The sequence below is a fragment of the Nelumbo lutea genome, chromosome 3, assembly GCF_056320005.1.
Source record: "Nelumbo lutea isolate HS-2025 chromosome 3, American lotus-T2T, whole genome shotgun sequence".
Classification (NCBI taxonomy): Eukaryota; Viridiplantae; Streptophyta; class Magnoliopsida; order Proteales; family Nelumbonaceae; genus Nelumbo; species Nelumbo lutea.
In genome coordinates this window covers 62,754,556-63,042,913 of record NC_142686.1, presented here as the reverse complement: position 1 = coordinate 63,042,913, position 288,358 = coordinate 62,754,556, and the positions used below count along the sequence as shown (strand labels likewise).

Sequence of the window (288,358 nt, the reverse complement as noted above, 5' to 3'; positions counted from 1 at the left end):
AGGAAGGAGAATCTCGTGTGATAGGGTGCATACTTGAATTAAAAGGAAATTTTTATAAAACAGTTATAGGGCCAATTATGTTGTATGGAGTGTTGGGTAATTAAGAAACAATGTGTGCAAAAATGATTGCCGAAATGCATTTGCTGAGATGAATGAGCGGAAAAAACTAGAAAAGATAAGGTAAAAGAAAGATGCCGTTATAAGGAACTTATGAGTTGATCCAGCAGGTGATAAACGTCATAAAACTAGAGAAAGTAGAGAATAAGATGGTTTGGTCTATATGCATATAAGACCTTTGACAGCAATAGGAAGTGATTTATTGCTAATTGAAAGAACTAGAAGGAATAGGGGTTGACTAGAAAGGATATGAGTCGAAGTAGTAAGAAATGATTTAAATGCTATCAACTATATAGATTGGAATGTCAAAATAGGATTCATATATTGAGATAAGGTTTGGATGATGATGGTCAATAAACTAAATGTAAAAATATTTTTGGATTTAGTCATATTGGATTGAGGTAGACCTATATTCCATCCAATTATTGACCTCAAATTTGGATAATTGGATATCATTTTTAGCCTTATTTCTGCCTTAATTGGATCGAATCTGAACATTTGTTATTGAAGAAGAATATGCATCTTATATATCCCCTTTTAGAAACCTTTTATTTATTTATTTATTTATTTTATTTGCTCTGAGAGATATCAGATGCCATAGAACAATTCATCTAAAAAGCGTGGCCTTTTGCTCTTCATACTAAACGATATAGGGATATTTTTAGACTATTTTAGTTAAGGACTAAGGTGAGGTTTGATAAAACTGAAATATGAAAATTTCAAATTAGAAAAATTTTCCTTTTTTTTTTTTTTATAAATTTAAGGGGTTTCTTCGGCCAACTCCACCTCAGAATTTGAAATCTCAAAGAGGCCGGTATGGAATTTGAAACTCCCGTCGCCCCAATCTGACAATTCTGAATTTTTTTTCAACTCCACCCTCCACATGTCAGCCAAAAAGTTGAAATGTTTTTACCATTATACCCCTGATTGCAAAAAAAAAAAAAAAAGAAAAAAGGAAAACGAAGACATTTCGAAGCTCCCTACTCCCAAAGTTTCGACCGTCTTCCCCATTTTGAACATTGAAAGATTTCTTAGATGCTCCATGCATTTGCCATCTGGTAGAGGTCCCATTTCGTCATCGGCTGAAGGAAGCTCGATTTACCTACCGTTCAAAGAAAACGAAGACATTTATTCGCTCCTTTCGTCCCTTTCGTTTCGAATGTTGGAAGGTTTCTCAGAGCCACAAAAAATGAAGAAAACAAAGTTCACTCCCTTCTCCCAAAGTTTTGACATTGGAAGGATTCATAGGCCATCAGCGACATTCTTCGCTCACCATTGGAAAGAAGCTCAAAGCTTGGTTTACCGTTCACTGGTTGTCGGAGGCACCCTGCATTCACCTTTGGAAGGAAGCTCGAAGCAGGGTTTAGCGACCGTTCAACCGCCGTTAGAGGCCCCCATTTGTTCATAGGTTTCCTTCGTCCCTAGGTTTCGACCATTGGATGCCTCTGTTTTCCTTCCTTCCCATTTATGCTGTTTCATTGAACATTTGGAGGTATGAGTAGCCAAGGGAGTGTTGGGATCAATCCCCAATAGCTTTCAGTATAATACTAACTATTGATATTGTAAATGAAAATGCATTCTTCAAAGGATAACCCGCAAAAATTGTTTTATATCTGTCAAAATCTGAGGTAATATTTTCGGTGGTTTGACTGCCATTTCCTCCAGGTTGGTATGATGATGTTAACCGGCAAATAGTCATGCCTATGTTCTGAAATGCCTTGGAAATGTGGAGAGAACAGTCTATCTTTGCCTAAAGAAAATTGAGTCATGAAATGAGCTATCTATTAAAGGGATGCTACCGTTAGCTGACCTGTTTTCGTTTTTTTTTTATTATTCTCCTCACACTAGTCTTGTGGAAATAATTTGTTATAATTGGTCATTATGTTGGTTAAATTGTTTTACGATTGTATTAGAAGATTCCCCCACCTTCACTTTTGTATTGAAAACTTTTTTGGCATCTTCTTGTAATTATGTTGGACTTTTGAATATAAATATAATGGTTTACAATTTTTTTTTGTTCACTAAGAAATATTTCTAAACCCATCAAAGAGACATTCCCATAGGAGGAAAAGAAGCCCTAAGCTAATGGGAAAGCCTGACAGTGGGAAATGGTGCCTTTGTAAAAACACCGTTTCCCATCGTCGGTCTGGGCCATGGGGCCAATGGTGGCCGAAAGGTGTCGAGATGATAGGTGGGCCAGTGGTAACAGCCAAAGGAGGGGCACGGGGGTAGATGGGCAGTGGTACCACCTCCACAGAGTGGGGTGAGGTCCCCTAGATGTCCTCATGAGAGGCGGAGATGTCCTGAGCTAATGGGGAAGCTAGAAGGTGTGCTCGGTGGGCCAACGACAATAGGAGGGTGTAGGCTTGGTGGCCATGGGACATGTCCGCACCCGTTGGAGCGGCTAGTGGGTGGTTTTTCCATTTCTGATACACTGTCCCGAAGGGGCGATGCGGGGGTAGATGGGCTATGGTACCACCTCCTGGGGTGGGGTAAGGTTCCCTGTACGTCATTGCAGGAGGCGGAGACGCCCTAGACTAATGGGGAAGCCCGATGGTGGGAAACAATGCTTTTGTAGAATTACTATTTCCCATTGTCGGTTTGGGCCATTGGGCCGATGGGCTATTGAAAGTTGTTGAGATGATCGGAGCTCGGTGGACCAGTGGTAACAGAATGGTGTAAATTTGGTGGCCATGGGACACGTCCGCACCCGTTAGATCGACTAGTGAGTGGTTTTGCCATTTCTGACACGTTATCTCAGATGGGGGGCGTGGGGTTAGATGGGTGGCGGTACCACCTCTACGGGGCGGGGTGAGATCCACTGGACGTCCCCGTGGGAGGTGGAGATGCCTGGGCTAATGGGGATGCCCGACGGTGGGATGGTTGATGGGCTAGTGGAAATAGGAGGGTATGGGTTTGATGGCCACGAGACACGTGCATGCCTATACAATTTTTTTGGCATGTAAGATAAATCCAATTGAGAGGGTACGGTGCAGACAGATAGTGTTCCTAAAACCATGTCCACTTCCATTAAATTTTTTTTGGACATGTAAAAGCACTACATGTCCACTTCCGTTAAAATTTCGGTACGTCCATTGCTATTTAAGATTTCCACATACATGTTATACTAGCATAAACATAAACAAAAAGGAGAGTTCCTAAAACCCTAATGTGTTGGGGGGGGGGGTGTTCCATACTACTGGGATAGTGTTTAGGTTGGGTGGGTGGGGGTGTGGTAGGAACGATACAACTATTGGTCAAAATATACGTCTCATAGATATGATTAGTCCCTATATGGTACCAAATGCATCGATGGCGACCACGGGGACTGTTTTCCACCCGTTACGTATTGTTGCTACATACACCGCTTTCGATACACACCCTCATTTGCGTAACTTCGCAGTCAAGTTCCATATCTACTGCCTCAAAGCCAAATTCTCCTGCATCAAAACACACACATCTCTCTATATGTTCTGACTCTGCCTAAGAACGTGACATTATTTTATGTATGTGAGATCCATCACATGAACACGGTGGGCTTCTCTGATGTGGCGGATTCCTAAAGCAACCGCTGATTGTATGCTAGTTCCTAGTGATGGACGGAGTTTGCCAATAAATATTGCCTCATGTCCGTGTACGACGAAAGCCACAGTTTCTTGGTAGAGGCCATTTCCGGAACTCACAATCCACTCTACATCTTGGGTGTTCAATTCACGAAGGATCAAGTTAAGTAATTCCCTTTGTGGAAGTATGACAGTGGTAATGCCATTGTGCTCCATTGTCCACCTGGAAAAAGGAGAAATTTGGTTAGAAGGTGACCAATGTTTGTAGCTGTGAAGTATATTCATTGGATGCATGAACCACCCCATTTATAGATGTTTTAGGAACCTGGATAGGCCTAAAGGTCATTGTAATGCAATATGTGAAGTGATTTCCAAAGTTTAATTCTATGGTGATGTTTGTCAATGGGTCAATCTACTAACCCAATGGTCGTTGAACTGCACCATGTACAACGTATCTCCTTTACATTAGATTGTCCACTGGTCATTGATTTGCACAATCACCATGCTAAGTCTCCCTTGGTCCTTGTGCAAGGGCGGTCAAGACTTGTATGAAGTAGTATCTAGGTCTGGTCTATGCCTCCAGCCCATGGTGATGTCTGTCGATGGGTCAATATACTAACTGATTGGCATGCATCACTCTACAATGCACATCCTTTACATTAGATTGTCCAATGGTCGTTGAACTGCACCATGTACAATGTATCTCCTTTACATTAGATTGCCCTCTGGTCATTGACCTGCACCATCACCATGCTAAGTCTCCCTTGGTCCTTGTGCATGTTGAAGTACCGAATAGATGCAAGGGTGAACGACTGAGATCTTGGTGTACCAAACCTGCATACAAGGAGAAAAAGAGTAGCTGCACAACAGAGAACCCGAGACACCTATCTCTCAAACAAAATGCAAGAGAGATGCCAAATATGGATGGAGCTGAAATTTGGAGGTTGCTCAACCTTCCAAGTTATCTTTGATTTTTTTTTGCACACTCTGCTATCTTTGTGATAGCCATATATATAGGTCTTTCCCCAACGTTCCCTTCCTTGTTTTGAGGAGGGAGCGTAACCGACTTGAACGTTTGGAGGGAAGACCAAGTCAAGGCCTCTCCAGATTGAGACAAATGTCTCATACTGACAAAGGATCTATCCACATGATCATCTAGTCTAGATTGAGTCAAATGAATATCCATTGACCCAATAACAATTGGAATTTAGATTCAGAATAATCCAACAATATTGGTATCTCTATGCATAAAAACATTTTCAAATAAACAATCAAATGAATTTATTTATTTTTTTTATAGAAAATAAATCAATAAGTAATGATTTAAAATGAATGATTGTGTGTGAGAGTGTTGCTTGGAGATAACCATAAAATAATCATTTTCCATCAACATGTGGCTTGTCACATGGCCATTGGATATTCCAACATGTTGAGGATTAAACAAGGGCCTACGGCCACTCTACCATCATCTCCCACTTGGCTAGTTAGGCCCAAGATGAATAAGTGCCAACCAACCCCATTGCTTTAACATGCCTTACATAATTTGTAATTGCAATGGGTTTAGTCAAAGGGTCGGCAATCATATCTTTTGTAGGCACATATTCGACTAGGATCTCATTCCGTTGGTAGACATCATATAAATACTGATAATGAAGATCTATGTGTTTCCCTTTAGGGCCGATCTCACAATTTTTAATTGTCTTAATAGTAGCTTTGTTGTCATTGAAGGTCTTCATAGCTCATATTGGTACATCAAGAATTCAGAGTTCTTCCAAGAATCTCCTAATCCAAACTACTTCAGATAAACTTAGGTTCCATGGTGAATTTAGCTACACAACTTTGTTTCTTGCTTGTCCATGAGACAACACCTCCTCCTAAGAGGAATAAGTACCCAGTTGTGGGTTTTCTATCATCCGGGTCACTTGCAAAATCAACATCACAATAACCCAGTAACTCTAAATCATTTACATGATAGATTAATTTGAAGTATTTTGTTAACTGCAAATACCTAAATATTCTTTTAACAGTCTTCCAATATATTTTACCTGTGTTACTTTGATATCTACTAACAAGACCTACAACATATGAGATATCTGGTCTTGTGCAAAGCATGGCATACATCAAGCTACCAATAGCTTGAGCATAGGGTCTATACTTCATTTTCTCTATTTCTTCATCATTAGTGGGAGCCACATCCCTACTTAATTTGGTTCTTTTACAAATTGGAGTTTCAACTCCATTACAATTTTCCATATTAAATTTCCTTAGGATTTTCTCCAAGTAATGCTCTTGTGAAAGAGTTAAGGTTTTAGTGTTTCTATCTCTTTCTATTTTAATTCCAAGTACATAACTTGCATCACCCATGTCTTTTATTTCAAAGTTGGTTTTTAACCAATCTTTAGTTTCATTAATCATAGACACATCATTTCCAGTAATAAGAATATCATCTACATATAATGAAAGAACAACAAAACTATTCCCACAATTCAAAGAATAAACATAATGATCAAATGAATTATATATAAATCCAAGTTTAGAGATTGCTTCATGGAAGGTATTGTACCATATCCTAGAGGACTGTTTTAAACCATATAATGATTTCTTTAATTGATACACTTTATTTTCTTGTCCCTCTATTACTTAACATTTGGGTTGAGTCATGTATATTTCATCATTTAGCTTTCCATTGAGGAAAGCAATTTTAACATCTATTTGGCACAACTCTAAGTCCAAAAAGGCAACTAAGAATATTAGGATTCTAATAGAGGTAAACTTGGCAACTGGAGAGTAAGTCTCCTCATAATCAATCCCTTTTACTTGGGTGTACCCTTTTGCTACTAATCTTGCCTTATATTTTTCTATAGACCCATCAACGTTGAGTTTCTTCTTTAATATCCATTTACACCCTATAGGTTTCCTATTATTGGGTAAATCAACTAATTCCCAAATCTGATTTTTATTTATTGAGTCTAACTCTTATTCTATGGCTTCACACCACTTTTCTTTATCGGTTGCATCCATAGAGTCTTCAAAGTCAATTGGATCATCAAGAGACTCTTCATTCAAATAGGTATAATAATCTTTTAATTTTGATGAAGGGAATCTTTCTCTTTGAATTCTACCTAAGGTGTCATTATTAGGTGAAACTTGTCTATTAGATGCAGTCTCAACTTCTATAATTTCTTTATTTAATTCAAATAAGATAGGTAATTGTTTCTTATCCTCAATTTGATCTTCTAGAATAACATCTATGATAACTATTAATTCAACTGTTCCATCAGATTTATGATTAACAAATCTATACCCTTTGCTTTTCACTATACCCTATAAAAGTACACTTTAGGCTCTTGTTTTCTAACTTGCTTCTTTGCTGATTTGGCACTCTTACATAAGCACTAGCCCCCCAAATTTTGATGTCAGTCAAGTCTGGTTTTCTACCAATCCACATTTCATGGGGTGTTAAGCTATTAACTTTAGATGGAACCTTATTTAGAATATATACAATAGTACCTAAGGCTTCTCCCCAAAAGTGTGTTCCTAGACTTGAGTGAGATAACATTGATCTCACCATATCCAACAAAGTCCTATTTCTCCGTTCATCCACTCCATTCTGTTGTGGCGTGAAGGACACGATCAATTGGTGTATCATTCCATTTTGTGTACAAAAGTCACTCAATAGGTTAGAGATATATTCTCTACCTCTATCACTCCTAAATTTTGATATCAGTCAAGTTTGGTTTTCTACCAATCCACATTTCATGGGGTTTTAAGCTATTAACTTTAGATGGAACCTTATTTAGAATATATACAACACTACCTAAGGCTTCTCCCCAAAAGTATGTTCATAGACTTGAGTGAGATAACATTGATCTCACCATATCCAACAAAGTCCTATTTCTCCGTTCAGCCACTCCATTCTGTTGGGGCGTGAAGGACGTGGTCAATTGGTGTATCATTCCATTTTGTGTACAAAAGTCACTCAATAGGTTAGAGATATATTCTCTACCTCTATCACTCCTAATAGTTTTTATTTTTCTACCCAATTGGTTTTCTACAAGTGTTTTATATTCTTTAAATTTCTCTAACACTTCTGTTTTTCTTTTAATCAGATACACAACAAATCTAGAAAAGTCATCTATTAAAGTTTCATACCCCTATGTGTTTTTATGTTCAAAGGGCCACAAACATCAGACAGAGTGTATTATAGCCAATAATTCATCTGATTTCTTTCATTTCTTAAAAGGGAGCCTAGTCATTTTTCCACTAAGGCATGGTTCACAATAATTGAAATTCATTTCTATTTTGGGAATTGAACCATTAGAGCTCATTCTCATCATTTTATCTTTGTTTATGTGACAAAGTCTCATGTGCCATATGTACTTGATGATGCACAATCCGGCCACTCCTAGCTAGAAGTGATGAGGCTTCTAACTGGCATCGGGTGAGAGATACATGCAAGAAGGACAAAGGAACCCGGGGTGGCTCACCCGACGGGAACTCTCCGATGCTTAAGTTAGTGCTTGGTTGAAAGCTTGGGAGGAAATCAATATGCAAGAAGGTAAGAGTGTTAGACAGTTTTGTATGCCCTTAGCTTCAATCTGATTTGATGTACTTTTGTTATTTAGTGGAAATAAATAAAGTGCATGTTTGATTCATGTTGTTTGGTTTAATTCTGTGTAAAACCCTAAAACTAGACATTTATAGAGACTCATGTTAGTTTTAAATGTTCACAGCCATTGGATAAGTCTGGGGAGATTTATCCTGCCAAGGCTGATACTGGTGTGCCACCAAGTGTTGGGATGGCCTGTCTCAGCCATCAGGGTAAGACCCGAGGCACATGCAGTATGGGATTACTTGAATCCTTGAACCGGACCAGATTTCCAGTATTGCCCTGGACCTTGGAGATAGATGGGCAAAACTGGAAAGTTACACCTGACCCCTAGACTCGATTATGACATTTCACTAGGTGTTGGATTAGGCTGCCTTTGATATGCCATTCAGTGAGATCCTTAGCGGGGATCAAAACCTGGGTATGTTGGGGCAGTTTGAGAATTCATCTGAGTGGGTGATCATAGTGACAGAATCAGCCACTTTGTCAGACAAAGGGTAATGATCGGGAATGCACTCTCTCTGATGGAAACCAAACTGCCGGCAGTTGATTTCAATCGTTGGAATTTTGTTTTGCAAAATTAATATATTTATATATATATGTACGGTTTCGAATTGTTTGCAAATGGTTTTAATTCCCGGGATCCATGTGAGAGGAGAGTGCGGCACTGTTCCTTGCAGCCGAGGGAGAGGTCCTCTCTTGTCGGGCAGTGCTTGATCATTAAGGGCTGAGAGGTTAAGTGTAAGACCATTGAGGATAATACCTGATGGGCTAATCTTGCACCTGCCCACAGTCCCTGGGTTTTTATAAGATGGCTTGGCCCAGGGACCACTTAATGTAAGTGTTGGGCCCATAGGGTCCATATGATGGACTCAAGGGGTTCATTGAGTTTTTCAGTGAATTCGGCTGGGCCTTGTATTAAAGGCTGGGCCGAACCCATGTGGCTGGTGTGTAGATCAATGCTTGGGTCCCACGCCATACAAAGAAGCCCAACTGGGCAGCAGATTGGAAAGTAATTAGACACTGAACACTTAATGGGCCAAAAGCCCATTTGGAGGTGGGCTGATATGATCACCCATCCTTGGGGCGAATTTGAGATTAAAGTTAGTAAAAGGATTGGGCCTTTAGCCTTATCCACTCTTAGAGACCAAATTCAAATTAGATTTGAATCTGGTAACCTCCTGATAAGATCAGGAGTAAGCTAACTCTATCTGCAGAAAGGATTAAGATTATCCCCTATCCAAATACTGATTTGGATTGGGATAACTCCTAAAAAGGAGGTTTCTTAATCAAGAAGAATGGAGGAGATTTCGAACCACATTGAAGAGGTATAGGATATCTCCTGCGAATTCAGATCTGATCTGATTCATACTCTCCAGAAAAACAGTTCAGCCCTTTTGTTTTGGAAATCTCCTCCTGTCGCCGCCATCTGCCTTTGGAAGATTAGATCTTTGCAGAGAAGAAAGTCAAGAAATCTGTTCTTGACATCAGTCTTGCAAGAAAGACTGAAAAGGATTCAGTGTTTAGTACTTCCAGAGGATTCTTGTGAAGGATCCAGTGTGTAGGACGCACCCTGCTGGTTCTGTTCCATTCACAGCTGTGTCATCTTCAGCAGGAACGGATCTTGGAGCATTCTTTGGGCGTGAACACCAACTTTGGGAGATACTGCTTCTCTGGATCAGGTATATTCCTCCCATTTATCTTTTGGTACAGATCTGGTTTGATTATGGTTCAAGTAGGATCCTTGAATATTGTATTCTAAATTTAGGGAATATGATTCCCAGTTGAGAGAAGGTAGGAAATTTTTGAAATTCGCCCACCCATTCTGCAACCTTTATGGCGTCCATTAGATGGATCCTACCATTCTTTCAAAGAGAGCTAGAGAGTGGTGAATATGTGATACCTTGGCCCCTGGGGGGGTTGAGAGCTTTATGTACTAGCGTTCTTACAGGTTTGGAGGGGTTGATCCCAAATCTCTGCTGCAGTGATCTGTTGTCAAGTAACGCCTCGGAGTGATTGGCTGGTAACGTCAGGACTGGGGGGTAGGTGAGCCAATGTGACCGTTGTAGGGTATGGTCCTGCTAGGTAGGAGACAACCTCTAGGGTTGGCAGGCATGACGTCGCTAGGCAGGAAACAATGAGTGCAGTCCTCAGAATTGGCAGGTGCCCCGCCACCAGACGAGAGATATGGGCACAGTCCTCAGGGTTGTCAGGTACGGTCTTGCCAGGCGGGAAACTTCTCGTAGGATGCCGAGCTGCCTTGTAGCGAGCTGTTGGTGGTGAGACAATTGTCTTGACTGTTGCGAGTGTCAAAGTGATTCTATCCCGAGCTTGTCTTATGACGGGCTGACATCGCTGAGCTGTCGCCTGTGTTGTTGCATATGTGACGATTCATTCCTGCCACGCTTTTGTTCATGACGAGTCATGCACACGTGTCACTCCGTTAAGGGGTCGGGCCAAATCACCCTTCACCTTCATCAATTGCCCCCCACTCCCCGAGCTAGGGGTTCTGACCTGGTGCAGGGAGTTCATGATGTAACAAGGGGATTTGGCTTCGACGTTTCGGCTGCTCCACTAAATCGCGTGTGGCTTACGTGCGAACGTCATACAAACTATTAAGTCTCGCAGATGCGAAAAAATGCACTAAATTGTTTTCGGTCTCAAGGGTCGTGCAACCGGTTTTCTTGTGAGCCGTTATATTGCTTTAATCTTGACCGTTGCTTCTCTGGTACAGTGGCTATAAACAAGTGGGGCCTGTGGCTTATTTCCTCACAAAAACTGATTTGCCTTCAATTTTGAGGTCGTGCTTTCACTCAGTTAGCTCAGTTCGCGTCATTCCCTTGGTCTGTTCTTCTTTCTTTGGTGAGTCTCTTTGCTTTTTTTTTATTTTTGTTTTCCATTATGTCTAGTTCAGTTAGTCCTTTAGATGGGGCTGAGGTGGGCACCTCAGCCCGGGTTGGTAGTCAAGATGAGACTGCCTCGTGCTCCGGGGCAGCTCGCGGTCTTCTTGAGGGGCAGTCTCCCCTGGAGGCTCGGGAGGCCTCTAGTAACCTGGCGTCCTCCTCTCATCGAGGCTGGGGGCCAAACAGTTTTGGTCCTTCTTTGATGACCCCGGAAAGGCTCTGGGCTTGGTGCTTCGGTACAACCTCCTGGGGGAGCTCTCCTATAGTCTCCCCAGGGATAGTTTTCCTTGGAAACACGATCCCAACGAGATCGTGATTTTCGAGGAGCAGCTCGCCGCTGGCCTCCGCCTTCCCTTGCACCCGCTAGTTGTGGAGGTTCTGAATCACTACAACGTCACCATAGACAAGTTACACCCAAACTCTGTTCGTAACATAGTGGGGACCATTTCCCTCTTCTATGAGTATTGCCTTCCTCTTACTCTGACATATTTCCACTATTTTGTCCATTAAAAATGCTTCCCACGGCGTCCCCCCACATAGGCGGTCCTACTATCTGTCTCCCCGCCCGGGGTATAAACTTCTTCATAAGTTACCTAATAAGGTATCATCTTAGAAATATGACTACTTTGTGGTCTGCAACCCCGAAGAGTGGCATTTTTCAACACACTAGAGGGCTGCCATCCAGGATCCTGGCGTTAGGCTGGACCTAAAGACGAGGGAAATGCTTCAGTCTTGGGCAGAGCTCAACTTTCTCTGTGCAGACTATCTTGCTGAGGACAAGCTCGTGCAGGCTGACCTGAGTCCTGGTAGATTATCTCGGGTTCTTTTTTGGTTATGATAGCTCGTGCTAACCTTGTCTTTGTCCTTTTGCAGCTACGATGCTAGAGGTGGATGCACGAAGTCTTCTGACGGGTTCCCGAAAGGGAAAGAAGCGAGCAACGAAGAGGCTGCACCTGGACAAGGCTTCGTCGTCTAGGGCTCCTGAGGCCCAAGTCGCGGAGCCGGTTCTTGTCGAGCTCCCCACCGAGGAGGCCCAACCCATGGACCCTGAGGTGGAAATCATAGAGGGTGGAGCTGAGGAGGCTCACCCTTAGGAGTCAGGAAATGCACCTGAGCTGGATTCGGGGGAGCGTGCTATCGAATCAGAGCTTGCTCCTACTATCGACGGGGAGAGCATCACCAACCACATACTCGCCATGCGAAAGAGCCGGGATGCGGTCTTCCCGGAGGAGGTTGCCCGGTGGGCTGACATTCATACAAGGCGGCTTCTGGGGATGGCCGCCACCCATTGCATGATTGTAAGTGTTCTGTTCCTTTCTACCTTCTCTTTCCTTTCTTTTCTTCCTTATTCCTTTTTAACCTCAAATTTCCTTTGACAGGTGAACTTTGCTCTTCACGCGCTGGCGTGCCAGTCCGCGATCCAGTCTAGCTGGGCTTGCGATGCCAAGGTGGAGGTGCAAACGCTCCGCCATGAGCTAGATTCAGCTTGGGGGGAGGCTCTTCGGGCAGGGGAGCGAAGCCCGGGAGCAACTGGTCCAGGACCAGGGGTGAATCACCTCGCTGACTAAGGAGAATGCCAAGCTCAGGGAGCAAGTGTCTGTGATGGCTGCAAGGGAGGAGGAGTAGGCTGAAGAGAGGACACGACTTCAACAAAGGATCCGAAGCCTCGAGGCCACGATTCAGGAGGGGAGGGCTAAGGCTGAAGACAGCTTCAAGGAGTCCCCAGAATTTCATGACCTTCAGGAGGGGAGGCCACGATTCGGCAAGTGTTCCCTGATCTCGGCCATTACAATGAAGGGCCTAGCTCCTGAGGCGACATATGCGATGAATGAGGAGCCGGACGCATCGAAAGAGGAGAGTGACGATGAGATTGCGGTGGTGGAACCTTCTGAATGATGTCTTCATTTTCTTTCTTTTTTTTGGACTTTTGATATACTTTCCTGGGTTGCTAGGCTTGGTTTTTGTAAAAACCTTGAAACTTAATGGAGTACTGTTTTGCTCAGAATGATTCTTTTCTGATCTAAGTGATGCGTACATAGGTTACCCGAGCTGTTGAGCTACCGAGCTGGCAACAGGCGAGGGTAACTAAGGTGAGACTCGTTGTTTAGGATTGCGTGAGTTGCCCTGAACTATCAGGCTACCAGGCTTGGTAGCAAGTAAGGGTAACTTTAGTAAGATCTTTCTAAGTTTCTTGCCTCGAGCTGTCTGCACTTTTGACTCTAGCAGGCGAGGCAGTGAGGTCCTACGCATTGTTTGGAGCCTCCGTTGGTTCAGTTTCATAGCCCTTAGGCTCGGGGAGTGACTCAGAGTCCACTCCTAAGCTTTTCCCGTGCCGTAGAGGCGACCGTGACTTATTCGGTGCCGAGGTCCGTATCAGTTTGGCATCTTGGCCCTTAGGCCCTGGGAGCGACTCAGAGTCCACTCCTAAGCATTACCCATGCCGTGGAGGCGATTGGGACTTATTCGGTGCCGAGGTCCTTATTACTTTAGCATCTTGGCCTTAGGCCTTGGGAGCGACTCAGAGTCCATTCCTAAGCTTTGCCCATGTCGTGGGGGCGACTAGGACTCATTTAGTGCCGAGGTCCTTATTAGTTCGACATCTTGGCCCTTAGGCCCTAGGAGTGACTCAGAGTCCACTCCTAAGCTTTGCCCATGCCATGGAGGCGACTGGGACTCATTCGGTGCCGAGGTCCTTATTAGTTCGGCGTCTTCGCCCTTAGGCCTTGAGAGCGACTCAGAGTCCACTCCTAAGCTTTGCTGATGGTCACAGGTAGTACTGCCTTAGATTGCTGATGTTCCAAGGTCGAGGTACTTGCCTACCTTCCAATGTTTCGAGCTCGTTTGTACCTTCCCCAAGTATTCATTTTGCTCGGTAGGGACCTTCCCAGTTTGGTCCGAGCTTACCCACACTGACTCAGGCACCATAACTTTTTGTAGGACTAGGTCACCGACACGGAAGTGCCGCTTTCTGACATGGTTGTTATATTACTGAGCCACCTTTTGCTGGTATGCTATAGTCCGGATATACACGAGGTCCTGTACCTCTTCTATTAGGTCGAGGTTGGTGTGGAGCTCATGATCGTTGGCCTCTTTGTCGTACGCTTCTAAGCGTAATGCGGGCACTTCGATTTCTGTCGGGATTATTGCCTCCGTGTCATAGGTGAGGTTAAAGGGGGTTTCACCCATAGTAGTCTTGGTAGTAGTTCGATAGGCCAATAGTACACTGGGCAGTTCGTCCACCCATAACCCTTTAGCTTGGGCTAGGCGGGCCTTCTGTCCATGGAGTATAGCTCTGTTCGTGACTTCTGCTTTCCCATTCACTTGAGGGTGTGATACCGAGGTGAAGTTATGCTGTATCCCAATCTCGGTGCACCAGTCTTGAAACTTGATATCTTCGAACTGCTTGACGTTATCGGAGATGAGCACTCGAGATAGTCTGAAGCGGCATACTACATTCTTCAAGAAAAAGTTCTATACCATTCGAGCTGTGATTGTCGTTAGGGGTTCCGCCTCTACCCATTTTGTGAAGTAACCCACTGCTACCACCAGGAATTTCCTCTATCCTATTGTTGGTGGGAATGGTCCAAGAATGTCGATTCCCCACTATGCGAAGGGCCATGGATTGGTGAGGTATTTCAGGTTGGCAACAGGTTGATGATGGATATTGGCGTGCCTCTGTCATTTATCCCATTTCATGACGATCTTGAGTGCGTCTGCTTTCATCGTGGGCCAGTAATATCCTTACCGTAACGCTTTTTGGGCGAGGGCCCTGCCCCCCAAGTGTCCTCCGCACAGCCCTTCATGAGTGTCACGGAGAACGAGATCAGCCTCCGAGGGTCATAAGCAACGCAAGTAGGGGAGAGTGTAGGATCTTTGATATAGCCGCCCGTCTATGATGACGTACTTGGCTGCCTGTCACTCTACCCTTCTAGCTGCGTTACGATCCAAGGGGAGGGTCCCGTGCAGTAGGTAGCTCACGAGTGGGTCAATACAGCTCGGCTCCGCTTGCGCGATGGGAGCTACCTCCTCTGCCCCCCGAGAATACTAGGCCGAGGCAGGGTCTCTAAAAACACGGTTCTCATGGAGTTGCTGCTTGTGCTGCCTAACCTGAATAAAGCATCGGTCTCAGTGTTCTCAGATCTTGGGATTTGCTTGATGAAGTATGATTGGAAGTCGTGTAGAGCTTTCCTAGCCTTGGCCAGATAGGCGGCCATGGTGGGGCGCGAGTTTCGTAATCACCGGTTACCTGGTTGATCACGAGCTGTGAGACGCTGCAGATGACGAGGTGCTTCGCTTGTACTTCACTTGCTAGAATGAGCCTAGCTATCAGTGCTTCGTATTTCACCTCATTGTTGGATGCTGTGAACTCGAACCAGAGTGCGTATTCCAGTTTTGCTCCGCTTGACCCGTATAGGATGATTCCGACCCCGCTTCCTTGTTGGTTCGACAAATCGTCTACATGAAGGATCCAGGGCTCTTCATCCCATGTCGACTTCGTTCTGATTTGGACTGGTTTCGCGCTGGTTGAGGCTTCCTTCTCGTGCTCGATCTCCATCAATTCGAAGGCTGTAGTGCTGGCTTGGGCCTTAATCGCTGTCCAGGGCTCGTACCTGATGTCGTATTCGCTGAGTTCTATAGCCCATTTCGTCAGTCTTCCGGATACCTTAGGGGTTGGTTGGTAAGGACGATGATTGTGTGTGCTTGGAAGTATGGCCGAAGCTTCCGGGCTATCATGGTCAGCGCATACGCCAACTTCTCGATGTTTGGGTACCTAGTTTCGGCTCCCTGCATAACTCTGCTCATGTAGTAGATAGGTCGTTGGACCTGATCTACCTCCTTTATTAGTACCAAGCTGACCACCTCGTCGCTCGCGGAGAGGTATAGCCTCAAAACATCAACCTCTTCAGGTCGGGTCAGAACCGGGATGCTTGTCAGGTACTTTTTTAGTTCGTCAAAGGCGAACTGGCATTCTTCATTCCAATCAAAGTCCTTGCTTTTCTTAATTGCCTTGAAAAAGGGTAGGCAACGGTTTTCTGACTTGGACATGAAGCGGCTCAGGGAAGCCATACGGGCCATTCAACCTTTGGACCTCTTTCAACTTGCATGACCTTATAATAGTACAGGCCCAGTTCGATAATGAAGGCCATTTTTTCTTCATTGGCGGGATCCATCTTGATTTGGTTGTAGCCCGAATACACATCCAGAAAGCTTAGCAACTCATGCCCTGAGGTCGCATCCACTAGACGGTCAATCTTGGGGAGAGGAAAATAGTTCTTTGGGCAGGGCCGATTCAGGTCGGTATAGCCGACGCACATGCGCCATTTACCGTTGGCCTTCTTTACCAGAACGGGGTTGGCTACCCAGCTCGGGTAATGGACCTCCCTGATGAAGTTGGCCGCGAGAATTTTTCTGACCTCCTCATTGACTATCCTCCAGCGTTCCGGGGCGAGGTTGCGTTTCTTTTGTCTAACGGGCTAGTTGAGTTCGAAGAGGTTCTCTGACCGCTCCCCCGATCTGGAGTGTCTGGGTCAGATCATCTTCTAAAGTCGGGATGAGAGTCGTTTCCTCGATTTGTGGCTCGCTCTTCAGGATACTCTACAGGCCATTCGAGCTCAACGCTTTCCGCTAGCTTGGCCTTCCCTTTGAGGGCTGCGACGTAACACTTCCAGGACTCAAGCTGATCGCCCCGGGCTACCCCTGTTCCGAAGTCTGTGGGGAACTTCATCGTCAGGTAGTAGGTTGATATCACTGCGCGAAGCACATGGGTGATGGGCTGTCCTATGAAGGCATTGTATGGGGAAGGCGTCGCAACTACTAGGAAGGCATGCGGGCTGTCCTATGAGGGCATTGTATGGGGAAGGTTGTCCTATGATGGCATTGTATGGGCCGTCCTAACTTCTTCCCCACTGAAGCCCACTAGAGGGGTTGTTGCAGGCTGGAGGTCGCTCTCCCAGAGCTATAGCTTTTCGAAGGTGCTCTTGAACAGGATGCCAACCGAACTTCCCGAATTCACCAAGACGCGCCTAACTTCAAAATCGTTGATCTTCATTCTTATGACTAGCGCATCATCGTGGGGGTACAAGACTCCTCGCGCATTGTCCTCGGTAAAAGATATGGGGTCCATGAACCGTGGGCGCATTGTCCTCGGTAAAAGATATGGGGTCCATGAACCATGGGCGCTTTGGCGGGTTTTGCCCTTACTGCTCCAGTTCACGGACCGAGGTCCTCCCCGCTGCCGAGTTGCAGCCTGCAGCGATGGATCCATCGGTAATCGTGTTGATCACTCCGTGAACTGGTCTTTCCTCAAGCGCTCTTTCCTACTCAACTTGTTTGTTACTTGAACATCTCTCCTTTGCTCCCCCTATTGACCTGTCTAATTTTTATTACTTTTTTGTACAAAATTTTTCAGGTATCCACGACAGATGAGTTCCTCTGTCTCGTCGCGGAGGCTTTTACAATTCTTAGTAATGTGACTATGATCTTTATGGAAATGGCAATGTGCATTTTTATTCTTGGTGGTGGGGTCCCCCTTCATCCGGGGTGGCCACCTTACAAACAGAGCGTCTTTAATCATCATTAAAATTTCCCCTCGCCTCGCATTGAGGGGGGTGTAGTTCGTCTTCTCTACTGTAGGGGTTCGAGGGTGCCAACTTGACTTGCCATCTCCCTGGGTCAGGGACGTGCTCTTCTTCCTCTTGCCGCTTCCGTGGTGCACCTTATCATCATCTCTCCTCTTTTCTGTTGGTGCCCCAACTTTTTGGTTCATTTCCTCTTCAGTCTCGATGAATTGGTCAGCGAGCTTGAGGAAAGCTGTAATGTCTTTGGGCTTGTTCACCACTACGTGCCATTTGAACTCCCGGTGTGTGACTCCTCTCTTGGCTGCGGCGAGTCTTATTGCGGGGTCCAGGTTCAGGATCGAGAGGCAGGTGTCATTGAAGTGCTTGATATAACTTCAGATGGACTCTCCTTCTTTCTAGACTATGCTAAGAAGGCTCTCCTGTGACCTTGGACACTTCTTGCTGGTAACGAAGTGCGAGGTGAATGCTTGCATGAACTGCGCCCAGCCCTGGATGGCTCCAGACGGGAGGTTTCTATACCACGTGCGCGCTACCCCTCTAAAGGTCATGGAGAAGGCGACACACATGCAGGCTTCACTTGCTCCGGCGAGGTGCATATGGGACTAGAAGGAATCAACATGGTCATTTGGGTCGAACAACCTATCGTACTTGTCCAAAAGAGGTACTTTAAAGTCTTTTGGCATAGGAGATGCTAGGAGGTCGGGAGAGAGAGGGGATGGTACCGAGAGGAGAGACGCTGTCATTGAGATTCTTGGGCTCGCTCCCGTCTTACCCTTGGGTTGCTTCAGTTGTCTGGGCTCCGCGAGATGTTCAGGGATTATGGTGCGACATGCCCTGGGACGCCGCCTCTGCTGTTTCTTGGTGGAATCCGTGTTGGTGCTGGTTGCTTCAGTGCTATCAGGCTGGGTCTTGTCCCGGTGAGAATTTGACTGATACTGGCTTTCACAAACCAAAAAGTCTCGCTCTGAGTTTGCCGCTAGGACTACGAACTGGTTGCCTGTTAGTGAGGCCTCAAGTCGTGAATGCTGGGATGGACCGGCCTTGGTTGGGCGAGTGTCCTCCGATCCGCCTTGTTGCTGTGAGGCGGCAGGAGCTACTGGCTCTCTCCAGCTACGAGATGAGGCTTGGGAGGTTCTTTCTTTGCAGGGGGAGGTGACTACTTCGATGATGGTTGAAAGGCTGCTGGTTCTGCGGCGTTATTGGGCACCATGGTGGGGCCGGCTGTTGGCTTTGATGTAGCGTCAGGAAATGCTGCTGATATAAGTGACACAGGACTTGATGTTGGTAGTGCTAGAGCTGCTGGACTTGCTGAAGCTGGGCCTGAATGGCCCGTACGCATTGCACTAGGTCACCTAGTTGGTTTTTGCTCACGGCAGAAGGGACCATGGAGGGTTCAATGAAGGTGGCGTTCGTCGCAGGAGGGAATGAGGGCATTCACCGCCTCGGCGATCTGGGGTAGGTCCAACGTGGGGACCCCAAACGTATTGAGAGGTACAATAAACTGACCGATACGCACGGTGGAAGAGTAAAGGTGCTCCCCGGGAATGTTTGTTCCGTTGTTCTGCCCGACGTTGCTAAAAGATGCCATTGATGCTAGTGAAAGTTTGGTATTGAAAGCTTTTCGAAATGGTTCCCATAGATGGCACCAATTGATGATGCACAATCCAGCCACTCCTAGCTAGAAGTGACGAGGCTTCTAGCTGGCGTCGGGTGAGAGATACCTGCAAGAAGGACGAAGGAACCCGGGGTGGCTCACCCGGCGGGAACTCTCTGATGCTTATGTTAGTGCTTGGTTAAAAGCTTGGGAGGAAATCAGTATGCAAGAAGGTAAGAGAGCTAGAGAGTGGTGAATATGCGATACCTTGGCCCCTGGGGGGTTAAGAGATTTATGTACTAGCGTTCTTACAGGTTTGGAGGGGCTGATCCCAAATCTCTGTTGTGATGATCTGTTGTCAGGTAACGCCTCAGAGTGATTGGCTGGTAATGTCAGGACTGGGGGGGTAGGTGAGCCAATGTGACCGTTGTAGGTACGATCTCGCCAGGCAGGAGACAACCTCCGGGGTTGGCAGGCACGCCGCCGCCAGGTAGGAGACAATGAGTGCAGTCCTCAGAACTAGCAGGTGCCCTGCCGCCAGACAAGAGATATGGGCACAGTCCTTTGGGCTGTCAAGTACGGTCTTGCCAGGTAGGCAACTTCTCACAGGATGCCGAGCTGCCTTGTAGCAAGCTACCTTGTAGCGAGCTACCTCGTAGCGAGCTGTTGGTGGCAAGACATCTGTCTTGACTGTTGGTGAGTGTCGAAGTGATTCTATCCCAAGCTCATCTTGCGACGGGCTGGCATTGCCGAGCTGTCGCCTGTGTTGTTGCGTCTATGTGACAATTCGTTCCTGCCGCACTTTTGTTCATGACGAGTCATGCACACGTGTCGCTCCGTTAAGGGGTCGGGCCAAATCACCCTTCATCAATACTCATTTTCATTCACATGATAAGCACAACCATAATTAGAAAGAGCATCAACTTTATTAATAGTCAAAGGATACGATCTATCAGACTTATTCCCAAACATTAAAACTCTACCATACTTTCCTATGGTCACTTTTCCTCCCCTAAAGCGTACATCAAAACCCTTCTCATCTAGCAGAGGTACATACAATAAATTTCTCCTAAAATTAGGTGCATACAATACATCATTAATGATTAAATTTGTGTTCTCATTTATGAGGATCTTCACTTTTCCAGTTCCAAGTACATCAGTGTAGGTGTTGTTTCCCATAAAAATTATGTGTTCTCCTGTCTTCATTTCCTTCAGTTCCAGGAACATCTCTTTAGTTTTGCAAATATGCTTAGAGGAGCCAGAATCTATGCACCAATTAGAAAAATAAAAATCAGTAAAGTAGGATTTTGAGACTACACAGACTATGTCTTTGTTTTCAGTTTTTCCTTTTTCATTATTCGATTTATTCTTCTTGCATTCAGGGCAATTATATTTTGTATAGCCTTGTTTTCCACAATTAAAGCAATGCTTACCCTTAGTTTTCTTGAATCCTTTTGAGAATTTAAATTTCTTATTAAATTTCTTTCCATTATTATTTTTGAAAAACTTGCCCTTAGGCTTTTCAGCCATTTGGGACGTTTCAGTTGGTTTGGGAGTAACCATTAAGGATGAAGGTTGGGATTTCTTCCTCTTCCTTTCAGCCTCTAATCCTAACAAGGTAAGTAAATTTTTTATGCTAACTTCTCTTCCACATAGGTTTAAAGTTGTTACTACAGATTCCAAGAAGATGGGAGGCTGTTAAGAATGGTGGAGACCTGAATTTTCTCAGGAATAGGGTTCCCAGTGGCTGCCAACTCTTTGGCAATCACATTCATTTTACTAACATGATCTACTACAGAATCCTCTTCTCTCATTTCACAACCATAATATTTTTCAATTAACAATTGAACATATGTTTCTTTAATGGCTTCAAACATATTTTTAGCATTATTATATTCTTCAAACACAACCTTTATATCAGGCTCCATAAAAATTAACAAACAATTTCTTGCCTTCCTATTATCCTTTTCCCATTTTTGATATTCACGAATTACAATCAAGGGATCATCATTAGTAGGTTTAGCAAAAATAAATTAATCTAAAACATAATCAACATTTTCTTCATCAAGTATCCTTCTAATCCTACATTTTCAGAGAGCATAATTGGTGCCATTCAGTTTCTCAGTTTTACTGAGTTCTTGGGATAAGACAGTAGAAGACATTGTTCGAAATAGTAAGAATATTCAAAAATAAATAAAGCAAATACAAATATTAATTGGTTGTATTTTATGAGACTGTCATTCAAGTTCGGAGGCCAAAAATAAATAAATAAAGTAAATGCAAATAAAGTACTTAGCTGTTTACGCAAAAATACTAATCGACAGCTAAGTTATCTAGCAAATTTAATTTGTCCAGCTCCCACTGCTCCTTTTAATTCAGCAACATCTTTGGCATTCAGAAATGATAGTTATAAGTGGTTTGGAGCCAAAAAAAAATGTATCCTAAAAAAAATGATAGTAAATAATTAATAAGGTGTAAGGAATCAACAATTGCAAAATCGAACAAAGATTGAAATGGGCGAAATAAGCAAATAAACAAAACTCTAATACCCAATTTGAGATGCTTGGGTTCGGCTCACTGGTCGAATCCCCCTTATCTAACCAGATTTGTTTTGTAGTGAACGAAAAATAGTAAAAGCCCTAAGTTCATTTAGGGTTTCTTGCTTAAAACTTCAGATCTGAGATAAAATTTTGTAGTTCTTCGAGTAATAGATTTGTATATCTTTCCGAGAAAACTTGAATAGGCATCTCTTTCGAACAAAAAAATGAGAAAACTGGAACCTAGTTTTCAGTCGTCCGAGCATGAATAATAATAAGGAGCAGCTACTGGAGCTTGTCTGATATCTCAACGAAGAAGAGAGAAGACCTGAAATAGGGTTCCGGTGGAGAATAGTGAGAAAACTTTGATCTAGTTCTTCTTCTTCGCAGTGAATAACTACAGTTGGAGGCTTGAACAGATGCGTAGATGGGAGAGCTGATGAAACCCTCGAACAATGTTTCGGTGGAGAAAAGGAGGAAACTCTCGATCAAGTTGTATTCTCTCTCCTCTCCCTTTTCTAAAGCTTAAAAGATGGGGTGCTATCCAATGTGGTGTGGCTACACTCAAAAAACTGTGCCAGTTGATGTTTGGCTCTGATACCAGTGAAGGACCGAATAGATGCAAAGGTGAACGACTGAGATCTTGGTGTACCAAACCTGCATACAAGGAGAAAAAGAGTAGCTGCACAATATAGGATCCGAGACACCTATCTCTCAGACAAAATGCAAGAGAGAATTGTCAAATCTGGATGGAGCCAAAATTTGGAGGTTACTTGACCTTCCAAGTTATCTTTGATTTTTTTGCACACTCTACTATCTTTGTGATAGCCATATATATAGGTCTTTCCCCAACGTTCCCTTGTTTTGAGGAGGGAGCATAACCGACTTGAACATTTGGAGGGAAGATCAAATCAAGGCCTCTCTAGATTGAGACAAATGTCTCATACTGACCAAGGATCTATCCACATGATCATCCAGTCTAGACTGGGTCAAATGGATATCCGTTGACCCAATAACAACTGGAATTTAGATCCAGAATAATCCAACAATATTGGTATCTCCATGCATAAAAACATTTTCAAATAAACAATCAAGTAAATTTATTTATTTTTATAGAAAATAAATAAATAAATAATAATTTAAAATGAATGATTGTGTGTGAGAGTGTTGCTTGGATATAACCATAAAATAATCATCTTCCATCAACATGTGGCTTGTCACATGGCCATTGGATATTCCAACAAGTTGAGGATTAAACAAGGGCCTACGACCACTCTACCATTACATGTGCAGTCAAGACTTGTATGAAGTAGTACCTAGGTCTAGTCTATACCTCCAACCCATGGTGATGTCTGTTGATGGGTCAATCCAACAATATTGGTATCTCCATGCATAAAAACATTTTCAAATAAACAATCAAATAAATTTATTTATTTTTTATAGGAAACAAATAAATAAGTAATAATTTAAAATGAATGATTGTGTGTGAGAGTGTTGTTTGGAGATAACCATAAAATAATCATCTTCCATCAACATGTGGTTTGTCACATGGCCATTGGATATTCCAACCAGTTGAGGATTAAACGAGGGCCTACGGCCACTCTACCATTACATGTGCAGTCAAGACTTGTATGAAGTAGTACCTAGGTCTAGTCTATACCTCCAACCCATGGTGATGTCTGTTGATGGGTCAATCTACTAACTGATTGACATGCATCACTCTGCAATACACCTCCTTTACATTAGATTGCCCAATGGTCGTTGAATTCAGTCATCGCCATGTATCTCCTTTACATTAGATTTCCCACTGGTCCGCCATAGTCCATCTGCCCCCTACTCCTCTCCCTTAAACCCTCACCCCCATTCCCACCTGTTATCTCATAACCACCATACCCATCACTTCCACAGTTATTCATTTGGACGTCGAACTCGCCTCTAAACATCACAGTGGAAAATATTTAAGGGCCTTCTCTCATGCACCCGATTCGTAGGCAAGAAGCTTCTGTCCAATGAATGTTGGGGGATTGTACCATGGTTGGTGGCAGTTTACATGTCATTTGGCTAACTCACACTATTGTGTTATTTTTTTTACAGAATTAGTTACAACTAATGCTATCTATATTTTTTTGCAGGTGTGCCTTCTGTTCACAAACACATACGAACCCCAAAGCGGATAAGTCAATCTTATGCATTTGCACCTTTAATGGCGAATTAGTTGGCATTGTTATCAATGGGAGCATAGAATTAAATTCATTCGTGCACACTATCTATGGGAGTTTTGGGATTGACCCACGCATTGCCAAGATAGATTACACAATCTAGTGCGAGGAGAGTTGCACCCTAAGACTTCAGCACCAAAGCAACATATAGACACTTATTCAGTACAACAACACATCATCGAACATCACTGCCTCCTTCAATGAACCTATGATGGATGTGGATTGCTCGAATGATGGCATAGAACCCGACTCCGATGACGACCAGAGCATGCATATCTATATTGGATCAAATGGTAATTCTGATAGCGGTAGCCTGGCAGCAATGATGTGGCATGGTCTCATAACTAGAGTCAACCAAGTTTGAGAAGGGAGGTTCATTGCAAGCGATAGGTAACATGGGACACTATAGAAGCACATGCAAGGCTTCCATTGGGTAGGGGAAGTCCAATAGAGGTGAAAGTCTAGCGTGTAACGATTTCCCTTGATCTTTGCTTTTTTAGTTTGTTTTTCTATGCTTGTTTTGAAATAGTACCATACCTCAATGACCCATCTGCAGATGCTCTTGTGTTATTGGTTTGACTTGCTTGTCAAATGAAATTGCATGCACTTATCTCTTTCACATGTCAATGCTTGATAAAAAAATTGTTATATTTTAGGTGCTTACTAGTAATGAAATTGGTGACCACCAAACCCACACACTACTATTGCGAATGGCCCACTGAGCATCCTGACACCTTCTGGCCACCCATCGACAGGAAATGATGCTTCTACAAAAGCACAATTTCCCACTATTGGGCTTTCCTGTTAGCCCGAGGCATCTTCGCCTCCTGCGAGGATGTTTAGGGGACCTCACCCCACCCCATGGAGGTGGTATCGCCACCTATCTAACCCGTGCCCCCTTCAAGACAATGTGTTAGAAATGGAAAAACCACCCACTGACCGCTTCAGTGGATAAAAACATGTACCGTAGCTACCAACCCACACCTTTTGACTGCCTATCGGCCCAATGACCCGAATTGAAGGTGGGAAACGGTGCTTCTGCTAGTGTTTCCCATTGTCGGGCTTCACCCATTAGCCTGGGGCATCTCCACCCCCCACGAGGACATCCAAGGGACCTCACCCCACCCTGTGGAGGTGGTACCACCACCCATCTACCCCTGTGTTCCCTTTGGGTCAACATGTAAGAAATGGCAAAACCACCCACTGGCCACTTCGGCGAATATGGACTTGTACCATGGCCACCAAACCCTCACCCTCTTGTTGTCATTGGAACAATAAGCATCCCGACACCTTCCAACAGCCCATCAGCCTAATGACCCAGACTGGCGGTGGGAAATAGTGCTTCTGCAAAAGCATCATTTTCCAATGTTGGGCTTCCCTGTTAGCCCCAGGCATCTCCGCCTCCCAAAGTGACATACAGGGGACTTCACCCCACCTCGTTGAGGTGGTACCGTCACCCATCCCTTGCGAGATAACATGTTAGAAATGGAAAAACCACCCACTGGTCGCTCTTGCTAGTGTAGACGTGTCCTATGGTCATCAAACCCACACCCACCGGTTTCCATTGGTCCACCGAGCATCTTGACACCTTTTGGCCGCCCATTAGCCCAACGCCCCAAACCGACGGTGGGAAATAGTGGTTCTGCAAAAGCATTGTTTCCCACCATCAGACTTCCTTGTTTGTTCGGGGCGTCTTTGCCTCCTGCAGGGACATTACTCCACCCTGTGGAGGTGGTATCCCTGCCCATTGACCCCCGTGCCCCCTCTAAAATAGCATGCAAAAAATGGTAAAACCACCCACTGGTTGCTCCGACGGGTGCGGATGTATGTCGTGCCCACCAAACCCACACCCTCCTATTTGTTTAAAAGTATTTTACATTGATTTATACCAATACCTGTGGAGCAAATATTTGGTCACAAGTCATACCACACACATAATGGGGAAACAGTGCTCTGAAGATTAGGTAAAAAATATTTACATTTCTTTAATCCATTCAATTGTACATTTACATAGTTAGATATGCTCAATCGTTAGCTCTATACAATAATTTGCATTGTTAATATTTGTTCACATTGATTAGATGAGAGAAAGAGTAAAAAAGATTTTTAAGTAACCTTAGTATTTCACCATAATCACACCACACACATAATGGGGAAACATTGCTTTGAAGATAAGGTAAAAAATTTTACATTTCTTTAATCCATTCAACTATACATTTACATAGTTATATATGCTCTATACAATAATTTGCATTCTTAATATCTACTCACACTGGTTAGATGAGAGAAAGAAAAAATGGTTTTTAAGTCATCTTTGTATTTCACCATAATCACACCGTGTTATACAAAAAATGGTTTTTAATCTTCATAACATGTGCAAATCTTGGGATATGATTCTGGATGAGTTGTACCCCTATTTTCCACTTAATAACATAAATCATTCCCTATAGTAAATGTATCATATTTTAGTACTAATGAAATATATTTGTGTGTGCTAACACACATAATTCATATGTACTCATTGGATCAAAATTAAAATCCACACTCTGGACAAAGCACTCTATGTACTTCATCACAAACACACAACACTTGTTACCACTGCACAAAACAAAAATCAATTTTTTTACTAATTGATAATAACCATCACAAAAGTACCCTATCACCTAAGAATTCACTATATAACACGTATCCAATTTGTTTTGTGGCTGATTCCACGAATTCAAACGGCCAACTGGTGATCCCAACAACAAATGGTGCCAGTTTCTCTCTCAAACTTGCTTCCTACCATATAATGTGAAATCAAAAAGACACATTAGCAAACCAAATCCTTATCTTATACCCAATTAGTGGTGTAAAAATCAATTCGATGATACGTACCATGCTTCTTCCATAAGCTTAGTGGCAACTGCTGTTTAGGAATTGTAAGATTCGATTTTTTGGTGCAACATATCCACCACTAGTAGCTTCTATTGTGAGTCACCCGATAGTGGTATGAAAACCTTATCACAAATCAATATTTTTTTGGGTTTTATCCACTGATACAGAACATCATGGTGGGCATCCGAGAAATACAGTTGCATTACAAACACACAACATTGAGATTATATCACAAAATGCATCGCCAGACTGTGTGAATTTTAGCCACATTGCAAGCAACAACCCATACCGGTGTCATCGAAGAAATATAACATATCTTGATGGTGTTGGTAGGTCTTGCCATTAACAAGAACCCATATGCATCTATGACCTACACAACCAATCACATCAAATTAGAACAAGGGATTTTTATGGGTAGGACCACCTCAAAAACCAGATTGCCAATTATTCTTGTATGACATGCAACACCCCCTAAACCAAACCAATACCTCGTTGTAACCCACGCTTTCGAGTTGAAGAGGCGCAGCAAACAATTTGGGGTGAAAAACGCCACACCATCGCTCCATACTAATTGTTCACTGCCTTGAGAATAACCATTCATCAACCTCATTACACAAGAAAAAAATAATATAGACAAAATCCAATTTAAAGAAAATCAATTAAATGGACACAATCCAATATACAATCATGTGCACTTGCCCTCTCTTGGAGTTGTTCAAGAACTATTTCACAATTGCTATGTCCTTCTCTGAGAGCAAGTCCTTCATCTTAAAAGAAGTCCACAAAGATTGTGCATCCACAAACTGCAACACATAGTCCACTAGTCACTAAAATACTAAGCAACTCAGCCCTACACAACACCGAGACAACACCAACAGTTATCACTTCACCTTCCCTTTCACTGCTCTTTTGGACCTTACAATGATGGTTAACTCTTTCGCTACCTGCCCTTGTTGCCCAGGAGGTAGGTAAAGCGACACACTGCAACATTCTCTCCTTGACTAGGAAAACCTGTGTTTATATGTGGAGGCAATGAAGGGAGACACATTAACGATCTTGCAAGATGGGGCTACAATGCTAGTCCTTTTGGGAGATTGCTTTGCCCCTGTGGTGCCACCTGCAACTCCAACAGGCAGATCTGCATCATACTCGTCATCTTCTAGAATGCAAGTTGCCAGAACTATCAGCCCCTCACTAAATGATACTACATCCAGATCCAAACCATTATTTGTCAACATTGCATGAAGCCTTTTAACTTCATCACGAAGTACTTCGCTTTGCTTTCTCGTCGAGGCGTACTAGTTGGCCTTCGTACACAAAATTTGATATTCCATAGATTCAACACAAAATTTATAAAATCCATGTAAAATCAAGTTATGAGCTGGTTAACAAATCTTTACACAAGTAGTTTGTCAACTTATATATAACTCAAAACATGTATTCTATGCTAATAATACCTTTTGCCCCCTCCAACCCCACTCATGATCAGGGTCCTCTCTATCATAAAATGGTTCCTTACCCACGCTATGGCCCTCTGAATCCACAAACTACATATGAACACCAAAGTTTGACATCTTATATATAACTCAAAACATGTATGCTATGCTAATAATACTTTTTTCCCTCTCTGACCCCACTCGTGATCAGGGTCTTCTCTATCAGATAATGGTTCCTCACCCATGTTATGGCTCCCTGAATCCACAAACTACATAAGAACACCAAAGGTTAATTACTCTATATCAGCTTCCATCTACTTCGGTCACATAAAGGACTCCACGAAAAACAAAAATAATATCATTAGTTCAACTTACACAACCCTTTGATCGAACCTCCACTAAAGCCAGCTCCTCAATAATAGGGTTTAGAACCTCAAGAACCTCTGATGGGTTTACAAATCCATACGAGATCTTGGGTCTCCCCATAATTAAACAAATAAAAACCACAAACACCATAAGTAGAGGAACAAAAGTGAAAACCATTTCCGGCCTAGCTTCTTCAACAAATCAGCTCTCTTTAGCTTCCACTAGTATCCCATGTTTCACCACTTGAACAGACCAGGACTGGAATTGGGAACTAAAGGAGTGAAAAGTGTTATGTGCTTGTAAAGCCATGTCTACGAAAAACAAACAGCCAATAAGTGATGCTCAATTGAATGGGATTTACATAAATTATAAATATAAAAAAAATAATGAATACCATCCACACTAACCATCAATACAATGCTGCATCCAAATAGGCAGTCGCTAAACAAGGATGAGCCTCCTCTCAATCCAGAACCACAATGAGAAACAAATTGATCAAGACCATGAACCAGGTATTCATGTACACATTTACCCCAAGAATAATCACCGGTACGTTGTAAATCATCAGCGTATCCAACCCAGAAGGAGTTCACCCTCGAACTGCCTTGGGGAAACAAAACACGACCGAATAAGAACAAATTAATCAACTTCACCACCTCCTCAATGTGTTCCTCACTATCCAACAACACTATCTTTTTCAACCTATGCCACACCAGATCTAACTCTACAGAGGCAGAACAATTTTCATCCAAGCCAAAAATCCATGAACATCCTATTGGGAAGGCCTTCCGATAGGACAACTGTACTACCCGATAGGCCAAACCCCATTATCAATGCAACATCGGTCTCATAGAATTTCACAGTCCTTCCACCAATTGTAAAGCAATGGCTATTTGAGTCCCACGATGTCAGTAGATAGCTCAAGATCTATTTATTGGAGCCTTTGCTTGTGATCCAAACTATTCACCATCTCCCTAAAATGTTTGGTGGAGCACCTTATCCCAACTTTGGCACCTGACATTTTCTATCGGGAATTTAACACCCTTACGTTAGCATAAGAGACAATCCTCACATAGCGTACCATTTCAATTTCATATAAGCAATGACAGAAGTCAAATATCACTCAACAAAACCAAGAAATTAAGTCCCAATGGTAAACCATTTAATACAGGGTGCTCACCAAACAATTTGTTTGTACAGAGCAACAATAGTGTGATAGAATGCCTAATAGAGTGGAGCTATTCCGACTCCAATTCAATAGACAACACAACGGGCAATGGCAAATGCAAAGTAAAGCTCCCATATTAACACATTAAAGAATTGAATCCCCTCACAGCTAGTTCCTTACCACACTCAGAGCAATGGCACAGGGTATTGGAGGAGTAAATCCTACTATAATCGAGTTTCCTTCGATCATTGATGAAACAGAACTTCTACTGGATGGTGAATGCAGGGAGCTTTTGTGAAATCTTTCAATGTTCGAAATGGGTATATGGGGCCTTTGAGAAATCTTACAATGTTCAATACGAAGGGACGAAAGGAGCGAACAAATGTCTTTGATTTCTTTGTACGGTGAGTAAATCGAGCTTCCTTCAGCCGATGATGAAACGGGACCTCTACCGAACGACGAATGTAGGGAGCCTCTAAAAAATCTTTCGACGTTCGAAATGGGGAAGATAGTTGAAACTTTGGGAGAAGGGAGCTTCGAAATGTCTCCATTTTCTGTTTTTTATTTTTTTTTGCATCCAGGGGCATAATAGTAAAAACATTTCAACTTTTTGGCTAACGTGCGGGGGGTGGAGTTGAAAAAAAGTTCAGAATTGTTAGATGGGGGTGATGGGAGTTTCGAATTCCATACCAACCTCTTTGAGATTTCAATTTCTGAGGTGGAGTTTACTGAAAAAACCCCTAAATTTAATATATGAAAACAACAAATTTGCTTTTCTAATTTTCAACTTCAGAGAATTCATTCCAACTAGGGGGATTGATGTGGTAGCTAGGTTGATAGTTTAATATAGCTTTGGGATGACCCAAAGAATGTTAACTCTAAGCTCCTTTTATATTTTATAGGAACTACATATTTGGGAGCATTTTAATCATTAACAATTGTTGAGATTGGGCTGATAACACTTAGTTTTGTTCATATAGCTTAGTTATAGTTATTGGGCCCAAGGCCCATTAGTTTATGTTTTATTAAGAATGTCTTTTATGTGTTTTTAGTATTAGTTGACTTATTAAGGGCATACTTGTCATTGTAGTCTTTTTCTTTTGGATGAGTATATAAGTTAATGAAAGGGGTGGCCAGATTAATTTTTGGCTTTCTCCATTCCTTTCTATTTCTCTCTTCTTTGTAGAATTCTCTTTTCTCTTACCTTTCTTTCATAAGTAATAAAACAGATTGGAGTTTTGTAGTTTCTACTTAGTATCAAAGCATCTTTAGAGACTTTTTGAGCTATTCCATCATGCAGCCCTAGATCAACCAACTACATGATGAGGTAAAGAGCTGATTGAGGACTTCTATAGAGCCCAATTTTTGGATTTTTTTATGGATCTACAATCCCCTGTAGCAAGTTTATGGTTCATCACCAAAATCAGAAAGAACTGGAGAAAGGGAAGAATCCTGATTATAGTAGCACTCTTCAATTTTGACATAGGAAGGGGCACTCCTACATTTGGGGGTTACTTGGTGTTTTTTGGAGAGGGTGGTTCAAGTCCCATGTTTTTTTGGTAGTCTCTTGAGGATGTAGTAGCCTCTTTTTTTCCTTCTATCTGCTTCCACGGAGAAGGGAATCTTGGTGAAAGGGGCTTCTAGGGTACAAGGGAGGTGTTTGAGGTTTCTAAAGGCAATGATTTTTTTTTCCTTTCATCTTCAACTGATTTCCTAATTTGTTCTAGGAGTTATGGAGGGTTGTGGAGTTGAATATAATTCTACAAGTGAAATGAGACCATATGGATGGGGTGCTAGTGACCCCTTCAGGGTAAGGACCATCACTACAATGAAGTTGGATGGTAAAACTACTTAGAATGATCACAATATGAAAAGATAGCCATTGGAGCTCGTGGAAAATTGGGGTATGTCATTGGTGAAGATAAGAAACTTAAGACTAACTACTCCTGGTGGACTCAAGAGAACTACATGGTGATGACCTGGCTATGCAATTCCATGTTACCCCCTATAAGTAAAATCTTTCTATGGGCTAACACAACTAAGGAGATTTGGGATGGTGTAGCGGTAACTTATTCATAGAGTGAGAATGTTGCTAGAGCCTACTGATTGAGAAACTAGGTGATTGCTACTAGGCAGGGAGATATGTATGTTGCTATTTATTTTTCAGCCCTCAAAATGTCGTGGCGGAAAATAGATCATTTGGAGACTATGGCTTGGGAAAGCAGCAATGATGCAACAACTTATTAGAAGTTGGTAGAGAAGAATAGGGTTTTTGAGTTTCTAGCAGGTGGTGTTGGCAGAAGCGTGTCATTAACCACTTTGGAACACTAGTTTAGATATTTATAAACTTTTCCAATCCTCACATAACCTTAAACAATGTAGTACATGGTGGGGAAGGGGTCAAACCCGTAGAGAAGCAAGGGAAAAATTATTATTCCTCTTTCTTTCGGACAAATAAAAAGAAAATGGAATTGAGAATTGTAGAAAATATGAAAATAAAATTTATTAATGCTGAAATTAAAGGTTTGGAGTTAAACCAAACAATAATTAAAATTCAGAAATTAAAAGAGCATTGGAAGCAACAAAAGAAATAAATAAAAGTGATTCAAAATTCGGATCCAGTGGTAGTAGCTGTAGATTGGCCAGACAGCTTGCAGGAACCCCTCCTGACAAGTTTTGGCCATCTTTCCCTTCTTCAGCCCTCGAACCCCTCGAGACACCTTAGCCTTGAACCAGACGAATTCAGATCTACAAAACACACAAACAAATAGAAATTAAACATAAAAGATTGCTGAAATAAAAATAACATGAAAGAAAATAAAGAAAATAAAGGATGGTCAATCAGATCTAGTAGCGGTAGTTGCAGATTGGCTAGACTGCTTGCAGAAACCCTTTATGACAAGATCTGGGCGTCATTCCCTTCTACAACCGTTGAACTCCTCAAGAAACCATAGCCTTCTGAACTAGGTGAATTGACCAACCCCTTCTCTAGGGCCCTTGGGGTCCTTTTTATAGAGAATGGTGGATAAAATTGGGGTTAAAAAGAAAGAGGGGGGCGACAACTGAGTTTTTGCAGAAATATGGGCACCCTAGGGTTTAAAATGGAGGGTTAGGATTGTTCTAAGGTGATCCTAAGGCTGAAAAGAAAAGGAGAGGGCACCCAATATTACGTAGGGCTGAGATTTAATGGCTAATAACCCTGCATTTTGATGCCTTAAGGGCATCAATTCAAGGGTATTTTCTTCCTTAGAGTAGTCAAAATGCACCATTTTTCTAGTTAAAATCAATTATGTGACATTTGAGGGTCTCTATGCAAATTATGTAGAAAATTGGGAACTTTTCATGGTTGAAAAACAGTTTTTGGGAAGCTGGTGTGAAGTCCAGCTGAGAGAGGGGGTGTTTTTGTAAGGAATTGAGAACAGGAGGGCGCTTCCTATCTGCTAAACCCAGTTGGCGTCCATCCTACTGTATTACCATGCTCCCCTCTCATTAGCAAACCCTAGGGAGCCTTTTTAACATAATCTTTTCCCCTTAGCTAACCCTAACCACCCTAGATGTGAAATCTCCATCATCCGCTCCTAATCTCCACCATTCATTTTAGGGCTCTCCTTTGTAGCTTCTAAACCCTAGGGTGCTACCTATTCTGCTAATCCTCACCATTAAATCTCAACTATTCCCTCCATCTTATATACCAACCATTCAATCTAGGGCACCACATATTTTTTTAATCTTAACCCTTCAACCCTAAATGTTCTAATTCACACCCTCTATTTCTAGGCACCCAAATCTCAGCCCTACATAATATTGGGTGCCCTCTCCTTCAATTTTCAGCCATAGGATCACCCCAATACCATCTTAGCCATCCATTAGAAACACTAGGACATCCCTAACTTTGCTAAATCCCAACTGTCGTCCTCCATCTTTCTCCCTATTTCTAGTTGTGTCTACCATTTTCTATAAAAAGGGTCCTAGAGGCCCTGTAGAAGGGGTTGGTCAATTCACCCAAGAAAGAAGGAAGACTGATCTTGAGAAGTTCAAGGGTAGAGGAAGAGGAGGACGCCCAGGCAAGAGGAAGGGTTCCTACTTGTAGTTCGCCAACACCACTATTTCCACCTCTGGATTTGAATCCCAACCATTTTTTCTTCAGTCTTAGAATTACTTTATGTTCTTTAATTTCCAATTTAATTTTTCCTTCCTGCAAATTTATTTTTAATAGAGTTAATTTGTGCTTTATTTATTTTCTGCAGATCTGAAATTCGGCTAGGTAAGACGGAAGGCCTAGCTCGAGAAGTTCGAGGGTCAAAGGAGAGATCCGAAGACTACTACCTCTGATCGGATTCTCAGACATTTTTATTTCGTTCCTTTTATTTATTTATTTTTATGCACTTGTTATTCTCAGTACTGTTCGAATTTGGTTTTAATGAATTCCATTTTTTAATTGATTAATTTTATATTTTTGCAACTCCCCTTTGTGTTCTCTCTCCTAGATCAAAGTACGTAATTATTTTTCCCTTGCTTCCCTGTGGATACGACCCGTTCTCATCACTTTACTGCGTTAAAAGTTGTTTGAGAATCAGAATAAAATTATAAAATTTAAACTGGTGTTTCAAAGTGTTTAACAATGCGCTTCTGGACACACCAATGGCGAAAGGCTGAATAGTGAAGATTAGAAGTTATGTGGCTCCCTAGGATTAGAATGCTAAAAAGAGAGTGCCCTAGAATGGATGAAACGAATTAGTTAGAAGGTGTCCTAGGGTTTTCTAATGAGAGGGGAGCATGCTAATACAGTAGGAGGGGCGCCATTTTGGGTTTAGCAGATAGGAGGTGCCCTCCTGTGCTCAATTTTTCACAAAAACACCCCCTCTCTCAGTTGGACTTCACACCAGCTTCCCAAAAATTGCATTTCATCCTTAAAACTTCCCCAGTTTTCCATAGAATTTGTACAAAGAACCTTAGAAGTCACGATATTGAATTTAACTGGGAAAATGATACATTTTGACTATTCTAAGGTAAAAAATACCCCTGAAATGTTGCCTTTAAGGCATCAAACTACAGAGTTATCACACCTCCCAACTTGACCATAGCTAGTCCTTAGCGATGTAGCCTTAAAATTACACCGAGTATAGAGATCATTCCCACTACAAGATCATCCCTAACAAAATTAGCCAAGTATCCTGATTCTAGATTTCTCAAACTTTGTATAGATCAGTATTGGGCATAAGGGGTAAAACCATCTTGTTTTGAATATTACAGAAATTTGGCATAAAAATCTTATATACCCTTCCATTTGCATACTGTTTTGATAAGTTGATATTGGTTTTTGAAATCAGGCAAGTATTCTTCTTATCATTTTTGGCAGTGGATGTCTACCCCTGAACTTGATATGCACACTTATTTTTATTGCTATCTTCCAGCATTTGACGTGAATCTCAATACTTGACTTAGGTGAAGAGACCCGATTACTAAGTATTAGGTGATCATCTTTGGCATTCCCTTTTTCTTTTGATGCAAATCTCGACACTTGACTTAGATGAAGAGACCCGGTTACTAAGTCTAGGGTGTCAATTGTCATCTTTTTTCTCTTTTTTTTGAAACACTATTTAGGGTAGTCCACTTCTCTAACAATTTGAAGAATTTTTGTGTCTGATTTCTCAATATTTCTCTTCTTATCTTGGTAGGGGCAAATTTGAGAGTATTTTTCAATTTCTAAATGGTTTCGACAATATTCAAATAAGACCAATTTTGACTCCTATAACTTGTTGCCAATTTCAACAAAATTCAATATTCTTCTATCAGTTTCTTTAACTTTTTCTGTTTGGGAATATCTTTTAATGGAAAGAATATTTAAAATTTTTAGTGAAATTTTAATTCTACATATTTAAAGGCTTAGTTTCTCAATCATTTTTTTTTTCATTTTTTTTTTCTCTCTCTCTCTCTCTCTTTTCTCACCCCCAACTTAAGTGCCATTATCCCTAATGGCATGACTAGGATGTGCAAAGGACTTGGGCCAAAGGGAACAATCAATAGGGTTTTCCTAAGGGGTTTAAGGTCTGCCAACTGATCTCGAATCAAGAAAAGGAAAAGTCAAATCGAAAAAGCAGAAAACAGTAAAAACTACAGTGGGTTGCCTTCCAACCAGCGCTAAGTTTAACGCCTTCAGCCATACACATTCATTCACCTCCTTCATCTAAACTCTTAGACTCACTTTCTTGTTCATACAAACAGGGCTCAAACTGGGCTAACCAAGGGGCAGATAGGGTATCTAAAAGATCATCAACTACATCTATCTTGCACTCATGTTCCCCTAGATTTGGATACTTAGAGCCACTAAAAACATTTAATTGGACTTTTTGCTCCCCAAATGAAATGTCCATTTCTCCCGATTTACAATTGATATTTGCATTGGTCGTTGCTAGAAACGGACGTCCTAAGATTATCGGCTTATGGTTCAGTTCATCGGTTGGGGTCATGTCTAGGACAACAAAGTCTATGGGGAAATAACAATCCTATGTCCTGACAATGACGTCCTCGATAACATCTTGAGGATTTTTGACCGACTGACCAATGAGTTGCAAAATTATCGGGATGAGTTTTAACTCATCAATCCTGAGCCTTTCATAAATGATGGTTGGAAGCAGATTTATACTAGCCCCAAGATCTAAAAGGGCCCGTTCAAAGGTGATTCCAGAGATGACACAACTTATGAGAGGAGCACCCGAGTCTTTCATCTTCCGGGTAAGTTGGCTTAGGAGGACTACACTAACATTTGCTGAGAGCATAACTTTTTGTGGGGCCAATCGTTGCTTCCTCTTTTGAGTGCATAGCTCTTTCAAAAACTTGGCGTAGGCTAGGACATGTTGGATCACATCAAGGAGAGTGATGTTAATGTGGAATTGTTTCAATAGCTCCCTGATCTCCTCGTTGCAAATCTCTTTCTTTTCTCGCAATGGCCCAGCTGTGAGTGCGGTTGAAAAGGGGACTACAGGTTGGTTCACTATGGGCTCTTCTTTTAAAGTTTCCTTTCCTCCTTCTCCCCCCCCCCCCCCCAACTTAGGGTCTTGCTCATTTTCTTCTTCTTCAACTTTCCTTTTCTCATATGGGTCTTCTAAAATCCTCCCACTCCTTAAGGTTGTAATAGCTTTGGCATTTTCGAACTGATGGTTCTTAGGAGGTGGGGGAATTTTTTGTGGAGGGAAACCCAGTGTCTGATTTTTAGGATTTGCAATCGGTTGACTCGGTAATTTCCCTACTTCTCTCATCGTATTGGCTTCGACTAACTGTCCTACTTGGCTCTCAAATCTAGCAATGGATTGCTGCTGAGTTAGGATTAGTTGCTAAAGCTACATGAATTGGTCATCCACTATATGGGTCTGAGGTGATTGTGGCTAAGCCTGATACAGTTGGGCCTTGGTTCCTAGGGTACATCTACTGGAATTGACTCTACACTTGTGGCCTCTGAAATTGCTCAGCCATGGAGTTAGATGGATGGTGTTGTTGGGACTGTGTGTAGGTTTGACATGATTGAGCCAGTTGAGTCACAGGATAATCATTATACTCCTAGTAAGTTTGGTCTTCAGACCATTGAGAGTGCACATCTGGTAGGGGGTTTCTTGGGCTTGGGCTCTACAAGTGAAGTTGGGCTGATTTTCCCACACAGGGTTATATGGACAAAAGAACGGGTTTGCATTGGGTTGAAAAAATCCGTTGCCTACACGCACTTGGTTTGGAATGATTGGTTGACATGGGCCCGTCGTAGGGCACTGGCTTACATGATGGGCCGAGGTTGCACAGATGGAACATGTTCAGTAGGATGACAAGGTTGGGTATGGGCCACTTTGTTGACGAATTGCAAGGACTTGATCAAGTCTTTGGGCCATCCCATTAATCTTTATCCAGTTGTTGAAACACATGGTTCCAATTTATTTGCGGCTCAGGTTGGAAATAGTTTCTCATTCCATAAACTCCAGCCATTGAATTCATTTTATTTTATTTTATTTTAACCCCCCTTTTTTCTTCTTTATTTAATTTTGAATTTTAATTTCAAATTTAGATTTTGAAATTTAAATTCTACAATTTAAACTCAAATTTGATTTTTTTTTTAAATTTTAAATTTTCTCTTTTTTAATTTTTTTATTAAATTTGAAATTTAAAATTTAAATTTTTGAAATTTAGATTTTAAAACTTAAATTCCTAAAATTTAAATTTAAGTTTTAACAAAAAATGTAAGAAATTCAAACACACGACCTATGGGCTGACCTAAGTTTTCCTAAAATAGTGGTTCAACCAATGTGAATCCTCTTAGGTTCACTTGGAATTACACCACTTCCTTTGGTTAGCCAGGTAAGAGGTGGGGATGTGGGAGGCTCCCCTTGCTCTTGCAAGGACCTAATTAAGTAACCACAAAACCCAATTAGGCTTAGTCGTTTAACTGCTTTCCTTAGACACCAACCGCCGGTTATGGAAAGTAATTACAAGTTACCCTAAGATTCAACATACTTTTGAACTAAATGCAAGGCTCCCTAAAGGATCTTACTATCTGATGGTGCGCAATCTGGTCACTCCTAGCTGGCACTTGCGTGGCTCCTGAAAGGTACCTGAGATGGAGAAGAAGAAGAATCCCCGGGGGCTTGCCCGGTAGGAACACTCCGACGCTTAAGTTATTATTCTGTGGAAGAAGCAAGCAGAGGATCAAGGCTAAGAGTGCAGATAGCGCGAGTGATAGAAGTTACCTTTGTTCTTTGAGAGTAGGCTCCTTATAACAGAATTCCGTTGCATCAGGCCCATTGGCCTCTGACAGGGCAGGTATAACCATCACTATCAGCCTGCCTCAGCCGTTATAGGCAGGGCTGAGGTGGCACGCGCGGGGCCGTCATTCTAGGGTACGTGCCTGTCAGGTATAAGGCACCCTCTAAAGGTGGCAGGCACCACACTGTCTGACGAGGGACGTGGTTGCTGTCCCCAGATTTGTCGGGTACGGTGGTCGGGCAGGAGATCTTCTTGCGATATGCCAAATTGCTCTTTAGCGAGTTACCCTGTGCCGGGCTATCCTACAAGCAGCGAGCTGCCTGTGGCAAACTATGCCGAGCGGATCGGGGTGTTCCCGTCTGGGAGTAGCCTGAGATCCACTGGGAGGAGCTCGGGTATTATGAAAGGTCAGGGGGCCCCGAGCTCAGAGGTAGCTCGGGGTGCTAAGCGGCTCCCAGTGAGTAGCCTATTCCACCGAGTTGTCGGGCTGAACTCGGTGGGACCTTCCCTCCAAGTTGTGGCTGCGCTTGCTGTGCTATCACGCTGAGTCATCGCTTGAGCAAGGTCACGCCCATGTGTACCTGTGTACGAGGTCGGGCCAAATCACCCTCCATCAATTGCCCCCCACTCCCTCTGTTGGTGGTGTTGACCCAGCGCGGGGAGTTCATGTTGCACCGGGTGGATTTGGCTTCAGTGCTCATGCCACTTTGTCACGCGTTTCACCCAGCTGGACCGGTCTAGTTTCCGACTCAGTCAAAAGGAACTTGGGTCGCGTTCAGTTTACGCGCAGACGTCACGCGGTTTGGACTTTGCAGATGCCAAAAAATGCGCTAAATTAATTTCCCCTCGAGGAAACCGTAGCCGGTTTTTTTGAGAGCCGTTGGATCGTCTCCATCTTGACCGTTAACGCTCGGGTGCAGCAGCTATAAATAGTGGGGAATCCTTGGTCATTTCTTCGCCACAAAGTCCCCAACGTCAGTGTTGAGCTCGCGTTTGAGGTTCCCAGCTCGGGTCTTCTAGCTTGGTTTGTTCCCCTAGTTCAGTTCACATTTCCTGTGGTGAGTCTCCGAGCTTCTTTTTCTTTTCTGAATATTCTTTCCTTTTCGCCTTGTGATGTCGTCTAGCATAGATAGCCTCATCGACGAGCCCGAGGTGGGCAGGGTGGCTCTTCTGCTGCCCATCCGTCTGATTTACGAGCGGCTTCGGGTCATCTGGCGCCCACCTCCCACCGAGGTCAGGTGCCAGATCAGTTCGGCCCTTCCACTATGACTTTGGAGAGACTCCAGGACCTCATACAGAGGTTCAACCTTCCTGGGGAGTACTCTTACAGTCTTCCTACTGGCAGCTTTCCATGGAAGCACGGTCCCGACGAGATCGTGGTCTTTAAGGAGCAACTGGTTGCCGGGCTCCGACTTCCTCTTCATCCCCTGATCGGTGCACTTTAACATCACTTTGGACCAACTTCACTCGAATTCCATACGGAATGTGGTTGGGACCATCTCTCTTTGCTTCAACCGTTCCCTCTCTATTGACCTAGACGTCCTTAGTACTATCTTGGCCATAAAGAAGAGTGCTTCGGGTACTCTCCCTGGGCATAGACGGGCTTATTACCTATCTTCCCGTCTAGGTTTTAAACTCATGCATAAGCTCCTAAGTAAAGTCCCGGCCTGGAAGCTGGACTACTTCGTAGTTCGGAGCAGCACGCGGTGGCCCTTCCCTACTGACTGGAGGGTGGCCGTTCAAGACCCCGGTGTCATCCTCGATGGGAAGACCAAGAAGGAACTCTAGTCGTGGAATCAGCTCGGGTTGAATTACAAGGACTTCACAGTCGAGGAGAAGCTCATCCAGGCCGGCTTGAGCCCGGGTAGGTTTTTCTTCACTTCGGCTTTTTGTCCACATATTTACTTTGGGATTACTAACGCCGAGCTTCACTGCAGGTCCCATGGGAGGCAGAGAAAATTGACAGTTAGAGGCTCTTCTTCCAAATGAAGAGAAAGAAGTGCGTAGCCAATAGGGCATGCGTTGAGCCACCGCGGGCCTCTGCCGAGGCTCAGCCTCCACAGGCTCCGGCTCCGGAGCCCGAGCTCCCTTGTACTCGACCCATCATCAACTTGGAGGGGGACACGATGTCTCAGGGTCCTGAGATAGCAGCAGAGCCCACTGCTGAGTCTGCCGAGACCGTTGCTGGGGGTGATACAGGAGCCACCCCTGAGGCACGCCCTGCAGAGGCTACAGCTGGGGCCTGCTCTACTGATATCACCGCCGAGGCTTCCGAGGAGTCTGCCCATGCAGCGGAGGTGACCGTGTCTAGCTCGGAGAGCCAGGGGGGTGAAAGTATTCTGAACCCCCAGTGCAGTGTTCAGAAGAGTAAGGAGACTGCTTATCCGGAGGAGGTCACCGAATGGGCTGATCTCACTCCCGGTCAGCTCGGTGCCTGAGCTGCCACACATACCATGGTGGTGAGTTCTTCGTAAAGGATTCCCTTCTCCCCCTTCTTCCCTTTTCTCTCTCTCTCTCTCTCTTTTTTAACTGGTCTTGTCTTTTTTGTAGGTGAACTCTACCGTGCGTGCCTTATACTTCCAGTCCGATCGGCACCTGAGACTGGCTTTGGAAGCCGAAAAGTCATCTCGTGCAACCCATACTGAACTGAGGGCAGCTCGTGGTCAGGTCCACCGCCTACAAAATGACGCATCAGCTCAAAAGAGCTTTATTGAGGTGCTGTTGGCGAAGAAAAACGAGTTGTCCCGCGACAAGGATAGACTGAGGGCCGAAGTGAATGGGTTTAAGGTCGTCCAAGAAGCTTTGAGGCTCAAGGTGGACAGTCTCAAGGTAGACTGGGATTGTCTCAGGGCAGAGTGGGATGCCCTGAAGCTCGAGGTGTAGGGCCTCAAGGAGGTGAAAGGGAAGTTAGAGCACGAGGTGGAGTTCCTCTGAGCTGACATCAAGGATAAGACAAAAATCTTTGAGGATGCCCTTCAGGAGACCAACGTTCAAGCTGTCATCAATTACATCCAGTCGTCGAAGTTTGATAACGTGATTACCGAGCCCTACCGCAAAGGCTTCAAGCTCAGCCGATGGCTGATTTGGCACCTATACCCCGATCTGGACACAAGTGCCATCACCACTTCCCGGATCACCGATGACATAGTGCGTCAGTCGGCGGATGATCCTGACTCTGAGGACGAAGGTGCCGGCGATGAAGCAGAGGCTGCTGGCCCGGTTACTGCCCTCGAGGAGGTCCCTGGAAAAGACAACGAGCCTCCAAAATAGATCAGTCCTTGTATTTACAAGCTTAATCTTCTCTTTTTCTTTTTCTTGTAACAAAACCTCTTGTAGTGAAATTTTCATAATAAAAGATTCACTTTGCTAAAGACTTGTGCAATTTTCTTTACTTGCTGAAGTTATTATTTTATCCTGAACTGTTAGGCTATCAGGCTAATTACCCAAAGTGAGGGTTCCTCAACTATCGTGACCCCGAACTGTATTCCAATACTTATTAGGGGTAGCCTTATGTACACCGAGGTGAGTAACATAGTAGGGTACATGCCCGACCTGTCTGCACCCGGGTTAGGATGTTATTAGTTGTTCTTAACGTGTTCAACTTGTTGCATGCCGGGGTGGGCTATACGTCACAAGGTTCGTACCTAAACTACCTGCGCCTTAGGCATTACAAGTACTTAGCCTATGCCGATGAGGCGACTAGGCCTTATATAGTGCTGAGGTCTTTCATTAGCTCGACATTTTAGCCCTTAGGCTGGAGGAGCGGCTTATAGTCCGTTCTTTTAGAGTTCACCTGTGCCGAAGAGGCGATAGGGTCTTATAGTGTCGAGACCATGTTAGCTCGACATTTTGGCCCTTAGGCTCTGGGAGTGGCTCGTAGCCTACTCAGTTGTTACAGATAGTATTGTCTTAAGTTGACAATATTCCATGCCCGAGGTACTTGTTTCCCCTCGAGGGTCTCAAGCTCGTATGTTCCTTCCCCGAGCACTCATTTCACTCGGTAAGGTCATTCTCAGTTGGACCCAAGCTTGCCAGCGCCAGGCTCAGGTACCATAACTTTACGAAGGACCAAGTCGCCAACGCGGAGGTTCTGCTTCTTGACCCTGGTGTTATAGTACCGAGCTACTCTCTGCTGGTAAATTGCGGTCCTGATGTACGCGAGGTCCCTTACTTCATCGAGTAGATCGAGGTTGGTACGTAGCTCATCTTCGTTCGTCTGGTCACTGTGTGCTTCCAGTCGTAGCGTAGGTACTTCGATCTCTGTGGGGATAACTGCTTCGGTGCCATAGGTGAGGTTAAAGGGAGTTTCTCCTGTGGCAGTCTTCTCCGTGGTTCGGTAAGCCCAGAGGATGCTAGGTAGCTCATCTGCCTGCAACCCTTTAGCTCGGTCCAACTGTGCCTTCAGTCCGCGGAAGATGGCTTTGTTTGTGACTTTTGCCTGACCGTTTGCTTAAGGGTGTGCGGCTGAAGAAAAATTCTGTCGGATACCCATGTCTTGGCACCAGTTATGGAATTTGATGTCCTCGAACTGCTTGTCGTTGTCAGAAATTAGTACCTGAGGTAACCCGAAGCAGCACACAATGTTCTTCCAAAAGAAGTTTTGGACGTTTTGGGTTGTGATCGTTACAAGAGGTTCAGCTTCTACCCACTTTATGAAGTAATCCACTGCTATTACTAAGAATTTCCTCTGGCCTGCTGCTGGCAGGAATGGTCCAAGTATGTCAATGCCCCACTGTGCGAAAGGCCACGGGCTGGTGAGATACTTGAAGTCGGCAGCAGGTTGGTGGTGGATATTGGTGTGCTTCTGGCATTTGTCACATTTTCTAACAAGCTCAATGGCATCTACCTTCATTGTTGGCCAATAATACCCCTATCGAAGTGACTTTTGGGCGAGGGCCCTGCCCCCCAAGTGTCTGCCACACAGACCCTCATGAGTGTCATGGAGTATGAGCTCGGCTTCGGTAGGTCGGAAGCAACGCAGGTAGGGGAGCGTGTAGGATCTCCGGTACAACGGTTCGTCTATTATGACGTATTTGGCTGCCTAACACTCTACCCTTCTGGCCGCATTGCAATATGCAGGGAGGGTCCCGTGTAGCAAGAAGCTCGCGAGCGGGTCAATCCAGCTCGGCTCTGCTTGAACGATGGGAGCGACCTCCTCTACCCCCCCGAGAATGCTAGGCCGAGGTAGGTCCTCTATGTACACGGTTCTCATGGTGATATCGTTGGAGCTGGCTAACCTAGACAGGGTGTCGGCCTTAGCATTCTTTGACCTCGGGATTCTCCTAATGAAGTGTGACTGGAAGTTGAGCAGGGCCTCTCTGACTTTGGCTAAGTAGGCGACCATGGTTGGCTCACGAGCTTCGTATTCGCCAGTGACTTGGTTGACCACAAGTTGAGAGTCGCTACAGATAACGTTGTGCTTGGATTTTACTTCTCTGGCTAGAGCTAGTCCAGCTATCAACGTCTCGTATTCCGCTTCATTGTTGGATGCTGCAAACTCGAAGCGTAGCACGTACTCCAATTTTGTGCCACTTGGGACGTGCAGAACTATTCTGGCTCCGCTGCCCTGTTGGTTCGAGGAGCCATCTACGTAAAGGAACCAAGGCTCCTCATCCCATTTCGCGCTTGGCCTAACTAGGAGAGATGCCACACTGGCTGCTACCTCACGGGGCTCGGACTCAACCGGCCTAGGAGCTTCGGGCTCACCCGAACTGGGGACCTCGTGCTCAACCGGCCTGGGAACTTCGGAGCTGAATGTGCACTCGACAATGAAATCTGCTAGGGCTTGAGCCTTAATAGCAGTTCGTACTGGAGGTCGTACTCGCTGAGCTTTACGGCCCACTTTGTTAATCGACCAGAGACCTCGGGCTTAAGTAAGACTTGCCTCAGAGGTTTGTCGGTGAGGACGATAACAGTATGAGCCTAGAAGTACGGGCGGAGCTTCCGAGCTACGATTACTAGTGCGTATGCTAGTTTTTCTATCTCTGGATATCTCGTCTCTACTCCCTATAATACTTTACTAACATAATAGATGAGTCGTTGGACCCGATCTACTTCCTTTATTAGTACCGAACTGACCACTTCGTCGCTTGCCGAGAGGTACAGTTCTAAAACATCGCCCTCCTCGGGTCGGGTTAAGATCAGCACACTAATGAGGTATTTCTTGAGCTCATCAAATGCGAGCTAGAAGTCTTGGGTGAAGGGGTAGGAAATCCATCACATGGACGCCCAAAGATTGCGGAATAAGGGGGCGAATTTCAAAAATTTTTCTCTCCCTTCAACTGGGAATCGAATTCCCTATTTAGAAAATCATATTTTCAATGATCATTCTTGAACCATAAACTGAACCAGATCTGAACCAAAAAGGAGTAGGGAGGGATAATACCTGATACAGAGAAGTAGTATCTCCCAATGGAGGTGTTCATGCCCAAGGAATGATTCAAAATCTGCTCCCACTGAAGATGGCGCAGTGCAGTGTGGAGCAGAATCAACAGTGTTCTTCCAAAAGAACTTGACCCTTCTCAATAATCACTTGGACGGTTTGTGAATACAACTCCCACCAATCTTTTCTCCAAAAGATTGGTATCAAGATCCAATCTTGATTTTCTCAAGAACTGGAGATCGAACTACTGGAGGCGGCGGCTGCAGGAAGGAGGTGGCAAGAGAGTATTTGCAGGGTGCAGAATTCTCTCTTCTAGTAATCTCAGCTCTGAAGAAAAGGATCTGTGGATTGCATGTCTAAAGGCTGCCGCCCCCTTCTCATTTTATAGACTGAAATGGATCAGCTCCTAATACCATTAGGAGTTGCTAACCTAAATCATATTTGGATTAGAAGTCCCTTTAAGTGATAAGGGATAACCCTTATCTTATCTGTAGATGAGATCAGCCATCTCCTAATCTGATTAGGAGGCTTTCAGATCTAAATCTTATTTTGATCTTGGACTCTCTAAGTGGATAGGGTCTAAGCCCAATCCTATCAGCTGATCCATCTCAGAATTCGTCCCTTTAAATGACTAATCAAATTAGCCCAGTTCAAAATGGGCTTAAGGCCCATTTAAGGTTATGTATTCATTTAGCCTTCTAAACTGCTGCCCAGTTGGGCTTCCTTGTATGGTGTGGGATCCAAACATTGATCTACACATCAGCAACATGGGTTTAGCCCAGCCTTTGTTACAAGGCCTGGCTGAATACACTGTTATGGACAGTGCACCCCCTGAAACCCATCAGATGGGCTCTATGGGCCCAACACTTACCCTAAGTGGTCCCTGGGCCAAGCCACCTTGTAACACCCAGGGACTGTGGGCAGATGCAAGATTAGCCCATCAGGTATTATCCTCAATGATCTTACACTTAACCTCTCAGCCCATAATGATCATACACTGCCCGACAAAAGATGACCTCTCCCTCGGCTGCAAGGAACAATGTTGCACTCTCTGCTTATATGGATCCCAGGAATTAAAACCTTTTTGCAAACATTTCAAAATCATATATATATACTTTTATATCTCATATAAAATATATTTTGCAAAACAAATCTCAACGATTGAAATCGGCTGCCGGCAGTTTTGGTTTCCATCAGCGAGAGTGCATCCCCGATCATTACCTTTGTCCGACAAAGGGGCTGATCCTGTCACTATGATCACCCACTCATATGAATTCTTAGACTGTCCCAACATACCCAGGTTTTGACCCCCGCTAAGGATCTCACTGATTGGTACATCAAAGATAGCCTAATCCAACACCCAGTGCAGTATCATAATCGAGTCTAGGGGTCGGGTGTAACTTTCCAGTTTTGCCCATCAATCTCCAAGGTCCAGGGCAATACTGGGAATCTGGTCTAGTTCAAAGATTCAATTAATCCTACACTGTATGTGCCTAGGGTCTCACCCCGGTAGCTGAGACAAGCCACCCCAACCGACTTGGTGGCACCACAATGTCAGCCTTATCAGGATAGGTCTCCCCAGACCGACCCACTGGCTCTGAACATTCTAAACTAACATGAGTCTCATTAAGTGTCCAATTTAAGGGTATTACATAGAAACATACCAAGGGAACATGAATCAAATATGTACTTTTATTCATTTACAATAAACTCATAAAGTACATCATTTTGATTGAAGCTAAAGGCATACAAAACTGTCTAACATTGGGTCCATTCGAACCCTTTGCTCTTAAATGCCTTAAAAAATTGCAGACAGCAGTCCACCGACTTGGACATGAAGTGGCTAAGGGAGGCTACGTGGCCATTCAACCTCTGAACCTCCTTCAACTTCCGGGGTGGTCTCATATCTAAGATGGCCTTAACCTTATCCGAGTTGGCGTCAATGTCGCACCGGTTAACGATGTATCCTAGTAATTTACCCGAGGTAACACCGAAGATACACTTGTTTGTATTCAATTTCATGTTAAATCGTCTCAGAATTTGGAAAACAGAATGCAAGTCTTGTATTAATTCGTGTGAGAATTGAGTTTTGACGACCATGTCGTCTACATAACACTTTATTTTTCTACCAATTAATGGCTCAAACAATTTATTTACAAGCCTTTGAAAGGTTGCCCCTGCGTTTTTGAACCCGAAGGGCATAACCTTGTAACAATACAGATCGAACTCTATGATGAAGGTAGTATTTTCTTCGTCTGTCGGGTCCATCTTGATTTGGTTATAGCCTGAATAGGTGTCTAAGAAACTTAGCAACTCATGCCTTGAGGTCACGTCCACCAAGCGGTCGATTCTGGGGAGTGGGAAGCAGTCTTTTGGGCAGTCTCGGTTTAGGTCGGTGTAGTCGATGCACATGCGCCACTTTCCGTTAGCCTTCTTTACCAGAACGGGGTTGGCTACCCAGCTCGGGTAATGGACTTCTCTTATGAAGTCAGCTGCGAGGAGCTTCACGACCTCCTTGTCGACCGTTTTCCATCACTCCGGGACTAAGTTGTGTTTCTTCTATTTAACGGGCCTAACTACAGGATCAATATTAAGCTTGTGAGTTATAAGGTCAGGGTCTATATTGGGCATCTCTGCTGCAAACCATGAAAAAATATCTAAGTTTTGAAGTAAGAAACTTACCAGTTTGGATCGTAGAGGTTCTTGGACGGAAGCACCGATCTGAAGCATCCAAGCTGGGTCTACTGCTGAAGCCAGAACATCGACTGTTTCTTCCGCGGGTGCAGCTCGTTCCTCGCCTTGCTCTGTAGGCCGCTCCAGTTCGAGGTCATTGGCCACCTTGGTCTTTCCCTTTAGGGCGGCGACATAGCACTTGCAGGACTCGAGCTAGTCGCCCTGCGCTACCCCCACACCGAAGTTTGTAGGGCACTTCATTGCCAAATGATAAGTGAAGACCACCGCCCGTAGGACATGGGTGATCGGCCGACCTATTATGGCGTTGTATGGGGAGGGGGTCGCGACCACCAAGAAGTCATGGTTGAGTCTGACTACGCAGGGCCATGTGCCGACTTCCACAGGTATTGTCACTTTCCCAATGGGCCTGACTTCTTCTCCGCTGAAGCCCACCAAAGGAGTGTTCGGGGCCTCAAGTCACTTCCTTGCAACTGAAGCTAGTTGAACGCGGCTTTGAAGAGAATATCTGCCGAGCTACCTGAGTTAACAAGGACGCGCCTGACCTCAAAGTCATTGATCCTTAGCTTTATGACAAGCGCGTCATCGGGGGGGGGGGGGGGTAGTGGACCCCTCACGCATCGTCCTCCGTGAAGAAGATTGATTCTTCTATCTTCGACCGCTTCAGAGGATTTTGTTCTTCCCTGGCAGCTTCGCGAACTGACGTCCGAGCTGCTGCTGAGGTACAACCTACAACGATCGAGCCTCCCACTATCACGTGGATGGTGCCCCGAACCGGCCTCTTTTCTAGAGGTTGCCTCTGTGACTGTTCGGCCGGCCTGCTGCTGGACTTGGTCGGCCTGTAGTCGGCCTCCCACTATCCTTAAATATCCGCGACAGATGAGCTCCTCTATCTCGTCGTGGAGGTTCTTACAATTTTCGGTACTGTGACCATGATCTCTATGAAAACTACAATACAAATTCTTATTTCTCTCATTGGGATTCCCTCTCAGGCGGGGAGGCCACTTCACATACAGAGCGTCCTTGATTACCATAAGGATTTCGGCCCGCTTCACATTCAGTGGGGTGTAATCAGTTCGGTCTGCTACAGGGACTCGAAATGACTGACCTAGCTTTGCCCCCCGAGCTACATCCTTTTTCTTTCGGTTGTCCCCTTGGCTGGAAGGCTCTCCTCTTTTCCTCTTCTCAGGTGTTCCCTCGCCCTTCTGGTTGATCTCTTCCTCCGTGGCTATAAATCTGTCCACAAGCTTAAGTAATTCGGTTATAGTCGCCGATTGGTTGACGACCATGTGTCATTTTAATTCTTTATGCGTCACGCCCTTCTTGGATGCTGCAAGGCGTACGATGAGGTCCAGGCGTGGTATCTGCATGCATGCATTGTTGAACCGCTTGATATAGCCCCGGATGGACTCTCCCTCTCTCTGTACTATGTTGAGGAGGCTTTCTTCAGTTCGCGGACACCGCTTACTGGTGATGAAGTGGAACGTGAAGGCTTGCACGAACTGCGCCCAACTTCTTATCGGTCAGGGTGTCAGGTTCCGTTACCATCTGCTGGCCACTCCTCTGAAAGTGGTGGAGAAGGCCACGCACATGCGAGACTCACTGGCCCTCGCCAAATGCATCTGTGACTGGAAGGTGTCTACATGGTCATTTGGGTCAAACGACCCATCATACTTGTCGAGAGGGGGGAGCTTGAAGTCCTTAGGCATTGGAACAGCCAGGAGCTCGGGAGACAGGGGGGATGGAACTGAAAGGAGGGGAGCCTTAACTTGGACCGAGCTTACCTCTTCTCTGCCTCCGAGTTCGACCAGGTTGTGGGTGGTAGATTGGCGAGCTCGGCGGTGGCATCTCTACTTCTTGGTGGGCTCCGCATTTGTGCTGCTCACCTCCGTGATATCAGGAATGGTTTGCGCAGGAAGTAGCTCAGGCCACTGGTGATGGCTGCGGACAGAGGGATCCTGCTTGGAGTCTGAAGCCAGGATCTCAAACCGGTTGTCCAGAAGTGGGGTTTCGAACTTTGACTGCCAAGGTGATGTAGACCTAGCGAGCTGGGGTCCTCTCGACCTGACCGCCCGCGATGAGACCGGAGTGGCCAGTCTTTCTTGTTTGCCGTGGGAGGAGGCTTGGCGCTTAGGGGGGTTTGGGAGGCTTCTCCTTGGCAAGAAGGGCATTCATCCTAGCGGCGAGACCTAGCTCGCTGTGAGGCTGGGTGCCGAGGAGGGAGCTATGGCTGAAGCTGAGGCTGAGGTGGCTAAGGGAATTGTTGCTAGTAGTGGTACTGGGAGATGTGGTGCAGCACTTGTTGTTGGTAAAGTTGGTGTTGCTAGAGCTGCTGCACTTGGGCTTGCATGGCCCGCATGCATTGCATCAAATCATCGAGTTGGTTTTGGTTGGTCACCAGAGGGATGACAGTCGGTTCAGCAAAGGTTGTTTCAACAGAGGAAGGAAGGGGAACACCCACAAGCGTCGTTGCTCACGGCACGTTCAGGCTGGGGACTCCGTTCACCGAGAGGGGAATGGTGTACTGTCGAATGCAAACCGTGGGAACCTAGGGTTGTTTCCTGGCGTTATCCATCTCCATGCTACGTCCGGTGTTGCTTGAAGAAGCCATGGGTGCTAAGTTTTCAGAGAAGAAAAAACCGTGAAGGTTTAGAGGAAGGCTTTTAGAAGCGTTTTTCACAAACGACACCAAATGATGGTGCGCAATCCGATCACTCCTAGCTAGCACTTGCGTGGCTTCTGAAAGGTATCTGAGATGGAGAAGAAGAATCCCTGGGGCCTTGCCTAGTGGGAACACTCCAACATTTAAGTTAGTATTCTATGGAAGAAGCAAAGAGAGGATCAAGGCTAAGAGTGCAGATGGCGCGAGTGATAGAAGTTACCTCTGTTCTTTGAGAGTAGGCTCCTTATAACAGAATTCTGTTGCATCAGGCCCACTGGCCTCTAACAGGGCAGGTATAACCGCCACTGTCAGCCTGCCGCAGCCGTTACAGGTAGGGCTGAGGTGGCACGTGCAGGGCCGTCATTGCAGGGTACATGCCTGTCAGGTGTAAGGCACCCTCTAAAGGTGGCAGACACGACACTGTCTGACGAGGGACGTGGTTGTTGTCCCCAGATTTGTTGGGTACGGTGGTCAGGCAGGAGATCTTCCTATGATATGCCGAACTGCTCTTTAGTTTGTTACCCTGTGCCGGGCTATCTCGCAAGTGGCGAGCTACCTGTGGCAAGCTATGTCAAGCTGTCTGGCCCGAGGTGTCTTCACCTCGGGGTATCTTGTGGCGGACCGGGATGTTCCTGTCTGGGAGTGGCCTGAGATCCACTGGGAGGAGCTCGGGTATTAGGAAAGGTCAAGGGGCCCCAAGCTCGGAGGTAGCTCAGGGTGCCTTAGCCTCGAGGAGGAGGTGCAGGCCAGGCGGCTCCCGGGGAGTAGCCTATCCTGCCGAGTTGTCAGGCTGAACTTGGTGGGACCTTCCCTTCGATTTGCGGCTGCGCTTGCTGTGCTGTCACGCTGAGTCATTGCTTGAGCAAGGTCACGCCCACATATACCCGCGCAACGAGGTCGGGCCAAATCACCCTCTATCACTATCAAAATTTTAAATTAGGGTTTAGGGTGAACCACACGTGATGGGTGGTGATTTTTGGGCCATGGAAGGGTGGTGAAATCCCTACCTTATCTTATTTAAGTTGGATTGCCCTTAAATGGATTCATGAAAAAAAACACAATAAACAAAATAAATGCAAATAAATATAATGCATGCAAAATTATTTTTAATATGCAATTCAGCAATTTAACATAAAATAATAAAATAAACTAAGCAAAAGAAGCAATTAAAATAATAAGAAAAAAAGAAAACCTAACACATTCACAACTAACAAGATAATTTCAACAACTAAATAATCCTATATGATGCATGCTCTAGCATATCAAACCCTAAATGTTGGAATGCAATTGCAAAAGTTATAAAATATTAATTAATTTTTTTATTTTTTTTATTTTTTTAATTCTAAATTTGAAATGAAATTTAAATTTCAAATTCATATTCAAATTTAAATTTAAATTTAAATTCAAATTTTGAAATTTAAACTCAAATTCAAAATTTTGAATAATTTCCAATTTCCAATTAATTATTCAATTAAATAACTAATTAAAGGGCAATCAAACAAAACAACAAATAATTACAACAATAAAAAATAAATAAAAGGATAAATTATACTAAAAAAAATTAACAACTACAAAAATAAATTCTAACAAGAAAAGTTGTTACTCAAAGGATTAAACAGAAAATAAAAAAGAAGATTATGCTGCAAAAAATAAAATAAAATAAAATAAATGAAGTGAAATTTTTATCTAAAAATAAAAAACAAACCTAATAAAACAAAAATTCGAACAAGAAACTAAAATAAAGGAAAAAAAATAGACCCAGAAATAAAACAAAAGAAAAATAATAATAAAAATAAATAGGATCTAGAAAAAGAATTAATTAAAAATTCGAAAATCACTATTCTACCAAAATAAGAGTTCGAAAATAAAAATAAAAAATAAAAAATAAAATGGGACGACTACACCTAAAAAGCAATCCAATTAATTCTTCTCTTCTCTTTTCTTCCATAGTTCGGCAATTCTCCAATACGCCACCTTTCGCTATTACGTCCTACAAAATCAAAGAGAAACAAGAATTAAAATAAGATTATAAATCAAGTAATCAAACAAAAATCTAAAAATAATGAAACAAATTCAGACAAAGCAAATAAAATTTTTTCTCTATTGCTTCCCCAACAACGATGCCAAAAACTTGGTGTTGGCGGAAGCGTGTCGTTAACCACTTCGGAACTTCAGTTTAGAGATTTATAAACTTTTCCAATCCTCACGTAACCTTAAACAACATAGTACGTGGTGAGGAAGGGGTCGAACCCACAAAGAAGCAAGGGAAAATTATTATTTCTCTTTGTTTTGGACAAATAAAAAGAAAATGGATTTGGGAATTGTAGAAAATAAGAAAATAAAATTTATTAATGCTGAAATTAAAGGTTTGGAATTAAACAAGACAATAATTAAAATTCAGAAATTAAAAGAGCATTGAAAGCAACAAAAGAAATAAATAAAAGTGATCCAAAATTCAGATCCAGTGGCAGTAGCTGCAAATTGGCCGAACAGCTTACAGGAACCCCTCTTGACAAGATTTGGGCGTCTTTCCCTTTTTCAACCCTTGAACCCCTTGAAACACCTTAGTCTTGAACTGGACGAATTCGGATCTACAAAACACACAAACGAACAGAAATTAAATCTAAAAGATTGCTGAAATAAAAATAACATGAAAGAAAATAAAAGGATGGTTGATCAGATCTAGTAGCGGTAGCTACAGATTGGTTGGATTGCTTGCAGGAACCCCCCTTGACAAGATCTGGGCATCCTTCCCTTCTACAACCCATGAACTCCTCAAAAAACCTTAGCCTTTTGAATTGGGTAAATTGACCAACCCCTTCTCTAGGGCCCTTGGGATCCTTTTTATAGAAAAGGGTTAATAAAGCTGGGAATAGAGAGAAAGAGAGGCGCAGCAGTTGGGTTTTTGCAGAAATCTAGGCACCCTAGGGTTTAAAATGGAGGGTTAGGATTGTTCTAAGGTGATCGTAACGCTGAAAAGAAAAGGAGAGGGCACCCAATATTATGTAGGGCTGAGATTTAATGGTTAAAGGTGAGGATTTAGAAGGGAGTGCCTTAGAATAGATGGTGGAGATTAGAAGGGATGGAAGGTGAGGATTTAGCAGATAGGGGCAGCTAGGGTTTAGTAAGGATGAAAAGAATGAGTTAGAAGGCACCCTAGGGTTTGGTAATGAGAGAGGAGAATCTAATATAGTAGGAGGGGCGTCATTCTGGGTTTAGCAGATAGGAGGCACCCTCTTGTGCTCAGCTTTTCACAAAAACACCCCTTCTCTCAGCTTGACTTCACACCAACTTCCCAAAAACTGCATTTCCACACATGAAACTTTCCCAGTTTTTCATAGAATTTGCATAGCGAACCTCAGGGTCACAATATTGAATTCAACTAGGAAAGGATACATTTTGACTATTCAAAGGTTGGAAATAACCTAGTAATGATGCCCTTAGAGCATCAAACTACAAAATTATCAATAGGACTTAACCCTGAGTATAACATTGCACGACAATATATTCTTTCCGAAATAGTGTAACTCTCTCTCAGGCATATGCTTTTGTGTCTGGAGAGAAGAGTAGGAGGAATGTGATGACGAAGAACCTAGGCCTTGAGTAGTCATATATGGTTAGCACAATAAAGCCTAAGTCAAGTGGGGACAAGGGTGAAAATGAATCGAGGAATGTGATTACTATAAAAAACCTAAGCATACTAGAGATACTTGTTAGAAACTTTACCCACACCTTATACCGAATTGTCTTAGAAACAATAAGGGAAATGTTAATATGACAATGATTGGTGATTTATAGGGACCACCTACTACAACTTCTCTAGAGTTTGCTGCAGCAACTGTAGTTAGGGCTGAGTTAGAGAGATATGTGTAGTTTTTGAGTCAAAGGGATACAACCAGTTCCAGCTCACCATCAGGTGGACAAGGTGCAAGTGGATCAAGAGGTAGTCATTCTACCTCGTTTGCACATACAAGTAGTTCACATGCCACTACAAATTATGTATCCACTACAAATAAGGGGAGACCTCCCTGAATTATAGACTTAAGAGCCTCAGAACATATGGCCAATGTTTCCACTATCTTCTGCTCATATCACCTTTGCTATGGTAGAGATAGAGTTTCCATATCTGTTGGATTACATGTTTTCATTGCTGGGAAATGGCCTATCAAGATAACTGATACCACTACCCTGCCTTCTGTACTTCATTTCCCTAGACTGAGCACTAATCTTTTATCTATTAATAGTTTGACAAAGAATTTGAATTATTCAGTGATTTTTTTTTCTCTTGATCATTGTGTTCTACAGGATTTGGAATCAAAGAAGACGATTGGGAGTAGTTGTGAGGTGAATGAAATCTATCTTCTTGATGTGCTTTCTAGTCATCAGAGTCATCATGTTAGCAAGGATAATGAGCTATAGCCGGTAGGTCAGATTATGCTTTGGCATAATTGATTAAGGCATTTATCTTTTGCTTCTTTGCGTTTTTTATTTCCAAAGTTTTTCGAGTCTGTCAATTTGTCCAGCTTAGAGTATGAGGGTTGTCAACTTAGAAAGCATTATAGCCATTCATTTAAAGCAAGCAATAAAAGATTTTTTTCCATTTTTGATATTTTGTGATACTCATGCGTGGGGATCATATCATATTTCTTTTATGGGTGGCTATCGATATTTTTATTTTTTTGTGGTTGATTATTCTTGATACTCCTGGATATATTTGATGAGATCCTGTGATGAGGAACTCTTTTTGGTACAACAATTCCATTAGATGGTATTGGTGTAGTTTAGGGATCGAGTGAAAGTGTTTAGATAAGACAATGCCAAGAAATACTTTGATAAAAACTTGGCATCATATTTGTTGGAGCATGGAGTAGTCCACTAGAGCAGTTGTACATACACTCAACAACAGAATGGTGTAGCAGAAAGGAAGAAAAAACATTGTGGAAGTAGCAAGAAGTATGATGGTGAGCTTTGTAGTCCAGTTTGTTTTTGGGGTGATTTAGTCTTTACAGTAGTTTCTTGATTAATTTGGTACCCCTCTCATGTTCTTGGATGCAGTACTCCATTTAGCATTCTTTTTCTTGAGGGAGAGATGTTCCATGTTCCTTTAAGGGTGTTTGGATGTGTATGCTTTATCTATATTCTTGGCCCTCACTACTCATAGTTGGACCCTAAGGTGAAGAAGTGTGTTTTCTTGAGTATGTAGGAAATTAGAAGGGGTATTGTTGTTATAATCCAGTCTTAGGAAGTCGGTATGTTACTATGGATGTTACCTTTTTTGAGTCCACACCTTTTTTCTCAGGGGTTCTACTCAGGGGGAGTGTTTTGGGGAAGGAAGTGAGCATTCTATACCACTTCTTGCTCTAGCTCCGTTGTCCACTCTAGCATCTAACCCACCTACTCCACCCACTACCTCTTAGTATTTTACATGATAACACCTACGATAGCACAGGGAGGTTAATTCCATAGCAAAGGAACCCACATCACTCCCTATCAGTCAGTTCATCGGAGATTCCAAGTTTAACTGACACAGACCCAGGTATGCCTCCTGCTCCCTCTGATAGTTCAGTTCCTATTGATACTATTACCACTATTCCTAACACCATTATATATGACCTACACCTTCCTTGCACTCTGAAAGGGAAAGAGAAAGTGTACAACCCAATGCATTTGAAATCACATTTCCTACAGTAGGTTATCTCCCTTCTACCAGGCCTTTCTTTTTTCCCTTGACTCTATTTCTATACCTAGGAGTGTTAGTGAGGCTTTCTCCCAACCTGAGTGGAAGACAACAATGTAGGAGGAAATGGAAGCACTAATTAAAAATCAGACATGGGAGTTGGTGGATTTACCTGATGTCAAGGAGACAACTGAATGTAGATGGATTTATACAGTGAAGTACATGGCAGATGGAAGTATAGAAAGGTACATGGCAAGGTTGGTTGCAAAAGGGTACACTCAGACTTATGGGGTAGACTACCTGGAGACTTTTGCATCAGTGCCAAGATGAATTCAATTCGGATTCTCTTATCCCTAGCAGCTACCTACTCTTGGCCAACTTGATGTGAAGAATACATTTCTTAATAGAGATTTGTAGGAAATGTACATGGACCTTCTAGCTGGATTTTACAATGATGTAACCAAATGAAGGGTATGTAGGTTAAAGAAGTCTATATGGTTTGAAACAATCACCCAAAACTTGATTTGATAGGTTTAGGAGTGCATTAACTGTATTTGGATATAATCAAACTCTATATGATCATACCATGTTTGTGAAGAGAAGGGGATCATTGGTGCCTACGCTACTAGTGTGTGTGGATGATATTGTAGTCACAAGAAATGTTCTGAATGAAGTTGATGCCTTGAAGAAAAACTTACACAAGGAGTTTGAGATTAAATACCTTGGGTAGCTAAAGTATTTTCTTAGCATTGAGGTGGTAAGGTCTAAGCATAGAATCTTCATTTCATAGAGGAAGTATGTTTTGGATCTACTATAGGAGATAGGAAAACTTGGAGCAAAACCAATAGATACACCTATTAATCAAAATCACATAATTAATGCTTTATATGGTGAGCTAATGAAGGATGTTGGAAGGTATCGAGATTGGTGGGATGGTTGCTATACTTGTGTATGACACGACTGGATATTCCCTATGTAGTTAGTATGGTAAATCAATACTTCAACACTGGGAGATTATTAACAGGATACTTGCCTATTTGAAAGGACACCCAAGCAGAGGCATACTATTTGCTAACCATGGACATTTAAGATTAGAAGCTTACATGAATCCTGACTAGGCAGGATGCCTAAATGATAGGAGAACTACATTAGGAGTGTGCACTCTTGTTGGAGGCAATCTGGACTCAAGAAGAGTAAGAAACAATCAGTTGTAAAAAGGTCAAGTGTAAAAACTGAATATAGAGTTATGGCACATGGTTATAGGTGTAAATCGGGTCATGCCGCCCATGGCCCAGCATAGCCCAACCCGACTTTGGACCGGCCCCGCCCGATGGCACGCGAACTATGCCAAATCCGACATGATGGTTTGGGTCGTGTTGGGCCTGGGGTTATAGGTCCACCAGCCAGGCCGACACAGCATGCCCAAACGGGTTGTGCCGCCCACGGCCCGGCCTAGCATGGCCCATATATATTATTTATATAGTTTATATATATTTATATATAAAGATATAATATAATATCTATATTATATAAATTATAATTATATAATAATAAATAAAATATAATATATTAATAAAATAAATAATTGTTTTCAATTTTATTATACTAATTTATTTAATCATTGTGTATATAAGCAATTGTATGCATCAAAAATCATATAAAATTAAAATTTTAAGTTTTTTCATTTTTTTAAATAAATAGATTTGGACCGGTCCACGACCTAGCCCGTGGCATGACATAGGCTCACACGGGCTTGGGCCGTGCCGGGCCGACCCCCCAAGTTATCCCAGGGGAGCACGGCACGACCTGTTTTCCACCTTTACACATGGTGTTTCAAGTTCCTTTGGGTCCGATCCATATTAGGAGAGATTGGACTAGAGGTAAAAGAACCTATGATGATGTACTATGATAAATCAAGCAACAATAAACATTGCCCATAACCTAGTTCAATATAATAGGACACAAAGCATATATAAGTGGATAAACACTTTATAAGGGAAAGGGTGACATCCAGATAAGTGTGTCTACCATATGTTGCATCTAACCTATAGCTAATTGATGTTCTCACAAAAGGTGTTGCAAGAAACAAGCTTGAACATAATCTATGCAAATTGGGAATGTAACATCTATTCCCACCTTGAGGGGGAGTGTTGAGATTGGGCAACACATATTCTTGTTCATAATGCTTAGTTAGAGTTATTGGGCCGAAGGCCCATTAGTTTATGTTTTATTAAGAGTGTCTTTTATGTGTTTTTAGTATTAGCCGACTAACCAAGGGTATATTTGTCATTGTAGTATTTTTTTGGTTGAGTATATAAGTTAATGAAAGGGGCAGCCAAATTAGTTTTTGGCTTTCTCTCATTCTTTTCTATTTTTCTCCTCTTCCTCTCTCTGCAGAATTCTCTTTTCCCTTACCTTTCTTTCACAGGTTACAAATCAAATTGGAGTTTTGTAATTTCTACTAACAATGTTTTATAAGTATCATTAAGGGCTTCTTTTGTTTACTAATTAAATAATTTGTTCTAAGGATTTGCTTTTACATTATGTAAAGGGTTTATATTTTGTTATGGTTACTAGTGTATTCACTATAGGAGGTTAAGTGGGTTGTAGGGAATGCAAATTATTTTTGTGGTGGTTGAAATAGAAGTCATACAACTTGTACACATGGTTAAAAGTATCAATACATTCAAATGTATCAGTAGGGGGGTATCAGAACTTTAAACCCTGCATGTTTTTTTTTTCAAAATTTCATTTTTATAGATATTTTTATATTATTTAATAAATAAAATAAAGGGTTTCCTAAAAACACCTTTAAACAGGTTTATTGAAACCCTCATTATGAGGCTTATCGTATCAATACTTTGAACCTTGCTCACAGATTCTATATAGACCCGAGGTTTAGGTAAAAACCCTTGTTTTCCCTCATTGTCCTATCTATTGATTGCTGAATCAATAATTGGGTGTTTGCTCTTGTAGTTACACTATTTATATGAGTGCAACTAGGTTAGGATAGCCTGAACCAAACCCAAAAAAATTGGGTTGAAGTTCAGGTTAGGGTTAGGGTTGACTTTTTTGAAGGTATGTAAAATTTTATTGATAATGACAGAAACATCAAGCATACTACACGAGCTAGGGTTCTACCACCCATACAACAAGGGATTATCACACCTAAGCCCATAGAACCCACAAAAATAGACAACCAACTACACACCCTATCCCCTGAACAAGCTATGGCTTTCTAAAATTTCCACATAGACGAGTTTTGAAGCATTTAATCGATAAAAATCCATGACCCTGCTTTTCCCCGTTCCCACTTCTTTTCTAATCAACTCCTCCTTAAATCCTCTATTTTCAAAGATTCTACAATTTCTCTCCGACCACAAGAACCAAATGCTGGAATACTAAACTCTAATCAATTGTTGGTTAGGGTTGAAAGATATGAACCATACTCAAATTTGGGTTGGGTTAGGGTTGAGACTTTGGGCAACCTAACTCAACTTGAACTTGACAGGAAAAAACATTAATACATGTATACAAAGTAAAGATTGTATTAATTGAAAATGTGGGAAATCCCCACTAAGTACACAACTAACCCCTTTAAGATGAGAAGCCTTGTGGGGTTATGAAGAGAGTGGAATACATTCAGAGTGGTGCTAATTATACTTTGTTCATAAGGAAATAGGGTGATATGCTTACAACTAGTGTTTAGAAAACCTGACCGAACCAGCCGATTGGCCCGATTGAACTATAACCTGGGACCTTGGCCGGTTCGGTCATACCCCAATAATCGCTTTTGTTAAAAACCGATGAAAACCAGTTGGCCATCCAGTTTAACTAGAAAACGAATGAACCAGTCCTGGTTTCATGAAACCACCTCGGTCTTTAACTCATAGAAATTTCAAAATGTGTTTAACTAGATTCAAACCTATGACCTCTTATTTTCATATATTGCATTGCTTAATTATCATTTATCTACTTCTTAACTTATGTTAATTAATGATTCTTGTACATATTGCTTTATTATTCATGTATTTTAAAGAAAATGTAAGTTAAGAGACTTGAGCCGTAGTTATTTCCATTAAAACTTAAGGAATTTGCCATCAATACACCATATTTGAGTATATTAAATGTAAATTATATTATATATAATATTTATATGACCCATATATATATGCCACATCATCACGGAATTTGCCATCAATACCCGAGTTGAACCTTAATCTGTAAACCTCTCCACTCATCGCTTCTATGCCTGATTTGGTTATCTGAATATTGCTTACAACTCTTATAGTCTTTGTGGAAGAGGTAAAAGGATTGGAGTTCTTGGAATTTGAATTTGAGATTAAAGATCTAGGCCATCTAGGATTCTTCCTTAGGATTGAAGTTGCAATGTCACAATAAAGTGTGTGTGTGTGTATATATATATATTCTTGGCCAATTTATGCATGCTCCCAAGATTCTCCACATGAAGGTAGTTGAAAGGATTCTTGAGTATTTAAAGACTTGTCTAGGGAAGGGAACTTTGTTCAAGAGACAAGAAATTTGTAATAGAAGCATATACTAATGTTGACTAGGCTGTATATATATATATATATTCTTGGCCAATTTATGCATGCTCCCAAGATTCTCCACATGAAGGTAGTTGAAAGGATTCTTGAGTATTTAAAGACTTGTCTAGGGAAGGGAACTTTGTTCAAGAGACAAGAAATTTGTAATAGAAGCATATACTAATGTTGACTAGGCTGGATCGATTGGAAATAGGAAGGCTACTTCTGGATATTTCACATTTGTTGGGGGGAATTTGGTTACTTGGAGAAGTAAAAAGAAAAATATGGTTGTTAGATCGAGTGTAAAAGTTGAATATATGGCTATGGTTCATGGTATTGCAAAACTATTGTGGATTAGAACATTCTTAGGTGAATTGGAAATGAAGATTGATAGTCCTCTCAAGTTGTACTATGACAACAAGGCTGCAATCATCAATATTGCTAATAACCCGGTACAACATTATAGACTACACACATTGATATTGATCGACGTTTTGCGAGAGAAAGAATTGTCTTGGGTGAGCTTTTTATTCCTTCATACCTCCAAAGATGCAGATTGCTGATATTTTAACAAAATGCCTTCCTTCTACGAAGTTTCTTGGTCTACTTGGCAAGCTAAACATGACTAACATGTATGATTAGCTTGATGGGTAGTGTTGTAACGAGTGGTTGTGTTAGTGGGCCTATTTGTCTTATTTATATTTCAGCTCCTTTCACTGTTGTGGGCCTATAATTATTGGGCCTGGACTAGTCTAGGTGTCCCGTCACTAATCAAGATCATTCTAGCCCATTTGCAATATTCAAATGTTAACATAAATTAAGTTCTAGGGCCAGCAGAGAACACTTTTGTTGCTCGTTCATTCTTCTCCTCTCTTCTCTTCACTTCTTTCATAAATCAAGTTCTAGGGCCAGCAGAGAACACTTTTGTTGCTCGTTCATTCTTCTCCTCTCTTCTCTTCACTTCTTTCTCTTATTCTCTAGCAAATCAGCAAACAATGGGTATCCCATGCAAAACACTTACATCATGCATTTATATCCAATTTTGAAGCTAAAGGCCATAACTTAAATTTAATTAAATTTCTAGCATGTGCAGACATTTTTATAGTATAATTTGTAAAAACACTCCACTTTACATATTTTGCAAGTGTTCCAGCTATAAATTACATCTAGAAGTATCCATGCAGTATTTGGTATGACACCAATATGCTCGGTATCATAGGAATGCATTTTTGGGGAGAAAACATTGTTCTTGGGAAGGTAATTTTTGTGTTTGATCTCTCATTGTAACCGTGGTTATGATGGATTTTGTAGATGCTATATATATATATATATATATATATATCTTGACAAACCACATAAGTCTTGTTTTCATATTGACATGATTTTTATTGGTTTTCATATTTACTCTTAGTGCCATTAAACCTGCAAAAGTATTTCTGCACAATAAGTGGTATTATGAGTTCATGGCTGCACAAACAACAGAGGATAAAAACTTGTGATTTGATAATTTTAATAAGGCTCAGTTTGGAAGGAGTACAAAGACAAATATGTAGAGTACAAAACCGTGTATTTTGTATTATTTTATATGTATTTTCACTGTACATATTTGTATTAGCACTCTTTCCAAACTAAGCCTAAGGCTCCATTTGGAAGGAGTACAAATACAAATGTGTAGAGCGCAAAACCTTGTGTTCTGTATTATTTTGTATGTATTTGTATTTATACTCCTTCCAAACTGAGCCTAAAGAAAATATCATCAAAGTAAAATTCCATTAAACCTCAGATATATGTCTAGACATTCATTGTACCTATCAACTATAACACATGACCTGAAAGGGAAATTGAAACAAAACTATATCTTACTGTCTTTGGTTTTTGTTAGCCATAAGGTTCTATTCATTCCTAGTCATCCTTGCCCTGATCCTCATCATAGTAATTGAAAGGGAGTGGGACTGATTTGAATGCACGATACTTGCCCACATTATTCAAGTGCTCATTTTCCAACCTGGTTAATCAATACCATGGGCATAATCAGATAATAATTAACAAGAAGTAGGGTTTAGGCAGTACCAACTAAGACCATTTGATAACACTATAGAAGCCCATGCTTGGCTAAACAAGATCTTTGTTGTGTTAAGTTCCAAACAAATATCACCGCCATCATCATCATAAGAAATAACAACAATAACAACAGAAATAGCAGCAGCAATAACAACAGCATTATTTATTAGGCTTGGGATGGGGGCCTGGTCTAAGTGGCAATTTTACTCCATAGAAGGAAAACTAATGATAACAAACAAAATCATAATCATTATCATCATAGAAATAACAACAAGAATAAAAACAACAAAAGCAGTGGCAACAACAATAACAGCAAACATTATTCATTGATCTTGCCATGGGGACTAGCCCAAGATCTAAAAATTATAATCACATTGTAAATTGTAGATAATGTTGAATCAAATTGAATCATGAATCTTATAGTAAATTCAAATATTATTTTTCTTTTTCATAAATTTGTTAGCAATTTAAAATAGATATGCCAAAAACTGAATATATTACCCTATTTTTAATCCATATCTACCATATTTAAACTTAACACAATAGAATTTACCACTCATACACTAGAAGCTTGCATAAGATGATATAATCAAGCTTGAATTGAAAATGAACTCATCCACATTAATTTTTGACCTATATATGATAAAAAAAAAAAACTTGATAAAGTCTCTGAAAAGGTCTTAATTAACATAAATTTCTAGTAAGAATTGTAAAATGAGGGTAGCCTAGAAAATAGAAGAAAATAGAGAACATGGTCTCAATTGAGTTGATTCAGATGGCATGAATCATATAAATCATAAATCTAATTATACGATTCTAATAGTGGTCATAAGATTTTTTTTTTCATAAAAGGATTTGGACATAAGACTTGAATCAAAACCATTGAAATTCACAATTTGAAATGTGAATCTATAGTAAATCTTAAAATTTTGATAACTGTGGCTTAGGCGAAGTGGGCGATTACCATACAGAAGAAAACTGATAATAACAAACACTTCACTATTACTATTAAGACTATTAAAGGGGGAGAAAGAAGGAAACAGAGAATACCAGAAGAAATTCCAATTTCCACGACGAAGGATCTCTAGGCAGTTAACTATTGCCACTACAGCTCTGTGATGCAGATTAAGAATTTGAAATTCAAAAACCTGTTGCATCCAGGCAAATCTCAGCAAGATATTGATAGCCTGCAATGAGAAATTTTATGAATGTAGTGAATGGACAAAAAAGGCACCACTTTTGCCTGATTAAGTCACTTTTTTTTTACCATGGCTATGAAGTAGACACTTTTGTATGGGACAAGAAGCTTGTCTCTTAACCAACGGTTCTTTGAACGCCACCGCAGAAGCCCCCAGTCCATAACAATATCCCAATACGTATTCAAGGATGTTGCAATGGCATAACTTATGGCAGCCATCACCCTCCAATTTATACCCTTCTTCAGTTCATAAGCTGTCCTCAAGACCATTGCAACAAGTGTAATGAAGTATCTCAGGCCATTGTACCCATGTACTGCATGTTTTTCTTCAAACAACCGCCGTAGGCACTACAAAAGAACCAGATTATACTAAGGACCAAGCATCATGATACAAGGGGAGAACACAAGCACTCAAATAAAACAAGAAATACCTGCAAGAAGCGGGACCAATATGGGATAACTGCTACAATGAAATAAAAAAAGTTATAGATCTTTCGACTGTGGCATTTGTTCTGTCTTCTGGAGAAGTCTCCCCAACCATAGTAGCAGATATAGAACTCAATGCTCCTAATTGCTTGGATCTGAGATGGGATAATAGTAAGCACCAATCTTAAGATAAGTAAGGAAAACTATCAAAAAGAAATAAAGGAAAAATCCAAAGGAGGTGGAATATTATCTACTATGCGCAAATAAAGTATGGACAAAATTATAGAACCTGGCTAGTTAGCTGGTCTGCCATGAAATGGTCAGGGAGGGTAACCTGTGGAGAAAGAAAAATAAGAAGAAATACTACCTCATCTGACTTCATATTGCAAATACTTTAAGTCCCAATACCTTGTATAGTGGAGCACAAATACAGTGAAATATGCATTTGATTAAGAAGAAGCGACTTGAACGATATATGATGTTGAAAGGACAGAACATTATAGCAAGTAGAACCTGAAAAGGAAGGTAATTAGACATATAAGGAAAATATTATCACCTCTTACACTGAATGAAGGAACCGTGTTCCCTAAAATGAAGAGTATAATGATCCCTGTTATGTAGCAGCTAATGTAAATTAGATTTACATGATTTATATATTAGTAGAGAAAATTTTGATAAGGTCCAGAATCTTACAACAAGTAATCCCAAAGGAACAAGTTCTGTAAGTTCCTTGTAATTTTGGGTTTTTGAGTCCATGTCCATGTCCAAATTTGCAATGGCAGTAGCCAGTGATAGTACTGCAAGACCTGCACTGAGCAGGAATACTTCTCGGTGACCCAACTCTGTTCCTTGCTTGAAATCAAATATAAATCGATAGTTGACTCGGTAACGCCTCCAGAAATATATGTTGGCAGCATACAAGAGCATATGCAGGACGATGAAGGCAAATAAGCTGCAAGGGATTCTGAAATAATTTTTCAATTGGACCATAGTAAAAGCTTGGAAGAGTTTCTATTAGTAAGAGAAAGGCAATTTAGAACTAAATACAAGAAACATTTATATTTATTGAAAGCTTAAAATGACCTCATTAAAGGATAAAGTCAGAATTTAAACCTCCGTTTAACATGGTCTCTAGATGCCTGAGAATTAGATGAATAAATAATTAATAAGAAGAATATTCAATAAAGTCCTTCTTGCCTGTAAAGTGGAAACATATTTTCCATGTACAAAGAACCTTCTTCCTTTCTATCGATTAGATTTCTAGAATGTATAATCAAACAAAGAGCCACTACGAGGGCAAGTGTGCAACCGGATAAGAATCCTGAAAATAATTATGAATAAATTAATGATTTACTAGAATAACACTAAGAGTTCAAGAAAGTTTTTCCCTATTTTTTTAGTCCTCCAAGACACTTTAGAAAGGAAATGCAAAAGAAGTTTTCAATAAAGGGTTAATAGAAGTTATATTGTTCATTTTGAAAAGGAAACAAGGATCTGTTCAGATTTTACTTAACATTTACACTGGTAATTCTTTCAATTCCAAGGCAGATTTATTTCATGCCTCAGACCATATTATTGATCACCAACTGGGGAAGGAGGAGATTGGTAGTATTATTTACCTGAAAAAAATGTTATCTTATGCTTTTCTCTCCTTGCTTTTGGTCTCAAGGACTTCAATCCTTTTCTTGGGTTTGAGTTTGAGAAGTATTTGATGAAGGTACCTTCCACCCTCTCCAAGAGAGCAAGAACCTATGACGATACAAGTCAAGTCACCTATTGTTTGCATGCCATCTTATCATATGACTGAGTAAAATAGAAAATTATGCTACTTAGTTCATGACAGAACTTTATGTAACAGTAAAATATGGAATGCACATAAAACCAAGAGAAACACGATTTGAAATTGAATGCGTAATGATAATTGAAGAAGAGGGATTGCAATTACCACTATTAAACAGTATATACAGCATCATGCAAGAAGTTATTAACTAGATAATGAATATATTAAACGAACCTCATCTGAGCTGCCAATGCAAGAGTTGTCGAGAGTTTCTAAGTATGGCCTTGATGCATTCCTTGATGTGATCTACATTAATGAGGAGATAAGAAATACGCAAAATTAGTAATTCACTAAAGGCAACAGAAGGGCACTAGACAAGATGCCATTGCTTGGTGAAATGGTAAAATCTCAGGATGACAAGCATGAGAATAGAGTTTGAGTCTGAAAGCAGCAATTCTGTGCAGAAAAATGCCAATGGTAACTGGTAAGATCTGTATTCAGTCCGTCTATCCCTTCCAAGAACCCAGATAGCTGGGATCATTATTAGGTAATGGCCCTATTAGAAGGGTATTAAGTGTAGGTGTTCAAGACTGCTATCAGTCTTGATCACTAAGAAGTTTCAGATTCGATGAGAAGAGAAAGTGAAGAAGAAGTAGAAGAAAGAGTGATGAGAGAGCAGTAGAACACAGATTTTGAGGAGAACAGAATGTCAACTTCTGCCGCCGCCACTTTAATTTAATATATATATGTTATGCTAGTTACATGAAAGGACATATCTGCCCTTGGTGGTGTTTACATCATAACTGCTAACACATAACAAACAATATAAAACTGAAAAAATAAACAGCAACTAGGAATAACAGAATAACAAATTGACCACAGCTGTGACTAGATACATTCTACCCTACGGACAGAGTGGGACCACAGCTGTGACTAGATACATTCTACCCTACGGACAGAGTGGGACCACAGCTGTGGGGCCGACATCAATGTTCTCTACACTCCCCCTCAAGTTGGGAGTATATGTTCATCATTCCCAACTTGGATAGATCTGCTTCTAGCTTCTTTCTTGATACGGCTTTAGTGAGGATGTCTGCTAGTTGCATACTGGATGTGATGTAAGGGAGGCATACTTCTTGAGATGAGACCCTCTCTGGTACAAAGTGGCGGTCAACTTCAATGTGTTTGGTTCTGTCATGCTGTACTAGATTATGTGCTATATTAATGGCGACTTGATTATCACAATACAGCATCAGAGGCTTCTCATACTCAATACCCAACTCCTCAAGTAGAGATCTTAGCCATAGGATTTCAGCCACTCTGTTGGCCATGGACCTGTATTCTACTTCAGCACTTGACCGGGAGACAACACTTTGTTTCTTACTTCTCTAGGAGACAAGATTTCCTCCCACAAGGGCACAATATCCTGAGGTAGACCTTCTATCATCAACACTCCCAACCCAATCAGCATCCGTATAGACCTCCACCTTCATGTGATTGTTGTTCTTGAATAGTATACTCCTACCTGGGCATCTCTTCAAGTAGGCTAAGATTCTTTCTGCCGCAAGAAGATGTGTGGTTCTAGGAAAATGCATGTACTGACTGACAACACTAACAGCATAAGTAATATCTGGCCGAGTGAGGCAGAGATATAGGAGCTTTCCTACCAATTGCTGGAACATAACTTTGTCTTCAAGAAGCTCCCCACTCTCGGCACTAATCCTGTGGTTCTGTTCAATTGGTGTATCTGCAGGCTTGACACCTAATTTTCCAGTTTCTGCCAATAGGTCTAGGACATACTTTCTCTGAGAAATAAAAAACCCCTGTTTGGATCTAGCAACCTCAATACTCAAAAAATACCGGAGTATACCAAGGTCCTTCACCTCAAATTCTTGATGAAGAAGCTGTTTAAGAGACTCAATCTCATGGCTATCATTCCTTGTGACCACAATATCATCAACATATACTGCTAGTAGTGACAAAGAGGACTCCACCCTCTTGATGAATAGGGTATGATCTGACTGAGCCTGTACATAACCAAACTTCACAAGAGCTAGTCTGAATCTATCGAACCAAGCCCTAGGTGACTGTTTCAAACCATACAGAGCCTTGTTGAGCCAGCAGAACTTCTTACCTATTTCTGCATCATAGAATCCAGGAGGCAAACGCATGTAAACTTCTTCCTGCAGATCTCCATTCAGAAAGGCATTTTTCGCGTCCATTTGGTATAAAGGCCAAGTGTGACTTGCTGCAAGGGACAATAGGACTCGAATAGTAGTCATCTTGGCTACCGGTGCAATGGTCTCCATGTAATCTATGCCATAAGTCTGTGTAAACCCTCTTGCAACTAACCGAGCTGTATACCTCTCAATAGATCCATTTGCATTATGCTTCACCGTAAATATCCATCTGCATCCCACTGGTTTCTTTCCTTTGGGCAAATCAACCACCTCCCAGGTGTTGTTTTTCAACAGGGCATCCATCTCAACTTGCATTGCATATTTCCATTCAGGGACGGATAGGGCTTATTGCACTGTTCTTGGAATAGGGACATTGGAAATGGAACTAAGGTAGGACCTGTAGGTAGGAGATAGGCGATCATAGGATAAAAAATGGGAAATACAGTGGGTTGTGGATGTAGTACAATGTTGTTTCCCTTTACGGACTGCAATCGGAAGGTCAAGATCATCTATAGGAGAAGTCTCTGTGGGCTCTGGGACTGCAGTATCTGGACCTGGAGCTGCAGATGAGATTGGAGCTGGCCTGGACTGCTGATGATCATGATCAACCTGCCTGCACCGCCTGTGATAAACCCGCAACTCCTGATCCCACTAACCACCCTCACCACTGTAGCTCTCCCTCAACTCCTGATCCCTCTGACTACCCTCACCATTGCAGCTCTCATCACCCAATGGAATAGGTAAAGGAACTGCCCCACTCTCACTGCTCTCCCCCTGAAGACAAGACCTCAAACCCCCACTTTCACTACTCTCCCCCTGAGGGGAAACCCGAGGATAATAGGGTGTCCCCTCAAAGAAAGTGACATCCATGGAGACAAACTTCCTCCCAGAGACAGGATCATAGCAGCAATAACCCTTTTGAGTTTGTGCATAACCAAGAAAGATGCATTTGGAGGCTTTGGGTTCGAACTTGGAGTGATGGGGTCCGAGAAGCTGAACAAAGCAAGTACAACCGAATGTCTTAAGAGGAATAGAAAACAAGTCCTCACGTGGATGTAGGAGGGAAAAAGGAGATCGCATATCAAGGACCCTGGAAGGAACCCGATTAATAAGATATACCGCCATGAGGATAGCATCACCCCATAAGCGAATAGGAACATTGGAAGTAAACATGAGGCTTCTAGCCACTTCCAAAATGTGCTTATTCTTCCTTTCGGCAACCCCATTCTGCTGAGGTGTATGAGGGCAAGAGCTCTGGTGGATAACCCCATGATGAAGAAGATAAGATGTCAATGATTTAGCAAAGTATTCCTTTGCGTTATTAGATCTGAGAACTTTGATCTTGGCATCAAACTGGGTTAGGATCATTTGGTGAAAATTTTGGGTCAGGGAAGGTACCTCATCTCGTGAACGCATGAGATAAACCCAAGAAAAAAGGGTATGGTCATCAACAAATAACAAAAAATATCAGTACCCACTCATGGAAAGGATATGATAAGGCCTCCAAATGTCAGTATGCACAATATCAAAAGAATTATCACTCCTTTTATTGCTCAATAAATAAGGCTTTCTACAATGCTTAGCAAACTCATAACTTTCACACTATAACTGAGGCAACTCAATAGACTCAAATAAAGCAGGAAACAAACTCTATAAAGATCGAAAAGACAAATGACCTAACCGGTTATGCCAATGCATAACCAGACTCACACTCTGAGAAACAAAAGACATCTTCTCAACTGACTCTCCCTGACACAACCGCTCCCCGAGCAGATAGATCCCATTCGCCTCACGGCCAGTTCCAATCACCTTCTGCATCTCCAAGTCCTGAAAAACACATCAGTCAGGGAAGAAGGTTATTGAGCAGTTCATATGGTTGGTAATACTACTGACTGAAAGAAGGTTAATATCAAGCTTAGGAACATGCAAGACAAATGACAGGGAGATAGTATCTGAAAGCTTGATGTCACCCTTCCCAGAAATAGGAACTAGGGAGCCATCAGCAATAGATACCTTATCCCTACCAGAAGACAAATGGTAAGTAGTAAACAATGAAGGCAAACTAGTCATGTGATCAGATGCACCTGAGTCTATTACCCAACAAGGTTCAGTAGTACCTGGAGCTGAGGCATGATAGGCTGAAGCTCGAGTACTTGAATGGGCGAAGGCAGATGTGGCAGGGGCTGATTGAGGCTGCAGTAGCTGAGCTGAATTTCCAACTTCCTTTTCTAGCTGTATTAGGGCAGCCCGAACTGCAACTAAGGTTTCCAAAGATGTTCCTTTTGTGCCAGATGAGGATGCTGAATCAGCAGTGTTCACGGCAATATGAGCAGTGCCCTTCTTGTTTCTCAACTTTGCAGGAACCAAGTGAGGATGCAGTTTCCAACATGTCTCTTTTGTATGTTTGGGCTTCTTACAATGTTCACATACAACATCCTTCTTGTCTTCCTTCCTCTTGTCTTTCTCTGAATCACCCCCTAATTTGGGTGTAACCGCTACAAAGGCTGGTGTGGGTGGCTGAGGTTGCATCATAACCTTCCTTCTAGTCTCTTCACTGTGTACAAATGAGTATGCCTGAGAGAGAGTCACACTGTCTCTAGTCAAAATCTGTTGCTGAATAATATCATAATCTGAATTTAAGCCTGCCAGAAACTCAAATACCCGGTTTGTCTCAACCTGCTTTCTATATATCTATGCATCTCTGGGAATCTCCCACTCAAGAGTCTCTAAGTGATCAATCTCACGCCATAGGGACTGCAAGGTAGAGAAATATACTGAAACCGGTCTCTCTTCTTTCATAACATCCCATATCTCCTTAGATGTCTTAGCCCACAAATAATTCCGGCTAATATGAGGCTGCATAGAATTACACAGCCATGTCATAACCAAGTAATTTTCTTGCATCCACTTGGTATATGTCGGGTCTCCCTTGAGAGGTTCTTTCATGTCTCCCAAGAGGTACCCTAATTTACCTCTTCCACCAATAGCCATCATGGATGATTGGGCCCATTCCAAATAGTTTGATCCATCAAACTTTACGGTCGTAATCTGACCACCCATCTCAGAAACATTACCATAACTGATGTTCCCAAGGCTGCCTTCTGCCTGATTTTTAAACTCCATTTCTGTCAAGTCTCAAAACAGCACTTGAACTACCAATCTCAATCAAACAGTATAGGCCTGGTCTGTATTCTCAGTGTATGTGCACAAAACTGAGATAATTCTGATCTGAAACCAACTAGCCAACACAACAGTAGCTGTCCGTAGAGCTCTAACCCCTTAGGACTCTGAGAATAGCTTAAAAAATGTGATATGCTTGCAGTAGGGTTTAATCATTCCTTAATTTAGCAATTCGGTTGCACAACCCAAACAGAACCGTATAGATAGGCTTGCAGTAGGGTTAATAAGAAACCCTAGAATCTGATCAGCCCTACCAATAAACTTAAGGGAAGCTCCAGGTAGATCACAGTGTTCAGTCCAACACTAGGGCTTGCCGCAAGATCACTTTCAAACCCTAGAGTAGAGAGAAACACAGTTCGATCCAGGGTTTGTTGTAAAACCCTAGTGCATCGAAGAGAGAAAAACCTAGGATGGTTCGGCCTTCCCCTCTAGATAGGTCCAACCTATCTTCTCTGATAGAACTTATCTTAGGAAGTAAACAACTTACAAGGAAAAAATGTTCGCTGCCTTCTAGGGTTACCCAAACCCTAGTCTTCTCTGTGTTAGACAGTTTTTGTATGCCCTTAGTTTCAATCTGATTTTATGTACTTTTGTTATTTAGTGGAAATAAATAAAGTGCATGTTTGATTCATGTTGTTTGGTTTAATTCTGTGTACAACCCTAAAACTGGACATTTATAGAGACTCGTGTTAGTTTTAAATGTTCACAGCCGTTGGATAAGTCTGGGGAGATTTATCCTACCAAGGCTGATACTGGTGTGCCACCAAGTGTTGGGATGGCCTGTCTCAGCCACCAGGGTAAGACCCAAGGCACATGCAGTATGGGATTACTTGAATCCTTGAACCGGACCAGATTTCCAGTATTGCCCTGGACCTTGGACATAGATGGGCAAAACTGGAAAGTTACACCTGACCCCTAGACTCGATTATGACACTTCACTAAGTGTTGGATCAGGCTGCCTTTGATATGCCAATCAGTGAGATCCTTAGCGGGGATCAAAACCTGGGTATGTTGGGGCAGTTTGAGAATTCATCTGAGTGGGTGATCATAGTGACAGAATCAGCCACTTTGTCGGACAAAGGGTAATGATCGGGAATGCACTCTCTCTGATGGAAACCAAACTGCCGGCAGTTGATTTCAATCGTTGAAATTTTGTTTTGCAAAATTAATATATATATATATATATATATATACGGTTTCGAATTGTTTGCAAATGGTTTTAATTCCCGGGATCCATGTGAGAGGAGAGTGCGGCACTGTTCCTTGCAGCCGAGGGAGAGGTCCTCTCTTGTCGGGCAGTGCTTGATCATTAAGGGCTGAGAGGTTAAGTGTAAGACCATTGAGGATAACACCTGATGGGCTAATCTTGCACCTGCCCACAGTCCCTGGGTTTTTATAAGATGGCTTGGCCCAGGGACCACTTAATGTAAGTGTTGGGCCCATAGGGTCCATATGATGGACTCAAGGGGTTCATTGAGTTTTTCAGTGAATTCGGCTGGGCCTTGTATTAAAGGCTGGGCCGAACCCATGTGGCTGGTGTGTAGATCAATGCTTGGGTCCCATGCCATACAAAGAAGCCCAACTGGGCAGCAGATTGGAAAGTAATTAGACACTGAACACTTAATGGGCTAGAAGCCCATTTCGAGGTGGGCTGATATGATCACCCATCCTTAGGGCGAATCTGAGATTAATCTTAGTAAAAGGATTGGGCCTTTAGCCTTATCCACTCTTGGAGACCAAATTCAAATTAGATTTGAATCTGGTAACCTCCTGATAAGATCAGGAGTAAGCTAACTTTATCTGCAGATAGGATTAAGATTATCCCCTATCCAAATACTGATTTGGATTGGGATAACTCCTAATTAAGAGGATTCTTAATCAAGAAGAAAGGAGGAGAAACCCTAACCAAGAAAGAGAAATATCAGATTTCGAACCACCTTGAAGAGATATAGGATATCTCCTGCGAATTGAGATAGGATCTCATTCATACTCCAGAAAAAGAAAAAGGCAGTTCAGCCTTTTCGCCTTTAGAGTTCTCCTCCTGCCACCGCCATCTGTTTTTGCAAGATTAGATCTTTGCAGAAAAAGAAAGTCAAGAAATCTGTTCTTGACATCAGTCTTGCAACAAAGACTAAAAGGATTTAGTGTTTAGTGTTTCCAGAGGATTCTTGTGAAGGATCCAGTGTGTAGGACGCACCCTGCTGGTTCTGTTCCATCCACAGCTGTGTCATCTTCAGCAAGAACGGATCTTGGAGCATTCTTTGGGCGTGAACACCAACTTTGGGAGATACTGCTTCTCCGGATCAGGTATATTCCTCCCATTTATCTTTTGGTACAGATCTGGTTTGATTATGGTTCAAGTAGGATCCTTGAATATTGTATTCTAAACTTAGGGAATATGATTCCCAGTTGGGAGAAGGTAGGAAATTTTTTGAAATTCGCCCACCCATTCCGCAACCTTTATGGCGTCCATTAGATGGATCCTACCATTCTTTCACTCTGATCCTTCCTGACCACCAACACTCTGCAACCCTAGCAAGTTTCCAATAGTTGCTAGAACCTCTGGCGATCTCCAAGAATCAGTCTGTGAACTCCTCCTTTTCAGCTTCTAGTCCTAGGAGATTATCATGTGGTCGACTGGTATTAGGCTCACATGAGAAACCCTAAGGATCTGATACCATGTAGGTGTTCAAGACTGCTATCAGTCTTGATCACTAAGAAGTTTCAGATTTGATGAGAAGAGAAAGTGAAGAAGTAGAAGAAAGAGTGATGAGAGAGCAGTAGAACACAGATTTTGAGGAGAAGAACAGAATGTCAATTTCTGCCACCGCCACTTTAATTTAATATATATATATATATATGTTATGCTAGTTACATGAAAGGACATATCTGCCCTTGGTGGTGTTTACATCATAACTGCTAACACATAACAAACAATATAAAACTGAAAAAATAAATAACAACTAGGAATAACAGAATAACAAATTGACCACAGCTGTGACTAGATACATTCTACCCTACGGACAGAGTGGGACCACAGCTGTGGGGCCCACATCAATGTTCTCTACATTAAGGAAATAAAGAAACTTGCTAGTTTTGCCCCTAATCCATATTAAGGAAATTATTGGGTAAATTTAACTGCAACTTAGGATGTTTAAAAGATTAATACTAACCTTGTCATGTTTCTTGATGATCTTGGAGAATGCTAATAAGTTCATATAGCTGGTTCATACATGAGCAAAGAAATAGATCCATGTTAATTTAAATACATATTGTCAACTTTCCAGAATAAAGATCTGGGAGATCCATTTATTGTTTCTTACCTGAAGCGCTTTAGAAGAAGAAGCTTTTGGTAGAATTCAATAAATGCAATTTTCAGTCTTTCTTCAACTTGCCTCAACTCCTCCTTTTTGTAACTCAACTCCTCCTCTTCAGAATCTTTGAGTATGCCTTTAATGGTTGAAAGCGGAGTTTCACGAGTGTTTTTAATCTTTATACGCCTGAGGATTTCTGGTGTAGGTCCATAGTTACCAGTGTTCAATTTCTTATTGCATGCATCTTCTGTATGTTCTTCCATCTGACCTCTACTTTTCATCTCCTCATGTATTAAATCCACTGGCTCTCTTTCTGCACACTTAGAGAAACCTAAGGATAAATCAGTCTTTCTACCTTGGAATAAAATATAAAAGGGTTAGACAGTTAGTTAAAAAACGTTGGCATTTTCTTGGTAAAACTTTTCATCTGTATAATTGGAGTGAAGTTCTTGGATCATTAACCTCTTTAACTGCAGAAGTACTTTAAATTATTGTTATTAATTTTATTTATATTTCTTAAGGTATATACGCATTGAATAGTCTTAGCATTATCATACCCAAAAGAGCAAGCCTAGGGGATCTATTAGAACAAAACCTGGCACAAGTTGGTGATCCTCTTCTCCATCAGTGGGATCTTTTTGGATAGTCAAATATAATGATCTTGATTTCTAGAAGAGAACCTTTTCATCTGGTTTGAAGAATCTGATTAAAATAACATTGGTCATAGAGTATGTTCTAAACAGGAAATATTGATTGGAGAGACTGGAATAATAAGATTGGACATTATCTTTATGATATGCCTAGTTACTATGATATGTCAAGTAGCGCCTGGATTATCTAAATTTTCCTTTATCTAATTCTCCTATCTGTTATATATATATAAAAAATATATATATATATATATATATATATATATATATATATATATATATATATATATATATATATATATATATATATATATATATATATATATATTGATGAATGGGTGGATCTAAAACCTATTCTTTCCATAATCAATAGTGCATACCTGGTTTTCTGTCACTGTATGGCATTGAAACTTTTGACAACTCCATTGCAGAAACATCTGATTTAAAATGTTTTATTGTATTAGAGTCACTGGAATCTGGATTTTTCACCTTTATCCTCAAGGCAATTAATGCATCCATCTGCTTATGGAGCAAAGATGCTTCATCCATCACCTCCTTTACTTTATCCTTGTAAAACATGTTGACCTTGTTGAATTCATCATTAAGTTTCCTGAAGAACATAATCTCATGCTCACTTGCATCTTCTGGCATGAGAAATCTGGTTTCGTAGTATCTTTTTGAATCATCTCTCTGCACATCATCGGCATCTATCTCTTGATTTTCAACATCCCCTTGGGAGCTCTTGAGGTTGCTAGCTCTATACGTTAGTCTACTGAAGGCCCTGTGAATCCTGTTCTGTGAGCCTTCAGGGTGTGTTGCAGGCTTCTTCTGCTCGAAATGCATGATCTCTTTTAGTAATCTCCTGAGACCATTGTAGTCCACATAAGCTTCTTGCCACTCGGTTACCATTTGTTCTGAAAACTCCTTTCTGAACTTCATACTTATTTTCCTTTATAAGTTCAGGTCTTTACACTTAGAAAACAGCCAGACCTCAGGAGCGTAAAAACCTTGAAAACTAGGGGAAAAAAAAAAAGAACACCCATCAGGAATGTTTATGGATTTTCAGAATTTTTCTAGATGCCTCAAATAATAAAGTAATTTATAAGAGAAGGTGGTGGAGAAACAGGATAGAAATTGAAAAGCTCATCCCATCCATCAAACTTCAGCTTATCTTTACCAAGTACTTGGATGGGTTAGTTTTGATTTCCCATCAAAATGACAGAAGAGATTCTAAATAAACAAAATGGAAGCTAAGTTCATTGAAATTTAGAGAAAATTTTATGTTTCTTCCATGTAACCCCAAAACCTCTATTCTAGGGTTAAACAGAACAAAATGAAAACATGTCACATGTCTTCTTTTTAACAGCCTCTACTCCATTGAACATAGAAGTCAGAACAATGCTTCCATCAATATTCAGAATTCGATATATTCCATTCATCACAAATACTCAAGACACTATCAGATCAGAACAGAATACTGCAAAAACAGAAAAAGCACAGTAAAATCATCTCTATCCATGAACCATAAGCAGTCCACAATTCCACATGGGACAACCATCATTTGAATTTTACCATAATTGATTAAAGCATCCCTCAACTTAACCTAAAGAGCATTCAAGAATCAACATTCCACTAGAAGTCCCACCATATGTTATAATGGACAAAGAACAAACAACATCAAAGAAAGAATGAACTACAATGGGAGAATAATAAATGGAAGACATACCATGCTCAGATTATTGAATTAAGAAGAGACTACCAGAGAGGTAGATCCAGGATTAAAACTCCACTTGAAGGTAATAGAGGAGTTTGATTTCCTCTGACTAGGCTCTTAAGACTTCAGAACTGTAGAGTGATCAGGTTCATATGACAGGCATGGCAGTTCCAATCTTCTAAGGGAACTGGAGTATACTGTGCCAATCATAATATAGCACGTCAGACTGGTTTGTGGAACCCACTTATACGGAGCTGATATGATTGTATCATGATTTGACACAGATTACGAGTAGAACTGGGGAGGGTTCGACAGTTATTGCCTCCCATCCACGGCTCCACCATAATAAATGGGTAATACCCAAACACAAACAGCACGTGTCTCTGTTTATTTAATGCTACGTGAACCCTGGAGGAAATGTGGTAGCACCACAAGCATTTTATGAGCGATTCGTTTCGGTTTGTGGACCCCGCTTTCAGAATGTTTTATCTATGTGGGACGGTGCGGCTGTAACAGTCCTTATCAGGTCGGTTGGTTCAATCCAGTCCGTTGGTTATTAAAATTTGGTTGTTATTATACCATTATCAGTATATCACCAAGTAGGCGTGTTCACATTAGATGTTAAATCGTCCAAATCGATCAAACCGGTTCGACCTGATCCGAGTTGGTCGGTTTTTCAAAATTATTGAATGGTTTCGGTTCGTATGAAAAAATAAACCGATAATTCGGTTTGATTTTGGTTTTCATCCAAACTGAATCGAACTGATCCTATATTTTTTAATTATTAATTAGTCCCTACCCTATATGTTAAATGTTGATATATTTTATTTGTATTTTGTTTGAAATTTGAAAAAAAATTGTTATTTATGATAAAAACTAAAAATATAAAACCAATACAAATAAAATACAATGGTACAATATTTAATTAAGTTTTGTATAAATTTAAATATATATTGAAAAAAAAAATAGTTTTGCATAAAAAACTAATTGTTTTAAATATATATTTTGGTTTTTCATAAAAAATAAAAAGAAATAAACATAAATATAAATAGATATTTTAGTTTAAAATATATATAAAAACCAACCCTTCATGTTTGGGTCGGTTTTGCTTCAGTCTAAGTAAACCGACTAGGTTAGGTCAATTGAAAAAAATGACTCGAACCGACCCAACCCGACCCGTGAACACCCCTATCACCAAGATCAGGTGTTGTTAGGGTGGCAACGGGTGGGGTGGGTCTGGTTTTGAACCCCGTCCTAAACCCTGATAGGGTTAAAAATCTTAACCCATTCCTGTCCCCGTAGGGAACAGGGATCCCTAACCTTGCCTCAATCTGCCTTGATCATTCTTACTTCTATACTTATAAATTTGTTAATTTTTATTTTTTGAAACTTACTTAGAGCTATTTTATATTTTGTAATATAATATAGTATAATGATGTGGGTCTGATTCTGAACCTCATCCTAAACCCTAATAGGGTTAAAAATCATAACCCCATTCGCCCTATAGGGAACAAGGATCCTCACATTGCCTCAATCGGTCTTGATCATTCTTACTTCTATACTTATAAATTTGTTTATTTTTATTTTTTGAAACTTACTTAGAGCTATTTTATATTTTGTACATACATACATACATACATACATACGTATATATATGTTATCACATGGATTGGTTGGGGGCAACAAGGTAAATTCACTCTTCAGATTCCAGGTGTTGGCCGAGGACTTCGAGGCTTCGAAAGAGGTGGGCCGAAGCCGAGGACCACAAGCCGAGGAGAGGTATTCCTTCTGAGGACCGTGGTAGCCGAGGACTATAGGCTGAGGCAAAGTCCCTGGTGATCAGAGATACTACAAGACAGGGAATGTCAAAGGCCTCGAGCGAGTACTCGAGGCAGAGGCTCCGGCGATCAAGTTAGTATGAGGTGTAATGTAGGAGAGGGTGCAGGAGAGGCCTTGGCGATAGTCCTCGGATGCACCAGATCTCCCATAGTAAATGCTATGGATGCAAGGTAGGTGTAGGGAGTAAATGAGAGAATTGTGTTAGGATTTTCTATTCTGAATCCTCTTTAAGGGGCAGTTACCTCTTATTTATACTTGAGCATGTTGGAGGTAGGTGAAGATGAACGCCCCGAATGAGAGTTGTACGAGGTCAGGATGCAAGCCCTAGTGGGTACATCTGACCGTGATATGGTTGGCTCTGTATAGAGGCAGCAGGGCTCCCTCCTATGGTGGTTGATGTTGTCAGGTGTTAGTGGGCTAGGCCAAGCTAACTCACATCACTTGCCCCCCACTCCCGAGACCGAGGTGAGGCCTCATCTTTGGCTGGTAATGAGGGTAGTAGTCAAAGTAAGGCATCAGCTTCGGTCGTTGGGGGTAGTGGTCATTACGCCTTTGGATTCGTCAACCGAGGGATGTCTTGCAGTGGCATCATTTTCGTCGTTTGCATCATCCCTCTTTGGTTCGAAAACGCGTGTTATGTGGATGCCTCGACACGGTGGAGGTGTCCCATATCATGCACGAGCAGTTCATGCTCGGGGGGATACCGTGCAGGGGATGGCTGTCCCCGTAGTCATGCATTCGCTGGGTTGAGTGGTTCGTCCGATGATCCGCGATGGGCGAGCCCTACGGTTTGCTCGGTGGGCTTCCGCGGGCGATCTTCGTGGTCCACCTGGCGTTGTTTTGCCTTTGAGGGCACGCGCTAGGAGGTGCAGTGGGACTAGTTCACAGGAGCAGATGACTCCTGCATCCATTGGATTCACGTCGATCTGAACCGTTGCCTTGGGCGTCATTTCGTCTTTCGAGGCCGAGCGTCGGGTGGTGCATCACAATTGGACAGTGGGAGCGGATTTGTTTAAGCCATTGGATTTAAAGAGATCCAGGCCATCCATTTTCTTTTAAATAGGGGCCCTGGCAGTGACTTCCTCCTTCATTTGAACTTAGACGCCCCTGATCCCGAGTGAACGTAGCTCCCCAACTCTCAATTCTCCAGAATTTCCCTATTTCTTCTTTTGTTCTAGACATTTCACCCTCTTCTTAGGTAATCAAATATGCCATTTTCAGATTCCGGCCCTAAATTCCATGAACTCCCAAACATCTCGGGAGGGAGCTCCCCTGCAACCCCCTCTACCATGTCTTCCCTGGGTTCCTTAGCCGTAGTGCCCCTTCGACGGGAGGTGGTCATTTTCAGGGAAAGGTTAATATTGGGGGGTGCCAAGGGTAGTCACCAGGGGAATGACTCTCCCCATGAAAGTGTTGCCAAGGGAGCCCAAGGGATCTCCTCTCTCCGAGGATGATGTCGTGGAACTCGTCACCAGACCAGTGGAAGGGAGAGCTGCCCGAAGGGTGGCTAAGGCAGGTGACCCATGTTCAGAGTTTGACAGTTCCTTGGACACGTGCCAGGTCAAATCCCTGGCGAGGAGGTTCCACATACCCCTGTCTTATGACCTGAGTGTCCCCGATGTGGGCGATCAGCCGTGGACCCCCAAGGAGGGGGAAATCTATGTCTACCAACATTTTTTAGAGTCTAGCCTTAGGTTTCCCCTCCTTTCTTTAATCTCTGATTTGTTGGAGTGGTACGACATCACTATTAGCCAGCTCGTACCCAACGCCCTCAGGACCATCGTGGCAATGATAGTGTGGGCTTGGCTCAGGGGCATGGAGTTGATGTTGAGGCTGTTTCGTTCCATGTTCACACCGAGGAAGCATGCTTCTGAGGCCAACATGTATTTCTTCCACCCGGAAAGGAGGAAGACTGTGCATAACCCCCCGTTCGTTCATGGGTGAAAGGATAAGTTCTTCTACGTCTCCTGCCCCAAGGGCTGGCGTTTTAGGTCCAACTGGGGGGAGGCATGCATCATCGTCGAGAGGTGTCCCCCACCACTCCGAGATGAAGAGACTACAGCTGTAGCTCACCTACTTGTGATGGGGACATTTCAGGCGAAGCCGTTGGTGGAAGAAGGGGTCCCCCTAGTCTTCGTTGGGATTAGCCCAACCCCCCTCGGTAGGAGAGGTTTTGTGGTTAATGTGTCTTCCACATTCTTTTCTTTTTCACTTTAAAGTCGAGGACAAGTACTAGAAATTCTGAAAGGCATTCCTGGATGAGCAATCAATTTGGGAGCACCTCGAGGCTCAGTTAAAGGAGGCACGACGAGGGCTCTCCAAAGAGCAGATGGAGCGGGTTTAGTTGGAAAGCATCGTCACAGAAGAGGAGAGATGGGCTACCGAGGCCGAGAAGAAGGCTGTCAAGGAAGAGGCAAAAGCTGTCGAATCTCTAGCCTCGGTAGAACAGCCAAAGAAGGCAGCGGTCATGGCGGTGGAGGTGTATAGTAAATCCTTCGACTATCTGAATGTGTTGGTAGAGTATGCTTTGTCGTCCTACCTTGAGACTTCGTTCCCCTCCTGCCAACGGTAAGGCGCTGGTGTAGATTCCCACCCCCCTTTTTTTGTTCAATTGTTGTAATACCTTGTTGTTTGTTTTTCTTCTTTTTCTTTTTTGTGAAGGCAATACACAACTTTTTGTAAAGGCTATACAAGACCAAAATTGTGTAAAGAATGAAGCCATTTTTTGTATTTATTGTGCTCTGTGCATGTTGTCTCTTCCCCTTTCTTTCTCTTCTCTCTTTTATTTTTGTGAGAGGTTCTTGCCCCTCCGAATAATCAAAACCACAATACACAAGGCACACACAATTCAGTCGTAGTATTTGTTTGTTTGCACGTTCTTCTCAGCTTATCGAGACATTGGGAGCCGAGGCGGAGTCACACGTTCGAAGTGGGGCTCACCTGGCTTCCAAATCCCATGTTAACTTAGGCAAGGCCGAAGGGACCTGGCACCATGGCCGAGGTATACCACCAAGGTACTTAGGTGGATGAAGAGCCAAGGCAGAGCAGCACCATCGGGGTGCAGTTCCCTGACTCTTTCTTTCCAAGTGTTTTCTCGGGGGCTCTGTCTCGTTATTTTCTTTACACTAAGTGCAGATAGTCAAGGAGATCACCACGCTCCAAGGTGATGAGGTGTAACAGGCCTTTCGCCCTAACGTGTATCTCCCAGGTGAGGTACTATTTTCCATAATGGCCCATGCCGAGGGTTCGTCCTTCGGAAGGGGGCTTCCCACGTCAATAGGTCCTGAGGCTACATGTCTTTTTGGACTTAGGATTCATTCGTTCGATCATCTGAGGTGGAGAGGGAGTTTCCTTCATTCATTTATTACTTCAACAAAAAATTACATTCATCTGTAGTACATCCGAAGGTTCTCTGAGTTCCACGTCCGAGGGATGGATCTTCCATCTAAATTTTCTAGCCGAAATGTGCCAGGGTCAAGAGCTTGCTTGATCCGATAGAGGCCTTCCCAGTTGGGGCCCAACTTTCCCACTCCAGATTCGGGGACCATGACCTTCCTGAGGACAAGGTCTCCCTCTCTGTATTGTCTTCCTTTCACCTTGGAGTTGTAGTAGTAGGCCACTCGCTACTGATAGGAGGTCATCCTAATCTGTGCTTGTTCTCGGGTTTCTTCCAGCAAGTCTAAGTTCGTTCTGAGCGCCTCATCATTCTCAACCTCAGTATACCCTTTGAACCAAAGCGTTGGTTGGCCGATTTCTGCTGGGATCACTGCTTTCGTATCGTAGGTCAGGCTCAAGCCGAAAGGGGTCTCTTCCGTGGCTGTCTGAGGTGTGGTTCGGTATGCCCAGAGGGCACTGTGTAGTTTGTCAACCCACAGGCCTTTAGCTCTATCCAACATGTCCTTTAGTCTGTCTAGGATGGTTTTGTTCGTAACCTCAGCTAGGACGTTCGTCTAGGGGTAGCCCACCGAGGCGTACTATTGTCTGATGCCATGGGAGGTGCACCATTCTCAGAATTTAGCATCATCAAACCGTTTTCCGTTGTCCGTGACTAGCATGTGGGGAAGGCCAAAGAGGCAAATAATCTTCTTCCAAAAGAAGTTCTGAATTGCCCGTGCAGTGATAGTGGCAAGGGGCTCGACCTCTACCCACTTGGCGAAGTAATCCATAGCAACAACGAGGTACTTCCTGCCTCTTGTCACCTGAGGGAAGGGGCCGAGGAGGTCCATCCCACACTTGGCAAAGGGCTAGGGGTTGTTGAGGATCGAGAGAGTGGTGGCTAGTTGATGGCAGAGGTTGGCATGTCTCTGGCACTTGTCGCATTTCTGCACCAGCTCAGTCACGTCCTTATGAAGTATCGGCCAGAAGTACCCTTGCCTTAATGTTTTCTGGGCTAGAGTCCGGTTGCCAAGGTGGTTGCCGTAGATGCCTTCATGAATTTCCCAAAGCACATACTCGCCCTCCTCCCTGCGGAGGCATCGGAGGTAAGGCAAAGTGAAGGACCTCCTGTACAATTTTCCTTCTAGCAAGGTGTAGTGTGTTGCTTGACGTCGGAGTCTTCGAGATTTGTTCCTGTCATCGAGTAGCCTCCCCGTTAGTAGGAAGTCGATGATAGGGTTCATCCAAGATAGTTTGGCTTCTACGGGGAGGATTTGGATGTCCTCTATAGAGGGCCGAGTAACCTTTCCACACACACAATGCAGCTGAGGGCCGCGTCCGAGGTGCTTACCAATTTGGAGAGGGCATTGGCTCGGGTGTTCTCGGCTCGCGGAACTTGCTGCAAGGAGAAACATTAGAAGTGGTGGGCTAACTCTTGAACCTTGGCGAGGTACTTAGCCATGCTTTGTTCTCTGCCTTCATACTCACCGTTGACTTGATTCACCACTAGTTGTGAGTCGCTGAGGACTTCAATGTGCTTAGAGCCGAGATCTCTAACGAGCTATAACCCCACCAAGAAGGCTTCGTAATCGGCTTCATTGTTGGATGCAGGGAACTTGAATCTCAACGCATACTCTATGACGGCACCATCGGGGGTGAGGAGAATGAGGCCCGCTCCACTCCCTTTGGCATTGGATGAACCACCGATAAAAAGTCTCCACGCGGGGGGGGGGGGCTCCTTGACCGAGCGTGCTTCTCTTGATTCTCCTTCGTGAGGCTGACCAAGGGGCCTGCTGAAGGAACATTCTACTACGAAGTCAACCAAGGCTTGCACTTTAATCATGGACCTCGGCTGGTATTGGATGTTAAACTCCGACAGTTCGACCACACACTTAATCAGGCGTCCCAAAGTCTTTGGCTTGGCGAGGATGTCCCTAAGGGGCTGATTCGTCAAGACCACTATGGTATGAGCTTGTAAATATGGCCTAAGCTTTCTGGCTGAGGTGACGAGGGCATAGGCTAGCTTTTCCACTTCGGAGTACCTGGTTTTGGCATCGCAGAGGACCTTGCTGACATAGTATTCAGGCCTTGTCTCCAGTTAACAAGTACAAATATAGAGTTTCCCCTGATGCCAGCCGAGCAAGGAGCGGGGGTGAGGCAAAGTATAGCTTGAGATCGTCAAAGGCACTGGCACTCCTCCATCCACTAAAAATTTTTCAGCTTCTTGATGGCACGGTATAAGGGAAGGCAGCGGTCTACCAACTTCGACATGAAACAGTTGAGGGCGACTATCCTGCCGATGAGTCTCTAAGTCTCCTTTACTGACTGAGGGGGTGCCATGTCTAGTATGGCTTGTACCTTACTCGGGTTGGCTTCAATGCCTCTTTAAGTGACAACAAAGCCTAAAAATTTTCTCGAGATAACTCCGAAGGCACACTTGCTCGGGTTGAGCTTCATGTTGAACTTGCGCAAAGTATCAAAGGTCTCGGCCAAGTCCCTAGTGATCAGAGATATTGCAAGACAGGGAATGTCAGAGGCATCGGGCGAGTACCCGAGGCAGAGGCTCTGACGCTTAAGTTAGTATGAGGTGTAAAGTAGGAAATGGTGCAAGAGAGGCATTAGCGATAGTCCTCAGATGCACCAAATCTCCCAGAGTAAATGCTATGGATGCAAGGTAGGTGTAGGGAGTAAATGAGTGAGTTGTGTTAGGATTTTCTGTTCCGGATCCCCTTTTAAGGGGTAGTTACCTCTTATTTATACTTGAGCGTGCTGGAGGTAGGTGAAGATGAACGCCCCAGATGAGAGTCATACGAGGTCAGGCCGCAGACCCTGGTGGGTACGAGTCTGACCGTGATGTGGTTGGCTTTATATGAAGGCAGCAGGGCTCCCTCCTACGATGGCTGACGCTGTCAGGCATTAGTGGGTTGGGCCTCCCAGCCCATGGTAGGCTAGGCCAAGCTAACTCACATCAATATATATATATACATATATTGGGGTGAGGCGGGACCCTACGGGGATGAGTCTACCATCTCTAATTAGGGTTAGGGAAGTTAAAGAGTCGGGATAAAATGAAAACCCCATTGTGACCTGAATTCATCATATCAGATTCGGGTAAGTCTTAGTCGAGTCCAACTCAGTGAATGAGTTTTTTCAACAAATATTTACGGGCCCGTTTAGCGTGTCTTTCCGCGTGGTCTTTTGGCTGTTTACAAGTTGGGCAGACCGATTTTCGGTCTATTCCCATTTGGTTTGTGGAAGATCTAGCCACCAAAAGCTAGAGCACTGAAAAGACGCGAGAAGCCCATTTTGGACTAATTTCGAGAAGCTCCAAATGAAGCTTTTCACGTCTTTTGTGTTTTATTCTCACAAGGAAAGACACGAAAAGACACACAGAAAGACGTGATACTATCAAACTAGCTTTGGGCTGCTCAGATCTTCATGCAAATGCTCATTGCGTCTTTTGATTGTCAAAGCTACCAGAAAATCTTCCCTAAAAGATGAGCCAAATGGTCCCTAAGTTTCTTTGGTAAGTCTTTTTGGAAGATCTTTTGGGACTTTTTAAAGATTGTTAGATCCCAAAATAAGCTTTTCCATTTAGCAACAAAAGACAAAAAGTTGGAAAGATCCACATCCCAAAAAGATCATGAAAGCCCAAAATGGTAGCAAATCCAAAAGCTTTTAAAGATTCTCATCTTTCTGTGCCAAAAATCTTTTGTTTAATGGCTTGGTAGACTATAGTAGAATAGGATACTTACCAAACAATCTTAGTCTTTAAAAAAGAAACCTAAAAGTTGAATATATCTTTTGGCCATCTAGGCTGTTAGAAGATCTTCATAAAAAGACTTGCCAAACAATACCTTAGTATGTTTGCTTGATCTTTCTCATAAATAGTAGGCAAGCGCTAGCATGTGGAGCATTGTTACTTCTATGTGATGTGAAGTGAATTTCTGACCACACAGCTCTCCTTCTTTATAAGTATGCATTCTTTGGACACTTAGATATCAGTCCATTAAGTCCTAAAACAATATTGGAACAAATATACTTTTTAGGTCATTCACTAAAACACCCATTATAGTTTAAAGATCAGATTAGTCAAATGCATTGAATGTTTTGCAGGCTGCGAAACCAATACTAATGCCTCACGTCAATCATAAAACTCATGGAACCAATGATATGGGCCCTATTTCTTTACTAGTGTAGGGCATTAGAATTGGTTCCACAGTTTACTATGTAGTCATTGCTTTCAGTTAATTTGTTTTTTTTCTACTTTTATTCAAAAGTTCTCAACACATGTGTCCTATCCTAAAAACTAGGGTGGTTTTTCCTACTTCTTTCTAGACTCAAAAATTGGTTCTAGGTGAAAATGCATGGGTTAAAATAGTTTGTTTCTAGACACAAGTCTCCAACAAGGTTGCTAACCTTCAAACCTCCACCTGCCCGACAAGCGGACTTCTTAGGTTGGTGGTTGGAGATTGAGAGACATAGGGACTAGGAGAGAGACTAAAAACCTATTTTCGGTATAGGCTCTTTTTTGTGTACGACATGGATTAAGAGTCCCATGTTGTCAATAGCCACATAAGCCTCTAATGACATGGCAGGGGTTTTGATAATTTCAAATATAGAGCCAGTTGTCAGAGCTTTGTTGGTTTATGGACCAACCTACAACCTAATTTTAAATGTATAATTGGCTTTGACTATAATTTTCCATTTAAATTATATATTTCATTTACATTATATAAATAATATTTACTTATCACACTTAATTTTTATTTGTGTATGATATTATTTGACCCAAACCACTAACCCACCACCCAAAAAGGAAAATAGTTTGATTTCTAGGATGACATTAAATTTTATATTACATTTCTATCATTGAAAAAAAAATTCTTATGTATAATACTTATTTTTGTTCAATATAATGAATGCATAATATTATAGATGTACCCAATATTTTATTTTTTTATAAATATATAATATTAGATATGTGCCCAAAATTTTCTTTATCTTTTTTTTATTTTTGTAATTCATTGTATTTTCTATTTTGAAAAATTTTATTATTTGACTATAACATCATTTCATTTCTAGGTAGATTTTAAAATTGGCATTCCATTTTCATCATTAATAAAAATACATCTTACATTTCATACTTAATTATTTTAAAAGTTTTATTATTTAATTATGGAATTATTTATTAATCCATTTAACCCCAAATGATCGAATTGCTTGCCCACCATCGGGAGGGAAGAAAATGGTTTTGTTTTCAAATTACTTTTCAAAATATTTATTTTATACTATTAAAATTAATATTATGGATTTAATTACAAGAATTTAATGATGAGAAAAATATATATTATATATAGGATTTAATAAGAGAGAATAAGAAAATAATTTTATTGCCAATTGGTTTTAAATTTTACATTCAATTTCCATCATTAATAAAAACATTTATTATTTACCATACTTATTATTGTTTAATAAGTATTTTAAAAATGTTCCCATTTTTTTAATTTTTAATTTTTTCATTTTATCTATTTTTTCATTTTATTATTTAATCGTGACAACATGGATTAATCCATTTGACCCAAAATGGTTTAAATTCTTACCACCACCTAGATGAAAACTCTATTTTTTCTAGGTAGATTTTAAAAGCATATGTTTTTATGTTATTGAAATTGCTAATTTATTAAGTATGGATTACTTAATAGAACTTAATGATGAGAAGAAACAAAAATGACTTAAATATAAGATTCATTGAACATGAATGTAAGTTAATAAATTAAATATTGGATTTATTGAGGGAATTGAATGCATTGAATATCATAAAATTACCTCTTTTCAACTCATTTAATATCAATAACCGATTGCCCTATTCGCCCTCACTTTTTATCAATAAATTTAATTGTAAAGGGGTAAATTTTGTTTTCAAAAAAAAATCCAGAAATATTCTTGAGGCCATGCTTGCCCACCATCGGGAGGGAAGAAAATGGTTTTGTTTTCAAATTACTTTTCAAAATATTTATTTTTATACTATTAAAATTAATATTATGGATTTAATTACAAGAATTTAATGATGAGAAAAATATACCTTACATATAGGATTTAATGAGAGAGAATGGGAAAATATTTTTATTTGGTTTTAAATTTTACATTCAATTTCCATCATTAATAAACACATTTCTTATTTATCATACTTATTATTGTTTAATATATATGATAAAAATGTTCCCAATTTTTTTAATTTCTATTTTTTATTTTATCTATTTTTCATTTTATTATTTAATCGTACCAACATGAATTAACCCATTTGACCCAAAATGGTTTAGTTTCTTACCACCACTTAGATGAAAAATCTATTTTTTCTAGGTAGATTTTAAAAGTATAAGCTTTTATGTTATTGGAATTATTAATTTATTAAGTATGGATTTAATTAAAAGAACTTAATGATGACAAAAATGACTTAAATATAAGATTCATTGAACATGAATGCAAGTTAATAAATTAAATATTGGATTTATTGAGAGGAATTGAATATAGTAAAAGTTTACTATATTGGTGTGGCCACAATTAATGTTGTTGAAGCTTGGGTGGCTTGGGAAGCCCATAATGTCACTTCAAATTTCAGGAATTTTCCTATTAGCATTGAAGGTGATTCTCTTCTTATGATTTCTTGCCTAAAGTAGATTGAAGTCCCTTGGAGGTTGAAGCCCATTATTGAAGACTGTTTGAATCTGGTTGCCTCCTTGGATTGAGGTGTGTCGTACATTCACTCTTTTAGAGAAGCAAATCAAGCTGCAGATTGGTTGGTGAATTAAGCTCTTTCTCCCTCCCAAGTGCTCTTTTGTTTATTTGTTTGAGTGATTTTTGGGGCCAAATAAAAAAAACAAAAAAAACATTATCACCCTACTCTCTCAAAATTGTTGATAAACAAGAACAGGGATTCCTTTAAGCCCAAGAGTTTTAATGCTACCAAAACTTTTGACTAGAGATTTGATCACTAAAGTATACTATGTAGTAATCCTAAGAAATTGTTAGCTCCATTTCAATGGACAAAGATAATTTTACTTTATGGCACAAACAATTTTTTTTTTTCTTTTCAAATACAAATGAACCATCATCCACTAGTGTCAATTTAAGTTAAAAAATGCTATCTTCTCATTATAACCTCCTAATGAATCTTCTTTTCATTCACACCCAATCAGTACTTTGGCTGATATGTATAAGGTTATTTGAGAGACAATTTGCTAAATATAGTTCAAACCTATACTTCAATGTGTACATTATCTTCAGAACCTTTATTGGGAATACCTGTGTTTCTTTCTTTTTCATTTTGTTTTTTGAATGGCCCAAATGAATTTTTCCACTAGTATACTATCAGCATTAACTTAAAATTGTTAATTAAAACTGGTCATTTTCCATGAACAAAAATGTGGGGACCCATGAAAGGAAGTATCACCAGTAATCTCCACATGTGCATAGCCCTTCTTTGAACTGGTGAAAACGCTTAATGTCTCTTAGAATAATCTCCCTATGGCACATTTCACTTGCATATTTCATCATAGAATGGCAATCCCCACAGACTCTAAGGTTCTTAACAATCCTAATTTCCATCTCTGGAGGAGTGCTAATAAGCCCAAAGCAAAGGGCCAACTTCTCACTATGACTTCCCAATGAGTCTTCCTTTTCTTCTTCCTCAATATTATGGAATATCCACTCCGTATCAGGCAAGTATCCTTGTGCCCTTGCATTGATTGTTAGCTCCTCCAATTTCTCATAAATTTCTTTTGTATGCTTGTGGGTCTGATCACCTGCTACAAAATAATGAACTTTGCCTCCCACCTCAATGTAACTCCATCCAGGAGGTTTCTCAATACCCTTATTCCTCATCGCAATTCTCACCCTCTCTGAATCATCCCATCTCCCAACTCCAGCATAAATATTGGACAAGAAAATATAGCTTCCCGGGTGTTTAGGATCTAGCTGCAAGAGCTTCTCTGATGCTAATTCTGCCATTTTAATGTTTTTGTTGGCCCTACATGCACAAAAAAGTGCTCCCCATATCACAAAATCAGGTTTAATAGGCATTTTCTCGATGAAATTCAAAGCTTCTTCCAGCCAACCAGCCCGGCCAAATAGATCCACCATGCATGTGTAATGCTTCACAGTAGGCTCAATCAAATGGTCAAACCTCATGCTGTTGAAAAAGTGAAGTCCTTGATCCACCAGGCCCGAGTGGGAGCAAGCAGTTAAAATTGCCAGAAAAACAACTTCATCCGGTTTCACTCCTGTAAACATAGGGCCCATTCAATAATATCTTTAATGATATATATATGAATTAGACGAGAAGTCACTATGATAGTATAAGACTTCATACCTGTGGATTTCATATCCTCAAAGCACTGAAGAGCTTGCGCAGAGCATCCATGCATTGCCCAACCCGAAATCATAACACTCCAAGTGAGAAGGTCTTTCTCTTTTGTCTCACCAAAAACCCTGCTTGCATACTCAATCTTCCCACATTTTGCATACATATCCACCAAAGCTGTGCCTAGTGCTCTGTTTAAGCGGAAGCCATTGCCTGAAACATAATTATGGATACGAGTTCCAATTTCTAGAGCTCCGATTCTTGCACAAGCTGCTAGTGCAGAGACAATCGTAAGGTCATTAGGCCTCACACCCTGCTTCAGCATTCTATCAAACATATCCAGTGCCCGTTCATTGTCCCCATTTTGAGAATACCCGGAAACCATGGTAGTCCAAGAAATCACATTCTTTTCCAGCATCTGATCAAAAAGTGCCATCGCATGCTCGACATCCCCCTTTCTCATAAACCCATTGATCAAACTATTCCAAGAACCACTATTCCTCTCCGGCATTGCCTCAAAAATCTCATTCGCTTTCTTCACGTCCCCAGCTTTACAATACCCGTTAATCAAAACATTCCATAGTAATATACTTGCACACTTATTTCCTTCTGGAGTTTCATCAAACAACTGTAATGCGAAATCCAAATAATCAACTTTCACATACATATCGACCAAAGAAACCCGAATGAATGAGTCAAGTTCAAGCCCGAGCTTGACGGTCTGCGCATGCAAAGACCTTCCAAGCCCATGTGCAATCAATGACGCGGCCGATTTGAGGACAAATGGGAAGGTGAGACGGTTGGGTTGGACATTAATCTGTAACATGGAAACAAAGCAGTAGATCGATTTCTCAAACTGGGTATTTTCGCAGAGGGCCCGAATCAATGAATTAAAGACAAATAAATTTGGAAGAGAGAAATGATTGAAGATGGAAAGCGCATATTCTATGGATCTGAATAAAGAACAAGTAGATATAAGCTGGGTGACGAGGCGACTGTTCTGCGATAGGTTGTGAATGAAAAGCTGGGCATGGATCTGTTCGAGCTGTCTGGTAGTTTTGGAAGCGTGGATGAGAGAAACAAAGCCTTCTTCTGATGGCTGGATTGAAGCAGCGACTCTGGTAATATTCTTTTTAGCGATCGGAGTAGTTTTTCCCAAGAAGAGAGACGAAAGGGGTCTCATGTTAACGGCTAATCGTTAATTCAAAATGTCTTTGAAAATAAGAGAAGGTAAAGTGACTCTGTGAGGTTAGGCCGGGTGTTGGATTTAAACCTCTTATGGGCCGGGTAAAGTGTATGGCCCACAGAAGCCCAACATCTCAGGCCCAAATAATTCGGTTTCAAGGACAAAAAATGCAAATAATTCGGTTTCAAGGACAAAAAATGCAAATAATTCGGTTTCAAGGACTAAAAAAAAAGTTTTTAGTCCGTCCAGTCAAGTTGGTAAGACCTTGTATTTTGTATTATTTTATATGCTTTTATACTGTATATATTTGTATTTGTACTCTTTCCAAACTGAGCCTAAATGTCCATGTCAGACTTATGGCCTCGTTATAGTGCAATTTTCCCCATCAATGTTTGTGCTTTGAAATATTTAAACTTTTCCACTTGAAAAGTATTTTAAATTTTGAATAGTTGAAAGGTCTTTTGGAACAATAATTTGCTTCTGATGTTTATGATGCAAATGTTATTTATACTGGTGCAAATGCATGGGAGTGTAAATGGGCTGAGTGTAACTTTTGATTTACTTTTGTTTTGGATTTAGCCTTGTTTTGTTTGTTTGTGACAAGTAAAATAATATAATCCCCACTTTATATCAAGGACAATAGAAAACAGAAGAACTAGGAGCAAGGTAGGAAACAAAATGATGTGATCTCTTGGCAGAGAATTAAGATACGATGAAGGTGGTACAAGATGCAAAATTTGCATTGGCAATGAATATGAATAAGACAAAAAAAAAAGTGCAAATTTTAAATCAATAAGGTTGCAAATCATGATTATAAACAAAAGGATGCAAAACTGAGCCAAGTACAAAATTTGTAAATAATTTAGATTTACACAACCAGTTAGAGACTTTACCAGCAGGCTAGTTAGTATTTACCACCTATCATGCCAGATATTGATTATATAAAAATACTATAATATCTAATGGTGTCCCACCTAAGCCTGAGTTTCATAGCCAAAAAGATTACATTGAGGCTAATGTCTTTAGGATAAAAGGCAATAAGCCCACCACCACCCACTTATTTTTGAAACCCTAAGGCTGTGTTTGGTTGCAATGCAAATAAACTTGCACTAATGCAAAACAGTGCAAATGATTTGAATGTGAATTCTCACTTATTTTTGTTTCAAATTTTAGCTTATTTTGTTTGATTGCCATGGTTTTTAAAATCGAACTGGTCAGGGGTCTGGTTACCAATTTGAACGATCGATCAGTTCTGACAAAAAAATTAAAAAATTGAAAAGCGGTCAAAACCATTTGAACGGTTCGAATGGTTAACCGGATGGTTCAACATTTGCTGACCAAAATCAACGGTTTTGGAGAAAAAGCGGTTTTGGGGTAAAACGGAACCGATCATCTGATTGGTTCCCAGTTATTTTGGTTCGACCATCTAGTCTGGTCCGGTCCGATTTTAAAAACCATGTTGATTGCAGTACAAATAAAGTAAATTAAGACATGAAGCAAAATAAAGTAAAACCCAAAATAAGATTAAACAAGATTTTGCATTTTTTTCATTTGTACTACCATAGATCTATACTAGTGCAAATAAATTGCACTACAACCAAACACATCATTAGGTTCAGTTTGAAGAAGTAAAAATATAAATATATAGCATGCAAAACCTTGTATTTTGTATGTATTTGTACTGTACATATTGGTATTAATACTTTCAAACTGAGCCTTCAGCATTTTCTCTTCTTAAACATGGTTATGAATTTATATATTATTAATTACAAAAACTAATTAATTAGAATTAGTATTTATATATATATATATATATATATATATATATATATATATATTGGTTTCCTAATAATTAAGACACATAATCGTACTTTTAATTACTTTCTTATTTTTCAACAATTTCTAAGTTTGTTCTAATAAATTCACACCTCACATAAATTATCCAGGTATGTGCTTCTTATGCATGTATACCTTGTTTATAGTCATTTAAGATTCAATTGTAGTGTGATTGTTATTTTATTATTATTATTTTTTGTGGGGAGGAGGGGGTATTTATTTCAGTTTCTCTGATATATCCATTGCATCTTAACTTTTCCACCATAACCCAAAGCATATTCCAATATATCTTTTATAATTGTCTTTCCAGTACTCTGCATTTCTAATACTTTGAACCTTGCATTCACCTTAATGGGACCCAAAAAGCTCACTAGGTCATGGAGTGAAGGTTTTTAGTGTAGCAAACTATCAACGGATTGGATCTGGACAGGTTAGGGGTAGAGTGGACCCAACAAATAAGTTAAATGTGCAGAAGCAATTCCAAACCAGACTCTATAGGGTATGTAATTGCGACTATTGGGTCTGACCAGATAAAACCTAATTATAATTGGTAGCTGTTTTTAACCTGTAAATTTGTAATCTGACAACCTACTTATAATATGTCTTTTATGATGAAAGAGAAATATAGGTATAAGACTGGGGTATCTTTATAATATGTCAATATACAAATACATAATTATTTATGTAGTTGGTTCCAAACAGACCCAGACCCTATATAATTGGGCTCGCTCCGTTTGGATCTATCAGGTCTACCCGACCGATTGACAGACCTAGGACCAAGTTTGCCTCAAGGACCTGGATTTGGCTTGGAGCCTTGGACCATCAAGAGACCTCCCTGTCTCCCTTTGGACACAGTGTATCTGGAAGTTCAATTGGGTATTGATTGTATCTTCTAAATTTTGGGCTAGGCACTTGGTAAGCATAATATAGTTTTGCACCAAAAGTTCTAGACCAAGAATTTAGCACATCCATAAGTCTTTATGTTTTCATATTCTCAAAGAAATTGCAGAAGGAATATTAACCCATTAAAGGGTTCAAGTTATAAATCAAATGACAACCAATTCTATGAACATTCAACTTATTTCCTGCTAGAAGTTTGTACACCAAAATTAGGGATGCAACTTGGACCGGGTACCTCAACCCAGACCTAGCCCGACTTGTGTCTCAACCCAATTAGCCCGATCCTAACCCAACCCGACCTTGGAGTATGTAACCCTACCTCAATCCAAGTAAGCCGATTTTCATAATTAGGTTGAATTGGGTCTGGTTGGATATGGTTAGCCCGACAAATGCATGGCAAAAACCCAATATTATTTTTGTGAGTTGACTTTTTTTAGGTCTCATCAAAGCTAGATTTACATGAGCATTTATAATAATTAAAGATATTTATAGGGGCACAATAGTCTATATTAGGTTGGGTCAACCGGTCAAGTAGCCTGAGGTCTCAACCTGAACCAATCCTAAATCATATTGGGTTGAATTGAGCCTGGTTTTACCCGATTTATATAGAACCCCAACCTAATCCAGCAATCAGGTTGGGCTAGTCAGGTTTCAGGTTGACCCATTCCAAGTTGCACCCCTAATCAAAATCCATCGTAATATTCACCCAAGACTCAATCCAACTGTTACATACTAAGCAAATCACTCTTACACGACCATCCATTCCACTAGTCTTACCATTTCACATTCTAAGGAGTCCCTGAAATCGTTTTCACCACCGCAATGTTCTTTTTTGGCATTTTATCTTGTCCATCTAGCAAATTCTAAGTAACTATTAACTAGTATAACAGTCTTTCTTATAATGCACTTATTTTGCCTTTTAACTGGAAATTGCAACTTTATTAAAGTAGTGAGTACAAATAATAAAGGGCATTCAGCCAATAAAGTGGACTCATCAGAACCTTACAATTCACACTCTCAGTTCCACTTATTTCCAAGGAATCAGCTAAAGGGTTGGGCCGGTTGGTCAATATCATCTCAGCTAAGTTTTGTTTTATTTTATTTTTAGTTTTACTTTTTGAAAAGTAACAGTACTTCAATAATTTTATTGATAATAGAGACACCAAGCTATACAAGTGGTTCACACTGAAGATTACAAACATATCACAGCCTGAGTTGACATATCATCTCAGCTAAGTTGATTCTAAGTTTTATTTCTTGACTGCCAGCATTCTAGCCCATAAAGAATGATTAGATATATAGCCATATTATTGATTCATTTCCTCAGTCACAAACATTACATGTGAATGTCTTCACTTCATCTTCCCCACTCTATGGACAACAATATCTACTTAATCTCTCCATCCCCAAAATTGTCAAACCTACCTAAAGTACTAAAATCTCAATATTCAGCCGCATCAACAGAAATTGGAACATCACCACTATATAAGGATGCACCCATACATTTTCCAACTGTTGCAGAAACCAAAATGCTATTCTTCAGTCACTGTTTCTCTAAAACCTAGAGAAATCCTGACTTCCTCTAAAAAGACTCTCTGATGGGACCTTAAAATACAAAGGAAAAAAGAACAAAGGAAAATATAAACTGCTTTTGAGAATAATTTTTCTTGGCATTATGTAAAAGCAAAGTGGTTTTTTAAGTAAAAATCTGTTAAGAAAAGCCTCCTGTAGAATGGAAGAGATGATAATCTAAATGAAGAGAAAGATCTCCACAAGCATCTAACATCCTATTACAAACTTACAACCAACAAGGAAAGCTACTTGGAAATTAGTAGATGTGCAAACAAAAAAATATGAAGTCGTAATATTGATGACTTTCAAAACAATGTAATATCCTTGTGATATTTCAATGGCATAATATAATAATGATTTTACCATGTGATTTATAGGTCCACATCCCTTTTTCTTGCAGCAAGTGAACTTTTCTACAGTCCCAAATAAAAGTATAAGATTGAGTTGTAGGGATTATAAAATTTTATTGTACATTTCACCCTCTAGGTCTCTATATAGAAGGCATTTGATTTCAGTTGCCATTACACTCAAATGTTTGTCATGTACATATAAATCTGTCCTTCAGAAGGATTTAGCATCAAAGCCTATATTTCTCCTTCACTGAAAGTCTTTTGATCATAGTCAATAAATTAATTCAAGTCAGCAGCAAGGATGAACTTAGTATTTAATAACAGTATAGCAAATTTCTGTTTGAGATGTGGTGCCCAAAATAAATCAATCTTCATTTGATTTTGATTGCCCTTACACTCAAATGCTTGTTATTTTTTGGGAAGAGATGAACTTTCTTAACCCTCCCAAAAACAGACAACATAATTACAATACAGCCCAAAATAAATGATCCCTTCCCACCCTTGCTTTGCTAGTGCATCAGCAAATGGATTAGCATCCCTTTTCACCCATTGCACATTGATTTCCATTCTCGAGACAGCCATTTACTCCTTTTCTCATTTATATAGCACCACCATCCAGCCTCCTCTTCCTTCTGCAACCACTCAATAACGAACTTTAAGTCCCCCACAATAATTAATCTCCGGATATTCAGCTCAGCTCTCTAGGCTCTAGCCCTTTGAAGGCCTTCCAACTCAAATGCTTGTTATGTACATATAAATTTGTCATTAAGAAGGATTTAGCACCAATACCTATATTTCTCCATTGAAAATGTTTAGAACTTAGTTTCTAATAACACTAGAAAATTTCTGTATGAGATATGGTGCCACAACACCCGAAAAAATGAAAACTCAACCTATTTTGGATTGACAGCCTCCAAATGGATATTATAACCAACAAAAGATTGCATAGTAAAATATGTTTGTGAAACTAATAAAGAGAACAGAGACATAAAGTCACATAAGACACCAAAACCAAGTAACCATACTTTTCACATTACAAAATATGGTGAGAGCACAATTGTCATATGATGACACCAAAACTGAGTATAAGGATCTCTAGGACATCAAGATCCTTGATCTAGTTGTTAATCAAAGTTACCACATACAAAAGCATCATTGTTGTATCACTCCTAAGTGAGAATATAAAAACTTCAGCTTGTTGGATGAATTCCAACAAAAACTATTACTCAATAAACCCCCCAAAACAACCCCAATACTGGCCTTGCAAATTATACAAAATTAACCTCTCAACATTAGAGAGAGAGAGGTGTGTAGAAATAAAAGAAAACTTATCCATTCAGCCTTTGGTTCTCATGATTGTAATGCTCCCTTTGCCTCCTTCAGTGCGAATTTTTGTTTTAACAACTACAGGCTTCCCAGAAAAAGCTGAAGTGGGGTAAGAAGCAGAAGAGTCATCATCATTGTTGTGCTTTGATTTCAGTAGTGGTGTTCTGATCCTCTGGTTTATGTCCTTCAGGGTTAAATCTCCATGGATCCCACAGGGTTTGATTAGAGCAAATGGATATGCAACAGAAGAAGCAAGCTTTGTGGGAGTCCTCATGTAAAGTTTCCTACCTAATTATGTCAAAGAGAAATAAAATCAGTTCATTTGAAGTGCAATCAGAACAAGATGCAAATCATATGTTGCAAATAGAGTAATACCTTTAAAAGCATTTTGTGGAGTTGGGGTTATGCATTCTTGCACCACGTTAGCTTCTACCACTGGAGGTGTGTTGCAAAACTCTAGGGAAGAAAAAAATATATTCTAATGTCAAAGATTTTTAGTCATATCATGATATGAACTAAAAAGAAGGAAATGCTGTACAGGATTAAACGGAAAAGCAAATATGTAAAAATAAAAAGATTTTGACAAATTCATTGAATATATATATATATATATATATATCATATACCTGAAATATATACTTGATCATCAAACACCCTAGAGACATCACTGTGGTCCATGCATCAAAAAATCAATCAAGTGGAGGTGGAAGGTGACTGCATAAAAATCTAAAGAAGAAAGAAGCATACATATCATAAGAGTTAACATGCATTTCCGCATCATTAAAGCAATTGGCGAGCCACCCCTCAGATGATTGATCCAGGCCCTCACTACCGGAGATAAACCTATCTCCTAATATTGATAAAATAATCAGAATAGCCATTGATTGAGCTCAATAATATTCATATGTGAACCCACGACATACCTGTAAATTCTGAAACCCAATCTGAAGTCTGAGGTAAAGATTCTTCAATTGAATTCTCCCTATCCTGCATAGAAAAATGCAGAATGTAAATGCATACCTTGGAAAAATAACACAGATAAAAGTTTCACAACCTCTAACACTAAAATCATGTCTTATAGGTTTCAGTGCATATGTGGAAAATCACAATTTATTCAGGTTTTTCATTGAATAATTAAAGAATGATAATCCTATAATATACATATAAATGAAACTTAAAATATTTACACCATGGCTATGGCATATCTATTATACTGTAGCTGTGTTTTTAACTTAAATTAGAGCAATAAGTATGAGATCTATGTTTTACCCATATCAGTCAAAATAATATAAAATATGCAACATCTAGGTAATGCATGACCAAACAATATGATCAGTATAGGGTTAAAGCCTGAAGACCTTTGATTTTACAAAAGCAGATGGTAAATCTTCATTACAAAGGCAAGGATCTATAACTTGAGTGTTGAATTGTAGCATTCTCCGCCTCTTTGTTTGCAAAGGCTCTATGCATCCCTCTGTTTCCTTGCTCATATTTTCTGAAATCCACTCTTTCAGATTAGGAAGTAGATATGCAATGAAATTACAATTCCAAGTATAAATGCCACAAGTGTTCCAAGAAAGAGGGAAAAAAATGCATTACCACTTTCAGTAGCAAGGTAAGAAAAATCCCCACAAGCCTTGATTGGAGTTGCTTCATCAAACATGTAGGACAAATCTTCTTCATTCTGGTTTATTTCATCCCATAGATAATCCGAGGCATCTGTTTGAAACAAATTCACCACCTCCGCATGAGATATCTTCTTCAAAATGTCTTACCACTAATAAGAGAAGCACAACAAGTACTTACCAAGATTGGAATCCTTTTGGAGAAAATCTTCATCGCATTGCCATTCCCATGGCTCACTAATGATGATTTCACAGAAGAAAAACAGAAACACATTATCAAATTATAGTAGAGCCCAGAATTTATGAGGATGACAAAGAAGAAAACCAAATAGATAAATGGGAAATTAGTAGATGAAACCAGATCTACTGTGCAAGAAAATTACAAAAAAAAAAAGATAAGATAATTTCAACCTTAAATTGCATTCCAAGGTAAAGTGAAGCAGCACTTATTAACAAAAAACAGTGTTAACTAACTGAAAAAAAAAAACTAAGAAATTTAAGATGGATTATGATTCTTTCTTTTTTTTTTTTTTTTGAAGCCGATTATGATTCCAATTGAGCTCTTAAAATTTTGAACAAAAAGTTAGACAACAAAACAAGCTACCGAAAATAGGGGGAAAAAGAAAATTCTGAATAATCTGGGTTCAACTCATTAGTTACCACAACATCCATAAACACAAACAAAATACACAACTAAACACCCAAAATATGTAACGAAAAATGGAAAGAGCAATAGAAATCTCGATTTGCGTCCCCATTTATTAATATTATCTTCATAAACATCAAGAAAATGCAGGATTAACCCACCAAAGTACGTAAAAAAAACTAAAAATGCACATGGAAGTCAGGGATTATGTTCTAAGGTAGAAGTAGATTTTCAGAGATTTAACCAAATACAAGGAAAATTCCAAAAAAAAAAAAGAAAAGAAAACGAGAAGATCAAGAGTTTACAACTTACCCCATTTTGGATGAAACCAACAAGATCAGTTTTGAAGCATTAAAAACGCCTATTCGATTCAGAGGTTGAATCTCCGGTTGAAAATTGATCTCTGCTGCAGTGCTCCTTCCCAAAGGCTAAAGCAAGCAGCGTGCCGGTTCTTCACTGGCTCAAGCAACTATGATGAAAAGGGACCCCATGCGCAGCGCATCTCCGAACGGGGTTGGGGTGTATGAAGAAACCCGGAAACCCGAATCATTTCACGTAACACGTGCCTTGTTTCCCGGCCTGAATCTAGGACTGGTTCGGATTGGTGGGGATTTTTAACCCGACAGGAGACTTGTGTTTTTTATAAGACCCGACAGGAGACTTGTGTTTTTTATGAGACCCGACATGGGAGAGATCTTTTGGACCATTGACCACCTAAGTAGAACGTCGCAACGGTGGTCCCCTGTGTGACCGATCACGTAAAGAAGCACGCATCTGAAAACGAGGGCAGTGCATGTTGCTCAGCTCAACTTCTAAAATAACTGTTGATATCCGGTATAATTACATAGATGCCCTTATTTTTGGGAAAACGTGCCCTTCCTTTTTGTAAATTAATCGAATGGATCTTGAGTCTTGACTTCAAGGCAAGAGCAAGAATGAGTTTTACTGGGTTCGGTCTGGTTCGGGTCCGAGATGATTTTTTCAACTTTTTTTTCAAAATTTCATTGTTATATATATTTTTATATCTAGAGTGTTCATCATGCGGTTCAAACTGCAAAACCGAGTTCGATTTATATCTATAAACAGTTTGATTCGATTGGAGAATTTTCTAAATTGTGGTTTAACCAAAATTTTGTATGCAATATATATATATATATATATATATATATATATATATATATATATATATATATATATATATATATATATATATATATAATATGAATATATGATATGTAAACATTATATATAATATATCTAAATGGAATGTGTAAAATTATAAATATATAATGAACTCTTTATTTTATAATAAAATAATAAATCAAAGTTTTAAGTTTTAATTTTTAGGGGAACTATTTGGGCTTTCTAATTGGGCTAAGCCCAAAAGAACCATGGAATGGTCCAAAGTCCCTAAGCCGTATTAGAAACTGCACAAAAATGGTTTGGTTTGGTTTCCATACCAAAACGGTTTGGTTCGGTGTAGAAATTTCTCAAACCATAATTTACTGGTTTGGTCTGAGATCTTCTCCAAACTGCACCGAACGGGACCATGAACACCCCTATCTAAAACAAAAGGGTTCATCAAAACACCTTGTATCAAAGCCCTTCAGATATGATAAGATAGGACTTTGTGCAAAACAAATACTTGTAGGGCTGATTTACCAAAAAAAAAAACAAATACTAGTAGGGCTTTGTGCAAGAAAAACCGCTATCCAATACCGATGATGGAAGGGATTAAATTGAAGCAAAAGAACAATCTTAAGTATTTGTTTTTGTTAGGAGAAATTGAAGCAAAAGGAACCTTTTGACATTTCCAAGTATTATTTTTTGGTCAAATGAGCTTTGTTAATTGTTATTAATTATAATAATGTTTAAAATTTTATTAATATTTTAAAACTTATTAAAATTTAATATTTGAATTTATATTTATTAATTAATTAAGTTTATATTTATTAATGCAATTATTTTTAATCAAATTTATTTGAAATAATTAAAAGTAATTTAAATTTACCCAAATTATAATTAATTAGAGTTGTTATAATATTATTAAATGAATTTTGTTAATGTAATATGTGATAAAGTTTTGTTACTTAATTTTGAATTTTTATTAATGAATTTGTAAATTACTAATTATAATAAAATTATTTGGCACCTGGAGCCTCATGAAGCTAAAAAAAGGAAAAAAGAAAGAAACTCACACCCATATACCATATGGATAACTGAGTATTGTATAATAAATTAAGTTATTACATTTACTTAATTAATTAAATTATTAAGTAATTTTTCTTTGCTTAACCAAAAATTAATCTTCAAAGTTTTATTCGCATGTTTAGTATTATTGAAGAAAATACCAACCTAAACAAAATTGGCTATTTAGTTCAATACTTTTAGTATAATTACAACAAACAAAAAGAAGATTTTGCTTGACAAAGACCTCATATCTTCCCAACACTATTACCATGCTTTGGAATTTTGGATCTTGGCCATCAATTTAGCCTTTCTCTCATTCTTAATTTGTCTTTTTCACATGGTGCAAACAAATAAAAACAGTAATATATATTTGGCATTCATAATCAATAAAGATAAACATTATATGAAACAAAAAGAAAATTTACCATCAAAGAATTTTATAACATTGAATTCAAATAAAAACATATGTTGCATGATAAAAGATGTACAATTTCAAGAAAATAAAAGTTTCAAAGCTTAAGTTAGACAAAAAAACTGTATGGAAAAAAAAACTTAAATAGTATATTTAATAGTCATTAATGTAGAAATGCATGTTATGCATATTTGTTGACAATTTTGTGTTTATCGTATATTTTATTGCAAGTATATGCATTTCTTCAAAATATCTATGATATTTAGGAAATTTTACATTTTATTGGAAATTTATGCATTTTTCAACAAATTATATCCACATGTTTATGATAACCATTTATCTTAAGTAAATATCAGTAATTTACATTAATTATTAACTCTAAAGTATTTCTATAAGCATTGACTAATAATTATTTCTGTAACTATCATTAATGATAAATAAATAATTAATTAATGATAATTATTTGAGTAGCAATTTCAGTAATAATATCAATAAATAAATAAATTATTCTGAATAAAATAATTTTCAAATATACACATATTTATAAATAATTAATTACTAAAAATCTCAAAATAAATTGATGTTTTAATTATTCTAATTATCCTACACATTTAATGTTTGGGAAGTTTCTACCTGTTATAACGCGATGAAATGAGAGACAGGGTGATGTGGCTAAAGGCTAAGAGACCGATGATGTGGCAAAACAAAGGCCTGCGTAGGGTGAAGGCAAACCTGCACCGGATTTCTTGTGTTTATTTATCATTAATTATTTTAAAATTAAATTTATATATAGTTTAAATTAACAGTTTTTACTTTTATTAAATTTTAATTTCTAATAAATTGTTATTGATGCATAATTTAAGTTATGATATTATGCTAAGTTTATTATTGTTTAAAATTTTTAATATTTTAGAATTTTTATTATAAATTAAGTATAATGTTATTGCTAAAATTAAAAAATATATATTTTGAAATTTCTATTATGTTAATCATTTTTAAATTGAAACTAAATTTTATTACTTTATAATTAGAAAATTATTATAATTAATTATTAAATTTTATAATGACAAACATGAAAATATTATTTATAATTATAATATTATTTTTAACTAATTATTAAATTTTATTACTTTAGTTGTATTATTTTTTTTCTCTTATTAGTATTTTAGATATTTCTTACTCATTGTTTTCAATGTTTAAGTTTTATCTTAAACTATTTAAAAAAAATGTTTTGACTTAAATATTAATATTTTCATACATTGATGAAAATTTAAATGCATGCATTTAAATTAATATAGCCCTCCCAAACGGGCTATATACTTTTAGGGTCCGTTTAGTTTGCAATTGAAATCGGAATTGGAATGGGAATTAGAATAAGCTAGAATTGGTCATTCCCTCGAGGGAATGTCATCCCGCCAAAATTGGGAATGGCATTTCCTCCCTTAATCTGTAATTCAACAATCAATAAGCTAATTTGTTACAAGTATATCATGAGAAAGGCATTACTAAACTATGTAAAGTAGTTGGCTCAGGTCTTAGTTCGTTGAAAGTAGAGGACTAATTGGTTGGGTTTGGGTCAAATCTGGCCATATCCAAATATGTTCCAATTATTAGTGGGGATAGAAATCTTCCCCATCCACGCCGGGTACCTGACCTCCCCAACCTAATGGGGTCGAGGATGGGAACTTTTTGGTAGGACGAGGATGGGGATGGGGATTAATAGGGATCCCCAACCGAGGTCTGGGTTGAGAATGGGGATTAATTGTTTCGACGAGGCAAGGACAATGATAGGGATTAATAAGGATCTCCAATCGGGGTCGGGGTTAGGGGTGGGGAATGGAGTTTCTACCCCACCCCAACCCCAATTATATATATATTAAATAATATTTATATTAAATATATATTATTATATATATGATATTATTTATATTGTATATGTTAAAATATATTTATAATACCATTTATATTTTAAAATTTTTCTTTATTTTATTTTTTTTTCCAAAAAATACTGTTAACTTTTTTCCCTAGTGAGGATTGGGGTCAAGGACAGGGATTCATTTCAAAATTGGGATTGGAGATGGGGATATGATCCCCGCCCCGAACCCGCCCTATTGTCATTCTTAATTATTAAAAAGTTGAATCTGAATCAAAACCAAGTGCAAGTTTCAATCAGATATGCAAATCTGCATGTGATGGCAATCGATGCTCCTTTTATACTTAAAATTAGTATTTGTACTCGAAACCTTAGATCTCGGAGCCATGCAACACTTGGAAATTTGATGGCAAAAATGAAGGAGATAGAAGAGACATTATCAATCATTTAATCGTTGTCCCCTTGAGAGCTCAATATTAGTGAAGAATTAGTGGTGAGTGTTCCAACAAGTTTCCATTTCCTATATGTTTAATGTTTGGGTAGTTTTTGCCTTTGTTATGGTGGTAAAATGGGAGACAAGGTGATGTGGAAAAATGAGGGCTTGGGTAGGGTGAAGGAAAACTTGTACTAAATCCAGCTTGTTGTCTTAATTATTTATTATTTTAAAATTGATTTTAAATTAATAATTTTTTACTTTTATTCAATTTTAATTTATTTAGTAAATTGTTATTGACAAAGTTTATTACTATTTAAATTTTTACTAATATTAGAAATTGTTAATGCAAATTAAGTATAACATTATTGTAGTTAATTTTAATAATTATGGTTGTTAAAATTAAAAATAGTAATTTATTTTCAATTTTCTATTATATTAATCATTTTTGAATGGAAAATAAATTTTATTACTTTATTATTTGTCTTACTGTATTATTTCTCTTATTAGTATTTTATATATTTTACTCATCTTATTTCAATATTTAAGTTTTAACTTACTTTAAAACATTAATATTTTAATGCATTGGTGAAAAATTAAATACATGTATTTAGAAGGTGAGAAATAGAGATAAAAAATAGATGGAGAGAGATAGTGGAAGGGAAAAAGACATTAGAATTAAATGGTTTATTGGAAATGTTAGATAGATTAGGAGATGCTTAGGAGGAAGTTTTAGGTGGGGGAGATGGTTTAGGAGAAATTTTAGGAGAGGTGATGATTGATGATTTAGGTGATTAGGAATGTAGGGAGAGAGAGAGAGAGAGAGAGAGAGAGAGAGAGAGAGAGAGAGATTTTAAGAAGATAATTAATATTTAGATTCTTTAGACTTGAAATGTTGAGAGGAAGGATGATGGTGACCTACTAAGATTGACTAAAGCCCTAGTAAATTAGATGAAATGTTTTGAGCTCAACGTGCTCATGTAAATTAGTTGAAACATGGTGATTGTAATTTGCACTACTATGCTTGAAGCTATGTTACTAGATTATTTTAAATCCCTATTCACTGCAATAAGGAGTTTACAAATACAAGTCTTTTTAAGGTCATTTACTAGAACACCCCTATAGTTTCATGGATTTACTTAAACCTATCATATAGTTTTCATTTTACTAAACAGCCCTATAGTTGCAACCCAATTACTTAATTGACCTTTTACTAAAAAGTGTTTGTTTTGCCATATGAAAATAATAACATGATTACCTAAGTTGAGTGGAAAATGTTCAAGAGCTTGGGCCCATTGTTTAGTCCAAAAGTAGCCATAGCACTTCTTCATATAGAAAACAAAATTGACCAAATAGAGCTAAATAGTGTGGTTGCTAGCATCCTACTAGGAGCAAAATTGGTATTTTCATTTTATTTTCTTTTGATTAAATTTATTCAAATGGACTTTAGAATTAAACTATCATCTTCCATTGTCATCTAATGGAAGGTCAGTTATGTAAATCAATTGCCAACTACAGTGGTGTTTAAGTAAAACGCAAACTATATGATAGGTTTTAGTAAATCCATGAAACAATAAGGGATGTTTTAGTAAATAACTCATCTTTTTACTACAATTTATAAGCGAGGTAGGCTCCATAGGCATGGTCATCAAGATTTGAAGGTCCGGGAATGGTGGTGGAGGTCTTGGTTAAGAGAATGAGAGAGAGAGAGAGAGAGAATATGGGTCTCCTCTCCATAAATGGGTCTTGGGCCCCCATTGGGACATGAGGCCCTTATTTATATTATTTCTTTTAGTTATTTTATTCACCAATATTCTAGAATATTCTTTAGAAGTAGTATCAACACAAATGACCAATTATCAGCCATGTAATCAAATGATTTAATTTCTATATTGAGTTGGACCAATCTATTTGACAATAGGTTCATGTTAGGCTAACCGGGTCTATTGCCATTTATGAATCCATGTCTTACTTTAGCGACCTACTCAACTTTGGGCACTTGTGATCAAAGTTGGGCATTAATCCTGATTCTAACAACATTTTATTTTGATCATGTTTAAAATAAGTAATATAACTATATTTCATACAAATAAAATTAAACTAATCTTTATTTCCAATAATACATTTTATTCCAATCAATAAAAAGAACATTCTATTGACTCTATGTGTTTTGAAACTCATTGAGAGTACTAACGGTGTGCTAAGTATTTAGCTAATCAAATGAGCTTATTCGAACTATATTTGTTACAAGCATCTTGCTAAAAAAGAAAAAGTGGAAGCATTACTTAATTCAGCTGAATGAGCTAAACAACATCAACCCCATCACCACTTTCTCTAAAGTTGAGAGAAATGCTCCAAGGATTTCAAAGAATGAAAAAACTAGTAGCTTAAAAAGATTCTACTACAATTCAACAAAGAAGAAAGAAACATCAAGTTCATGATCTAAGTGTTTTATCTTTTAGGTTATTGGTGTAATTGGTTGCTTGAGATATATAACATATAATGCTTAACAAGTGGTGAAATCAACCTTAGAAACCAATGGCTAAAATAGGTTTGATTCTTGGGCTTCCTTAGACTTAAAACAAGTTTTAGAATCTTAAAAATCATTTTTGAAAGCCAAGGATCCTAAACTTCTAGATTAACCTTTTCAAGGTTTCTAAGTGCTAGGATATAAGCAATCAACTACTTAAAATCATATAGTTGACTATACTTGACAGCCATGGCATAAAATGCCCTAGCACTATATTGTCAACTGCCTAGAAATGTATAGTTGACTACCTTTGCCAGTTGAGGAACTATGCTATAGTCACTTACCTAAAATGCATAATTGACAACCTCTAACAGGCCATATTTGAAATCTCATTGATTGGAGGAACCAATCGACCAAAGGAGAAAAAAGATCTGTCCCTTCGTCTAATAGGTGACTGCTAACTTATTATATAGTCGACTACTATGATAGATTTTTTAACCATTTAAATGCATAAAACAACTATTTCTGTTTTTAAGCTGCCTTATTCTACCTCATTGAGAACATTCTGAATCATTTCCATGAATGGTAAAAGTCCTCGAATGGCTAATAAATGGTCACTTTCTCTTTATCCTCTATAATTAAGAAGTTTTGGCTTTAAACAAACAAACAAGAAAATAGCCTATGCATGCATTGTATATAGTATATAGTTACTTATGAATGCAAGTTTGTAAGAGCCTTTTTTTCTTTTTAAGACATTCCTAATTAAGCTTTAATAGTTTTAAAAGTGAGAAAAAATGAGAAGCCTTTGTACTTATATAGTCACATTAAGCTATTATGAATCTCTTCACTAAGTTGAGCATTTGAGTTTTGCTTAATCTTTTGCAACTAAAGAGTTTGTGCTGTATTTTGTTTTATTTGCCTACTAAGAGGCTTTGTCCTATTATATTTGAGATTTACTGTAATATCATTTGAGTGCAGGAGTGTTCTAGGGTTGGTTGAGACCTACAAGGCCAATTGGGGTTTGGTAAAGCCTTGAAGATCTACCGCATTATGTTTGGCATGAACCCATAAAGTTCTATTGAGTGAGGTAGCACTAATAAGTCTATACAAGGTTGTAGGAGCCTTAAAAATCCCATGGTTGCAAAGGCTTTACTAGCACCTAGAAAGTTTAATTGCTTGAGTTAATGGAAATCGTTAGAAGGGTGCCTGAGGTAGAGGGTGTAGGCAAGTTTACCAAACCTCTATAAAAATCATGTGTTCACTTTCTATTTGCTTTTCTTTTTTTTTTTTTTGCTTTATTTATTTCATTTCAAGTTTCTACAATTTTTTGCTACTAATTGTTCACTAACATCTTGCTAACTGCTTAAACTTGAATATTTGGATATCTTTTGATTCTTATTTCTTTACTTTTATTTATTTTATTTCTAATTAGATGATAAAAATATCTTGGTGCAGTACTTATTGATCTAATAACTTGACTAACATTCTAATAGTTGTGCTGACATTTACTTTTAGCAATTATTAAGTTTTACTGATCACTAACATTTGCTAATTGCAATTGCTATACATTTACATTTCTGCACTTTATTGTTTCCATTATTTATGTTTATTGTTAATCTACAATCTTTCCTTATAAGTAGTTTTTTTTTATTATTGAGTTTCATCTCTATAGTCCTTTACTTTGCTTGTTACTTGACTACTTAAATCTCAAGTTTGCACTTACTCTTGTAGCTATTATTTACATTTAGTGTTTATTTACTTTCTAGTTGCAAAATTTGCACACACACACACACACACACACACACACACAAATTACAATTGCTATGCTTATTTACTATTTATTTACTTTCAATTGTCATTTACACTCAATAGTTATTTAAGTTTATTGTTCATTATTTGTTTAACTACTAACACTTTATTATTCATTGGTTTATTTAACTGCTATCATACACTCAACCTTGCACTTCGTTGCGGTTTGATTCATTTATCTAAGAAGGAATAGATTTAATTTTTGGGGGAGGTTTTTAAGCTTTCCCAAATTCAACTCCTCTTGAATAAGGCCATATATTCCAATAAGTGGTATCAAAGTAGGTTCACTGGTTCAAAAGCTTAGTAGCTTGGTGAATAATGACCTTCCAATCTATTGCCTCTTACATACAAGGGTAGTCCATTTCTAGACCTCCATTCTTTAATGGATATAATTACAACTATTGAAAAGCTAGGATGAAAGTTTGTCTCATCACTCTAGAATATGATTTCTACAAGATTGTTGAGATTGGATTCTACAAACCTACTAAAAGAGTACAAGAGACAATAGGAGAAAGACTCTTCAAAAAGGACTAAGGATGAAAAGAAGAAGACTTCTCCAAATGCTAGGACTATGAATTGTCTATATTGTTTCATGTTCCTTAGGCAAGAATAAGATCAATAGAATCTTAGCTTGTGAAACGGCCCAAGAAATTTGGAAAACCTTAGAAGTAACCTATGAGAGGACCAATTTGGTCAAGGAGTCTAAAATCAACATGTTTGTGCATGCCTATGAGTTGTTCAAATGAACCCTCGTGAATCTATCACCAACATGTTTGTTGGATTCACAAACATTGAAAATGGATTTAAATCCCTTGAGAAAACCTATTATAAGAAAAAGAAAAGGAAAAATATTTTAATATCTCTTCTAGAGGAATGATAAATCCAAGTTGTAGTCATCCAAAAATCATGAAGCTTAAGCTCTGTACAAATGGATGAGCTGATTGGCTCTCTTTTCACCTACGGTGAAATTAAGAGAAAAATAAGAAGAGGTCTACAACAAGAACATTGCCATCAAGAGTTCTACTAAGGAAAAATAAAGTGAAGATTGTGGTGACAATGATGAAGAAATGGCTTTACTTTCAAGAAGATTCCTAATTAAACTTTTTTCAAAAATAAAGCCAAAAAGGGCATTGTAAAGAAGCTAGCAAAATAACCTACTTACTTTGAATGCAAGGGAGAATGACGCTTCAAAAACGGTTGCCCTAAATTCAAGAAAAAAAGTTATTGGAAAGAAAAAGAAGACACTAAAGGCCACTTGGAATGATTCTAGCTCAAGTGAAGGTGAATAAAACAAGCCAACATGTGCCTAATTGTAGAAGATGATGAGGTGAGTCCTAGCTCCCTATCTCTTTGTTTTGATTTGACTAAAGAAGATCCTATTGATGCTATAGAGGAAATGTTAGAGATAAATAAATGAATAGTTATGAAAAATAAGGAGCTTCGAAAAAACAAAACAGAACTAGAAATCCAAATTAGTGAGTTGGAGGGTGAAAACAATTCCTCAATCTCAACTGTGATAATAGTTGATTTTGATGAATTAAGAAAAGAGAATGAAAAGATAAATGTCTCCCTTCAAGAAGTCACTAAATTCTAAAAATAATAAAAAATGACCTCCTTAGAAAAGTTGAAATGCCTTCTAATAATCATATAAATTAATCAAATCTCTAGGAAGATAGAATGAGAAAAACAATGAGAAAAGTCTAGGACTTTCCCCTAGCCTCAAGAATAGAATTCAAAAAATTAAGAAATATATAACTCCAAGAGTAAAACATAGGGATCCTCTTATAAGCCTAAAAAGGTCTTCCAATGTTCCTAAAAGGTTAAATCAATTCTCAAGAAAGGCTAAAACAAGATAGAAAAGGCATAGGCTATTCCTATCATCAAAATAATAAGACCCATGAGACAATTTTTAAAAGCCTCAACTACAAGACAAACAAAGCCTACTTGTACTCATTATTGTAGAATGGATCATACTACATACAATTGTTATTTTAGAAGAAATCCTAAAGACCCAAATATTAAATGGGTTCCAAAGGATATGACTAATAGGCAATGACCCTAACTAAATGGATATCAGGCTTTGATCAAGGTACACAACACATTACCCTCAAGTAATTATTCCAACTTGTTGTAATGATGAGTGATTTAATCAATGGTTTATCACAAATTGAAGATTTAAAATAACTTGAGGTCCAAAGTAGTCTCAAATAGTCGACTATCAAGGTTCTAGTAAACTAACAGACAAAGAATTTAACTGCTAAAGATCAAAGTAGTTGATTACTTAAACAAAGAACTTAAAGAGGCTTAAGATCTACTAAAATCCACTACCTAGAGAAAAGCCTTTGCTTAAAAGAAGTCAGCCAAACTTGAAGCCAATATGATAAATCTATGAAAAATAGAACTAGTATGTCTTTGTAGGGGTTGTCTTTGTTTCAATGGTGAAAATTATGAGGGAAGGAAGTTTATTTCTTGTCCCTCTAGGCATGAGAGGAGGAAAAGATGTAAATCCTTCCAATGGATTAAATGCCTCAAAATGTGTCCATATGATCAAAGTCCTTATAGAGTAAAAGTATCAAAGAAAACACGACATAAACAGAAAGAAACTTTAGATATGTGCAACCCAAAATGAGATGGGGCTCTCCGTATTACAAATGGATGCCTGAAGCTCTAAAATTTCATCACCTCCCACAAAATCTTCATCTCATAAGAGAGCATTCATTAAATGAATCTAGTACTACTAAAGAAATGAGTCTCACCACATGAAAGTGGCTAGAATTATAATGATGAAGTTGATCTACCTAACAATGAGGATATTTATCCCTCATGGAGCGACTATGGTGAACAAGTAGATAGTCAAATTTTGTGAAGATGCATTTCTGGATTGCACAAAAGCATGTAGTAGCCTCTTCAAAATTAATCAATAGTTGATCCTTTTGTATAAGCACCATAATATATATATTTGGTGACACTCTCCAAACTACCCAAAACTTTAAGTGCTTATACTAATTAAAACGGTAAAGAATATTAGTCATTGAATATGTGGTCTTTTTACACGTAATCTCATCTATAAAATATGTTCATAAATGCAACATTGCTATTAGTGCCTTGGTAACGGATTTGGTATACAATAGGATGCATATGATTTTCTACTTGGCTATATGTTCTGATTAAGTTATAAGTGTTCTTCTATTGTATGAGATTCTATTAGAAGATGGGTAACCTAAGGCTCCTTTCATGATTTAAGGGTTAACATATCTATAGTTTTAATAAATGGCAAAAAGGGAAAATGACAAAAAAAAACCTTATTCAGTAGAAAGCATTGATAAGGGATTAAATATGTTATTACTCTCTCAAAAGGCATTTTTAGCCAAGAAATAATCTTTTGTCAATTTTTAGTTGAAGGTAACCAAAAGAACATATCCTTCTTAACTGATCTTGATATTGTATATATTACTCTCTCATCACTTGCTCATACATTTTCTTGTCTTTATTTATGATGAGCTTATGGTTTATTATCCCTCTGCTCCCTTTATTCTAGTTGGTTCCAAAAGGGGGATAAATTTTATATTGATTGGAAAATGTTATCATGAATTATTCCAAGGAAAACAAGGGAAGGCATGCTAATGGAAGAAAAAATCTTCCCAAGAAGAAATGGAAGGTTCTTCCTACATGAAATATACAACAATTCTATATGTTTATGGAAGAGATTAATTTGTTCTCCACATATACATCAAGGGGAGATTTAAACTTTTTCCCCATATGTACTTCAAAAGGAGCTTGATGGAGTATTCCCCCAAATAAGAATGATTCAGGGGGAGAATAGTCAAATGGATCCCTCATATGATTCAAGGAATGTTAAATGATTGCATTATATTTGAATGTGATATCTTTTTTGGTCAACCATTTAGTTATATGTGCTTAATGTTTAATCCATTTATGATTTAAACTAAGCAGCAAGTGCTCATCTTATATGTAATGGCTGATCTAGGACCTTTGACCAATGGAAGTAAGCATTATCATAACAAAAACTTATTCATGATGTTTGAATAATTAAAACAAAAAATGAGATTAAAATATTTTTACTCTTAAGAGAAACTAAGGGTTATAAAACATCAAGTGAAAGATCTCACCCCGAAGGAGAAAATACATCAACAAACTCAAGTGTATTTCATCCTTCAAGAATGAATAAAGATAGAATGAAGGACTTGACTTGGTTTGTCTCTTTGATTTCCTCCTCTACAGTCCATCAACCTGTACTTCAATCCTAAACTTGAAAAGAGAACAAATGGTTCTAATAATCCCTATAATTTTCAAGTTTAATGATTGTCTTATTGGAAAAAATAAGAGGGTAAAAATCATGTAACTTCTCATTACTTCATTTCAATTTTAGATTTTAAGTGGGTCCTAGGATGTGGGTGCGCTACAAGTCATTCTTGTATATTTGAATGGGGGCAATTGTAAAAAATTCAAATTTCTTTTTTAACTACATAAAACTTTTTCAAATGTTAGTGGGGGCATTTGCCCACATTGACATCTACATAGATCTGCCCCTGTTCATATGACTATTCCTATGCTTATGATCAACACTATTCATTTCTAGAATGCTATATCTACAATATATTGTTGAATGAATTAACTTATTTATGTACAATGAGATAAAATATTTATGTAGCATATTATTCAAGAGAGTTACCTTGGTACTATCTGTTTGTACTTAAATGTTTGTTATCATTTCTTTATCAATGGTTTTCTATCATCAAAAAGGGGGAGAATGTTACTCCTATGTGTTTTGATGATAACAAAGCTCATTGAGCATACTAATGGTGTGGTAAATATGCAATTAATCCAAATAAGCTTGTATATGCTACATTTGTTACAAACATCTTTCTAAAGAAGAAGTGAAAGCATTGTTTGATTCAATTGAATGAGCTAAACATCATCAATACTACCACCACACTCTCCAAAGTTAAGAAATGCTCCAAGCTCAAAGAATGAAAGACCCACAATGGACCACAAAGGATAAGAAGGTTTTAGAATAGCTTAAAAAGATGTTTTTTTACAACATCTAAACAAGAAGGAAAGAAGCATTAAGTCTATGGTCTAAGTGTCATATCTTTTAAGTTCTATTGGTAAAATCAATCTTAGAGATCAATGGCTATAATAGATTTGGTTCCAGCCTTTTTGGAATTAAAATAAGTGTTAGAATCTTAAAAATCATTCTTAAAATTCAAGAGAAGGATTCCTAAACCATTGGATTAATTTTCCAAGATTTTCTAAGTATTGGCACTATGCTGTAGTCGACTACCTTTGACAATCGAGACATGAAATGCCCTGGCATTATGTTGTAGTCAACTATCCAAAAATGTATAGTCAACTTCCTTTGATAGGATGAGTTTGAAATATCATATCAGTTGACTGATTGAAGGAACTAGTTGACCACAAGAAAAAAACAAGATTCCTTCCTTCATCTACTAAACGACTACTAAGTTATTGTAATCAACTACTTTGACATTTTTTTTTGACCATTTGAAGGCATAAATGGCTACTTATATTTTTAGAATGTGTTTTATCTTGCTGAAGACATTTTGAATCATTTTCATGAATAGTAAAAATCTTCCAACAGCTAAAAAATGGTCACTTTCTCTCCATCCTCTATAAATAAGAGATTTTGGCTTTAAACAAATAATAAGCAAGTGAACAACCTATGAATACATTGTATGTAATGTATAGTTGTTTGTGAGAGCAAGTTTACAAGAGCACTTTTTCTTTAAAGAAAACTCTAAGCTTTAATAGTTCTAAGAGTGAGAAAGGTTGATAAGACTTTGTGCTTGTATAGTTTCACCAAGATATTGTGAATCTCTTCACTAAGTTGAGCATATGAGTTTGCTTAATCTCTTGCAACAGAATAATTGTGTTATGTTTTATTTTATCTACCTATAGAGAGGTTTTGTCGTGCTGTATTTGAACTATACTTTAATATCATTTAATTACAAGAGGTGTTTTAAGGTTAAAAACCATTAGAGGTTTGATTAGGACTTGCAAGGCCAATTAGGGTTTGGTAGAGACTTTGAAGATCTACCACCTTGGGTTAGGTAGGTTTTTTTTAACCTCTATAAAAATCATGTGTGAACTCTCTATTTTCTATTTTTTATTTTCTTTTGTGCTTTGTTTGTTTCTATTAGCAATATTGTTATAACTAGCATCAGATCAACACTTCATGGCACTGAAAGATAAGGATCAACCTCACTCTAGAGATATAAGAATCACACCACATTCTAATAACTCCAAAAGACTTCTCCTAACCATTTAACCCATCCTGTACATATACACTTGTAGAAACCACTAACACATGTACTGTAACTCAATGAAAATCTTATACTACACATATTCACTCCAACGAAAGTGTGTGGTAAAGTTTCTCTCAAGTTTGTTTTTCTAGTTTTTTAGTTCTATCATGGTATCAAAGCCCATGGCTTCCACTTTTTCTTCATGTCGAGTCATGCCACTTAATGTTAATCAGATGACTCCAGTAAAGTTGGATCACCACAATTATCTATTATGGTAATCCTAGGTTATTCCATTTTTACATGGAGCAAAGTTATATGGTTACATTACATGTTCGTTTTCCTATCCACCAAAGTATTTGTCAGGTACAAATCGAGTGAAAGAAGTAGTTAATCGTGTGTTCACTACTTGGGAGCAACAAGATCAATTAATTCTTAGATGGTTTCTTAGTTCCTTATGGAAGGCATCATTGCACAAGTAGTCATTATTTCCTTCTCTAAGGAGTGTTGAGATGCTCTATCCCATTTGGTAGCTTCCAAATATAGTGCACATATAATGCAACTTCATTGTGAATTGTTCCACATGCAAAAGGGATCCATGACAATGTTAGAATACTTATTGAAACCCAAGAACATTACAAATTCCCTTATTGTAGTCGAGCAACTAGTATCAAGCATGGATCTCATCCTTTAGGTACTTAGTGATCTTGGACAAGAGTACGAGTTTTTAGTGTAATCATAAGGTTTCCAAAAGGCCTCATGCTCCTTGTAAAGCAGTTTGTTTTCTTAACCTCCCCTTCAAGAGTAGCTCATTTAACTCATAGTAACTTGGAGGTCTGTACCCATACCCAAATTGTGCAATTGATTTCACTATAATTTCAAAACTCTTCAATTTTACTGTATTGAAAGTTATCCCATTTTTGTAAAACTACCTTGCAACATATTCATTTCCCTTTTTTTTTTTCTTTAATTTTTAACCTGATTTCTATGCTTGTTTGCACTAATTATCCTTTGTGCCTTGCTTCTACCACTTGTTTTGGACTTGGACTCACAAAAGCATCCATGGGTCATCTAACATTTTCCTTCATTTTTTGTAGCAATATGGGATTTAATGTTTAGGCACTCCTGTTGAAATGGAGATACCTACGTTTCCATAGGTTGGTTTCTTTCATGATGGGATTTTATTTCAAAAACCATTTGCTCCCATGGCCCATTGTTGTCTTCCACTATGAAATCATCTAATGTTTTCTTCCTCTTATTTCTCAACATATGGTCTTGCATCTCCTTTGCAATACTTATCATAATTTTGGAGCACTTAGTAACATTCCCATATCCTCCAAATAAGTGTTGCTTTCTTAAGTCCTCTAACAGTCTTGCTACATAAGAAACATGTGAAAACATTTTTATCCTCCATATAATGCCAATATGCATACTTCCATGCTAGATCCTTTCATTGAAATTTATTCCTAAAGCTAGAAGTATTTTGATTTCTCTCTTGATCAATCACTTATTTTAAACAAATTTCAAGCTGCTTAAACTTAGCATGTGGGTCCCTATCAAGATCCCTTGATTGGTACATACTACCATGTGGCAATGCTTTTTTGAACTAAAGCATGTTGAACCCATGAAACCCCTATGTAGAGTGCTAAATGGAATAAGGTTCATATAAGATGGGCAAACATAATATCTGTTTTCATTTTCGTTTTCAAAAGGAAAGATAGATAAATTTATTTTCAAAAGTAATAATATGAGTGGTTTAAATTCTATCTTGTTCTGTTTGGTATCTAAGCAAGCATGCTCAAGCTTAACGTCAAGTAAGGTGTGGAGTGGATTGAGGGAATTGAACTACAATATTAAAATTTTGGAAGACCCATGAATATATGGGTGCCCAAAGGCTCTTAGTAATGTTGAAGTATCTTACAATGGGAAAGTGGGCTTATTGACCACTAAAAAAATGATGGAGGCATGATTTCAACAACGCCTACTTTCCTTGGGATGTAACTAACAACATTACTTTTACCTGTACCCCATTGTATCCATCCCATTGTTCTATTAAGTTCATATGGAAGACTACTTTAAGGTAGTAAGTTTATCACCTCATATTCATTCCTATGGGTCACCTACTACTTATGCTTTAAAAATTTTGACTCCTAAGGTCCAGGAATCATTTCCTTATGCTTCTAAATTTGGATTTTCCACATTTAAATTAAAGAGTGAATGCATGAAAACCTAATGAGTAGACCTACTACTAACCATTGGTCTCTTAAGTTTAGTAAACCAAGTTTAGTCTCATTTAAGCCCTTGTAGTGTATCTTGCACCTGGTTACATCAAGTCCAAAAAAGATTAAAACTAATTAAGTACTTTGGATCTTGATCTTTTATTTTTCTTCTCCTTGGTAGTAAACTTCCTTCCTAGTTTATCATTTGAATTATCATCTTCTTTAGTGAGACTTACAATGATTGGCAATTGTCCAGCATTTCATTCATGCTTTTCTTATTTTAACATTTGTTAATCATTTTTAGCTCAATCGATATAGCTGCACACTTAGCACACTCATTAGTATTCTCAATAAGTTTGTTATCATCAAAACACATAGAACCAATAGACACTTATTTGAAATTCAAAGCGTACCCAAAAAATCATAATTTTGAGTAAGGGAAAATGAGATGGTCTAGAAATTATTCATTGGTTGAACTACTAGTAGATAGTTGATGTCTAATGTGACCACCATAGGGGTAAGACTAGTGACTACTATAGTGGTGACCAAAATTCTTCAGTTAATTTTTCTCTAACACTAGCATTTTCATCATCACTAGTTATTCCTACCACCCTAACCTACTAAATTAATAGCTACTCTCCAAAAGTGTCAACCTCCCCAAATTGGTTCCAAATAGGGGCCAAATGTTCCACCCTTGCTAACATAACTAAACAAATAATGGATTTATGGTTTGTGACATATTGCACCATTGGGGAACAAAAGAGCATCTTCTATCATATGGACCTTCAGTATCTTCCACCACTAACCTTAATGAAAGTCTCATGCACTTCTTCACCAATCCAAAAGTTTTGGGACATCCCAAATATCTTTTCTCTAAATGAGTAGTTGTAGAGATTCAAGGTTGGTTCATGAGAGATTGGTTGATTTGGAAACAATAAAAATTCCCATTGCATCCCCAATTTTTTTTTAACCGAGGAGCATCAAATGAGAAAGGGATACAAGTTGTCCATTAAACCAAAACACACCGGAATGCAATACTCTATTTAAGGAGAAGATGAAGAGCCAATTGTTCCCTTTCAATTTTTTGCCTTTTGGCTTAACCAGATTTCATCAAGAGAAAGTTGCCCAATTATTAACTTCCCCAAGGTTTGGACAACAACCTAAGAAAATTGATACCAAGCCCCAATGAAGGAATTCCTCTTGCTCGGGCAGACCTTCCTCAGAGATGAAAATACTATTGTAAGACCTTAGTACTTGAATTGATGCATTTCCTACCTCAAAGATTCCAAGACAAGCCATTCTTGATATGGTTTTTATGATAGACTTTGAGATTATTTGTGATCGCCCCTTAGTCTCTTGTTCATATCCTCAATCTCATATTCATATTCTCTTCATGTCCCTATTACATATATGGAAAGCCTCCCTAGTGGGTCTTCAAGTTTATAAACATCCTTATTTGGAACTAGTAGACTAGTTCCCCTTTAGGGCCAACACTGATGATCCATTGCTTGCTCAATCTTTATCATTGCTTGGTTGGTGCATGATTATATTATGGCATATTTAGAGGGCCCACTATATGTTGGTGATAAAAGATATATCATTTTGGTTCAGCTCATGTAATTAATGAGTTCAGATCTTGTCCCAACATAGGGTCATAACAACTAGTCCCAACAACCACTGTAGTTGTACATTGGGAACATCTTGACATGAGACAAAGGAGATGTTCCCAATGCACAATTTCAATGGTTTTTGGGACCCTATGTTAGGATTATATCCAAATTCATAATTAACATCATTACAATACATCATTTTGGTTTAAATAGTGTTGTTCAATGTTTTGATGAAGTACATAGGGATGAAATTTTTCCCCATCCCTGTCGGGTACCTAACATCCTTGACCCGATGCAGTCGGGGATGGGGACATTGGCTGAAATTGAATTTTGATGGCACACTCTCTACTAAGAGGGCTAGTTCTATCATTGGTATTAGAGACCACATAGGTTCCTTGGTGGTAGCACATGTAGATTCTCTTCCCCTCAATGCCCCTTTAGAGTGCGAGCCCATGCTTTACTTGCGTCTTTGAAGCTAATATGTGTGTATCTAAAACAAGGAAGTATATACTTGTTTATCTTTTTTTTGAATTTTTGAATTTCTTTATTCCATGTCATTTTCGAAGTAGCCAATCATAAGCAAAAGTGCGAACATCCTCATACATTTCTCCAACCGTTTGTTGAACAGTTGGGTGACTACATACACAATAGACATTTTCCTCTACATCTAGGAACGTGCCACTGGCCACCCCCTTTTCTTCTTCCTCCTCCCTTTCTTCTCCCTCTTTGCAGATAAACAATGAAGAGCCACAGATCACCAACCTAGGTAACGGTAGAAATATTGAAGATAATGAGGTGAAGATGAAGATGTAGAAATTGATATGGAAGATGATGATGATGAAGATGTGGATTATGCTACTAATGATGTTGGTGGATTTAGTGAAGGGGTTGTGGAGAATTGAAGATGAATTCTATTTTTTAAGTTTTTTATTATATGTTCTTCAATTTAGGATCTTAGTGGCTCAATACTTTGATTTGATTACTAAATATATGAATTAGTATTGGCATTTTTTCATTATGGTTTTATTCATTAGTTGATTTGGTCATATGTAGTTCCTTAAATGCCTAGGCATCAAACTTTCAATCAAGGTATTGTTTGATTCCTTTAGGCTATGTTTGGTTTGAAGGAAAAGGTGGGGAAACCTATATAAGATTTGTAAAGGTTTCCCTACCTTTTCCTTCAAACCAAACATAGCCTTAGGGTTGATTGGTCAAATTTTAATAATTATTGGATAATTTGAATTTTTATTTTTTGTTCATTTGTTGTAAATTTGTAATGTTTAATTAATTATTATTATTTTGTTTTGTTAAAAGGTGAAGTTGTGAGAAAAAGGATGGCAATATAATCAAAGAGGACAATACTCAACATTCATCTTAAAGGTATGAATTTGTAAATTTAAAATACTTTTAGTATTTATTAGTTTATTTTATAGTGTAGTTTTTTACTCCTTTTATTGAAAATAATATATTTGAATGATGAACATGAAAACATGATAATGTTTTATGCTTTTATATGAAATTTATACTCTTTTGAATGATTCTAGTGTTAATAGTTAGTTTACATGCTTTCTAGTTAGAATACAAAACCAATAAAATAGTTTTAACAAGTGGAGGAAAAGTAAAAACTTAACAAAACTAATATTTTCAAATTCCATCATGTAGGTGCCTAGGTACTTAGGCGCCCTGTGGTTGCCTAGCCTTGTTTAAATGCCTTGAAAACTATGAATACATCTTCCAATCACCTTTAAGGTAAATTGTTTATTGGGTATTTAATTCTTGAAAAAGATTTATGATCTCATAAAAAGGCTTTAAAAGAATATTATTCTATTCTTTTTAATCTTAGACTATTCTTCATCTATTTGACACAAAATATAATTTTTGTTTAGACTTTGTAGATTATTACATCTTACATTATCCAAGGTGATTATGAATATTTTGTGCTCAATTACCCATGGTTTTAATAAGTCATACACTTTCATACAAAGTAAATACATTGTGTGGAGGAGGAACATGACAAAAGTTAAAAAGTTTGTTTTTCAACTTCAAATATGAACCATATAATATGCCATGAGTCAAAAGTATCTTTGAGTACAAATCCTACTGGGAACTTTATCCAAAACATGTTTAAATATTTTTTTCTCTCTCTTATAAATTTTTAAAGAATGTGGCTCAATGGTTTTCCTAGCCAATATTTTGACATCTTTATTTAGATAAAACCATACATTTTTAGTTCCTTCATGCTTAACATATGAAAGTGGATGTCTTATAATAGATAATGCTACCAACTCCTTATAAACCTATTGACCTATTTTTCTAGTCAATTTTTTCTCTTTAGATATCAATAATTGACCCACATCCTTGTGAACATGCCTATGACAACTTTCAATATGATGTTTGGAACTAAAAATGCCTTGAAATATCTACAATATACTTTAAAATAATGTTTACACTTTGCTCTTGATTTTTTTATCTTCAAACTTGTCTCATGGAATATTCTCACTCTTTTCAAGCTTCAAAAAAATTCACTATTTTTTCATGATAATTAAATAACCATCCTCCACTACATTGCAATCATCATCATTATCAACTATGGATGTGCATAGAAAACATGGTTATTTACTTTTGAGAACTAAAATACAAACAAAACAATGACAACAAGAAACACATTCAACATGTTTGATTAATAATAAGAACAAATACTATTTGATGATGGCCAATTGTTGGTAAATTGGCTATGAAAAATGAATAAGAAAATGTAGATTGGCCATTCTTGTTAGCCACTGGTGATTAGTCAAACTATCTTATCTTATCACTCATTTTCAATTACTTAACTTCACTAACATAAAATAATAAAAAGACAAACTTACATCAATGTGTAATTGCGATGACTTTAATGTCAATGATTTCTAAGCTTCAAACATATCATAAATCATTTAAACTATCAAATCAGAGCATCTGGTCCAATACAAATCTAACAATAACAATATAAATATACAACAATCCATCTAAAGTAACTTAGGGATGTTTTAGTGAAAAGAAACCTGGTTAAGCTATACAATAATGCAAATATCCTTTAAATTAATTACTAACAATGCTTCACTCTTTACTCTTTAGATATATATGCTTAATTATACATGCTACCACTAGTTGGTCAAAGTTACCCTTAATTGAGAACCACCAAGTCATATTTCTCATTTTTATAATCTTATGTATAGAGAATAAATGAAAAAAAAAAAACAAAATCATACATGCTAAAAAGATTTATGCTTGCCCAACATTTAGAACATATAAACAACTCAAATGATCGATTCTATGAAGAAACCATTAAAAATAACCAAAATATATTAGAAATATAGTGAGAGGTGAAAATAAGATTTATTAAATAGAAAAAAAATCTAGTTGAAAAACAAACAATATATGTTTGTGGTTACCCAATAGCTAGGAATCATTAGAAAAACCCTTCTTTCCTTCATAACATGAAAGAGATACAAACACGATTTGGGAAGGGAATTTCTTTTGTCTCTCTTTGATTACTTTTGCTTTGGTCTTCTAATTACGAAAATACCCTACCCAAGTTTTCAAATTTTTGATTGAAAATAATTAAATAAGATTTTTTTTTCAAAAAAATAGGTTGCCACAATGAATGTCCTATGACCCAAGCTGACTTGATTTTTTTGAGTCAAGTCAAGTTTAGGCCATTTTCAATTTAGAGGACCCTAACCCACCCAAGGTTAGAGTCAATTCATGGGTTGGGTTGACTCTTTTGCCAAGTATATCACATGTAATGGTTACAATATGCTCTTTGAAATTATTTATAGGACTTGGCCTCTAAGGATCCAAATGGGGATCTATAAATAATGGACCCGGATGTCAATGGTGAACCTGCCATGACTGGAAAGGTGCTGCCACTACTATTGCAGTGATTTAGAGCATTAACCACAAAAGCAGAAGGTTGACACTAGACATTCTCTTAGAGAGAACTAGAGAAGATGATCAATAATCAGGATCCTATCCAGAATAACAGTACACATAAAGAGACTTGTGATAGAATATGTGCCTTCCAAATCCATTTCCAAAGTAAAGAATTCTAGGTAGGAGGCCCCATTAAGGCATGAAATAATAGGTAAATAGATAAATAGAAACAATTTTATGCTTTTAAGGGAAGCCAATAACTCCTGAAGTTTTAGACCACAAGAATTATAACAATATTTGAATCCCCATGAGATATTAAAGATAATCACAAACATGCTATACTAGATTGTACATACTAAAAAAGCATACTATATAAAGGAGGAAATAATAGGTTGAGCTACAAGCGTACAATAATCATAAATTGCTTTCAAGTTACTATTTGCTTAAGAGGAAAAAAGGATAGCTCAGATATTGCAACAATATTTCTCCTTGCACTTCAAAACTATGATTCTATTCTGATTGTAGAAGCAATAGATCAAAGTGAACAAAAAGTCATATAGAAGCAACAAGCATAAAACGATATGAAACATAGATAATACTTGTATGAAGTGTTCTCAGCCTTTGAATTCTCCAATTGCCTCTCCAACTTTAACTCATTTGACCTCAACCTCAATGCCTATATAAACAAAATACATGGTAAGGTTAAAAAAATGAAATAACCGACAACCACATCAAATTTAAATATATAATAGCATCCTACTTGAGAGAATGAAGCTAATATTGGATAAGAAAAGCTCATAAAATAACAAAATATTGCAATAATTAACAACAATCAAGCAATCAACAAAATTTATAAAATAATAACAAATTATAGAAATTTTAATTTAACATATTCTTTTCTAAGCTTTTGTTGTCACGCGGAGTTCCAAAAGGATCCAACATGGTCCACAAAGCACATCATGTAATTTTGAAATTCTGATCAAATTTTAAACCATGTTTTGGACTACTTTTCAATAATCATGTCATTTTTACCCCTCTACAATTGTGCAGTTTTTGTACTAAAGAGCTGATGCAGTTCCAACATTATTCCATTCTATTCTAGGAGTTATCAAGCTCGACATACAAGCCAACAAGTACCATATCAAAAAGAACTTCAATATGCAACTATATGGTCTTCCTAAGCAAAATATTTCCCATTTTCCAACATAGTTTACCCAAATAATAATACAAGTAAAATTGCAGAAGGTAGATCATAAATTCATAATTAATAGTTAACTAAGTATTTTCTTATGGTCAGAAAGGGATTCCTAGCCAATCGGATAGCTTTGGAACAGATAAAACACTGAAGTCAAGGCAGTAGAACTACATTAACACGAAAATCCGCCAAATAAACACATTAAATACCTTTGCAACCATGGCACATAAATACTTGGCACGATAAGCCCCAGAAGCCGATGCCCAATATTTCCCTCTATTCTTGGAGAGGCCCTCCGAGCAGCATCCACTGCTAACTCCACATCTTCGGCAGTTGCCGCAAGTATATCCCCTGAAACATGTCGCGAGCTCCACAAAATCAGATGTATGATAAACCAACCTTCTAGCGGTTTAGATCACTTATTATTATAACCAACCTAGACAGAGCAATAATAAAAAAAATGCAAAAAAAAAAAATCTAGATCAAAGGTTATAGCATTACATTCTCTTCTCTTGGTCAAATGAATTAGGACCAATGCTAGTATGAAGATCTCCTAATCGATGGAAATGAATCTCCCCCTCTCCTAATCGATCGATTCACACATGCAAGAAATTCTCAAGCGGTTCATGCATGCAAGAAGCATTATGAGGTTATATGCCATCAATTTTGAGCTTGAATGCTTTTTCAAACTCTTCTTGCACTTTCAGTGTTTTCAATCAAATGATGAAGGTTTGATGATGCATCTTAGTGGAGTTCTACAATGAAAGTACTCTTCTTCGTCAAGAAGCAGTCTTCTTTATGTCAAATATACTCTTCTTCTGCATCTCAGAGGAGTTTTTCCTCTATTGAACACGGGAGCTTGCCTTTGTCTCCAAAAGTACTTCTCCTTTGCATAGGAAGGAGCAGAACCCACGTAGGAAGGAGAACTTTTTCCTTATAGTGTTTTGCTTTTGGAGGAGAACAACACAAGAAGATTTGAGGTTTATTACTCACGATTCTCAATTGAATAGAATGGGGGTTCAAACCAGTTCAATGTTACAAACGACGGAAAGACCGCCACCTAGTATAGTCAGGTGAATGTTTTGGTTTTCTAAGCGGTGGTCTATTTTAAACTGCCACCTTACTCTTCTCTAAGGCAGGGTCTTCAAGACCGCCGCCTTTGACCGGTTTCTTGTAGTGACATGACCCTTTTTCTTTTGTTTAAAACCTCTTGTGCTTATTCTCCTTGATTATAGGATCATCTAAATTATAATATAAAAAAAACATAGTTTTGTTTTTCAATAATTATGCCTATTGTAGTTTACAGTGTTTGTCAGTGTCTTGTATAGGCTACATTTGTTATAAACATCTTTCTAAAGAATAAGTGAAAGCATTGTTTGATTCAACTGAACGAGCTAAACATACTCAATACCATCCCATTTGGTAGCTTCCAAATATAGTGCACATATAATACAACTTCATTGTGAATTGTTCTACATGAAAAAGGGATCCATGACAATGTTAGAATATTTATTGAAACCCAAGAACATTGCAAATGCCCTTGTTGTAGTCGAGTAATTAGTATCAAGCATGGATCTCATCCTTTAGGTACTCATTGATCTTGGACAAAAGTACGAGTCTTTAGTGTAATCATAAGGTTTCCAAAAGGCCTCATGCTCCTTGTAAAGCAGTTTGTTTTTCTAACCTCTCCTTTCAAGAGTAGATCTTTTAACTCATGGTAACTTGGAGGCTTGTACCCATACCCAAATTGTGCAATTGATTTCACTATAATATAAAAAATCTTCAATTTTACTGCATTGAAGGTTATCCCATCTTTGTAAAACTACTTTGCAACATATTCATTTCCCTTTTTTTCTTTCATTCTTTTTAACTAGCTTTCTATGCTTGTTTGCACTAATTGCCAACTCCACATCTTCGGCGATTGCTGCAGGTATATCCCCTGAAACACGTTACGAACTCCACAAAATCAGATGTGTGATAAACCAACCTTCTAGCGGTTTAGATCACTTATTATTATAACCAACCTAGACAGAGCAATAATAAAAAAATGCAAAAAAAATAATCTAGATCAAAGGTTATAGCATTACATTCTCTTCTCTTGGTCAAATGAATTAGGACCAATGCTAGTATGAAGATCTCCTAATCGATGGAAATGAATCTCCCCCTCTCCTAATCAATCGATTCACACATGCAAGAAATTCTCAAACGGTTCACGCATGCAAGAAGCATTATGAGGTTATATGCCATCAATTTTGAGCTTGAATGCTTTTTCAAACTCTTCTTGCACTTTCAGTGTTTTCAATCAAAGGATGAAGGTTTGATGATGCATCTCAGTGGAGTTCTATAATGAAAGTACTCTTCTTCGTCAAGAAGCAGTCTTCTTTATGTCAAAAATACTCTTCTTCTGCATCTCAAAGGAGTTTTTCCTCTATTGAACACGGGAGCTTGCCTTTGTCTCCAAAAGTACTTATCCTTTGCACAAGAAGGAGTAGAATCCACGCAGGAAGGAGGAGAGCTTTTCCTTATAGCGTTTTGCTTTTGGAGGAGAATAACACAAGAAGATTTGAGGTTTATTACTCGCAATTCTCAATTGAATAGAATGGGGGTTCAGACCGGTTCAATGTTACAAACGACGGAAAAACCGCCACCTAGTATAGTTGGGTGAATGTTTTGGTTTTCTAAGCGGTGGTCTATTTTAAACTGCCACCTTACTCTTCTCTAAGGCAGGGTCTTCAAGACCGCCGCCTTTGACCGGTTTTCTTGTAGTGACATGACCCTTTTTCTTTTGTTTAAAACCTCATGTGCTTATTTTCCTTGATTATAGGATTATCTGAATTATAATATAAAAAAAAAACATAGTTTTGTTTTTCAATAATTATGCCTATTGTAGTTTACTTTTTCAATCTAATTGCTTGTGGTTATACAAATTATTCTTCTTTTTTGTCTTTTACGAGTTTATTTCATTTTTAAAATTTCGTTTGCTATGTAATCTAGTAGGATTGAATTACCAGCTGCCCTAAGATGAACATGGCATTGTTAGAATGATACCATAGTTGGTATTGAATAGTTGCATTTCAGAATTATTTCTTATTTCCATCAAAATTCCAACCATCAATTTGCTTAAGTAAGTTATCATTTGGTTGCGTAATCATCGAATCAGCCATGTGCTTAGAATATCATTAGATTTCTCTTTCTTTAATTTCTCCACATTAACAAAAAAAAAAAACACTCATGCTTTAGAAAATAAATTCATCAAGTTTACATTTGTTTCATCACCAACTTTGTTACTAGCTCATTTAGAACACATGCATGCTCTCATATATTTAGCATTCAGTTTCATATTCAACAATTAATTTTAGATCACCTTCACCATCATTTTAATAGACCAATTAGTCATCATTCTTTATTGGATATCATTCCTAAGAACCCCTTGGGCAGCTCCGTGACATTTAGCATATCAAGTTACTCTTCCTATTATTTTGCATTAGAGCAATAGATCATTTAGTTTTTATTCTCTTAATAAGTTTCATTGAGAATTCTATTTTCTCATTTTTCCATTTGTATTCTTGGATCGATAGTTTATCAAGGGCCTATTTGGCAAGTCTTTTTGGGTAGATCTTTTGGTAGCTTTGACAGTCAAAAGACTCATTGAGCTTTTGCATGAAGATCTAAGCAGCCCGAAGCTAGTTTGGCATATACACGTCTTTCTATGCATCTTTCAATGTCTTTCTGTGCGAGAATAAAACGCAAAAGACGTGAAAAGATTCATTTGGAGCTTTCCAAAATGGGCTTCTCGTGTCTTTTCAGCGCTCTGACTTTTGGCGGCTAGATCTTCCACGAACCAAATGGGAATAGACCGAAAATCGGCCTGTCTGACTTATAAACAACCAAAAGATCACGTGGAAAGGCATGCCAAACGGGCCCCATGTCTTTTCTTGTGTCCATCCTTCCATCCCTCACATGTGTGGTTAAAGGCACTCATCCTCTCTTTGAAATTCGGTATGCATCATTGCCCCTTCTATTTTCATTAGTTAATGTCTCCCTTGGATTCATATGATTTACATTAGATCATTCCTCTTTTAGCACTTTAGTGGGAGTCAGTCATTGGCATTCATTTTTTTACATCACCATGCATGTGTAATTAGATAAATCATGCATGTTGCATTTAAGTCATAGCCTACCATGAATACATTTAAGGCCATAACAAATTGGAATTCCATTTACAGTAGTCGGGTATTAAACATTCAATCATTATAGTTCTTTAAGTATTTGCGCTTAAATGTTAGACAGTACAAGGTTATATTTTCATTACCATAGACACAATAAATCTCTTTTGATTCAACTTTGCCAATTCACTTTCTTCCAATTCTAGTTTTTCTTTCTTTAATGCAAAAACATTGTTTGCCTTCTAGATACTTGTTTTATTTCTATTCCTTCTTTCATTCAATGTTTGAAGTTATTTGTTGTTTTACTAGTTTTAAAGCCCTAAAATTGTTGGATTTTCCTTAAAACATTGGTTTAGTAGAGGCCGGTTTAACCAGGTGTATGCGAGGTGCCTAAATCCTTCCTGCAACGTACCTTGGTCCATGGACCCAAAGAATCTCATCCCCATTTGGCAATGAGTCACCAAGAAAACAAATTATTTTTCTTGAAAAATTCTCGGGCTTTTCTAAATTCTCATTTCCAATAAATTTAGGTGGTGACCCCACTCCATACCATCGTCCCCCTTTGGGTCGGGTAACCACATGGGGCATGGACTTGATAGGAAAAATAACTCCTCCAACCCATGGACATTGTTGGGTCTTGGTAGCAATGGATTATTTTACAAAATGGGTAGAAGCAGCACCACTTAGAAAGGTACACACGACCAACATCGCAAACTTTATAAGATAGAACATCATACATAGGTTTGGGGTACCTATGCAAGTGTTGACAAACAATGCAATATCTTTTAAGAATTCTTAAGTGTTTGATTTGTTAAATCAATATGGTGCTAGGCTCAGACACTCCACCACATACTACCCACAAGGAAATGGTCTGGCCAAGGCAACCAATAAAGCCATCTTGAAAAAGTTAAAGAAGGTGGCCAATGAACATCAAACAAATTGCACAGATCACTTGTCAAGCATACTCTAAACCTATAGACATTCAAGAGAAAGGTGATAGGCACATTACCCTACAATTTGGTTTATGACCAAGAAGTAGTCTTACCCATGGAAATATTGCTAGTGTCCACAAGAATTGCACAATAGCTAGGAAGGGAACAAAAGTAAAATACCATGGATGAAGCGCTTTATACTCAACTATAATACATAGATGCGGAAAAGAGAAAAAGCACTAACAAAGCAAATAACATACAAACAACAATAGCAACACATTACAACGAGTTGGTAAAGAAAAGAGAATTCAAAGAAGGAGACCTAGTTTTGAAGGTAGCTCTACACATTAGATAGGTAAATTTGCTAAGAAATTCACTACGAAGTGGCAAGGACCATATGTTATCAATGAAGTAGTTCTACAGATTGGTTATTATGTGCTTCAAGACTTAGTGTCCAAAGAGCAAGATGAAACTTTAAACAATGACTTAAATTGTATCATCCGTGACAAATGATAGAATAACAAAGTGTTTTCAGACTTTCTTTTATTATATATTATATATTACTATATTTTTTGTGGCAAATATATATATATATATATATATATATATATATATATATATATATATATATATATATAAGGCCATTTACTAAAACACCATCTATAGTTTCATGGATTTACAAAAACCTACCTCATAGTTTATGTTTTACTAAAACATCCTCTGTAATCAACAATCAATTTACTTAATCGACCTTCCATTAGATGAAAGTGGAAAATGACTGTTTTAACACTAACATCTATTCAAATAAGTTTAATCAAAAGAAGCTAAAAACAAATTTGCATGTCATTTTTGCCCCTAGTAAAACATGGACAATCACTTTTATTTTTCTCTAGTTGGCCCAATTTTGTTTTCTATATAAAATAGTGTTAGTGGTACTTTTGGAATAAGCAACCATAAACCTATATACCTTTGAACATTTTCCACTCAGTATTGGGGTGACTGAACCGTGGGTTTATTTTTGAAACTGAACCAGGGTTGCTGAAATCGAACCCAACCATGGAAATCCAGTAACCAAAACCGAATTGAAGTCGATCAGTTAATCGGTTGACCGATTTGGTTAATCATTGGTTCGGTTCATCGGTTTTTCAATTTTTTATTATTTACAATATATATTATAGAAAAATATATAAATATAATAAAATACTAGAAATATATATAAAATATTATATTTTAAACAATAAAAAACATATTATATATTAAAATTTATTATTTATATATAATGCATATTTATTAATTTATAATGTATAAAAAATAAAAAATATATATTATACACAAATATACATAATATATATAAATATATGTATATCGGTCGGTTCGCTTAACTGCTAATTTTCTATTTTGGTTAACCAAAACCGAATCAGTACCTTCGATTTTTTTAAATAACAAATCGAAACCGAATCAATTAATTCGATTTAATTTTGGTCGATTCAGTTTTTCGATTTTTCTTACTCACCCCTACTCACTAGAGGTGTACTTTTGGAATAAACAGCCATGGGTTTTAACTTTGTTTTGATGATTATGTTACTATTTTTATAGGACAAATATGTGGAAGTATAGGGAGTGTTCTAACAAATGACCCTTATATATTATATATATTTCGTCTACGGTTTACAGTTTGGTTTTAAAACGAACCGAACTGAAAATTACAATTCAGTTCGGTTCGGTTTGGCGGTTTGAACCGTACAATGAACACCGCTACCATTACTGTACTACGATCCTTTTGGACTCGAGAGTCGAGATTTTGAAAGAACAGTTTTCTCTCCTCTTCCGGTGCCATCCCCGTCTTGTAGAGTTTAGAAGAGTAAAACGATAAAAGGAAGCAAGAGGGGGTTCACATCAATGTCTCCGTAAATTGGTGACCAGAGGAAATCACGAGGTTAGGTTTCTTCACTCCATCTCTAAATTATCTTTCAATTCTCTCTTATTTTTCTCTATCTGGGATAGCTCTTGGTTCCTTGATTTTTTCTCATATACATCTTGTTTTCCTTTTCTTTGATCAGTTTTGATGGAGAACAGGAGTTTTTGAAAATCTTAGTTGCACTACAACAGGTTGAATTGCAGTTCGAGTAACTTGGATTGAGTTGGATGTCAAAGATAATTATTTAGGGTTCTTACTGGTTCTTGGTTAATAGATGAATTATCTCGTGGTGTTGTTTAGGGTTGTTTGAGTAAACTTAGCGCAAGAGTATCTTATTTGAATTAAATAATATTTGGGCCTTTGGGGTTCGCAGTTGGTACTAAAGAAACAAGAATTTTGGGAGTATGAATTAGTTATGAGAAAATTTCAATACCGTCGAAGATCATGACATCGGGATGGAGTTGGCGCACAATATTGTCAATATCATAGATTCTGCCTCGTTATTAACACCTTGCTGAAGATAGCAAGTGTTCAAGGATTTCCTTCAGGTCAAGGCGATACCTAGGCGGGTGCCTAGGGGACAAGGCACCCTTTGAAGCTCGCCTCGCCTAATTGCCAAGCAGTTTTTTACTTCCTAAAATAATCATTTTGTGTGTTTATATGCTAATTTTTTTTCTTATTTATTAGGGTTTAATCAACACAAACATTGCTAAATGCTGTATTGAACCCTAAGACTTCGAAACCTGAACCAATAAGTAAGGAAGAACTTAAAAATATAAAGTTCATATTAAAAATAACTACTACTACTACTACTACTACTACTATTCTTTTTTGAATTTTATTCTTTTCCTCTTTTCCTATAACAAAAATAAGGGTTCATCCCCTATATTTTTTGAATTTTATTTTCCTTATTCTTTTTCTTCTCATGATTATGTTGATTTTCTATACTTTAATATGAACTTTATACTTTTCTTATGAAAATTATGAATAATTATTAAGGAAACATGGTTATGGTACCTAGGGAACTACCCTAGGATCTATGTTTCAACATAAAAAAATCCATCACCTAAGCGCCCATCTAAGCGACAAGGCGCCCCCTGTTGCCTAGCCTCGCCTTGGTGCCTTGAAAGCTATGATTTTATCTACTTTATATTTTGATATTTTTAAAAGTACAAAAGTAGAAGTCTATCCAAACAACGCCTTAGTTTCAGGTACCTTATAAGGTCAGCTGTGACAGTAATTCATAAAAAAGGTCAGTTGTTACAGTTCAACCTTATTCTATGCATATGTACCAATCTCCAGTTCCTAGAAAAAGAAAAAAGTTTATAATTTATTCTGGAACTTGCGTTTATATCCTACTAATCTTTAGGGAGAAAAATATTTGTTTTTCTTTTTTCTTTATTACCAAAAGAATCCACTATTTACCCTCAGAGAGAAAATTGACAAAAAGAAAAAAAATTGCAATGATGAGGTTCAGAAATGGATCATAGTCCTTAGTTGAAATTGCATGCATTGAGTAAATCCAAGGTTCAAAGTATCGATACGCCCTTGTGTGTCGGCAGGGGCGTATTGGTACTAAAAAGACTCACCGCTCAATTTTTTTTTCTTTAGTTTTCTTTTTTTCAAAATTTGATTTTTGGTGATGTTTTAAGTATTTTTTTTTATTGAAATAAATGGGAGTCCTGAAACACCTATAAATAGGTGTATCGAGACCAAAAGATACGATACAATATGTCCGATACGGGGCGTATTGTATTGATACTTTGAACCTTGAGTAAATCATAAGATTCACAGATTTAATTTTTATACTCATATGATAATTATAGATTATTTTAAGAGGATGACTTACTAGTAAGTTCAAATTTCAGCCCAACTAAAACATGCATTGTAAGGTTTTGACACTACTTATTTCAAATGAAATTTTAACGCATGGTCCTATCTGGCCTGCTAAAATAATCACATCATACTGCCGGCATGGTGAGAAAACATGCCAATGATTCCATCCAGCCCTGGATTTTGTGGAGAAATATTATTCAACATCAGAAGGTAGTGCACCAGTCCTCAATAATCTCCTTTGTGATATAGCAATGTGCAAGCAAATATGGGGGAGGAAAAAACGAGAAAGAGTACTGAGGTCTCTTGACAGATTGCACTGCAGATCCCCCTAAACTATCTCCTTATGAGAAGAGACATTTGATATTAGAAATGATAGGGTTGCACAACTTTCATGATGTTGTAATTTCCCTTTCTTTTGTTAAAACTTCCCTTCTCATCTTCTTTTCATCTCATATGTGGCATATAGGGTTTGGAAACTCCAGATTCACAATTCTGTCAGGTTTTATGTGCAGTTAGGTTCAGAGTCTAGATCAATACACAGGATTAGTTGGGAGGTGGTTACTAGAACTGAGATTGTTGGTGGATTAAGCATAGGAAATATTCAAAAAAGAAATGAGGCTCTACTGGGAAAATGTTATGGAGATTGACAATGTATAGCAGTATAGGGATGAGTTGTGGGCCAAGGTGATTCTAAGTATTCATGGGCAAGCGGCTAATGTTTGGCAGTTTGGGATGCAAGAGTATTGGCTAGGGCCACAAGAGCTTCTCCTTGGAAATCTATTCATGCCTTTCTACCATCTTTCTTGCCTTTTATTGGGTATGACTTGTGCTTTGGAAATCTTGTAAAATTTTGGGAGCATATTTGGGTGGGGGACTCATCATTGGAAGAACAATATCCTTCCTTGTATTCCCTATCAAGTTTTAAAAATGAGTTTGTGTCTGCTTTTCTGGTTCCTTCTGGCTCAAGTTTTGGGTTTGAGTGGGATTTGGGTTTTAGAAGGGTATTAGAGTCTCTGAATCTGACAATATTTTGGCCTTGATTCAAATACTGGAAGGAATAGTGTTAGATCCTTAAACTAGGGATAACTGTATTTGGACTTTATCTTCCTCTGGTGCCTTCTCTTGTGCCTCATTCTTCAAAACTCTAGTTCAACCCTCTGATGGTTGAACTGGTCAAGGAATTTTGGGGTAAATTGGTTCTTCCCAGGATTACAGCCTTTTGTTGGGAAGTTTTCCTGGAAAGGTGCAACACTTGTGGTTTGCTCCAATTAGTTTTTGCTTTGATAGAAGAAAAAATCTAATTGGTTTTTTCTGTCCTTGTGAAATCTGAAGTTATTGATACAAAAAAGACCTAATTGGTGCATCCTTTATAAGGATAATGGTGAGACTGGCTATCATTTATTAATCTCTTGACCATATTTTCAGTTATTTTGGATTGGTTTCTATCTTTGTTTGGTTGCAGGTAGACCCCCTTCCAAATATACAAAGTTTCTTTGTTTCATTCTCTGTCAAGTGGTCAAAGAAGAGGGGTAAAGTATTATGGAGATGTACAAGAGTTGCTAATTGTTGGACAATTTAGGAAGAAAGGAACCAAAGGATTTTTTTCCTGAAAAGGAAAGAAGTAGAGATGCCATCATTGAAACCATACTGTTAGAGTGGTTTACTGGGTGAAGCCTTTGGATATATTTGAGGATATCTCTGCAGATGGTCTGTTTAGGAATTGGAAAGAAGTGGCTAATTCAGCCTCTCTCAAAACTGTGAGTTGTCTCCTTTGGTCTCCACCAGATGGTGGTTTCACTAAGTTGAATTTTGATGGAAGCAGTGAAAGTAACCCAAATCCATCTGGTATTGGAGGAGTTTTTAGGGACATGCAAGGGAAGGTTATTGCTTTATTTTCAGGCTGTATTGGTGTAGGTGATTTACTTATAGCTGAGATCTTTGCAGTAATGGAGAGATAAAAAGAGCAAAGGAAATGAATATCAGAAAATTGATGTTGAATGTGACTCAAAGCCGGTTTGGAAATTTGCCGATGAAAAAAAAAGAAGTTTAAGTGGATGGCCCAGGACATGGAGATAAAACTGCAGTGGTAAAGAGAATTGCTAATTCTTTAAGGGATAGTTTATTTTGGAATTTGTTTTAATTTGAACTTCTATTTGGGGAGGATTAAGAGAGTTTATCTCTCCCCTTGTTTTCTTGTATCTGTTTCATATTTATATTTAATAAAAGTTTAAGTTATTAATAACTAGCAGAGACTTGAGATCAAATCCTGTTGCCACGGGGGTTGGGGGCTTGGGGGTTGAGCTGTATATTTCCCTGTGTACAGCAACCAGTTGTACAGGGGCTTTTTGCCTTTTGATATTAGTACAAAACATTACCTGTTTCAAAAAAAAAAAATCTTATATAAAGGCCATTACCAAAAGTTGGTCCCAGCTATCTGGGGTCTTGGGAGTGGTAGAATATACAGATGTAACCTTTGCCATTTTTTTTATTCACACAAAGTAACTGCTCTCCAACTTGAAGCTGTGTTCTTACACGTCACCTGATATTTTACCATTACACCAAGCACTGACACCCAGTTTTTTTTGTCAGATTTGCATATAGCTGACTTCATATAGTTGGGATAGAGCTTGGATGATGATGATGATGGTGTGCATATAATATCAAATGGCCCTTAGTTAATTCTGTGAGTGTGTTGTACTAATATCATTTTTGGAATGATATTTGTATTTATAAAAAAAAAATGTTTATTCTTGGATATGGTCCTGTGGCATGTGAAAAATGAAGGGTTGATAGAAGGCTTACACTAATTATTGTTCGTTGCATGTTTGCCTGAATTAGTTTCTGAAAGTGTTGAGAGGGGTCAGAGGCAGGGGGTGGGGTGAGTCGGGGAGGGGGAGAGGAGAGATATTAGTTTTTGAAACATCAAGAGTAGAAGGCAAGAGTACTATGGATTCTTCTGATATATTTCTTTTCTCATTTTCTTGTTTAGGTTCTAGCCTTTGGGTATTAAGTAAATCATTCTTTAGCTCCAATGGCGCTTCAAGCAAGTCTTGCTAAGTTCAAGCAGCAGCAAGAGAAGTGCCAATCTACACTCACCAATGTAGCTCGAGCAGGAACACCAAAGCCCACCCAGAAAGTTACAATTGCAAGCACTCCTTCAGCTTCTGCAAGAGCTCCTGTTGCTTCAGTGAGATTCTCTAATGACACAGAAAGGCTTCAGCATATCTACAGCATAAGGAAGTCTCCTGTTGGTGCTCAGATCAAGCGTGTTATAGACCTACTTCTAGAGGTAAGGAGGAGTATTCCGGTCAGTTATTTATGAGCATGCACCTGCTTTTAAATATTTAAAGACCATATACACGTGTATGCATGCATTTTTTATCCGTAGTAGTAACCAGGATGTAGGTGAAATGGGAAAAACCCTAAAATGCTTTATATTGTTTTAAGATTGGGAAATCAGATTTTGGATGGGGTAGGAGAGGAAGAATAGTAGGATTTCAGATCTAAAATATAGAAGAGAAAAAGGAAGAGAAAGATAGGGAGAAAAAAACGAGCATACACCTCATAATATTAAAACTTTGAATGTTTATTTTATTTATTCATTTATTTTTCATTCCATTGAAATTATGGGCCTTTTATAGATGTGGACAATAGGGTTAGGCCAGCCCTTACAATAGATTCTGGAATAACCATGCCTTTTTTCCTCCTGCCATTTGCTGAAGCCCCACCTATAAAATGGCCATAGCTTTCTTGATTTACATCAGATACACAAGATCTTAGTCCTGTCAACTGGAAACCTATCTAATGACACCAAAACAATCAATGACAAACTTTGACCCCTAAAAAGTAACTGTAAATAATAATCATTTAAAAAAATCTTTAATAAAAGTGACAAGATTTCAACATTAGGTCTAAGAGAACTTTCTGGATCCCAAATAAAGAGCCAATCAATACCTCATAAAACTTCTAAATAATATGAAATTTCTTATTTGATAGATAAACATTTACTTGACTTGTTAAAGTCCTTGTTATCTATCAAAAAAAAAAAAAACATTTACTTGACTCGTTAAAATTCAAAAATCAACCCAAATTCAGGAGTAGACAATGTATAACCCCTGGAGCCCAGGAAACTAAGTGATTTCTGATTTCTCTCAAACAAATGAGTGGACTTGGGATCTTAAGTAGCTGCCATGCTCATTTGACCTCATAGAGAGAATGGTTGGATTTGTAAGTTAATTGGGCACAGATATGAATATGTTTCCCATCATTTATCAGGTGGGGGGTGGGGGGGGGGGAATAGGAGTCTCCATTTCCTGAAGTCCTGGACACAGGTACAGATAGCTTCTAATCGCTTATATCATGCATTTATTTTGACGATAAATGTAATTTTTCAACACTTATGCCTTGCCAAATTTAATTAAATTTCTAACGTGTGCAGATTTTTCTTATAGTATAATTTTAGACATACTATATATTTTATAAGTGTTAATGCTATAAAGTAAATTTAGAAGTATCTATTGCAGTATATGGTACTGTATCATATCCAGCACTAGTATGCTATGCTGTAGAGGTATCCCAGTATCCTAGTTTTTCTCAGATTCTTATCTGAGTGATGTATTATTGTTGGGGTTATTTATTTGGGATGCTGCTGGGACTGGGTTTTCTACAGCTTTGTCTTGTGCTTTGCCGTAGCTAATGGATTCTGTGTAGCATCAAGTCTAGTTGTTTATTCCTTGTATTCTCTTCTTTCTTATGAAGTTTGGAAATCTTCTTCGAGGGCACCTTTCTGAGGATGCTTTCAAGTCCTTTCTATGAGCAGTCAGGTGTCTTTATCTTTGAACATTTTAGCCTTTTAGGGGAAAATTGTACTTTTAAAGAATCAATGCAGTTGTTGCAAGATCTCATGGAAAGTTATATGATTCATTCTATGGTTCTTTGCAGACACGACAGGCACTCACCCCAGAGCAGATAAATGAAGCATGTTTTGTTGATGTGAACGCTAATAAAGCTGTCTTTGACAGCTTGACAAATAACCCTAAAGTCAATTATGATGGAAGGTGTTTCTCTTACAAGGTCAGTCTTGCTTTCTTTCCCAGGGATCTAAGTGCTCATTTGGGATGGCTTTCACATTGCTGCTTTTGTTTTTGTAATGTGGGGCCCACCTGGGGAGTCTATGAAAATATGTTTGGTAAAAATCCAGAGAGCCCATTTCAATTATTTTTGAGCTACTTATGTGGCTTTCTGTTGAAGCTTCTTTTTGTGGCTTCTTCAAAACAGTTAACTAAAGCATAGGCCTTCACAAATGGGGCCTAAGAATACCAACATGTCATATGTAATATAAGGTTGGACTATGCTGAGGAACTTTTGAGGCAAGTTCTTCCTCAAAAAATATTTTAGATGTATAAATAGATGAACACTCATTGTCTGGAAATTTTCCAGTTAATTATGACTATTTGTTTTTGTATTCTTGTGCAGTCAAAGCATGATGTGAAGGACAAGAACCAATTGCTTGTCTTAATACGGAAGTTACCAGAGGGCATTGCTGTAATCGATCTGAAGGATGCATACCCAACTGTAATGGAGGATTTACAGGTAGCTTTAAACCATATGTTGTTTATGCATTTTATCTTACATGATAAAAGTGCATGATCTCATTGTGTAAAAAAATATGAATGGTATGTATCTTATTATCATGTGTAGCTTGTTATTATGTGTATATCGTTATTGTGATTTTGGATTTGCTGAATGTGATGGCTGTTCAGCTGGCTGTGGAACCAATGATAATATTCCACGCCAGTAATAAATTCATGGGCCCCACTGTGAAAGATGCAGGTCCCATATATTTTATTACTGGTGTGGAGCATAATCATTGGTTCCACAGCCCGCTGAACAGCCATCGCATTCAGCTAATGCTTGCTCCATTATAGTTTGCTATTACCCTTATTAACTCTAATTATGCTGATAGCTTTGCCAAATGGAGAAACCACTACCTATCAAATGGACAGCTTCATAAAAATTTGTCATTTTGATAATTTTATCAGGCAACCTGCCTGATTCTGGGGGGTTGTCAAAATTATAGATTACACAAAATTGTTAAATAAGTAGATGCTGAGAATCATCTGGTTAGTGCTTTGGGATGAGAAGATAAGCCTATGGTTGGTAGGTAATTGGTTGGGGATACTTTGACCCCAACTTTGTTCATGTTACACTCACCCTAACCTGCCTTTCCCTGCAAAATGTAATAGGAGTACTAGTGCCAAATCCCTCTGGGATGGGATCAGCATTGCCAAAACCATTATGATCTGCCCCTCCTTGTGGAAGATAGGATAGAGAATGAGTACGACCAGTAAAAGGAAAAAACTACAGATTATCAAAAAAAAAAAAGGAAAAAACTACAGATTATCAAAAAAAGGAAAAAACTACAGATAATATTTTAAGTTCATGTATGTTAATTAATTTAAAAAGGAAATATTATCTAGTAGTAGAACTAAAAAGCAAAGGAATTTTGTGACTCTCAAGTGTATAGAGAGCACATGGAATGTCTATTTTGTACCTATCATAGTGATGCTGGGGGCCTTGACTTTTCCATAATTTATTTCTTCTGTTGGGGAAGATGAGATGAAGTTATCACACAACCTAAAAGAGGGCAGATTGAGTGGAAGATGGAAATGAGGATCTATTGGTTTGTTTTATATACTGAAACACTTTGATTTGTAAAATGATCAAATTAATCTCCATTAGGGTCCATTGCCTGGTGTAATTGTAAAATCGGGCTAGCAAGCATAAAAATGTGAGTTTGAATCTGAAAGTGGATGCTTTGTAATAAAAAAGAAATGCCAGAGGCTAGGACTGTATTATTTCCATTCTACCCCTCCCAGGACCCCTGATAGCTGGGGTCAACATTGGGTAATGGCCTTTATCAAACTAATCTCCATTACTTATTTCATACCTGATAGGATAGTACTTGTTAAAACCAAAAAACCAAGCCAGCCCTAATCCTACATAGGTCAGCCCTCTGAAAACCAAACCCATCCTTGTGCTCCAAACCTGCCCTAATTGGAGTTGGGAGTTGCAGATCTCCCATTTAACATTTTTTTTGATGAATAATGAGTGGTTTTATTAAAAATTAGAATTATAAGAGATACACAAGAGAAGGTCCCAAAAAGAGGCGCAAGATGTAGCCTCAGATCAAAACAAAGAAATACAGCTTATAGATCAAAACATCTGATTCTTATGCAGCTCTTGTTTAGCTAGTGAGTCTGTTACCCCATTTGCAGATCTTCTTTTCCATTGGAAAGGGGCTGACATGTTTGTAGTTAGCCATCTGAATCTTCGTAAAATTATAGGACCAGGCTGCTGTTTCTGGCTCTTTTAACCACTGGATCGCCAGCTTGGAATCACCTTCAATTAGGAGCTCTTCACAATTCAGTTCTATGGCAAATTCAGCTCCTTGTAATACGGCCTGAATTTCTGCATTAACTGAATCCCCTACTCCTATAGGGCCAGATAATAGAGCGATAATTAACCCTCCTGCATTTCTAAACACCCCCAATATTGGAAGGTCCTGGATTGCCTAAGCTGCTACCATCAAAGTTGTGCTTAATGATACCCTCTGCAGAAAGTAGTATTTTTTTGAAGAGTAAAATGAAAAAAAATTTATAGATAGAAAAGAAAATGAGATAAACCCAACCAAGGGTGTTAAGATTTCACCCGAACCAAATACCGCAATAGGAGATTACAAGACATGAAAACTAACAAAAGAAAACAAGGGACCCCACTTAATGCATAATGTCTAGTCTTCAGAATCAAACGCCTCGTCACATCTGTCATCATCCTCATCCCAAATTAAATCCTGTTTCCGTTGAAGCTTCTTCTGCCCTCTCTCTTCCTTTTTCCCCCTTTTCAAATATTTCGAAAACTCTTCACCTCCCCAAAAATAAGCCCTAAGCTCCGCTTTTTTCCCCCTCCTTAATTTTATCAGCATGTTGAGACAAAACTAAACTATTCTCATCTGCTTGGCTTCCTTCCTCCTTTTCATCCCTTGACTCCTTCCTGACCTCTAGATCTTCCCTTATCAAGGTTGATGTAACCTCTCCTACAACTTGAAGGTCCTCCTCCCTCCTTTCATCACCCTTCTTCTTCAATTCCAGAACTTTTAATTTCTTCCTCTTGTAAACTCTTTTATATTTATTGGAGGCTCCTGCCCCAATAAATCCATCTTTTAGCCTTGAAAAAGCCTTTGACATGTGGACAAAGTGAGTCTTATTTGCTTCTTTGGCTTTTTTCACCCCTTTTGAAGATTCAAGGTCTCCTTCCTTGTGAACACATCTTCTCTGATCTAAATGAACTCCAATCCTGCCGACTACGATTTCTGCCTTTTGGAACCTCACGTTCTAAAGCCGAGCCAGAATTGTCATCCTTGTCCAGAGCCTCTTTCTCAATCTCATCCTCAACACAGTGCCTCTTGATGTCAATCCCTTCCTCTCCATCTCTGCCTATCACTTCTTCCTTCTCCTCCCCTTCCCCCCTTCCTGGCCCCTTCACCACTTCCCCAGAAACCACCTCCCTTCCCTCTGACTGAATTTCTGAGCAAACTAACCCTCTGTCCTTTTCCAAACTTCTTTGATGCGACGAGAAGGAAGAGAAGGAAGAAGAGGAAGGAAGCTCGACTTTGAAATCGCCAAAACACAGAACAATACCTGCTTGCTGACCATAACTCGACTTCTCAATCCTCCCTTCGCTGCAGTGATTCCTTGGATCAGGCCCTTAAGTTGTGCTTCCCCTTGGATCTGTCTCCTCCTGGTTCTTATGCACAATCCATTTCTGCAGATCTTCAGTCTGAAACACACGCCAAGCTCTTCGGCTCTGCTTAAATTTTCTCTCTTTCAAAATTCCCAGCCTGAGACGAGGAGTCTTTGAAGTTTCCCCAGCTTTCTTGACTGCACTGTCTTTCGAAACTCGAACCTTGTTCGAGTGCTCACCTTCTTTATCTCCCCTAGATGCCTCTTCGTCTTCTGACAGTCCTGATTCCGCTCTCTTTCAACTCCCCTATCCTCTCTTTAATTTCTCCTTCCATGTGGACCCCAAACTCTCCTCTCCCCTGACACCACTGTCTTTTAATAAAAATAAACTCATCATCTCTGCCCCACTTAAGTTTAAAGTCTTCTCATCATTCAATATCGCATGGGCCCCACCACTTTTGATATTTTTTGGGACTTCCTTCTCATTATTCTTAATGCTGCCCAAGGACAAGTCCCTAGATGCACTAATATTAAATTTATTTCCAAAATTACTGTCGTCTTCAACCTTGCCTCCTTTCCCTTCGAACTATCTGTTTGTCTTCCCTCCACAAGCTCTGGAACACTGCCAGACCTTCTTGGCCTCCTCACTCCATATCTCCATGTTTTCAATCCACCTTGTTGGGGAAGACCCTTCTATGACCAATCTTAAATCGAAGATTTCTCCAGCAAACCGAAGAGACAGGGAAGTGGGAACAAGGTGGATCTCTTCAATTAACCTTGTGTCATTTCCTTCCCTAGAGGTCCATTAATTTAGTTGACCAGAGTGAAAGGTTATCTAATCTGTTTGAATGGGGTCTTCCTACACAAAACCATCTATTTCTGCCATATGGCAACTTGTTCCATCATATTAGTTGACATCGTCAATGTGTCTCACCTTGTATTGGTGACTTTTACAATTAATATTCATCATTCAAAGTAACTTACCAAAGAAAAAGAAAGTCATTCAAATTTCAACTATTTTAACATGAAATTTACCCATAAGAGTAGGTTTGTGCACAAAAATAGCAAGGTGTTCTGATAATCTATTAATAGAGGGTGGACACATATGAATTCCATGTGTATTTTTATGTGTCAAGGTTCAAAGATTGATATGATACAGCCGATACGTGGCAGTTGTATCGGTGCCATGAATGAATGATACGTGGAACAGGTGGAATGATCCTAGTGCCATTGAGTTTAAATGGACCTATGGTGGCAGTTATGATCACTGCTGAATGTTCCTGACCACTGGCACTATGGCAGCTGTCATGACTGCTGGTATAGGTCAATGAATTGCTATTCAGTATGCATCTGAACTTTGTTGACAGTTTTTATGGGTGGTCCCGGCAATTTGGACTGCTTGTATATATCCAATTACATTGGTGATCCAAACTTGTTAGATCTATGGATTCTCTCCAAAAAAATTGGAAAACTCCGAAAATTATTAAAAATAGTTTTTATATGTTTTAAATGATTTTTGTTGCAGCTAAGAACTATAAGATGGATCTATCAATAATCTATTAAACTCATTAAAACAATAATTTGTCAAATCTTTTTCTCATTGTGGGGATAACAGGTTTAAGGATTATTTGGACCAAAACAGGCATTGTGGGGATCAATATGGAGGAAGGGGAACTTAACAGATTCACAAAGATTTTGGGGTGTGAGATTACAAGTTGGCCAACTAGCTGTTTGGGTTACCTTTAGGTGGTAATCCTAGGTCAGAAGATTTTTGGAAGCCAGTCATCGAAAGGTTTGCTAGGAAGCTAGCCCTTTGGATGAGGAATTACATCTCTCTTGGTGGAAGGATAACACTGATCAGAGCCACATTGGCAAACCTCCCTGTTTACTTCCTCTCAACCTTTAGAGTACCCTGTAGAGTGGCAAAGAGGTTAGAAAAATACATAGATTTCTTTTGGGACCCAGGAGAGGAGAGGAAGAATCACTTGATTAATTGGGATCAAGTTAGAAAGCCCAAGGATAAAGGGGGTTTGGGAATAGGAAATATTTCACTTGGGAACTCAGCTTTGTTAGGAAAATGGTTGTGGCGGTTCCCTTTTGAGAGAGATAGGCTGTGGCACATGGTTTGGATGGGAATGGTTGGGATGTAAAAGTCGCCCCTCATGTATCCTCTTGTTCTCCTTGGAAAGCTATTTATGAAATTTACCCAACTTTCCTTAATTCCATTTGGTTTGATGTGGGCCTGAAGGAAAATGAATGTGCATCTTTAATTCACTTGCTAGATCTTCTAGGACAAGTTCTTTTGGACATGTCCTTGGAAGATTCCAGAATTTGGAAAGGCTTTGCAGATGGCCTCTTCTCTTGTTCCTCTTTCTTTAATGTTCTTGCCTTACCTAGCAACCCAACTGGGGACTTCCCTGTAAAAGAAATTTGGAGTAAGCCTATCCCCTCAAAAATTCAAGCCTTCTGTTGGGAAATTTTCCTTAGCAAGGTTAATACGTGTGATATGCTGCAGAAAAGAAGGTCTTTTGCTTGCCTTTGTAAGGAAAGTGGTGAGACCTTGACACATCTATTTTTATCTTGTTCTTTTGTGCATCATGTTTGGGATTCTTTTTGTCTTCTCTTTGGTTGTAGATGGGTTTCTCTTCAAGATGTGCCAGGTCTTTTTAACCAAGACTTTTTGAGGCAATTAAAGAAAAGAGGGAAGGTTATGTGAAAAGCTAGAAAGGCAGCTATTTGTTGGGTGATATGGGAAGAAAGGAATAACAGAATATTCTTAGAAAAGAGTAGAACCACAGAGGAAGTGATTGACAAAATCAAAGTTAAAGTAGCCCATTGGGTAAGCTCTTGGCATATCTTCCAAGATTTCTCAGTCACAAACATTATAAGATCCTAGACAGAAGTAGCACAATCTTCAAGAGTAAAAGAGAGAGTAAGGACAGAATGGAAACCTCCAGATGGTGATAGAATTAAACTGAATTTTGATGGAAGCTCATTTGGAAATCCGGGATTGTCAGGTATCGGGGGAGTAATCAAAAATTCTGAAAGGAGGATATTAGCATTATTCTCTGGACCTATTGGCATGGGCAACTCTCTAAAAGCTGAGGTAATGGCATTGCTACAAGGATTGAAAATAGCCAAGCAACTAGGAATGAGGCAAATTGAGGTTGAAGGGGACTCCAATGTGATCATCTCTTGGGCTAACAACGATAGAACTACTCCGTGGACCTTCAAACAAGTGATAAGTGAAGTGGAAAAGGTTGAAAGGGAGGTAGAGGCAAAACTCAAATGGGTTAGAAGGAGTGCAAATGGGCTAGCTGATTATCTTGCTAAACAAGGGGCTTTGAGGCAACAATTGTTTTGGGCGGCATTGTAAAAGGGACAGAAATATGTAATCGTGTGGGACTCCTAGTTCCGTACACAAAGTTGTAAAACTTCTCAAATCTAATTTCAAATAAAAATTTCCTTTGATGATAAAAAAAAGGAAAAATCTAATAATTAGACAAATAATTTATTTTATATATTCTAAATAATGAATCTATCAATGATGTATCAAAGTTGTTAATCTAACTACAATTTAGTGTATGTTTTTTTTTGATTGAAAATGATAACTTCATTACTGTAAAATTAAGATACAACTGTCAACCCCTAAGCGTAGTTTTCAAGGCGCCAAGGCGAGGCTATGCGACTTGGAGGTGCCTTGTTGCCTAGTCACCTGGGTGCCCCTAGGCGATGGATTTTTTTATGTTAAAAACATAGACCCTAGGGTAGTTCCCTAGGTACCATAACCATATTTCTTTAATAATAATTATTCATGATTTTCATAAGAAAAGTATAAATTTCATATTAAAGTATAGAAAACCAACATATTCATGAGAAGAAAAGGAAGAAGGAAAATAAAATTCAAAAAATATAGGGGCTGAACCCTTATTTTTGTTATAGGGAAAGAAGAAAATAAGAAGAAGAAGAAGAAGAAGAAGAAGAAGAAGAAGAAGAAGAAGAAGAAGAAGAAGAAGAAGAATATATGGAAGAGGAAAATGTGCTGATTAGATAAAATTTTAAGTTCTTTCTTATTGGTTCAGGTTTTTAAGTCGAGAGTTCAATACAGTATTTAGCAATGTTTGTGTTGATTAAACCCTAATAAATAAGAAAATATTAAAAAGAAGTTAGTATATAAACACACTGGTTATTTTAGTTTAATAATGTATTTTATAATTATAATCTCAAAAAAGAATGAATAAAAAAGTATTTTATAGTAGGAAGTAGAAAACTGCTTGGCGATTAGGCGAGGTGAGCCTCAAAGGGCGCCTTGTCGCTTAGGTGTCGCCTTGACAACTATGCCCCTAAGATAGGAGTTGGGCCCCAGTAATTTGAATTATAGAACTGCCCAGAACAAACTTTTCCTCACTATCCCTTGTTTGACTAAGGTATCAGCCAGACCATTAGCTGATCTTCTTTTTGACTTGAAGCTTGCATCAAGCTCCCTTTTATATTGAGAATTTCCTGTATGGGCTGTTGATACATCCATGATCCCAACTTGCCTGATTGCAACCAATCCATTAACAATTTAGAATATCCTTCTATCTCCATAGTTTACACCTCGAAGCAGAGCCATCACTTCTGTTCGCAATGAGTTTCCCACCCCTATTGGCCCAGAGAACATAGTAACAATTCCCCCATCTCCATCTTTGAACACTCCCCCTATACTTGAAGACATTGGGTTACCTCTAGAGCTCCCATCAAAGTTCAACTTTATTCTTTGTTGTGTTGGAGGGGACTACATTTCCTACACAATAGGTTTTATAGATGTTGTAGCTGCCACCACTCCCCAATTCCTAAATATGTTCTCACCCGAGAAATCTTTAAACAAATCAAGAGTTTTCAACCAATGGATAGTCATAATGGTTATTCTTTCTATAGTTGCCTCCTTGGATTTCTCCACTCCTTTAAAGATCATGTTATTTCTTTCTTCCCAAATTGATCAGAGTATAGCTACTCTTGTGGCTCTCCACATCACTCTACCGCCTCTTTGGTTGCTTGAAAAAGCTTGACTCAAAAAGGCTTATCACATCCGGGAGAGGTGTCCACCTGCAAACAAAGAGAGAAGAGAACCAGGGCCAAATAAAGTGCACAAGAGGACAAGATATTAATAGGTGTGTGATCATCTCACCAGAACCCAAGTAGAGGCTAAAACATGGGGTGAAAGGCAGAAATTTAGCCTTTTTCTTTGCAACACATCTAGAGTGTTGATTTTTTAAAGAACCACCTCCCGACAAAAAGCTCGAATTTTTGGGGGTACAGGGCTACACCATACCTCCTTTGATGGAAAGTTTCTTGCAAGGTTATTTGATTGAATGAGGACATTAAACAAAGAGGAACAAGTGAAAACACTAGACGGGGAAGATTTCCAAATTCTACTATCCTCACAAGACTAGCTAGAAAGGTCGACCCTAAAAGGGAAACTAGTTCATCAACCATTGCCATTTTTGTCTTCCTTAGGCCTCTCCTTAATCCCAAGTCCCAAGAATTATCAATAAAAACTGAAGAGATCACTTTTCATTAATTTTCTGACAGTGAATAAATAGTAGGGAACCTATCCCTAAGGGGACTTCTCCAACCCAAACATCTTCCCAGAACAACACTTTGTTTCCTGCACAAGCATCAAGTTTAATGTAAGGAAGGATGGAAAGCAAAATAGCATGAATAGCTTTCCAGGGAGAACATCGAGAAGCCCTAGGATCAACTCCCGCATCCCAACCATTGTCTGCCACTCCATGTATGTTGCCAATCATTCTGTGCCTTAGTCTATCCTGTTCCAACGACCACCTCCATAACCATTTCCCCAATAATGCTATGTTTCTCATTCTGACATTTCCTATCCATAGGCCTCCATCTCTACTTCTAGAAACTACCTCCCACTTCATTAGGTGATCCTTCTTAGAGTCTCCTGGTTCCCAGAGGAAGTCTCTCATAATCTTATCTAATTTGTTTGCCACTTTCACTAGTATCCTAAAGGTAGATGGGAAATGCATAAGTAAGTTAGCCAATGTTGACTTAATTAGAGTTATCCTACCTCCCAGGGAAATGTAGTTCCTTTTCCAGTTTGCAAGTTTCTTTGTAAATCTCTCAATCACTGGATACCAGAAGCTCTCTGTATTTGGCTTTCCCCCTAATGATAGTCCTCAGGTATTGTAATGGCCATTGCCCCACCTCACACCCCAAGAGTCTCGCTAGCATATCCACTTCTTCACTCCCTAAATTTACCCTTGCCATGTAACACTTACCCCAATTTACTTTAAGGTTGGAAAGCCTCTCAAAATCATGCACTATCTTTTTAGGTTCATATGTTCTTTCCTCTCACAAAACAAAATAATATCATATGCAAATTGTAGATGTGTAACCACCACTTCTTCCAACTCTCCAGCCTCAATCATATTATTAGCATCTACCCTTAAAATCATTTCACTCAGGACATCAACTACTAAGGTAAAAAGAAAGGGGGATAAAAGGATCTCCTTGTCTAAGAGCTCTTTTAGCAGAAATGAAATCTCTAGCTACTCCATTCATCAAAATTGAGAAATGGCATGAAGAAATACATCCCTTTACCCATCTGCACCATCTCTCTCCAAAATCCCTACACTTGAGAATATCCATCAAAAAGCTCCAATCTACCATGTCATAAGTCTTATCTAGACCCAGTTTACAGACTAGCCCCTTTTGCTTCTCCCTTTTTTTAAAACTCAAGACATTCATTAGCAATTAGAATTTGATCCATTATTTGTCTCCCAAAAACAAAGGCCCTTGATTTGGAGAAATCATCGAAGGGAGGACATTCTTTATTCTTAGGGCCAATACCTTAGATATGATTTTATACATGCTTCCCACCAGACTTATTGGCCTGAAATCCTTCGGCTGAATTGTATTCACTTTATTTGGTATCAAAACAATGAAAGTTGCATATCTTTGCATATCTTTCAAGATTTCTCAGTCATAGACATCATAAGATCTTGGACAGAAGTAGCACAATTATCAAGAGCGAAAGAAGGATGGAATGGAAACCTCCAGATGGTAACAAGGTTAAACTGAATTTTGATGGAAGCTCGTTTGGAAATCTGGGACTGTTAGGTATTGGGGGAGTAATCAGAAATTCTGAAAGGAGAATATTAGCTTTGTTATCTGGACCAGTTGTCCTGGGCAACTCTCTAAAAGCTGAGTTAATGGCATTGCTACAAGGACTGAAGATAGATAGCTAAGCAACTTGGAATGAGGCATATTAAGGTTGAAGGGAACTCCAAGGTGATTATTTCTTGGGCTGAAAACAATAGAAGTATTCCGTGGACCTTCAAACAAGTGATAAGGGAAGTGGAAAAGGTAGCAAGGGGGGTAGAGGCTGAATTCAAATGGATTAGGAGTGCAAATGGATTGGCTGATTATCTTGCTAAACAAGGGGCTTTAAGGCAACAATTGTTTTGGGCTGCAATGTAAAGTGGGACAGAGATTTGTAATAGTATGGGAGATTTAATCCCATACACAAAGCTGTAAAACCTTATTTTAACCTAATTTCAAAAAAAAAAAACATACTCCTTTGCTGATAAAAAAAATAATGAAAGTTGCATTTTCCCCTGAGTTAAATTTGCCTCTCTCAAAGAATTCATCAAAAACTTCCATCAAATCAACCCCAATCATCTCTCCCAACAGTCTTGATAGAATGCCATTGTAAAACCATCCAGCCTTGGGGCTTTAAATCTTTCCATTGAGAAGACTGCATTTCTCACTTCTTGTACTTCAAACTTCTTTTCCAAGGTGTCCAATAACTCTCTATTTCCAGCTCTCCATTCCAAGACCTCTGAACCTTCTCTTGAGCTCCTCAGGGGGCACTCATAGATTGTCTTGAAGTGGTTCACAAAGGCTTGAGCAATGCCCTCATCTCTAGTCAAACTTGTCCATTCCACTCCAGTTTCAACACTGAGCTTTTCCTCTTTCTACCATATGCCAACATATGGAAAAAACTAGTGTTTCCATCCCCTTCCTTAAGCCATTGACATCTAGATTTGTCTCCAACTAATCTCCTCTTTCCTTAGAATCTCTTCTAAATCCTTTTTCAACCTCCACCTTTCCTCCTTATTGTCCGAACTCAAACTTCTCTCAGCTTCCAAACCATCTAACTCCTCTAATCTACTCAAAATTTCCTGCTTTCTTTTCTCAATCCTTTCAATAGTGTCTTTATTCCAAACCTTGATTCTTGCTTTTAGCAACTGTAGTTTCTTGTAAATCTATAGCCCTTCCATCTGATCTCTACTTGATCCTCTTCCCACCATTCCTTCACCATTGGTAAGAATTCAGGGTGTAGCAGCCACATATTCTCAAATCTAAAGGGACAAGGGCCACCCCACACCCTCTCTTGGGCCAAGCTGATTGGGCAATGGTCTGAGACAGGTCTTGGCAAAGCCATGGCTACTAATCCCCGCCATTCCATTTCCCAGTCTGTTGTGAAGAGGAATCTAACTTGCTACAAGTAGGTACCTCTTGAAAATTTAACCAAGTAAAAACTTGCCTTTTGAATTGGTGTTCTGTAACTCAAAGGTTTCTACAAAGAGGTTAACTTCCTCATACTCGAAGTAATTTGGTGGTTCGGGTTGTTTGTTTCACCTAAGAATCTTATTACACTAGTCTCCCCCTGAACAAAATGGACCATCCCATAAACCTCTCAGTGCTGCTAAGTCCTCCCACAAACCCTCCCTTCCCTATAAGAGGTAGGACCATACACATTGGTTAACGCCTACTCCCAACCATCCATCTTCCTCTTGATCTTTATGGATACTGAATATTTCCCAATTAACTCCTCGCTACACTCCAATTCTGCATTTTCCCACAAAGTTATAATTCCCCCAGAGACACCCCATGATTGTGCAAATGCCCAACTTATGCCTCTAGCTGACCAAATACTTCTCACCCATTTTTTATCCAACTTAGTCAGCTTAGATAATCATAACATTATCTGGTTTTTCTCTCCTCAACAGGTCCCTAATTACTCCTCTTTTTCTTGAACTTTCTAACCCTCTTACATTCTAGCTTATCAACTTCATGGGCACCGAAATAAAGCACACCCAAATCAGCCAGCTCCAACTCACCATTTCTTCCTACCCTTCCTTTATCATAATCGACCTCACATTTTAGCTTGTCCATCTCACTTAGCTTTTTCTTTCTCTTCTTTAACACTCCCTCTCCCCTCTTCCTAGGCTCCTCTAATTTCTCCTTCCCCTTTTTCTTCTTATCTGAACCATTTTCCTTTTTTCCCCTTTCTGATTTTTTTTTCTGACCCAACTTTTATCCTTCCATCACCTCTGACTTTCTTCTCCAACCTAGGACTTGGAGTGTTGCCCTCCTCAACCCTTTTTTTCTCTTCCTCCATCTCTTCCTCTACCTGAATTCTAAACAGTTCCATAATCAACTCCCATATTCTATCCCCAACTCTCTGTTTTCATTCTCCAGCAGTAGATCACCAATCACCTCTGTTGCTTGAACCTGATCACCCTGGTTGGCAGACGACAAGGATGGGATAGTCTCTCCTGTAGGCACAACACACAGGAAACACAGGACTATAGGGAGTATTAGTAGTAACGAAAGCTGGGGACAGGGAAGAAAAATGTAAGCACGGAGGGTTTACCAGAGGATTTGACGAAGCTTGACGTCCAACCATTGGGCTTAAATTGGAGGTGTTACCTTCACAACCAACCTCTACACAATTATCTTTGGGAAGGGGCAGTTTGTAGTTCTGTCGGATCGTTGTGGGTTGACTTCATAATCCCTACTAGCACCCTGTACTTGGACTCGCTTTGAGCACAGTTCTCTGTTCTTTGTTTTAGATTTCATTTCCCCCGAAGTGGATCCTGATCTTCCTTCGTCTTTCTCAGACTGGACTGATAGCCTCGGCTGTGTGGCAGAGAGTTCTTCATCGAATAGAATTCTCAAACCTTCTTTAGCTTCTTCTCCAAGTCATGACCGACACTTTCTTTGAACACTGCCGTAACTAGAAACTTCAGAGCTCTCCTCTCCTTTCAAATTCTTTTCCTCCAAACTTACCCAACCTGAATCCAGCATGTCATCCCTATTTTTCTTGCGATTGTACCTTGGATTGGGCTTCTTTGGACTGGTAGAATAGGAAACCAGTCTCGACATCCAAGCAAGCCACAAACTAAAACCCGTCATTGAGTTTGCCACTGTATCCTTAGATTGGGACGATGATACACCTATAAAATGGTCCCCTAAAGCTTGACTTCTTTCCCTAGTCATGTTGTGATCACTTAAGTGATCATGACTTCTTGTTCATCTCCAACTGTGAAGCTAATGGGCCAGGCCTTTCAGGCCCTATAATACCCCCACAAACTTCCTGACTCACGTGCTCACATACAACACCTCGTGACTGGGCCAAGCCATTCAAAGGCCCACCAAGTTTTTCCTCTCCCTTCCTCACATTTGTCCCCATCCCAATCCAATTGTTCGAATTTGAATCCGCCACACCTTTCTCTTTTGACCACTTTAGTGTCTGAGCAAAAGTCTCAAGGAAAGTCGTTGGTCCTTTTCCTTGTTGCTTCGACTTGCCAAACTCAGAAGTAACTTGGAGTTCACCTTTCCAATTCTCAGCCTTTTCAGCTTCCTTGTTCATGAAACTTTTCCAGCTTTCTCTTTTCTCCTCTTTCTTCAAGGCTGCCATGATACCAGTTCTTGGCCACATCATCTTCATCTTCCTCAACCCTTCCTTCCACCACAGTGCTCCCGCAGACGTTGTAATCCAAGTTTTGAACATTAGACCTTTTGAGAACACCTCTATGTTGTAATGAATTTTTAGTAGATTGGAAGTGCAAACATTGTTTGATGTAATGGAATTGATGATTAGATATTGAAATGTCCAATTTGTTTTTTTTTTCATCAAATAAGATACTTTTTTTGATAGATGAGAAAACTTTTATTATAAAATGGAGAATAATAGATACAGATCATCCCATGGAGAGGCACGAGCTACGACCTCTCCAAGCAATCAAAACCAAAAACAAACTACAAAGGTGCCAAATACAACTGTTCTTGCCCCTTGCTTTGCTAGACTATTTGGCATAGTATTAGTTGATGTTCCCACCCATTTTAAATTTCAGCATAAAACTTTTGGAAAATGGAAAACAATTCACTCCTTTCTTTCATTAGGTAAAGCCACGTCATCCTTGAATAATCATAAAAAAAAATAACAAAGTATTTGTAACCATTGTTTGACATTATTTTATTTGGACTCCAAATATCTGAATGAACTAAAGAAAAAGGACTCGACATACAATTATCAACCCTAGGACTAAAGGGAGCACGATGATGTTTCCCCAACTAACACGGCTCAAAATCCAAAACAGAAAGACGACTCAACGATGGAATAAGTGACTTCAGTGCTTTAAGCGATGGGTGACCAAGTCTACAGTGCCATCAGAGAGGAGAGAGAGATGTCTGAAGAGTTGTTGACGAACCACCACCACCATCAAGATAATACAGTCCACCAACTTCATGCTCTCTACCAATCTTCATCTCTGTCTTGAGATCCTGAAAAACACAAAAGGAGGGGTAAAAGGTCATAGAGCAATTAAAAGACTTGGTTAACTTACTAACAGACATAAGATTAGAAGGGAATTTTGGGACATACAAAACTGAGGACAGGGATAAAGGGTCTATGTCAACATTACCAACACCACAAATGAAGGATGTAGAACCATTACCAAGGGTAACCGAATGTGATGTGGAGCACCGTGAAACGGAGGAAAACACACATGGAGTCCCAGTCATATGATTGGAAACTCCAGGGTCGATAATCCAGGAGGTGGGTTTCAATGCTAGACAAGCTATAGTGCCATACCTGAATGTGTGAGAGTAGCTGTATTCTGTTGAAAGGTGGCCTGGATACTACTCATACTCATCACGTGGGACACTCATCATCTCCTTCCCAGAGACATCCATAGATGTAGAGGGCATCTGATCAACTTGTTGGATATCCTGTCTTGAACTACCATTATTGGCCACTACATGATTTGCCCAAGTCGAAGGTGGGTCATGCAAATCATAACAAAAGTTAATGGTGTGCCCTTCGATACCACAATGTGTACACCTTCTCGGACCATTACTACGTCCTCTACCACGAGCTCCCCCTGAATCTCGACCTCCAACACGTCTACCATCACGACTATACATGGGTCCACCACCACCACTACGACCATACATGGATCCACTGCTATCACTACGACCAGGCTGGACTCCTCGAGCTCCACCTCTAACACCACGACTTCACCCTCTTGTCATTGCAAAGGTAGGCCTATCAGAGATATTAGAATTCTCTGTGGGCTCAATAGAAATCCTCCGAAGATGGCAAACACCTCTTCTAGAGACAGAAGAGCTAACCCTCCTAGTATCTGTGCTCTCACTGGTTCATATTCAGATTTCAGCCCTACTAAAAACTGGTCACATCTAGTTGTTCTCTCTATTGTTGCTGAATCTTAAAATCAGAAGTGAGGGGATGGTACACATTCAACTCATTACAAAGATTCCTCATGCTAACATAGTACTCCTCAAGACTCTAATTACCCTATTGTAGATTAAAGTACTCTTGATAAAGCTGATACACTCTAGTAGTATTGTCTTGTCCCGAGTACAATTTTTTGGCATGGTCCCAAATCTCCTTGACTGTATCTAGAAACACAGTACTCCTACTCTTGAAGACTAATTACCCTATTGCAGATTAAAGTACTCCTGATAAAGCTGATACACTCTAGTAGTATTGTCTTGTCCCGAGTACAATTTCTTGGCATGGTCCCAAATCTCCTTGGTTGTATCTAGGAACATAAAATTCACACCGATCTTGGGTTCCATACTCTTCCATAATCAGGTCATGGTGCATATTCTTGTTCCCAATCACTATACTCCAGAGAGTCAACGGGAGGTTTTTCTTATTTTACATGCTTCACTTTATTCTTAGCTCTAAGAAAGACCTCTACAGATTTTGCTAGAAGTCATCTAAACATTCAGGTAGTCGGTGGGAAACATAACACTAGAATTGTGTTCACTACTTTCTCCCATATCTGAATTCCCCCTTTTTTCGTATATCAAGCTTCTAAATCACTTTTCACCACACTGAACACTAGTGAAACCACCCACAGTCACAATTTTCAGCAATACGCATCGCTGATTTCTTCACTTTCAGCACCATAAAACTACCACACAACTACCTGAATACACACCATAGCACTGTCACTGTGAAAGGGAGGAAAACACACCCGAAAAAGCCCCCTTCGTGCCATCAATTAGAGGGCTTCCTACGAACCACCACAAACACCCACTAAACCACTGACAGGAGGCATGAAAACCTCCAAAGGGAATTGGCGATCACTCCTTTTCAGCCCTTTTCCCTATCTCCAACGATGATGAAGAAAACTGTAAAACCCTAGGCTGAATGGCAATAGGACAGAATTCTGGGCAGATCTGATTTTGTCAACCTGGCTCTGATACCATGATAAGTTCAGACCTACACTAGAATTCTGTTAGAATTAGAGGAAGGTTAGAGGGGATAGAAGAGAGAAAAAGAGGAGAAGAAAAGAAAGGAGGAGGAGAAAACTGGCTTGAACAAGAGAGAAAAGTCACTATCTCTAGTTGGCCAGGTTATATTTATATGTTTCTATTAAATTAAAACAAAAGACTATCATGTCCCTACTTGAAGTATAGGACACATCGCTTAACATAAAAATTACACATAAACTTGAACATAAATAGAAGGACTAAACTACTCCTATACAGTCGCCAATAACACATAATAAGGATGTTGGGAAGGAAAACTGAAGTGTGGAAACAGAAGAACCAGGAATGAATAAGAAATTTATGCAGGGTGTCCGTAAGAAATAGCTGAGGATCATCAGAGGCAGGATAGGTTTGCACGAGATAGGGGCAAACCATAGGTATTTAGAAGTAATATATGGATTGAAAAGGAGACAGGAAATCTTCCTAAACAAAACCATACTGAGGGGGGAAGGTAATTTTCACACCACCAAACAAGGAAAGCTAACCGTTGGTTTCTCTTTAGTCACTATGTCCCCCCTTTAGACAGAGCCCATGTAACCTTGTCAATTCGAGTTTAGTTACTAATGTTTGCTCTGTGTCTGAAGCTTTTGTTCAAAATTCTCATCCAAGATTCAGCATGGGAAGCCAATGGCAGAGATAATGATGATGCGAGAAACAATGGGGAAGTGATGGGGAGAAGGGAAGGAATTGTCTTAGAGGAAGAAATGGATTAGGGAAAAAAAATTGGGAACTTATAGAGATGTTACTGGAAGGTTAAAAAAGAAGGAATTGTAGAAGGAAGCAATGGGTAAGCCAAGTGAAGAAGAAACTAAGGTAAATAAGGGAGGGGAAGAGAGTGGAGAGGATAGAGTGAATAGAGAGGAAGAGAGGGAGGAACTAGTAGAGGTGGCAGATTTTGTTAGACAGCTAGGACGTAAATTGAAGGATCTAAATGACTTGAAAGTCTTATTGAAGAAGAAGGAAAAAAGAAAAAAAAGTGGGAAAAGGAAATTGAGTGAAGTTGGATGTGAAGGGGGACAAAATGTTCAGTGAGAGAAGGGAAAAGTGGAAAGGGAATAAGTAGGTTCTGGGGAGTGCGATGAAAAGATCAATAATTAAGGAGGTGCTTAGGAAAGAAAACTTGGATGTGGTTTTAGATCTAGAATCCAAGCTGGTAGAATTCGATCATAGGTGGGTAGAAGTATTTGGAAAACAAGGGGGGTTAAATGGGAGTTGCACCATCGTGGGGATTCTTAGGTGGTTTAGCGATATTGTGGAGAAGTGAAGTGCTAGTAGTTATTGAAGAACTTATGGGTAAGTTCTCAGTGTCTATTAAATTTAGACAAGTAGAGGATGGATTTGAATGGGTATTGACAAATCTTTATGGCTTTAATGATTATAGGGAGAGAAATGAAATGTGAAGAATTGGGTGATATTAGAGGACTGTGGGAAGGACTTGATGCATAGGGGGGATTTTAAGGTAATCAAATTCATAGATGAAACTAACAACTTGAGGCAGTGGGTGATGACAAGTATGAGGAAGTTTAATCATTTTGTGAGTACTTATGAGCTTAAGGAGGTCCAATTACTTAACAGTAATTTTACCTGGTCTACTCTCCAAATGAATTCAATCTGTTCTAAATTGGAAGGTTTCTATTCTCACTAGATTGGAGAGAGAATTGGAGAGGGTTGGTGTCTAGAGCTTTGCCCAGGGTAACTTTTGACCATTGGTCAATTTTGATTTCAAAGGAGGGGAGTTGAGAAGTGCTGGACCATCTCTGTTTATATTTGAAAATATGTGGTTGTGCCATTTAGGATTTATCAAAAGAGTTAAGGATTGGTGGGAGGAAAGTGAACCTAGAGTCAAGTGGAAAGGAATGAGTTTTTCATAAGAAGCTTCAGTATTTGAAAACCAAATTTAAAGAATGGAACACTTCGGAGTTTGGGAGATTAGAAGAAAGGAAGCAAGCTGTGATTGATGAAATTTATGAATTAGACGTGAAAGAAGGGGGTTCTTTTAAGGAAAGTAATAAGGAACAAAGACAGACTTTGAGGAATCAATTGGAGGACATTTTATACGAAGAGGAAATAAGTTGGAGACAAGAAATCAAGGCATAAGTGGTTAAAAGATGAAGATTGGAATACAAAATTCTTTCATGTTGTGGCGAACAAGAGAAGAAGGAAAACTTTCCTAGCTAAGTTAGTGGTAGAGGGTTCAACCATTATGCAACAAGATGAGATAGTTGGAGCTTTTGTGGATCATTTCAAATCTATTTTTAGAAGCCCCTAAATGGCAAAGTGTGGGTAAAAAGGATTGGAGTGGCCAAGGTTAGAGATTGAGGTCAATGATTGGTTAGAAAGAAGATTTGATTTGGAGGAAATAAAGGAAGTAGTATTTTTTATGGATAAAGCAAAAGCCTTAGGGCCAGATGGGTTCACAATGGTATTTTATCAAGAGTGCTAGAATATTTTGAAAGAAGGCCTTAAATTAGTGTTTGATGAATTTTACAAGAGAGGAGTAATTAATCTGGGGTTAAACTCCAATTATCCTGGTGAATAGCTTGTATAAGATTATAGCAAAGGTGATGTCTCTTGGGATTAGTCTAGCCCTTCCTACCATCATTGCACTTAATCATGGGGCTTTTGTGAAAGGGAGACAAATAGCTGATCAAATTTTAATAGTAAACGTAAGTGTGGAGGACTTGAAGAGAGCTGGGAAGAAAGGAGTGGTTTGCAAGCTTGACCTTGGACAGATGGTGTAAATGGGTGCTGGGATGCCTTTGGATTTGCCATTACTTTATCCTGATGAATGGAACAGTGGTGGACTTTTTCCTTACTTTGTGGGGTATCTGACAAGGGGAACCCCTCTCTCCCTTCCCTTTTACCTTAGCAGTAGATGTTCTTGGGAGATTAATCTCTAGAGAATATTCAAGAAATTTAATAAGGGGTTGGATAGTTGGAAGGGAGGGGGTACTTCTTACTCATTTACAATTTGCAGATGATATGATGCTTTTTCGTGAAGAGGATGATTTGAGGTAGGTTAGGAACTTGAAACTACTTGTACAACTTTTTGAGCAAATGCAAAACTTAAAAGTGAAGTTTGATATAAGCTGTATAGCGGGGATCAACATAGAGGAGGGGGAGGTATCTGAGTGTGCAAATATTTTGGGGTGTGAGGTGTCCAATTGGCCATTGAAATACTTACAATTTTCTCCTCCTAATTGTTTCTTTCTTTATTCTGGTGTGGGTGGACTCCCTCATCAAATGTGCAAAGTTTCTTCGCCTCTACAATGTTCAGTTGGCCAATGAAAAGGGGAAGGATAGTATGGAGATGTGTATGGGCTGCCATACTATTTGGGAAGAAAGGAACTCAAGAGTGTTTTTCAAACAAGGAGAGTAATAAAGAAACTAGCATAGAGGTGGTCTACACTCACTGGAAGGAAGTTGCTAATTCAGTCCCATTTAAGGAGGCCTCAACTCCACTATTATGCTCCCCGCCCCCCAAATAGTGGTTTTATTAAGTAAGTTGAATTTCGATGGAAGTAGTGTTGGAAATCCAAAGCCCTCAGGCATTGGAGGTGTGTTTAGGGATAAGGAAAAATAATTGCGTTTTTCCTAGGACCAATTGGAGTAGGTGACTGGGCTGAGTTATTGGCGGCGGTAATGGAAGAAATACAAAGAGCAAGGAATATGAACATTAGTAAGCTGATCATTTCCAACCCAACCCATTTAACCCACCCCGCCCATTGTGTTAGATTTTTTGTTTTTGTTTTTGTGTTTTCTGTAACTTATATATTTTTTGTGCAATTTCTATTATTCCTATTTTTCTTTTTTCTATAATTTTTGTTTTATTTTCCTGTAATTTCATTTTTTTTGCATTTCCTGTAATTTTCTATAATTTGAATTTAAAAAGCTAATGGGTTGGGTTGAACTCAACCCATTTACTTTGTTCTAAATGGGTCATTAAAGGGTTGGCGGGTTAGACTGGTTGGGTTGAAGCTCAACCCAAACCTGCCCAATTGCCACCCTATTTGGGTCAAAAGAAGTGCTTATTGTCTTACTGATGTTTAACAAGGGGTGAATAGGGTCTCGTTGTTTTGGTCTCAGATGTAATTGATTTGATTTTGGTTTGTTTTATGTTTGAAACTCTATGGGAGGGCTAAGAAAGCTTCTTTCTCTCTCTCTCTCTCTCTCTCTCTCTCTCTCTCCCCCCCTGTTCTTATACTTGGCTTGCTTTGAATCATTAATAAAGCTTAGGCTGTGTTTGGTTGCAGTGCAATTTTATTTGCACTAGTACAAATGCATGGGAGTGCAAATGTGAAAAATGCAAATTCTTGTTTAATTTTGTTTGGATTTTACTTTATTCTGCTTCATGTTTTAATTTACCTTTTTTGTAATGTGATCAAACAAAATAAGCTAAAATTTGAAACAAAAATAGGTCAAAATTTATACTCAAATCATTTGCACTGCCATGGTTTTGCATCAGTGCAAATTTATTTGCATTGCAACCAAACACAGCATTACCCATTATTGATAAAAAAACATTATTTTATGTATTATTAGTATTGTATGGTATCTAACATGTATTTCATCTCTTCATAAAAACTATTAAAGTGTACATTTCTTATATGTTTATGCCTTATAGTTAGTTATTTCAACCTTAGATTTAGTGTTATTGATGTATTTGTGTGATTTGTAGGGGTGAACATTTGGTTTATTTGGTTAAAAATGAAACCGATTAAACCAAAATTTTGAATCCAAAATTGTAAAGAGAAAACTGAACCAAAACCAAAAATTTTGGTTTTAATCAAATAATGCTTACTCCTAGGGATTTGTAAGAATTTCTCCAATGTATCCATGCGTTGTATTGCAACACATATCTGTATATAAGCTTACCGATATCATGTGATACCAATATATTGAACCTTGGTAGGTGTTTCTTTTCCTTTTATTGCTATTTTTCGATTTAGCATATAAAAGAGATTACGCTTGTTTTTTTATCAGTAAAAGGATTACTTTTCTTAAGAGCTCACTAGATAGCCTGACTAACCAACCTGTTCCCACCATCTACAGGATGGAACAGTCCTGAATTTTTGATAGTAAAGCTACTGTCTTCCTAAATTAAAGTTCTGTTTTTGGGGGTATTCATTATTGCTGACCTAAGTGAAGCACTGGAACGACCAAAAATACAGTGGTAATTTTAGAAAGTCAAGATAGACGGTACTTACAACAAATATATACTTCTTTGTGCAGGCTTTGAAGGCTGCAGGCCAGATTTGGCTGCTGTCGAATTTTGATTCACAAGAAGACATAGCCTACCCAAATGATCCTAGGGTTCCGGTCAAGGTGGATGATGACCTAAAGCAGCTATTCAGGGAAATGAAGCTGCCAGTAGATATGGTCGACATAGAAAAGGACCTTCAAAAGAATGGGATGAAGCCTGCAACCAACTCTGCCAAGAGGCGGGCTATGGCCCAAGTGCATGGCATTGCACCCAAGTCAAAGACCAAGAAGAAGCATCGCGAGATTAGCAAGAGGACCAAACTAACAAACGCCCACCTTCCCGAGCTCTTCAAGAACTTGAATGTCCCTGATGCTTGAGGTATATTTAGTTAAATTAACGGGGCTTTTCATTTGTTCTACAAGGGAAAAGAATACGCATACTTGTGAAAATGATCCAGTTCCATGGTCTAACACAACGCTGTAGCATGTTGGTCTCCTTTGGAGGGAACTACGTACGCATACTTAAGCGTTAAGGGAGTGCAGGGGTAAAATAGTTTAGGTTGTAGACTTGTATCACTAGTAGAGAAGTTGGTTGCTTCCAAAGGAGCTTGCCATTGAATTATGTACTTGCTGATAGCAGGATTCATATAGGGATTTACTTTTGTTAATTATGATATCATTCCAAGTTTTCAACCCATTAGCTTTTAATATTGTACCACTATCACTTTCAAAGGGGAGATGCCAATCTCTTTCTCTCTTCTCTCTGTCTGTCTATGGTTCTGTTATGGTTGGTTGCGTTTAGGGTTCAAATGGGGTTGGGTTGAAGTGGGTTTTTTCTTATGCTGTCACATGTTCCTACCTGGTTGGTTAAACCTAATTGCAATAAATGACAGAGTGGGAAGAGAGAGAGAGAGGGAGGAGGAAAGGAAGGTTTAATGTATTAGAAGCATGAAGAGTATTGGAAAGACAATTTTAGGAGATTTATCATAGACACGGACACGTATGGGTATGGTAGAAAGATTGATATGCATGGAATGCTTAGGAAAAGTCGAACAAACTGAAAAACATATATCAGTAACATCAAGGATAATTTTTTGATGACTAAAAATAAGTCTTATAAAATACTGATAAAAAATAAGTCTTTAAATATAAAAAAATACATATTTTAATAGTTTTACCTGGTCAGAAATACTTTAATGGTTTATGTGAAGTATAAATTGGGATATACTCTTTTTTTGCTTCATAAATTGGGATACACTTAATTAACATTGAAAATGATGGAAAGATTGAATACATGTATTTAAAGGTTCAAAACATTGTATCGACTATTGCACTTTGAAGCTTGGATGTGAATATGTGTTGGACACTTTGGATATACATGAATATGGTGAAAAATATATGGATAGAATTAGATATTATTAGGGAAGTTCTCATAAATCCTATAAATACATCAATATTACTAAATTTAAAGTTAAAATAATGTGAATAAGATATAAATACATAATAAATGCAGAGTTTAATAGTTTATATAAAGAGATACATTAACAAATAACAATGCATCAAATAATGTTTAAGCTTTCAATCTACTAAAATAAAATTATTTTATACCATGAATATCATTTAAAACATATAAAATAATTTTTTTAATTTTTTTTTTTATTTTTGGTCTTTTCTACTTTCTTTGAAGAAATCTAATAAAGATCACAAAATGAGCCACAACATACGTCAATTGAACATGATGATTAAATGAAAAATAAAATTACCTCTTTACATATTTTTCTTTGGTTTTGCAAATTAGGAGTGAAGAAAGAATTACAACTATGCTTAAAACAAACAGTATAATGATTTAAGTTAAGAAGATTTGTTAAAAAAAATAGATATTTTACCAATTGGTGCATCATATCCATTTGTATCCATTGTAATATATTGTTATGCAATCAATACAATATTGGCACAAGTTGAATTTTTGTAAATGTGCCCAAAAAAAGACAAGATTACAACACAGCCCATCCCTTGCTTAGACAGAGTATTCGTAAAGGAATTTACACTTCTCTTTTACTTACTACAATTGAACTTCCAACCCTTGTGCTAGCCAATTGAACAATCTTTTTTCATTAGCGAACTTCTATAAACCATTTTCTTCTATTTGTACCAATCTATAACCATTTTTGAGTCCCCTTCAACAATGAGCTTGCGACAATTCATCTCTTCCATCACTACCAAGATCCTAGCTCGGAGTGAGTCACCAACACTAATAGGATTGGAAAATAAAGCAATTGCTCTCCAATCTTCGTTCCTAAGGTTGTGTTTGGTGTCTTAATTTCCTTCATTTGTACTACAATCAAACAAAATAAGCTTAAATTTAAAATAAAAATAGGCTAGAACTTACACTAAAATCATTTGCATTGTCATAATTTTGCATCAGAATAAATTCATTTGTGTTGTAGCCAAACACAACCTAAAGGTTCCTCCAATGCCAAACGACCCCATGTTACTTTCACTATTGCCATCAAAGTTTAGTTTGTCAAAACTAGAAACTAGTGGAGAAAATGGGGTTGGTATTGGCTTTTACAAGGGATTAATCAGTTAATTCATTTTGATCCATTATACCACTCTAATAGTAACTGCTTCAATAATGTTATTCCTTTCTTTGTCAAAAAAATAAATAAATAAATAAATAACCATTGAGTTCCTTTTTTCCCAAATTGTCTAATAAGTGGTAGGTCTAACACATCTTGAAAGAGTTTTACCCCTCTTCTTTGGCCACCTAAAATAGGAATAAGCAAATTATCTTTTTATATTTTCTTGAGGTCCACTTGTAATCAAGCAAAGAGAAAAAGTAAACCTAAATATCTAAAACAAAAGGATTGGACATTAATAAGTGATAACAACTTTCACCATTAGCCATACACCAATTAAGAGATAAGAACCACTTGGGTCTTTCAATGAAAAAAGTTACAAGTACTATACATTCTCGAAAATCTCTCCAACAAAAAGCTCCAATCCTTAGAGGAATTGATTTACCCTAAACTTCCAAGATTAAAAAGTCTTACCTCATGCTATTAGAGGGTTGCACTAATGTCACGGGGCTAGTCGTTGGGATCCCGTGCAGCACTTGAATGCGATAAGTAAGCCTAAGCAACAAGCAACAACACAAGAAAAGGCAACAAAGATGGCACACGAATTAGATAAAAGGCAAATTGTATTGCATTAATGGATGGAAAGCATAAGCACGCAGTTCAGTGTCGAGGGGATCTCATGCTTAACCTTTACATGCTCATGACTCACTCGACTACCTACCTCCCCTCAAAGAGTACGTTAAGCTTTTGGGGGAGTGACAATAGGAAACATCAAAAGGATGAAAAATCATACTATATAATTACAATAACACCATTGGCAGTCCCCCCTTACAAAATACATGCAAAGCCCACCCATGACACACATGTTGACACCATGAAGGCACGCGGTTGGCACTCTGATGGCTCACGGTAGGTGCTTGATGGCGTGAAGAAGGAGTCACCTGTGACACTAAGGCATTGAAAAAATAGGCATAAGCACATGAAAATACACCACATGAAGTCAATCCATATCTTGTTATCTCTCCTCACCAAGTCCAAAATAATTTCTCCCAAAATCTGAATTAAAATTGAAACACTATGGACTTTAGAGTTTTTAATATTTTTTTAAAACCCAAGTCTCAATTAATCCTAAAGTTTGAGTCTAAGGGAATAAAAAAGGTAGACACTAGCTCATCTTAAAAAAAAAAAAAAGAAATGGAATATAATGAAGGGAATTGTTCTTTCAAACACATCCCCTACCTAATTATGCTCCTAAAATTTTACTTGGTTAAAAGAACAAAGGCTATACATCATAAAAAGCAAAGAAAGAAAGAAGAATAGCATGTATAGATTTTTAGAGAGAGACTCATGTATCCCTAACTAGAACTCCAATGTCCCATTCATCAGGCATTTGCCCATGAATACTTATAATCACCTTAGTCTATAACTTGTCATTTTCCATTAGCAATCTTCGTAACCACTTTCAAAGCAAAGCTTCATTATTATTTTGAATATAATAATAATTTGTTTTGACACTTATAAATATACTAATTTCAATGATCATTTTTTTAGCATTTGTTGACAAATTCATCAAGAAAAGAAAATTGTCTTAAAGCTTAAGGTCTAGAATAAATATATCCATAAAAAGTAATGGTTTAATCGTATATTTGTTGTCTTTAAACTTAAATATAAAGATTTAAATCTTTTTACTAGTGGCATATATATCTAAGGTTAAGATTTAAAATATTCACATACATTAATTTGTATTAATTAATATATATCCATTTTTTAAGTTATGAATATATCGTATGGGTGAAATGATCAATATGAGCATATGATACAAAATGATATAATGAGAGTACATTATGTTTTTAATATAACAATCCTTCATATTTTCTCTCATTAAAATGTTTATAATTATTTTTATTCTCCAAACTTTTAGAAAATAACTATTGTTTATTTTAAGATTTATTAAAAATAAAATTGTTTTAAAATTTATGATGTAATTGTAAATTTATTATCTTTGAACTTAAATATAAATATTCAAATGTTCTTACTAATGATTTTATATCCCATGCCAAGATTTATTATATGAATACACATTAATTTTAATGAATTAATGTATACTAGTTGTGAAGTTATGAACATGTAACATATGTGAAATAACTAATATATGCATGATACTAATCTTTACGAGAATACATTATATTTTTTATGATAATTTTTATGTTCTTAAATTTAAATTTGTATTATTCCCAATCATTATTCTTATTAATTTCAAAAATAAAATTCAAAGTATTGATATATTAGAGACAAAAATTGTATTTATAGAATTTTTAACTATCAATGTTCTTTTTCTTTTTCTTTTTTTTTTTTTCACTTTGATGATTCAAGTATACATATATTAAGAGAAACATTAATGTTTAAACTTATTAAGAATATCTAAATCATTTTGATATTGATGAATAAAAAAATTGATATGTATTAATACTTTAAATCTTGCGTGTAACATGACATTAAACTTAAATGATTAGTATAGTATAATATATTACTTGTATAAAATTTTTAATAGTTTTATACTTAAAATTAAGATTTAAAGTATTGATTTGTATTAATTGATACATATCAATTATTTAAATCCCTATAATTATTCATTTTTCTTTTATATTTAAGGTAACTTTTTAAATTCAAATGTCTCATAAGTGATTTTTCTCATTAAAAGCTTGTTTTCAAAGTCAAATTGTTTACATTATAATTTTTATTTTTTTAATAATATATTATGCTACTCTCCTTAATTTTTATAACTAAGGCTTAACGTATCAATATACTAGATATATATAAAAATTACATATTAATTACTTTGAAAATTAATACATTTGATACGCAATGATATTTAAGCATTGTTTATAATACATTATTAAATTTTAATGATTAACAATTAATAATACATAATTTGTTATATTAAACAATATATGTAAATTTCTTAGTTATTTATTTAAAAGATGATATATCTACGAGTATACTATAATTAATACTTATTGTAATTGTATGCATTTTGTTTCTTAATTTTTAAATTTTCTCGTCTTAGTCAATGATTGTCATAAAGTGTTAAATTTGATTTTTAAAATTTATATATTTATACATATTAACAAAAACTATATTGATATTTTTTGAGAACTAAGGTAAGTATATATTTTAATTCTTAGTAAATGTTTGTCACTAATAGTTATCATTATGTCTTGATGGTTCAAATTATATAAACTATCAAAGTATATTTTTTAATGTATAAATAACTAATTTATAGTTAATGTAAAATTTATATATATTATTATTAATATATTTTTTAGTATTTATTTAAAATTTTTAGTGTATTCATATATATCTTAACTTATTCACCTTATCTATTCATACTAAAAGTATATTGTGATGCATCTCTTAAAATTATAATTTTATATATATTTTACATGTATATAGTATTTTCAATATTGTACAAAGTTTAAAGTATTGATATATATTAATTTTTTTAGGTTAATATTTTTGATATAAAATTATAAATTAAGAAAGTAAAACATAATTTTTCTTTGAAAGCAATAAAACTATTACTACATAACATTTTAATTACCTATCATTATTAATTATATGTATATATATCCAAATTTTAATTTTTAGATATCATTTGTTCTTAATGATGTTTTTGTTATTAAATGTTTAAAAAATTGATTAGTTACTAAAATTATATATTTTATAAATATTAATAAAAATTATATGAAATGTTTTAAAAAATATATACGTTTATACATATGTATATTTTAATTATTCATTTTGTTATTAATATATAATCTATTGTTACTAATATATAAAATTATATTTACTTTAATAACATCTTTCATTTTGTTATTTTTATTTTTAAAGAAAGATAAATGAGAATGCACACAATTTATATAACTTGATATAAAAGGTAGTGTTACAAGTAGAAAGGCTTAGAAATAGGATTTTGGTGAAAATAATAAGAAATGATTTAAGAACCCATAATTTAATGATAGATGTGTAGGGATGGCAATGGAATAGGTTTTACAAATTTTAAACATTTAGTGCCTCTTAAACATTTCAATTGTATAATGTACAAAACTTGTAATAAGTTGGACTTTTAATATCCAAACCCTTTCCACATATAAAAATGAAAAAACCTCATTGGCCCTACCTTCCACACATTTAAGAATTGAATATGTTAGGTTAGTGGGTTGGGCCTAGAACCCACATCTAATTTTTGCTATAAAAACAATAAACAAGCAAAATAATATGATCAAACAGAAAAAAGAATTTAATTATTTGATTAAAACATCTAAAAAACATACTAGTTATTAATTATCCTTTAAATAAAATATAAAAGATTATTAAATTATATACAATACATAACTTTGTCTTATAATAATAATTTAATTATAAGCATTATGGCATTTTAGTAAATTTAATGTATAGGTTGAAGAATGTTGGGTTTAACCTAATACTACAACTACTTATACCAATATGAGTTGTAAAATCTTAAAACCCATCTCCATTGCAAAATCCATTATTCTTCATAGAAAAGACCCATCTTATTGAAAAGGGTAAGGGCAAATATCTACTAGGTAAAGTAGAAATTGTCAATCCTATGAATATAGCATGAATAGAAATAAAAATTATATAGTTAATCGCATATAATTAGGACATATATAATTATGAGAATAAGAGTGCACACACATTAAGTTTTAATCTACCTTAAGCTAGTGATAGAATCAAATAATTATTAGAATTGTGTCTATTCACACTTTTATATTAACTAGTAAATATGTCGTATGTGCGTTCCATGTGGAAATTTTAGATAACATTAATAAATTTAATACCTTTATTAGAATAATTTAAAAAATGATAAATAGTTAAAGCATAGTGTGTTGGTGGATTTATATTTTATATTTCATTTTTATTATTATTTAAAATACTTCCTATTTGTCATATTTATTTTTGTTTATCATGAAAAAATATAATATTAGATATATGTACATATTTTATAGACAAATTGTATTTTCTATTTTCTAGTTCAATTTATTTATTTTTAAAATTTTTATTATATAATTATGGCATTATGTTTTAGCCTATTTGACTTGAAAAAAAATGCATTATCATTTCTGGCAACTTTAATGTTTTTATTCCATTTATATAATTAATTTTAAAAATAATTCTTGTTTATCACACTTATTTTTGTATGATATGATAAGTTTATAATATCTAAGATGTATCAAAATTTTTTATAAATTTTATGTACTTTTTATTTTTTTTGCATTTTTATATATTTTTTGCATTTTTATTATTTAATTATGACAATATTGGTTAACCCATTTAATCAAACAATTGGACTATTATGGTGCAAGTCAAGTAGGTTGGGCTGCATGTAATCCAAGGTTCAAAGTATCAATACACAAATGTGTATTGATAGAGGTGTACTTGTACTAAAATCTATGTGCTTTTATATATATTTTTTATTTTTTAAAAAATGGTTTATATATATAAAGGGTTCCTGAAACACTTGTAAAAAACCCAAAAGATACGATACAATTTGCTCGATATGAGGAGTATCATATCAAAATTTTGATCATTAATTTAATGTTAAACCAAATCCAACCCCATGCATTAGACCTAAGGCTGTAGACCAAAGCCAAGCCTAATTTGTATAACATGGGTCAACCTGAATTTAAATTTGATGCACTTGGGTTAGTCTTGGACTTTATTCTATCAATTAGTAGTATGACAAAATTTGACATACACATGCATGTGCATGCATGTACATGTGCTATATATGTGTTTATGATTGTATGTATATAATTAGGCATAACTTTATCTATCTAAGGGCTAAGTTTGGGCCCAACCTAAAAAATAAAAAAGCCTAAACTTTTGAGCTTAGGCTTAGGTGCAAGCCCAAGTTGAGGACAAAAAATCAAAGCTAGCTTATCTAAAATTACAAACTAGGTCAATTCGAGATTGAGTTAAGCCCACCTAATTTGCCTCCCTATGGACCATTGACTATCAATTAGATGCAAAAATAGTTTTTCTTTTATGTTAATTTACCTTTTAATGCTTTTTCTTCCATTAACAACAATGACTCTTATCTATCACACTTAGTATTGTTTAATATGATAAATACATAATAATAGAGATGCTCCTAATTGTTTGTTTTTTTACAAAATTACTATGTTTTTAATAATTTGTGTCTATCTGTTTTAAAATTCTATTATTTATTTATTATATCATGGGTTAATCCATTTGACCTAAACAGTTGAATCATTAACTCTTATCTATTTAGCATGCTTATTGTTGTTTAATATGATAAATAAATAATATTGGAGATGTGCCTAAAATTTTTCAGAATTTTTTAATAATTTTTATAATATTTTTATTTATATTTATTTTTTAAACTTTTATTAATTAATTATGAGAACATTGGTTAACTCATTTGATGTCGATGGTTAAACTATTTACTTGCCACTCAAAAAAGGTGGTTTGTTTAATTATTTTCCATGTTGATTTTGAATATATGTTTTAAATTATTAAAAATATCAAATATAGATTTAATTTGTAGAATTTATTGGTGATAAACAAAATACTTCAAATAAAGTGCCCAAGGAGAGAGAATTGGAGTTAATACCTTAATGAGAGGGTAAAATATTGGATATAAATTTAATTTATATAATTTATTGGTGAGAAACAAATATACTCCAAATAGAGTATTTAAAGAGAGAGAATGGAAATTAATACCTTAATGAGAGGGAATTTAATGAAGTGGAAATTAATAGAACTTTAAATTCTACTTTTACCCATATAGTTAAAGAGGGACTAAATTCCTAATATGGGTGTTTTAGTTAGGAAAAGTCTACAAAGTTCATTATTTAATTTGTCATAAATATAACATTTAATGAAAGGAAATGTGAGTTAGTACATTAAATATAGGATTTAATTATTGATGAAGAATATAATGGATTTAATAAAAGTAGTAGTTCAAAATGTTTGTTTGCCTTCATAATAAAGGGAGATCATGTTTAACAAATAAGGGTATTTTAGTAAAAAATAGAATTTAGACCTCATTCACACTTGCAATTAAACTCATGCAATGTACATGTGGTTAACTAGAAATTTGGTTAGGTTTGGATTTAGGGAAGGAGTGAACATTTTTATCCTAATTTAGGTTAGGGCCCACAAATTTTACGATCAGTTCAAGCCTGAAATATTAAGTCATGCATTCAAGACCAACCTACAAATTTCGAAATGTATCAGTCGATAGGTATCATACCTTTAAGGGGTCGGCACGGGAAATGCTACAAAATCATTTGTATCGTGTCTTTTCATTGTGCCGACCCCGTATCGTGACCGTATTGGGGCATATTAGGGGCATATCGGACTTGTATCAGGAAATATCAGGGTGTATCAAGACTGTATCATAACCGTATCGTGGTGTATTGGCTGATACAATATAGTATCCTATAGGCAAAAAATGAATTAATTTTTTTGAGAAAAAAGGCTTGTAACTCTCTCCAAAAGCCTTCTTTCTCTCGCAAACTCACCAAATCATCCCTACACATTCTTGGATTGTAAAGTCTTTAAAAAAACCCAAAAACAACCTCCAAAACTCAAGAATTTTTAGGTTTTTTCAACTTTTTACAAAGTTTTCAAAAATAATTTTTTTTTTCAATTTATTCAATAGCATGTTACAATATTTTATGTTTTTTTAATGCTTGGAAATGCTTTATATATATATATATATATATATATATATATATATATATATATATGTTGAAAATTCTATATTTTTTGTGCTATAAATAAATCTATTTAATTTTTAAAGAAAATTTAGAAAAAAATAAAAAATAGCAAAAAAAACTAAAGTTTTATTATTTTGGTGTAATCTTCCCATGAAGAATGATTGTATCATAGATCTATAGGTGATCTACCATATCCATAGATCTATTGAAATTTCTAAAATATTCATTTTTTTTTATTTTTGTATTTTTTCAATAACAATATTTATTTTTTAATTTTAGTATGAAAAAATATTTATTTATTTTTTACTTTTTGTAATTTTAAAATATTTTTTCCAATTTTTAATTCATATATCTATTGAAATTTATTGTATAATATTTATTTTTTTTCTAATTTTTTGTGTGATATAACAATAATATTTACCATGTCGTAAATCTATGGATGATCTACCACATCCATAAAATTATTTTTGTTACATTTTATTTTTAATTTTTGTAATAAAAAATAAAATAATTGTTTGAATAAAAATAAATAATTATCTAAAAAATTGTAGAAAATGTTTCATCAAATAATTATTAAGCTTATATTTAGTAGTTATAACCTTATTAGAGAAAACCCTTATGTTTCCATATGTCGGTGTATATATAACTCATTTTTAATTCATAAATCACTAAAGGATGTGATTTTTATGTATATATAACTCATTTATGACCTATATCAACTTGGCCTAGGCTATAGCTCTTTGTAACAAGTAAAAATTTCAGCATGGACTAACCCAATGATAATCTCAAATTTAGGCCTGCAAGTTAGATTACTAAATTTGAATAATTTTAACTATATCACCTTGGGTTAGGGTTTAGGCCATAGAAAATTTATTAAATATCCATCCAACCCGAGTTGTACTTCTACTTGGGTTGACAAATTTGAGTTTGTTTTTTGACATCACTTTTGGTCCTAGTTAGGGTCCATAGGGTAGGTCTTGGTTTAGCACTTAGAGTTAATTGTATCCATCAATTTTATACCCATACTTTATTAGAAAAGAACCAAATGATGTTAAAAGGCTTAGAGAGAATTAAATGGAAATTATAGGTTTAATGGGGTGGGAAGATGTTACAAACATAGATTATTGGGGCATTTTATTGTGTGTGTGTGTGTGTGCGTATGTGAGAGAGAGAGAGAGAGAGAGAGAGAGAGAGAGAGAGAGAGTGAGCAATCTTGTTTGAGAGAGTAATAATGGATTTTATTAGTAATAGTTAAGACCTAAGAGGGTTTTTATTAGAAACAAATAGAAACAATTTGATTAATGGTGGATTTTATTAGGGACAATTAAGACATGTGAGGGTTTTAATTTTGACTTTATATATTTTTTATCATTTAATTTAAAAATAACTAATCATGTATGTGAAAATGAGAGAGGGAGGAGGTCCGTGTGAGCTTTGGGGTGAGAGGAACCCTCATCTCCCCTCTTTCCTCTTTGAAATGTAAATATAGATTATTCATCCATAGATTTTGTATTTTGAGATTTTTCTTTCTATGCAAATTAGAAGCCATCCAATGTAAGATCTTCCAAGAAATTTACACAATTACCCTTGCAAGATAAATGCCTTTATCTTGTCCTTAAACATACTTATTTCGATATTCTTGAGGAGTTAAAGGATAAAGTCAATAATTTATTGAGTGTAGCAAAAAAAAAACAAAAATATGTTTAATAAAACTTCTTAGAAGATTGGAAATCTTGTAATAATTTATCATTAAACTGTAACAAATCATGGTTGATAGTAAGATTATCAATTATTTTTTATCAATTAGATAATATAGTTTTTCTTTTACTAAAATAGGTTCTACTAAATGGAAATGCTAACTGATCTAAAGGTCTAGATGACGAGAAATTATTAAAAAAAAAAGAAATTAACTATGCAAATTATATGACACACTTGTTATTTTGGAATTTGGATCGAATTTACTCTCTTTCAATTTAAGTTGTTGGATTAGAAGCCTATACTCTACAATAAAACTATTCACATAAACTACCGACAATACAAAAAAATGAAAGAAATGAATTAGGAAAAGATATAACAAAAATAAATGTGCTAAATAAGAATACTTTGAAGCCAGGTCAGTTGAAAAGCAACAAATCCTTGACTCCATGTTTTTGTTACATAGGCATTAAGGACATTAGAATTGTTATTGCTGTTATTGTTGTTGTTGTTACTATTATTATTATATTTTTTATAGGCAATTCCACCTCAAAAAATGAAAAATTGAATAGCCTGGTACAGCATTCGAAACCTTCATCGACCCCACTTAACAAATCAGTATTTATGGGTAACTCCACCACACATCAGCGAAAATTTTTGGAGTTTTCCCATTATACCCCTGAACACAAGAAGAAGAAGAAAATTCTTCTTCTCCTTTTCCAAAGTTTTTCAACGTGCGAAGGATTCATAGAGCCCCCTTGTGTTCTCCTATCACCAGCCGTTAGAGGCACCGTTCGTTTACTCTTGTTCCTCCTGAGGTTTCAAATATTGGAATCTCTCTTATTCCCAATTTTTCAAAAGTTGAAAGGATTCTCAAAGATTCCCTCTTCACTTTCCTTCTTCGTGAGTGTTCAAACGTTGGAAGGATTCTCAGAGGCCCCCTACATTCACCTTTGTTAACTGGTCATTGAAAGGAATCTTGATTTATACCCTTGAATGCAAAAAAGAAGAAGAAAGTGAAGACATTTCTTCAATCCCTTCTTCCCCAAGTTTTGACCGTTGGAAGGATTCTCAAAGGCCCTTTGTGTTCACTGGCCATAGGAGGCACCATTCATTCACTGTGGGAAGAAAGCTCAAAGCTCAGTTTACCAACAAAAATTTATTCAGTCTCCTTCTTCCTCTGGCTTCGAGCACCGGAAGGATTCTCAAAGAGCCTCCCTTGTTTCTTTTCCTTTAGTGTGGTAGGACCTATCTAAGAGTGAATTGTTTAATGTTGATCATTAATGTGGGAATTTTCCAATTCCCATTATCCTTTGTGTTGTCTCTCCCATTGGAGTTGGAATAGCTCTATTTTAGTAAGCATTTAAGCAATTGGTACTAGGACTAATGTTCAATGCAAACTGGAACACTGTTGCGCTATAAAAATCGCACTGTACAAACCATTTGTTTGGTGAATGCCTTGTATTGAATGATTTATATTTGGGAGTTGATTTCTCGATTTGGTTGAGTGGTAGTGTTAAGTTTTGTCATTTCTTATATCTAATTGAAATGGTACACTATGTGAGGATTGTCTTTTGCGCTAATGTATGGGGGTTATATTCCTGATAGGAAATGTCAGGTGAAAAATTGGGACAAGGTGCCCCACTAAATGGTTTAGGGAGATGGTGAATAGTTTGCCACTAAGTTTGGAGCACAAACGAAGGCTCCAACAAACTCCCTTTGGTCACTTCTTAGATTTGCCACACGAAGCTATGGAAACGTCCCTTTTGAGTGATCTACTAAAATCCTGGGACTCAGATAGCCATTACTTTACAGTTAGTGGAAGGATTGTGAAATTTTCTAAGGCCAATATTGCATTGATAATGGGGCTTGGCCTGTCGGGTAGTACTATTGCCCTATCGGAAGGCCTTCCTAGTAGGAGATTGTTCATGGCTCCGTTTGGGTTGGACGAAAATCATTCCACCTCTATAGAGTTGGATGTGGTGTGGTGTAGACTAAAGAAAATTTATCTCTTGGATGGTGAGGAGCACATTGAGGAGGTGGTGAAGCTAATTATATTGTTCTTATTCAGTTGTGTGTTGTTTTCCCAAGGCAGCTTGAGAGTGAGCTCCTTTTGCGTTGGATACGTTAACGATTTACAACGCATCAGTGATTATGCTTGGGGAAAATGTGTACATGATTTCCTGGTTGGTGGTATTGACCAGATTGTATCCGAGTAGAGGTGCATCCTCATTCAATGGAAACCTATTTGGATGATCATTGTACTGATGGTTAGTGTTAATGGTATTCATTCATTTCTTTTGATTTATACTTTACATAAATCTCATTCAATTAACCATTGCTTATTGGTTGTTTGCTTTTTGTAGTCATGGTTGTACGAGTATACATTACTTTTCACTCCTTCAATTCCCATTGCCAGTCCTCGTCCGTTCAAGTGGAGGAACATGGGTTACCAATGGAACGTGAAGAGAGCTGATTTGCTGAAGAAATCTAGGCCGAAAATGGTTCTCACTTCTTTTCCTCTACTTATGTTGTTTGTATTTTTTTATTCCTTTAGTTATGGGGAGATCCAAGATCTAACATAGATTTTTGAACTCATTATATGTTGCTGAGGTTCTAAACCCTACCAGTGAGGAGATGGCCTTGGTGGAGGTTTAGTTGGAGGGCCATGTAAGTTGAATTCATGAGATTGTTTTTGTTTTCTGAGTCCTTTATGTGACCCAATTACCCGGTAATTGATTTTTATAGAGCAATAAACCATTGGTGTTCATATGTAGTTTGTGGAATTAGGGGGCCATAGCAAGGGTAAGGAACCATTGAGTGATTGTGAGGACCCTGGTCACCGGTGAGGTCAAAAGGGGCAAAAGGTATTATTAGCGTAGCTTACATGTTTTGAGTTATATATAAATTGACAAATTGCTAGTGTTGAGATTTGTTAACCAACTTCTAACTTGATTTTACAGGGATTTTGCAAATTTTGTGTTGAATCTATGGAATATCAAATTCTGTGCACGGAGGCCAAGGAGTATGCCTCGACGAGAAAGCAAAATGAAGCACTTCATAATGAAATTATAAGGCTCCTTACAATGTTGACAAGTAATGGTCTGGATCCGAATGGAGTAGCATTGAGTGAGGACCTGATAGCTTTGGCAACCTATGCGCCAGAAATTGATGACTATGGTGTAGACTTGCCTTTTCAAGTCGTAGGTGACACCACGAGGGTAGAGCAATCTCTTGATAGGGCTAGAACAAATGTTGTAGCCCCATCTTGGGAGATCGCTAGTGCCTCCCTCCATTGCCTCTACCTATAAATGTAGGTTTTCCTGGTCAAGGAGAGAGCGGAAGCAAAGCAGCATAGTGATGTCGCCTTCCTTAGCTCTTGGGTAGCAAGGGTAGGTAGCAAAAGAGAGAAGGGGAAAGTTTAGTGATAACCGTTGGTGTTGTCTCAGTCTTGTCTCTCTAGTTGAGTTACTTAGTATTATAGTGGCTTGTGGAGTATTTGGTGCAATTTGTAGATGCACGATCTTTGTGGTCTTCTTTTAAGAGAAAGGAATTGTTTTTGAAGGAGGATTTTGAAGTTGTGAAATGATTCTTGAACAACTCTAAGAGAGGGAAAGTGCACATGATTTTAAACTGAATTTTTTTCTATTTAATTGATTTTCTTTATGCTTGATTTTGTCCATTTAATTTTTATTGTATAATGAGGTTGATGAATGGTTATTCTCATGGCAGTGAATAATTAGTATGGAAAGATGGCGTGGTGTTTTTGATTCCAGATTTCTTGTTTCCCCTCTTCAACCTTGAAGCATGGATTTACAATGATGTACTATTTTGATTTAGAGAGGTATTGTTTGCTGTATAAGGTTAATTGGCGATCTAGTTTCCGAGGTAAACTTGCCCATAAAAAATCCCATTACTTGTGCTTATTTGACGTTATTTGTTGTGTAGGTGATGGATGTGTATGGGTTTTGTATGATGGCAAGACCCATCAACACCATCAAGATATGTTATGTGTCTTCAATGACATCGGTATGGGTTATTGCTTGCAATGTAGTTAAAATCCACACAACCTGGCGATGCATTTTGTAATATAATTTCAATGTTGTGTATTTGTAATGTAGTTGTATGTTTTAGATTCCTGGCATGATGTTTTGTATCAGTGGTTGAAACCTGAAGAAATATTGATGTTCGATAAGGTGTTCATACCACTTTTGGATTGCTCATACTGGCAATTACTAGTGGTGGATAATGGGAAAAACCCCAAATCAGTGAACACGAGGGGGCACTAAGAATCCTTCGAACGTTTTAAAACTCAGGAAGAAGCAGAAAAAGAAAATTCTTCTCCTTTTTGCGTTCAGGAGTATAATGGGAAAAACCCCAAATGTTTCGTTGACATATGAGGTGGGTGGAGTTGCCCATAAATAATGATTTGTTAAGTGGGGTTGACAGGTTTTGAATGCCATACTGAGCTATTCGAGTTTTCATTTTTTGAGGTGGAGTTGCTTGTAAAAACCCCTTATTATTATCATTGTTGTTGTTCTTGTTGTTAGGATGAATTATTTATCAAATTTGGGAGGCGGGAGGGTTGATTGGTCAAAGCCCTTCTGGTATAAAAAAATTAAGGACAATATATGTTGCTGGAAAGACATGATATGATACTGAATGTAATTTGAATTATTTGGTCCCTCTCTAGTTGTGAGGGTACAAAATGTGATTTGAACTACTACATTTCTCCTCATTCAATTTCCACTAATTGAATCTTGGTATTAACTCCCATTCTTTCATTGGATCCTATATTTAAGCTATTCTTTTCTCTAATAAATTCTATTAGTTAGATCTATGTTTTATACTTCTAATGATATAAAGTACATGTCTTTAAAAATTGACCCAAAAATAAAACCATTCTTCAATTCTCTTGGCAAGTAAGCAATTCAATCATCAAGATCAAATTTGTCAATCCATTATGCCATAATTAAATAAAAGGTTAAAATATAAATAAATAAAAAATAAAAAATTGGGCACATCTCTAATGTTTTATATTAATCATGTTAAATAAAAATAAGAGTGATAAATAATAATTATTCTTGTTGATATTGGAATGAAATAAAAATAAAAATGATTTTTGTGGTGGTAGATCAACAATTGAACCTTTCGAGCCAAATGTGTTGACCCTTGATAATAATTAAATAAAAAAATGAAAAAAAAGATAAGTAAACACAAAAATCATTATGTAATAATGCAGAAATTTTGTAAAAAAATGTTTATGTATGTATCTAATATTTTATATTAATCATATTAATGTGATAAACAATAGTTGTTTTTTATTGATGTTGAGAATAAAATGTAAAATTTAAAACCAACCCAAAAATGAAAAATTTTTCCTAGTGGTAGGTCAACAATTCAACATTTTATGTGATATGCATCAACCCTTAATCTCATAACTAATAATAAAATTTAAAGAAGATAAAAATTACAAAAAATGGAAAATGTAAAACTCTATTGAAAACATTTGGGCACATCATCATATTAAAAATTAAATACAACAAAAAAATTAATTTTTCTGTTTTATTGATGATGGGAATATAATACAGTATTTAAAACTAACCCAAAAATAAATTATTTCCCTAATTGGTGGTAGACCAACCCGTGAAGTCAAAATTAATTAATAAAAAGTAAAAAAGATAAAAATGCAAAACATATATAAATTATGTAGAAACCATTTGGGTATATCTCTAATATTTTATATTAATTAACCATATAATAGAAAAACAAGTGTGGCAAAGAATAATTAATTTTATTTATGATAGAAATGAAATATAAATTTTAAAACCAACAGAAAAATGAAGTTGTTTTCCTATTTGGTGGTGAGTCAACAATTCAACCTTTAGGGTCAAATGTGTTAACCCCTTGTGTGATAATGAAATAACAATAAAAAGTAAAAATATTAAAACACACAAAGTATATAAAATATGTAGAAAACATTTGAGCACATTTCTAACATTGTATATCCATTATTTAAAAATAATAATTACGCCAAATAAAAGTATTTTTTATAGACATGGAAATATAAAAAAAAAGTTGTGTATATATATAGAGAGACATTATATACATACACTATCACAAAAAATTGCAAATTGCACATTACTAGTTGCACTAAATGTCTAAAACACCATTAATGGAATGTTTAGTTAAAACATGTGTCATGCGTAGTAGAGGTCGATAAGCAAGTCAATGTTTTCCTGACAAGTCTGGATCTATTGAGCAGAATATGTTGTGAATAGCACTTTATATCTATATATTGGGGATATGTCTTATAATGAATGCTATTCGATCAAAGGGGTGCAATATAGATGGGTCCAACCCATGCCAAGACTGATCCAATCCGAAGTTTTTAATGGGCTGGGCTTGGATTTTCAGTCCTCAAGCTAGGTTTGGGCGCAAGATTTCATGCATTTTTATTTTTTAGGCCCAACCCTTAGGTAATTCAAAAAAGCATGGCTTGATTATACACATTAATACATGGAGTGTTTTTTGGAATTTTAGTTGGACGAGTTTTGCCCCTTTGTGTTAATGCTTTTAGATTTTTAGATTTGAATTTGAGGATAAATTGATATTTTGTTGATTGTTTTAAATGAGTTACTTAAATGAATTGTAACTGAAAGTTTAATGGAGTGTTTATTTGGATGTATTTATCTCTCTTTTAATTAGTAATGAATTATAACTGAAAATTCATAGAGTGTTTAGCTAGATCTCTCTCTCTCTCCCTCTTGTAATTAATATTGAACAAAATCATTATTATTTGGTCATATTTAAAAGTAGGTTCAATTGTCACTATTTAATGATTTTAAAATGTGGATTTTGAGTGTGGTTCCACAATTTTGATTATGGTTTTTAGGTTAGTTTTTCCATTGGTTTATAAGTAGTTTTTGCTCAATCTCAATATGTTTGAGAGGGTCTCATCCGAAATATCCATTTCAAAAAGTCAATATTTTTCCTAAAAATTTTGTTAGATATAATTTAAAAATTGATTTATATTATTATGAGCATCTCAATATCAACAAATAAAGAAAAATACTTGGGTTCCCCAATTATTCAAGGCATAATTGATAAGAAGGCTTTGAATAACATCAAACTAAAATTAAAAAGAAAATTTAGGGTTGAAAATTGAAAATTGTTTTTAAAGATGAAAGAGTGATCCTTATCAAATAAGTTTTGAATGTGGTTCTTCTATTTACAAGGCGCCAACTGGCCAATCAATATGGTCTTTTGGATTAAATCCAACCTGCACCTAGGTTGGGGGTTTTGGGCTTGGGGAATGGGCCACCCCATTGTGTAGCTCTATGGAGCAAAAAAAAAAAGAAAAAAAGAAAGAAAAGGTTATTCCTTTATTTCAAATGATGTTCAAATGAATATACTCCCCAAAAGATTGATAAAATTCAAAGTCAATTCTTTTGAGACACAAGAGAAGGCAAGGGAGAAATTGTAGGATAAGTTAGAAAATGCTTTACAAATTAATGACTTTTATTTTTGGGAAAATTACTAAAAAGCCCTAGAGTTTCTGGAAAATTTATAAGAAGTATTTTTCCCTTATATGTTAATGCTTTCATATTTGAATTTGAGGGAAAATAAAATATTTTGTTGATTGTTTAAAATGAGATCAAAATAGGACAAATTGAGCCATCCATTGTTAAATTCTTGCTGAATTATATAAGAGGATAAAAATGAAATTCTTTTATGCTTCTTAAATAACTATACATGTCTGATTTTTTATTTGATAACTCACAATGTGTCTAAGTAGACATATATAAATCATAGAACTTAACGAGTTGTAATTGAAATCACAAGGAATATTTAGTTGGACAAATTTAATTACTGTAGACACTTGGTGTTGTTATATGTTGATTTGTAGATGAATTACAAATTACTTGGAATCTATAAGAAGTGGCAATAGATCTTTAAAGCTTTTGGACTTTTTCTTAACTTAAAATACTCCTCTCTCTATTATGAAGATATAAGTTGTAAATTGAATACTAATTTTCATTTCATCATATTCTCTCTCATTAAGTCTCATATTTAAGGTTAATTTTCATTATCTCTCATAAAATCGTATATATAATATATTTTTGTTTCTTGTCATAAAAGTTTAATATAATTAAATTTGTGAATAACAATTTTAATAGTATAAAAACTTAATTCAAAATTGGCTTGGAAACAAATCCAATTTTTAGCTACGATAAATAAGAAGATTTTTTATGAATAATAGAAATGGAATACAAAATTGAAAACCACCTTAGCAATGAAACCACTATCATGTTTGTTAAATGATGGAAGTGGAATGCAAAAATTATGAAAAAAGAAAATTAATGTCTATTCCATCACCTTACTAAACAAATCAAATGATTCAATAGTTTGATTAGACAGGTCACCATGGTGTTGGTCAAGTCAATGATTTTTTTTACAAATAAGCAATTTAGTGAAAAATGAACCTAAAATCTTGGTCAAGTAACTATTTAATTAGTCTGATCGGTCTCTAGGCAAGTAATGGTTCAATTAGCACAATAAGTTGAAAATATATATATATAAGTTATAGAATAAGAAGATTTGATACAAGTCCTCAAGTTGAAAGTCAATAAATCACCAATATATATAGAATTATTGTTGTTGTTGTTGTTATTAGTTGAAATTGTCTTGCGCAAACTACATGCACATGTACTAGTTTGCATAAATGCATGTATAATTTTAAAATGGGTTCGTTGAGCAAATCAAACCCCTCCTCTGCCAAGTCCAACTCAAATGCATCAAATTATAGTGCAGGTTGAGCTTAAATTGAGAAGATTAGGCTTAACCTTCGGCTCAATCATTTTTCTTTTTTACCCCGGCTCAACCTGAACATGACTTGATTATACACATTCACTATAAACCTGGCCCAACCTGCCCTACTTGTACTTCTATAACCTTATTTGATCACGACCACATTCAAATTTGGATTAGCTAAACGCAATGGCTGTCAATAGGCTGTGGAATCAATGATGAAATTCCACGCTAGTAATAAATTTATAGACCCCACTGTATGGTTGCGGACGGGCCCATGTATTTACATACTGGCCTAGAATCTTATCATTGATTTCACGGTCTGAACAGCCATCGTGCTCAGTCAAACCTTGCTAGTGACGTTTACCGGGAGATGTTTGTACCGGATGATGCCTGCGTTCTGTGTTCAACTTATAGGAATACGGCCCGACATTATAACGGTACCGTCGATCGTGTGTTTTCAGGAATCCGGATTTGGTCCGAACAAAATTTGTCCTAACGTCATCTTAGCCGTGCATTGGTAACATCTCCCATGAATATAAGTACGGATTACAACCGCTGGATTGGTGGATCAGGAGAAATAAGAAGGCTCCGTTCTAAAGTTAGAAGGGCATGACACATTTGATCAAAACCCAAACGACTTCCATGTTCACCTGCCGGTCGCAGTTACACTTCTTTTTCTTCTTCAACTAACTCTTGTGTTGTTTTTATTCTCATTTCATGGATAGATTGTCATTAAACCCTAACTGTGATTCCGGATTGATAATGTTAGTTTATGATTTTATTACTTTGAATCTGCATATTCCATCTCTTGGCTCTCTGCACAGTGGGATCGGAAAGGACTTCGGAAAAGAAGATGAACGAAAAGGAAAATTTGAAGATCATCCAGTGGGAAGATTTTGAGCAGGAGGTCGCTCGACTATGGAGCCTTTCAACTGTGCTTAACAAAGCTAAGGAGAGGAAGAGTTTACTGGAAAAGCAACTTGAATCACTCATCCATGTAGGGTTTTATATCTAACTTGAGAATTTCATTTGTGCTTCGCCCTTAAAATAGTTCTTTTTTGATTATCTCTCTTCAAAGAGTTAAAAGAAAAGTTGAACTGTGCTTTCGAAAGATATTCTCTCTCTTTTGAAAGTCTGGGATTTAATTGATTATCCCGCTGTATAGCGGGCGACAATATGTTGGGTAGGTAAAAGCAGAATCACTAAGTAGGTCAAATGAGCTGGAGGAGATGCTCGATAAACTGAAGGCTCGGAAGTTAGTGATGGGAAAAATGTTGATGTATTCAAAAGTTGTTTCGGAGGATGTGAGGAACCAAGAGGAGGAGCTTAAAATTGAACTTGGATCACTTCTAGTTGCTGCAAAATCTCTTTGTGTGGCGAGTAAGCAATTGCAGGTAATTAGCAATTACTCTTGATCTTGTATGGTAGTATGATATTTTGTTGATTCAGTTTAACCATTTTAGAAGTTTGTTTATAAGAGACATATGCTATGCATTGTGCTGCTATTGTTAATGCTGTTGTCCATTATTAATTGTTTCTGTTGTTGATAGGAATCTCAAATTTATATTATTGTAAGAATTGTAAGACAGAAAGGGGCTGAGTCCCGTCTCTGAAAATGTACAATTTATAAATTGACGTCTAAACATCCACACTAGAGGGAAAAATGATATCCTGCAAACTATTACATGAATGAGAAAAATTAAGATCTGAATAGCGCTTCAAAATAAGTTACCAGAAAAAATTATATCCTCCACTTGGCTACTAATGGATCTCAAATCACGTCCTTCTGTTGAAGATGTGCCTATTTCTTTCTTTCGGTATGTCTTGAGTCTCTTGACGGTTAGCAAATTGCTCTGATTTATGTGGATTCAACCAACTCATTATGGACATAAATCTTAAAAAATTCTGATGCACTTTTTCACACCATGCCTTAGAACCTTGTTTGCTATCTTGACAGACTCTTGCTGATCTTTGATTGGGAAGAATGTATCCCAAATCTGTCTTGTTTAGCCATACCTAGACTAATCTTGGATCATTGTCGTGGAGCTGTGGAATTCAGAACTCTTTCATTTTAGGGGTAGTCTGTTGCATTCTATTTTTAGCATATGTGGTTGTCTTCTCCTTTTTTTTTCTCTGAGAGTATGGAATCTTGGTGTTTGGGTATAGGGCGATTGGATGGGCTGGTTTCAGATTTTGGAAGAAGCACAAAGAGATAAAAAACAAATTAAAAGCATGAAGTAAAGAGGTCTTTGGTTTGATAGGAGGAAGGAAAATATCCATCTTAAAAAAGATTGAAGAAACTGACAAAATAGTAGTAGAAAGTTCAATGAATTTGGAGAAAAAGAGGAGGAAGAAACTTAAAGATTGAGTTTAAAAAATTGCTTGCAAGGGAAGAGATTAACTAGACGCAGAAATCAAGATAGAGATGGATAGAAAAGGGTGATAGGAGTTTGAGGTTTTTCCACAATGTAACTCGTAGTAGGAAAAGGAAAATCTGATTCTTAAGTAGAAGTTGATCGAATTGAGGTGACTAATAAAAAATATATAGCTAGGTTTTGAAAGATGCCTTTCCTCTCTTGTATCAAATTTCTGTAAATCAGGATTCCTCGGTGGCTGAGAATTTCAATGCCTCTGGTAACTCTTTCAGTTGGAATCTATTTTGTAGGAGGTGCCTCTTTGATTGGGAAGTTGAAGAGTATGCAAATCTGTTGTGCCTGCTTCATAACCAGAGGATTGACTCAAACAAGGAGGATGCTTGGAGATGGAAATGGGAGGCTGATGGCAGGTTCAGTAAGTTGATAAGTTCAGGTCAGGGGAACTTTCCGGCTAGGCAGGTTTGGAACACAATTAGTCCTTCTAAAGTGAAGTTTCTGCTCTGGACAATGGCTTTAAATAAGTGTCTAACCAAAGTTAATCTAGTGAAACGTGGCATTCAGATTTTGGACATGTCATGTGGCTTGTGTGGTGGGGCAGCAGAAACTATTGAACATCTTTCTTTACATTGTCCAGTCTCGAGTCATATTTGGAGGCATTTCCTTCAGGCCTTGGAAGTCAGTTGGGTAATGCCAATTTCTGTGAAGGATCTGCTGTTTTGTTGGAAAATTGAGGGTCTCAGCAAGAAAGGAACCTTGGTTTGAAAAACTATTCCGGCTGCAGTGCTTTGGACTATCTGGATTGAAAGAAATAACTGATTTTTTCAGGGCAAAGCTAAATCTCCAGAGGCAATGGTGCAGAAAGCTGTGGGTAAACTACTGTCTTGGGTATCGGCAACGGAAGAATTTAAAAATCAGAATTTGAGATTGTTGTTTAGTTCTCAGACTTGGATGCGTTTGTAATCTGAGGTGGCTCTAGGCAGCCTTTACTGGTCTAGGCTCCTTTGTACTATTATTTGATTTAATAAAATACCTTACCTTTTACAAATATCTATCTATCTATCTATCTATCTATCTAATATATATATATATATATAGCTAGGTTTGAATAACCATTCTGAAGTTTGAAGTTGGAACAGCTTAGTTCTCCCTCCTCCCATCCTCCACAAAGAGAAACTGCATGTGGAGTGGTTAGAATGGAATGACACTTGGAGAAGATGAAGTGAAAATAGCAATGTTTGAGATGGACAAAAAAAAAGTCTCTGCCCTTGATGGATCCACAATTGGATTTTACCAAAAATGGTAGGGGATCATTAAAGATGGGCTTATGAAGGTATTTGTAGATTTCCATGGAAATAGAATTTTCAGTAGGGATGTCAATGCAACTTTTGTAGCTCTTAATTCCTAAAAATACCAAGGCTGCTCACCGCCTCAACCAACATATTTTCTTTCCATAAACAATGCTTGAAAATAGCAATGTTTGAGATGGACAAAACAAAGCCTCTGCTCTTGATGGATCCACAATGGGATTTTACCAAAAATGGTAGAGGATCACTCGGAGTCTCTTGTCCTTTTGTGTTCTTTATTTGGTCTTGGTTCTCTTCTCTCTTTGGTTGCAGCCTTACAGGTGGACACCTCCCTTGGACATGGTGAGCCTATTTGACCCAAGCTGTTTTAGGCAACCAAAGAACTGTGGAAGGGTTAGGTGGAGAGCCACAAGAGTAGCTATTCTTTGGTCTGTTTGGGAAGAGAGGAATAATAGGATCTTTAAAGGAGTGGAGAAATCCAAGGAGGAAACTATAGAAAAAATAACCATTATGATTATCCACTAGTTGAAAACTTTGGACTTGTTAAAAAATTTCTCAGCTAAGTACATATATAGGAACTGGGGAGAAGTGGCAGCTACAACTTCCCTAAGACCTATTGTGCAGGAACTATGGTCTCCACTAACACAACAAAGAACAAAGTTGAACTTTGATGGGAGCTCTAGAGGTAATTTGGGTCCTTTAGGAATAGGTAGAGTATTCAAAAATGGAGAGGGTAGAACCTTTGTGATGTTTTCGGGGCCAATAGGAGTGGGAGAGTCGTTGAGAGCGGTGGTGATGGCTTTGCTTCAAGGGGTAAGATATGCTAAACAGCTGGGGTTACATCAAGTTGACATAGAAGGAGATTCTAAATTGTTAATTGATTGGTTGCATTCATATAGATTGGGAACCTGGATATATAGACAACCCATAAGAGAAATCCTCAACATAACAAGGGAGACTGGAGCTTGCTACACGTGGACAGGAAGATCAACTACTGGGCTAGCTTATACCTTAGCCAAACAAGGGACTGTGAGGGGGAGTTTGTTGTGGGTAGTGTTGTAAGAAGATTACTTTGGGTTCAACTCCCTATTTTAGGGGTTAACAGTTGTATCCTAATTTTATGTTAATGAAGTTACTGTTTCCAGTAAAAAAGGGCAAACTTCTTGAAGTACCCCTAAGTTTTAGGAAATTGACTAACTTTACCCCTTATGTTTACATATTGTCTTAAAGTATCCATAACTTTTCTGACAATCGACTAAATCCTCCCCTGCCGTTAGTGTTTGTTAATATTTCATCATAATCCATTCACATGTGACACCGCATGACACAAAATTTTTAAAACCCAAAATTACCCTTTTGTGGTTGATTTTTCCCTCCATTGTTCTTTAAATTTTCAAAATATAGTTCAACAAACTTCAAAAGAAATATCAGCTTAGCATCAACAAAATTTGAAATTTTAACATCTCTGCCCACAATCCATAATTTCTGTTTTCCCTAATCTCCTCTTTATCAGCCCAGAATTGCAAATCCTAGATAAATAGAACCAAAGAACTAATAAATCAGAACCTAGTTTGGGTGCCTTCTCTGCAAACTTTGGGTCAAAAAGATACAATGGCCTTTTTGGAAACACATTTATCTTCTACGTTGATTAGTTGCTAGTCGGAGCTGCAGGTATATAGTTTGAAGCTTCCTTTAGACTCAAAGAAACGAAAAAGAGCCTAAAGTCATGAAGAAAAGAAACTAGCAAACTCTGGCACTGCAAAATATCCATTTCTTAACAATAAAACTAATGATAACCACTTTGAAACTATTGATATTGTTTGGGTTCAACGGTATTCTTGTCATTTTTGTTCTTTTGTATTTTGGCACCCATATGAGGGCTTACTTGTAATTTCTCTCAGTAGTATAAAATCTCAAGTTTGAGAGAGTGAACAATAACTCTCTCTTCTCTACTTGAAACTTCCTTTCTCTCTTCTTCTCTTGTTTTCTTTCTCAATAAAACCTAGATATTGCAACTTAGTATCAGAGAAACTAGAAGGTCGTGGGAGAGTCTCTCTCTACTGGTGTTCGCTCGGAGGGTGACTTGCTGACGTCAAACCGCCACTGGGTGACATCAGTAGTTTGTACAATTGGCTATGGCAATCTCTAAAAATTGTATGGTTTGTTTCACCTTAATTTTAGATGAATTTTGGTATACGTCTCGTGGTTTAATGTTTTTATGATTTGTTGTGGATTTTTCAAGTGAAAAACCGTAGAAACTCTATATCGGGTTTAGAGGCTTGTTTCTCTTGTTTGATGGGTTTTTATTCTGCAAAAGCTGGTTCTTCTAGGTCAGTTTATATTTTGGGAATGACAGGAAGTGGTTCCATATTTTTCTGAACCTTAAAAACTTTTTGGGAGTTTTTCTTCTCCCTTTATTTTATTGCTAGCTAGCTTTTTGGGCCCCTTTCTAGCTTTTATCTGAGTTTGACCTTTCCTTTTGGGTTTGTTTGTGTTTTGGTTGGGTGTTGGGATGCTCCTTGGTTGCCGAAATAGTTATTTGTGAGGTACGAAATCACCAAAAGATGTACAGGTGGGTTCCAATGTGTTTCCTAGAAATGTTATGTTTCTAGTGGTATGATAACCACTATAAAACTTGATGGGACCAACTTTTTGGGGTGATCCCAATCAGCTAAACTTACTATCACAGGGAGAGGTAAGTTGGGATGCATTATAGGCAAGGAGGTGAAGTCGAAAATTGAAGACCTTAAGTTTGCAAAGTGGGAACAAGATAACTCACTGATAATATCTTGGCTTGCTTCTTCAATGCAACATCACATTTCTCGTAACTACATGTTCCTCTTGAGTCTCAATTGTTAAAGATATTTGGGGTTGGGTTGTCGCCGCTTACAGGTTAACAATACTGCTAGAGTATATCAGCTTAGGAGAGAAGCTTGTAGTATGCATCAGGGGGAGAGAACAATGGCTATGTATTTCTCCTCTCTACAATCTCTTTGGGAAGAAATTGACCATTTGAAAACTTTTGAGTGGAAGGATCCTATAGATGCCGAGTAGTATAGGAAGTACATTGAAGAGAACAAAGTCTTTAACTTTTTGGCTAGCTTGAATCCAAAGTTTGATTTCACTAGGCAACATATTATGAGTTCGGGCATTGTCTCTCTAGCTACTACTTACTCTCTCGTGCAAGGGGAAGAAAGTAGAAGGGCAGCCATGATGCAACCCTCTGTGATTGGGCACTCTGCCTTTATGCCTTCTAAGCCTAGGCCAAGTGGTAGTAAGCATCCTACTACTAAGAAGTCTAATGATGCCATCTATGAATATTGCAAGAAGCCGAGGCATACTAAGGAAAGATGTTGGAAACTCAATCCTCACTTGAAACCAAACAAGTTTAAAATTGGAGGCAATGCTCATTTGGCCATAGTTGGTAATGAGGGTCAGTCTTCTGATGTGACCATTCAATCTCACGACTCTTTTGACATGATGGATAAACTTTGGAGTCTTTTATTGCACTTGGAAAAGAGTGGGGCGTCCTCCTCATTTGGTTCTGGTAATCCATCCAGTGCATATGCTAATATAGGTATTGCACTTGCTTGTTCTACCTCCAACCCATGGATTGTTGACTATAGGGCTAGTGCCCATATGATTGGTATGCCTTCACACTTTACTTCATATAAGTTAACCCTTGGGAAGGGCAAGATTATTGTTGTAGATGGATCTTAGACCCCTATTTCAGGTTAGGGAGAAGTCAAACTTACCCATAACCTTTCCCTTGAATCTATTCTTCATGTTCCTCAATTGCATAAAAACTTATTATTTGTCAATTCTCTTACCAAGTCCCATGATTGTTTTGTAACCTTTTTTTCTACCCATTATGTTTTTTAGGATCTGAGCATGAGGAAGATGATTGGACGTGGGCATGAAATCGATGGAGTCAACCTTTTTGATGAAGCTTCAGAATATGGATTGTCGTCAGGATGAGTCTTGTTCTAATGAGAAATTGAGTCTTTTGCAATTTTGGCATTGTCATCTTGGTCATATGTCTTTTAAGTGTGTAAAACTTTTGTTTCCAAATTTTGTTTAGTTTAGTGTCTAACTTGAATCCTTAATGTGAAGTTTGCATTTATCCAAATAATGTAGAACCACATATTTTGCGAGTAATAGATGAAGGAATGTTGCTTTCCATTTAATTCACACTGATGTTTGGGGCCCATATACCATTCCGTGCATGGGTGGGTATAGATACTTCATTCTCTTCATTGATGACTACACTCGATATACATGGCTTTATTTGATGAAACAACATGATGAATTTCCTATGATTGTTCAAAATTTCATGAATATGGTGGAAACCCAATTTGAGAAAAGAATTAAGATAATAAGATCTAACAATGCAAAGGAGTACTTTGAAAACCGCCTTAGTGTGTTTCTTAAAGAACGAGGCACTGTTCACCAGAGCTCATGTAGTCATACTCTATAGAAAAATGGGGTTGTTGAGAGGAAGAATAGACATGTGGTTGAAGTTGTTCGTGGGCTATTGTTCCAGACTCATGTTCCTACTTGTTTATGGGGAGATGCTATTGAAGCTCACCTTCAATTTATTAACCGACTACCATCAAGGGTGCTAAATTTTGTCCTCTTACCAACTTCTTCTTCCTGATGAACTTACCTTCAATTTACCTCTTAGGGTCTTTGGATGTGTCTGTTTTGTTCATGATACGAGTCCTAGACATAAGTTTGATCCTAGCAACAATTCTTCCTTAGACACAGTAAGAGGGTGGCTCCTGAAGTTAATTGCCCACCACAATCTAATCCCTTAGAATTAGGTAATCTTGAACCTCCTAGTATTTCTATTGCTAAACCTGATCTTGATCTTCCTATTTCCCTTCAAAAGGGAAAGAGAACATGTATCAAGTATCCCATTACTAATTATGTGTTATATGGTGCTCTCTCACTTTCCTATTATTTTTTTTTGATAAGTAAAAATAAAAGTTTTATTGAAGAGAAAAGGAGTTACATCCGGAAGCTACAATCATGAGGTGACAAGACATCGCCCAATTATAGACCAAAATTCAAATTAGAGAACATTTTCCACAGTACATATATGAAAATATAATTCTCCTAACCTAAAACCAAAGTCTTCTTTCTCAGCTTGGCTGAATTCTAGAAGAATTAGCAACCAATCTACCACTGGTCTACCTACAGCAACAACCACCTTGTCCATGATGCAAACTCTATCTTCAAATATCCTTTTGTTCCTCTCCTTCAAAATGTTCCAACAGATTGCAAATGGGATGCATCTCCATAGTAGATTTACCTTCTTATTTCCATTCAGCCTAGGCCAACAGATTAAAATCCCCCCCCCCCCCCCCCCAAAGCACCAAAGTCCCCCCCACCCTCTCCTTGCCCCTTCCAGCTCGTACACACATGACAGCCCCCATTTCCATTCCTCTTCCACTATCTGAAAGTAGATAGAAATAGAAAATCTCCCCTTCTTTTCCCCAAGTTTCCTTAAGCTACTTGAGTCCCACAAAACCACCAAACCTCTTGATAGACCCAGTGCATCCAGTTCAGCCCACTCCCCTCTATCAGAGCCCCAAATCTCCTCCATCATCCTAAAATCAAAATGTTCCAGCTTAGTCTCTTGTATCAAAGCCACATCCGGGTTTTGTTTTCTTAACAAATTTCTTACCTTCCTATTATGCCTATATTTCTGCCATCTCCTCTGTTTCTATTCCTTGTAGTGCTACAAAAGTAATGCAGTCTCCTCACTGGAAGGAAGTTATGAGCCAAGAGATGGAGGCCTTGATAAAGAACCAAACTTGGGAGATTGTGCTTTGCCCCAAGGATAAGGTTCTTTTTGGGTGTAAGTGGGTGCACACTATTAAGCACAAAGTTTATGGTTCAATTGAAAGGTATAGAGCTCGCCTTGTGGCCAAAGGATATACCTAAACCTATTGGCATTTGCAATCTAGAAATCTTTTCTCCTATTGCTAAGATGAATTCTATTTGTGTGATTATGTCACTTGCTGCCCATTTTTCTTGGCCTTTATCTTGAATGGATGTGAAAAATGCATTTCTTAATGGGGATCTACAAGAAGAAGTGTATATGGACTTATCTCTTGGGATGAACTTCCCTAACACTAAAGGGAAAGTTTGTCATCTGAGAAATCTTTGTATGGCCTCAAGCAATTCCCTAGAGCCTGGTTTGACAAATTTAGGAATGCTATTTTGAAGAATGGATTCTCTTAGTCTCAGGATGATCGCACCTTATTCATAAGGAAGTTTGATGGTCAATTAACCATATTGATAGTATATGTTGAAGACATTGTTATGACTGGGGATGGCATCACATGTATCTCTCAGTTAAAGTCCTTTCTTGCTTCAAAGTTTGGGATTAAGGATCTTGGTGATCTAAAGTACTTTAGGAATTAAAGTTGCAAGATCCAAGAAGGGAATCTTCCTCTTTTAAAGAAAGTATGTTCTTGATTTGCTCCATGAAGTTGGGAAATTGGGATGCAAGCTATAGAAACTCCAATTGATCCCAATCACTAGTTGAGTACTACTGAAGGAGATGTTCTTCCTGACAAAGGGGTCTTTTATAGAGTGCTTGGCCACCTCCTTTATCTTTGTTTGACTAGACCTGATATATCATATGTAGTCGAGGTGGTCAGCCAATATATGCATGAGCCCAGAACCTATAACATGAAGGCTATTAATGGAATCCAAGCCTATTTGAAGGGACGTCTTGGTAAAGGGATGTTGTACTCCAACCATGGGCATTTAAAGGTTGAGGCCTACACAGATGCAAACTGGGCAGGGTCTATTGATGATAGACGATCTACATCTAGTTACTGTGCCTTACTTGGAGGTAATGTTGTTTCATGGAGAAGCAAGAAACAATCAGTTATTGCTCAATCTAGTGCTGAGGCAGAATATAGGGCAATGGCCACTGAAGTGTAAATTACTCTGATTGTAGACCTTATTGACCGAGATAGGCATCCAAACTGATACTCCAATTAGACCCTATTGCGACAATCAAGCCAGCCATAAACATTGTCCACAATCCTATGCAACATGACCATATAAAACATATTGAAGTGGATAGACATTTCATTAGAGAGAGGGTAGCAAATGGAGAGATTTGCCTACTCTTTCTAAGGTCAAAAGATTAACTTGATGATTGTCTCAATAAAGGCCTTCATCATCCAAAGTTTGCTAAGAACTTAGACAAGCTGGGCATGATTGACATATATGGTCAACTTGAGGGGGTGTTTTGAGATTGTTTGGGTATAAGGGTATTCTTGTCTTTTTTGTTCTTTTATATTTGGGTGTTCTTTTTTATTTAGGCACCCATATGAGGGTTTACTTTTAATTTCTCTCAATAGTATAAAATCTCAAGTTTGAGAGAGTGAACAACAACTCTCTCTTCTCGATTTGAATCTTCCTTTCTCTCTTCTTTTCGTATCTTATCCTCTTCCTCTTCTTGTTTTCTTTCTCAATAAAACATAGATATTGCAACTGAAACAATTCCAAAATGCACTTAAACCCTAGAATTGACATAAAGAAATATGGTTTTTTCAACACACTTTTCTGCAGCCAATTTCTGGAACTTTGAGTGTAATGTAGTGATGGACGGAGAATGCCATTTGAGAAATAAAGGATGCACGAACTGGGGAAATGATGTAGCAGAAAACAAGTCATATATACTCGTACATACACTCAATGCACCTGTATTTATGCTGTCTCATGTATCAATATCTTCTCCCTCTCTAGTGGCATTTTTCCAATTAAAATTTGGTGCAAAAGCATGTTGTTGTGCAGTGCCGTATGGTTCCATTATGATCGTTCATTTTGTGATTTTATTATTTCATGTGCACTGTACCATTCAGAAGTGGTTTCTCTCTCCATGTTTTGAGCCATGTGTGAGTTGAAGAGGCTCGGTTAAGAGGATGTGAATCTCAGTTCTGGTTTCTGGTTTTGATTCACTTTAAAAATATACACAAAGTCTTAACATTGTAAGGCGCGTTTCAAATCTCTCGTTTACAGGGGTGGGTCTAACATTGTAAGAAAAATCTCAGAACATAGGATGGGTTCTTCAATAAAGACACAACTGGGTTGTTGAGAATCCATGAACATAATCAACAGTTCCTTTTCATTTGAAACTAAGATAGGGGCCACTAATTTTCACCATAAAATTGAAAATAAACTGAAGAGAAGATCATCAGGGGTGTGGGGCAGTAGGTTTGGTGTGTACATTTCTGTTAACAGCAAGTTTTACTCAAATGTTACATTTTGAAAATTTAAAGAAGAATGGTGGGTAAAATAGTCTTTTCCATCTTTCCGTTAATGGACACTAATGGCAAGGAGGAATTAGTCAATTGTCAGAAAACTTAAGGGTACTTAAGTTAATTTCTAAACAGTAGGGGTGAGTAAGTCAATTTCCTTAAACTCAAGGGTACTTTAAGTAATTTTCCCTAAAAAAAGTTAGGCTTTTAAGAACTCCGAAGGAGATGATAAGTTATGTCATCATTTTCTCCTTTTGGGTCTTTGGCAAAGGAAGAATCGAAAAAGTCTTCTCTCTAGTGGCATCTAAGTTGGAATCTCAAGAAGCCTCTTCTAATCAATCAGCTACGGATCGACTTAACACAAGATATACAAGGGTACGATTGAAGGATTCTAAAGATGGTTATCAGGGATGGGTGGATTGTGATGTATTGCATGAAGAAGATTCTAGTTTTGATACTGTGTCTCACGTTGGAAGTCAGGGGATGCTGAACAGAATGAAGAGGATAAGGAGGACATGTTTAATGTTGGCTTGTTATTTGGTGATGAAGGGGTTAAGGAAAATCAAACCTATAATTTGTTTCCAACTAATATTGTAGAAGGCAATGGCAACACTTTGTACAAGGAGGTTGTTGGGGGAGAAAACTGAAGCCTGTAAATGGATAAACTGGAACCCAACCAAACCCTTGAGCAGAGTGTCCGTAAGAAAATAGTCAAGACTCCTCATGTGTATGCTAGACGGAATCCAGGTGGGTCCAAGCAACAGAACATTTGGAGTAATAAAAAAGTATTAATAGAGATGGGGGGATTTTTCCAACAAAACCCTACTGGTGGGGATAGCTTTGTCCAACCAAGTTTACAGGGAAGAACAACAGAGCCTTCAATCCTAGCTTCTGCTTCCACTCATCATTCAACTTCAGGTACTGTTGTCCTTTCGGTTTCTGATATAAACTCCTGCTCTGTGTCTGCTAGTTTTCTCTACGTTCCCAACCAATTGCTGAGATGCAAGGCCCTGGCAGTACTACCCATTTTACCATTGGAAGGGAAGGGGATGAGAATAGCAAGAGGAAGTACCAGTGGAAGAGGAGGAAGGACAAAGAATGTGACAGTTAATAGTTCTGTTTGAGGAGTTGAAGAGGAAAGAAATAGAAGGAGATATTACTCTAAAAGAAAGGGAGGAAGGAAATGATTTAAGAAAGAAGGTGGAGGATATGGGGGAAAATAGAGTGAGAGAGAGAGAGGGTGAAAATGAATGTAATGACAAAGATGAAATAGTGGCCGAATTTGTTGGGAAACTTGGTTGTGAAGTGAAGAACCCGAATGATTGGGTTCAGAAAGAATGAAGGGGAAGGAAAGGTGAGGAAGAGGAAATTGAGTAAAGTAGAAAGATTGAGGTTGAATGTAGGAGATAAGAAATTTAGTGGGAGAAGGGATAAGACAAAAAGAAAAAAGTAGGTAGAGGGGCAAGAGGTAAAAACAAAGTATTGAAAATGAAGATTATCCTTCAATCATTAAGGAGGTAATAAGAAAAGAAAAGCCTGATGTAATTATCTTTCAAGAGTCCTAGTTGGTAGAATTTGACAGAAGGTGGGCTAGATGGCTAGAAGTTTATGGAGGACTAGGGGTGTAAGTTGGGCGATGGCTCCATCTCTGGAGTCCTCAGGAGGCATAGTGACATTATGGAGAGATGAGGTGGTGGTTGGAACAGAAGTGCTAGTGGGTAAATTTACAGTTTCCATAAACTTCCAGTAGGTGGAAGATGGGTTCAGATGGGTGTTAAGAAATATTTATGGTCCTAACGGTTATAGGGCAAGGAATGAATTGTGGGAGGAGTTGAGAGGCATTAGAGGATTGTCGGAGGGACCTTGGTGTATAGGAGGAGATTTCAATGTAATTAGGTTCCTAGAGGGGACAAATAACAGTAGACAAGGTATCATTACTAGTATGAGAAGGTTTAATTAGTTTATCACTACCTTTGAACTTAAGGAATTGCCTCTCTCACATGGTAGTTTTACCTGCACAAACCTCTAAGACAATCTGATTTGTTCAAAATTAGATAAATTCTTATTCCCAGTGGACTAGGAAGAGCATTGGGAGGCAAGGTTTGAAATGTCGATGTCGGTGGAAATGTCGGTCATCCAAATATAAGAAACATGTCGGAAATATCATATGGGAATATTGTAAAAATTATAGATTTGGTGGAAACATTGTAAAATGTGAAAAATATAGAATGCTTTTTATGAAACGATAAAAGAAGCATAGGCACACCTTTTTAAATTATTATCTTACTCTAAATCATTAAACCAAGCTAAGAAACAACGGTTATAGATAAAAGAATATATTCTAAAGTTGCCCTATAAACTTGAAGGTTCGGAGCTTCATGATAGAATGAGTTAAAGCAAAATTTGAACTCATAGAAAATGTAAATGGTTGTAATAGACCAAGAAATCTATTACACAGACAAAAACTAATATTTAACTTTATACTTGAGATGAATATTGAGTTAGCTCAAAGTGGTAATCATATGAGTTAGGTGGACAATAACTTGCTACTTCACATACTTGCAATATTGTTACCAAATTATGTTATAATACTATCTCTTGTACTACACATAGTATTGGTAGTGTTCAATGGGGAATATGTCAATTCCAATAAATTTTCATGTTACCCATGGAAGTGGAAATGAAAGTATGTCGTGGAAACTATCTCTTGCACTCCACATAGTGTTGGTAGTGTTCATTGGGGAAATGTCCATTCCAGTAAAATTTCGTGTCACTACCCATGGAAATGGAAATATGTCGTGGAAATATTAGGGAAATTAGGGACATTTTAAACCAATGGGAGGTTTAGTTTTGTTTTGATGGTTTAGATAAGTTCTGTTCAAGAGAGAGAGAGAGAGAGAGAGAGAGAGAGAGAGAGAGAGAGAGAGAGAGGAAATCTATCGAACTAGAGAGTCTAAACCCTCCTAGTCGACCATAACCTTTTATTATATTCATTAAGGGTACAAAGTCAAATATGCCCCTACCTAAGTATGGGATAAGAAATTTAAAACAAAACAGTATTGCCAAGTCACCACTTAAAGTCAAATATGCCCCCTACTCGACCAACTCTAACACTCCCCTTCAAGCTGGAGAATATATGCCATATAATCCCAGCTTGTTACATATATAATTCACTCTCCCTGAACTCAAACCTTTTGTGAACAAGTTTGTCCATTGATCACCCGAACTAATGTGCTCTGTGCTTATTTCTCCAGTAAGGATTTTCTCCCTTACAAAATGGCAATCAACTTCTATATGTTTCATCATCTCATGAAAAACTAGATTAGATGAGATGTGGATTGCAACTTGGTTATCAAAGTACAATCTCATAGGTTTGCTCATTGAGAATCTAATTTCTTGTAGAAGATTTTTCAACCATACTAGTTCACATGTGGTATTTTCCATGGCCCTGTATTCAGCTTCAGCACTACTCCTTGCCACAACAGTTTGCTTCTTACTTTTCCATATCACCAGATTTCCTCCATGAAACATGCAATACCCTATAGTGGATCTCCTATCAGATACTAAGCCTGCCCAATCTACACCTATATACCCGACTATCTCAAGACTTCCTCCTAGCTTGTACAACAACCTGTGACCTAGAGCTCCTTTCAAGTACTATACAATTCTAAGAATTACATCCCAGTGAGGTACTCAGGGATTTTGCATAAATTGGCTCACCACACTGATGACAAAGGAGATGTTTGGTCTAGTAATAGTTAAGTAGTTCAGCTTTCCCACTAATCGTCTATACCTTCCAGGATCATCAAACATTTCACTTGCATCACTACTCAACTTAGCATTTGGTTCCATGGGTGTTTCAATTGGTTTAGCACCTAACAATCCTGTTTCTTCCAACAAATTAAGAACATATTTTCTTTGGCACAAATTTATACCTTGTTTCGACCTGGCAACTTCTATACCCAAGAAATACTTCAACTTCCCAAGATCTTTTGTTTGGAAATGGTCTTGTAGGAAGGACTTTGGCCTGTCAATCCTTAGTCTGTCACTACCAGTTATGACTATATCATCCACATAAGCCACTAATAAAATCTTTCCAGTTTCAGAATCATAACTGAACGCTGAGTGATTGACCTGACATTGTTTCATTCCGAAATCTTTCACCACTTCATTGAACTTCCCAAACCAAGAACGAGGAGATTGTTTCAGCCCATAAATTGCCTTTTTGAGTCTACACACTTTACCATCCTCCCCTTAAGCAACAAACCCTGGTGGTTGCTCCATGTAGACTTCCTCCAAAAGATCACTGTGGACAAAGGCATTTTTAATGTCAAGCTGCAACAAAGGCCAATCATACGTAACTGCCAAGGAAATCAAGACACAAACTGAACAAATCTTAGCAATAAGAGAGAAGGACTCCATATAATCCACTCCATACAATTGAGAGTAACCCTTAGCAACTAATCAAACCTTCAACCGTTCCACACTTCTATCTGGTAAATATTTAACTATATATACCCATTTACAACCTACAACATGCTTACCTGGAGGAAGAGTGGTGAGCTCCCATGTATGATTGTGTTGAAGAGCAGAGAGTTCTTCTTCCATTGCTTGACGCCACCCTGTTGAAGTAAGAGCCTCTTGGACATCCTTGGGTATAGATATAGAGGACAACAAAGAAACAAACTGGTGATGTGAAGTGGAAAGATGAGAAACAGAAACATAATTGGATATGGGAAGTAAGGTAAAACTACGTTTACCTTTCTACAACACAATGGGAAGATCTAGGTCAAAAGAGGTAGGCAGCTCTAGGATAGGAGCAACAATAGGATCCGTAGATGAGGTAGAAGCTGGAGGAGGTTCCGGTGTTTGTTGATGAGTATACACATGCTGAATCGGTGGTCGTTCAGTAGGAATTTGCATTGGAAGAGGTGAAGGCTCATGCGTAACAGGAACAACTGGAATGGGATCACTAATGGAAAGAGGAAGAGGGATAAATGGTAAGAGGCCGGAACATCAGGACCCGAGAAGAACAACACGAACTCAAAAAAAGTGACATCAGGATAGACAAATGACTTCCGAGTGATAGGATTGTAACACTAATACCCTTTCTGGGTCTGAGAATAGCCAAGAAAGATACACTTAATAGAACATGCGTCCAACTTGTCTAAACAAGAGCCTAGATTGTGAATAAAGCACACACACCCAAATACCAGGGAGTTAATGGAAATGGAGGTAAAGTGGGGAACAAAATAGAAAAGGGAGACCGACGATGAATGATGGATGAGGGCATCCAATTAATGAGGAAACAAGCTGTGAGCACTATGTCACACCAAAAATGCTTAGGAACATTCATATGATGAAGGATAGACCGAGCAGTCTTAAGAAAATGATGATTCTTTCGTTCAACCACCCCATTTTGTTGAGCACTGTGGCACACGAAGTCTGATGAATGATGCTATGTTGCTCCAAATATTGTTGAAAGGAAGTAAGAAAGTATTCTCTGCCATCATCTGAACGAAGAATTTTTATTGGAATACCAAATTGCGTACGTATTTTATTATGGAATTTTTGAAAAATAGAAAACAATTCTCTCCTTTCTTTCATTAAATAAATCCATGTCATCCTTGAACAATCATCAATGAAAATGAAAAAATACTTGTAACCATTATAGGATTCAATTCTGATTGGACCCCAAGCATCTGAATGGACTAAAGCAAAAGGACGCAACATACAACCATCGACCCTAGGACTAAAGGAAACTCGATGGTGTTTCCCATACTGACGTGACTCACACTGCAAGGAAGACAAATGACTCAAAGAGGGAACTGGTAGTTTGAGAGCTTTGAGAAATGGATGCCCTAGCTGACAGTGCCATTGGAGAGGAGTCAGGGAAGTTTGAAGTGCAACTGAAGATCCACCATCGTCAAGATAATATAATTCACCGGCTTTATGCTCTCCACCAATCTTCTTCCTTGTCTTGAGGTCCTGAAAAACATAGGATGAAGGGTAAAAAATGAAATAACAATGAAGGGCCTTAGTTAATTTACTAACAAACATAAGGTTGAATGGAAATTTGGGCACATATAGAACAAAGGATAAAGAAAGAGATGCAGTATCAACATTACCAACACCAAAAATGAGAGAACAAGAACCGTTGGCTAGGGTAACAGTTTGGGATGTGGAAGTTTCAGAGAGGGAAGAGAACACACTTGGAATCCTGGTCATGTGATCAGAGGCTCCAAAATTAATGATCCATTGAGAATGTTTGGATGCTAGGCAAGCCATACCTGAATGAGCAAGGCTAGTAGTGTTCTATTGCGAAGTGGCCTACAAGAACCTCTCGTACTCATCTCGTGGTACACTCACCATCTCTTTCTTGGAAGCAGATGTAGATGATGTGCTTGATCTGTTTGTTGATTAGCACTCACATCACCACTACCAACGACTGCATGGTTAGCCCATGTGGAAGGTGGGCCACTGCCACAATGTGTACACTTCCTAGTAGTGTGCCCTCTTCCTCTACCATGGCCTCTCCCTAAGTCACGACCTCCACCACTTCCACTACCACAACCAAACATGGGACTACCACAGCCTCCTCGAAATGCATGTCCGCCCCCTCTATTTCCACGTCTACCTCCTCTCGCTACAACAAACACTGATATGTCAGAAGTTGTGGTACTCTCTGTGGGTCCTAGGGAAATCCTACAGAGCCGAACAAATACTTCCTCAAGTGTAGGAAGAGCATAACCTCCCAATATTTGTGCTCTAACTAGTTCATATTCTGATTTCAGCCTTACTAAGAACTTGGTTACATCAAGTTGCTCCTGTTGTTGTTACTGAATTTTCACATCTGAAGTGAGGGGATGATAGACATTAAGTTCATCATTGAGGTTCTTCATACTGGCATAATACTCTTCAAGGGTTTGATTTCCTTGCTGTAAATTAAAATACTCCTGATAGAGCTGATATACTCTCGTAGTATTGTTCTGTCCAGAATAAAGTTTCTTTGCATGTTCCCATATTTCCTTGGCTGTATCTAACAACATAAAGTTTGCACTTATCTTGGGTTTCATATTGTTCCATAACCATGCCATTATTTGAGCATCTTCTTGTTCCCAATCATCAAACCCTGGAGATTCAACTGATGGTTTATGTTCCTTCACGTGTTTCACCTTCCTATTGGCCTTGAGATAAACCTTGACCGACTTGGCCAATGGCACATAATTTTCACCATTAAGTTTAATTGATGTCATCTGCACACCTAAGTAGTCTGAGGGGATCATCACACTAGATTTCTGATCACTACCACCATCTCCGGTTGCTGCCATGGTGTTTTCAATACAGGTAACTATCAATTGTTCTTCCTACTTCTGAATTATCAACCAACCTAAGTAGTCTGAGGGGATCATCACACTAGATTTCTGATCACTACCACCATCTCCGGTTGCTGCCATGGTGTTTTCAATACATGTAACTATCAATTGCTCTTCCTACTTCTGAATTATCAACCAACCAAAGAAAATTATTTCTGCTGTTAAGTCAACACTACTGCAGTCTACAAATCACCTCACGACACTCTTCAATCAGCCACCATAAAAAGAAACTACCACCATTCAGACATTCAGACCCATCCGGCTGCAACAAACAAAGGAAGAAAATCCTCTTGAAACTGCTCAGTAGAGGGTCTGAACCACCATACACAACCACTCAAATACTAGGGCTGTCACTCGTGGTGACAGCAATCATAGAATCACCAACCTAGGGCTGCCGCACCTTCCTAACACCTGTAATGGAAAACGAGGCAGTCCTGGAATCACCAAAAAGGTTGTCGTAGCCTTCTACGTGGTGCAACCCAGATTCTAGCCTAGAAAAAAGGAGAAAAAAAGAAGAGGAGAGATCACAGGTCCAGAAACTTTGAGATCGCAGCCTTCCTTTTTCATATTTATGGCTCTGATACCATGTTTTGATGGTTCAGATAAGTTCTCTTCAGAGAGAGAGAGAGAGAGAGAGAGAGAGAGAGAGCGAAGAAGAAGAAGAAGAAGAAGAGAGGAGGAGAAAGGGGAAATCTATCAAACTAGAGTCTAAAACCTCCTAGTCGACCATAACTTTTATTATATTCATTAAGGGTACAAAGTCAAAAATGTCCCTACTTAAGTATGGGACAAGAAATTTTAAACAAAACAGTATTGCCAAGTCACCACTTGAAGTATAATGAAAAGACTAAGTTACCCTACTCGACCAACTCTAACAAGTTTCAAGAGCTCTGTCAAGGGTAACCTTAGATCATTGGCCAATTTCCATCTTTAAGGAAGAACAAGGAAGGAGAGACCTGACACCTTTTAGATTTGAAAACATGTGGTTATGTCATTTGGAGTTTAAACAATAGGTTAAGAAGTGGTGGAAAGAATGTAATCCAAGGGTAAAGTGGAAAAGAATGAAATTTCACAGGAAGCTACAGGATCTAAAGGTTAAAATTAAGCATTCTTTCACCCCCAAATGACTAAAACTCCAGACCTCATTTCTAGACTGCTAGGAAACATATTTTATGGTGATACTGTCTTTTAGCTATCCAAAGAGAGGTTCCTTGAAAGCTTGCTCTCCAAAAGTGTTTTTCCCTTTAGGCAACATATTTTATGGGTTTCCAAAAATAGGCTTCTTTCTTATGGTGCTGTGTGGTGTTTGCTTTTAGGCATTGAGCTCTATAAGTGAATTTATCTCCATCAGTCTGTTGATTGTAAGCTTGTGGCATGTAAAGAATGGAGAAAAACCAAGCACTAAGAGTAGATTTCAAAATTACTTTATTTCTTCCTTTGATGGCATGTTGAAAATAAATGTTGATGCTAGTATGCTACAAATAATCTGATTAGATTAAATTGCAGGAGGAAAATAGGTTACTAGTTGGACAAAGAGGTCACAGTCAGCTTAAAAATTTGCTGAAGTTGTTAGTAAAAAGGCAACAATATATGATAAGCCAGGTTTCCACCCTTTACCCTGTGAAGCCATCAGCTGAATCAACATGTGCAGTAAAGCTTGACTCATCTTCTAACGGCACCAAATTGGGTAACATACTAGTATACCATGAAACTTTCAAGATTGTTTTGTTGCTACATATTGAATTTTGTTATTAGAATGAATTTAAACGAGTTATCTTGGTAAAAGGTCTCTATAACTACTCGTCAAAAAAAAAAAAAATAGAGATCACTGTAACTGGATGAATTTCACATTACAGCTTAGTTTTGGGTCCAAAAGTCTCCATATGTTGGTCACTACACCCTCTTTTGAGTGAAAAACAAAGCCTCTTCAGATGGATTACAAAACTTGGAATCGCTCATCATTGCATGGATAGGAACAAAAGCTTATGGTGGTGTGTAGAGTTTACACTGGATCAAGACACTGAATATAGTCAATCCAGAGGCAAAATCTAGAATCTAGATTGGCCACATCATCCTCCTTGTAGCTGAAACAGTTTTCCATCAAAGGAAGTGTTGAGTTGGGCCTAGTTGTTTTTATTCTTATTTTAAGTTATCTAGTTTGGAAGTTATTGGGCTTTAGGCCCATTAGTTATGTTTTTAAGTTGTGACTGTTCAGCTACATTAGTAGCCGCCCTGCTAAGCGCATCCTTTTAATATCTCATCCTTTAAGTTAAGTATAAATATAATGAGGGGCTGGCGGCTAGGGTTCATCTAAGAATCCTAGTTGACTTCTTACTCATTTCTCCTTCTCTTTTCTTCTCTACTGCTGAAATTTTCATCTTCCTCCTCTTTCCCTTCACAAGAAATTCGACTAAATCTGCAATTAGTGATTTCTACTTGGTATCAGAGCAGGCCGAAGGTTCCTCGAGTTGTTTTCTCATGCAGCCCTAGATCGGCCGACTGCATGGTGATTTAAGAGGCTGATCGAAGCTCTAAGGTAAGCCCAATTTTTGGAGTTTTTGGTGGATCTGTTTGCCCTATAGCTGGTCTAGGGTTTCTCATCAAAATCAGGAAAAACTAGAGAAAGGGGAAGAGTCCTGTTTCTGTTGGACACTTCAATTTTGACATAGGAAGTGGCGCCCTAATTTTTTAGGGTTCCTTGGAGTTTTCTGTAAGGGGTGGTTCAAGTCCTGCTTGATTTGGAGGCTTCTAGAGAGAGCGGCTACCTCTTCTTTCTCTTCTCTCATCCAACAGAAAATGAATCTTTTGTGGGAAGACAGTCTAGGACACCAGAAAGGTGTTGTTGGTTCCAGAAGTGTTTTGTTTGATCTTCTTGCATATTTCATTTATTTTCTTTACACTTTTTGAGAAGCATGGAAGGCCACGGAGTTGAAAATAAGCCCGGGAGTGAAATGAAACCAATGAGAGGAGGTGTTGGAGACCTTTTCGGGACTGGGACCATTACTATAGTTAGGTTGGATGGTGCAAATTACTTAGAATGGTCACAATCTGCAAAGATGGCCATTGGTGCTCATGGGAAATTAGGGTATATTACTGGTGAAGAAGTGAAACCCGAAACTAGCAACTCCCGGTGGGTATAGGAGAATTATATGGTGATGACTTGGTTGTGTAATTCCATGTTGCCCCATATAAGTAAAATTTTTTATAGGCAAATATAGCTAAGGAAATATGGGATGGGGTTGCAGAAACCTATTCACAGAGGGAGAATGTTGCTAGGGCTTATCAGTTGAGAAATCAGATTATTTCTACAAGGCAGGGAGATGGACTTGTTGCAGCATATTTTTTTTCCCTTAAAACCCTATGGCAGGAGATTGACAATTTAGAGACATTTGCTTGGGAAACCACTAAGGATGTAGCTACCTATCAGAAACATCCAGAGAAGTATAGGGTGTTTGAATTTCCTACTAGCCTTAATCCTGAGTATGATATTGCAAGACAACATCTTCTTTCCAGGGACAATGTTACCCTCTCCTAGGCATATGCCTTTGTGTTAGGGGATGAGAGCAGGAGAGATGTGATGATGAAAAATCCTATTTCTGATTAGCCTGCCATGTTGAGTACTGTGAAACCTAAACAAAGTGGAGATCGGGGTGACAATGAAATCAAGAAGGAAGATAAAAGAGATTTGATCTGTGACTATTGTAAGAAGCCTAAACACACAAAAGATGCTTGAAGCTTCACCCACATCTTGTGCCGATTAGACTGAAAAATAAGAAGGGAAATGCACACATGGCAGTTACTGGTGACATTCCGGCCTCTCCTACTACAACTGCTCTGGAGTCTGTTGTAGCTGCTATAGTAAGGGCCGAACTTGAGAGGTATGGGCAACTTCTGAACTAGCGGGATATAGCCAGTTCCAGTTCGGTTTTGGGGTGATGCAGTTCTCCCAATAGTATATCTGATTAACAGGGTGCCCTCTCGTATACTTGGATTCAGCACCCCATTCAGTTTCCTTTTTCCCGAGGGGGAGATGTTTCATATTCCTCTCAGTGTATTTGGGTGTGTCTGCTTTGCCCACATCCTTGGTCCTCACTGCTCGAAGTTTGATCCCGAGGCAAAGAAGTGTGTCTTCCTTGGATATGCAGAAAATCTGAAAGGGTACTGCTGCTATGATCCAGTCTCTAGGAGTCGGTATGTTACCATGGATGTCACCTTTTTTGAATCCACATACTTCTCAAAGAATCCTTCTCGGGGGGGAGTGTTTTGGGGAAGTGAGTTAGCAGTCTATTCCTCTCCCAGTTCCAGTCCCTGTGTCTACTCCTGTGCTTGACCCTCCTGTGTCACCTACCTTACCGCCTCCTTTGCGCCTTGCTTCTCAGCATTACTTATGACAGAGACTTCACAAGGAGGTTGATTCTACTACAACAGAACTCACATCACTTCCTGTCGATTCCTTGGAGACTCTAGATTCAACTAACATGGATTTAGGTATTCCTCTTGGTCCTGCTACTATTTCAGTTTGTTAGACAGTGTATGCCCTTAGCTCCAATCAGAATGATGTACATTATGACATTTAATGTAAATGAATAAAGTACATATTTGATTCATGTTTTTATGGTGTGTTTCTGTATAATACCCTTAAACTGGACACATATGAGACTCGTGTTAGTTTAGAATCTTCACAGCCGTTGGACAGATCTGGGGAGATTTATCCTGCCAAGGTTGACTCTGATGTGCCGCCAAGTTGGTTGGGGTGGCTTGTCTCAGTTGCCAGGGTGAGACTTGGGGTACATGCAGTGTGGGTTTTCTTGAAACCCTAAACCGGACCAGAATTCCAGTATTGCCCCAGACCTTGGAGATAGATGGGCAAAACTGGAATGTTACACCTGACCCCTAGACTTGATTATGATACTGCACTAGGTGTCGGATTGGGCCGTCTTTGATATATCAATCAGTGAGATACTTAGAAGGGGTCAAAACCTAGGTATGTTGGGGCAGTTTGAGAATTCATCTGAGTGGGTGATCATAGTGACAGGATCAGCCCCTTTGTCGGACAAAGTGAATGATCGGGGATGCACTCTCTCTGATGGAAACCAAAACTGTCGGCAGTGAATTTCAACCGTTGAAATTTGTTTTTGCAAAATATATTTATATAGAGATATACTTACATATATTATGGTTTCAAAATGTTTGCAAAAGGTTTTAATTCCCGGGATCCATATGAGTAGAGAGTGCAGCACTGTGCCTTGCAGCCGAGGGAGAGGTCCTCTCTTGTCGGGCAGTGTTTGATCATTATGGGCTGAGAGGTTAAGTGTAGGACCACTTAGGGTAATACCTAATGGGCTAATCTTGCATCTGCCCACAGTCCTTGGATTTTTATAAGGTGGCTTGACCCAGGGACCATTTAGTGTAAATGTTGGGCCCATTAAGAGCCCATGGTGATGGGCTCAGGGGTTCACTGTCTCTTACAGTGAATTCAGCCAGGCCTTGTAACAGAGGCTGGGCTGAACCCGTGGGCTGATGTGTAGATCAATGTTTGGGTCCCACGCCGTACAAAGATATCCAACTGGGTAGCAATTTAGAGGATAAGTGAGCATATGGACTTAATGGGCCTAAAGCCCAATTCGGACAAGCTTAATTAGATTAATTAAAGAGGGGCGTCTGGGATTTAGATCAATAGATAGGATAAGGGATTGTTCCTATCCACTTAGAGAGTCCAGATCCAAATAAGGATTTGGATCAAGAAACTTCTAATTAGATTAGGAGGGTTGATCTTTATCTGCAAATAAGATAAAGGATTATCCTTATCTCTTAAAGAGAGTCCAGATCCAAATACAAGATTTGGATTAGGAAACTCCTAATGAGGTTAGGAGAACCTCCCTTTAAGGCTATAAATAAGGGAGAAGGGCGAACCTCCAGTTCATTCTTTAGTTTACTGATTTAAGAGAGAAGACAACCTACAGTTAGATTGACACCATCTTCTCCTCTTGCCTTCTCCTGCTATTGCTGCCATCACCAGTTCGTTCTCCACTTGTAGGAGCGATCATGAAGGGGTTCTTAGTATTATCTTTTGGAGAAAAGATAATCAGAAATCGTGCTCTCTCGCCCTCCATCAGATTCTTGGTGAAGAATTAGGTTCTTACTGAAGAGCCATCCTGTTGATTTTGCTCCACCCTATGCTGTGTCATCTTTAGTGGGAGCAGTCTTTGGATTTTTCCTTGGGCGTGAACACCTTCGTTGTGGGTTACTACTACTCCGTATCAAGTATATCCCTCTCCTACCTTTTGGTTTCAGATCTAGTTCGGTTTGGGTTCAAGATTAATCCTTGAAAATACAGTTTTCTAAAATAGGGAATGTGATTCCTACATGGGAGAGAGATTTTTGAAATTTCGCCCAACTTACCTGCAGGGTTCGGCCATCCATATGATGGATCTCTCATCCCTTTCACAGTTCCCATTGATTGTACTAACTCTGTTACAGATAACCTTGCTCTTCCTATTGCTCTTAGAAAAGGGAAGAGAAAGTGTATTGCTCATTGTATTTCACTGTACTTATCCTACAGTTGACTTTCTCCTTCCTACCGTGTTTTTCTTTCCTCTCTTGAATCAGTGTTTATACCCAAGGGTGTTAGTGAGGTTCTCTCCAAACTTGAGTGGAATAAAACCATACAGGAAGAGATGGTAGCTTTGATTAAGAATTAGGCATGGGACATTGTGGATCTACCATAAGGCAAAGAGAGTTGGATGCAGATGGGTTTACATAGTAAAATATAAGGCAGATGGAAGTATAGAAAGGTACAAGGCAAGACTTATTGCAAAAGGGTACACACAGACCTATGACATTGATTACTTAGAGACCCTTGCACCAGTTGCAAAGATGACGTCTGTTCGGATACTTCTTTCTCTTGCTGCCTCATACTCTTGGCCCTTGTTTCAACTTGATGTGAAGAATGCTTTCCTAAATGGGGATCCGCAAGAGGAAGTGTATATGAATCTTCCTGTTGGCTTCTACAGTGATGCTGAAAAGGGAAAGGTATGCATGCTTAAGAAGTTACTTTATGCGGATGATATTGTTGTCACGAGGAATGACCTAAGTGAGATTGATTGTCTGAAAAGGAATCTACATAAAGAATTTGAAATTAAGGATCTTGGAGAATTAAGATACTTCTTAGGCATTGAAGTTGCAAGATCAAAACATGGAATTTTTATCTCTCAAAGGAAGTATGTCTTGGATCTTCTTCAAGAGACAGGGAAGCTTGGAATGAAGGCAATTAGTTCCCCTATTGATCAGAACCTTAGAATCAATGCATTAGAAGGTGAGCCAGTAAAGGACATTGGGAGATATCGGAGACTTGTGGGTTGGCTGCTATACTTGTGTATGACAAGACCCGACATTTCCTATGCAATAAATGTGGTAAGTCAATACATGCATGCCCCACGAGTCCAGCATTGGGAGGCAGTTGACAGGATTCTTGCTTATCTGAAGGGACACCCGGGCAGAGGCATATTGTTTACTGATCATGGATAGTTGAAACTAGAGGCTTATACAGATGCAGATTGGGCTGGATGCCTTGATGATAGGAGATCGACTTCAGGAGTGTGCACCCTTGTTGGGGGTAACTTTGTCTCGTGGAAGAGTAAGAAACAAACAGTGGTGGCAAGATCAAGTGTTGAAGCTGAATACAGGGCCATGGCACATGGAGTTTTAGAACTTCTTTGGATCCATTCCCTATTAGAAGAAATTGGTGTATAGGTTGAAGAACCTATGATGTTGTATTGTGATAACCAGGCAGCAATTAACATTGCCCATAACCCAGTCTAGCATGACCGAACTAAGCACATTGAAGTGGATAGGCATTTTATCAGAGAAAGAGTGATTTCTGGAGAAGTTTGTCTTCCATATATTGTTTCTGATCTGCAGCTCGCTGATTTTCTCACAAAAGGTGTTGCAAAGAACAAGCTGGAGCATGATCTACGCAAGTTGGGAATTTGTGACATTTACTCCCTACTTGAGGGGGAGTGTTGAGTTGGGCCTAGTTGTTTTTATTCTTATTTTAAGTTATTTAGTTAGGAAGTTGTTGGGCTTGAGGCCCATTAGTTTATGTTTCTAAGTTGTGACTGTTTAGCTACATTAGTAGCCACCCTACTAAGGTCATCGTTATAATATCTCATCCTTTAAGTTAAAGTATAAATATAATGAAGGGTTGGCGGCTAGGGTTCATCTAAGAGTCCTGGTTGACTTTCTACTCTTTTCTTCTCTGCTGCTGAAATCTTCATCTTCCTCCTCTTTCCCTTCACAAGAAATTCGACTAAATCTGCAATCAGTGATTTCTACTGGAAGATATGCCTGTTTAGAGAATTCCTGTTGGAAATTCCCAAAAAGTGTTATAGTCATGGATAAAAGACATAGTTAACTTAGAGAAAAGTTGAAAAAATGGGTTTTCTATAAATGGAAAAAGTAGAGAAGTATGGTTACTTTTCCTTACACAACATGCTGAAACCAAAATCCATCAAGAAAAATGAAAAAAAATTAGGAATCTTTTGCTAGTATTGAACTTTCTATTTGTATTTGGATGTATCTTCCCTAATCTTGTCTAACCACATTTTTTACTATACTTTTTTCCCTTTAAAAAATTATGGCTAGTTGCTCTAATATTATGCATATAATGTATATTTGTTCTGTGGAGACTCTGTGACTTGATGTATCTTATTAGTATAGTCCCCGTTGTATATTACTTATGTATCTTATTCTTGTTTTTCTCTTTCGGCCCTATATGGGTATTCTTGTAATTGTACATATCTTTTAATATATAAGAGGCTCTTTGAGGTGGGTGTCAATTCATTCTTGACACCTCTAAAATTATTCTTGTTATTTTCTCTATTCAGCCGAGAGTGTTGACATGGTATTGGATTGTTCTCTGATCTATCCTCTCTCTCTTTTGAACCTCACTAGAAGCAGTAATCTTGTCGTATCAGGACTGTTTTGATCAACCATTTTCTGTTAAGTCTTCTCTGCACAACCATCAGGAGAAATTTAATTAGACCTCTCTTGGGAGACTTCGGTTCGAGGTCAAACTTCAGATCTGGTATTGCCTAGACCTGATCTATTCTCCTTATAAACAACATCTAATTCGGTGAAGTTTTTGAAGGAGTTCTGATCTTCTTATTCGGGCAGCAATACTGTACAATTTCCTTTTTTGGACAGAAACAACTTTGGACTTCAGGTCTTCTTGGAGCAGAAACACTCTCCAAATTGAAGGGTTCAAACTCTTTTTAACCTTACACTTAGTTTCTGGTTTGGAATCTTCTAAGGGCTGTTTCGATCAGCACAAGATACTTCTTTGTTCTCGGAAGCCTGATATGTTGGTAAACCACAATTTTCTCTCAATCGGATGAATGGATCAACCTATAACACTAGATTTGGTGTCGTCCTAGGGTTTTCTTACTTCCCATTATTTGTTTCAGATTTTAGAATTGACATTTGAGAGATTTTAGATTTGACAGTCCTAAAACTTGCAATTTTTGGACTTCCAACTCGAATCCTTGATTGCTGAAGCTGTTTATGGATATTGCAGTGATTCTTCTTTAGCATGCCACCTCAAAAAATCTCTATATAGTCTAAAACAAGCTCCCAAGCATGGTCTGAACGCTTTTGAGATGTTGTAGTTGCTGTTGGATATAGCTAGAGTTCTTCTGATCACTCTCTCTTTGTTGGCGATGGCCTCAGGGCATTACCATTCTCCTACTATATGTTGATGACATGTTGTTGACTGGGAATGATGCTGAGGGTATTCGTGAATTAAAATTGTTACTTCATAATTCCATTCACATGAAGGACTTGGGCCCTCTCATCTATTTCCTGGGATTGGAAGTTCATCGTAGTGATTGATGGTTTGTTTGTCAGCAGAAATATGCCTCTGACCTTGTATAAACTTCATGGTCTTAATGATGATAAGCATTTTTATACACCTATGGAGCTAAATCTTAAGCTATCTAAATCTGAAGGTCCATTACTTCCCGATGTTGCCTTGTATTGCCAGCTTGATGAAATGTTGTTGACTGGGAATGATGCTGAGGGTATTCATGAATTAAAATTACTTCATAATTCCTTTCACATGAAGGACTTGGGCCCTCTCACCTATTTCCTAGGATTGGAAGTTCATCGTAGTGATTGAGGGTTTGTTTTTCAGTACAAATATGCTTCTGACCTTGTATAAACTTGTTGGTCTTAATGATGAGAAGCATCTTTATACACCTATGGAGCTAAATCTTAAACTATCTAAATTCGAAGGTCCATTACTTTCCAATGTTGCCTTGTATCGCCAACTTGTGGGGTCCCTCATTTATCTCACTATGACTCGGCCTAATATTTCTCATGCTGTTCATGTTAGTCAATTTGTTTCTGCTCCTCATCGGCCTCATATGACTGTTCATCGCATCATTCGATATGTTAGAAGCACACCTTCTCAGGGACTGTTCTTCTCCTCCTCTCCTATTCAGTTGAGAGCATATGCAGATGCAGATTAGGCTGGTTGTCCTGACATTCGTAATTCCACTTCTGGGTGGTGTGCCTTTATGGGTGATTCACTCATCTCTTGGAAGTGTAAGAAACAACAAACAGTCTCCAAGTCTTCCACTAAAGCAGAGTATAGGGCCATGTCTTCTGTTTGCAGTGAGATTGTTTGGTTATGATCTCTCTTTATGGATCTTGGCATTCAACTTCCTACTCCTATTCCTCTCTATGCAGAAATATGAGTGCTATCAAGATTGCATCTAACTCTGTCTTCTATAAGAGAACCAAGCACATTGAGGTGGACTGCCACTTTATCCGAGATCTTTTCACTATTGGTTCTATATCGCTTCCTCATGTAGCCTCGGACATGCAGATTGCCGATTCTTCACCAAAATTATGACTAGAGTTCGACATCTCTTTCTTATAGACAAACTGATGCTTATGTCTAGGCATCAATTTGAGGGGGAGTGTGGAGACTCTGTGACTTGATGTATGTTCAACTATTATTTTTGGCTTGGTTGCTCATTGCTTTTGTTTTTGCTACCATCGTTATTTTTGCTATTAATTAATACTAAGGTAGAAATTCTAAAAAAAATCAGCTTTATGAGCTGAAAACCTCAAGGGATTAGAGATTAATACATTGTAGATTGAATATAGGCTATAGAAACCATTTAACCTGAAATCTCTAGAATCATGGCCTAGTGAAATGATTCTATCACCTAGTTTTCTTATTCTTTAAAGCTATTATCTTCAAGTATTTGGTATCTTTTATCCTCCATATGCCCCTACATAAGAATAATGATAGACACTGACTAGTGGCTTATCAAAAAAGCAAAGGTAGTGAATTATGTTTTTGATTGGAAGATAGATATCTTATCACCATGTTGTTTTTCTTCTTATTTAATAATTTTTTTCTTTTATCTTTATAAAAAAAAAAAAGAAAAATGACCAAGGAGATTCTTTGCCTTCTAGGAATTTCAAGGTATATATATCCTGATGACCTAAAAGTGTACCTCTTGGAGATTCTTCAATCCAACCCTACTTTCTCCATTTTGCGAGCTCTTGGACCTCCTGCATACCATGGTGTGAGAAGATTAAATTTGAGCGAAGCTACCAAGGAAGTCCAGGACTTTCAGGTATAGGAGTGTTATTTATAAACCTAATGGAGAAATGCGTTTGGTATTTAGTGGCCCCATTAGTGACATTGACTATAGGATCTCCAATTTTAAATGTTATAACATGTAATTGTCATGGTTGGAAATCAGCAATCTTTTAGATGGAACCAATTTTGTTTTCTAGGTAAAAGACCAGTAGAAAGTAAGAATAGAGAGAGGAGAGAAGAGAGAAGAAAAAACATTTGGAGTAAAAAAACATTAGCTGGTGGTGCCAACTTCTATATTTATATTAGGACGACATAGATATACAAAAAAGAAAGGAAAAATTACATATGTTCCCCTGTGACACTAACTACAAAATTTTAACAGTTTTAACTCTCCCCCTCAAGTTGGGACATAGATGTCAATCATGCCCAACTTGTCACATAAGTCATTGTGCCGCAAGTGATGTAGGCCCTTTGTAAAAATTTTTGCAAATTGCTCCTTGGAACTAACATACAGAGTGGACACTTCCCCATTAACAAGTTCCTCTCTGATAAAGTGTTTTTCCATCTCAATATGTTTAGTTTTATCATGAAGAATAGGGTTGGCTGTAATGTTGGTGGCAACCTTGTTGTCACAATACAAAGATATGGGTTTATCAACTAGAAAACCCAACTCATGCAGCAAGTTCTTTATTCACATAACCTTAGCTACTCCATAGGACATTGCTTTATACTCGGCTTAAGCACTAGACCTAGTCACTATAGTTTGTTTTTTGCTTCTCCATGTGACTAGGTTTCCTCCCACAATGGTACAATACCCACGTGTGGACTTTCTGTCATCAACTGACCCAACCTAGTCAACATTTGTGTACACTTTAATCTTCAAATGCCCATTCTTCTGGAATAATAAATCAACTCCTAGAAACTTCTGTAGGTACTTGAGGGCTCTCTCAGCTGCTTCTAATTGTGTGGTTTTAGGGGCATGCATGAATTGATTAAGAACACCCACGACATAAGCAATGTTTGGCCGGGTCATCGACAAGTACAAGAGCCTTCCCACAAGTCTCTGGAATTGTTTTACATCTTTGATAGTCTTACCACAACAATCACCCAGTTTGTGGTTTGGATCAATGGGAGAGTTAGTTGGCTTAACCCCTAGTTTTCCTGAATCTTGTAAGAGATCTAGGATGTATTTCCTTTGAGAAATGAAGATCCCTTTTTGTAAGTGGGCCACTTCAATTTTAAGGAAATACCAAGGGTCCTGTATCCTTCACCTCAAACTGAGTGGCTAGAAACTCCTTTAATTTATGGATTTCAACTTTCCAACCACCCGTGGTTACTATGTCATTAACATACACTACAAGGTTGTAGTCTTTATAGCCAATTTTTTGCACTGCTAGATGAAACTTGCTAAACCAAGCTCTTGACAATTGTTTTAGCCCATACAAGGATTTCTTTAGCTTGTACACTTTCTATTCTTTGCCTTGGGCACAAAAGATAGGCGGTTGTACCATTTATGCCTCTTCTTCAAGATCAAGGTTTAAAATGTCGATGTCGATGGAAATGTCGCTTACCAAAATAATAGGACATATGTTGGAAATGTCAAGGGGAAGTATTGTAAAAATTAGAGACATTGTGGAAATATTATGAAATATGTGGAAATACGCAAAGATATTTTGTAAAATGATAAAAGAAGCATTAATACATATTCGTAGACTATTATCTTATTCCCAACCATTATATAAAGCTAAGAAACTAAGATCAATAACAAATTAGTAAATGACTATTTACTGATTTATTATGCATTTTGATGTTTTTACAAGGTTATCTGATATTTTCTTTTCTTATTTTTAGTTCTGATTTATTATAAATTCTAATATATTTATTTCACACTAGTAAATAGAAATACATTTATTCTGATTTTTTAAATATTAAAGTTATAATGTTTTATTATAAATTTAATAAACTGATTCTCCTTTTTGTAGTATTAAGGTTATAATAAATTCTGATTTCTTATAAAACTTAATGAATTTATTATGATTTTTAATACTAAATTTATAATAAATTATGATTTAGCATAAAATATATTAAATTTATTCTGATTTTTTATTATAAATGTAGAATATGGTTTATTATAGAATTTAATAAACATTTAATGATTTTAATAAATATTTTAAAAATACTAACTAGTTAATACTTTATTACTTGAAAAATATTTTATGATTTATATTATAAAGTAATTAATTTATTCTTTTGTTTTTATATTTTGTTAATTATTTTTATAAATATTTTATTTGAAATACGAAATAGAAATTATTAATGGAATAATCTATATTAATATACTGTATTATATTAATACAATATACTAATATATTATATTTTTAATGTACATTAGTCGACATAATAGGAAAAACTGTATTTTTTTTGGTTAGTTGGACCAATTTGGTCGGCATTTCTGTAATATAGGAAATGTCGACCGACATAATGTAATTTTTATATTACCATCCATTCTCTTGTTGGTGAGCCTCAACATTGACATATGTCGAGCGACATTAGTGACATTTGGCAACATTTGAAACCATGTTCAAGATCACCATTAAAGAAGGCATTTTTGATATCTAATTGATGAAGGTCCCAATCAAGATTAGCAACTAGATGGAAAAAGATTTTGATATAATTCATCTTAGCTACTAGAGCAAATGTCTTAGCATAATCTGTTCCATACACTTGAGTAAACCCTTTTGCCACCAGCTAGCCCTTGTACTTTTCCACTGTGTTATCAGCCCTGTGCTTCATTGTGAACACCCACTTACACCCTACCGGTTCCTTACCCTCAAGAAGATCCACTAACTCCCATGTACCATTTTTATGTAAGGCATTGATCTTCTCTTTCATTGCATTTGTCCATTCAGGTACTGAGAGTGTCTCTGCCACATTTTTAGGGATAGGGACACTGTCAATGGAAGAAAGGAAAGCATGAAAAGAAGGTGAAATATTCTCATAAGAAGAAAAATGGGAGATATGATGCTTAGTGGTACAAGATCTAATTCCATTCCTTTGTGCAGTAGGAATGTCAAAGTCATTAGCAATAGAAGGATCAATAGCAATAGAGTCAGAAACATTAATGGGAATAAGAGTACTTGGTTGGATAGGATCTGTCCCCAATGAATATGATGATGTTGGTAGTATAGTTTCAAGTTGCTCTACAGTTCTTGAACTTGGCTGGTCCTTCGATGACAGAGGAAAACATGGAATGGAGGAGGGTTAGGTAGTAAGAACTTGGACCTATTTCTCCTCCTACTCTCCCCCTGAGGAGAAATAGGAAATAAAGAATCACTCTCAAAGAAAGACACATCCATAGAAACATAGTATTTTTGGAAATGGGATCAAAACACTGACAGCCCTTTTGAGAAGAATGGTAGCCCAAGAATACACAGGGAATAGTACGGGGGTCATGCTTACCACGAGTAGGAAACAAGTCTTGAACAAAACAATGATAACCAAACACAATGATAGGGATAGAAAAGAAGGGAACTTTAGGGAATAGGAGCTGATGATGGATCTTGTACTCTAACAAGCGAGATGGCATCCGATTGGTAAAGTAGGCAACACATAACACAACATCCAACTAGAATCGTTTCGGAACATTCACTTATATGAGTAGTCATTAAGCAACTTCCAAGGAATGATAGTTTTTTCTTTCTACAACTTTCTGTTGTGGTGTTTTGGCACAAGAACTACGATGAGTGGATCCATAGGAAGCAAAAAACTCCGTGAGATCATGATGGAAATTCTCTTAAAATTGTTAGATTGAAAAATTTCGATCTCCATCTAAAGTTGAGTAAATATCATGCCTTGGAAATCTTGTACAATTATTGGCACCTCATCTCTGGCCGCATGGGATACACCCATGTATTTTTGGAGTAGTGATCAGTAAGTGTAATAAAGTATTGATAGCCAATCCCAAATGGTAAAGTGATTGGGCCCCAAACATCAGAACAAAGAATATGGAAAGGAAAATCAGATCTAATATTTCTTGAAGCAAAATGGTTTCCACAATATTTGCTCAACTGACAAGTTTGACATGTGAATTCAGACACTAACATTGACTTGAACAACTTTGGAGACAAACTCTAGCAACTCAAATGATAAATTACCCAAATGACTATGCCATAAACAAACTTGATTCTTATTAGACTGATTCTTAGACTCAGTAATCGAAAGACTAGCTTTGTTCTCTAATGTAGAGACCATCCACCATATGGCCTTCTACCGATCATCTTCCTTGATGCCAAATCTCATATCACACAAGAATGAAAGAAGCTTACTGAATAGTTTAACGAAATTGTAATACTACTAACAGAAAACAAGTTTATAGACAGTTTTGGAACATGTAACACATTAAGAAAGGTAACTCCAAAAGGAAGGGAGTTCCTTGACCAGCTATGGTAGAAAAAGAGCCCTCGGCTAGTCTCACCTTGTCCCTGCCAGATAAGAGATAATAGGATTGAAAGCAGTTTGACTTACCAATCATATGGTTCGAGGCTCCAGAATCTATTATCCAAGAGGAGTCTGAGGGATGAGAGGACACATGAAAAGCGGTGGCAGAATTACCATTAATTGATGTAGATGCAAATGAAGCCAAGGGAGGTGGAGCAAAATCCATTTGGTGGATTACCCTACCATACAACTCTAAATGGTCATGAAAAGAATTAATGATATTTTCCTTGGGATTAGTCATGGAAGAGTGGTCTTAGCTCAAGGTAGTGGTAGATGGTTGAGACTCTTGAGAGGCCATGTTTGCTGCATTAAGCTTCTTCTAAACTTGTTGTCCTAGTTTCTTATTCGGATCTGATTTTTTACTCAGCTCTTGGGCCCACTTCGACTTCCCATGAAGATCCCAACATGTATCTAGAGCATGCCTAGACTTCTGACAGTGGGTGCGCCATAACTTATCTTTGTCATCAACTTTCTTTTGGAAGTCACCTCTTAAAGGAATTGTCACCTCCTGTAACTACACTCCCTTTAGCTGCTAAGGCAATTTGCTCCTCCTCAGAATTATTCATCACATTCTGTCTGCTCTCTTCTGACTGTACTAGGGCATACACTTCTTGTATTGAACCCTAATAGAGCGATATGTAGGATTCAGCCCCAAGAGGAAGGCAAAGATTTGTTGTTGGGAAACCAAAGACTTGTAGGCCTTAGCATTTGCATTACATTTCTAGTCTATGTTCTGATAATGGTCTAGTTCTTTCCAAATTGAGGTTAAATCTGAATAGTAAAAAGAGAGACTCCTCTCCCCTTGCTTACAAGTTGAGGATGCAACTTGCAATTGCTCCCAAATCTCATAAGTTGTTTCTACCCACATGAAGGTCCTCCTTACCTATGGCAGCATAGACAATAACAGCCATGACATCACCATGCTGTTTTCCTGGGCCCACCTATCATGTTCTACACCCCCAGACTTCGGTTCTTTGACTTTACCATTAATATAGCCCACTTTTCTCCTTGCAGTTATGTAAAGTTTGATTCCCCTTGGCCATTCTAGGTAATTGAGACTCATGTCAAATCCTCCACTCACTCCACCTTGAGTAGAGGACACACCAGACATACTAAAATCCTCAGAAGACATGATAGGGAAGGTACTTGTTTTCAGTTCAGTCACAGTTCAGTCAAGGTACTTGTTCTCAGTTCAGTCACAGTTCTGTCAAGGTACATGTTCTCAGTTCAGTCACAGTTAAGTTACAATTTGGTACTTGTTCTCACACAGACAGCACTATATGATTATCCCCTTCAGGCCACACACACTACCACACTACTGAACCAATTCCAGAAGCAAAAGAAGATCAATTTCAGGTCTGAACAGTCCATACAAAGAACACTTCATCAAACTTTTGGCCACACGACTACTGTAGTCTCCAACAAACAAGAAGAAAACTGCTGTTACAGCAGTCACAAATCATTCAGACCTACACAGCCCACCTATCTGGGTACAAAAAATGATCACTCTGTTTGCTGAAATAGGGCTGTCGAATGAGAGGTGAAGAAGAAGAAGAAGAAGAAGATATGAGATGGGCGGCAGAATTGTCCTCAGCCAGCCCTAGTCTATTATACATAAGAACATTACATAATGTTAAATAAATAGACAAGAATGCCCCTGATTAGTGATGGGACACCTAGTCAAAATAAACACTAAATAAGATTAGGCCCAGTAACTAAGGCCCAATAACTAATGACTTAAGACCCAACAAAGATAAACATACAAATTAAGACAGCCGAACCAACACTCCCCCTCAAGCTAAGCATGGATGTCAATCATGTTTAGCTTGCCAAGTAAGTCCACGAATTTCACTGTAGCTAGCCCTTTAGTCAGAACATCTGCAACCTGCATCTCGGAGGGAGTATAAGGGATGCAAAGTTCTCCTGAGACAATTATTTCTTTGTCAAAGTGACAGTCTATCTCAATATGTTCCGTTCTATCATGTTGCACTGGGTTATTTGCAATGTTGATGGCAGCCTTGTTGTCATAGTACAACCTGAGAGGACACTCAATCTTTATTCCAAGTTCACCAAGCAGGATCTTAAGCCATAAAAGTTCAGCAACACCATGAGCCATAGCTCAGTATTCGGCCTCTGCACTAGATCTAGCAACCACATTCTGTTTTTTACTCCTCCATGTAACTAAATTTCCTCCAACAAAGGTGTAGTACCCAGAAGTAGACTTCCTGTCCCCAACAGAGCCAACCCAACCTGCATCAGTATATCTTTCAACTTCAATTTTATTGTTTTTCCTGAATAGAATCCCTTTCCCCGGGCGAGTGAGGGACAGGTAAATCAACTTCCCCACCAGCTTTTGGTATCTTTCCTTATCAAGGTAGTCCTCTCCTACTGACTCCTGTAGACCATGATTTTGTTCTATTGGAGTATTTGCTGGCCTACACCCCATCATGCCTGTCTCTTGAAGAAGATCAAGGATGTATTTCCGCTGACATATATAGATGCCCTCTTTGGATCTTGCAACTTCAATCCCAAGAAAGTATCTCAGTTGGCCCAGGTCTTTGATATCAAATTCAGCAACCAAGACCTCCTTTAGTCTTTTAATCTCTTCCTAATCATCCCCTGTAATTACCATATCATCCACATAGACAATAAGTGCTGTAAGTTTGCCATTTCTCTTCCTTACGAATAGGGTATGATCTGCCCCACTTTGAGTGTAACCCCCTTTCTTCATGGCCCCACATAGCTTCTCAAACAAAGCTCGAGGGGACTGCTTAAGGCCGTATAGGGCTTTTCTCAGTCTACATACCTTCTTGCCAAAACCATAACCTGGTGGAGGATCCATGAACACCTCTTCATGCAGGTTGCCATTCAAGAAAGCATTCTTCACGTCCAACTGATGTAGCTCCCATGAGAAATTTGCAGCTAATGATAATAGAACTCGGATTGTGTTGAGTTTTGCCACCGGAGCAAAGGTTTCTTTGTAGTCAATTCCTTCTTTTTGAGTAAACCCTTTTGCTATCAGTCTAGCCTTGTACCTCTCAATGGACCCGTCCTCCCTATGCTTCACAATGAACACCCACTTGCATCCAATAATGCCTTTCCCTTCTGGTAGATCCACTAATTCCCAAGTCCTTGCTTTCATTAAGGCCTTCATTTCTTCGTCCATAGCCTCTTTCCATTTTGGGTCAGATACTGCCTCAGAATACCTGGTAGGAACATGCACAGAAGAGAGAATAGAGACAAAAGAATAATGATGAGACAAATGTGAGTAAGACACAAAATCAGCAATGGGATGTCTGATAGTACAAGAACGAGTAGACTTACGAAGGGCAATAGGAAGATCCAAGTCAGAAGAACTGATAGGATTACCTTGAGTTTCTGAGACAGGTTGATCCGAGTCCAATTGGTTGCTGTCATGAGTTAGAGGGCCCTTCTTCCTTCTGTTGTAGGTGATTCTGATATCTCTTTACAGCCTGCTGGAGTCTTCAGTAATATTTGCAACATCACTAGTAGTAGCTGGTACAATGGGAGCCTCACTAGATTCACCCGGGATACCACAACTAGGTGGATCAGGAGGAGAAGATGGAAGGCCTGAGGTAGAGAGAGGTACAAAGAATGGGGGAATAGAAGAATCCTCTTCCATCCCACTAGTCTCCCCTTGAAGAGGATTCTGGGAAGAATGAAAATAGGATTGAGACTCAAAGAATATCACATCCTTTGTGACATACTTTTTCTTGGTGATTGGATCATAACACTTGTATCCCTTCTGAGTAGGGGAGTACCCCAAAAAGATTCCCTTTGTAGCCCTAGGATCCAATTTGGTCTTCTTTGGATCCTTGACATGTATAAAGCGTACACAACCAAAGACTCTCGGTAGAAGAGAAAAGTCAGGAAGATGAGGGCAAAGAACAGAGAAAGAAGTTTTCATCCCCAATACCTTGGATGGCATTCGATTTATCAGATATGATGCAGTAAGGATTGCTTGAGACCAATAGTTTTTTGGAACTTTGTGCTGAAATAGAAAGGCTCGAGCAGTCTCCAATAGTTGCCTATTCTTGCGCTCAGCAATCCCATTCTGTTGGGGGGTACTAGCACAAGATGACTGATGAATCATTCTAGCATCCTCCATAAACAGATTCAAAGACCTTTCAAAGTATTCTATAGCATTATCTGACCTGAATTGTTTGATCGTCGTGCCAAATTGTGTTTCAATCATTTTGCAAAATGTCATGGTTACCCGCGACACTTCTTTTCGTGCTTTTAATAAGTAGATCCATGTGCATCGAGAATAGTGATCAATAAAACTGATAAAGTATCGAAAGCCATCAACAGAAATAATGGGAGAGGGGCCCCAAACATCAGAGTGGACTAAGTCAAAAGAAGCTCGAATTTCATTACTCGAAGTTGAATAAACAGTTCTACGTTGCTTTGATAGTTGACAAACTTCACAAACCAACTCTTGACTTGAAACACCTTTGAATAATTCTAGAAACAACACTTCCAATGATGAAAACGGTAAATGACCTAGCCTAGCATGCCACAGATGTAACCTAGCTATTGACTCCACATTGGACTGACTACTAGTAGCAGATGTTTGCAAGGCCGAACTGATGTCTGCATCAAGGTAGTAGAGACCTCCACACTCATGACCGCTCCCAATCGTTCTCTTCGTCAATCTGTCCTGAAAGACACAATGAGTAGGAAAAAATGTTATGCTACAATTCAAATTTTTGGTAAGCTTTGAAATAGATAAGAGATTTGAAGAAAGATTGGGAACATGCAAGACAAATTTGAGTGAGAGGTCCTTGCTTAGGTCAACCACTCCTTTCCCAGAGATGGTAGAGAGAGAACCATCAGCAACCCTCATTTTATCTTGGCCAGACATTAAATGATAGGAAGAAAATAGAGAAGACATGTGTGTCATGTGGTCAGTTGCACCAGAATCAATAATCCAAGAGGCAGGATCAATAGTACTAGTTGCACTAAAGGCAGAGACAATACCTGATCTGGCAAGGGAGGAGGATGGAAGAGAATTGGTCCATAGACGGGCTAGGGCCCGGCTAAGTACCTCTACCTCATCGGCAGTAAAACCCAAGGACCCGGTTCCAGGGGAATAAGTAGTCTGTCCCATGGAAGGGGAAGTAACTGTGGATGAGTGTTTTGAACCATCATCACTTTGATCCGTAGCCAGATTCACACTTGCAGATTGACCCTTCTGATGCTTCTTATCTTTCCTCAATGCAACTAGCTTCAGATGTGGATGGAGAACCCAACAAGTTTCTTTCACATGCCTTTCCCCTCCACAGTGGGTGCACTTCAGATGTCTCTTGTCAGAGTGCCTGTTTCCCCTTTGATTTGTAGAGATTAGGGCCGAATATTCCACAGACTGTTCAGCTAGTTTTGTTTTGAGTATCAACCTACATCTCTTTTCTTCTCACCTCTTCATTCCTCACGAGGTAGTAAACATGATGTAAGTCTGGCATTTCATCCCTTCCCAGAATTTGGGACCTTATGCTCTCATATATAGAATCTAGGCCAGCTAGAAACTTAAATGCTCTACCCTCTTCAACTTGTTTGTCATGCTTTTCCTTGTCTCTGGCATTTTCCCAATCAATAATAAGGTGGTGATCTAACTCTTCCCATAGTCCTTCTAGTGTAGCAAAATATGTTGCAACACTCATATCTCCTTGCCTCAAGGCAGCGATGTCTTGATTCAGTCTGTAAATTCTGGCATTATTCTTTTTCTGCCCATAGGTTTTAGAAACTTTTTCCCATATCTTGGCAGTCGTGGAGAAATGTTGAACAGTCCTAGCTACTCTTGGAGTCATTGAGGCAAGTAGCCAGGACATAATTGTAACATTCTCCTTGCGCCAAGCTCAATATTCAGCACTCCCCACTTCAGGTTCTTTCTTCTGCCCATCCAAGTAACCAGTGAGTTCCCGGGATGTGATGAAAAGCTTGGCTGAGACAGACCATTCTCTGAAGTTGTACTCATCCAACAACACACTTGTGATCTGTAGGCTGTGCAGATTTGGATTCTCCAAATTAGGAGACCTCCCACAAGCCCTAACATCTCTAGAAGACACTTCCCCGGATATGGAAGACATCTTCACTTACTCGTAAATGTCAAGACTGTAAACGCAATATATAGTGAACTGTTTCACACTTACAGAACTTGCTGCACTGTAAACTCAGTCCTGAGAACCTGACATAGAGCTGAAACACCGAGTACTACACTGCACACTGTGCCCTAATTACTGCTGTCACAGATTATAATCTGTTGTGCTACCTTCTGCTGTGTTCTAATCACTGTTGCCGCAGCCTGCAACTTGCTGTGTTGGCTTCTACTGTGTGCTAAGCACTGCTACGCAGGTTATAACCTCACCCACGAACAGTTCTAGGACTGCTGAGATTAGTCCTTCCGCCTAGATCTGTTCTACACAGATCTATTTTAGCCGAATGGCTACAGTCTGCTGTACTGCGTCTATTAGGGCATCAGCCTCTGGGTCTAACTCCCCTTGGGCCCTACAACCAAGGGAAACCCTAGATGTACGTCCAGCTGTGTTCTACGACCAACCCTAGGGTTTCTTTGCAGCAACAAAAAAAAAAGTGAGAGAGTTAACTGCGAGTAGAAGAAGAGGCGGCTGCTGTAACCAGTCGAAAGATTAGTGCTCTGATACCATGTTTGCTGAAATAGGGCTGTCGATTGAGAGGAGAAGAAGAAGAAGAAGAAGATATGAGATGGGCGGCAGAATTGTCCTCAGCGAGCCCTAATCTATTATATATAAGAACATTACATAATGTTACATAAATAGACAAAAATGCCCCTGATTAGTGATGTGACACCTAATCAAAATAAACACTAAATAAGATTAGGCCCAATAACTAAGGCCCAATAACTAATGACTTAAGACCCAACAAAGATAAACATACAAATTAAGACAGCCGAACCAACACACTTGATCCACACAAACTGAGAAAACACACCTTTGCAGCAGCCACAGGTCATCTAACCTACATAACCCACTTACCTGGGTACAAAAGGATCACTTGATCCACAAAAAATTGAGAAAAAACACCCTCATGGCATCTAACTTCCCTTTCCTTGGTGATTTCTTGGCACAACCAAGAGGAAAGGGAAGAACTGCACAGGAACTCTTTTCAGGTCAACCCGATGCACCCTTTCTTAGATTTGATACACAAGAAAAAGAAAAAACTGAGAAATCTGAGAGAAATCTTGATTGTATGCTTCTAATTCCAGATCTGCCGCTCTGATACCATGTTTTCTTGGTAAAAGACCAGTAGAAAGTCAGAACAGAGAGAAGAGAGAAGAGAGAAGAGAGATGAGATTTGTAGTCAAAAAACATTGGCTGGCAGTGCCAGCTTCTATATTTATATTAGGGCGACCCAAATATAAAAAAAAAGAAAGAAAAAATTACATATGTGCCCCTGTGGTACTAAACTGCAGATTATTAACAGTTTTAACAAATTTGTTGGAAGAGGTGCTTAATGTTTTGCTCACTTAGTGAAATCACGGAATTCTTGGATGCCATAACTTCTGATATCATATTGATTCCAAGAAAACTCAATGAGGTGGAGGGTGGTTGGCTAGAGTTGGTGAAAAGGGTCCATTTTTAGTGACAACCCTTTACCTGGTTTTTTTCTTTTGTTTTGGTGGAGGGCTGATTTGCACATTTTTGCACATCAATGTACATTCCTTTGTATAAAAATCTTTTTGCAACACAGGTATCTTTACCTTTCCTAAAATAAAAAGAAGAAAAATTAAAGGATAGAGAAACCGCCCTTGAGATACCTGCTTCATTTTTTCTGGTCTTCAACATACTCGATGATGATAACATTTGAATGTGGGCTAAATGGTCAACTAGAACCCTTATTTGGAAATTATAAGACACAATTCCACTTCTAAATCATCTCAATCCTCTTTCTGACCCTAAATGATTTTCAGAAAACAATATTGCAGATTTTCTTTTCTAGGGCATAAAACCCTACTTGTGTCACATCTTTTTCATTGAGCCTGGTATCTAAAGAAAGTTAATGACATCTGATTATTTGATTTATTCGAGATTTTATAAATTTGTCTAGTTTGCAGGTATCTTATTTCAGATTTAAATATTTGAATTGTGCTTCTTTCTTTTTCAATGAATACCCCTTTTAGCTGTCTAGTCCAATGACTTTTCAGCATGTTACAATGTTCTGGGAATTGGAAAAGAAATATCCTTTGAACAAAGAAAGCTTTGGAGGGGAGGTCTGAATGCTGAAAATTGTTAGGGTCATTGTTGGGTTGGGGATCTTAGTGGGGTTTGTGGGTTTTAAAGTATCTTGGTTTTTGGTAGTGAGTATTGTTGTGTTGAAAAATTTGGTGAAGAAAAATCTGTATTAAAAGGGTTTGGAGAGTTTTGGGTAGGCGTGCAACACGGGCAGGTTGGGTCGAGTTGAGGGTCAACCCAGGCCTAACCCAAGGTGAAACCCATGTTTATCAACCCAAGACCAACCTGAACTTAACCCAACACAACTGGGCAGAGCTTAGTCAAGCTAGGGTGGGATGGTTGATTTGTAAGAATTTATGAATATGCTTTTGTAAAGTCATCTTTTATTGGGCTTTATGGTCCGATTTAGGAGAAGAATTGATTGGAAAATATATACAAATTTCATTTACAAATATTCATATACATACCAGCCTACAACCCAAATATGTAAATTGGACATGAAGAAATCCTATAATATGGTGGATTGGTCCTTCCTCTTATGTTTGTTGGAGAAAATTGGTCTAGGAGAGATGGGGAAAGTGGATCAAAAGTTGTATTAGTTTGGCGTATTACTCAATATTAATCAATGGAGTGGCTAAGGATTTCTTCCCAGCAAAAAGAAGAATAAGGCAAGGAGATCCTCTCTCTCCCTTCTTGTTTACAATTATGGCTGAGGTTCTAAGTAGTCAAATCGTCAAGGTTGGTCAAGAAGGTCTTATCAAAGTTTGGAGGGTTAGGAGATTTGAGGTGGTAATAACTCACTTGGAATTTGCAGATGATATTATCATTTTTTGTGAGGGATGTTGGTGATTTCAGCTTGAGGAATTTGCAAGCTTTAATGGAAGAGTTTTAAAGGATCTCAAAGTTCAATTTAAATTGGGGAAAGAGTTGTGTGGCGGGAGTTAATATGGAAGAGGATGAAATCCAATTAGTGGCACAAAAACTAGGTTGTGAGGTAAAAAGTTGGCCACTAGAGTACCTTGGTTTGCCTTTGGATGGTAATAAAAAATATGAAGGCTTTTGGAAACCAATTGTAGAGAGAAATCGAAAATATGAGGGCTTTTGGAAACCTTGTAGAGTGATTCACTAAGAAGTTAGACATGTGGAAGAGAAACTACATCTCAATGGGGGGAAAGATTATGTTGATTAAGTCCACCTTAGCAAACTTGCCCACTTACTTTCTATCCACCTTTAGGATCCCGAAAAAATTAGTTAGATAGCTAGAGAAGATAATGAAGGATTTCTTATGGGAGACAGGAGAGAAAAAAAGACCATATATATATATAATAAAATAGGATGGTCCATGTTAGCTTGTCTCTCTTTTGAGAGAAGTTATTTATCTATTTTCTCCATTTTTTACATTTTTTTATTTTCCTTTGTTTTAAAAATATAAAAAAGTAATCATATTTTGATTAGATCAATAAAATTGTACACTAATAGAGAGAGAGAGAGACTTTTGGGTTTTCCAAGACCTCTTATTTTAATGCATGTTATTATAGGTTGAGGTTAAGCAATCAAACATAAAACAACAAAAATAAAAATATTATTTTAAAAATCCACTAAACTTTCACTTAAAACTAATAAATATTAACAAAACTTAATAAAAATTAAGAACATTTCAGTTCCACTTAAAAATCAAACTTAATAAACACTAATAAAAATAAGAAATTTAAATACAAAAAATATTAATTGATAGTTTTAATAATATTATGATTTAAACATGGGTTTGATATATTGCAAATAGAACCTATTTTCTAATGTTGTATTATGTTTTGTTTATTCTTTTTATTTTATTGATAACTTTGTATAAACGCATTTTTAATAAATTAATTAATAATATTGTTAAAATCAAGGTTTTTAAAACCAGATCGTATAGGGAACCGTTCTGGGGACCAAACCCCAAGTCGAACGGTTTGACCTTCCAGTCCAATCGTTGTCTGGGTTGACGGTTCGGTCACCCGGGGTAGCGGTTCACTGACCAAATCAACGGTATTTAGTCAAAAAGCGGCTTTGGGGTGAAACAAAACTGTTCAGCTGACTGGTTCCTATTTTTTCTGGTTTTGAAAACACTAATTAAGATTAATAATTTATATGAGTTGAAACCTTTATTGTGCATAGTGCCCAAGAGACTTACATAAAATAAAGGACCCATTAAAAATGATATAAAATGAAAAATAATGAAAATTTAAAATGTAGAACCCATTTTATCACTCAAACAAAAAAGACAAGCTAAACAGGTCTGTGTTGACCCATTTTCGAAAATGGTTCCAGTTCATCTAGAAACCCCATAGCGTGTGATACAAGACATACAAAAAAAATAATTGTAATCTAGATAATTAATATATAAAATAATAAATACTAATATAATAATAATATAAAATTTGAAACCTAATAACTATAATTAATAAAAATTACTAAAATTTAGCAAGTTTTTACTAACAACTATTAAAAGTTAAGAAATTAATAAAAATTAGTAGTTCATAAATTAAAAAATTAAAATACAATTTAATTATATTTAAATATAACTAATATTAGTAGGGTAATTAAAATTAATAATAAATAATAAAATAGACCATTTGCATTCCATTTATAACTTTGCCCAACCTTGGGCTCAAGCAAATATTTTCTTCTAAGCCGGGTCTAGCTCAGATCTATACCAAGCTCACACATAATACGGGCAGTAGGACTATAAATTTTAGCAGCTTTTATCTAGCAACTATTAAAAGCTAAGAAATTAATAAAAATTAGTATTGATGGGATAATTAAAATTATTAATAAAATGTAACAAATCATTTATAACTTAGCGTAATCTTGTTAAATCTATAAATTCATGCTCAAGCAACTATTTTCTTTTGAGTTAGGTCTAGCTCAAATATGCACCAAGCCCATATATAATGTGGGTAGTAGGTTTGTAAACGATATTCAAATCAAATCCTGTTAAATCCACTTCAACATCCAATTATGAAATTTCTAGATCTGCATACACATTTGGTTATTATTATGTTGGATTTTGAATTTTAAACTATTAATGCATATATGTATAATTACACATAATATCTGTGTATACATTAATTATACTACATATACAAAATAATAATTTTTTATTAGGCGTGGATTTTAATCAAATTGGATGGGATTAAATCCACATTATTAACTAGATGCAAGTTCTAGAATCCAAATCTAGGATGATCGGATTCGAAGTCTAATTGGGTGTTGAACTTTCAAAGTTTAATGACGGCCCTAGTAGATAGGGTCCAAGCTAAGCAAACCCCTAATAAGCTCAACTTGGAAGTTATATGCATATATGGTAAACATTATTATATAATATTTAGATAACAAATTTTATATTAATATATATGGAAATGTTATATATTTTTATACTATACTAGAATTAAATAAAAAATTTAATTTGCAAAAGAAACATAGTTTTATAATTAACATGGGCAAAGCTTGTAGGCCCAGACAAATATTATTACACTTAAGTGTGGGTTGGGCTAGGCCAAGAAACCTTAAAAACTGCTAATACACTATCAAAATTTTCATTGCGCTACACAATAGGGGTTGTCCATCCTCCATAGCTCTTTTGGCTCCAATATTATCTAAAAATAGTTAATAAAACCTAAGAAATAATGCATGCATGGGTTGCACTCGGTTTGGTTCAGTCCAATTAGGAAAGTTCAGTGTTTTAAAAAGACAAGGTGCAAGGCGAGGCACATGCCTTTTTGATGCAAGGTGCAAAAATAAAAAAATGCTAAAAAATAAAGAAAAATGTTAGAAAATTCAAAAAAATGCCAAAAAAATTCAAAAAAAAAAAATATTAAACATAATATTAATAAAAAATATAAACTAAAATTTTAAAATAATGTTTTAAAAAACCTATTATCTAAAATTAAAATACATAAACATAAGATGTAAAGCATATTCAAATGAGAATTTAAAAATAAAGTCAAACATATAAAACATTTTTAAGCATGTAAAACCTCTAATTTCTTTTTTCACCCAATTGCAGTACTTCACATAGCTAAAATAATGATTTTATAGTTTTAATTGCTTTTTAAGAAGACATTTTATTAGGATGAATGAATGAACAACATTACCAAATTGGGGGTTCTTAGAGCTTCGGTGAGCGAGCGAAGAACCCCCAGTGAGGAAGATAGATTGTGGTGGTTTAATGAAGAGAAATACAACTCTACTAGGGAAATGGTTGTGGTGGTTTCCCCGTGAGGAAGATAGATTGTGGCACAGGGTCATTGAAAGCATTCATGATGCAGTAGATAATGACTGTGATGCAAAAGTAGCAGCTAATGCAGCTTCAAATTTCCCCTGGAAACAAATCTCTGAAATCTTGCCTTTATTTATTAATTTCATCTATCTTGATGTTGGGTGTGGGAATAAGATTTTAATCTGGAAAACCTTTGTCTTGGGGACCAACCACTTTGCTTGCAATTCCCTAATCTTTACTCTCTATCAAACCTAAAGGCGTTAACAGATGAACTGTAGCTAGGGTCGCTGCACTCTCAGAAACTGAGATCAATTGGGACTTAGGGTTCAGAAGGGGCTTAAGAGACAATGGGTGTGATTCTCTCCTTGTCCTTTTTTCAAATATGGAAGTGGTTTACCTGGATCAAAATGGCCTTGATAAAAGAATTTGGCATCCAACTTCCGCTGGCTTGTTTTCTCGTGTTTCTTTCTTTAACGTGCTTGCTTAATTGGACTCAGTGGGGGTAAATCTCCTTGTGAGAGAAATTTGGTGCAAACCATTTCCTCCTAAAGTAGAAGCTCTTTTTTGGGAAATGTTCTTAGGGAAGGAAAATACCTGTGACATGCTACAGAAAAGAAGACCAAATATTTGCCTCTCCCCACGTGTGTTCTTTGCAAGGCTTGTGGTGAAACCCTTTCCCACTTACTTTTCTTTTTCTCATTTGTTTCTTATATTTGGGACTATTTCTGTTCTCTCTTTGGTTGCATATGGGCTCCCCCACAAGGCGAAGTGAGCCTTTTCAACCCAAATTTCCTGAGGCAACAAAAGAAAAGGGGAAGATGTATGCGGAAGGTAGTACTTGTAGCCTTGGTTTGATCTATTTGGGAGGAAAGAAATCAGAGGGTCTTCAATGAGAAAAATAAATCCTTAGAGGAGGTGATTGAAGCCATTAAAATCAGATCAGTATATTGGGTTAAAACCTTGGAACTTTCCATGAAATTGGAGAGAAGTGGCACTCTCAGAACCACATAGAGAAAATATAAGAATGGAGTGGAAACCCCCAAGTTTAATTTGGAAATCCAGGAAGAGTAGGAAAAGGGGGAGTTTTCAAAACCATCAAGGAGTAGTGATGGCCTTATTCTCAGGATCAATCGGTTTTGGTGACTCAATTCAGGTTGGATCAAAAGCACTGTTTCAAGGACTGAAATTTGCTGAACAATTAGGGGCAAGAAAATTGGAAATTGAAGGAGACTCCCTTCTGGTCATAACATGAGCAAAACAAATTGAGTCAGCACCCTGGAAACTCAGATTCATTTTCAGACAGATTGACCAACTTTCAAAGAAATATAACTCTATTAAAGATGGGTTAAAAGGGAAGAAAATGGGTTGGCCGATGTGTTAGCCAAGCAGGGAACTAATAGACCATCCTTATTTTGGGCATTGTAGTGACCTAGTATTTATGGGGTCCATATACCTGTAACTTATTTTCAAATATTTAATTTAATAAATGAATTTCTTTGCACATAAAAAAAAATAATGGAAAAGCTTGGATTGAGCCCTGTTAAGTTGCACTCCTAGTTTTTGGGGTGTGGGTCTTGGTCTTTGAAATTTTGTGGGTGATATCTTGTCACCTAGTTGCATTTTCTTTTTCTTTAATTAATTTTTTTCTTTTTTATTTATTAGCAAAAAATTATTTGAAGATAAATACTGATAAATATTTATTTTGCAGGGAATTCCTCAAAACCTCTTGATCCAAGATCCTTGACCATTTTGGGTCTGGAACATACTTCACATTCTTTGAAGATGATGAAATTTTTCAGTAAGGAAGAGGTTAAGAAATCTGCAAGTTCTTTGGGATATGTTGCACATGTGAGTATAGATATGTTCCTTGACATGAAATAATCCAATTGCAAATTCTTCTTGCTAGTTGTTCTTTTTGTTTTTTTCTCTCTCAAACTATTCTCATTTTCTATAGATCAATGCCAAACATTTTTTTTCTATTTTTTTTTCTTTTTTGGTATATTGTATCGAGAATGTAGTTATTACATTTAATTTTCTAGTTAATATGATATATATGAATTAACAATAAAAAATGATATGTACGAGTGGTAGAATTTCTTTTGATTCACCAATGAAATTTGGAATTTTGTGCTGGAGTAATTTGTTAGTTTGGTTGCCTTGCAGGCAGTTTCACTTATTGCTTCTTACTTAGATGTTCGTTTGCGATACCCTCTTCGCTTTGGAGGTTCATACTCATGTATCATAGACAATGCACCTTCAATTGATCCAGTGTCCGATTCAACGTCAAATTTATTACCTTCCGCAGATTATAAGCCTACAGAATTTCCTCTCTTCCTAGAAGGCCAAGATACGACTAGAGCAGCTTATGCTATATTCTTGTTGAACAAGGTGTGCTTGCCTTTTCTGCTTTGTTATCTCTTTCTTCTAGGCATATTAGAAGTGGTTGCCACCTCATCTAGATATTGTTATGCACTCTTTGGATTTTCTTTGCTGTCATGGATTAGAAAAGTAAAATTGGTTAAAAAAACTTGGTAGTGTGGGAACCATAGTAGATAAATCTAGAGTGCACCATTGATAAATAGAGGTACATGTTCATAGATGGATTTAGGCTTCATGCTTGATAAATAGATTTGGATGTTCTTATAATTTTTGGCCGACTTGTGGAAGCTGTTTTAGCATGCTAGAATGTGTTGGATCTGTGAATAGGGAACAGATGTTTTGGACTCAATTTTAAAGAAAATTTCTATGAGGATAGGTGGATGGTTCACCAATCTTTGGGTCTGTATATAAGCTTTGTATATACTTTTTGATGCTCTTTTAATAAAATCAGTTATCTATCAAAAAGAATCATTTTATCCTTTGTGGTATTCTGGATGTGATTTTATCCCTTAACTACCATAGAGCATGTGCACTGCTAAAAAGATCCATTTTTTGTTGGTTAGCTTGGTGGCATTATTTGGAGGCTATGGCTATTAATGCATTTCCTTGGGGAGGCATGTATTAGTACCGAGCTTGAATGTCTCATCCCAGTGGATGTATTGATCTCCTAATGATACTTTTTTTTTCATAGTAAAGAAAAAGAATCACTAAAAGAAGATCAGCATTAGGTTAAAAGGAATCAACCACTAAGGATAAGAATAACAACAATCACTCTGATTGCTTCTGACGAAGGGTAACCACCACCATAACCAATCCCAAATACATACAATCAAACTACATACAATAGACTCAAATTGCAAATTTGGACCAGCAAAGGGACCACTACTTGTAGAGATTGACACCTTGGCCTCTCTCTGATCAAGAACCATACCCACACTTCAAGCAACCAAAACCACCAACAACATATAAAAATAAACTTTCTCATTTGGCCCTATTATCCCATTCTTCTCACCATAAAATCTTCCAAGACAAACCTTCTCCCCTATAACTCCACCTCTTTTTCTCCTCTTTGCTAATCCTCCATACCCAATGTGAATACCATCCTTGCCTCTCCTTCTGTCCTTCCCAAATACATGTTAGAAGATCTTTGTCTATTGAGTCTCTTGGCAATAAATCCGATTGAAATATGAGGAAGTAGAGAAGAGAAGAAGAAAAGGTTTGGAGCAATGGAACAGTACTGGCGGCACCAGCTTCTATTATATTATATAGGGTGGCAGAAATAAGAAGGGAAAAGACTCTTGTGCCCCTGCTGTAAGTGAGTACAATAACAGAAAATAAATAAAAGGCTTTAACTAGCCAAACACACCCTAACACAAATAACTAAATTATTTCAACACTCCCCCTCAAGTTGGAGCATAGATGTCAATCATGCCCAACTTGTCATACAAATCATTGTGCCACATATGATGTAGACCTTTGGTGAAGATATCTGCAAGTTGATCTTCTAAGCTGACATATGGAGTACACACTTCTCCATTTACAAGTTTCTCTCTAATAAAATGCTTGTCCACTTCAATGTGTTTCGTCCTATCATGCAGGACTAGATTAGCAGCAATATTGATGGCAGCTTTATTGTCACAGTAGAGTGACATAGGGTTGCTCACTGCAAAACCCAGTTCACCTAACAGATTTCTTATCCACATGATTTCAGCAAGCCCATGAGACACCACTCTATATTCTGCTTCAACACTAGATCTAGCCACCACACTTTGTTTTTTACTTCTCCATGTAACCAGATTTCCTCCTACAAAGGCACAATACCCACTGGTAGACTTTCGGTCATCAACTGCTCCTGCCTAATCACAACATCAGTATGTACTTCTATCTTTAAGTGTTCATGTTTCTGGAACAACAAACCGGCTCCAGGAAACTTCTTGAGGTATCTAAGGATCCTCTCTGCAGCTTCAAAGTGACTTGCCCTAGGATTGTGCATGAACTGACTAAGGACACCCCCTACATAAGCAATATCAAGCCTGGTCATAGACAAATACAAGAGTCTCCCTACGAGTCTCTGGAACTTCTTCACATCTTTCAAAACTCTCCCTAACTGTCTCCCAGCCGATGATTAGATTCAATTGGTGAGTCAATTTGTTTTACCCCCAACTTGCCTATATCTTCTAGTAGATCTAGTACATATTTCCATTGGGAAATAAAGATGCCCTTGTGAGAGCGGGCAACTTCAATTCCACGGAGATAACGTAAGGGGCCTAGATCTTTCACTTCAAATTGAGTGGCTAAGAATTTTTTTAGTCTCCGTATTTCAGCCTCCCAATCTCCTGTGATCACTATGTCATCCACATACACAATTAGAGCTGCAATTTTCCCTTCACCTTTTTTCACAAATAGAGTGTGATCTGATTGACATTGTTTGAACCCCATCTGTTGAAATGCTAAGTGGAACTTGCTAAACCAAGCCTGAGGTGATTGTTTCAACCCATATAAAGATTTTTTTTAACCTGCACACTTTTTGTTCACTGCCTTTAGCACAAAAACCTGGAGGTTGCATCATGTACACTTCCTCTTCCAAGTCACCATTCAAGAAAGCATTTTTGATGTCCAATTGGTGAAGTTCCCAGTCAAGATTTGTTGCCAATGAAAGAAGAATCCCGATAGAGTTCATCTTGGCTACTGTAGGAAAAGTCTCTACATAGTCCACTCCATATACCTGTGTAAAACCTCTTGCTACCAGTCTAGCCTTATACCTTTCAACAGTTCCATCAGCCTTGTGATTCACTGTGAACACCCACTTGGAACCCATTGGTTCCTTCCCTTCAGGAAAATCCACCAACTCCCAAGTTCCATTTTTGTGTAATGCATCATTTTCTTCCTGCATTACATCTATCCATTCAGGTTTAGATAAAGCTTCTGCCACATTCTTAGGAACAGGGACACTATCCACAGAAGGGAGGAATGCATGGAATGAAGGTGAAATGTGATCATAGGACACAAAATTAGAGATAGGATGATTAGTGGTACAAGATCTAACACCCTTTCTCTTAGCAATAGGAACATCAAGATCATTGATGATAGGGGAATCAACATTGAGAGGAATAGGCATATTAATAGGAGCAAGTGTACCTAGCTGATGAGAAGGATCTGCCTCTGGCGAATCCGATGATGTGGGTTGCATAGTGTCAAGTTCCATGGCTCTTGAACTCTACTGGCTTTTATGGCGACGATGAAAGACACGGAATGGAGGAGGATCGGGTAAAGGAGGTAGTTGAGTTTTAGCCACCTGTTTCTCCTCAACCCTACTCTCCCCCTGAGGAAAAACCGAGAAGAAAGGTTGATTCTCAAAGAAGGATACATCAATGGAGACATAGTACTTGCGAGAGGTAGGATCATAGCAACGGTACCCCTTTTGAGATAAAGGGTAACCAAGGAAAACATAAGGAATAATTCGAGGATCAAGCTTACCTCGAGTAGGGGACAAGTTATGAACAAAGCAACGACACCCAAAAACACACATCGAAATGGTGGACAACAGAGCTGTATGGAACAGAAGCTGATGTGGGACCTTATACTCTAGTAACTGAGATGGCATACGGTTGATGATGTATGTAGCATACAAAACTGCATCCATCCAAAAACGTTTTGGCACATTTATATGAATTAATAAGCCACGAGCTTCTTCGAGAAGGTGACGGTTCTTTCATTCAGCAATATCATTTTGTTGGGGTGTCCTAGCACAAGAGCTTCGTTGAAATGACCCACTCAAAGCAGAAAACTCCGTGAGATCTCCATGGAAGTATTCCTTCGCATTGTTCCACTGGAAGATATGGATTTCAGTTTGGAACTGAGTGAACACCATGTGTTGAAAGTCTTTCACAATTTTTGGCACTTCATCTCTAGATCGCATGGGGTAAACCCAAGTGTATCTAGAGTAATCATCAATCAAGGTAATGAAGTACTTATATCTAGCCTCAGTAGGTAGAGTAACAGTGCTCCAAACATCAGAATAAACAATATGAAATGGAAATTCAGATCTTTTATTTCTCAAAGGAAAAGAACTTCTACAATGTTTACTCAATTGACATGTCTGACACTGTAACTGACTCACTGACAAGAGTGCCCTGTATTCTGCTTTAGCAGGGACATCAGGGTAGGTCCAGTGGAAGAGGTGGACACCCCATGATCGGACTCCCAAGGGATGGGAAGAGGAACAGCTGGAGACATAGCAAAGTACTCATCAGATTTCTCCCCCTCAGGAGGAATACTAAAGAAGGGAGTCAACTCTGCAAAGGTGACATCTTGAGATACAAAGCAGGTGCCACAAACTGGATCAAAACAACAATAACCCTTCTGTGTGGAAGCATATCCCAGACACACACACTTATGAGCCTTAGGTTCAAACTTGTGCCTTTGGTGACTATGAATATGCACATAGCAAGTACACCCAAACACACGAAGAGGAAGAGAAAAGAGATCCTGATCCGGGAAGAGAAGACTAAAAGGGGTTTTAAAGCCAAGGACCCAGGAGGGCATATGGTTGATCAGGAAGGTAGCAGTAAGAACAACTTCTCCCCAAAACTTTATAGGAACATGGGATGCAAATAAGAGGGATCTGGCAACCTCAACCACATACCTGTTCTTTCTTTCTGCCACTCCGTTTTGTTGTGGAGTGTAGGAACAAGAACTTTGATGAATAACCCCAAAATTTTCAAGATAGGTGGAGAGGGTTCTCTCAAAATACTCCTTAGCATTGTCTGAGTGGAATATTTTGATACGGGTATTAAACTGGGTGAGGATGAGTTCATGAAAAGTTTTCACAATAGCTAGTACTTCATCCCTGGTTTCATGAGATAAATCCAAGTGTAACGTGAATAATCATCAATAAAAAGGATAAAGTACCTGTAACCCCCCATGGTTGGCATGTGATATGGCCCCCAAACATCAGAGTGAACAATATGGAAAGGAGAAAATGATTTTTTATTGCTAATTGAATAGGAATGTCTACAATGCTTTGCCAGCTCACATGATTCACAATGAAGACTTGATAAAGACACTCCTTTAAACATATCTGGGAACAAATGACTCAAAGCAGAAAAGGACAAGTGACCAAACCGAAAATGACATAATAAAATTTTGTTAATAGACTCTGACACGACTGACTCTAAGGCAACTCCATGAGTTGGTCCCAAAGCTTGATCTGGTTGTCCAGCAAGTATATTCCGTTTGCCTCATGGCCACTCCCAATCATCCTCCGAGATTGTAGGTCCTGAAAAACAGAATGAGTGGGAAAGAAAGTTATGCTGCAATTCATTGACTTCGTTAAGCTACTAATAGATAAGAGGTTTGTGTTAAGCTTAGGGACATGAAGAATAGAAGATAAGAACAGGGTGTCAGAGGTCTTTATATCACCTTTACTAGAGATGGGGGCAAGGGACCCATCGGCAAGGGATATTTTCTCTTTCCCAGAGAGGAGGTGATATGAGCAAAACAGGTTCGATAGGCTGGTCATATGGTCTGATGCACCAGAATCAATAATCCAAGGGATTTTATGATTATTTGAAGCTGAAGCATGATTCACAGAAGCACGAGTACCTGAGTGAGCAAAAATGGATGAAGATGATGTACTGTTGGAAGGGTGAGTTGAAGAAACCGTAGCTTCCAGGTGATTTAGGAGCCTCCCATACTTCTCAAAATCCAGCTTCATTGCAGCCAATTGCTCAATAGTTGATTTTTCTTCGCTTTCCTTACTTCCCCCTTCAGGCACTGTAGCAGCATTAGCAATCTTGGATTTTCCCACCTGACTGCCCTTCTTAGGGTTATTATTGTTCTTAAACCTATCAGGAAGAAGTTCAGGATGAAGCTTCCAGTAGGTGTCCTTTGTATGTCGTGGTTTCTTTCAATATTCACACATCTGCTCTCTTTTCTCAGTAGAGCCCTTCGGTTTCATTTCCGCACGTGCAAAATGTTCTGTAGATGGACTCTGCAAACTGCACCTGCCGCCTACTCTCCTCACTACTTATCATAGCATATGCCTGTGAAAGAGTAACCTCATCCCTGGCCAAAATGTTCTGTTTGATAATATTAAACTCAGGGTTAAGTCCAGTGAGAAACTCAAACACCCTATTTCTCTGCACTAGCTTTCTATACATTTTAGCATCCTTTTTACTCTCCCACACCACTGTCTCCATAACATCAATTTCCTGCCATAGGGATTTTAGTAGAGTAGTAGATTGCCACACTCTTCTCCCCTTGTCTCAGGTTTTTCACATCACTTTTCAATTTGTATGCTCTGGCTACATTTAGTTTCTGTGAATAGGTCTCAGTTACACTGTCCCATATCTCCTTAGCCGAAGACATCCAGAGATAGTGCTAGCTTATATGGGGTTGCATAGAGTTGACTAACCATCCTATAACAGTATAGTTCTCTTGCATCCATCTTTCAAATTCAGGGTCTGTCTCTTCAGGTTTCACCTTGCTGCCTGTGAGATACCCGAGTTTTCCTCTACTACAAACATAGATTTTTATAGGCTGTGCCCAAGCAAGATAGTTCATCCCATCTAGCTTAATTATGGTAACACCAGTCAAAACAGAATCTACTGAAGCAGGTCCAGAAACTGTACCTACTTGAACTCACTTCCGTATGCCTCCATTAATCAAACGGAAATCAAAGAACAAAAAATTTTGACTATGTAAACTTACTTGAAGTCAAACCAGAACTTGGGTGCTTGAAAAACTAGGGTTTTACTCCGTCCAGCAGATGAGAGGAAGAGAGAAGACACTGCCGCACCCACCAGACTAACTCAAACTCTTCCAAACCTGAACCGCCCTCCTTTAGCAGTCACAAGACACCTTCCAAGCACAGAGCGCCACACCCAAGCTTCACCTTTCCTGGTAACCTCGAAAATCTCTAGTCGGCAAGGGTTTTGGGCAGCAACAAAACAACATCACTTCTTGGCAAAATCTGGCCAGAACTAAACTCTCCAAACCCTTCTACCAACTAGGCAAGTGATTCTCTATACTATAGAGAACCTATCTCTCCATACACTCTCTTGATTTTAGAGTGTACAAGAACAAAGAAAAAAGAAGGAAGAGGAACTGAACCTGCTCTGATACCAAGATGTAAATCAGTCCTCTAATATCAAGATTAAACTTAGTGCTTAGCATAATAGAACAGATCTGAATAATTGTATAAGAGAGGAAGATGGCGAAGAGAAGAGGTAAGAGAAGAAGAAGTCGAATTAATCACCCTTCTCCTCTAACCCTATTTTATTAATCTCTAAAAGGTTGATGATGACAAGTATACCCTTAAGTGGGTGGCCAGCTTGGCAGTTACATAAAGAAAATAAAATAAGAACAAATAACAGGCCCATTAAGTGAGGCCCATCAACATAAAATAAAAGATAAAATAAAGGATATCACACGAAAGGCTGTTAGGGCCCATTCGACCCAGTCTCTTTACAACAAGGACTCAAACAACTTTGGGAACATAACTTTTAATGACTCAAAAGAAAGATGACCAAGATGACTGTGCCATAAATAGGCTCGACTCTCACTGGACAAACTCATGGACTCTGTAGCCACAAGACCAGATTTATTCTCCAATACGTAGAGACCATCCACCATGCTTCCTCTACCAATCGTCTTCCCTGAGGCCAAATCCAGAAACACACACGAAGACGGAAAGAAAGTGACTTCACAGTTCAAGGAGTGAGTTATACTACTAATGAACAGCAAATTTATAGGTAATTTCATAACATGCAATACATTAGTAAGGGTAAGGCCGAGTGGGAGAGTTATGATACCTTGGCCAGCTATGGTAGAGAAAGAACCATCAGCTAGTCTCACCATATCTCTTCCAGAGAGAAGGTTATATGTCTGAAATAAAATTGACTTACTGGTCATGTAGTTTGAGGCTCCGGAGTCAATAACCCAAGGAGAATCAGTGGTATGAGATGACACATGGAAGGCGGTGGCAGCATTACCTGATGTAGATGCGAAAGAGGTAGAGGGAGTAGGACTAGAATCCATCTGGTGGAGAGTCCTACCATACAATTCCAAATGTGAACGGATGAGAGATCCATCATATGGATGGCCGAACCTTGCAAGAAGGTTGGGCGAAATTTCAATTTCTCTCTCCCCTGTGGGAATCACATTCCCTATTTTAGAAAACTACATTTTCAAGGATCAATCTTGAACCTAAACCAGACCAGATATGAAACCAAAAGGGAGTGGAGTGATATACCTGATATGAAGTAACAATAACCTCCAATGAAGGTGTTCATGCCCAAGGAAAGATCCAAAGAGTGCTTCCACCGAAGATGACATGGTGTAGGATGAAGCAGAATCAGCAAGATGGTTCTTCAGCAAGAACCTGATTCTTCAGCAAGAATTTGATGGAGGGCTAATGAGCACGACTTCAGATTACCTTTTCTACCAAAAGGTAATATCAAGAACCTTTCTTGATCACTCCCACAGGTGGAGATCGAACTGGCAGGGGCGGCAAGAGTAGGAAAGAGCAGAAAACAGGAGCAGTCAAACTACATATTCTTCTCTCTTTGTAGTCTGCGAACTAAATGTTGTAATTTGGAGGTTCACCCTACTCCTCAATTTATAGCCTTTAAAGAGAGTATCTCCTAATCCCATTAGGAGTTTCCTAACCCAAATCTTGTATTTGGATTTGAACTTTCTTTAAGAGATAAGGATAATTCCTTATCTTATTTGCAGATAAAGATCAGCCCTCCTAATCTAATTAGGAGTTTCCTAATCCAAATATTTATTTGGATTTGGACTCTCTGAGTGGATAGGGATAATCCCTTATCCTATTTGTTGATCTAAATCCCAGAACCACTCCCTTTTAATTAATCTCATTAAGCCAGTTCGAATTGGGCTTTAGGCCCATTAAGTCCATTTGCTCACTTAGCCTCCTAACTACTGCCTAGTTGAATATCCTTGTATTGCGTGGGACCCAAACATTGATCTACACATCAGAAACATGGGTTCAGCCTAGCCTTTTTTACAAGGGCTGGCCAAATTCACTGTAGGAGACAGTGAACCCCTGAGTTTATCACCATGGGCTCTTAATGGGCCCAACATTTACACTAAATGGTCCCTAGGTCAAGCCACCTTATAAAAAACCCAAGGACTGTGGGCGGATGCAAGATTAGCCCATCTGATATTACCCTCAATGGTCTTACACTTAACCTCTCAGCCCATAATGATCAAACACTGCCCGACAAGAGAGGACCTCTCCCTCGGTTGCAAGGTACAGTGCTGCACTCTCTACTCACATGGATCCCGGGAATTAAAATCTTTTGCAATCATTTTGAAACCATAATATATATATGTATATCTCTATATAAATATATTTTGCAAAACAAATTTCAACGGTTGAAATCGACTGCCGGAAGTTTTGGTTTCCATTAGAGAGAGTGCATCCCCGATCATTCACTTTGTCTGACAAATGGGCTGATCCTATCAATATGATCACCCACTCAGATGAATTCTCGGACTGTCCCAACATACCCAAGTTTTGACCCCCTCTAAGGATTACACTGATTGGCATATCAAAGACAGTCCAATCCGACACCTAGTGCAGTATCATAATCAAATCTAGGGGTCAGGTGTAACATTCCAGTTTTGCCTATCTATCTCCAAGGTCCAGGGCAATACTGGAATTCTGGTCTGGTTCAGGGTTTCAAGAAAACCCACACTACATGTACCTTAGGTCTCACCCTGGCAGCTGAGACAAGCCACCCCATCCAACTTGGCAGCACATTAGTGTCAGCCTTGGCAGGATAAATCTCCCTAAATCTATCCAACGACTGTGAAGATTCTAAAATAACACGAGTCTCATATGTGTCCAGTTTAAGGGTATTACACAGAAACACATCATAATAACATGAATCAAATGCATACTTTATTCATTTACATTAAATGTCATAATGTACATCATTCTGATTGGAGCTAAGGGCATATGCTGTCTAACAAAATGGTCACGAAAGGAGTTGATAATTTCTTCCTTGGGGTTAGAATTGGGATTACTCTCCTGAGTTACCAATGGACTAGTCTCTGGAGATGCCATATTAGCTGAGTTATACTTTTTCTGATTCTACTGACTTTGTTTCTTGCCCTGATCAGGTGTTGACTTCCTACCCAAATCTTGTGCCCATTTAGGTTTTCCATGGAGATCCCAACATGTATCTCTGGCGTGCCTTGTCTTCTGGTAGTGAGTGCACCAAAGTTTACTCTTATCATCTGTTCTCTTCTGAGAATTACCTTTCTTAAAAGCACCTCCAACATTTATATCTGAATTTCCCTGGACAGCTAGGGCAACTGACTCCCGCTCTACACAATTCATCACACTTCTTCTTTTCTCTTTTGATTGCACTAAGGCATACACCTCCTGAACTGATGGCAAGTCTTTACTGCCCAAGATTTGCACCCTGATGGACTCATATGAAGGATTCAGCCCTAGGAGGAAGGCAAAGACCCGTTGTTGAGATACAAGTGACTTATACGCCTTTGCATCTTCATCACACTTCCAATTCACATTCTGGTAGTGATCAAGTTCTTTCCATATCGATGTCAAATCAGAATAGTACATCGAGAGACTCCTCTCCCCATGCTTACAAGTAGAGGATTCAGCTTGTAGTTGGTATATCTTGGCATAGTGTCTCTGCTCTAAATAGGTGGACTTTGCTTGTTCCCATATCTCACAAGTAGTTTCAGCCCACATAAAAGTCTTCCTTACCCGTGGCAGCATGGAAACCAAGAGCCATGACATCACCATACTATTATCTTGGTTCCACCTATCATATTCAGCACTTCCGTTCTTCGGTTCCTTCACTCTCCCATTGATGTATCTTATTTTCCCCCTAGCAGTGATGTAGAGTTTTATTCCCCTAGACCACTCAAGGTAGTTCAGACCATCAAAGGGAATAACAGCCATGGGGAAATTCATATCCATTCCCCCACTCACTCCATTGTGGCTCCCTGAAATCTCTGAAGTAGCAGAATTCGCAGACAACATGATAAACACAAAGTTTTTTTGATCTAAACTCTCAACTTAGGATCCCTCCTTATATCGACAAAAGCTCCACACACAACAATTCAGTTCTGGACTTAATCAAAGCACAAAAAACAGCACCAATTTCCAAAGAAGAACTATGATGAGACTGATTTTCAGATCTGCATGAAGAACAGTCCCAGCCTACTGGTTTTCCAGTAAGTTCCACCACAGCATTAATCAATAAGAAAGGTCCTACCACACATGAAATCAGACTGATGAGTAGAGAAAACAGGTCATCTGTGACCTACAGTCACCTTTTCACAGGTACCGGATCACACGATCTAACAAATAAAAGAGGTATAACCCTCACAAAAGTCTGCCGACATTCAGTGGTTTGGATTCATTTGTTCTCCACTTGGTACACAACCAAGGAAAGAAATAAAAGAAGAAAGAAAACTTTAGGGTTGTACCAGTTGCAGATCTGATTTGATCAGCCCAGATTCAATCCTCTGTTCTGTCCAGATTCAGCAACTTGAAGAGAAAACTTGGTCGCCCAGATTCAACAGCCTTGCTCTGATACCATCTTGGCAATAATTCCGATTGAAATATGAGGAAGTAGAGAAGGGAAGAAGAGGAAGAAGAAAGAAAGGAAGAAGAAAAGGTTTGGAGCAATGGAACAGTACTGGCGGCACCAGCTTCTATTATATTATATAGGGTGGCAGAAATAAGAAGAGAAAAGACTCTTGTGCCCCTGCCGTAAGTGAGTACAATAACAGAAAATAAAAAAATAGGCTTTAACTAGTCAAACAGACCCTAACACTAATAACTAAATTATTTCAACAGAATCCTTTCAAAATTATTCTTTCTTCTTCTTTCCTTCTTTTTTCCAACTCTTTAAATATCCTCTTTGCTGCTTCTTTTCCATTCTAATTAAAGCACTTCCAATGCTCTTACTATTTCAATCTCTTCGCCAATGACTTTCTCCAAATGTGTACTTTGTTTACCCTCGTGCACTTCATCTAAGGAACCTCTTGGTCTTTATTTTCCTCACCTACCTCCTTCAATGCATTATCTGTCTCAGACCTTCCTACTTTGTTCCATCACAAACCTCGCTTCCCATTTATTTCATTCTAAACTTCTTGAGTAGATCATGTTTGCTGATCATCATTATCTCTGTTAATAAATTTGAAGACTGAGCCATCTGTTCTTTTACTTAAAGCATACATTGGGCCTCTTCTTTACATAATCTCCTTTTCAACTTCAGCTACAGCCTCATCTACTTCAAGACTATGGAATACCTTCTTGAGAAATACATCCATTCCCTCCTCAGAAGATGTCTCAACCATTTGATTTAGGACAGGAAATGGAAAAGTCCTACTGGTTGAACGTGGTTGGAAGGTTAGGGAGAATTAGGGATCTGAATTATTAGAGAAAGATTCACACATTAAATAGAAAGATTGCACATTTAGGAGAATAGAGAGAAAAAGAAGAAAACCAAACTATTACCCGCAGGCAATTTCAAAAGAAAATTTTCATTCCACTTATTCTACTCTTAAAAGTTCAATGACAGTACCTCTGTATATAGAACAAACATGAGAACTTGGATGTCCCTCTACAGATCCAATTTCATTTAGGAAACTGACACGAAAAAATTCTAGCTACTTTAAAACTAAGGCAACCTGATAGGTAATCCATAGGGATTCTCAAATAGGGACTTCTAATTCTTAAAATAACTCTTAGTACCAGTTAGTAATCCTATTAAAACTACTTTATTGTAAAAGACTCCATAAGTTACTAAAAGTATAAATAATGATTTTACTATAAATAGTAATTATGGAAATTACTATGCCTGTTTACACATCTGGTGTGGTTCTCTTTCTTTGGGCTGTTCCACATTCAGTGGATCTTATCCGGCTCTGTACCTGACCTGTTATCCTCTTGGAGGTGTGGTGCCTTTACAGCCAAAGGAAAAATTCTGTGGAATTTTCTGTGTTTTGCTATATATTGGGACGGTCTGTAAAGAAAGGAACCACAGAATCTTCAAATCCAAGTGGAGTTATGGGCAAAGCAGAGTGGGCTTTTCAGAGTTGGGATGGTTGCTCGAATCCTTTTGTTGGAGTGCCGGCTAGTGCATTTTCTAATAGTTTGTTGTCTATTACTTTTTGAGCTTCTGTCTAGGAGCTGAATATAAATGATCTGTTAGAGGCAGACTTTTTATTACCTAGTGAGGGTTTCTTGCTCTCCCACTTTTCATAGTAATACAATTCTTCTTACATCTTTCAAAAAAAAATGGAAATTACTGTGGATGGTAATTTCAAAATCGTTTTTTATTAAGAGAAGTAAATTTCTTGAAGAATTAAAAATCCTATTACACAGAAAAAAGCTAAAAATGTCAAAATTTCAAATAAGTAAATAACCCAAAATTGCAAAATTAACATTGGTTTAAGAATATGAAGAATTTCGGTTTCTCTTCCAAATATTCTTTCCATGCTTTCATGCCTGCATCACCATGTCCTCCCCTCTAACAACAACATTCTGAATTCTTGTCTTGGAGTGTTCTTCACTACTGATTTTCTGAGACAAACTAACATTGTTCCTGTAATAAAAGATCTTCATTGTACTTAGGGTTAACTTAATTCTCATTGGCATGAAGTGTTTGGGGTTAAGTAGCTGGTTAGCCTAACAAACAGAATCACAGACACTTTTACATACTATTTTTTTCCATAATCAATAAAATGCTTTCTTGGTTACCAATCAAAAATTAATGACATCTTCAATGTAGGCAAATATTCCAGTTGTTCTAAATGTTTACTTCCCAAGTGTAATCTAGAAAAATTGAGGTTTTCTATCACTGCTGTCCAGAAAGAAACCTCTTCTGGAAAAAGATAAAAGTATAAAAATCACATGTGGACTGACCTTTTCCATAAACATAGCTGAGATACTTATATTCTTGCTCTTCTCAAAGCAGATCTTGCCCCCACAGTACACCTCCTTTGTCCCATCAAAGATTCCAACCTGAGAATTATTAGGGGTGACCATTTCTAGCCCAGACCAGCCTGCAAATTTCCGGGCTTGGAACCAAGCTTTATGTCCAGACCCATCAGGCCCAGCCTGTCCTGGAATACATAACAAGTTTAAACTTTAAAATAAACCCGGCCTGGCCCATGGTCTACCCTACTGAGCTTCGTCATCATCCTTCAACATTGCTTTAACATCATTTCTGCCACCCACAATCAAGTAGCTGCTGTTTAGGACCATCATAGTATCTTGAAGGCCACATAAAGCAATGTTTGGTACTTCAAATGAACAATCCTTCTTGCCATCACCCCTTGCTTTCTTCGTCAATTCCTTTGATTTTGTAGTAGATGAGAACCATGAATCTTATGGTCTTGTCTATCTTCACTGACTGATTCATGTAACTTCTGATGATGTAATGTCTATATTGTACAGTGTAGTGTCTTAAGGGCATTTCTGTCAGTTTATTTTGTATTCATCCTATTATAATAACAGGAGGGGTTGTTACCCCATTATTCTTTTTTGGCTTCAGATTCTCTCTTGCTCTTCTTTCTCTCTCTTACTCTTATCCCAAGAAATATACCATGGAAAACAACTATGACCTTGGTAGAATCCAGCTCTTCCTTCATTCTAGCGTTTACTGGCCCATAGATTCCTGTTATCATGAGTTGCAAATTACTGGGAGTCCATAACACTTGCTGAAATAGAAACAGCCACCACCTGTTTATCTAGTAGATTGAAAGTGTTGCTGTTCCAGATTAGAGCCACACCACCTGCTGTGTTAATTGCTGGAATGTCTAACGAATCGCATGGATCAGACCCCCACACACTTTTGACCTTTTTGTCTTTTTAGCTTCTGTAATTTGGTTTCTAGCAACATTATTAAAATATCTGGTTTTCTTTCTCTTAAAAATCCGCCAGCAACTAATGTCCTTCCCTATCCAAGGCCTGGATACTCCAAGTGCTTAATTCGATTCTGTCCATAGATTATCTCCTTGATGATTTGCTGCTCTGTGGGGCTTGGGAACATCAGGAAAAGGAGTATGGCTCTTATGGGGAAATCGCTGTGGAGACTCCCAATAAAAAGGAGAGACTATGGGCTAAAATAGTGGTAAGCATACATGGGATGGAGCAAAATGGATGGGATGTTGGGATCCGAGCTAGGACCACAAGTACATCACCTTGGAAAGCCATTCACGATTTGCTTCCAGCTTTCACCCTGTTGTAAGGCTTAAGTGTTCCTTGTAACTGATGTTAGTGGGACAGTTTCAGCTACTAGTCCTTTCTTTTTTTTTCTTATTGTTCTTATCCTAGGATATGCCGCCAGGGACATAGTTGTAATTTTGTCTTTTTTTATAAAGATTAATATAAATAGAAGACTGGCGGCTGCCAGTACTGAGTTTTGCTTTTCTTTCTATCATCCGTACATCTCTCTCTCTCTCTCTCTCTCTCTTAATCACCACAAGCAACAACATGGTATTAGAGCGGAATTTCTGGGCTGGAGAAGACCTACGATCCTAGAATCAGCCTTTCTAAAGAGGATTGGACGTGGCTACTTTTCTATCAAAAAAAAAAAAAAAACCTAGCGGCGGCTGGTCTCAGTTCTCTTTGGCAGCTGCACTTACAGAAACCCTAGCGGTGGCTTGTGTTTTCAATCTTCTCTGGCGGCTGTGCTTGCAGAAACCCTAGTAAGTCCTGCGGCTGTACTTCTGCTGAAACCCTATTGGCCCCGAGCGACAGTTACTGAAAAACCCTAGCTGTGTCTGGCCGTGGGATTGTGCTGGTCTGCTGAAACCCTAATCGAAGGAGGGTGTTGATGGTGCAATGAAACCCTAGCAGGTTTTGATCTAGTGCTGAACAGGTGTGGTTTTGTTTTAGTTTATCTCAGTATTCTTTATCCAATGGTGTGTAGGGCTTATGCCTTGTTTATATGATTACTAGTTTGAATAATTGGATGGTTAGAGTGGGGGAACCACATTCAGACTGACAGTAATGTCTGTATTGGTGGTGCTGAACCGATGACCGGACTATTTATTGTTCTGTTTGGACATTGTAGTTCTTGTACTCTCAGCAGTAGTTCTTGTACTCTCAGCAATATTCAATAGTTTGTTGCTCACATTCTAGGAGTAAACCCTGAGTTGCCACATTCCAGTTGTGGCGGTTGTGCTGTTAGGCGGCATTTGGACTGGTTGGTTGTAATATTCAATGGCAAGTCATGAACTGACTTCACCAGGGAACACCCCAACCTGCAACACAGCAGGTATGGGAGGTGAAACCATGGTTTTTTCCATGCCAATTACCCCCTTGAACGGTCTGAACTACCTGGAGTGGGCTAAGAGTGTAAAACTCTATGTAACGGCAAGGGGTAAAGCTGGTTACATCAATGGAAGGGTGAAAGAACCCAAGGGTGAGACGGCTGAACATGATAGGTGGGACCAAGAAAACAGTATGGTGATGCCTTGGCTCCTCACAGCCATGGAACCTGATGTGAAAAAGAATTTTATGTGGGCAGACACCACCAGTGAGATCTGGGAACAGGCCAGAATTACCTATTCTGAGCAAAGGCATTATGCCAAGATTTACCAACTACAAGCTGAGTCCTCAACATGTAAACAGGGAAACCATAGCTTGTCCTCATATTATTCAACTCTTACCTCCATATGGAAGGAGTTGGACCATTATCAGGCCATAGAGTGGAAGCACGATGATGATGCTAAGGCCTACAGGAAGCTGATCTCTCAGCAACGAGTGTTTGCTTTCTTGTTAGGGTTGAGCCCTGTATATGAACCATTAAGGGTGTAGATCCTAGGAAGCAATGAATTGCCTACAGTACACGAAGTATACTCCCTTGTCCAATCTGAAGAAAGCAGGCGAAGTGTGATGGTTACAGCTGAGGGGGAGCGACAAGTTGCCTTGGCTGCGGTAAATAACAGCTCAACAGGAAAGAAAAAGTGATCCTAAGAAGGCAGATTATAAAGATAAACTCTTTTGTACCCACTATAGAAGGTCACGACATACACGTGACACCTATTGGACATCCACGGGAAACCCAAGTGGGCAGCAAAGAATCAAGAATAGGGTAAAGGTCACTTGAAAAGAACGAGTGCAGCACATGTGGCAACCCAAGACACTCAGGTTGCCGGTAGTACCCGGGACCCTCCTAATAAGCCTGACCCCAAGGAGGATATAATGAATTCATTCAGAGAGGATCTGGAATCTTATGGTAGGGCATTGCGGCAATTGGACAGCTCAGTCACCGATACTCCCTCTACCGCTTTTGCATCTACTTTAGGTAATGTGGCTTCTGCATTCCATGTCACTCCCATAGATTCCCCTTGGAATATTGACTCAGGGGCCTCAAATCACATGACCAGTAAGCCTAACCTATTCCATTCTTATAGCCTTTTGTCAGGAAGGGATAGAGTGAGACTTGCAGATGGTTCCTTTTCTTCCATTGCAGGTCAATGATCGATATCCCTTCCCCATGGCCTTAACTTGAATTGTGTATTGCATGTTCCTCAACTTCCCATAAATTTGCTTTCAATTAGTAGCATTACAAGTTCTTTAAACTGTAGTGTAACCTTTTTTGCTGACTCGTGTTTTTCAGGACCTAACTTCTGGGAGGACGATTGGTAGAGAAAGCCTGGTGGATGGTCTCTACATTCTCGACAACAAAGCTGCTCTCTCCGTGTCATCCTCAGAGTCACATAGTCGGTCAAAAAAGAGTCAAATTTTGTTGTGGCACAGTCGTTTAGGTCATGTTTCTTTCGAAGTAATAAAATGTTTGTTCCCACTTTTATTTAAGTCGTGTTCAGTGTCAGAGTTCATGTGTCAAACGTGTCAGTTGAGTAAACAATGTAGAACAACCTTTCATTCAAGCAATAAAAGATCAAATGTTCCTTTTCATGTTGTGTATTCTGATGTATGGGGGCCTACAAATGTAATCTCTGAGGGTGGATATAAGTATTTTATTACATTGATTGATGATTACTCTCGCTATACATGGTAATCCCTATGCGTAGCAGAGACGAGGTTCCAAAGATAGTGAAAGACTTCTAGAGGATGGTGTTTACACAGTTCCATGTTGAAATACAGATCTTCCAGTCCGATAATGCGAAGGAATACTTCCATGGGGAGCTAAATGAGTTCTTCGCCTCCCATGGGTCTATTCATAGAAGCTCATGCACCAGAACACCACAGCAAAATGGGGTTGCAGAAAGAAAAAACAGACACCTCCTTGAGGTATTCCGCGGGATGATGTTACACATGAATGTCCCAAAAAGGTTTTGGGTGGATGCTGTACTTACAGCTACGTATGTCATCAACCGCATGCCCTCTAGAGTATTGAATTACATGGCCCCTCATCAGTTATTGTACCCTCAGTCACCTTTATTTTCCATCCCCATGAGAGTTTTTGGTTGAAGGGCCTTTGTCCATGATTTGTCTCCATCCAGAGGTAAGTTAGACCCTCGGTCCATTCCTTGTGTCTTCCTGGGGTACCCATCCTCTCAAAAGGGGTATTGGTGTTTTGACCGAGTTAGTCGTAAATATTTTGTGTCTATGGATGTGTCCTTTGAGTCCGAGCCGTTCTTCCCTCCTCCTCATGGGGAGAGCCGTAGTGTGGAAGAGGAGAAGCAGGTTCAGGTGTCTCTTCCTTCTATTTTGGACCTCACTCCCTTCTGTGTCTTCCAACGTACTCGTCAGAGAGATCAGCAGTGTGATAGAAATGTGGAGCAGCCAAACACTGAGCAACTGACATCATCAGAATCCCAGGAGGTAAGTCCAACCCCTAACCCTACTCCCACTGTGGACGACCTAGACATCCCTATTGCTCAACGAAAGGGAGTTAGGTCTTGCACTACCAAACACCCCATTACCCACTTTGTTTCCTATGACCACATCTCTCCCTCGTACCGAGCCTTCCTATTGGTAGTTGACTGCATCCTTGTTCCCAAGGATGTTGTAGAATCTTTAAAATACCCTGAATGGATAGATGCCATGAAGGAGGAGATTGATGCCCTCCACAAAAATTAGACTTGGGAATTGGTGGATCCTCTAGAGGGGAAAGAACCCATGGGGTGGAAATGGGTGTTCACAGTTAAGCACAAGGCAGATGGAACAGTTGAAAGGTACAAAGAAAGACTAGTAGCCAAAGGGTACACATAGGTATATGGAGTTGACTATGATGAGGCTTTTGCTCTGGTGGCTAAGATGAACTCAATTAGGGTTCTCCTATCCTTAGCTGCTAACTTTGACTAGGAATTGCATCAACTGGACATAGAGAATGCCTTCCTGAATGGTGACTTGGAAGAAGAGGTATACATGGTTCAACCTCCTGGATTCTCTGCCAAGGGAAGTGAAAACAGGGTGTGCAAGCTACGGAAGTCTCTCTACGGCTTAAAACAGTCTCCTAGAGCCTAGTTCAGTAAGTTTCACATGGCAGTTCAAGAGATGGGGTTCCAACAGTACCAGTCTGATAATACATTTTTTTGAAGAGATGTCAGGAGCAGGTTGCTGTATTGATAGTGTATGTAGATGATATCATCATTACAGGGAGTTGGAGTTCAGAGATATAGAAATTGAAACAATTCCTTGCATCCAAATTTGAAGTGAAAGATCTAGGACTCCTAAAGTATTTCCTTGGGATCGAAGTTGCCCGTTCAAAAAGGGGTATCTTTGTCTCTCAAAGGAAATACACCCTTGATCTATTATGGGATATAGGTAAATTAGTTGCAAGGCCGACAGACACTCCTATGGATGCGGACCACAAGCTAGGTGACTGTATTGGTGAACCTCTGAAAGATGTAAAGCAGTTCCAAAGGTTAGTGGGAAAGTTGATTTATCTATCCATGACCCATCCAGATATTGCCTATTCAATTGGACTTTTGAGCCAGTTTATGCACTCTCCTAAGAAGCCACACATGGAGGCAGCAGAGAGAGTCCTTAGATACCTGAAGAAACATCCAGGAACAGGCCTACTATTCAGTAAACACAATCACCTAAAGGTGGAAGTCTTTACAGATGTTGATTGGGTAGGAGCCGTAGATGATAGAAAGTCCACTAGTGGCTATTGCACATTTGTGGGAGGAAATCTGGTGACCTGGAAGAGCAAGAAGCAAAATGTGGTAGCAAGATCAAGTGCAGAAGCTGACTATAGAGCTATGGCACATGGGGTGGCTGAAGTCATTCGGCTAAAGAACCTACTAGGTGAGCTTGGAGTTGCTGTTCATAATCCTATGTCTCTTTACTGTGACAACAAGGCTGCAAAAAACATCGCCAGCAACCCGGTCCTACATGAGAGGACTAAGCATATTGAGGTGGATAAGCACTTCATTAGAGAGAAACTAGAAAAAAGGGAAATTTGTATCCCTTATGTCAACTCTAAGGAACAACTTGTTGATGTCCTCACAAAAGGACTTCCGTGTTCGCAGCATAATGAGCTATATGACAAGTTGGGCATCATAGACGTCTTCAACCCAACTTGAGGGGGAGTGCTGTAAGGCTTAAGTGTTCCTTGTAACTGATGTTAGTGGGACAGTTTCAGCTACCAGTCCTTTCTTTCTTTTTTTTCTTATTGTTCTCATCCTAGGATATGCTGCCAGGGGCATACTTGTAATTTTGTCTTTTTTATAAAGATTAATATAAATAGAAGACTGGCAGCTGCCAGTACTGAGTTTTGCTTTTCTTTCTATCATCCGTACCTCTCTTTCTCTCTCTCTCTCTCTCTCAATCACCACAAGCAACAACACACCCCTCTGATCAGGTATGATTTGAACTCAGGTAATTCCATAAAATCCTGGGAACAAACTTGGGTGGGGAATGTCCCTCTTAAGGACTTGTTTCCTTCTGTGTATGCCCTCTCGATTTAAAAAATGAGCCATTTTCTTCCTTTGTTACCCCTTCACCTTCCTCTTCTGGGTTTGGGTGGAATTTGGGTTTGAGAAGGGCTGTGAGAGATACAAACTTGGATAGTATCTCGAGCCTCCTTGGTATCATTGATAATGTTTTCTTGGACCCTACTAAGTTGGATTCTAGAATTTGACCCCCAACCCCACTTTCAAAGTCTTAAGTCAGCCCCCTAGTCCTATTGGCCCTCCCTTCCCAGTTAAGACCCAAGACATGCTTATCCCCTTACTAGTGTGTTCTTTGTAAAGCAGAGGGGGAGACTGGTTTTCACCTATTGGTGACTTGCCAGTTTGCTAAGTCCATTTGGATGTAGGCACTATCCCTTTTTGGGTGTAGATGGAATCCTCCATCAAATTTGCAAAGCCTTTTTTCCCCTTCCTTCTTCAAATGTTGAATGAAAAGGGGAAGGACCATGTCGAGATGTTTGAGGGCTGCAATATGTTGGGCCCTATGGGAGGAAAGGAATTCCAAAATCTTCTCTAAAGTAGAAAGAAGCAATGAAGAACTGTGAGAACTGATCCATATAAGGGTAGTACAGCGGCTGAAGCCTTCAGAGATGTTTACAGACTTCACAATGGATGATTTGTTGAGGAAGTGGGGTGAGATTGCTAACTGCACCTAGACCAAAGCAGTCGTGTGTGTGTCTTGGACTCTCCCATTGGCCGGCTTTTTAAAACTAAACTTTGATGGGAGTAGTCGGGGGAATCCTGGACAATCGGGGATTGGAAGTGTGTTTAGGGATGAGAATGGGTTTGTTTCAGCCATGTTCTCTGGCCCAATTGGAGTGGGTGATTCTCTTAGGGCTGAGATCTTTGGAGTTTTGGAAGGAGTTCAAAGAGCTAAGGAGATGAATATAAGAAAACTCGTCATTGAAGGGAACTCAGAGGTGGTGGTAGGGTGGCTGAATAAAGAAAATAGCAGATTATGGATGTACAGTAATGAGAGGGGGAAATTTAGGTGGCTGGTTCAAGAGATGGAAGTTAAGATCAGCTGGGTGAAAAGATCAGCTAACTCTTTTGCTGATGGGTTAGCTAAGCAAGGAGTCGAGAGGGAGTTAATGTTTTGGGCACAAGTGTAATTTTTCCTTTTTGTTTTTAGGAGTTTGAGCTCCAGTTGGAAGATAAGAAAGTTTATCTTCCTCACTGTAATTACTTTTGTGATCAAGTAATGAAATGTTGTTATTGATAAAAAAAAAAAAAAAAAAAAAAGAAATTGCTGCTCTGCTGTCACTTCCCCCATTTTCATTCAGTCCCCAGGCCAGCATCAACAGTTCTTTTGACTGGATCATGTTCTTCTTGCCCTTCTCCACCAAAAACTTGTTTTCAGTTGCAGCAATTAGAGCCTTCGTTTCCTCCTATTGCTTAAATTTGTCCTGTCATAGGATGGGAGTGTAATCATTACTGGAATGATTTGAATGCATGAAGATGGTTTTTGCTGATGTTGCAGTTGTTTTTTCATTTAAAAACAAAAGTCCCTCATACTTGGGGAGACAAGATTAGTTCTAAGGGAGTCTTTAACAAATATTTTATATTTTCAATTTTCTTTTTCTAGATGAAAGGTAAAAGGCTGGTTATGTATGACGAGAATAAGATATGTCTTGCTAGGACATGACGGGTAAATGAACTTCATAGGGATAGAGACAAAGAATTTGCAGATTTCCTATTCTTGTTCTGTCTTTTCAATGTACTTCTTTCACTTTATTTTAGTGATATGCTTTTTATTCAAATTTTAAGTGTACTTTTATTTTGAGAGTAAAATTTATCTGGCTGCATCATGAGTAATGATGCCATAAAATAATGCCTTGAGCTACAGGCTCAAGTCCTGTTATGTTCTGTATTGATTGTAGTATCCAAATGAGCTTTCCCATATTCTCTATGCAGGATTTAGAGCAGCTACTGAATTTTGTTGGGGTTAAGAGTCTGGGGCCACGCCACATATTGGCAAATTTAAATGAGCTCTTGAGGACTATACAATCTCTGGAAATATAGAGTGATGTGATAATCTTCGTAGTATTAACTCTGACTGACTGCTAATGTTGCTGACAACTTCAAAAATCGTATGATTATTATCTCTATTAGGGTGCATATTTTACTGGAGCACCTTGATTGTAAAGCCCTGTAAGATGTCATGCCTGAATGAAAATGAAAATTGTATTTCACAAAGTGAATCATACTTCTTGATTTTACAGCTGTAAATAGGGTGACTTAAACCTTCAGATATTTTGCACTCTGTTACAAAACCTAATAATATTTGTTGTGGCAAGCTTATCATAAATTCTAATATCAAGAGAATAACAATTGGGACGTGTTATAAAATGGACACTTTTTTTTCTCTGAGATTGAATGGTTTCTATATTTTATCCTCTACTAGCATGTCTATACCTCTTCTATACTTTTTACGTGCATTAATTTAGCTTCTGGTATTTATCAAATAAAGACTCCAAGTGCAGCTTTGATTAAATTGAAGAAAAAAATCATATCATATATCAGATTTTTTTTTTTTTGAATTTAAGATGGATTGCATTTTCAATTAATTGCATTAAAATACCAGTTTTAATGCAGCCTAATTATCAAAGATAGGAAAAAAAAAGAAATAGCTGATTTGTTGAGTATCGCATTACAAACTAACAATTACCTTATCTTCCTTCCATCTTGGTAATTCAAACAAGGCTGGTTACTGTAGTGGCGAAACTTCCTTTGTTTCCATCACTAATTTTTTCCCGAGAGGATAAGCTACAATGTGCTTTCTTGCTTGTATTCAACTTCATCTCTCTGGTGCATAATCAACAGCTAGAAATGGCAACGTGAAAGTTGCCTTTCCCATTCCTGAATCCGTTTAGGTATCTTTGATTCCAAACCCGTTTACTTTTTTCAAATAAATTTAAATTAATATTTATTAATAATCAATTTAAATCCTTAATCTATATTTATTATATATTTATATATACGAATAATTATTGTATTTTCATTAATTATTTATTGTACTTTTGTGATAAATATATTTTCAATAGTTGTGTATAAATCTATTTCTGTGTTGTTATTTAACAGAAAATTTTCAATAATTATTAGAGATTAAACCACTATTATTTAACTTTTTAAAATTAATTTATTTTACTAGTTTTATTTATTGTCTTTTTGTTATAAATTTATTTTTAGTAATTATGTATTTTATTTTCAATATTTGTTGTATTATTTGTAATTATTGTATTTATTTCATTTGTATCAATTATTTATTATACTTTCATAATAAATTTATTTTCAATAATTATGTACTTTCGCTACAAATTTTCAATTGTTGTTAGAGATTAAACTATTGTTATCTATTAGAGATTAGACTATTAATTTAGTTGAAATTAGGAGTGTTCACGAGTTGGTTCAGTTTTGTTACAAGTTGTTTGGCCAACCAAATTGACCTGGCCACGTTGGGTAGTTGGTCACCTGATACCGACTAACCATTGGTGCAAACTAGCCAACATAGGTTTTATTAGTTTGAGTTGATTTTCTGTTTGGTCAATTGGTTTAAAAGAATTAAATGGAAAAAAAAACTAAGTTTAAATTTAAACATTACAGTGGTATTATTAAAAAAATAAATTTATAATATAAAATATTATAGACTAAGAAATATGTGAATATTCCCATTTTCTTGTATTAAAATAATTATATTTAAAATATAAAATATATATATATATATATATATATATATATATATATATATATATATATATATATATATATGTGGTCGGGTCAGTTCGGTTTTGGTTGATTTACAAATGACCAAACCAAAACTAACCTAACTTGGTCAGGTTGGAAAATTGTTGAACCAAAGCTGATTGGAAATATTTGAAAACTGACAAACTCGGGATGAGTTGGATTAGGTTGGCCGGTTTCATTAGTTTGATGAACAACCCTAGCTGAAATTAATTATTTTTATTTTTTTATTGTAAAAAATTATTAAAAATAATATATAAAATATAAATAATTATTAATTATTTAAAATGTTAAAATATGAAACAATTGTATACTCTTATGTGTTTTTATTGTTTTGCTTTCGCTTAACAAAGCTCGTGCATTGCACGGGTCCCACTAGTTTATCATAATTGACTTCATAACTAACCTTATTTAACACCACTTATAACATTAATTAGAGTACCAAATACCCTAAGGTTAAAACCCAAACCTGTCATAAACCCTATAGGTTCTAATAAATGGGTCCATTTGGGTTGGGATGGGTCAGATACCTTAAAAACATCTCAATTTGCTTTTTTCTCATTTGCCATTTTTGCAGTCAAATTCATATGTTGATTTATTCTAGATCATGTTGCATCCTTGTGGATACATTGAAGAGACATATTACTTCGTTAACATCATCCTCAATTGAAATTTGAGACATTCATCTTGGCAAGTGCCTCACTATACCCTTTTGTTAACATCATCCTCATACCCTGTCTAATTCGATTTTAACATAGTTGTTTTGTAGCATGGTAGCTATAGGCTCTAATAAACAAAGATGGCATTCAGTTCGGCAATACTGTATGTAGTCAGTTCTTTCCTTTTGAAAGTCTAGTGTCATTTAAGACTACAATAAAGACATGGACTTTATAATATGGCTAGCTAAGTTTATCTTGATTGTACTATTGGTAAATGGGGTCACAAAAATCTAGAGGAGAAGTTTTGATGCGTATCTAAAGATAGTCTTTAGAACGTTATTTTTCCCCACTTGGTTTTATTGATTTTGCTATTGGATTACTGGCAAATTCATTCTTAAGATACAACAGAGCCTTAGGTGAGAAATGACAACCAATAAAGTTGAAAATTCTCTAAGAAACCTTTTATAAGATAGTAGCAAATTAGACTAAGAGACACATGTATTTTCAATGAGAAGTGAGAGAAAACTTATGTATAAATTGGCTTGGTTTACACCCTTTTATAATTTTTGGAGAGTCATCACAAAGAGGGGAGTGTCCTTTTGAAGAGGCTCTTGGCACAGTTATGAATTCAAATTATATAACTATTCATAGTCAGTTAATAGTTAATGATTGTTAACATTTAATAATGTCTCTAGATCACACTTGATCAAGTCATGACCGTTGGATTAATTTAAAATGTCAACAATCACGATTCAGCCTCCGAGACCCAAACACATCCCTATCTAAAATTCAAACCACGTGTGGTTTTCTAAGTTGCTACTTATGAATTGCAAATTACAACTTGCGGTTTTACCATTTTGCAACATACAATTTGTGATTTTGTTTATTTTGCAACTTACAATTTTGCATGATACACGGTCTATGATTTGTGATTTCACAAGGTCCAAAATCTATGATTTGTGGTTTCGTAAAATAATAGTCTATGGTTTCATATTGTGCCTTCGAAAACCATCTCATCGCATCAAGTGTCATCATACTAATTTTTTTTTTTGTCATTTCATGTGAACCAAAGTGTGAGCAAAGTGTACCTTAGGACTCGCACCAATGTACCCTTCCAGTATAGTTGGATAATCACAACAATATACCAAGTTCTAAGGTCATTTTAAGGTACCCTAGGACTCTCCTAATTGACTTCAAATGTTCTACACTAGGATTACTTGTAAACCTACTAAGTTTACTTACTATAATGTGATAATACATCTAACTTTATACTATTATCATATGGTGTGTTATATTCTTTAAATTTTAAATGCTTAAATTTCTCAAGTATTTATTACAAAAAAAAATCTCAAGTATTTTTTCAATATATTTGATTGGCTTAATGCATAAACCCTACTACGTTTCTTAACTTTGATTTCCAAGATGGTATCTACTTCTCTTATATTTTATCTTGAAAAATAAAGATAAGTAGTTTTTGGTTTAATTTATGCTAATCATGTTAGTACCAACAATAAGCATGTCATCAATATAAAGACATACAATCACACCATAATTTTTCAATAAGTTTTGATAAATTCACATATCATCATTATTATGCTTAAATATAAAAGCTAAAATGCTAGACAAATTTGGCATGCCATTGGTTGGGTGCTTATTTAAAATCGTATAGTGATTTAACTAGTTTATGAACTTTCCTCACATTTTCAAGAAGAACAAAACCCTTTGGTTGTTCCACATACACCTTTTCATTTAAATTACCTTTTAAAAAAGTCATTTTAATATCTATTTGATGAATAAACAAGTGATAAATGGATGCTAGTGCTATGAGTGTTCTAATAAAAATTGTTCTAGACACTGGTCCATAGGTGTCAAAGTAATCAATTCATTCTTTTTTATTAAACCCTTTGCTACCAATCTAACTTTAAATGTTTACACAGTTCCATCAATGTTGTATTTTTTTTCAAAACTTCCATTTACGCTTGATTTATTTTGATCCTAGAGGCAAGTTTACTTATACCAATGTGTTGTTAGACATTATCAAATTCATTTCATCATTTATATCTTCTTTTAAATAAGCAACATCTCTAGATGTCATTGCTTCATTGTAGTTTTTTGGATGATTTTCAATGTTTAGTACAATGGGTATCTTGTTTAACACTTTTCCTCTATTAGCCTCAACTAGAAATACAATCGATTGAGTAGAAATGAAGTCAAAACCTAAAGCTATGTTTGGTTTGAAGGAAAAGGTAGGGAAAGGAAGGGAAAGGTATGGACACCTATACAAGATTTGCAAAGGTTTCCTCACCTTTCCCTACTTTTTCCTTCAAACCAAACATGCCATAAGTGTCTTTCTTTTCTTTGTCTTTGAATCCTTCTGGGTTCTATTATAGGTATTACAATTGTTTCATTTCTTCTTTTAGTTTCATTGTTACCAATAGGTATTGGAATCAAGTTTTTCTTTTAAGTTCGTTATCATTTTTTGTGAATTTAGAATATAATTTATTTTCAAAGAATTCAACATTTCTAGTTTCAATAATTATAGTGGATTCCAAACCTAGAAGCCTATAGGCCTTGCTATGTTCTGCATATCCAACAAACATACTTTCCCTTACCCTGAGTCTAACTTAGTTCTTTTAGGGTCTAGAACTTTGTAATATGTTAAGCATACCAACACTTTTATATGTGCTAAGTAGGTTTTCTCCTTTTTCCATAATTCATATGAACATTAATTGTTAGTCCTAGAGACATTTCTATTATGTAAATGGAGGGTAGTTAGGAGCAATTTTTAGAGAACCGGACAGGGCATAGAACCAAAAGAGGGAGAGGTTCATGGGTTAGAGGTTTGACTAGGGTCAAACTAGAGGTCGAATCGTGATAACATGGCAAATACATATATATATATATACTACGAGTCATATAAATATTTTATATAATATATTTTACAATTTTTAATATACTTAAATATGGTGATGGATGGTAAGCTTCTTAATTTTAAAACAAATGACTAGCGTTCAAGCCTTTTAACTTACATTTTCTTTAAATTACATGCATAATAATGTAATATGTATAATAATGGTCATTAATTATCATAAGTAAATGGGTGGATTAGTGGTAATTAAGTAATTTGTGTAAAATAAGAGGTATTGGGTTCAAATCTTGTTAATAACATTTAAAAATTTCACTTATGTATGGACTAGAGTGATTTTATGAAACTGGGACTGGTTCATCGGTTTTTTGGTTTAATTAGCTAGTCAGCTAGTTTCAATGGGTTTTGAGCAAGTCTAGTTATTGGGGTATAACCGAATTTGTCAAAGCCCTAGGTCATGATTCAACCTACTAGTCTAGTTTGGTTTTCTAAACACCATTTAGGAATAATTCCTCTATAGATTCAATGGTGCATTAGCATTCATTAGCAAACAATTTATCATTTTTGTAAGTGTCCTATTTTTCCTTTTAGCTAGACCATTTTGTTGGGGGGGGGGGGGTAGAAGAAGCATAACATTGATCTATTATTCCAAATTCTTCACAAAAGGAATTAAACCAATTTTTAAAGTATTCAACACCCCTATCACTTCTAAGGATTTTAAATTTATTTTCTATTTTATTTTCAACTTTAGTTTTGTATTGTTTAAACATGTCAAAGGCTTCATCCTTAGTTTTCACAAGGTATACATAGGTGTACCTTAAAAGATCATCAATAAACGTTATGAATCTTCCATAGTGTCAGAATGAATTAATTCCAAAAGTTAAGAATTTCTTTCAACACTTAGGAAATGTTTCTTAGCCGTCTTAGATTTTACACATACTTCACAATTATCATCTATTTCGTTAGTGTACATAATCATATCAAGTTTATTCATGTTCTTTATGGGTTTGAAATTCAAACATGCTAATTTACCATGACATAAAGAAAAAGAATCAATAATATAAGTAGAATCTTTATCTTCATTAATGCCCAATTTCAATATCCCATTACAATCATATCCCTTTTCTAACAAACATTTCATTCTTAGACAAGATTAATTTGTTGGATTCAAAGACAAGTCTAAATCTTCTCTTGTAAATAAGATTTACTAAGACCAAGTTTTTCCTAATGTTAAGAACATGCAGAACATTCAAGAGTGTAAATGCTTTTATAGATGTGAAGTTCAATTCCACATTGCCCTTTCTAGCAATCTTAGCACATGCTTGGTTTTTCATTAGTATCTCTAAGCCATCAATCACTTCTTCATACCTTTTGAATAAGGACTCGTCCTTGCAAATATGGATTATGGTGCTTGAATTGAGCCACCATCTAGGAGATGATTCTACCATGTTTACTTTAGTGATCATGGTACTAGTTGTTTTGCTATCATATTTGCAGACTTGTTTCCACCTTTCTAATGTAAAAAGATGTGGGCATACATTACAAAAAAAAAGGGGATTTTTGTGACGTTATATTTGTGATGTTTAGAAAAACCATAACCTAAAGCTATGTATTTGTGATGTTAATAGGTAATGTCATGAAAAAAATCAGTATTTGCAACAGTTCTTCAAAACCGTTGTTAAAAGTTCACTTTTCTGATGTTTGTTTTTATTTATAGTGACATTTACATGAATGTCAGTAAATGACACTTCCTGCCACGATGATCTTTACTGCCAAAGCGCGTAAAGCATTTTCACTGACGTTTATCTGTAAATGTCACGAAAGTAGAGCTTCCCGCCACATTGTGCAAAGCACTTTTAGTGACGTTTATAAATAACATCACCAAAAAGTTTTCTAATAGTGAAAAAGTTAGCAATTTATTATTGCTAAAACTTAGCAATTTATATTTTATTAATAATTATCAATTAATTAATTAGGTAGGGATGTCACCCAAATTCTTTTTTTTTTGTGAAAATTTTTGAAAATTTATTGTTGCTAATTTACTTTTACATTTCTATCAATTAGTTTTAAATTTTCATTATAATTTTATATTTTATTAATAATTATAAATTAATTAATTAGGCTGGGATGTCAATGGATTTGCCTAAACCCTAACTCTAATTAACTAGAAGTATCCTATACCTAGGGGTGTAAATGGATCATACTAATCTGAGATCTAATGCTATTCTATCAAAGTCGGGTCTCCTAGTTTGGATCTTAGGATTGGATCAAATAATAGGATTTGATCCTAAATCATATTGGATTTAGATCACCCCCTATTTGATTCGAGAAGATGTAATCAAACATATATGTTATTTATTTATATAAATACATTTAACATATATATTATTTATTTATATTGCATTTTCGTAAATGTATTATATTATTTATTTTATTTTTATAAAAAACATGTATATATATGATCAAATTAGTTGAAAAGATACTAGTATTTTTGTGTTTATTTAAATTGTTGTATTTTATTTGTCTTTTAATAATTTATTTATTTATTTTTTAAAATCAGATCGGATCAAATCAAATCCAAATATTCAACAATCTTATTAGATTCAAATTCAAATCTACGTTAGTTTATGATATCTAATATGATCGGATTTGATTCAAATATACCTTGATTAAAAGACAAATATGATTTGATCTGTTTGCATCCATACCTACACCTAATCCATTGACTATTAGGGGTGGAGCCAAGTGACCCGTGGTGCCCCTATGCCCTAGAAATACATACTTTTGAAAGTCTATAATCCCCTCCCCCTCTTCCTACCTTAATGGTTGGCCCCTCTGAATGGCCAATCCATATTTGTTCTCCCCCCACCCTTCAAATCCACTTTAGGCTTTGGCTCATTCCCTACGAGGACGGGGATGGTGTTAGGATTTCTAACCCCTCTAGGGTGGGCATTTGAGTTTGGGGTCGAGGATATAGTAAGCAAAACCCAACCCTACCTTGCCCTACCCCACCCCATTGCCATTCCTACTTATATATTAGGGCTAGGACGGGTTAGATACCCTAAAATTCCTATGAATTGCCATCCCTATGGGTAAGTTTGAATGCCTAATCCTGCCCAGGCCCACACCCAAAAGGTCCCATAAGTTCAAGTCCAATAAATAAATAAATAACTTCTAACTTGGGTAAATCCGGATGTCAAACGCTGCCTGGGCTCACACTTGGAACTCGATCCTATGTTGCCACTATTTCAAGTCTAAAAAATAATTAATTAATAAGGGTAAGGTTCGATGCCCTACCTTACCTAAGTCTAGAGTTTTAATTGAAATAAACTTAGATCAGATGCAACAAAATTTGCATCCAATCTGATTATTAAGAGATTACATTTGAATTCAATCCGAAATCTGATTGGATTTAAAGACTCAGATTCAAATTCAAATCCTAATTGACTTGGATCTTACTCAAATTTAATTGGACTCTTCTATAAATTTTCTAAAATATAAAAAAATAAAAAAATATTTATTTTCAACATTTATATATAATAAATTAATATAAATGTAAAAGAATAAATTTATTATATATATAAATTCATATATTATACAATATATGGAATATATTTTTACACTTCTAAATATATTTATATAAAAGTTATATATTAAAATTAACAAATATTATAATATAATTGAATTCAGATTTTAATAAGACCAGATGGGGTCAAATCTAAATCCGGTCCAATCTAATTGCATAAATACATCATCTGAATCCGAAATAATCATATTAGGTGTCAGATCGGGCCTCAGATTTTTGGGCATCAGGCCTACCTTAGCCCATAGTTGAAAACAAATACTACAATCCCATTAGTTTGAGACCAAAAATAATTAATTTATTACTTTCTAGTATGGTAAGCTTGGATGCCTATCCCTATTGGACCTACACCTAGAACCTTACTCTATGCCCGACCCTACCCCAGCCCACAACTTGGACTAGATCCTAATTTATTTCAAATAAAAAAAATAAAAATTAATTAAAATAACATTCACATGTGAGCGCGAAGAAGGAAGAGAAAGGGAGGTTTAGAGAGTAAGGTTTACAAAGGACATGTGGCCATCGAGAGAGAACGAAGGAGAGGAGAATAAAAAAAGAAAGCAGGAGAAGAGAGGAGAGTATAGAGAGGATGTGCTGGCCGTTGAGTATAGAGAGAGAAGGTGCCGACCATTGGGTATAGAGAGAGGAGGTGCCGCTGTTGAGAAAGAGAGAGAGAGAGACGAGTTGTCGTTTCTGAGATAACAGAGGTGTTGCTGTTGCTACGTTCTAAGTTCAAAATCAAAACCCTAGAAGAAAGGGAGAAATCAGAGATAGAAATACAGAGAGAACAAAGAGAAAGGTGAATACAAAGGGAAGAGGTGTTGTTGCATATTCAAATCGAAAAAATTAAAACCTAAAATTATATCGGCTGAATCAAAGTGTAGGTCTGTGATCTTTCTTTTTTTTTTTTCTCTTCTTTATTATTTTTTCCCATGAGATGAAGCTTTTTCTCTCCTTTATTCCTTAAACCTCCCATGCTTTTATTTTGGATCTATTAGGATTTGATCATTTCTTGGTTGTTTCTTATTCCTTTACTTGTTAGTAAACATCAATACTATTTCTTTCATTTGTATAATATTCATTTTTATAAGTATTTGTATAATAATCAATTTTTTTTTCAATACATTTATCTATAAAAATGTAAACAATTATTATTATTCAAAAAAAAAAAAAAAGAACCGAGCTTAGAGGAAAACATCTCTCATAATAACCCATCTAAAACCATACAACCAAGTATTTCTATTTAAGTTTGTAGTGGAAAAACCCAAGAAAACAGATTCGAGTAGCATCCAAATAAAAGGTAAAACAAAGATAAAGAGAAGCAAGCACAGGGAACACACAGATTTATGTGGTTCGGCTTATAACCTACATCCATGGGCGAAGGAGCAGCAAATCTTCACTATGAAGTCAACAATGTAGAAGAAATACTGAGTTGTGTACTCACCTCACTCATAGAAAACTCTAAAATTCCACCATAAACCACTATAAAATTTTTCCTTTGGGTTTTTCTCAAATTATTTTGGGGCAGATTCATGAAGTCTGTCACCACAAAGAATTAAATGCACAAGCAGAACAAAGTTTTTTTCACCTTGTTTTTGGTCTTTAGGTCTCATATGGTTTGATAAAAAATAAGAGAGACAGAAAGTTGAGAAAATAAGAACTTTCCCTTGATTTTCATGTCTCTCTTACCATCTATTAAACTAAACATGGCGTTGAGGTTCTCCCTATTTATCACATGGTTTTAAAACTATTGAGGCAAGGGTGACCAAAAAGGCCTTTGTCTCCATTGCCAAGGCTTAGGTCTCGAGTTGTTAGAGGACTATGCCTTTAAGCCTTTAGCCATGTGATGTGTAAGGCCCAAGGCTTAAATAAGGACATTGTTTTTGGAAATATTGTTAATGGGAGTCATTATTAAATTATATGTATAGGCTGCATTTGGCATTCCTTATTTTCAGGACTTATCTCTTTTTTGCACTTAAAATGCCTCTATGAACACTGAGTTGTTAACTACAAAAAGGAGATAAGTCCTTAAAATAAGGAATGCTAAGTGTAGCCATAGTAATCTACCAAACTTCAGTTTATGCCATTAAGGAGTCCACAACCTCCTTAAGAACTTATTCGCTAAAAGACAAAACAATAAGCTTTAACAATTCAGCATATTCATCTATTATCAAATGACCCCTAAGTTACCTCATCCAAATTATGAATTGCATCATTAATTGTAGGATGGTTGAAAGGACTAGAAACACCAAACCAAATGATAAACCACATAAGAATAGCTTTATGACTCTCACTTTATCAATAGTTTGGCCTTATAACCACCCATGAGGGCAATCTTGCCAATTTTTTATTTGCACATCTATGTCCAAATGCCCAACTCAGTATGGGCCTAAATATAAGGCTAGTTTCTAGACATTCACCACCTGAATGCCACCTACACACAATAATGTAGTAGGGCTGGAATAAACTATCACGAGAGAGAGAGAGAGAAGAGGTTGAATGATCTTCCTCGATCAGAAATTTATTGTTGTTGAGGCTATATTGGCTTTTTGAATAAATGGATAAGGAAATAGAGTGGAATAGAGTACCCAAAATCACTTACAATGTGTCTAGAATCACTCACCATAATTGTTACAAGCTCAGCCACACTATCATATTCTCATTGTTATATATGACAATAGATTAAAGTGACTAGCTAAGCTGAAAAGTTTATTTCTTTGTATGAATGATATTGGACTCCTTAATGGAGGAATCTGAACTAGGGTAGCTTACCATACTCTTGAATATTTTATGATTTATCTATTTTATCCACTAAAAAACAATACATGAGGTCATTCAGTTCAGTAAAACAAAACATCCATCAAGGGGCAAACTATTTAGGGTTTGAAATCCGACTAGGCTCAAGTATAGTGCACTCGTGCCTTAGCTCAGGTGCATGCCTTTGTTAAATATTATTTTTCAAGGCTGAAGGGTTTGGATGTGTCTTATATAGGTTGAAGTCAAAGCATGGGTTAAAAATGGAAGACCATCCAGATAAATCATGGATGAAGAATCATGGATGAAGGCACCTCAGTAATCTTCATCCATTCTTTTTTATTCTTGGTGTGCTTGGGAAAGAGTAAGTAAAAATGATTGAATGATAACAATGCTTTTGGATGTGTTGGCTTTTCTTCATTAGGAATACTAAGGAATACAAATTAGGGGTCATGAACATGGTGTTATATGCATTCCAACATGTTGTTGCTAATTCTCAACGCAATATTCCTTGCAAAAAGTGTTGCAACATGAGATTTTAGGAATGGAAAGAGATTGTGAATCATTGTATTTGGGAGGGGATGATGGAGAACTATGATGTTTGGACCCAATATATGGTGAGAAAAGATCACATGTTAGTCCAACTAGATTGAAATCCCATTCAGATGCGAACGTGAGAGTTGGGGAAGATGTAAGAAAGATGCTTGAGGATGTTTATCCCATGTGTTTTGAGGATAACAATCAGGGAAACAAACTAGAAATATCTCTAGAAGAGCCATGTGGGGATATGGAAACTTTCTTACAATTCACTGGGGATGCAGAAGAGCCATTGTTGTTTGGAAACAAACACTTCATAGTAATGTCATTCATTGTGGCAATTCTCCATCTCAAATCACTATATTGTTGGAGTGATGTATCCTTCAATCAACTATTGAAGGTGTTCATAAAGGCAATGTCTGATGATACCATATGTCCCAATAGTTTTTCCTAGTGCAAGATCATTGTAAATATCAGGTGTAATATGGAAAAAATTGATGTATGTCCACATGATTGTATGCTTTTTTTGGGTGACAATAAGGGAAAGGACAAGTCTGAACAATAGTGAAGTAGATGATCCTAAGCATGAGGTTAGCTTTTCAAGGAAGAAAAGGCCTTGGAAAGTGTTTCAGTACTTTCCACTAATCCCGAGGTTACAAAAACTATTCATGTCAACTAAGACTGCCCAAAGTACGACATGGCATGAGAACAGGAGGGTCAAGGATGGTATGCTTCGCCATCTAGCTGATGGTGAGGCTTGGAAGTGTTTCGACTAGATGTATCTTGACTTTTGAGCTGATAAAAGAAACATACAACTAGCATTAGCAAGTGATGGATTCGATCCACATTCTGCATTGAGATCAATGAACAACATTTGGCTTGTAATGGTTATGGCATATAACTTGCCACCCTGGATGTGTATGAAACCATCCTACGTGATGTTCACTCTATTGATCTCGGGGCCTGGTGAATGACATTGATGTGTTCCTACAACCTCTTGTGCATGAGCTTCAAATCTTGTGGTCAAAGGGTGTATGGTCCTATGATGCAGCTAGTAACCAAAAATTTAATCTAAGGGCACGCCTTATGTGCACAAATAATGATTTTCCAACTTATGCATTATTGTCTGGTTGGAGCACCAAGGTAAATTTTGCTTGTCCATGTTGCCAATTTGAAATACAGTTTATGTGGTTGAACTATAGTGGGAAGCATTACTACCTTGGACATCATAGATTCCTCACTATAGACCATAGGTGGAGAATGAATAAGCGAAGCTTTGATGGAACTCAAGAATTGAGACCTCCATCGGTTCCTCTTTCTGGTGTGGATATTGTTTCAAAGTTGGAGGGGAAGAATTTTGAGTATGGAAAGGTGCAGAAGAAATGATGCTTAATAGAAGATTCAAACAGAAATGGTGTAGGAAACTTTAAGAAGTATAGCATATTCTTTTAGTTGCCTTATTGCATGGAGGCATAATTTTTTACATCACAGTTTAGATGTCATGAACATAGAGAAAAAATGTATGTATATATTGGCAACTATGTTGAACACTGATGGGAAGTCAAGGGACATGGTCAAGGCTAGATATGTTTTAGTTGAAATGGGCATTCGATAATCTCTCCACCTAGTCACAGATGATAGTATAGGTAGGACAACTATACATGCAAATGATATTATTTTCCCAAGAAAAATGAGAGAGTATGATTTCTCCAAGTTTTGAAGAATGTGCGAGTGCCAGATGGATACTCCTCAAATATCTCTAGACGAGTTAATCTAGCCGATGGGAGATTGCATGGGTTGAAGAGTCACGATCGACTATCATGTCATCATGCAACAATTCCTTCCTATATGTGTAAGGAATACACTTCCAAAGGATGTTGCTTGTCCCCCCATGGACTTGAGCAATTTCTTCCAGGAAATTTGTAATAAGGTAATACGACCTCAGGATCTAAACAATTTTTAAGAGAAGATAGCAGTGACTTTATGTGAACTAGAGATGATTTTCCCACCACGTTCTTTGTCATAATGGTCCACTTGTGCATCCATCTTGTGAAGGAAGTCAAGTTAGAAGGACCAGTCCAATATCGATGGGTGTATCTAGTCAAGAGGTAATGATCTCAATTCATGTTCAATTTATTAGTGGAATTCATCTCATTACATACTCTAACTTTATTTCTCTCTTATTTATTCACGTCAATCTCTAAAGGGTGCTTAGCAGGTATAAAAGGCTTGTGTGCAATAGAGCACATCCTGAAAGCTCAATCGTAGAAGCGTATCTAGTGGAGGAGTACATGACATTTTGTTCTATGTATCTCTACAATGTTGATACTCGGTTCATGCGATTAGGAAATCTGAGGGTGATGTGGAGGAGATATCCTTCTTTGGTAAGGGTAGAGCAACTGGTGTGCAAAAAGTTGTGCAACTAGATGCACGTTCACTGTCCCAAGCACACCATTATGTGTTAACACATGTGGATGAGGTGGCCTCATAAATTATGTAATTGCTCCTACCCTATGGAAATTATTTAAATATGGATTATAATTTATGAATTCCTTAAACTGACTCAAAATTTACTAGTGCAGAGTCCATTTAAAAACATTGGCCCCAAGATTTCCAAGAAAGCAACAACAAATACAAAGGGCTCATCAACAAGTGTTTTCTTAGTGGTTACGGGGTCGTGTGCTAGATGCTCAAGATCATGGGGTTGGTAGGCAGTTCCCTGAACTCGTTTCAACCCTAGCGATGAGGCCTATGGCTGATGCATTCAAGTTATTTGGATGTATGCCAAATAGATATAGATTCTGACCATATTCTTCAGACAAAGGAAAGGCCTATCAAAATAGTGGGGTGGTAGTTGTTGTAGACACCACCTCATACACAAATAGGAAAGACATGCAGGGTATCTGAAGTGACCTCCAAAACTATGGTAGGGTGAAAGAGATAATTCAATTAAGACATACAAAGGAGGTCAATTTTATAATGTTTCGGTGTGATTGGGTTAACCCTTGGCAAGGAGTTAAGAAAGAAAACTACGGATATACATTAGTGAATTTTGGGAAATTGTGCCATACGGGAGAAAGAGATGATGATGAGCCATTTGTGCTTGTGAATCAAGTTCACCAAGTATTCTACATTGAAGATGATTTGAATAAGGAGTGGCATATAGTGATCAACACAAAGGCTCAGGATTTATATGATGTAGGTGTCATAGAACCTGAAAGAGATGTTGCATATAGGGATGGTGCACCTATTTTATCTAATTTGGCGAGGGAAAGTATTTGCATCAATGATGAAAACATGGAATATATTAGAGATGACATTGCTCCAAATGTGGTGGAAAAGCCTCCCAACATGGCACATGGTAGAACTTCTGAAGAACCAGATAGTGAATTCATCAATGACTTGTTATAGGAAGAGGACTTGGACAAATCTACCACCGAGGAGGAGGAGCCATATGTGTTAACTAGCGATGACTCTGGTGATAAACTTGGTGTTCTTGAAAACAAAATTGAAAGTTGACCTCTATATGTTTGGTGACAGTATAATAAAATGAACTAATTGAAAATATTATTAATTTTTTCATTAGAAATCTTTTTTTTTATAAAATTACTTAATAGAGGATAAGGCAGTGATCATGTAAGATTCTTTTCTAGATTGAGGCTTGTTTCTAGCCTTTAATTGTTAAGTAGTTCTTTGTTTAGATTTCATGTTGTCGACAAATATATAGTTTGTCTTTTTGGTTGTTGCTATGTTTTTCTAAGGACCGACTCCCTCTCCTCTTTAGTATAGCCAAATACATGTTTAATTTGGTATATGTAGTTTTAAAATCTATGTTGGACAGTTCAAGTTATCTTCCATATTTCAGACCTCCATGTGGACCCCACTTATTAGACAGGGAGAGGGGTGCCTAACCCCTTCCCTCTCTCCCACCTGAGTCTTACCTAGGCTGGTTCAGCTACGCCTTGGGGTTTTGTAGTCTCTATTGAATTAAAATGATGTTGAATATAATTCTTGGAGGCCCCATCACCTCCAATTCTTGCAAATGATGGGTGGCAACTCCATATCAGCTCCAAGTGAGCCATTTTCTAATGCTCACAAGGACCTTTCTCAAATGAGCTTAAAGGATGGAAGGTTAATATGTTGGAGAGTAGAAGATTTATCTTTCATAGCCCAAATATTACCACAAAGTCTCTCTTGAAAGTGCAAAACTGATATGGGACTCTTGGTTGAATTAATTGCATATTTGTCCTAGCTAATATAAACAGTCCAAGGTAAAGAAAAGAAAAAGATGAAAAAGGTATAAAACCCAAATAAGAACAAAGGAAAATAATAGAAATAATAAGAGAAAAGAACTAGTTCTAAATAATTTTGGGATACTCCCCGTTGCTCTTGATTTTTTAGGGTAGTTAGGTAAGAGTGAGTTCAGGATTTTGAGAATTATTTAATATATTTGTTATTTATTTTTTTGGTAGTCGGATGGATTTCATTTGAATTATGATAGGTAGTCTTTTAATGAGTGTTTTATTTTCTGTTTTTTTTGTAATCATTTTAACAAGGGAAATACATTCTTTTGATGACTGTTTTGTTTTCCTTTTTTTTTTTTTGTAATCTTTTAATTCCATTCGAACTATAATGTGAACAATTGTAAATATATTACATTTTATTTAATATTGGATTTCAGTTTTTAATGATATTATCTTTTATTTTGAATGGTTTCATGTGATTTAATGAATGGATATAATATATGTTTAAGTAACTCTTGAAAACTTTTTGTGATGCCTGTAAAATGTCACCATTGTTTGCATTATTTGTGGCATTGAAATAAATGTCACTTAAGGTTGTCTTTTTTGTGACGTTTTAGAAAATATAACAAAAATAAACAAATAAATGTCACAAAAAATGTGCATAGGTGACTCTTGAAAACTTTTAGTGATGTTTGCTATACATCACCATCACTAAAGTAAACGTCATGAAAACCTTTACTAACATGGCATTGGGTGACAAGGGAGCAAACGTCATGAAAATGTTTTTGTGATGTTTGGGCCATCTTTGGTGACATTTGTCTAATGTCACAAATATGCATTTTTTTTGTAGTGATAGTGCCCCTTCTTTTCTTAAAGTTTTTGTCCTATTTTCCTCGGTCCATTTTCTACAAAATTAACATTGGAGTTCAACATATTGCTAGGGCTTTATCCCTATAGTCTTTAATTCAAGACTCTTCTTCAATGCGAAGGTGTTGTAGAATTTGCTCCAAGGTAAATTCTTCTGCCTTGTGTAAAAGATTATTCTTATAAGAGGATGGGAGTTTGACAATAATTGTTCACACTTGGAAAGACTTGGAAATGGTGATGTTTAGAAACCGAATTCTATTGACTATCACCTATAACTTGTGAATTGCTCTAGTATGGGCTTATGTTCATTCATGGCAAAGTCAAAGTATTCTGCAATGAGATATTTGTTCATACCTACTTCTTACAACTTGTACTTGAATTCCAAAGCCTTCCAAATTTCTTTAAGAGATGAGAGTTTCTTGTAAAAGTTGTAGAGCCAGTGTAATAACATTCAATATGTATCTCACTACAAAAGTGAGTCATCTTCTCATTTTGCTCATTTTTTCAATTATTTTGTTGTTTTTTTGTTGTTGCAGAATTGGATCCAAGAGATAGTACAATTTCAACATAGTTAGAAAGATGATCATCTTATCTTTTTATTAACTAAAATTGGATCTATCGAACTAGTCAAGTCAAACAAGGTCTTGGTTCATCATCTTGGTCGAAGTTGTGTTGGCTTCTACTTCCATAGAAAAATAATGTTCTAAAATTGTTGGTAAATGTGGTCAAAAACTCTGGAGAAGCTTTGAGGCATATCTAAAGATAGTCTTTAGAACATTCTTTGCCTCCACTTAGTTTTACTTGGTGGTACTGAGTTTGCTCTCAGATTACTAGCAAATTCGTTTCTGAAATACAACAAAGCCTTGGGTGAGAAGCTACAACCAGCAAAGCTGAAGATTTTCTAAAGAAACCTTCTATGAGACAATAGTAGGTCAGATTGAAAGAGATAATGTGTTTTTAGTTAAAAGTGAATGAAAACTTGTATAAATCAGCTTGGTTTACACCATTTCATAATTTCTAGAGAGTCATCATGAAGAGGGGCATGTTCGTTTGTAGAGGCTCTTAGTACAATCATGAATTCAAATTTTGTGATTGTTCACAGTTATTGTTAATGTTTAAATAATGTTTCTTGATTACATTCAATCAAGTCAAATAGATCCTTATATGTGATTGAAACCAAATGTGGTTTTTTGAGTAGTTGTGAATCGTGAATCACAATTTGCTATTTCTTAAATGACATGCGATTTACAATTTTGTCCATTGTATGATTTGTGATTTCACAAGGTTCACAGTCTACAATATGCAATTTCATATTGTGCCATCACAAACCATCTCATTGCATCAAGTGTCATTGCACTAAAGTGCCTCATTGCACTCCACACACACGTGCACACGCATTGTGCGGTAGCAAGTCTCTATACTTTACTTTCTATAATTTTAAGGAGTGTAAACAAGCTCTTAATTGAAAACTCAAGTCATGTTCAATAGTTTTCCAATGCGGGACAAAGCTTAAAGGAAGAGAACCAAGTTAAAAAACTAGTTATGGTGGGAAATTTAAAACCATTTTCAAGTGCATGTGTATGTGTGCTTTTTTATGTAATTAATCCAAAGTCCAAAGTATCAAAAACACAAGGTGTATTGGAAAGGTAAATTTAAGAGATGTATTGAGATACTCTTTGGAAATGCATAGATACAAACAAAAATCAAGATACACATAAATAAGCTAGAAAATAAAAAAAAAATCCTTTGAAATATATGGTAATAACAACAAAATGACTTTTATGTGATTAAAACTAATTTATGTAAATATAAAAACCATACTTTAATGATTTATATAAAGTATCGGGACATAATTAGTAACTGTTGAAAAATAATAGAAGAACTAAAATGTATGTGTATATATATACTAATATTTTTAGTTAATATCTTTTTGAAGTTATTTATTAGTTAGTTTTTAATAAATAAATATAAATTGTATTAATCTTATTATTATATAAATTTTAATAGTTAAATTTTAGCATTTATTAAGAAACATCCACTAAGAGAAGAAAAATAACTTTAAGAATAAAAATTCATGGTATTAAGATAAGCCATTAAGGTTGACATAGTGCTTAATTAGTTGTTTTTGTAAATAAATAACTAGGGTTTGAAACTTCTTACCTTCAAATTATGATTTTAACAAGTTATTTGACTTAATTAGAATTTAGTGATGTCTTAAATGCCTTAATTAAAGGTAACTCATAAGCATTTAACTAAATAATATTAGCATTTAACAATGTCTCAAATTTAAAGGTTTAATTAAAAGTGATATAAATGAGAGAGAAAAGAGATAAATTAAACTAAAATTTTTTGTTTTATAAAAAATATTAAATTTGAATTTAAAAAGTAAAAAGAGAGGAAAATTAAACTCAATTGATACAATGTGTGTATTGGTCTTATACGATTGAAAAGTATGAAACTATGAAATCCTATATGTTCCATGTATAAGATCTCTCCTAAAACAAAATGCGTAGGCCTATACATTGTGAAATTTTAAACTTTAAATTTATCAATCAAATACCCATTGAATTTAATTTCTAATCAAATACCGATTGTGGGGCATGGACTTTATAATATGGCTAGCTATAAGTTTATCCTTACTATACATCTTAACATCTTAATTGAACCTGAAAAGAATTGTTGTCTACAAATCAATGTTATCCAGTGTAGTTTTTAGATTATTGTAACATCTTGACGGAGGGTTAGTAGTTGCAAGCATAGGGTTGGCAGCTTTGGCAATGGATGTGGTTCCACTGCCTCATGAGTGGCAAACTTGACTTCAAACCTCATTTTCTCAAATTCATCTATACAAACAAACTCCACCATTTGCCAAAATTATGGTTTCACCTTCAAGATAAAATCCATGTGAGCTTCTATCACGAATCACAATTCACAAAAGCTACATGACCAATTGTAGATGAGCTTTTCCCTAAAGTATAAACAACTCAAATTGATGTGTTCTCAACAAACTTAAGAAATTGTGGTTTGGTAGTAAATGAGTCCCCTAATAATAAGACATTGATTTCATCACTTGGTTGTACACCATCTGGTAATTCATTCCTTGATTCTCCAAATAAAAGACATGCAACATCTTTCTTCATGTCCATATATAGAGGGAACAATCTTGGAACATGTATTCTTATATGAACTTTGACCTACAACAAACTTTTTAAAATTCTTATATTCCTATTGTATGAAGGTAGAGGGACCCTAAGAGGAGACTTCATTTGCTTCTTCATTCCTACAATTCAAATATAAGGTTGTCCAACTGCAACAACTCTTTTCTTGGCAGTAGAATTGACTGCTTTTATAAATTTCCATGATGGTTGCACTTGGGTTGCGATGAAGCTAAAATAAGGTGTGATTTTGATTGATTATGTTGCAATGGAGCTGAACTAAGGTACAATTTTCGGTTGCAAGGTCTAATATGTGATTTTGGGTGAGGTGCAGTTTTGGGTAATATTTTAGGTGCGCTTTTGACTAAGGTGTGGTTTTGAGTGTGATTTTGACTAAGGTGCGATTTTGGGTGCGATTGTAGCTACAATGGGGACTTAGGGTACAATTACAAGTAGGACAGAGGTAAAGCGTGCTGCGTTGTGTATCGCCAAGTTGTGGTTTCAACCTACATTGGGGTGTCTAATGCATTGAGCATTGCTAAAATACAATTTCTAGCTAAGTTGAGAAGGCTTATCGTGCCAAGTCTCTTTGAGATACCTCTTATGTGATTCCAAATTGTAAAACCAACAACTTTAACTCTTGAAGTTCTAACTTTAATCACTCACAATACTTAGGTGCAAAATTAGGCCTAAGCAACTCCTAGTAAAGGTATTAATTACTGTCCCTAGTGGAGTTGCCAGTTGTAAGCTTCGACAAGCTCATTACTAGCTCAAAAAGATGGAGTTGCCACCGATTTTTTTGAGCAAATGGACCTTTATTTCTAGCTTTAAAAATTGATATATATTCTTTGATAGTGACTCCGTTCTCTACCAGGAAATGCACTTAACTAAGAGATTTTCAATTCAAAGGATTGTGAGAGCGCAGGTGTTAAGAACTCATCTATTCAAGCTACTCTAGTAGCCTAATACAGGAATGATTTAGGTTCAATTTCTAATGAAAAAGCAATAGGTTACCTTTGAGGTGATGTAATTAGGCCTTAGATACTAATTTCCCCAAGTATCTCACCTCTTTACCTCTTTTTCTTAGTCTAGGAGAATCTGATAATGCAAGTTCTCCATGGTCTCGGAACTTCAAACAAACCAGAAATTATAAACTCAAGCTAAAAAAGGAGTGAGAGGCTTACCTCTTGTGTGGAACCTTGGAAAAGGTTTTCCAGTAGGTAGAATGAGTTAGAATGAAACTTGAATAGGCTATTGAGTTAAAGAGTACTTCTGGTTGCAAATCTTCAGCCTGAGAATAGAGGGGCAAATTCAAAGTTTAAGGTTCATATGCTTGGGGATTTTAAGTAAATGAGGGTTTTATAGAGGCAAGATATGCTTCTTAGATCTCTCCCCCTTTTTCCTCTCTTCTCAAGTCTACTCCTATAGATTGAGTTGGCCACTTTTTATAGAGAAAAAAAAAAGGAACATGTCTGAAATTTGCCCAATCAAAGAGTTTGGGCTTCAAGACAACTTTTTTAAGTAAAAGGTAAAGATTTTTCAAAGAAATGGGGCTTAGTTGACTTTTCCTTTTTGGTGAAAGGATTATCTTTGATTTAGGGTTGATTTTCACAGGTTTTGTGTGTCAATTGAGGTTTTGAGGCGTGCCTACCATTGCAATATCATATTTGGGGTCAGTGGCATAAAATGTAAATTTAAATCACCCATAACAATAATTTTGTCTTTTATTGGTTTTAAGTAGGGATATCTTTGGGATTTTAGGATTTTTAAATATACTAGGTCTAATTTTATTGGTATAAGTGTTTAATAGGTTAAGTATAGATCTGACATCAGTCATCGCCCTTTTGATGTTTCAAGTTGGAACAAATGAAGTGACAATTTAATCTGGAACATTTGAATGAAATCTTTATAGTTTAACAATCAAATGAGAGAATTAGGTCATGAAATTTCATGTGTTGGGGTTTTTTTGGGTCTTTGAACATAATGGTGAGGTCTGATTGGATAAATGCAATTGGGATGCCAGAGTTCTATGGCTAGTAAACTTTAATTAACAAGGTTTGCTGAAATAGAATTTTGGCTTGATTGAAAGTCAAATGAGAGAATCTTAGGATGAGATTTGGTGGATAAACGTTTTTGAATGTCTCAAATCTGATGGAAGTGATGGATATTTGATTAAAGGTATGGATTATAGAATTTTGTTAAGGTTCTATTAGCATATGGTTTATTAATTAATAAAGAGGCTTAAAACGAAATCTCACTTTTTTAACAGTCAAACGAAGGAGTTTTGATGTGTTGGGGATTTTTTTGGTTTCTGAACATAGTGGTGAGGTCTGATTGGTCAAACAAGGATAGGATAGTGAATATCTACGGTTGGTAAGCTTTGATCAATGAGATTTATTGAAACAAAATCTTTGCATGATGGAGGGTCAAACGAGGTAATTTTGGTATTAAATTTGGCATGTGAGCATGGATTAAGGTGATGAATCAGGTGGATGGTTCTGATTTGAGAAAGAATTTGTTAGTCTTGGTTGTCTATCTTTATTAGCTTTCGGTCAAGGCTATTGAAATAGAGTCTTATTGTTTTCAATGTTGATCATTATGGATTTGAGGTGAGATTTGGAGGTTTATTGTATTTTAGTATCCTTAATGAAATTAATGTGTTGGATTTGGATTTGGGTTACCAAGATTTGAACATCGTGTAGATCAAACTGTTGGAAAGGGGGTTGATGTGATGAGCAATAGATCTTTAGAGTTTGGTTATGAAATTTAACACATAACTGTGGAGTTTCAGATAAAAAGGGATTTTATAGGTTTTGATAGGTCTCGGGTTGATTTGTTTTTCTTTTCAAATTTTGGGTCTAAAAAGGAAGTTTAAGGAGGTAAGGTGAAGGGACCGAGCAAAAATTCGATGCTAGCAGCACCAAAAAATTCAATTGTTCATGTCTTATAGGCACCCAAAAGTCGGATTGGTTGTAAGGTTTTGCTAGAACCCATAAACCCAATTGTTTAGTAGAATTCTCAAGAGGGTTCTCGAGGGGAGGCCATAGGATGAGGTTTGGATGAACCTCTATAAAAGTCCTTGTATGCTTGCTACAATCAACCACTTTACTTGTTCATCTTTACTTATTTGATTATTCCAATATGTGCATTGTATTGCATAGCGCGCATACACACTCACACACAATCTTCCATTCCATCAAATTTTCGTTCATTGTCTTAAAAGGCTTTAGTTGGGAAAAATATTTTTTATAGCCACTTCACCCTCACTATTTATGCAACAAAGAAAAGTAGAAAGAGTACAATCATTAGCGAGCTAATTTGAAGGAACCTAAGGGTAGCTTAATTATGTAGTCCAATTATGGATAAGGAAATAAGATAATATTTAATGCAAGTACATCTACTGAAAGCTCTAAGCCTAAATGACCTACAATGGAATTCTTTTCATCTTTTTTAGATGATGCAAGTCCTAGTCCATGTGAAGTGGTTAAAGAATTTTTTAGAGAAGGTAAGTTATGTAACATGTTTTTTCAACAAAAAAAAAGTTGTGTAACATAGTTTACAAGGTTATAATGAAAATTGTTATAAATAGAATAAGAATTTTTTTTTTGACAAAATTATATCACCTTGGTACAATGCTTTTATTCTAAGAAGGCAAATGTTTAAACTTACTACTAACTCAAGAAGTGATGAACTCAGTTAAAGAAAAAGGAATAGAAGTAGGTAAAGTTAAGAGGTGGAAAGCTTATGATAGAATTGAGTGGACCTATATAGAAGTTCCATTAGCTCAGTGTTTATCAAACTTGAGTTGATAGTATCATGAAGTGCATTAAAACTCTATGTTTCACTTTTCTAGTAAATGGCAACAAAGTAGATAACATGCATAAAGCTTAGTAGAGGCCCCTAAATAGGGGTGCAACTCTAACCTGAGCCCAACTCAAGGTTTTGAATGTGTTGGGCTTGGGCCAGAAAACTCAGGCCTAGCCTAACACAACCCAAGTCAAACCCAACTTGATCTCACTTGAAAAAAATACATAATTATGTGTATTATATTTATATAAACTATATTTTTCTAATTATACATACATGTGTACATGTATTTATGTTTATGTAAATTTGTACATTTTTTCAATCAATTCTACTCTTAAATTGGACCATAAGCCCAATAAAGGATGATTATGTAAAAATATATAAATAAGTTCTTTTAATGTAAATATGTGGATTCATGCTCTTTGGAGATTGTGCCGAGGACACTCGAGTAAGTGACAATAGCACACTCACAATGCCAAGTTTCCATACTTGAGCAGCAATTGAATAATGTTGAAGAACACCCACATATGACTTACAACTCAAGAATCCTCACAACAAAGTCCTATCTAAGTGTTAATCGCAACATATAGACATCCTTGTGATGAGACGTAATAAATCATGGTCGCAATGCAAAATGCAATTGAGCTTATCTCAAACACTAGTGTCTTGTGATTTAGCACCAAACTACAACAACGTAATGTGTTAACTAGCGTAACAATGCCACAAGCAAATGGCTAAGGTGTTAGAGGCTTCTAGAAGTAGGGTTGTAGTTGGAGTCGGGTTCACGTGTAGATTTTGAGAGGAAGGGCAGGGGCCCAGATCTTCCTAGGACACATGGCCAAACCCTACTTGTTCCCTTTCTACCTCATATATAGTAGAATAATAAACTTTTCCACTTTGGGGAAAGTTCCCTCTTATGCTGTGTGATTTTCCTATTCGATTAGGGAGACTCCTTTATAAATAAAGGCCCAAAGCTCTTAAGACACTACATAGTCATCGTCTTGCATAAGCTCTTCTGGACTACATCCTCAACCTCCATTATAGCTCCCATCACAACCTTCTGCAACCCACCCTCCTGCCTTCTTCCTCCTCTTAGGCCATCTATGCACCGTCTTTCAGGTATACCATTACTCTTGCTTTAGCCACCTATATACCGTTTACACCTGGATTTAGCCACTTCACAACCAACCACCTTCTACCTTACCTAGGCACTTCATTTAGGACCAATGCAACGCCTGAAGTGCTAATTTGTGCAAGAACGAGAGAGGGTATTTGGCTTTGTAATGGACTTGTTCCAACCTCTGGTGTTCACACACCCTTTTAATCACCTCCGAACCATGAAGCCATTTCCATTCAATGTTATGAAGGGAAACTATATATACATTGTAACTACATATCATAACAACTTATAAGTTAACCTAATCATCATGAATATTGTTATCTTCTACAGAAAAGTAAACATACGGTGAACTCATGTTCATGATTATGAATAGTTATAATTTGGGTTTATTCATAAGATTTTTCATCTAAAATTTTAAACTGAAGTTAGATGTAGGTTGGAGACAATTTTCTTTATTTCAGTTTTGGGTAGAAATCCAAATGATATAAACTTAAAAATGATGTATCTCAGCCATATGTGTTTTGACAGGAAATGAGCTAGTAACTATGATGATTGACTGTTAAATTTCTAAATAATGGTTTAGGCTACCAACAGAGTATGAGTTTCATATCATACCAAGCCAACACTCAAATTCAAATTCCATTTTAGATCCATCTGATAGCTATGAACTTGGGTAGTGTTGGGTTAGGTCTAGGACGAACTAGACCCAATCCTAAGACTTGGACTAAGCTTGAGTGTAGTCCAACCTAAACCCTTAACACAACTGAGGTTGATTGTAACTTTTTGGCGTATGGTCATTCAGAGAGAAATGAGACTTTATTGGAGGCCATCAATAGATAAACATTGAAATAAATTTTGTTACCTATTTCTTTCCTACATAAAATATACAAAGACATTATTGTTCTTCAAACTCTTTATCTACATTCTCAACTAAGCAACTAAAATAACCAAGTTCACATTATTATATACAAGTTCATTACTCTAAAGAAGAGAATCCAATCTTGTTATAAAAGCTTCTTCATGGCCAACTTACAAGTCATCCATCTGATATTCGTTGATATTGAAGTCCGGGTCCATGAGTACTTCACCACATTGACTCTATAAATAGAAAGAAAGAAAGTTTAATTAGTGAGGAGAACTACCAGGATTTAAACAAAATAATCTAGAGGGAAGCCATCTTTCCAACAGTAAAGAAAATTAAGACAGGTTTTAAATAAATAAGCATTGTACATGCCTGATCATCCTGATCCACTTGATTGAGGATAGCGCAGAGATCATTAATTTCATCAAATGGTTGCATAGCTGAAGTGTTTTCAATGTCAGGGCTGCTTGTTACAAGGTCTAAGAGGCTATCAAGTTCACTTTCAAACTCGGTTAAGTTTTGTCTTTTCTGTTCAGGCAATGGCTGTAGTGGTAGTGGAAGTTGTTGCTTTTGAATCACATTGGGGAATGATGGCACTAGAGATTGTTGTTGTTGTTGATTACTCACATTGAGGAATGATTGGATCGAAGGTTGTTGTTTCTGAATCACACAAGGAAACATCATCTGAAAATGGTTTGCACATTGGGAACCACACGAAGAATCCAATCCTTGAGGAGAAAAACCAGAACGAAATGAGCCAAACTCGAGAAATGGAGGATATTTCCCAGTTGCTGTGACAATTCCCTTGCCTTTTTGCATCTCATTCAGGGAGTTGTAGCTACCACTCATACTCTTTGATGGTCTATTAGCAAAGAGCACAGTTTTACCAAATCCAACTGTCTCTCCAGCACTTGCAATCTGAATTCCAACATGGTTATAATTGGTGCAATTGAAATAAGGGACCTGGTTATGGTTGTTGGATGACCCCATGTTTCTATTAACTAGTGAGCTACTGGCAAATGGTCTCGATTGCATCCGAGGCTGTTGATGGTTCATCTGCACTATATCTTCACCACTTCTATGACTATTTGAAGTATCACCGAGCAAGGAAGATGTTGTGACACTGTGAGATCTCACTTCAAAACCTGAATGTTTGGTACCATTTCGTTGATTAACACATAGTTAATTTATGCATCATACAGTTACCATGATGATTTCTAGAGCATGGCATTTAAATAATAGCATGCTATGTATTTTAACAAATTATAAAATGCATGCCAAAGAATATCACTATACATTATCCAATAACTTAAGATGCTTAACTTTACATGTAAAATATTGCTTTTGTTAGAGAATAAAAACCTATTCAGGAACCTCCACTTGTTCTTATCCACACTTCAAGCCCAATGGGCTTTTATGAAAGGGTGTGTGTTAGAGAATAAAAACATTTTCAGGGTCTTTACCTAACCAATTAAGCTTTTAGGTTGAATGGTTCCTTGTAATGTAGTAGTGAAAATTTGGGATATAGTATTTCCAATGTCTTGTTTGCGCATAGCATAAACAATACATTGGATAAAATTTGGGTTCATTCCCATCAAAGTCATGTCTAAAATGAAAAGATCAAATAAACCTCTTGTAACTTTTGTTTCCTTTCTTGCTAAACAAGCATTTAGTTGTGTTATGATTTGCCTTGGTTTTAATTTATTAAGTATAACTGTACAAGAGAAACAATACAATTTGGAATCGCTACTTTTGTTCTTCACATTTTTCTGCTACTTGAAGCAAATGTTTTTTCTTTGAATTTTGGATTAACTTCAATATTATTACTTTAAAAAATCACTAGTGTCATTCCTATTTCACCAAACATATATGGCACCGTTTTATTTTTCTTCATTCTACTATAAACAAAATGGAAGTTACAAATGTATTGCACACTTTATGGTACTGAATAATGGTCTTTCGTGTTATTGTGAATCACTATCCTACCATCCATGTTGCACAAGAAACATTGAAACTTTTTCATGTTATGCTTTTATAGACTCTGATCTTCAATGTTACCAGTGAAACCATTGGCATTGTTGGTTTGTGATATAAAAATCCATTGATACTGTTGCATTGTGACGTGAAAACCTAATGTATGTAACATTGAACAATTGTATAGTGATTTTAGATACAAAGATAGTTTTCTTTGTTTTGGAAAAATGCAATCTTAAGATACTAAGGCTGCATTTGGAAATGATGCAAATGGAGTGTAAATCCCGGTTCAGGGTAAATTTGCACTCTGGTTCACTTTTGCTAGTGTTTGGCAACATTACATTTATACATTTACAAATGACAGACCAATGCATATTTACATTGATAATAAGATGCAAAAGTACATCAATAAAAAAGAAGTAAATTTGCATTCAAGTTGGCTTTTGATAAAAAAAAGCATATGCTTTTTTGAAATTCATGTTTGCATCCATTACAACTAAAAGTCTGTTTGGTAAGAAAGTAAATTTGTCAGTGCAAAATTAACCCAACTTTGCAATTTATATGAAACATTTTACACTCTATATATCTGCATTCACACTTATTTGCATCGTTTCCAAACGCAGCCTCAGGTAGTGAAAATACTATTTAGTTTCCTTAACACATTTTGCTTGTTACTAATTTTATATTTCACAAAAAACATATATGTTTAAAAAATTGTATCGGGCATTTTAGCATGGTAATTAGTAACTTTGTAAGGAAGAATGTTTTACTTATTGGTTATTATTTTATAGTACAGTCAGAAATTTTTGTACAATAGTTTTTGTTTTGTTTTTTCTACAAATACGACAAATTCTTTTAGATAGTTATATTCTAAATTTCACGCACAATGGCAACACAAAGTTATATAAAAGAGTTATTCTTTCCTTCCTAAAACTAAATCTTCATGGAAATATATAAAAGGGCACATCTTAGTTTTGAATACTCACCATTTGACTCTAGGGATGTGGGGAAAAATTTGTGGGCTTAAAGAAGAGATTTTGGAGCATATTTGGTTGGTAGAGGCAACATTAGATTTTGGTATAATGACTGGTCAAAATTGATATGTAGTGCCCACTATATTTGTAGGCATCAAACCTAGCTTGCAACTGTAAACCATGCACTAAGTTTGAATAATAACCAACAATTGAAGGAAGGATTGATTAGTGAGTTCTTTAGGTTTTTTCGTTGGACTTTAATATTTGACCAAGGGTGTTAACCCTCTATATATAGTTCCAATATGGATTAGCCTCCCTCGGCTCCTTGTTAATCTTTACAAGGATATTTGAGATCTATAGCTCAGGTAGTAGAGAGAGTTTTGAGAATCGATCTAACTATATTGCAATTGCAAGGAGAAGGAAAAGGTAGTCTTTCAGCCTATTGGAAATATCTTGGATTTAGATTCCAACCTTTGTATAGATGGTGAACATGTTATTACACCAATGGTTAAATCACAGTAGGATCTGAAAAGTGCCAGATGATTTGGCTAATGATAGTGAATTGGAATATGAACTTGAAATATAGAAATTAAGTATAGCGAATTGGAGACAGATTAATGAAACCCTACAAAGAAGTATTGTATGAGAACTGACTAGTCACTTGTTTGTCCTATGGAAAAATCAAATTTGTAGCAAAGGAGCTGAAGTTCATTCAAGTTCAATGTGGAACAAGCAACTTTGCCTCCAACGGCACAAATACAAGTCCATAGGTCTTCAAAGCCAAACAAAGGTTTCAACCGTCGATATCATTAGTATATTTGTGGGGCAAGGTGTGATCATTCATAAAATTGTCTTTTCTTCTTTAAAGACAGAAAAAAAAAAAAAAACTAAAGAAATTGAAGCTGATCTGAGAAGAGGAAATTAAAAGGTACTCGATTGGATCACTTGCAAATGGAAATGACAAGGCTTATACCTCATTTTGAGAATAGTGAAGCCAAGGAGTATTAATATTTTGAATATTTGTATGTTAAATTATTTGTTTAATCTTTACTTTTGAAATGGTTGTGTTTGAATAAAATTCAGTTACTACCATAACATTTGAAGTGACCACTTTTTAGGGGTTGGGATGCTACGTGTGTGAATTTTAAAAGAATGGAATTATCATTTTTTTGTGAGTGGATAGACTTTTAAAAGTGAGAGTTTAACCTCTTCTAAGATTCTATCTATTAAAATTTTATAATGTCACGTGGTTAAAGGGTGGGGGCTGCTGCCTGAAAACCTTCCACATATATATATATATATATATATATATATATATATATATATATATATAATAGATTTAGAAGAGTAGGTGAGGGCATGTAACAGTGCTACCCTAGGCCCCAGGGTTACAGGCTGGTGAAACCATAACCCAACACTTGGTCCAAATTGAACTGTGGGCAAGGATCTTACATCCAAGGAGGGCTAAGGCTTCACTAAGACCATTATGGAGGTCCTTCTGTTAGAAAAGAAAACAATCTCAATCCACTAATAATAATGAAAGATAAGTCTCTTCCAGTCTTCAAAATAAGTATCGAGTTGAGAAAAAAACTGAAATCTGCAAATTGGTTAGGCTAAATAACCAAATGTATTTTATGATAATATCAGTCACAAACAAATTGAAAATAAAGGGTAAAAAGGGATAGGGTATGGGAACACTATTGATAGTGGGACCAAGATGGCCCCATAGATTACTCTCTCTATCTTCTGTTAATGGGCTAAATTTGAGTCCCCAATTAAAATATTGAAACTTGCAATCTTAATTTTTTTTTGGTGCGAAACGTTATTGAAAATTTGGTAAAGTTTAATATAGATTGTAGGATTGTAAAGGTGGTCAAAATAGGACAAGTTGTGCAAGATCTCTATTTGATCTGACTGATGAATCTTTTTTCATATAAACACTCATTGGGACCCGTGCATCTTGTCAGCAAATTTGAAGTTGAAAGAAACTTGTGACATTTTTAATTGAGCTAACTCAATCCACGTCAAGTCAAATATTATATTTTTGAGTTATGTTTAATTGTTTTAATCATAATTCAAATTGAAATCCTATTCTAGTGAGAGTGGCTAATCTCGTATAAAGATGTTCATGGGTCAAGTTATTTAGTCTAACATTGACTTTAATGGGTCAAGTTAAATTTGACTTGAGTCAGCCCTGTATGGTGACTTTAATCCAAATCGGATGCATGTTTAGCTGGCTTGCCCCATCAGGTCATAATATCCCTACAAATATAAAGGGTATTCTTCTAATTTATTTAGTCTAACTTTTATCCCTTAGGATTTCTTTCAATGTTTGTTTTAACCAAAATTAGGTTAGAGTTTTTCATTATTTAAACCAATTTGGTTTTAAGTTTGGCTAACCCCAGAAATTGGGTCATAATACCTCTAAACATATAAAGAGTGTTCTTGTAATTTGGTTTGACTTCCAACCCCTAACCTTAAAGTATATGAATTTTTTTTTTTCAATATATGCTTTTGGTTATTTTCTTGTTTAAAGTGATACCTTGGAACCCATAAACCAATTTACAACTTAAATTAATGGCTTTTGAGTTTTCAAAAAGTATCACAAAAATACAATTGAAAGACTATGGGACAAGTTGTGTCAATATCGAGTTGAACCCTATAAGTCAGCACAGGTTAAAAAACTGCATAGTATTGAGTCAAGTTGGGATGGGTTTGAGTGGAAACATGGAAGGGTCGAGTTAGGGTTGAGTCAAACATGTGCCAACCTACCGAACCCTATAGGGTTCAACCTAATACTAACCCAACCCATGTCACAGTCTTTCAATTGTATCTTCTCAAGAGCTATTAATTTAAGATGGAAATTGGTTTATAGGGTATTAGTTTGACATCCTTATTCTCTTATGCTTTATTTTTATTATGTATGGACTTTTTTAAAGAAAATGAAGTGGAAAGAGCTCTATGAAATTCTTAATTAGGTGTGGTCATGGGCCAAGTTAGGCTATGGGCCTACTATAAAGTTTTATTAATGCAATTATTTTAAAACAGAATCTAAATTAATAAAAATTAGTTTTAAAATTAATAAATTTCTCATAGAAAAATTAATTTTTTAAGATTGATACTTTTTATTAGTTTTATTTATAAAACTAATTTTATTATAAAATTAATTTTGTTTATAATGAGTATTTTAATTGGACTTTCAATTAATAAAAAATATTATTATTATTTTATTAACAAATTTAAATTAATTTTTATAAATTTTAATATTACTTAAATAGATTAGAATTATAACTTTTATAGTTTTACTTGTAATAAGAATTAATAATTATGCTACCATATTAAGTTAACTAGGATTGTTAAACCGAACAAATAAGTTACCTAATTAAATAGATAACCTAAAGCAGACTTGTTAAATAATTTGCACTTATAACTATTATATAATATACGGAGCTATATTGGCATCAAACTAATGGACACATATGTAGTATGGGCCTGAGTCCTTGGGTTGGGCCTAGGCCTAAATTTTTTAACCTTAATTTTTGGTTGAGGTGGGCCTGAGTTTTAGGGCTGCGAGCTGGGCTTGGGCCAAAAAACTTGGGCCAGACCTAAACTTTGGACAGGCTTGGATTGAGGTCTCCGGTAGTTTGAGCCCAACCTAGGCCTAACCCAACCCAAGCTTTCTTGAACCAATACATACAAATGTGTATTATGTTTAAGTAAAAATTATCTTTTCAATGTATGTGTACATTTGTAAATGAGAATCTATAGATATTAATTCTCAATGAATTTTACTCTTAATTTGGGCCATAAAACACAATAAAAGATAATAAAAGATGGGTATATATATTCTTTTTTAAACCTAGTCAATCTGCCCAAGCCCAATAAACCCAGCTTGGTTGGAGCCTAATTCCGTTGTGCTGGGTTAAGCTCAAGTTGGGACAGGGTTGATAAATTTGGCTTAACCTTGGGTTGGCCTAGGCCTGTTCCTAAGGTTTGCACCTTTAGAATTGGTCCTCGGTTGACCTACAACCCGACCCAACCCTCTTGAGTTGCACCCCTAGTGCTTATTTGGCTAGTAAATGGGTTAATCAATTTATTGAATAAAGTAATTAAGTTCATAATAAATTAATGTTAACTAAA

The 288,358-nt window shown here is 37.6% G+C and overlaps 5 protein-coding genes and 2 long non-coding RNA genes across 18 annotated transcripts; 2 read left to right on the top strand and 5 right to left on the bottom strand.

Moving 5' to 3' along the window:
- Positions 1–3,191: 3,191 nt before the first annotated feature.
- LOC148865307 (uncharacterized) lies at positions 3,192–4,664 on the bottom strand. Its single transcript, XR_016109037.1, has 2 exons — positions 4,101–4,664; positions 3,192–3,903 (listed from the first exon to the last, which is right to left on the bottom strand). It is a non-coding gene; the product is annotated as an uncharacterized LOC148865307 (long non-coding RNA).
- A 21,866-nt stretch (positions 4,665–26,530) lies between these two features.
- LOC148865306 (uncharacterized) lies at positions 26,531–30,503 on the bottom strand. Of its 2 annotated transcripts, none has more exons than XR_016109396.1 (4): positions 30,148–30,503; positions 27,486–27,579; positions 26,998–27,367; positions 26,531–26,901 (listed from the first exon to the last, which is right to left on the bottom strand). It is a non-coding gene; the product is annotated as an uncharacterized LOC148865306 (long non-coding RNA). The 2 variants fall into 2 exon arrangements; XR_016109395.1 differs by having other exon boundaries at positions 27,486–27,575; positions 30,148–30,498.
- A 21,841-nt stretch (positions 30,504–52,344) lies between these two features.
- On the bottom strand, positions 52,345–77,518 carry LOC148865305 (phosphate transporter PHO1 homolog 10-like). Of its 7 annotated transcripts, XR_016109340.1 has the most exons (16): positions 77,187–77,518; positions 75,841–76,475; positions 74,820–75,141; positions 74,670–74,718; positions 66,371–66,442; positions 65,976–66,105; positions 65,554–65,677; positions 65,050–65,308; positions 64,765–64,869; positions 64,646–64,690; positions 64,362–64,511; positions 64,000–64,278; positions 63,783–63,919; positions 62,535–62,676; positions 52,946–53,038; positions 52,345–52,437 (listed from the first exon to the last, which is right to left on the bottom strand). XR_016109340.1 is itself a non-coding variant. In XM_088975511.1 (15 exons), the coding sequence occupies exons 2-14, from the start codon at positions 76,397–76,399 to the stop codon at positions 62,574–62,576; spliced, it is 2,334 nt and encodes a 777-aa protein (XP_088831637.1). In that variant the 5' UTR covers positions 76,400–76,475; positions 77,187–77,518; the 3' UTR covers positions 52,822–53,038; positions 62,535–62,573. The 7 variants fall into 7 exon arrangements, 6 of the variants coding, with proteins under 6 accessions (XP_088831637.1, XP_088831638.1, XP_088831636.1 ...); XM_088975511.1 differs by lacking the exon at positions 52,345–52,437 and having other exon boundaries at positions 52,822–53,038; XM_088975512.1 differs by lacking the exons at positions 52,345–52,437; positions 52,946–53,038 and adding an exon at positions 61,296–61,648.
- An 11,968-nt stretch (positions 77,519–89,486) lies between these two features.
- Positions 89,487–91,958, bottom strand: LOC148865304 (Tetratricopeptide repeat (TPR)-like superfamily protein). Its single transcript, XM_088979902.1, has 2 exons — positions 90,760–91,958; positions 89,487–90,670 (listed from the first exon to the last, which is right to left on the bottom strand). The coding sequence occupies exons 1-2, from the start codon at positions 91,931–91,933 to the stop codon at positions 89,838–89,840; spliced, it is 2,007 nt and encodes a 668-aa protein (XP_088836028.1). The 5' UTR covers positions 91,934–91,958; the 3' UTR covers positions 89,487–89,837.
- A 5,634-nt stretch (positions 91,959–97,592) lies between these two features.
- LOC148865303 (protein XRI1-like) lies at positions 97,593–100,697 on the bottom strand. The gene is made up of 9 exons (XM_088980022.1): positions 100,504–100,697; positions 99,727–99,782; positions 99,520–99,639; positions 99,279–99,415; positions 98,844–98,907; positions 98,668–98,770; positions 98,547–98,587; positions 98,296–98,376; positions 97,593–98,208 (listed from the first exon to the last, which is right to left on the bottom strand). The coding sequence occupies exons 1-9, from the start codon at positions 100,506–100,508 to the stop codon at positions 97,931–97,933; spliced, it is 885 nt and encodes a 294-aa protein (XP_088836148.1). The 5' UTR covers positions 100,509–100,697; the 3' UTR covers positions 97,593–97,930.
- Positions 100,698–131,410: 30,713 nt separating this feature from the next.
- On the top strand, positions 131,411–161,689 carry LOC148865302 (transcription initiation factor IIE subunit beta-like). 4 transcript variants are annotated; one of them, XM_088977014.1, is made up of 7 exons: positions 131,474–131,632; positions 131,757–131,805; positions 136,040–136,133; positions 136,440–136,739; positions 138,392–138,523; positions 138,926–139,042; positions 161,023–161,689. In XM_088977014.1, exons 4-7 carry the CDS (start codon positions 136,482–136,484, stop codon positions 161,368–161,370), a joined length of 855 nt encoding a protein of 284 aa, XP_088833140.1. In that variant the 5' UTR covers positions 131,474–131,632; positions 131,757–131,805; positions 136,040–136,133; positions 136,440–136,481; the 3' UTR covers positions 161,371–161,689. The 4 variants fall into 4 exon arrangements, with proteins under 4 accessions (XP_088833139.1, XP_088833141.1, XP_088833140.1 ...); XM_088977015.1 differs by lacking the exon at positions 131,757–131,805 and having other exon boundaries at positions 131,468–131,632; XM_088977016.1 differs by lacking the exon at positions 136,040–136,133.
- A 20,498-nt stretch (positions 161,690–182,187) lies between these two features.
- LOC148865301 (vacuolar protein sorting 38-like) lies at positions 182,188–255,383 on the top strand. Of its 2 annotated transcripts, XM_088981186.1 has the most exons (7): positions 182,188–182,511; positions 182,674–182,846; positions 183,037–183,243; positions 202,696–202,876; positions 231,498–231,637; positions 231,953–232,177; positions 254,990–255,383. In XM_088981186.1, coding segments are annotated over exons 1-7 (1,035 nt in total). In that variant the 5' UTR covers positions 182,188–182,510; the 3' UTR covers positions 255,098–255,383. The 2 variants fall into 2 exon arrangements, with proteins under 2 accessions (XP_088837312.1, XP_088837313.1); XM_088981187.1 differs by lacking the exon at positions 182,188–182,511 and having other exon boundaries at positions 182,556–182,846; positions 183,015–183,243.
- Positions 255,384–288,358: the final 32,975 nt, after the last annotated feature.

What these genes read in the sequence shown, in the direction of transcription:
- LOC148865305 (XM_088975511.1), bottom strand. Translation starts at nt 76,399, where the DNA reads ATGAAGTTCAGAAAGGAGTTTTCAGAACAAATGGTAACCGAGTGGCAA. An exon ending in ATACAGTGACAGAAAACCAG is followed by an intron (nt 75,142 to 75,840) that starts GTATGCACTATT and finishes ATTTATCCTTAG; the next exon opens with GTTTCTCTAAGTGTGCAGAA. An exon ending in CAGACCAGCTAACTAGCCAG is followed by an intron (nt 64,512 to 64,645) that starts GTTCTATAATTT and finishes ATCCCATCTCAG; the next exon opens with ATCCAAGCAATTAGGAGCAT.
- LOC148865304 (XM_088979902.1), bottom strand. Translation starts at nt 91,933, where the DNA reads ATGAGACCCCTTTCGTCTCTCTTCTTGGGAAAAACTACTCCGATCGCT. An exon ending in TGAGGATATGAAATCCACAG is followed by an intron (nt 90,671 to 90,759) that starts GTATGAAGTCTT and finishes CTATGTTTACAG; the next exon opens with GAGTGAAACCGGATGAAGTT.
- LOC148865303 (XM_088980022.1), bottom strand. An exon ending in CCAAAAGGATTCCAATCTTG is followed by an intron (nt 99,640 to 99,726) that starts GTAAGTACTTGT and finishes TGTTTCAAACAG; the next exon opens with ATGCCTCGGATTATCTATGG. An exon ending in TTGGGTTTCAGAATTTACAG is followed by an intron (nt 98,771 to 98,843) that starts GTATGTCGTGGG and finishes TATCAATATTAG; the next exon opens with GAGATAGGTTTATCTCCGGT.
- LOC148865302 (XM_088977013.1), top strand. Translation starts at nt 136,482, where the DNA reads ATGGCGCTTCAAGCAAGTCTTGCTAAGTTCAAGCAGCAGCAAGAGAAG. An exon ending in GAAGGTGTTTCTCTTACAAG is followed by an intron (nt 138,524 to 138,925) that starts GTCAGTCTTGCT and finishes ATTCTTGTGCAG; the next exon opens with TCAAAGCATGATGTGAAGGA. An exon ending in CTGTAATGGAGGATTTACAG is followed by an intron (nt 139,043 to 161,022) that starts GTAGCTTTAAAC and finishes TTCTTTGTGCAG; the next exon opens with GCTTTGAAGGCTGCAGGCCA.
- LOC148865301 (XM_088981186.1), top strand. An exon ending in AACTTGAATCACTCATCCAT is followed by an intron (nt 182,847 to 183,036) that starts GTAGGGTTTTAT and finishes TATGTTGGGTAG; the next exon opens with GTAAAAGCAGAATCACTAAG. An exon ending in CTTTGGGATATGTTGCACAT is followed by an intron (nt 231,638 to 231,952) that starts GTGAGTATAGAT and finishes GTTGCCTTGCAG; the next exon opens with GCAGTTTCACTTATTGCTTC.